General features: G+C 43.4%; 3 protein-coding genes and 1 pseudogene across 10 annotated transcripts in view; 1 reads left to right on the top strand and 3 right to left on the bottom strand.

Annotated features, from left to right (window-relative positions):
* Nucleotides 1–46,502: 46,502 nt before the first annotated feature.
* PDE8A (phosphodiesterase 8A) lies at nucleotides 46,503–218,015 on the bottom strand. 2 transcript variants are annotated; one of them, XM_058294733.2, is made up of 22 exons: nucleotides 217,527–218,015; nucleotides 124,229–124,285; nucleotides 122,575–122,765; nucleotides 112,725–112,781; nucleotides 111,941–111,995; nucleotides 102,135–102,223; nucleotides 95,855–95,933; nucleotides 94,298–94,435; nucleotides 88,649–88,737; nucleotides 87,071–87,122; nucleotides 86,935–86,977; nucleotides 78,884–78,961; nucleotides 74,959–75,029; nucleotides 74,518–74,682; nucleotides 73,487–73,535; nucleotides 73,109–73,244; nucleotides 71,354–71,552; nucleotides 68,745–68,962; nucleotides 67,236–67,368; nucleotides 64,818–64,985; nucleotides 49,367–49,496; nucleotides 46,503–47,832 (listed from the first exon to the last, which is right to left on the bottom strand). In XM_058294733.2, exons 1-22 carry the CDS (start codon nucleotides 217,719–217,721, stop codon nucleotides 47,726–47,728), a joined length of 2,499 nt encoding a protein of 832 aa, XP_058150716.1. In that variant the 5' UTR covers nucleotides 217,722–218,015; the 3' UTR covers nucleotides 46,503–47,725. The 2 variants fall into 2 exon arrangements, with proteins under 2 accessions (XP_058150716.1, XP_058150715.1); XM_058294732.2 differs by having other exon boundaries at nucleotides 124,229–124,288; nucleotides 217,527–217,765.
* Nucleotides 145,788–146,174, top strand: LOC139438252 (histone H2B type 1-F/J/L-like). The gene has a single exon (XM_071213400.1). The coding sequence runs from the start codon at nucleotides 145,788–145,790 to the stop codon at nucleotides 146,172–146,174; it is 387 nt and encodes a 128-aa protein (XP_071069501.1).
* Nucleotides 218,016–248,265: 30,250 nt separating the features above from the next.
* Nucleotides 248,266–249,231, bottom strand: LOC101412939 (probable G-protein coupled receptor 160; annotated as a pseudogene).
* A 14,097-nt stretch (nucleotides 249,232–263,328) lies between these two features.
* The window catches only part of SLC28A1 (solute carrier family 28 member 1), a 49,705-nt gene continuing 24,675 nt past the window's right edge, over nucleotides 263,329–288,358 (bottom strand). The window contains exons 10-20 of one of the 7 annotated variants that reach the window (XR_009185231.2): nucleotides 285,011–285,091; nucleotides 279,613–279,738; nucleotides 274,057–274,187; nucleotides 272,558–272,726; nucleotides 272,230–272,427; nucleotides 267,362–267,443; nucleotides 266,576–266,674; nucleotides 266,367–266,478; nucleotides 265,014–266,151; nucleotides 264,686–264,766; nucleotides 263,329–264,033 (exon numbers count right to left, since the gene is read on the bottom strand). Coding sequence is in view for 2 of the 7 variants with exons in the window: in XM_058294729.2 (XP_058150712.1) it covers nucleotides 271,333–271,731; nucleotides 272,230–272,427; nucleotides 272,558–272,726; nucleotides 274,057–274,187; nucleotides 279,613–279,738; nucleotides 285,011–285,091 (1,104 nt within the window). In the remaining 5 variants the exon portion in view is untranslated. Of the gene's footprint in view, nucleotides 266,152–266,366; nucleotides 266,479–266,575; nucleotides 266,675–267,361; nucleotides 267,444–268,300; nucleotides 271,732–272,229; nucleotides 272,428–272,557; nucleotides 272,727–274,056; nucleotides 274,188–279,612; nucleotides 279,739–285,010; nucleotides 285,092–288,358 lie in introns of those variants that run through there. The other 6 variants (XR_009185229.2, XR_009185230.2, XR_011648490.1 and 3 more) reach the window with 6 other exon arrangements.

The raw sequence follows: 288,358 nt of genomic DNA, 5'->3' as shown, positions 1-288,358 counted from the left end.
ATGTTTTTCTGGGGTACATACCTCCAAGCCACCACAAAGTGCTTTACTCGTTTTTCTTTTTCTTTCTTATTTATTTCCTCCCCCGCCGCCCCATTGTCTGCTCTCTGTGTCCATTCACTGTGTGTTCTTCTATGTCCACCTGCATTCTTGTCATGTGGCACCAGGAAACTGTGTCTCTTTTTTCTTGCTTCATCTTGTTGCATAAGCTCTCTGTGTGTGTGGAGGCGCTCCTGGGTGGGCTGCACTTTTTTTTTTGCATGGGGTGGCTCTCCTTGTGGGGTGCACTCCTTGCACGTGGGGCTCCCCCTACGTGGGGGACACCCCTACATGGCACAGCATTCCTTGTGTACATCAGCACTGCACGTGGGCCAGCTCATCACATGAGTCAGAAGGCCCTGGGTTTGAACCCTGGACCTCCCATGTGATAGGCAGATGCTCTATCAATTGAGCCAAACCCTCTTCCCTTTGCTCATTTTTTAATTGGGTTGATTTTTTTTTTTTTTTTGCATTGTAAAAGATCTTCATGTATTGGATATTAAGTGCTTATCTAATATATGATTTGCAACTCTTTTGTCACATTCTGTAGGATGTCTTTTTCGCTTTCTTGAAAATGTCCTTTGATGTACAAAAGTTTTTATTTTGATGAGGTGCAGTTTATTTCCTTTGTTGCTTCTGTTGCTTCTGTTGTTGTCAGCAGCACGGGAATCTGTGTTTCTTTTTTTGCTGTGTCATCTTGTTGTGTCATTTCTCCGTGTGGGCAGCGCCATTTTTAGGCAGGCTGCACTTTCTTTCGCGCTGGGCGGCTCTCCTTACAGGGCACACTCCGTGCGCGTGGGGCTCCCCTATGCGGGACACCCCTGCGTGGCAGGGCACTCCTTGCACGCATCAGCACTGCACATGGGCCAGCTCCACACGGGTCAAGGAGGCCTGGACCTCCCATGTGGTAGACAGATGCCCTATCCACTGGGCCAAGTCTGCTTCCCAAGTAATTTAAGATTGACATAAAGCTTATATAAAATTCTTATTTATATCCCCATGCTGTCCTTCTGAGCCTTTCCTCCTCCATTATTAAATCTAATACAGAATCATGTATTGCATTTAATCATCATAATTTGCTTAGGTGCTCTTTTTTTAATTGTGCAAACATACATTGACATTAACTTTCCCATCTCAACCACTCCTAAGCATGCCATTCAGTAGAATTAACCACATTCATGTTGTTGCGTTGTCCTCATCACCATCTATGGCAGTTTGAAGTTCTTTTATGAACCCCTAAAGAAAAAGATTATGGTTTTTGAACTGATCTGTTCCTGGGCATGTAAAAACCTTTTGATTGGCTATCATCAGTGAGGTGTGACTAAGGTTGAGTCTCCTTCCTTTTCCTGGGCGTTGATATAAAAGACAGAAAGGAAGGAAGCCGCCATATTGGTCCTGCCATGTGAGAGAAAGGAGTCCGATTTTGCCCACAGCTGAGCTCAAGGAGCGAGGCCTTTGAGAGGCTCAAAGAGCTGAGGCCCAGGGAGAAATGAGCAATATGCCTGATAGCTCACAGCTGAACTCGGGAAGAAAGCAGAGTAGCCGAGACAAAGAAGAGACCCAGTAAGCCCTATGTGAACTCCAGGACACGGTAGCTTCTGGAGGGAAAGGCTGAGGCCTCGGCAGTGGCCAGTGGCCATCTTGCTTCCCCACGTGGCAGGACCCTGAGAGGGCATCTCTGCTGTTGCCTTGATTTGGACATTTCACAGCCTCAGAACTGTTAAGATTTTACCCTCAATAAAATCCCCATTATAAATGCCAACCCATTTCTGGTACTTTGCATCAGCAGCCCTTTGGCAAGCTAAAACACCATCTATTCCCAGAACTTTCCCATGACCTCAAACAGAAATCCTACACATGAACTCCTCCATGCCTCCTGCCTCCCACCTGTACTCTTTCTCTCTCTCTGAATTTGTATATTCTACTTCATGTATGTGGAATCAAGAAGTTTCTGTTCCTTTTTGTCTGACTTATTTCACTCAACATGATTTTTTCAAGGTACATTCATGTTGTGACATGTATCAGAACTTTGTTCCTTTTTAAGCTTCAGTAATATTCCACTGGAGAGATGTACCCTGTTTTGTTTATACACTCATCTGCTGATGGACATTTGGTTTGCTGTCCCTTTCGGCTATTGTAAATAATGCTGGTATGAACATTTGTATACAAATATCTGTCTGAGTCCCTCCTTTCACTTCTTCTTGAAGTGATACTGCTGGGTCATGTGGTAATTCAGTGTTGAACTTTTTTTTCTAATTAAAAACAATTTTAGGAGGCCCTGGGGATTGAACCCTGGATCTCATACGTGGGTAGCAGGTGCTCAAACTGCTGAGCTATATCTACTCCCCTGTGCTTAACTTTTTGAGGAACTGCCAAACTGCCTTTGAAGGTGGCTGCACCATTTTACAATCCTACCCACAATGGACAAGAGTTCCAATTTATCCTCAATACTTGTCTTAAAAAAAAAAAAATAGCTGTTTAAGTTTCCTTGGCTGCTCAAGCAAATACCATGCAAAGGGATGGTTTAAGCAGTGAGAATGTGGCGGCTCATGGTTTTGAGGCTAAGAGAAAGTCCAAATCCAAGCATCATCAAAGTGGTGTTTTCTCCCTGAAGGCTGGCACCCGGGGCTGGCTGCCAGGCATCCTATAGCCTTGGCTCTGCTGTCACATGGCAGTGCACATGACAGCCTTTCCTGGCCTCTCCATTCCATTCTTTTCTGAGCTTTGTTGAATTTCAATTTCTTGCCTCCTATGCCCCCCCCCCCCAATTTCATGTAGCTTATAAGGATGCCAGTAATAGGATTAAGCTCCATCCTGGGCTACACCTTAACTGAAGTAACGTCATTAAAAGATCCTATTTGCTGTAGGTTCACGCCGGCAAGAACAGATACGTTTAAGAACACATAGCCCCAAACCACGGCACTCTGCTCTCTGGACCCCCAAAAGACATGTTTTTACTATAGACAAAATAAATTCATCCCATCACAACATCCCAAAAGCCTTAAGTCATTTCAGTAGCAATGCTAAGTACCAAGTCTCATCAAAATCGGTTATGAGTGTGGTCTGTCCTGAGACGTAATTCCCCTCTCTCTATACCCGAGAAACCTGGAGAACAAGTTATCTGTTTCCAATATACAAGCGAGGGACAGGCAAAGGATAAACATTCCCATTCCAGTATGGAGACATTGGAAGGAAGGGTCACAGCTCCTAAACAATTCCGAAAACTAGCGGGGCAAACTCCATTGGCTATCAAGGCCTGAGAGTCTTCTGTGGATCGATGGCTTGTGTTTGGGGCCTGATGGATCAGCGGCCTCACCCCTTCCAAGTGCTTGGGCAGTGGCTGTGCTCTCCCCAGACACGGAGATCATGGCCAATTTCTCTGCAGACCCTGGGGCACCGGCCTCGCTGCTCCAAGCATCAGGACGAGGGCCAGTTTCTTTGAAAACCCTGGGGCACAGGCCCTGCCCCCTCTGAGCACTGAGGTGGCAGCACTCTTCCTGAACAACGGGGCAGAGGGCCTGCCCCCTCCAAGTGCAGGGACGGAACCTGCCCTTTCCACACACACGGAAGGGCCCATTCTCTTACCCCGAGGGAGATGCCTTTGGCCCAGACCTCAAGTTCATGGTTCTGCCCTTGAAACCATTCTTTCTTTAATCTCTCCCTTCTCTGTCCCTTTTGGTCCAGGCTGGTAGTGATTCTGCTCGCACAAATCTTGCAAAAAAACGTATCAGCTTTTCATGTAGTTCACAGGGGTCCAAACCATCAGACTTTCCACAGATCCTTCCCGAAAAACTGCATTTCCAACCCTGACTTCCACAGAAATTGCTGGCTGGGTCCATGTTCAGTTAAAACCCTCACATGGAGCCCTGCCCTCCGGGAACTCACTTTCTGAAAGGTCAGAGAGGTTCCGGGTAGAGCAACTTCTGTCACTAGTCTCAGAGCACACTGTCTGGATAGGCTTAGAATTTTCCAAACCATCAGTTTCTTGTTTCTTTGTTCCCAGGAATTCAGTTCTCAGCTTATTCCTTTCCTCTTTCCTTTCACTATAAATGGCAAGGAGAAACCAGACTGCACTTTACACATGTAACTTGGAAATCTCCTCAACTAAATATCCAAGTTCATCGCTTTCACGTTCTGCCTTCCATTTGACAGCAGAACTCAATTTTGCCAAGTTCCCTGCCACTTTAAAATAAGGATCACCTTTCTTCCAGTTTCCAATAACTAAGGAATCACTGGAGCTTCTTTTAATATCCATATTTCTACCAAAACACTATTCTTGATGAAGTTTGTATTCTCTAATTAGTGCATTTGTAGATTTATAGAAAAAATCATGCAGAAAGTACAGAATTCTCATTATCTACCCCTCACCCACACAGTTTTCCTTATTGACATTTTTTATTAGTGTGTCAACTTTATTACAATAGATGAAAACAGTAGTATTATAATTATGTTAGCAACTATAGTCCATAGTTTACATTAGGGTCATTCTTTGTGTTGTATTGTTCTATGTTTTTTTTTAAATTATTTTTATGCTGGTAGCATATATACATCCCAAAATTTCCCATTTTAACCACTTTTCATGTATACAACTCAGTGACGTTTAATACATTCACAATATTGTGCTGCCATCCCCATTATCCATTATTAAAATTTTTCCATCACCCTGAAGAGAAACTCTGTGTCAACTAAGCATTAACTCCCTATTTGCCACACCCGTCCCTGACCCTGGTAAATTGTATTCTAATTTATGAGTCTATGAATTTGCTTATTCTAATTGCTTCATATCAGTGAGAGTATATAATATTTGCCTTTTTTCATCTGGCTTATTTCACTCGACATGATGTCTTTAAGGTACATCCATGTTTTAACATTTATCAGAACTTCATTCCTTTTTATGACTGGGTAATATTCCATTGTGTATGTACACCACGTTTTGTTTAAGCTTTCATTGGTTGATAGACACCTTTTGGCTATTGTGAGCAATGCCACTGTGAATACTGGTGTTCAAATATCTGCTCGCTTTCCTGCTTTCAATTCTTTTGGGTATTTACCTAGTAGAGGGCTTGCTGGGTCATATGAAAATTCTTTTCTTAATGTTCTGAGAGGCTGCAAATTGTCTTCCACAGCCGCTGCACCATCTTATATTCTCACCAACAGTGTCAAGGTTTCCATTTGTCCACATCCTAGCCAATTCCGTTTTTTAAATAGCAGCCATTCTAGTGGGTATGAAATGGCATCTCACTGTGGGTTGTTTTTTTTTTCCATTTAAAAATTCTTATTGGGGAGCAGATGTGGTTCAAGTGGTTGAACGCCTGCTTCCCACGTGGGAGGTCCCAGGTTCAGTTCCCGGTGACACCTGAGAACAATAAAAACCTACCGTGGCTTAATGGTTGAGCACCAGCTTCCCACACAGGAGGTACCAAATTCAACCCCTCACACCTCAAAAAAAAAAAATTACTCAAGTATATCATTCATACATGAACATGCATAAACAATAAGTATATAGTAAAAGTTGTGAACCTTCAAAACAAACATGCATACCATATACAGGGCTTCCATACATCACCCCACCACCTTGTATTGTTTTGAAACATTTGTTAATACCATATACAGGGCTTCCATACATCACCCCACCACCTTGTATTGTTTTGAAACATTTGTTACACACTATGAAAGAGCATTGTCACTATATTACTACTGGGGAGGAGATACGACTCAAGTGGTTGAGCGCCTGCTTCCCACACGGGAGGTCCTGTGTTTGGTTCCTGGTGCCCCCTAAAAAACAACAACAACAAGCAAAACAAATGAAAAAAACAACACAGGGGAACCACTGTGGCTCAGTGGTTGAGCACCATCTTCCCACATACGAAATCCTGGGCTCAATCCCTGGGCCCCGGTACCTCAACAACAAAAAAATTACTACTACTTATAGTCTATAACTTACAGTTGGTATCTTTTTCTCCCAACCCACCTGATTGTTAACACCTTGTATTAGTATCCTATGTGTGTTATAGTTCATGAGAGAATGCTCTCATGTTCTGTTAACCACAGTCCATCTTCCACCACAGGATTACGTGTGTTATGCACACCCATGCCTCATACAGTCCATTCACAGTGTCACTGTGGTTTTGATCTGCATCCTCTGGTGGCTAATGATATTGAGCATCTTTCCAGGTTTTTTCTGGCCATTTGTCTATCTTCTTTGGAGAGATGTCTATTCAAGTCTTTGGCCCATTTTTATATTGATTTTTTTGTCTTTTTTTGTTGAATTGAAGGATTTCTTATACCCTCCTATTGTTGTGCCTTAGAATTGATACAATACCTTCTTTGCTCTTGATGCATAAATATTACAATATTACTGTTAACTATCATCCATAAGTTACAGTAGTTGTAATTCTCCCGACTATCATCAAGTTCTTAGAACTTTGTAAAAAAAGAATATTCTTATATTTATACTATGAACCACATTCTTTATCCACCACCAAAATCACTGTTATACATCCCTAGATTATTCTCTAGCTTCCTTTCAACTGACATTTACATCCACAGACTACCCCTTTCAGCCACAATCACATTTATAAATCAGCAGTGTTAGTTATACTCATTATCATGTGTTCCTCGCAACTCTATTCAATTTCCATACTTTTACAATTAAACTTTTTAATAATTCTACATACATTATCATCTCCCATTCTCAACCCACCTTCTATTTCCTAGTAACCTATGCTCTAGTTTAAATCTCCATGTGTTTACTCATCATATTTAGTTCATATTAGTGAGTCCATACAGTATTTGTCCTTTTGTGTCTGGCGTATTCCACTCAGCAGAATGTCCTCAAGGCTTATCCATGTTGTGGCATGCATCAGACTTCATTCCTCCTTACAGACGAATACTATTCAATCGCGTGGATGTATCACATCTTGTTTATCCATTCATTGGTGGATGGACACTTGGGTTGTTCCCATCTTTTGGCAATTGTGAATAATGCCTCTATGAATGTCAGCGTGCAAATGTGTTCGTGTTTCCAGGTCCTCTGAGTGTATACCTAGTAGTGGGATTGCCAGATCATATGGCAATTCTATGGCCTCCTGAGGAACTGTCAAACTGTCTTCCATAGCTGCCGTACCAGTCTACATTCCCTCCACAAGTGTTCCTATTTCTCCACATTCTCTCTGACACTTGTAGTTTTCTGTGTGTGTGTGTGTGTGTTTTAATAGTGGCTGGACTGGTAGGTGTGAGGTGATATCTCATTGTGGTTGTTTTTTTTTTAAGGTGCCGGGGACTGAACCTGGGACCTCCCATTTGGGAAGCAGGCAGCCAACCCCCAAAGCCACATTCACTCCCCTCATTGTGGGTTTTCTTTAAAAGATTTATTTATTCCCCACCCCCCCCCCCCTCGTTATTTGTGCTCACTGCCTGCTCTCTGTGTCTGCTGGTCGTCTTTAGGAGGAACTGGGAACCGAACCCGGGACTGCCTGTGTGGGAGGTGGGTGCTCAACTGCTTGAGCCGCATCCGTTCCCTATCATTGTGGTTTTTATTTGCATTTCCCTGATAGCTAGTGATGTTGAGCATCTCTCCATGTGCTTTTTAACCATTTGTCTAGGCATCTGAATATATTGGTGAATTTACTCTGATGGTCAAATTCTCTCTTTTGCCTAATGGTTTTGTTTCATGACCCTTATTTGATTTTGGGTTCAAATCATTCTTAGTCTTTAAAACTTCCCAGGGAAGTGGACTTGGCCCAGTGATTAGGGCGTCCGTCTACCACATGGGAGGTCCAGGATTCAAACCCCGGGCCTCCTTGACCCATGTGGAGCTGGCCCATGCGCAGTGCTGATGCGCGCAAGGAGTGCTGTGCCACGCAGGGGTGTCCTCTGTGTAGGGGAGCCCCACGCGCAAGGAGTGTGCCCCATAAGGAGAGCCGCCCAGCGGGAAACAAAGTGTAGCCTGCCCAAAAATGGCACCACTCACACAAAGAGCTGACACAACAAGATGACGCAACAACAACAACAACAACAAAAGAAACACAGATTCCTGTGCCGCTGACAACAGAAGCAGATGAAGAAGATGCAGTGAATAGACACAGAGAACAGAGAGCCGGGGGGAGGGGAGAGAAGTAAATAAATAAATAAAACCTTTTAAAAAATAAAAAAATAAAACTTCCTAGCTTACGTTATCAAAATCGGGCCAGGGACTCACTAATGCGTGCAGACCTGCTCCAGGTTGTCTGGAATGAGAGACTCCAGAAAGTGGTTTTCCTCCATGCAGTTTCCTGCATGGCCAGCAGATGGCACCCATCAACAAATCTTTCTACTGCAGTTATCTCTTCCAACTTCCGCTTGCCAGTGATTCTGGTCTGGCCAGAGTCAAGAAGCAAAGCGGGCTCTGCTGGCCAAACTCACTGAAAGGAAACCACTTTCTGCCTTCCTCCACACCCTCCCTCTTCCCAGGGAGGAAGATGTCTGCTCCCCTCTCAGGAGGCTGCAGTGAGCTACAGATTTTATCCAGGCTGTTTGCTTTTTGGGTGGGGGATGGGTGCTGTTCCCAGCTGTGGAGGTAACTCATGGTGTTTGTTTCAGCTTCTTCATTTTTCTGTCCTTGCCCCCTGGAGGGTGCACAGCACTGCCCTGGTCTGCAGAGCCTCAAAAGCAGCTCCCTCAGACAGATTTTTGTCATTCCTCCATTGTTTTGGAAAGAATTGAGCCCTGCCTCCCTACTCCGATGCCATCTTCCCAGAAGTTCTTCCCATAGAAATATGATGATTGGCCTTTCCATTTCCACAAAGATGGCTGTTAGAATTTTTATTGGGATTACAATGAATCTTTAAATTTCTTTAGGTAAACTTGACATTGTAATGGTATTTAGTCTTCCAATTCATGAACATGGAATGTCCTTCTACCTATTTAGGTCCTCTTTGATTTCTTTTAGTAGTGTTTTATAGTTTTCTGTGTATAAGTCCTTTACATCCTTGATTAAATTTATTCCTAGGTATTTGATTGTTTTAGTTGCTCTTTTGAATGGAATTTTTTTTTTTTTTTCTTTTTCCAATTATCCATTGCTGGTGTATAAGAACACTACTGATTTTGGGGTGTTGATCTTGTAGCATTGCCACTTTGGTGAATTCATTTATTAGCTCCAAGAGCTTTGTTATGGATTTTTCAGAATTTTCTGTGTATGGACTCATATATCTGTAAATATATATAAAGTTTTACTTCTTCCTTTCCAATTTAGATGCCTTTTCTTTCTTTCTTTTTTTTTTTTTTTTTTTGCCTAAATTCACTGTGGTTTAGATCTGCATTTCCCTAATGGCTAATGATGTTGATCATCTATTCATGTGGGTTTTAGCCATTAAAATACCTTCTTTTGAGAAATGTCTGTTCAAGTCCTTTGTCCATTTCATGTATTGCTTTTAATTGTCATTGTCTCTTTCACTGCTTTTTTTTTATTACACATATGCAACTTACAACATAAACTAACTTCCTTATTTCAGCCACTTCCAAGCATACTATTTAATGGGATTAATCACATTTTCAATACTAAGTTACCCTCACCATCTTCCATTATTAACACTTTCCCATTTCCCCAAATAGCAGCCTTACACCCATTATGCAGTAGCTCCCCGTTACCACTCTCCTCTCCCACTGGCAATCTGTACTCTAATTTCTGTTAGCGTGCATATTCTCCAATATTTACTTTGTAGTTACCATGGGGTTTAAATTTAACATCCTACATTTATAACAATCACATTTTCTTTGATACAAACTTAACTTCAATATTATACACAAACTATTTTCCTATACTCCCCCATTCCCCAAACTTTCTTGTCATAAATTACATGTTTATATGAGTCTAAAAGGACTGATTTATCATTATATTTTATGCATTTGTCTCTTTAGGAAGTAAAAAGTATAGTTACAAACCAAAAATACAACAGTACTGGCATTTATTTTTACCCAAGTTCTTACCCTCAGCAGAGATCTTTATTTCTTCATGTGACTTTGATCTGTTATCTGTTGTCCTTTCCTTTCAACACACAGAACTCTTTAGAGCCTCTTTTTGAGGACAGTTAGTAACATAGTCCGTGAGCTTTTGTTTATCTTGGAATGCCTTAATCTCTCTTTCATTTTTGAAATACAGTTTTGTTGGATATAGAATTCCTGGTTTGCAAGTTTTTACTTTTTGCACTTTATGTCATCCCACTTGTTCTTGGCTCCATTGAGTCCAATGATAAATCGGCACTTAATCTTACTGCAATTTCCTTCTACATGGCACTTTCCTTCTCTCTTGCAGCTTTCAGAATTCTCTTATCTTTGGCTTTCAACAGTTTGGTTATGTTAATAACGTTGTGCCATGTGGATCTATTTAGGTTTATCCTGATTGGAGATTGTTGAGTGCCTTGGATGTGTATATTCATGTCTTTTGTTAAAATTGGGACATTTTCAGCCATTATTTCTTTCAATATTCTCTCTGCCCCTTTCTTTTTCCTCTCCCTCTGGGACTCCCACCATACTTGATGGTGCCTCATAGCTACCTCAGGCTCTGTTCATTCTTCTTCATTCTTTCTTCCTTCTGCTCCTCAACCTGGATGATTTCAATTGTCCTATCTTCAAATTCACTGAATTTTTTTCTTCTTCTTCCAGTTCCAATCTGCCATTGAAACTTTCTAGGAATTTAAAAATTTATGTCACTGTGGTCTTCATTTGTTCGGGTCCTTTTCATAATTTCCATCTCTCTATTAAGATTCTCTTTGAGTTCATCTGTCATTTTCTTGATTTCTTATAGTCCTTTGACCATGTTTTCCTTTAGCTCTTTGAGCATCTTTAGGATCATTTTCTTAAAAAGTCCTTTTCTGGGATGTCCCAGGTCTAGTCCTCCTCACTGATGGTTTCTAATGCTTTAATCTTCTTTTTTGCCTGGGCCATCATCACATCATCATCTCCTCTTTCTTTGTATGTTTTGTGACCTTTTGTTAAAACACGGACATTTTGATATTTTAATATGTTATTGCTGGAATTCAGATTCTGAGGCACCTGTCCCTTAAGCTTGCATCCAGCTAGTATTATGTCAGAGCTTTCCTTAAATGCCTCTGTGAGCTTCCTTCTATATGCAGAGTAAGTTCTAGGGTGATGAATTCCTCAGGCCACCACCAGACAGACTAGGCCAGATACACATGTTCCCAGGATGTTCCCAAGGGCTACTCTGCTCCCTCTAGAACTGCACAGGCTGGCTCCGTGCCAAGCTGGTGAGGGGTGGGGATGGGGCCAGCCAGGCCACCAGGAGATCCTACTACTTTTAAGTAGCCTCTTTCTTTAGTTGGTGCTTGCCTTGTTACTGCAGTCCTTTAACTGTTCTCTGGAGTTTTAGGAAGTTGTTTCTTCCACTTCTTACTGGCTGTTCAAAGGTTCTTGGTGGGGGATAGAGTCCTGAAATGTCTTGAATGGCGTGTGGACCATTTGCCCATTTATTAGTTGGGTTGCTTGTCTTTTTGTGTTGAGTTGTAGGAGTTCTTCATATATTCTAGGTATTAAACCCTTACCAGATATGTTTTCCAAATATTTTCCCCCATAGTGTAGGTTGCCTTTTCACCTTCTTGACAATGTCCTATGAACAAAAGTTTTTAATTTTGATGAAGTCCTATTTATTTTTCTTATCCATTTTGAGATAATTTTTGTGGCATGTGGAGTGTTCAAATTTCTTAGTTGCTAAAACAAATACTATAAAATGGGTTGGCTTAAACTACAGGAATTTATTGGCTAATGGTTTTGAGGCTAGGAGAAGTCCAAAATTGAGGCGTCAGCAAGGTGATGCTTTCTCCCTGATGGGTGAGGCGTACTGGGCTGGCTGCCAGTGGTCCTTGGTCCTTGGCTTTTCTGTCACATGGCAATCCATATGGTGACATGTGCATCCTTTCTCTTGTGGGTTCCACTGACTTACAGCTTCTGGCTGTTCCCTGTGGTTTCTCTTTCTGTGTTCAATTTCTTTTGCTTCTAAGGACTTCATATTGGACTAAGGCCCACCCTCATTCAGTTTGGATGCACTTTAATAACATCTTCGAAGGTGCTATTTACAAATAGGTTCACACCCACAGCACCAGGGGATGACCACCTGAATACATGATCCAGTCCCCAACACAGAATGAGGTATAGATCAACTTCATTCTTTTGCACATGGACATCCAGTGTTCCAAGCACCATTTGTTGAAGAGGCTATTCATACCCCATTGAGTTTTCAAAAACCACTTGGCCACAGATGTGATGAATAATTCTTTTTATGCTGCTGGATTCTGTTTGCTAGTATTTTGTTGAGGAATTATAGATCTATATTCATAAGGCATATTGATTTGTAGTCTTCTTTTCTTGAAATGTCTTTGGTTGGTGTCAAGGTAATACCTCCCCTTGTAGGATAAATTGGGAAGTGTTCTTCCTCTTCTATTTTAGGAAGAGTTTTTGAAGGATTAACTCTTTAAATGTTTGGAAGAATTCACCAGTGAAGCCGTCTGGCCCTGGGTTTTTCTTTGTGGGGTTTTATGAATACTAATTCCATTCCTACTTGTTATAGGTGTATCCACATTTTCTAAGCTTATTGGACTCAGTTTTGGTAGTTTGTGTCTTTCTAGGGATTTGTACATTTCATCTTGGTTATTGATTTGTTGGCCTACCTTCATTCATAGAATACCCTTGTAATCTTTTCATTTCTGTAAAGTTGGTAGTAATGTCCCCTCTAGCAATTTGATACCTCTCTTTTTTTTTTCTTACTCTCTAGCTCAAGGTTTGTCAATTTTATTGGTCTTTTCAAAGAACCAACTTTGGTGTCATTGGTTTTTCTCTATAGTTTTTCTATTCTTTATTTTTAATTATTTCTGTTGCAACCTTTACTGTCTGTGCTCTGTCTACATTTGATTTAGTTTGCACTTCTTTTTTCTAATTTCCTATTGTAGAATGATAAGTTATTGATTTGAGTTCTTTTTTATATATCATTTACAACTAAATTTTTCTCTACGCACTGCTTTCACTGCACTCCATAAACTTAGTATATATTAGTTATTTTCTGAGTGATTCCCTTAGGGATTACAATTACCATTTTAATTTATTTCAGATTAGTATCAATTTGATTTCAATAGTATATAAAACTTTGGTCTATATAGTTCTATTCTCCCCTTCCTCTGTGCTGTTATTGTCATACATATTATATCTTTATATATTGTGTGCCCATTCACAGAGATTTATACTTATTGCTTAATGCAGTTGTCTTTTTATCAGATAGGAAAAAAAGGTATTACAAACAAAATTACATTTATACTGTCTTTTATATTTAATATATAGTTAGATTTACTGGTGTTCTTGGTTACTTTTAATATATATTAAAGCACACTTTACACAGTGTTTTGTACTTCGCTTTTTTCTCTTAGTATATATTGCTTCCTTCTCCACATTTGTGCCAAGGAATCTTTCCCATTCCTTTATTATGGTCCTTCGAGATTGCATTGTGCAGGCATGTCCCCAGTCACTTATGATGGAAATTAATTATCTAGTTGTCTGCTCTTTCAGACAATGCTGGGATGAAGAGTACTGTATGTGCAATATTTAACTTCTGTGTTGAGTATGCTCATTTCTAATTTTGCATCCTTCCTCTTTAAAAGAGGGCTTTTATGTTTTATCTCAGTAGTAACAGAAACCCTGGATGAATCTGGTTGAAACCAGAGGACAGGTAATTATCTCACTGATCAGGAAGTTGAGAAGTTGGCATATCCAGGGATAGCTGACTCAGCAACTCATTGATAATGGGGAAACCCCAGGTTTCTTCCATCCCTCAACAGTGTCATTGCTGGAGATTGTGGCCACCTTGGGCTGATAATAACAAAATGGGTCACATTCAGACCCAGCCACTCCTAGAGGGAGAAGAGACTAGAGAGTCTTTTTCTTGTGGCTCTCTGGTGCAAGTGAGAACTTCATTCAGAAACGCCTCCAGCAGACTTCCCCTTGGGGCACTTCCCACAATGGGACGTGTTTTACTAGAGCAGTCCCTGGTGGGTGCAGGGTAGTCAACCCCAGTGTCTGTGAAGCACCTGCGATGGAGGGAGGGAATAAGCTAGAGGGACACAGAGATCGATGCTAATAATTCTTAAATATATTAATATTTCATTTTGTAGAAATGAATTTGCAACCATTTGAATATTTTATATAATTATATATTTTTTTTAGTTAAAGCAATCTTTTAAAAATTGAATTCAGTTGATAGCACAGTCACCCATAGAAGATCTATTCCAAGCGACTTTAAAGTCCAAACATGGACATTTGAGAGGCACTGCTCCCCTTTTGAGGGTTAGTGGCCACCGGCTCCTTCGAGGACCCCTGCCACTGTCTACACTCTGCAGTCGAGAGAAAATGGCGGGTGGGAACAGCACACTCGCCACATGTGGCTGTGGGGCCCTCTTTACCGGGTACTGTATTTACTTTGACTGCAAGAGACGGAGTGACCCCAATTTCAAGAACAGGCTGCAAGAGTGAAGACAGAAACAGAAACTTGACAAGGAGAGAGCTGGGCTTTCCAAGTTACCTGATCTTAAAGATGCCGAAACTGTTCAGAAATTCGTCCTTGAAGAAATACAGCCCAGGGAAAAGTTATCAGCCAAGGTGAACATGAGAAGGGTATGGCGCATTTGACAAATGCAGTTACCATCTGGGGACAGCCGCAGCAGTTATTGCAAGTTTTATAGCAATCTTTTCTACCACCAGCGTTCCAGGTGCTTCTAAGATCCCAACAACTAGTCAGAGAATTATAAATGCGCAGAGCTTGGCCGAAGATGATGTGGAATGAAGAAACAAATGTCAGCATCATAAATCTCAATTTAAAATATTTTAAAAATTATGAACTCAGAAGACGAACTGTTCTGGAAGAATAAGGGCACATATGCTTGATATGGGCTATGCACCACATTGAAATCTACCAACATTAATTTTTACTTTTTGTAGATCCATTTGTCTTTAAAAAAAAAAAGATTTATTTATTTATTTCTCTCCTCCCCCGCCCCCTGTGCCTGTTGTCTGTTCTCTGTGTCTATTTGCTGCATGTTTTTCTTTGTCTGCTTTTGTTGTTGTCAGCGGCACAGGAATCTGTGTTTCTTTTTGTTGCATCATCTTGCTGTGTCAGCTCTCCGTGTGTGCGGCACCGTTCCTGGGCAGGCTGCACTTTCTTTCTCGCTGGGCAACTCTCCTTACGGGGCGCACTCCTTGCGCGTGGGGCTCCCCTACGCGGGGGACACCCTTGCATGGCGCGGCACTCCTTGCGCACAGCAGCACTGTGCATGGGCCAGCTCCACACGGGTCAAGGAGGCCTGGGGTTTGAACCACGGACCTCCCATGTGGTAGACAGACGCCCTATCCACTGGGCCAAGTGCGCTTCCTGATCCATTTGTCTTTATCTTTCCCAGTGAAAGTGTATTTAGGTGAGGGCTTTTTGTTTTATAAATACACTATGAGTTATTGAAAATTGAAATATCATGGATTTTGTTTTTTCCTAAAATGTGCAATTAAAATGTACATACCTGTAACAATACTTAGGGTAAAAATATCCAGCACTTGCCAGACCCCTCTTCCCTCAACCTCAGTAGAATAGTCCAAGAGGTTCATGCCCTGTCAGGCAGGAACTACTGGCCTAACCAGTAGGAAGTAACTACAGAAGAATGACCCTTGCCGCTCAGCACTCCCTTAAGAATAAGGGTGTGAACTCCTCAAGAGGGAGGTTGAGGCAGGTTAGTAGAGTGAAACAAGGAGTGGTGAGTCACGACATGGCCGACAGACGACATGGCCGACAGACGACATGGCCATGAGACCTTGCTGAGACCTTGACCAGATGGGACTCTTTCCAGGGCTGAGGGGAGGCCCTGGGTATTCCAAACAGGCCTCGCCATTGGCCCCTACCATTGGTGGGGTAACTAACAACAGCTGGGGCTCCTCTCCTTAGCATTAGCAAGGAGAAGAATAATTAATAGTTTAAAAGGCACCCACACAAGCCAGAGCTTGCTCGCTCTGCCTTGAGGAGCCTGCATCAAATCTCAGTGCATATTTCCATCCTTCTCTCCCATTTCTCAGCAAACTCTGTTCCCCTCCCCCCACCTCATTAAAAACAAAACAAAACCAGTGCTTGGTTTTGAAAGAGAAGGTAAAAAAATACATAGGAGAAAACTAAAGAATGCAAATTTTAAAAGCTAGTACATTTTTTTTTAGATTTATTTATTTATTCATTTCTCTCCCCTTCCCCCCCACCCCAGTTGTCTGTTCCTGTGTCTATTTGCTGCGTGTTCTTTGTCTGCTTCTGTTGTTGTCAGTGGCACGGGAATCTGTGTTTCTTTTCATTGCATCATCTTGTTATGTCAGCTCTCCGTGTGTGCGGCGCCATTCTTAGGCAGGCTGCACTTTCTTTCGTGCTGGATGGCTCTCCTTACGGGGTGCACTCTTTGCGTGTGGGGTTCCCCTACGTGGGGACACCCCTGCATGGCACAGCACTCCTTGTGCACATCAGCACTGCGCATGGGCCAGCTGCACGCGGGTCAAGGAGGCCCGGAGTTTGAACCGCGGACCTCCCATCTGGTAAGCATACGCCCCAACCACTGGGCCAAGTCAGCTGCCCAAAAAGCTAGCACCTTTTGCTATACATCAGAAAATTGAATGAAAACTTGATTGTTTATCAAAGCTGATCATTAAAATCTTTGAGAGATAAGTGTTTTCCAATTAATCTCTTAAACATTTATTTGTGAAATGTGCTGCTGCGCTGTATTAACAACTTCACCTCCACCTCTTTTGTATTAGTTCGGAAATATTTTAACTCAGTTGGCTTAGTGAAATATTTTGTTCTGGGTACTTATCTGCTTGTGCTGTTTTTTTTTTTTTTAATTTATTCCCCCCACCCCACCCCTCATTGTTTGCACTCACTGCTCTCTGTCTGTTCATTGTGTGTTCATCCTCCTTTTAGGAGGCCCCAGGAACCAAACCCGGGACTTCCCATGTGGGAGGGAGGCACCCAATTTCTTGAGCCACCTCTACTCCCTGCTTGTATTTTATATATGTGTGGTTACACATAGCACTAGCAGTGTGAGCTTCACAGATTCATGTCTGTTCACTCCTCGTTGATAAAATAAAGGAACTGGTCCACTAATGTCTGAGGTGTCCCTTTCAGCTCCTAATTTACATAATTCTGTTCAGCATTTTCAAATCCACCGTCTCCTGAGGAGTGTCTTTGTTTGGCCCTTGCATTTTTTTATACTTTGAATTTTGCGTGCTTATATGATTTAGTATTTCCAAATTGATTTTTTATTAATGTCTAACTACTGTTAATTTTCACTGAAATCATATGGTTCCGTCACAGCTCTGTAAATTACTTTGAAGTGTATCCCTTAAGATAACTGGGATGACCTGCTGGTAAAAAAAACATTTGTTCCTCTTTACTTTGATCTTCAGTTTTCTTCTTTAATCCTACTTCAACTTGAGCCATTTATCTTGTTGAACAGTAAGTCATAACCTTGTGGCTGAAGACTTGAAAAGAATGGAGCTAGTGGGACCTTTGTTCTCCAATGCGGCATGTTATCTGCAGTCACAGATTCAATTTCAGGACTGAAGATAAGGACCGCTAGTATTGCGAGAGCGGCAGTTCTCATTGTACAACTTGACTTTATGCAATCTGGAAGTCTGTGGAGAGACCCAAAGTGGGCTTTCTATTTTGATCTGCTTATGAACTTTCCTTACATTAACCTAGGTTTGTGTGTGTGTGCGTGTGTGTGGTAGTTGGGGTGCAGGGGAAAGAGTATGGAGTATGGGTTTTGCTTCTGCCTCTAGCTAGCGGTAGCCTTGGGCAGGTTGTGGCGTATCTCCTCTAGTGTTCTCACCAAGAAATGAGAACATTGGACCCGCTGATGCAAACTGTAAAGGACTCTTCCTTCAGGTACCTTCTAGGTGCGTGAGAACTCACTATTATTATCACACTTAGTGTGCTTTCTGGGGAGTGAGCAGTAGAAGTAGAGAGTTAGTTTTATTAATAGGATCCGAAATTCAAAGCAACGTAGTGGTGATTGGTCAATAATTGACCATGCAGCTAAGAAACAGGCTTCTTTCTTGCAATATTCTAGGTATAGGTTGAGGGGGTTAGAGGGAGAATATAGGTGGGAAAAGGAGAAGGGGCGGGTGGCTTGGCAAGAAAAGAATGGACCCAGAAAAATTAAGGATAGGTTGGACGAGTGAGGGGTCATCGTAGATTAGGAGGGCAGGAAGCTAATATTTGCTTTTGAAAATTGTAGTGCAATACAAGTTGGGTATCACTTGGCTTTCTGAAAAATAATCAGCTTTGATTTAAGGCTTGTTAAAAAGGCATGATATCTTCATTTTAGAGCTGATTAAGCCAAGTACATTTTCTTATTTAAATGACAGCTTTGGTAATTTAAAAACTAGCTCCCACTTTTGAAAGTTAGCTGTTTTAGGTAGAAGAAAAAAAAATCACCTGCTTCCTCCCCCCCTCCTACCCCACCTTTCCTACCTAAAGGCTTAACAGTGGTGATGAAACCAGGGAGTCGTGAGGCTGGCCAAATGGTACCCAGTGGGTGGGAGTGAAAAAACTCAAGATTTCAGTGGAATTAAAAACAGATTGGAGGGAAGTGGATTTGGCTCAATGGACAGAGCATCCGCCTACCACATAGGATGTCCAGGGTTCAAACCCAGGGCCTCCTGGCCCATGTGGTGAGCTGGCCCACGCGCAGTGCTGATGCGTGCAAGGAGTGCCCTGCCATGCAGGGGTGTCCCCCGCATAGGGGAGTCCCATGTGCAGGGAGTGTGCCCCATAAGGAGAGCTGCCCAACATGAAAAAAAAAGTGCAGCCTGCCCAGGAGTGGCACAGCACACACACGGAGAGCTGACACAGTAAGATGACGCAACAAAAAGAGACACAGATTCCTGGTGCCGCAGACAAGGCTATAAGTGGTCACAGAAGAACACACAGCAAATGGACATAGAGAGCAGACAACTGGGGGGGGGGGGCGGGGAAGGGGAGAGAAATAAATAAAAAATAAATCTTAAAAAAAAAAAACCAGATTGGAGGGAATGGAGGTAGCTCAAGTGGTTGAGCACCTGCTTCCCATGTGCAAGGCCCTGGGTTCGATCCCCAGTACCTCCTAAAAAACAAAAAAACCTGTTTGTATGTTCCCTTGTGCTAATGTTGCACACTTGTATAAAATCTTTGGAAACAGGAAACATGTATTAATTTATGTTTGCATGCTCCTTTGGGCAAAGATCTTGGTTAAATACAAAGGTTTCATGATTTGTTTTTAAAGCAAGAGCATTTAAAACCCAGGCTTAGCTGATGGTAGCACTGATATTCTACCAATAGTTAACTGTAGAACTTAGGTTCACATTTAACCTATGTAAAGTGTGTAAAACCTAATGCAGTGTGCCTCATAGGCAGTCGGTAAATATTTGATTATTCTAATACCTCAGTGAGTTTGATATTTTTACCACCTTCCTGCCTGCCTTTGGGACCTCACTGAATCAACCTATGGACCACAGTTCATGAAATGTTATTGCAGAAGACGCTTGGAGAAAATCGGCATATCATGCGGCTATCATACGAATTTTTCTTTCTTGTAACATAAAAAATGCAGTTTTATTATTGTTTGTGCCTCAACTGTCTAAGTAAATATCAAAGGGCTTGGAGAAAAGGTCAAAGTTGATTATGCATCCCCAGCAGGATTTTCTAAAGGACCAAATGAAATGGAGAAGATAACTGTTCTCATTAATCATATCACTGGAGATAATATTGGTATTGTTATTCTGAGACTGCTGCATATCTAGTGTGAGATAAAGCAAAGGAGTCATTAAGATGTTCTAGTTCTATCATCATGGCTGACATACTAACGACTTAAAATTCTTGACATAGGAGAAAGGGGAACAGATGTAAGAAGAGTTTAGGTAAAAACTTTGCAGTCCTTAATTCAAACTGGAAATGTCAGATTTTACGGCTTGTTACACTGCGATTACTAATATTTTCATCTTCTGAGCAGGGCCCTGGGGGCAGCTGTCCTTTCCCCTGCTTTGCTCCTTGTCTATCCAGTAAGTCAAGCAGACTTGCCCATTCTACGTCAGAAATGTGGCTCATTTGTGGCCCTTTCTCTCCATCCCACTTGCCGCTGCCTCGGTGCACATCAGCTCTCTGCTGGGCTTTTAACAGCATCAGGATGAGTGTCCCTGACATCACCAGGATTGTTTTCCCACCCAACACTAACTAAGCCACATCTCTGCTCCATCAGGCAGGGTCCCAGTGAGAAACAGAGGGGACACGCAAAGAGGGGGTGATTTTGAACCAACAGGGGAAGTGGAGAGGAATGGTGTTCCAAGAGCCAGAGAGGGCTGGGCCGTGGGAGCAGGTGCCTGGCAGGAGCTTGACCCAACGGGTGGTGATCTCAATGTCACAGAACAAGTGTAGACTTCAGTCAAAAGTCCCAGGACTACTCCAAGAGCGTCTCATCGGAGAAATTTTCTGATTTTTCTACCAGGAAAAGACTTCAGTCAACTGGCTTGTTTGGTTATTGTCATGAGTGACCTGATCTTGTTTTGTTTTTACTTTAGCTGCTAGGAACCTCTGGACTAAATTTGCAGCTCACTTGCATTAACTATGGGAATTTGTAGTTAGGTTTTATCCTTGTTGGAGGTTGTTTCTCCTAATTTCAAATCTTGTCTAAAGTTCTGCCAAGAACAAGTTCTTGGAATGGAGTATGTTAAAAAGGAGATATATATATATATATATATATATATAATTGCCTAGATGTTTTTTCTCAAAGTGTATAATCATGGTATTTGGTATAATGACATAGTGTGGGTTCATCATTTCAATCATTATTGGAGCATTTTCATTATTTCAATAATAATAATAATAAAAAACAGACAAACAAGAAAATTCCTCACCTCTTAATCTCTCTGTGCTTCACCCACTGTACATAGCTGCTGTTTCTGGCTATTCTATCTAAAGTGTATAATCAGTGGCTTTTGTTATTTTATTTTTAAAATATTTATTTATTCCTACTCCCCTGCCCCCCATTGTTTTGTGCTTGCTGTCTTCACTTTGTGTCCATTCACTGTGCATTCTTCTGTGTCTGCTTGTCTTCTCTTTAGGCAGCTCCAGGAACCAATCCTGGGATCTTCTGGAGTCAGAGAGAGGTGATCATTCTCTTGTGCCACCTCAGCTCCCTGATCTGCTGCATCTCTTATTGTCTCTCCTCTGTGTTTCTTTTTGTGGCATCATCTTGCTGCACCAGCTCTCCGTGTGGGCCGGCACTCCGCAGGCCAGCACTCCACATGGGTCAGCTTGCCTTCACCAGGAGGCCCTGGGAATCAAGTCCTGGACCTCTGATACGGTAGACGGGAGCCACATCTGCTTCCCAATCAAAGGCTTTTAGTATAACCACAATGTTGTACATTCATCATCTTAAATTTTAGAGCAATTTCATTAATCCAGAAAGAAAGACTCCACACCCCTTAGCATTCCTTCCTCAGACCTACATAACCACTAACCACTAATCTCTTTTCATCTTTATGAATTGATTTATATTTACATTTTATATAAATGGAATCATACAATATGTAGTACTCTGTCTGGTATCCTTCATTTAGCATAATGGTTTTTTTGGTCTGATATTAACATTGTGTGGTATTAACATATATTTGTTCAGCTTTAAAGAAAAATGGTCTTATATATGCAATTCTACCCATATTCATCTTTCACATACAATATTTATATTTCACATAATATATTTAGTTCATAATATGGCAATCATACACTATTTGTCCTTTGGTGTCTGGCTTGCTTTACTCAATGTAATGTCCTCCAGGTTCATCCATGTTGTCATGTATTTCACGACTTCATTTCTTCTCACCGCTGCATAATATTCTCTTGTGTGTATACTCCACAATTTGTTCATCCATTTGATGGACACCTGGCTTGTTTCCAACTTTTGGCAATAGTGAATAATACCACTATGAACAACGGTGTGCAGATGTCTTCATGTCCCTGCTCTCAGTTCTTCTGGGTATATACCTAGCAATGGTATTGCCAGGTCCCGCGGCAAGTCTACAGTCACCTTCCTTAGGACCTGCCGACAGTCCTCCACAGTGGCTGTACCGTTCCACATTCCCACCAGCAGGGAGTAAGTGTTCCTCTCTCTCCACATCCTCTCCAACATTTACAACTTTCCAGCTTTTTAACAGCAGCCAGTATAATAGGTGTGAAATGATATCTCACTGTAGTTTTGATTTGCATTACCCTAATCCCTAGTGATGCCAAACATTTCTTCATGTGTTTCTTTGCCATTTGTATTTTTTCCTTGGACACGTGTCTTTTCAAGTCTTTTGCCCATTTTTTTTTTTTGATTTTTTTTTTATTGACTTTGTAATAATATTACATTAAAAATATATATGTGAGGTCCCATTCAACCGCACCCCCCCACCCCCCCTCTCGCCCCCCCAACAACACTCGTTCCCATCATCATGACACATCCATTGGATTTGGTAAGTACATCTTTGGGCACCTCTGCACCTCATAGACAATGGTTCACATCATGGCCCATACTCTCCTCCATTCCATCCAGTGGGCCCTGTGAGGATTTACAATGTCAGGTGATTACCTCTGAAGCACCATCCAGGGCAGCTCCATGTCCCAAAGACGCCTCCACCTCTCATCTCTTCCTGCCTTTCCCCATACCCATCGTCCACCATGTCCACTTTTCCCAATCCAATGCCACCTCTTCTATGTGGACATTGGATTGGTTGTGTCCATTGCACCTCTATGTCAAGAGGAGGCTCAGATTCCACATGGATGCTGGATGCAATCCTCCCATTTTCAGTTGTAATCACTCTAGGCTCCATGGTGTGGTGGTTGTCCTTCTTCAACTCCATCTTAGCTGAGTGTGGTAAGTCCAATAGATCAGATTGTAGGTGCTGGAGTCTGTTGAGGCTCAGGACCTGGCTATCACATTGTCAGTCCAGAGATTCAAATCCCCTAAATATATCTTAAACCCCAACATTAACTGCACCTCCAGCACATTAGCATGAAAGTCTTATGAAGGGAGATCCCATTTGAGTCCAGATTCATCACACATAAACACCATTTCCAAAGAGGGGCCATCTGCCCTGGTAGTTAACCCCATCGGCCATGACCATAACTCCCATGGGTCTCTTTAGCCCTCAAAGGAACCAATATCTGGGGGTTGTATCTGCTTTATCTGTCTCTCTGACTCTGCTCAGTTGTGCATGAGGGCAATCCTTCTGCCAGCCTCCAGACTCTTTTTTAGAAACTCGTAGCCATATAAACTCATTTCTCCTTTCCATTTCCCCCTTACTTTAGGTCAAACAGCATTTTAAAGTCATGGTATTTTATGTAGACATGGATATTCTGCTGATCCGCATTGAACCTTCCATATAAGGTCATTTTCCAGTTGCATCATCAGTTGGTAGTTGATAGTGGTCCCTCGTTGCCAGGGAGGCTCATCCCCGGGTGTCATGTCCCACGCTGGGGGGAAGGCATTGCATTTACATACTGAGTTTGGCTTCGAGACTGGCCACATTTGAGTAACATGAAGGCTGACAGGAGGAAATTCCCAGGCACAATGTTGCTCTAGGCCTTGTTCTTATTTTAGGTTTATCAGCTCACAAGCATAGTCATTAGCATCAGGGGCTCACTGTTGAACCCTCACTCCCTCCCGGTCCCCGCCACTGTACCTGGGAGACTGTCGCTGCTCCCCTAGGGACCACGACAGAGCACCACTGGCCAGGAACCCAGTACCCCCCCTGCTGTGGTTTTTAATTGTTGCCACTATGAGTATATCCAAACATTACCATGCACCCTGGACATATGTTCTGTACAGCTCCCTGTCAGCCATATATCACCTGTCATTGGTATCCCATACCAGTATCCCTCCATTGCCATTGTTGAAACACTCTGTGATCCAGAACTCCCCGAAATTTGAAGCCCAATATAATGTCATGGTCCCTTACTAGGGAATGGCATATAGCGATGGGTTTAAAGGATAGATAAAGAACTTGGATAAAGTTAGATAAAGAGCTTAGATAAAGAGTGTTGACTTGAAAAAATTCCACATCCTATCTTTTTCTTTTTTTTTTTTTTCCCCCCCTAATTATTCAGCTTTTCTTCACAGGAGTCCTAGACCACAGCAATGTATATATATAATATACAGCACTCCCACACATCCACCAGAAAACCTTTTCCCTTCCACAGTGATACTCTTACGCCCTATTCATATCATATTTACTTAAAGTGATGTACAGAGTCTGAGACATTAGCTTTCTAACAAGGTGACATCTGTGCTTACATTATGGTGCATACTTTAGGATACACAGTTCTTTACATTTTTAGTTATCCTATGTTTTACATTATGGTTTACATTATCAGTCTGTCATCTCCTATATGTTATGGTGTAATATTGCATGTTTTATATCCATCCTTGTGTACTCTCAAGAAACTCCTCTCTTACCCCCCATTTACTTTGGCTCCACACATTTAACGTCCATTTTCCCTTCCACCTTGGTGCCCACAGTGACAGCCAACCTCCGTTTCCTGAGGAGCCACTTCCAGAGATAGATGGAATAGTGTTCAGGGCCTAACTTGCTCAACTGCCCCAATGCCCTGGGAGCCACCCTTTCTCTCGAGGGATACAGTTCCCTCTATTTGATGGCATTAGTCCTCCCCAGGATGTGGGTCCACCCCCACTCTCACTACTTGGGTTTCTACCCCATGGTGTCACCCACTCTGGCAGAATGAGCATTTAGACATTCCCCAGGAGCCCGTCCTGCATCAGACCCTCCCCTCCGAGCATTCTAAACAGGTAACCCTCTTTATTATATTTTGATATGATTTTCTCGGCATTTTACTCTCCACCAACACCTGACCCTCTCCTGTGTTCGTATGCTACCCCTCCCTCCCCCCACTTTTGGGCAACGTTACCCATCCGTCCCTCCCCAGCCACCCTCAAACCCGCAAAGCCCCAACCAAAGGCACCCCCTTGCCCCCCTTTTATCTCTTCTTTGTGTTCATACTTACCACCATCTCGTCTTAAATTCCACCCCTGCAGACATTGGCTCATATCCTTCCTCCACCCTCCGATTTCCTGTAAGCCTATCGTTCAGTCTCTTGCTATCTAGGGCAGCTTGTTTATTTCATATCATTGAGGTCATGTAGTATTTGTCCTTCAATGTCTGGGTTGCTTCACTCAACATAAGGTTCTCAAGATTCATCCATGTTATCACATGTGTTTGTAGTGTGTTTGTTCTTACAGCCGAGTAGTATTCCATTGTGTGTATATACCACATTTTATTGATCCACTCATCTGTTGATGGGCATTTGGGTTGATTCCAACTTTTGGCAATAGTGAACAGTGCTGCTATGAACATTGGTGTACATATATCGGTTTGTGTCCTTGTTTTCAGTTCTGCTGGGTATATACCCAGCAGTGGTATTGCTGGGTCATATGGCAAATCTATGGCTAGTTTTTTGAGAAACCGCCATACTGTCCTCCAGAATGGTTGGATCCTTCTGCATTCCCACCAGCAGTGGATGAGTGTTCCCCTTCCTTCACATCCTCTCCAGCACTTGTATTCTTCTGTTTTTTTCATAGCTGCCAATCTTATGGGTGTAAGATGGTATCTCATTGTAGTTTTGATTTGCATTTCCCTGATAGCTAGAGATTTGGAACATTTTTTTATGTGCTTTCTTGCCATTTGTATTTCTTCTTCGGAGAAGTGTCTGTTTAAGTCTTTTTCCCATTTTTTAAATGGGTTGTTTATCTTTTTATTTTCAAGATATAGGAGTTCTTTATATATGCAAGTTATAAGTTTCTTATCAGATATATGATTGCCAAATATTTTCTCCCACTGTGTGGGCTCCCTTTTTACTTTCTTGACAAACTCCTTTGAGGTGCAGAAGGCTTTAATTTTGAGGAAGTCCCATTTATCTATTAGTTCTTTTGCTGCTCGTGCTTTTGGTGAGATATTCATAAATCCATTTCCTATTACAAGGTCCTGTAGATGTTTCCCTACACTGCTTTCTAAGGTTTTTATGGTCTTGGCTCTTATATTTAGGTCTTTGATCCATCTTGAGTTGATCTTTGTATAAGGTGTGAGATGGTAATCCTCTTTCATTCTTCTACATATGGCTATCCAGTTCTCCAGACACCATTTGTTGAATAGGCCACTCTCTCCCAGTTGAGAGGGTTTGGTGGCTTTATCGAATATTATGTGGTTGTATATGTGAGGTTCTATATCAGAGCTTTCAATTCGATTCCATTGGTCTATGTGTCTCTCCTTATGCCAATACCATGCTGTTTTCACCACCGTAGCTTTATAGTATGTTTTGAAGTCAGGTAGTGTGATTCCTCCAATTTCGTTTTTCTTTTTCAGTATGTCTTTGGCTATTCGGGGTCTCTTTCCTTTCCAAATAAATTTCATAGTTAGTTTTTCTAGTTCCTTAAAGAAGGCTGCGTTGATTTTTATTGGGATTGCATTGAATGTGTAGATCAGTTTTGGTAGGATAGACATCTTAATAATGTTCAGTCTTCCTATCCATGAACAAGGAATAGTCTTCCATTTATTTAGGTCTTCTTTGATTTCCTTGAACAATCTTGTATAGTTCTCGGTGTATAAGTTCTTTACCTCTTTAGTTAAATTTATTCCTAAGTATTTGATTTTTTTATTTACTATTTTGAATGGTATTTGTTTCTTGATTTCCTCCTGATCTTGCTCATTATTGGTGTACAGAAATGCTACTGATTTTTGCGCATTGATCTTATAACCTGCGACTTTACTAAACTCATGAGTTCTAGAATCTTCGTTGTAGATCTCTCAGGGTTTTCTATGTATAGGATCATGTCATCTGCAAATAATGAAATTTTGACTTCTTCCTTTCCAATTTGAATGCCTTTTATTTCTGGTTCTTGCCTCAGTGCTCGAGCAAGTGCTTCTAAGACAATGTTAAATAGGAGCGGAGACAGTGGGCATCCTTGTCTTGTTCCTGAGTTTAGAGGGAAGGAGTCTAGGATTTCTCCATTGTAAACAATATTGGCTTTAGGTTTTTCATATATACTCTTTATCATGTTCAAAAAATTCCCTTGTATTCCAATCTTTTGGAGTGTTTTTATCAAGAAAGGGTGCTGTATTTTGTCAAATGCTTTTTCTGCATCAATAGATATAATCATGTGATTTTTTTCCTTCAATCTGTTTATATGGTGTATTACGTTGGTTGATTTTCTTATGTTGAACCATCCTTGCATACCTGGGATGAATCCCACTTGGTCGTGGTGTATAATACGTTTAATGTGTTGTTGAATACGATTAGCAAGTATTTTGTTAAGTATTTTTGCGTCTAGGTTCATTAGAGAAATTGGTCTGTAATTTTCCTTTCTTGTGATGTCTTTGTTTGGCTTTGGTACTAGGGTAATGTTGGCATCATAGAAGGAGTTGGGTAATGTTCTTTCTGTTTCGATGTTTTGGAATAGTTTCAGCAGGATTGGTGTCAGTTCTTTCCGGAATGTTTTGTAGAATTCACCTGTGAAGCCATCTGGCCCTGGGCTCTTCTTAGTTGGGAGGTTTTTAATAACTGATTCTATCTCTCTGCTTGTGATTGGTTTGTTAAGATCGTCAATTTCTTCTTTTGTCAATATGGGCTGCTTATGTGTTTCTAGGAATTTGTCCATTTCCTCTAGATTGTCATTTTTGTTGGAATATAGTTTTTCAAAATATCCTCTTATGATAGTCTTTATTTCTGTGGGGTCAGTGGTGATATCGCCTTTCTCATTTCTTATTTTGTGTATTTGCATCTTCTCTCTTTTTTTCTTTGTTAGTGTTGCTAAAGGTTTGTCAATTTTGTTAATCTTCTCAAAAAACCAGCTCTTGGTCTTGTTTATCTGTTCAAGTGCTTTCTTATTTTCTATTTCATTTAGTTCTGCTCTTATCTTTGTTATTTCCTTCCTTCTTCTTCCTGTTGGGTTACTTTGTTGTTGTTTTTCTAATTCCTTCAAATGTGCAGTTAGTTCTTCAATTTTTGCTCTTTCTTCTTTTTTGATATATGAATTTATGGCTATAAACTTCCCTCTCAGTACTGCTTTTGCTGCATCCCATAAATTTTGGTATGTTGTGTTATCATTATCATTTGTTTCAAGGTAGTCATTGATTTCTTTTGAGATTTCCTCTTTGACCCACTGTTTTTCTAAGAGTGTGCTGTTTAATTTCCAAATCGTGGTGTGAAATCTGGGCTTCTGTCCCTTGCAAATCTCCAGCTTGACTCCACTGTGGTCAGAGATAATGTTTTGTATGATTTCAATCTTTCTGAATTCGTTCAGCCTTTCTTTGTGGCCTAGCATATGATCTATCTTGGAGAATGATCCATGTGCGCTTGAGAAAAATGTATATCCTGCTGTGTTTGGGTGTAGCGATCTATATATGTCTATTAGATCGAGCTCCTCTAATATACTATTCAGATGTTTTGTTTCTTTGGTGATTCTCTTTTGAGATGTTCTGTCCAGAGTTGATAGTGGTGTATTAAAATCCCCCACTATAATTGTAGATGTATCTATTCTTTCACTTAGTTTTTCCAGCGTTTGCCTGACGTATTTAGAGGCACCCTTGTTAGGGGCATAGATATTTATGATTGTTCAATCTTCTTGACAGATTTTCCCTTTGACTAAAATGTAGTATCCTTCTTTGTCTCTCACAATTGTTTCACATTTAAAGTCTATTTTGTCTGATATTAATATAGCTACTCCTGCCTTTTTTTGGTTATTGTTAGCTTGTATGATTGTTTTCCAGCCATTCACTTTCAATCTCCATGCGTCTCTGGGTCTAAGATGTGTCTCTTGTAGACAGCATATGGATGGGTCATATTTCCTTATCCAATGTCCCAGTCTGAATCTTTTGATAGGTGAGTTTAATCCGTTGACATTCAGTGTTATTACTATCAAGGAATTATTTGTGTTAGCCATATTTTGATTGGATTTGTGTTTGTCATATTTTGTTTGTATATATTTTTTTTGTCTTTTTTTTTTTTGTTGTTGGTCTTATACTCTCCTCCAACTTTGCCTTTCCTGTTTTTTCCTTTCTTCCTGCAGAACTCCCTTTAGAATTTCTTGAAGGGGAGGTTTCTTGTTGGTATACTCTTTCAGTTTCTGTTTGTCTGCGAATATTTTGAACTCTCCATCATGTTTGAATGCTAGTTTAGCTGGATAGAGTATTCTTGGTTGGAAATTTTTTTCCTTTAGTACCTTGACTATATCATACCACTGTCTTCTTGCCTCCATGGTTTCAGAAGAGAAATCAGCATTTAATCTAATTGAGCTTCCCTTGTATGTGATGGTTTTCTTTTCTCTTGCTGCTTTTAGGATTTTCTCTTTGTCTTGAGCCTTGGATAATTTGACAAGTATATGTCTTGGGGTGGGCCTGTTGGGGTTTATGACTTGTGGAGTGCGCTGTGCTTCTTGGATATGTACATCTGTCTCTTTCAGTAGATTTGGGAAGTTTTCAGCCATTATTTCCTGCAACACTCCTTCTGACCCCTTTCCCTTCTCTTCACCTTCTGGAATGCCTATAATACGTATGTTTGAGCGTTTTGCATTGTCATTCAGGTCCCTAAATCCTAATTGGATTTTTTCTATCTTCTTATTAACCCCTTCTACTATCTGTTTGATTTCTGATGTACTGTCTTCCACATCGCTAATTCTCTGCTCTGTCTCTTCTAGTCTGCTGATATTTGCTGCAAGTGTATTTTTGATTTCTTGAACTGTGGTGTTCATTCCCATCATATCTGTTATGTTTTTGCGTATGTCTGCAATTTCCCCTCCAAGTGATGTCTTCATGTTGTTAACCTCTTTCATTACTGCATCAAATTTGTCGGTGATAAATGTTCTGAGATCTTTCATTGCTTGTGCCAAGTTTTGCTCCCCTTTGTGATTATTGGTTTGTTGATTGGATTCAGCCATGTTTTCCTGATTATTGGTTTGGTTTGTAGATTTTTGTTGCTTTCTGGTCATCTCTTTATTTTGACGAATTTAATCAGTTCCTTAGCTTCTTTGTCTGCTCTTGGAGGTTAATTAGTTGTTATTTAAGCATAGGTGTTATATCTTCTCTTTGTCACTTTTTTCTTCTTATTCAAGTTACTTGTTGTTGGTTAAGCTCACTTTAGAGGAAAGTATTAGTGTTGGGGAAAGGCAATTGTGTAAGCAAGGGAAAAATGTAAAGTAGTATTGGTGATGTATGTTAACAAAGCAAGAATATGAGATCTGGGAGGATGGAGGTTAGATTCGTGTAGATTGTATAGAGTTATAGCTGTAGGTAGAGTACCTTTTATGAAGTAGATGACTGAATATGGGAGGAATATGGTATGAACTACAAAGCTATTGTTTTCATGAGAGAGGGAAAAAGAAAAGAAAGGTAATAGTTTCAAGAGTGGATAGCAGACAGAAAACAGAACAAAGGTATTAGAAATTAAGAGTTAGACACTTTGTGGATCAAAGAACGGGAGGTGGGGGGTGGAATATAGGAGAGACAGTAGATGATAGTGGATATCAAGATGCAGGGGAAGGGGGATAGTGTAGGTAGCCTAAATCAGTTCACACAGAAATGAGACAGTGGAGGATGGGAAAACCCCAGCAAATGTGAGGTGTTCCCTGTAGCACCTATTGTATACTTGAATTAAAATAAAATAAGTGGAAGATGAGGGACAAGAGGGAAAGAGAAAACCGAAAAACAAAAAAACTAATTATAATAAAGAAAAAAAGAAAGACAAGAAGAAAGGAAGAAAGAAAAAGAGGATGGGCAAACGGTGGGGAACGGATAGGGGGAAGAGAGATTCAGGTATACACGTGTCACAATTGCAACACTATCTAAAACAACAACTTCCCCCGCTTTGCCCTAAAACCCCCCGTCTGTCTGCCCAAATGGGTCTGCAAGCACCTCCCTTCCCACAAACCCCCAATAGGCCGCCCAGGGCCCACGAACTCCCCAGTACTGCAGATGCTCCAAAAAGAAAAAAACAAAGAACAGAAACCCCTCCGCAGGCGCGGCTCCACCCGCCGCTGCCCGCCGCGGAGGCCTGGACCGGCCCCGCCCGGCTCCGTACTCCGCCGCGGCCCGACCCGGCTCCGCCCGGCTCCGCTCGCTACAGCGGCCCGGCCCAGCTCCGGCTGCCGCCTCTCGCCGCTGCGACCTGCACCGGCCCGGCCCGGCCCGGCTCCGTAGCGGCCCCGCCCGGCTCCGCCTGGCTCCGCTCGCTACAGCGGCCCGGCCCAGCTCCGGCTGCCGCCTCTCGCCACCACGGCCTGCACCGGCCTGCCCATTTTTTAATCAGGTACTTTTGTCCTTTTATTGTTGGCGTTGTCTGATCTTTTTTTATATCATGCATATTCAGCCCTTATCAGATATGTAATTGCCAAGAATTGTCTCCCATTGTGTCGGCTGCCTTTTCACCCTTCTGACAGAGTCAAAAAGGAAATTTTAAAATTTCAGTTTTCAAAGCAAATCTCAAGAGAGATCTGAGTGTTCATTCTTTACAAAACCAGTTGGAAGGAAGAGGGAATCATCTGGTTTTCATTTTGAAGTCATTTTCCCTGTGGAGATCCCGCCCCCCCCTGAGGGGAGTGATTTTAAACCAGGCTGTGGCCAAATCACGCCGAGCCTTGGGGATGATCTACTGGACCTCAAAGCCAGAAACCGAGGCCACCGCCTGTCGTGAGGGAGGCTGATGTTTAAATATGTAAATCCTCGGATGTGTCCAACGGCCATTCCTACTGTGGAGAAGCGCCCAAGTCTGCCCTCCGTGGGGCGTCTGCAGGGCCGTCTCCCCTCGCTGCGCTACCACGCCCCCCGCGCTGTTCTCGGTCCACGGTGTTGTCCTTGGCCTGAGTTTAGACCAAATAGGGCCTGTGCCCCGCGGCGAGGGGGGCCCTTGGGGGCTCGGGGCGCTGGTGGTCGGGGTGTGAGGACTGGGCCGGGCGGCTTTGGCCTCGTGTTGCCTTCGCTCCTCAGGGCCCGCTCGCTCTCCACGCCTCTGCCGGGCTGTTCTGGAACCTCCGTGTGCGCAGGCGCGCAGCGCGGCGTGTGCGCGGCGCCCAGGCAGCGCGTGCGGGCTGTGGAGGCCCCGGCCCTGCTTGGCCCGGGCCGGAAGCTCCAGGCACGACTCCGGGCTTTCCCGGGCAGACGGGGAGGCGCCGTCCCCACGGTCTTCCAGCCTCTTCCGGAGCGGGCGAGCCGGGCGGTTTCTGCGGGGCCCTTTCCCGCCGCGTGCGGCCCGGGCCTGGGGAAGGGGCGTCCTTGTGGCTCAGGAGCCGGTTCCGTCTTTGAGGCAAGGAGGGCGCTGAGCCCTTACTGCGGCTCGCTGGGGTTCCTCTCCGCTGGGGACAGGAGCCGCCCTGGGGCTGCGGGGCGCGCGGCCTGGGCTGGGAGATTTGGGTGCCCTTTAAAATGCCCCACCGTCGTCCCCCTCAGGTGGACAATCCGAGTCCTCCGGGAGCTTGCTCAGCCGGGAGGTGGGCCGTGTGGACGCCCCTGCCCAGCTCTGGGAGCCCCGGGTCTCTGGGCCTCCCCGGGCCGCCGTGGGGAGCCACCGCGCGGGACACAGCCGGGCCCTGCCCGCCCCGCCGCGCCGCTGTCCTCGGGCCCAGGCTGGCCCTTGTGTTTCCCGGCTCGGTGGTCGCACGTCAGGACAACCCGGCGGGCCTCAGAGGCACGGTGGGCGCGCCCTGGGTGGTCCTGGGGCACCTGCGGTGCAGGCGGCGCTGTCACCCCAGCTCTGCGCTTCTGGGAAGCCACCAAACTTAGAAATGGGGACAGTTTCCCTTCTGCCCACCCACATCACAGGAAGGACAAGAGAAAAGACGCGGGGGGGGGGGGGGGTCACTGTGTTCAGCTGGGGAAGGCCAGAGCGGGGCACGGCTGGACGGAGTCGCTGGGGACACCCCCCCCCCCAGCAAGGCGGAGCCCTGAGGGCCTTTGCTTCTGGGGTTTTCTCACCACGGTGGGTCCCTCTCTCAGCCCACAAAAAAATTGTCATTCCGTATGAACTGCTCTGCAGATCGCTTCTACTTAAGGACATTGCCCCGAGGCTTCCCTACTTCACTGAAAGATTTCTTAAAAAATTATTATTTTTAATGTCTACAAAGAGCTCCATTTTGGAGTCATACAAAACTTCCCTAACCATCTCGGGTTAGGCATTTTCTTGTTTCCAGTTTCCCCACCTTGAACACACTGCTCCGAGCGGCCCCCACGGGAGGGCTGCTTGGGGTCCGCCTTGCTGTTTGTCTTTTGAGTCTGAATTAGTGTTTGTTGTGCACACACCCCCCACACAGTGCGGACACACACACGCACACACACACACCCCACACACCCCTGGCCTGGGGCAGATTTTCCTAGCACAATTTTCTTCCTTTTCTTTCTCTTCTTTCTTTTCTTTTTTTTAGTGAACTCTGGTCTTGATGTCACCACTTTTCCTACTTTTATTTCATTTTTATTTTTAAAGCATGGGCATACTAAGTTATTTTTCAGACAGCTACCCAGTCATCCCCACAACCATTTATTTCCTCAATGATCTTTCCACCTTTGATCATACTCTAAATTCCTGTGTGTTTTGATTTATTTCTGGGCTCTAGTCATCTAAACATTTATACATCTAAACAGGGGGCCATTCCTCACTGTTAAATCACGTAGCTTGAAGATTTATTTGAGGGAAGCGGATTTGGCTCAATGGATGGAGCGTCTGCCTACCACATGGGAGGTCCAAGGTTCAAACCCTGGGCCTCCCGACCTGTGTGGTGAGCTGGCCCACGTGCAGTGCTGATGTGTGCAAGGAGTGCCGTGCCACGCAGGGGTGTCCCCCATGAGTGTCCCCGCAAGGAGAGCCGCCCCATGCGAAATGCGCAGCCTGCCCAGGAGTGGCGCCGTGCACACGGAGAGCAGACACAGCAAGATGATGCAACAAAAAAGACACAAATTCCCAGTTCTGCCAAGAATGCAAGCGGACACAGAAGAACACACAGCAAATGGACACAAGAAAGCAGACAATGGTGGGGGGGATATTTGAATATCTTAGGACTAGTCCTCTCTTTATTTATTTTCAGAATTTTCCTGACTTTTTCTTTACATACTATATGAACTTTAGAATCATTTGACTAGATGAGCATTTTCATAATTATTTATAATAAAATTCAGGATTATTTAGGGGGAAAACTGACATTTTTAACAAAATTAAGTCATCCTGAAAACAAGGTATGCCCTTTCATTTATTCAAATATTTTGTGTTCCTCAGGAGTGCTGTTGAAAATTCAAAAGTTATAAACAAGCATACAGTGAAGACTCTCCCCTCTACTCATGTTCTCTAGTGGCCGTTTCCTCCCCCCACAGGCAATCTTTGTCCACAGATTTTAAGCTTATTTTTAAATGAATGGAAGGATGTATGTATAATTTTTCCCCCTTTATATGTGTATTGTTTCGAATCATGCTCTTTTTCACTTGTCAGTGTGTCTTGGAGCTCCTGTTTCACGGTAGCACGTGAAGAGCCACCTCTTATTTAGAGCTGTGTAATAGTCCATTGAATGGACATACCACCATTTATTTATTAGCCTCCTTAAATGAAAGGCATTCAAGCTGTTTCCAGTTGCTTATTATTACAAGCAGAGCTGCCATGAGTAATTTTGCATACATAGCATTTCACACACGAGCAAATGTATCTTTAGATTAAAATTCTGGAAGTAGAGTTGCTGGGGCACAATGTATATACATATGCAATTTGGAGAGGTTTTTCAGAATTGCCCTCCAGAGTGGTTGCACTAATTTACACTCACCTATACATGTACCTGTTTCCACGTGTCCTTGTCAGCACTGGTTATCAAACTTTTTGTCCTTTACTAATTGAAAAGGTGAAAAATGGTATCTCAAATTGAATCTAATTTGTGTTTTAATTATTGTCTGTGAAGTTTAGCATAATAATAACCACTTCCAGTTTTGCTAAGAACTTTCTATTCCTATGCTTTTCCTATTTTTCTAAACAATTGTTGGTCATTTTTTAAATATAAAGAGGCTCTAAAAGTCAGTATTTGTGTAAGCCTACAGAGTCTATAAATATATCAGTATTGTGGAAATAAGCTATTTGTTTATAAAATGAATTCAAACATTTCCCTGTTTCTTTTTTTCTTTTAACATTATAAATAGATCTGAAAGAAAATACTACATGCATTCCATCTTTTTTGTGTGTGTGCTACCATTACCATCACACATTTCCACAACCTTACACTCAACCCAATTAGAAATTCTGTACAAATGAAACAATTTCCCCTTCCTATCTGCAGCCCAGCCCCAGGTAACCTCTATTCTAGATTTGAACTCTAAGCGTGCTTATTCTAGTTTTGTTCCTATTGGTGAGCTCATACGATATTGGCCCTTTTGTGTCTGGCTTATTTCACTTGACAATGTCTTCAAGCTTCATCCATGTCGCCCCATATATCAGGACTTCTTTCTTTTTTAAGGCTGAATACTATTCCATTGTATGTATAGGCCACATTTTATTCATTCATGGGTTGATAGACACCTGGGCTACTTCCATCTTTTGGCTGTCGTGAATAATGCTGCTACGAACCTCAGCGTGCAAATACCTGTTCTTGTCCCTGCTCTCCATGATTTTGGGTGTATACCTAGGAGAGGAGATTGCTGGGTCATATGGCCATTTCTGAGTAACTGCCAAACTGTCTCGCATAGAGGCTGAACCATTTTACATCCCACCAGCAACAGAACGAGAGTGCTCCTATGTCTCCACATCTCCTCGCACACTTGTAATTTTCTGATTTTTTAAAATAGTAGTCATTCTAGAGCAGGGGTTCTCAACCTTTTTTTGTTCCATGGACCTCTTTGCCAGTCAGCTGAAAACCACGGAGTCCTTACTAAGTGCACACTATACTGTATGTTATTTAATAAATACCCCACACCTCACCAACACGTCCCCACAAGAACAATGTTTTTTTGAATTCCAACTCAAGCTCACAGACCCCAGGTTAAGAAGCTCTGTGCTAGTGGGTGTGAAATGGTATCTCATGGTGGCTTTGATTGGCATTTCCCTGATGGCTAATGATGCCGAGCACCTTTTCATGTGCTTTTACCCATTTATATATCCTCTTGGAGAAATATCTAGTCAAGTCTTTTGCCCATTTTTTAATTGGGTTGTTAGCCTTTTTATTGTTGTAGGATTTCTTTATATATTTTGGATATCGCGGAGTTGGCTCAACTGACAGAGCATTCGCCTACCACATGGGAAGTCCAGGTTCAAACCCAGGGCCTCCTGAGCTGTGTGCAGCTGGCCCACGTGCAGTGCTGATGCATGCAAGGAGTGCCGTGCCACGCAGGCGTGTCCCCCACATGGGGGAGCCCCACGCGCAAGGAGTGCGCCCTGTAGGGAGAGCCGCCCAGTGTGAAAAAAGCACAGCCTGCCCAGGAGTGGCACTGCACCCACAGAGAGCTGACACAGCAAGATGATGCAACAAAAAGAGACACAGATTCCTGGTGCCTCTGACAATAATACAAGCAGTCACAGAAGAACACACAGTGAATGGACACAGAGAGCAGGCAACTGGGGGTGGGGAGGAAGGGGAGAGAAATAAATTAAAAAAAAAAGAAATAATAAAGATTAAAACAGAAATAAATGAAATTGAGAACCAAAAACAAAACAAAACACTTTATCACGGGAGTGGATGTGGCTCAAGCAGTTGAGTGCTTGCTTCCCACATGGAAGGTCCAGGGTTTGTTTCCCAGTGCCTCCTAAAAGCACAAGTAAACAAATGAAAAAAACCTCAGGGGAGCTGATGTGGCTCAGTGGCTAAGCACCAGCTTCCCACATACAATGTCCTGGGTTCAATCCCAGGCCTTGGGACCTCAATAAAAAGAAAAACCAAAAAACAAAAAAACCCCACCTTATTGGATATGTGGCTTCCAAATTTCTCTCCCATTGAGTAGGTTGTCTCGATAAACTCCTTTGCACAAAAGTTTTAATTTTGATGAGGTTCCATTCATCTGTTTTTCTTTGTTGCTTGTGCTTTGGATGTAAAATCTACGATATCATTGCCTAATGCAAGATCCTGACAGTGTTTCCCTACATTTTATTGTAGGAGCTTTATAGTCATGGTTTTTATATTTAGGTCTTTGATCCATTTTGAGTTAATTTTTGTATATGGCGTGAGAGAGGGGCCCTCCTTCGTTCTTTTGCATGTGGATATCCAGTTCTCCCAGCACCATTTGTTGAAGAGACTTTTCTTTCCCAATTGAGTGGACTTGGCAGCCTTGTTAAAAATCATTTGGCTATAGACATCTATTTTGAACTCTTAATTTGATTTCATTAGTCTACATGTCTACCCTTGTGCTAGTACCATGCTGTTTTGACCACTGTAGCTTCATAACGAGCTTTTTTTATTTTTTAATTTTTAATTCAATTTTTAAATTTTTTTGTAACAAGCTTTGAAGTCAGGAAATGTGGGTCCTCCAACTTTGTTCTTCTTTTACAAGATGGTTTTGGCTATTTGGGGCCCCTTACCTGTCCAGATAAATTTTATAATTGGCTTTTCCATTTCTGCAAAGTAGGCTGTTAGAATTTTTATTGAGATTGCATTGAATCTGTAAATCATTTTGGGTAGAATTGACGTCTTAGTATTTTGACTTCCAATCCATGAGGATGGAATATCCTTCCATTTATTTAAATCTTTGACATATTTTAGCAAAGTTTTATAGTTTTCTGTATATAAGCCCTTTACATCTTTGGTTAAATTTATTCCTAGATACTTGGTTCTTTTAGTTGCTTTTGTAAATGGAATTTTCTTCTTGATTTCTTCTTCTGTTCATTGTTTGTATATATAAACACTGCTGATTTGGGGGTGTTGATTTTGTACCCTGCCACTTTGCTGAATTTGTTTATTAGCTCTAGGAGCTTTGTTGTGGATTTTGAGGATTTTTTTATATGTAAGATAATGACATCTTCAAGTAGGGAAAGTTTTACTTCTTCCTTTCTAATCTGGATGCCTTTATTTTTTCTTTCCTAACTGCTCTGACTAGAACTTCCAGCACAATGTTGAGGAACAGCGCGACAGGGGACATCCTGTCTAGTTCTGGATCTTAGAGGGAAAGCTTTCAGGCTTTCACCCTTAAGTAGTATGTTAGCTGTGGGTTTTTCAGATATGGGCTTGATCATATTGAGAAAGTGTCCTTCCATTCCTATTTTTCTCAGTGTTTTGATCAAGAAAGGATGCTGGATTTTGTCAAATGTCTTTTCTGTGTCGATTGAGATGATCATGTGGAACACCCCCCCCTTTTTGTTAGTATGTATTACATTAATTTTCTAATGCGGACATCTTTGCACACCTGGGATAATACACCCTCACCCCTACCCCCGCTTCTTTTTTCCTGTGAGGCTTTTCTGCCTCCAGTTTCTTACCCAATAGGGTTACCCGACTCTGGGGACCCAGGTGGGGGTCAGTCCACAAAGGCCTGTTTAGTGTTTAGGTGGTCCAGGGAACCTGCCTGGATGCAGTAAGCGCGCCTCTTGCCGGCAGTCTGCCCCTCTCCCTTTTTCCCTGGGGGCTTTGGATGTGGTTCTCCTTGGCAGCCTGGGCTCTGCCCTGGGCCGCTGCTGATTTGGGTCCCTGGATGTGCGTGGGCTCGGGCTCGCTCTGTAGCTGCACCCCTGGAGGCGCGACCTGGGCCCCTGGACACTCCCCCGTGCGTGGCCGGGCCTGGGAAGAGCGCTCAGCTGCTCTGGGAAATTCCTCCTCTTTTTCTTTGATTCAGTGTTTGTGGAGTCCTCCAGCCCCTGTCATCCTCCAGAGTTCCAAGCAAGTGGGATTTGTCCTTCATTAGCTGATGCTGAGGGAAGACTTGCCTTGCTGATGACATCCTTCCCTATTTTTTTTCACATAGGGTTTTTGATATGTAGAATATTTTTGATTTTTACAGTTAGGTTTATTGTTTTCTCATGTCTTTCTTGTTTTGTGTGCTACTTGGAAATTTTTTTTCTATTTCAAGGTTTAAAAAGTCTCCTGCTTGCCCTTTAACCAAGCATGATCTCCAAGCACTTTATGAAATATTTCAATATATTAATATATCTAAGTATAGTAATATAAAAAAGAAAACCACCTGAGAATCACCACCAGAATTAGTGCTAATATTTTGCTCTTTGCTTTAGATCAGGCGTTCTTAATGCCGAGTCCGTGAGCTTGAATTAAAATTCAAAAACACATTATTCTTGAGAGGACATGTTGGTGAGGGTGTGATCTATTAAATTATACAGTATGTAGTGTGGACTTAGCAAAGGGTCTGTGGTTTTCACCTGCCTGGCAAAGGGGTCCAAGGAACAGAAAAGATTAAGAACCTCTGCTTTTGATGATTTTCCTTTTTAAAACAGGGAATGAATATTTGGCTTTTTAATGTCTCTCCAATACCAGTCCCTTTCCCCCTCTCCAGAAGTACCTGCCATTGTCAAGTTCTAGTCCTTAATTTTGACTCTGCTTCAACGCTAGCTCGTTTAAGCAGAAGGGATTTATTGGTGGAAGGGCTGAAGGAGTGGACTCGGGGCTGAGCGCCCTGGAGTCTCCTAAACCACATCTCAGAGCTGGGGCACGAAGGCCATTGCTGTGGGGGAGCCTGATTTCTGCTACCACACTCAGAAGTCACCGCTGCAGCTGCTGCGTCTAGAACCTGCCATTTACGACCCAGCGTGTGCCAGTTAAAATGACGTCCTGCTTCTCTTCCTTTGTGATTCAGTTCTAAACCAGCCTTGCATGAACGTATCTGACAGGTGACCCTGAATTAGATGTGGAGCCCTCGGTGCAAAGGATTTGGAGTAAAAGCTTTCAGCTTTCTAGTTTGTGTGAATACCTGGAGGTTAGATAGTGTTGCCAAAGCACAATGTTTGTAAATTTCCTGAACATTTTAATGCTCCTATTCTTTCATTAACGGTAGTATATTGTTTTGGGTATTTAAAAAAGTTTATGCAAATAGTGTCATACTGCAATTTAGCCTTTTCATTTAGTATTATTCTTTATATTATTATTTTTTTGAGGTATCAGAGACTGGGAATTGAATCCGGTACCTCGTGTGCAGAAAGCCAGTGCTTAACCACTTTGCCACATCAGCTTCCCTGAGTGGTTTTATTGTTTTTTTTCAGGAGGCACCGGGAACTGAACCCAGGACCTCCCATGTGGGAGGCGGATGCTCAACTGCTTGAGCCACATCCACTCCCCAGTATTAGTCTTAAGCTTTCTTCCCAGTTGACATCTGTGGCTCTACTTATTTTAACAGCCTCTATAATCTATGTACTAATTATCTACTGCTGTGTAACAAATTATCCCAAAATTTAATGGCTTAAAACATTTATCATCCCACTTTCTGCGGGCTAGGAATCCAGGCCTGGCTTAGCTGGGCTCGCTGGCTCAAGAGTTCTCATGAGGCTGTAAGGAAGGTCCCCGCTGTGGTTGTGGTGTCATCGGGAGACCTGACTGGGACGGGATCTGCTCTTAGCTTGTGCATGTTCCTGGCAGGACTCAGTTTCCTCCTGGCTGTTGACTGCCCTCAGTTCCTTGCCACGTGGGCCTCTCCAAAGGGCAGCTGTCCTCATGGCAGTTTGCCTCACCAGAGTGAGAACAAAAGTGGGAGCAAGACGGATGTCACCATTTTTTATAACCTAATTTTGGAAGTGATATTCCATCACTTTTGCCATGTTCTATTAGTTAAAAGCAAATCACTGGGTATAGTCCACACTCAAGGGGAGGAAATTACAAAGTTGTGAATACCAGGAGATGAGGATAACTGGGGGTCAATTTAGAATTTGTCTGCCATGGCACAGCTTAGTCTCAGACCATAATCCCTCTATCTGTTTTCCTACTAAGGACGGTTAGATTGCTTCCACTTTCTCATGAGGACAAAATTCTAGATTGTACTTCTTGAACATCTGCAAATTTCTCCGATAGGTGTAAAACTGCTGAAGTGAGTAACTGTAGTAGGTAGTTTCAAATTGCTCTCTGAAAGCGGTCATACCGATCTTGGCACTCCATTGATGGAAAATCGTATTTTCTCACACCCTTACCAACCTTTGGTATTGCTGAATTTTAAAAGTTTGCTTAACTGGTGTAAAATACCTTGTGTGTGTGTGTGTTTTTAAAAACCTCATGATTTGCAGACTTTATATATTCTGGATACGAATACTTTGTCAGTTCTTCAGGTTGCAAATAACATCTCCAAATCTTTGGCATGCTTTTTTTTCTTTTTTTTAAGGAGGTACTGGGGATTGAACCCAGGACCTTGCATGTGGGAGGCAGGTGCTCAACCAGAGTTAAATCCACTCCCCTTGTTACATAGAATTTTAAACTTTTGTAGAGAATTTCTTTTATAGCTTTTAAAACTCTTGGTGTCTTTTTTTTTTTTTCCCTTATACAATGGGGATTTATAAGCTTAGAAGCTTATAGTTTCAAGGCTGAGAAAAATGTCCAACTCAAGGCATTGTCAGGTAATGCTTTCTCCCCAAAGACCGGCTGCTGGCCATCTGGACTCCTGTCACATGGCAAGGCACATGGCAGTGTCTGCTAGTCTCCCTTCTCTCCTAGGTTTTGTTGCTTCCAGCCTCCTGCTTCTGTGGCTTTCTCTCTGAATCACATTCTCTTATAAAGAACACCAGTAAGAGGATTCAGACCCATGCCAGGCCACACCTGAACTGACACAGTCTCTCTAAAAGGCCCTGATCACAACAGGCTTACACTGTAGTGATGGATTAGCTTTGAGAACACGATTTTCTGGGGTATACACAGCTTCATACCATCGTAGGGACCAGTGTGTGAGATGCCCTATGTACTTAGCCTCACACTCTGCCCCATTTCTTGCAGTGTGTATTCCAAACATCTTTATTTTTTTAAATTTTAGGCAAGGGAGTAGAGTTTATTAAGAAACAAGTGAAGAGGTAAGTACACAATCCAAGAGATCAATTGTGGGAGTGCTGCCAGATGAGTCCTGCACGTGAGGCCCCGGGTTAGGCCTTTTTAAACCTTTCCTCCTCCCCTTTCCTGATGTTGGGGAGGGGTTCCAGCCCCAAATATCTTTTTAAGATTTTACTTATTTCTCTCTCCTTCCTCCCCCCTCCCCGCCACTGTCTGCTGTCTGTGTCCATTTGCTGTGTGTTCTTCTGTGTCTCCCTGCATTCTTGTCAGCAGCACCGGGAACCTGTTTCTTTTTGCTGTGTCATCTCTCCGTGTGTGCAGCGCCACTCCTGGGCAGGTTGTGCTTTTTTAGTGCGGGGCGGCTCTCCTTATGGGGCGCACTCCTTGCACGTGGGGCTCCCCTACATGGCAACACCCACGTGGCATGGCGCTCCTTGCGCGCAGTAGCACTGTGCGTGGGCCAGCTCACCCCATGGGCCAGGAGGCCCTGGGTTATGAACCCTGGGCCTTCCATGTAGTAGGCAGACGCTCTATCAGTTGAGCCAAATTTGCTCCCCCCAAATGTCTTTTTGGTTACAAAACTGTATGTGCTCACTGAAGAAAACTTGAGTAAGTGCCAAAAGGTATTAAGACAATAAAATTCACCGGGAGGTGACCACTAAACACTGTGAAACATTTCCTCCTGGGCTTGCTCTAGTATTTTCTTCAGATGTTTAAAGTCGGCTTCAAAGGGACTGGGAGGAAGAGATGGGTGAAAACGCTTTTAAGGAAAGGAAGACCTCCAACTGCCAAGAATACTGCTCGATAAATGTCCCTCTGCGTATCTGCTTGTAGGCCCTCTCTCCACCTGGAGGAGTCATCCTTGGTGCTGGTATTACGGTGAGTTGGATTTGACCTCTGCAGGCCGTCGTGGTGGACCAGGGCTTTTCAGGCTCTGTTGTGCATGAAGGCCACGTGGGAGCTCTGAAAAATCTCTATGCGCCCTACCTCAGGCCAGTTAAACCCAGAATCTCTGGGTATTAGGGTGCAGGCTTCAGTGGCTTTTAGCATACTGCAGAATCTGAAAACCACTGTGGCGGCCTCTAACAGGAAGGGCCTCCTGCCAGGCAGGGCTAAGTGGTGGTCTCACCCGCAGTCTCGGGGTCTGGCCACGTGTTCTGCTTCAGACAGTGAAATAGGGTACGTGGGAAGAGAGAGATGCTAGAGGGCAAAGGTGGCCTCCTAGCCTTCCCTGCCCAGGCTGAGCAAAGTGGAGCGATGTGGACAGACTCAACTACACCAGTACATGGATCAGAACCACACGGCGGAGCACCGTTTGCCCACAGAACAGTGAGGTAGGAAACCCTTGCTGCCTTATGCCAGTTCTGGAGTGGCTCTGCAGAGACTGGTTGACTGGAATTAACTGGACTGTTTACCATCCTGCTAGGGCAGCGTTTCCAGGGGTACTCAAACAGCGTAGACTGAAGACATGCAGACTCACGCTGAGTAACTGGATTTTGCCTTTTCCGCAGTTCACACAGGAAAGCCCCCAGCCCAACCCTCGGCTTTTCTCTTCTTGGTTTTGTTGCTCTTTCAGTGTCCACGTTGACAGTGATTTCTCCCCAGCTGTGTATGGGGTGAGCTCCTGGCCAGGTGAAGGTTGGCTCTCAAGTTCTTGGTTCTCAAGCACTAGTCTCTGGGTTCTCCCATTTGACTGCACCCATAATATTTGTCCCAGGGCTCTGCCCAGCCCCATCGTCCCACTCCCAAGGTGTCCTGAGGCCAGGAGTGGCAACCAGGCTTCCTAACACATGCCAACTCTGGTTAAACGAGAGGGGCTGCAGGGCATGAGTCTAGGCTCCATTACGAAGAGTGCTGAGATTCATTAGCAGTGCCTCATCACCCATTAGAAGTATCTGGAATGGGGATAGTGGGGAAGGGCTGCATACCAGCCACAGGCTCAGAAAGGGACAAGGCAGACCACCATATCCTTACCTTCGGCAGTTGTTCTGTTTCCAGGCAGTGACTGTCTCACTGGCCAGAGCCGAGGGGACAGCCCGAAGGCCACAAAGCTGTGAGCAGCTTCCCCGGGTCCTGGATAGAACAGCCCTGCACTAAAGGTAGCTCCAAAGGGCAGCCCACCAGGGTCCCGCTGGGGTCTCCATGTCACAGGCCATGTTGCATTAGCTCCTTCTCCTCTGGAGTCAGTTTTATCCAGGTGAAGATGGCTGTCCAGCTATAATCAGAGGGTTGAATGCAATTCAGGGAGGAAGTTGCGGGGGATACAACATTTCCATGTGGTACTTATACAGAAACTACCTTCACCTCTGGATAAACTTTCAAAAACTTCCAGTCCAAGATAAAAGGTTTATCTTCTATGTGCTACTGAGAAGCCAAAATGAGTAAAAGGACAGTCTTAATCAAGTTCCAGAATGAGGGCATCCAAGCTTCGAGAAGCCCTGTCTCAGCAGAAAATGCAGGTATGTATGTAAAAGAATGTTTCCAGAAAATGCCATGGGGATAAAACCTAACTCTGGGGCTAGGCTATTGGTCCAGCTGACTTTGGGCGTGTCCTGGTGCTCTGTATCCAGGTGTCTGTAGAAGTCCTCTATCTCCTGGTGGGCTCTGAAGGCTTCTTCAGGATCCTTTCCATTTGCCACTTCTGCACTTTCTAAAGGCTGCCTGGCTGGGGTCCCCTTGTCCAGGCCGTGCTGCTTCTCTTCATCATTCTTTTTGCTCACTCCCATTGACTCTAGGAGTCTCACTTTGTCTTTGTCCTCCTTCTGCTTGGTCATGCTGAGCTCTGCCACACCTTTTAGCTTCAGGGGCCCCTTCTGAACCTGCTCATAGGCCACCATGATGACCCCCGGTAGTTCTGAAGCAAACTGCCCCTTGGGTGTCATTTTTCAAAAAGATTTTATTAATTTTAAGAATACTTTCACTGTTCCAGTATCAGTATTTTTTCCCATATGGACCTTTAATATAGAAATGATCTTGTGGATACTGTGAGTTTGTATCTGTACTTTATTTCTGCCATTGTCTCTTCTAATTCATGCTTTTATTTTTCCATTTGTCTTTCATTGTTTGCATTAATCATATTTCTTCCTTTTAGTGATTTTCACATTCTTCTATTTCTCTGGCAACTTCCCTTAACTTTTAAGTAATCACGTCAGAAGTCTAAAACATATTTGTCTTCCTGAATATTTATCTTACCTTGTTTTAGAAATCTGTCCCATTATATGTCATTGTTATTTTTATCTCAATTCAATATACTTAGTTTTGTCCAGATATTTACCAATCTCTTTGTTCACCACTCCTTCAACCTACCTCTTATTTCTGGATTCATTTCCCACTTTATAGAAGCACATCATATAGCAATTCTTTGCACAGGGAACTGTTTGTAATTAACTTTTTGCATGACTGAATTATCTTTATTTTATCCCCACTCTTGGAGGATAGGTTAGGTATGTAACTAGGTATGTAATTCTAGGATGACAATTTCCTTCCGTATTTTGAAAACAATATTCTTTTGTCTTCTAGTTGTTGCAGAAAGAAATCTGATGGCAATCTCATTCTAGTTCCTTTGTAAGTGATCTAAGTTTTTCTCTTGGTGCATTTTCACTAGGTATAGATTTAATTTTTCTTATTTTTTGGGATTAAGTGTGACCTTTAAATCTGGGGACGTGCCTATCTTAAATCCTAAAGGTTTCTTGGCCTCTTTCATTGCATAGTACCTCTCTACAATCATTTCTCCCTTCTGGATCTCCTATTACATTCATTTTGAAGCATTTCAGACTATCCGACTATTCTCTATATTTTAACTTTCATATTTTCCATTTTTATCACTGTTGCATTCTGGGTGATTTCTTTACATCTGTCTTCCAGTTTACTAATTCTCTCTTTGGATATGTCTGGTCTTCTGCTAAACCTATACAGTGAATTTTTTTTTTCTTTTGTTTGTTTTAGGGACTATATTTTTCATCTCTAAAAGATCTATTTGGTTCATTTCCTTTTCAAACTTACCTGTTCTTTTTAAAAACTAACTTGGTTTTCCTTATGGTTTCTAAGGCTTTCTTCAAACGTATTAAGCAAATGCATCTTAAAGTCTCTGTCAGGTTATTCTATTACTGTTGTTGGTGGTACAAATTATATATATTGCCTGTACCACTGTCTCTATCTCATGATGAGTGAGTTCCTCTTCTTTCCTGGAGGAAGGGAGATGGCTTTATTCCCAGTTCAGTCCACATTTATCAACTTAAGGCAAATGCCTTCTCACAGGAAAAAGGGGAAGGGTGGGATGCCCTGACATCTCTGAAGGGTATCAAGTGGTGCATTAAAGTTAGTTCTGAGAATTTTCTTACATATTCATCTGTCCCTGTGTGATCTTAGAAATGTCTACTAATCATTACCATAAAATAAAGGCATCTTCTTTATTTAGAAAGACAAAAGATTAAATATATGAATAAAGCAAAGCACAAATAAAACTACAAAGAAAAAGTGACATGATTTCTTAAAAACAAATAGTTTAATTTCATCTTTATCTGGAAAAAACAAGTTTAAAATGAAATGACAAGCACTTTGACATGTCATAAGATGTCATTTTTTATGGTATTAAACTTAATCAAAATGTGAAGATACAGAACCCTTTATAAATTTCTGGAATCAAAGATTCCCAATGCAGATGAAAACAGGTTGGTTACAAAATGTCAATTCATTAAATTTCCATTTTTGTTCTTTGTTTTTATAGGGACTATTTTATAGAAACACTATAAAATACGGCAGACTTTTAAAGACTTAGTTATAAAAATTTTAGGAATATAAGTTCTAATTTTTCTTTGTGAACCAAGAAGAATATAATTTTACCTTGAGAAGTCATCTGCAAAGCCCATCAGATCACGAGAGCTGTTTCAGAGCTGTTTTTTATACAGTAGAAGAAGCCTTTCTCCTTTAACTCCCTAGAGCAAGGCCCACCAAAGAAATGGCCTTTTCCAATTAGCATCAATCAGAAAAGTTTAACATATGCAAGTATTTCTATAGTGCAGTAAAAATGTCATTTTTTAAATATTTTAATTTGCATTATGAAAATAAGTCTGTATACCAAGCAATGCATATTTAATGAATATGAATCAGGTAAATCTGGTCATGGCATTTAAGGTTGGCTTTGGCTTTGACATATTTTTTAATTCATAGAAAATATTGAACTTCTAATAAAATAAATAAAACATCTTAATTGATATCAATAATCAATCTCAATTTCTTTTCATTTGCTACTCAATTTTAAGAGAAGTCACTTTCAGTAGTGTTCCCGAGTGAGTGCACCTTCTGTGATGTGGAAAGCTGCTAAAGAGCCGACTGCCATTAAGTGCTCTGAACGTAATTAAGAGAAATGTTTACAATAAAGACATTTTCTGTCACTGGCAGGAAACCCTTTGCAGGGGCACTTCCAGGCCTTGTTTTTTTACACGTAACGCATATGCTAACCTGTGTTTCATGTGACTTACTGAAGAGCCCCTGCAGCAGCCCCAAGTTACACGGATGACATCTCAGTTGATGGCAATGGCACTGGATGGTGGCTGCTGGGTACTGACGCCCCTTTGTTCTTTCACAGGCTCTGCAGGCGTGGGCACTGTCCTGCCTAACACTGAAAGGACCAAGGAATTCTGGCTGCCTCGGGTCTTCCAAAATGACCGAGGGACAAAGCTTCAGGGCCCAGGGCAGTGTCAGCACTACTGAGGAGGTGGTCGGAGGCTCCGCAGCTTCATTTCATCCAGTCCTTTCCAATACTTAAAGTTGTTGTCAAGATGCTGCATTAAATCAGGCAGGTCTACAAAGGCTGGAGAAAAAGATGGGAATGTGAATTCTTATTACAGCCTCAGTTTAGAGATTTAGGCTTTCCAATGACAAAGCATTTTGAGGAAGAGGGACAGACAGGAATATCATTTACATAAAGATAAACAGACCCAGGCAAATAGACACACAGGAGTTAAACAGACACACCGCAGCAGCAGTCTGCAAAAAATTGTGGTTTTACTGAAAAATCCTGTACTCAATGCCAGCATCTCCTCTTACGATCACCTGTTGAGCTGATAATTGTAAATAAACAGAAGGTAACCAACCAATCTGCTTAATGAACATTTAACTAGCATCTTTGGGTCTGAGAAACTGGGAGTTGGGAACCAAAAAGTAGTGACCTCAGTATATGGCAGTGCCCTGAGTGGCTCTCTCCCTGCTCGCCCCCACCATCTCTTCCATCGGCACCACATCTCTGAGAGGCGGGTGGTGATCAAGCCATTTTATACGTGAGGAAAAGGAGGCCAGGCCAGGCCAGGTGTCTGGTCCTAGAACCAGAGAGCTGCAGGGGCCGAAGCCGGCTCCCAAAGTCATGCTCTTTTCACCGCCTCAGTCCTCCTGCCTGACCCCGAGGCCCTCGGAGCCCGGCACCTCTGCGAGATGTGAGCTTATTTCTTCCAGACTATTTGAATTGGAGGCCCTGGATCTGGCCACGATCTGCCCTGCAGTCCTTCCCTCAGAGTGCAGCACTCAGAGCACAGCAGGTACCCGGAAAATGTTAGCATAATCCCCATCGCGGACAGGCTCCTGTGCCTCCACTGAAGGTTAAAAGATGGCTGTGCATTGGTCAGAAAGACTGGGCTGCTCTCAGGATAGTACAGAGCAAGGCTGGGAGAGGCTGAGGAGAGGCTGGGGAGAGGCAAGATGGCAAAGGGCTGTCAGAAACACTGTGGGTTTTGGAGTCAGCATTACTGGTTTTGATCCCAAGTTCAATTTCCTCATCTATAAGACAGGCATAATGACCCCTATGCCTCCAGGGGGCTTAATGAGAAAATGAACAAAGAGCACCCAGCTCTCAGGGGCTCTTGGTGATGGCTCATTTCTTCTCCCTCCCCACGTGAAGGTCTAAGTCCTAAAGCATATTCTGGAGTCAATTACACTATTTACTTTTTAATTTGCAGTTTCTGAAAAGATTCATTGGGAGAATAAATACGGCAAGTATTTAGAAGATGTACTGACAAATTCCTAGGAGAAAACAATGGTGCCTGGAGATTTAAAGTCTAGCATCAAACCACCACCCCACTCCTCTTTCCTGAGAAGGAGATAGAGTACTTATATTTTTATCCTCTTTCTTCAATTCTCATTTGTTACCTAAATAACCCAGTTCCTGTTCAGTTTCAGAAATTCTACTCCAGAGAACGTCCCAGCATCTAACCGAGAGGGAATGGGCTTCCATGGTGAGGTCTGTCAGGGTCAGCTGTTAATTTTTAGTGGGAGAATGGGGAGAAGAATGTAAATTTGGGCCAAAGTAACAAAAAATCTTATTTTAAGCGAAGACATGCTACAAGATTTCTTACCGTCCCAAGCATCAAACATGTCTGTGATGAAGTAGTCGATGAAGGAGATCTGGGATTTGGGGATGCTGCAGGTATTTCTGTCAAACACCGGCATCACCACAGGTAGGCCCTGCTGCTTCTCTTCATCTGTCTGTAAAGCAGGAAACGTCTTGTTACGGAACTCTAGTATCTGGCTCCACAAACCCCTAGGAGCAGCCCCTCTGCCAGGGCCTCCCCCTGGCAGCCTGAGGTCACCGCAGTGAGACGCTGACCACGGCAATCGTCAAGAAAATGCACATCTGCCAGCAGCTACTAACTTGTTCTCAAAAGGGAGGCTCCTCTGTGGCAAGAGAGAACACACCAAACCCAACCCAGCTTCAACACCTGTACGCCTCCTTCCTGAAGCTCCTCGGGTGAGAGTCCAAACAGTAGCCATTAGCGTGTGAGCACATCGGTTAGCCCGAGCTGCTCCTGTCACCCTGCAGCCACTCTCCTTGTGACCAAATGCTTCAAGCGCCGGGCACCAGGACGACCGTGCTGCGTGAGAAACAGCCCCACTTGCCGAGAAGAGTTTAGTGGCTGCTTCTCGTTTACAGCCAGATTATTTTATTTGAAAAGGTTCTAAATACGCTGGAGATCCAGGAGCCCTGCACTGAAGACACGTATTTTAGCCAGACTCTTCCAGCACATCCTCAAGTTTCCAAAGAGACTTGCAAAACAAACAAACAAACAAACATCAACCGACCAAGCCAAAACTGAAAATACAATTTAGACCTGGGGAAAAAGGCAAATTTATCTCGATTGTTTGATATAACGACTTTGATATAGTCTTGGTTTTGGAGAAAAGAGTGCAGTCATGCCCACAGGGTAGCAGCGCAAGACAGAGAAGCTTCCAGGAATGGGGTGGAAAACCGGAAGGCTACTACTACAGGGTCTGAGGGTGTGCAAGCAGAGTCATGGAGACGGCCTGCTGGAGCCAGGGAGCTGGAATGGGAATTAAGGTGCCCAATGGGGCCAGGCCACCCACAGTAGGAGGGGCAGATGACAGAACAAGAGCTGAACACAGGACTGAGTGAAGTGGGTACGGGCTGGGGAGAGCAGCTCAAAGCTAAATCTGGGCCTTTTGGGCAGATCTAATGCATGTACTGCACAGCAGCCTTTCTCACTGGATCCTCTCTGGAAGGGGTCAGGCTATCCCTCTGGCTCTGCAGACCTCAGGGCACTGGGAGTTATTCCTGACTGTTTCAGAGGGCTTTTGAGAGCGTGAGGTGCGGGCTACCTGCTGGGCCAGCTCTAGGAACGACGAGGAGAAGGTGGCTCTGTTTAGAATGAAGGCAGTGGAGTTAAAGGCTGCAGGAAGGCCAGCGTGGGGCTAGAGTGGCTTCTCATTGAGGGTACAGAGATGCTGGGGTGTGAGAACCACAGCAGGCCTCTACCTGGAGAGGCCTTTTCTGAGGGGCCTGTCACGGGCAGCTTGTGAAATGTTACCAGCACCCTGAGTTCTCAGTGAGGGGCTATGGCTGGGGTGAGATACGTGTGGAAGGTGCACCTTAGGCTCTGCCAACTGCCAGAAGCCTGGTTTTCAGAGGCTAAGTTCTGTTGGCCATTCTGGAACTGCTGTGGAATTGCTGGCCTGAGGGTGGGGGACAGGTGTTGTGAGTGGCCAACACTGGGGCAAGAATTTGGGTGTTTGGCAAGAAAAAAGGAAACTTATTGGGAGATCGTCTACCCTACCCCTAACCCTGCAACTGTCCCCAGGAGCAATTCCAAAGCCCCCCCGCACTGCTGACGCTGGCCAGGACCTCCCCAGCCCCATCCCACTCTCCTATGCTGCTGGCCTTGGCTGAGGCCTGGCAGTCCCAGCAGGCACAGGGACTCGGCCTGCTCAGGCCGCGGCTGCATCTTGTGCGGCTGGCAGCGTGCCTGCCGTGCTGTGCACAGAGGTGCGCTGAGGCCCACGTCACTGGCACCAAACAGGACATAATGGTGTAGTGTTCTAGAAGTACTAGTTAGGGCCAGGTGGTTTGTAGTGTTGTCCACATTACCTAAGCCCTTACTTGATATATATATATATATTTTTAAAAGATTTATTTTTATTTATTTAATTCCCCTCCCCTCCCCCGGTTGTCTGTTTTCTGTGTCTTTTTGCTGCGTCTTGTTTCTTAGTCCGCTTCTGTTGTCGTCAGCGGCACGGGAAGTGTGGGCGGCGCCATTCCTCGGCAGGCTGCTCCCTCCTTCGCGCTGGGTGGCTCTCCTTATGGGTGCACTCCTTGCGCGTGGGGCTCCCCTACGCGGGGGACACCCCTGTGTGGCACGGCACTCCTTGCGCGCATCAGCACTGCACATGGCCAGCTCCACACGGGTCAAGGAGGCCCGGGGCTTGAACCGCGGACCTCCCATGTGGTAGACGGACGCCCTAACCACTGGGCCAAAGTCCGTTTCCCGTATATATATATTTTTTAAAGATTTATTAATTTATTTAATTTCCCCTCCTCCCCTGGTTGTCTGTTCTTGGTGTCTGTTTGCTGCGTCTTGTTTCTTTGTCTGCTTCTGTTGTCGTCAGCGGTACGGGAAGTGTGGGCGGCGCCATTCCTGGGCAGGCTGCACTTTCTTTCGCGCTGGGCGGCTTTCCTCACGGGTGCACTCCTTGCGCGTGGGGCTCCCCCACGCGGGGGACACCCTTGCATGGCACGGCACTCCTTGCGCGCATCAGCGCTGCGCATGGCCAGCTCCACACGGGTCAAGGAGGCCCGGGGTTTGAACCGCGGACCTCCCATATGGTAGACGGACGCCCTAACCACTGGGCCAAAGTCCGTTTCCCTGATATTTTAATCTGGTTATTCACCATTGCTGAGAAGGAATGTTAAAATCTATGACTATGATTATGGAATTGTCTATTTCTCCTTTTGATTCTGTCAATTTTACTTCATCTGTTTTGAAACTCTGCTGTCAGCTGCACATACACTTATTTCTTATGTCTTTCTACACTAGTCAAGTGTCTCACTTCATATCTGCTCATAGGCTTTGTCTGATATGTACTATCTGATAATATGGCCATTCCAGCTTTCTTATGCTTACAATTTGCATGCTGTATCTTTTTCCATCCATTTAAACTGAACCTATCTGTACTTTATATTTAAAATATGTCTTTCTTAAACACCATGTAAATAGGTCTTGCTTTTTTATCCATTCTGCTAATCTTTTAATTGGAATGTTTTCTACACAAACATTTAATGTAAGTATTGATATGACTAGTGTTAGATCTACCAATTTACTATGTGTTTTCTATTTCTCTATTTTTCATTCCTGTTTCTCCTTTCCTGCCTTTCGTATTAATGTATTTTAGAATTCCATTTAAATATATCCACTAATATTATAATATAAACCCTTCACTTTTTAGGCTACTAAGCTAATATTGTAACATTTCATAGGGAATCTAGAAACCATGGACCCATACTGGTCCATTTACCCTATTCCATCCTTTATGCTATCCTTGTAGTATGTCTCATAGCTACACACGTCATAAACCATATAAGGCAATTCATAATTTTTTAATTGTGAGAACATATAACATAAAAAATTGCCATGTTAGCCATTTTTAAGTGTACAATTCAGTGGCATTAATTACAATCATAATGTTGTACAATCAGCACCAGCATTACCTAAAATTTTCATCTCAAGCAGAAACTCTGTACAAAAATTAAACAGTAACTCTCCACTCACCTATCCCAGCAAACTCTAATCTACTTTCTGTCTTAATGAGTGCGCTTATTCCAGATGTCCCATATGAAAAGAACCATACGTTCGTCCTTCTGTGCCAGGCTTGCTGCACTCAGCATAATGACTTCAGGCCCATCCACGTAGTAGCATGAGTAAGAACTTCACACCATTTTGCAGCCGAACAGCATCCCCCTGCATGAACATCTGTTTGTCTCTTCATCTATTTGTTGGCAGACATTATTTCGCCTCTTGGCTACTGTGACTAATGCTGTTACGAACCTGAGTGAACAAGTTTCTGCTTTCAGTTCTTACTGGCACGTACCAAGAAGTGGAACAGCTAGGACATATGGCAATTCTACGTTTAACTTCTGAGAAACTGCAGTTTTCCACAGCAGATTCACTATTTACATTCCCACAAGCAGTGTGTGTGTTTCTCCATATCCTTGCTATCACCCTTTGTTTGTTTGTTTTTAAGTTTTTAGGAGATAATGGGGATTGAACGCAGGGCGTGCAAGGCAGGTGCTCAACCACTGAGCTACATCTGTTGCACTGTTCTTTTTAATGATAGCCATTTCCTAGTGGGTGTGAAGTGGTATCTCATTGTGGTTTGCTTTTACATTTCCCTAATGACCAATGATACTGAACATCTTCTCATATGCTTACTTTCCATTTGCATATCTTCTTTGGAGAATGTCTATTCAAGTCCTTTGCCAATATGTACTTTTTTGCCAATTGATTTTTTAATTAAAGAAACCGTGAGCTTACAAAACAATCGTGCATAATGTGCAGAATTCCCATACATCAATCCTCGACCAACACCTTACAACACTGTTGTGGAACATGTTACAGATTATGAGAGAACATCAGCAGACTATTACCACAAACTAGTCCATAGCTTACATTTGGTCTATTTTGTGCATATACCCCCTATTATTAACACAGTATTAGTACTGTACATTTTTTGTAGATCATGAGTGACCACTCTCATATTTGTACTGCTAACCACAGTCCACCTTCTGTCACATGGTTCACTGTGTTATACAGTCCCATGCCTTGTACATTCTATCCAAAGTATACAACTCAGTGGCTCTCATTTTTATCAGAGTTGCGCAGTCATCACCCCAGTAAACCTTTTAATGTTTTCTTTAGTCCAAAGAAAAAAACCCTTTATCCCCCTACTATCAACTCTTAACATTGATACAGTACTTTGACATTGACACAATAATATTGCTGTTATGCATTATAATTAAGTTTAGAGTAATTATATTTCCCCATGCATCATTGTATTCTTACCACTGTGTAACCACCATGTAATAGAGACATACATTTGTTCTAGTTCGTAGAAGAACATTCTTGTATTTGTACTATTAACCACAGTCCTAATCCACCTCTGGGTTTCCTGTTATTCACTCCCTAGATTATTTTCCAGTTTTCTTTATTTTTAAAGATTTTTAAAATTTTATTTCTCCACCCCCACCCCCTGGTTGTCTGCTCTCTATGTCTCCATTTCACACTGCCACCATCAGTGAATGAGTATTCTTACTTCTCTGCATCCTCTCCAACTCTTTGTTAGTCTTTGGTTTACTATTTTTACTTTTTAAAGGATTTATTTTTTATTTCTCTCCCCTTCCCCCTTGTCTGCTGCCTGTGTCCATTTGCTGTGTGTTCTGTGTCTGCTTACATTCTAGTCAGTGGCACCAGGAATCTGTGTCTCTTTTTGTTGCGTTATCTTGTGTCAGTTCTGTGTGTGCGGTGCCGTTCTTGGGCAGCCTACACTTTTTTGCTCTGGGCGGCTCTCCTTACAGGGCACACTCCTTGTGCATGGGGCTCCCCTATGCGGGGGACATCCCTGTGTGGCACGGCACTCCTTGCGAGTATCAGCACTGCTGTGGGCCAACTCATCACATGGGTCAGGAGGCCTTGGGTTTGAACCCTGGGCCTCCCATGTGGTAGGTGGATGCTCTATCTGTTGAGCCAAATCTGCTTCCCAATTAAAAAAAATTTTTTTACATTAACAGCCATTCTAATGGGTGTGAAATTATCTCATTGTGATTTACATCTCCCTGATGGCTAATGATATTGGATATCTTGTCATGTGCTTTCTGATCATTCTTATTATTATTTTTTGGAGAGATGTCTATCTAACCCTTACCCATTTTTAAATTGAGTTGTCTTTTTGTTAAAAGTTGTTGGATTTCTTGGTATATTCTGGATATTAAACCTTTATTGGATATGCAGTTTCCAAATAGACCATTGTTTTTTTTTTCATGATAAAGTCCTTTGATGTGCAGAAGTTTTTAATTTTGATGCGGTCCCATTTATCTTTTTTCTAGCAACAGGAATTTATTGCCTTACAAGTTTAGTTTTAAGGCTGAAAGACTGTCCAAATCAAGGCATCATCAATACAGTGCTTTGTTCCTGAAGACTGGCTGAGGGCGATGTGGGCTCCTCTGCTCCTCTCCCTTCTCTTCTGGGTTTTGCTGCATTCAGCATCTTGCTTCTGTGGCTTTCTCCTTCTGAATTTCATTCTCTTTATAAGAGAATGGACTCCAATAAGAAGAATAAGACCTACCCCAGGCCATGACTTAACTGAAGTAACCTTATCTAAAAGTCCGGATTACAACAGGTTTACACTCACAGGAATGGATGAACATTAACATAATTTTCTTGGGGTACCTACAGTTTCTTTTAAAATAAATACGCTTTTACCTTTTGAATGTTTCAAATAGCTCTATACATAGTTTAAAAGGCAAAGCAATATAAAAAGGCATTAAAGAAGTCTCCCTTCATCCCTATCACTGTCACCCCATCCCCCAACCCCTAAAGGAAACCATTTTCTTAGTGACAGGTTTATCCTTGCTGTTTCTCCTTTTGCAAAAAATAAACATTTTCTCTTTTTACATATAGACAGCATACTAACATATGCCTTTTGAAAGAAAAATTTAAACCGAAACTATCTCTTGGAAATCCCTCCAAATCAGTTTGTGGAGCTCGTTCACATTCATTTTAGAGCAGCATGGTATTCTAACGTGACACACACGCACTTTTGAGAAGCTCTATTCTTGTAGCTTTTATACATTTAATAATATATTTAAAACTTTTTCCTATTTATGTAATTTAACATACCTACTGATGTGCTATAAAAAGTAAGGATATTGGAACAAAAACAATTTCTATCACTAAATTCCTCCCTTCCACCTCCCAATTATTATTAGTTATAGAATATTAGTTACATAAGTTTATATTTTCATGGTCAAGATTTATCACATTTATACTTATTCCACTATCCTTGATTCATACCAATGTATAACAGCAGATATGTATTCATTAGAATGCTCATTGTCAGGCATTTTATAATTATTTTTTCCACTCTTGAGCGTTGTATTATGTTTCTTTCTTTTTTTAAAGATTTATTTATTTATTTAATTTCCCCCTCCTCCCCTGGTTGTCTGTTCTTGGTGTCTTTTTGCTGCGTCTTGTTTCTTTGTCTGCTTCTGTTGTTGTCAGCGGCACGGGAAGTGTGGGCGGCGCCATTCCTGGGCAGGCTGCACTTTCTTTTCACGCTGGGCGGCTTTCCTCATGGGCGCACTCCTTGCACATGGGACTCCCCCAGGCGGGGGACACCCTTGCGTGGCATGGCACTCCTTGCGCGCATCAGCACTACGCATGGCCAGCTCCACACGGGTCAAGGAGGCCCGGGATTTGAACCGCGGATCTCCCATATGGTAGACGGATGCCCTAACCACTGGGCCAAAGTCCGTTTCCCTCTTTCTTTTTTTTGTGTGTGTTAAAACTGACTAATTTATTTAAGTTTTCCACAGACTTATTTACATAAGAACAAGCAGGTTTATAAAATCCTATTATGAAACTGCGTTTGAAGGTCACTCTGGAGACTACCAACCAGAAAGAATGGGGCTGAGGAAGGCTGAGCTTGTTGATGTGGGAAAGAAGAAGGGAAAGTGGCTCACCAGGCCAGCCTCACAAGTAGTGTCGTCTTATGTTTCATTCTTGGGATAAATTTAGTGTTTTTTAAGAAATTTCACAAATATGAAAATATTTTCTCTTACCTGTATACATAAAAGACAACTTAGCTTAATATAAATCTCTCAGGTTATACTTGTAGTCCATCAGAATTCTATAGGCATTATCTTCTTGCCTTCTGGAAGTAAAGCTTGCAGTAGAAAAGTCTAATACCATCTTCCTCCTCTTTTCTCTATCTGTATTGTTAAGGATTATTTATGCTTTAAATTTAGTACCTTCACCAGAATATATCTTGGTGTTGCAGTTCTATAATCAATTTTTAAAATATGTTTAAATTTTTTAAATTTAATTGCCTTTTAAAAAAAAGATACATAGATCACAAAAACTATTACATTAAAAAATATAAGAGGTTCCCACATACCCGACACCCTCCCACATCAACAACCTCTTTCATCGTCGTGGCACATTCATTGCGTTTGGTGAATACATTTGGGAGCACTGCTGCACCACATGGATAATAGTTTACATTGCAGTTATAATCAATTTTTAATAGAACAACATGTGCCCCTTTTGTATGTAGATTTGCTTTTTAAATTTTATAAGTTTTTCTATTATGTCATCCAATCATTTTTGTTTTCAACTTAATTTAATTCAATCTAAGGAGTCCATTCATAAATAATGCTTCACTTCCACATCTCTTATCTTTTCTCTAAGTAGTTTTTCCTCTGTGTAAGTTTCGAAAGATTATCTGTCACATAAGCAGGGTATATTCTAATTCTTGCTGCTTCTGAGTTATATTTCCATAATGGCCTAACTTTTTCATAATCCTTTTGAATTACGTCTACTGTGTTCCCATCCAAAGGATTTTTTGTCCCTTCATCTCTTGTTGTTTTCCTTTCAAAGAGAGAAGAAACTCCCAGTGAAAGACAGATATGGCTCAAAGAGAAACCATGTAGCTCTTAGGTCCTCATTTGGTTATCTCCATTTTTCTGATTATGTTCAGCAGCCTGCTTCTCTGCTTTACGACTCTTTGGCTCAGAAGAGATGAAGCAAGTAATTTTGGCATTGTTGTAACAATTTCAAACATTGCAGCATCAGCTGTTCCAGCACACCAAAATAATGCAATGGCTTGGCTTTTAAAAACCATCCTAACCTTCATGGCATCAGAGGCTGATTATGACAGAGCTTTTACTGAATCTTGGAAGCATCTCTAATCAGCTTAGGTGTTAGGTGTCTACTGGGCCATGTGGTTGCCTGGACCCCTCACCTGCTCCGTCTATAATGAGGGGCTTATTTTCCTGCTGAGACCAGTCACCATCTCCGTTCTGGATCCCAGGCCCAGTCCTTCTCTCCTTACAGTCCTTCCTCTCATGGCTCCCACGGTTGCCTGGCTCTCACAGTGCAGCATCCCCAGTCCTGGCTGGCCTGGCACAGCCCTGAGGAGGCGGCAACAGCAGCTTCTCCCAGAGCCTCCACTTCTCCTGGGATAGTGTCCCTGGTGCCAAGACTATCCCAGGAGAAGTGGAGGCTCTGGGTCAAGACCTCATCTGGGTTATCTCTGGAGGGAGCCAACCAACTTTGGATGGAGGTTCTCAGTCCCCTTCTCATTCCACAACTTCCAACCCATGGCACAGGTTCTGCCACTGCAAAGTTGGATAGTGAAGAAGAGCAACTTCTGGTTTGTTCTCCCTGACACCCAAGACTATGCAGGCCTCACAACTGGAGGAAAGATGGAGGGAATGCCCATTTATCTGTTTTTGTTATAGCTTGTGCTTTGGGTCTAAAGTCTAAGAAACCATTGCCTAACAGAAGATCCAGAAAATGCTTCCTTAAATTTTCTTCTAGGAATCTGATAGTTCTAGCTCTTTTATTTAGGTCCTTGATCCATTTTGAGTTGATCTTTGTATATGGTGTGAGGTAGAGCTCCTTATTCCTCTTCTTACAAATTCCTGTTCTTTTCCAATTGCTCTTTGCCTCCTTTTCAAGAGGGTTGATTTCTGAGCTCCCAATTAGATCCCACTGGTCTATATATCTGTCCCTATGCCAGTACCATGTTGCTCACAATATTGTGACTTTGTAATAAATTTTAAGATTGGGAAGTGTGAGTCCTCCAACTTCATTGTCTTCCAAGATTGCTTTAGCTATTTCAGGCCCCTTGCCCCTTGATATAAATTTGATGATTGGCTTTTCTATTTCCACAAAGAAGGTTGTTGGAATTTTGATTGGGATTCATTGAATCTATAAATTTCTTTCGGTAGGATTTACATGTTAGTGATATTTAGCCTTCCATTTCATAAATGCATAATGTCCTTTCATTTATTTAGGTCTTCTTTGATTTCTTTTACCAATGTTTTGTAGTTTTCTATGTACAAAACCTTTACATCCTTAGTTAGATTTATTCCTAGATATTTGGCTCTTTTAGTTACTATTATTAATGGAATTTTCTTCTTGATTTCTTCTTCTCTTCATTGCTTGTGTATAGAAACACTGATTTTGGGGTGTTGATTTCATACCCTGCCACTTTGCTGAATTCATGTATTAGCTCTTGGAGCTTTGTTGTGGATTTTCTGTTTATAGGATCATGTCATCTGCAAACAGGTAAAGTGTTATTTCTCTTTCCAATCTGGATGCCTTTTACTCCTTTTTCTTGCCTAATTGCTCCAGTACAGTACAATGTTGAATAACACTGGGCATCCTTGTTATGTTTCTGATCTTGCAGGGAAAGTTTTCAGTCTTTTACCATTGGGTATGATGTTAGTTGTAGGTTTTTCATATATTCTCTCTCTCATGTTGAGGAAGTTTCCTTCTATTCCTAGTGTTCTCAGTGTTTTTTTTATCAAGAAGAGGTACTAGATTTTGTCAAATGCCTTTTCTGCATCAACTGAGATGATGTGTTTTTTCCCCTTGTATTCTGTTCATGTGGTGTATTACATTAATTGATTTTCTTAGGTTGAACCAATCTTGCATTCCAGGGATATATCCCACTTGATCATGGTATATAATTCCTAAGTGCCAGATTCAGTTTGCTAGTATTTTCTTGAGGACTTTGCATCTATATTCATCTGTAGTTGATACTGATCTATAGTTTTCTTTCTTGGGGGTACCTTTATCTAGCTTTGCATGAGGGGAATGAAGAGGGAGTGTTCCCTCCTTTTCAATTTTTTTGGAAGAGTTTGAGCAGAATTGGAGTTAAGTCTTCTTGGAATGTTTGTAGAATTCCCCTGTGAGGCAATCTGGTCCTGGGCTTTTCTCTGTTCGGAGGTGTTTGATTACTGACTCAATCTCTTTTCTAGTAGTTGGTTTTGTTGAGCTCTTCTATTTTTTCTGGACTAAATGTAGATAGTTAGCATATTTCTAAGGATTTGTCCATTTCATCTAGGTTATCGCATACATTGGTATACAGTTCAAAATATCCTCTTCTAGTCTTTATTTTTTCTCCCACCCCCCTGTTGTTTGCACTTGTCTTCTTTTTAGGAGGCATTGGGAACTGAACCCAGGGCCTCCCATGTGGGAGGGAGGTGCCCAATTGCTTGAGTCACCTCTGCTCCCTGCTTGTTGTGTCTCTCATTGTGTTTCTACTGCATTATCTTGTTGCAACAGTTTGCTGTCTTGCTTGCCTATCTTTAGAAGGCACCAGGACCTGAACTGGGGCCCTCTCATGTGGTAGGCATGTGGCCAACTGCTTGAGCCACATCCACTTCCCACTCTTGTAGGCATTTCAGCAAGACAGGTAGTTTTCTTCGTCAGCCTACCTAAAGGTTTGCTGATTTTATTGATCTTTTCAAAGAATCAACTTTAGGTTTTACAGATTCTATTGTTTTCTTATTTTCTATTTCATTTATCTCCGCCCTAATCTTTATTTCTTGCCGTCTGCTCCTTTTGTTTTTTGTTTTTGCTTTTCTTTTCCTAGTTCTTCCAGTTTTGAAGTTATACCTCTGATCTGAAATCATTTTTCTTTTGAAATGTAAGCCATTAGAGCTATAAATTTACTTCCCAAGGCTACCTTCTCTGCAGTCCATAAATTTTGTTATGTCTTCATTTTCCTTCACCTCAAGATATTTTCCAATTTCATGTCTGATTTCCTGTTTAACCCATTGGTGGTTTGAGAGTATGCTGTTTAATATATTTGTGATTTTTCCATTTTTCTTTCTGTTATTGATTTAAATATTTGAATTTATTGAGACTTATTTTGTGACCTACATGTGGTCTATCCTGAAGAATGATCCATGTGCATTTCAGAAGAATGTGTAGTTTATTTTTGTTGGGTGAAGTATTCTAGATATGCCTGTTAATGGTCTAGTTGGTTAGAGTATCAGTCAAGTCCTGTACTTCTTTATTGATTTTCTGACTAGATGTTCTATCCATTACTGAGAGTGGTATATATTAAAATCTCCTATAGTTAATGTAGAACTGTCAATTTCTCTCTTCAAACCTATATTTGTTTCATATATTTTTGGGCTCTGTTGTTAGGTACATATATAAATGTTAAATTTTCTTGTTGAATTATCCCCTTTATCAGTAAATAATGGCCATCTTTGTCCCTTGTAACTATTTGTTGCTTATGTCTATTTTTTCTGATCTTAGTATGGCTATTCCAGCTCTCTTTTGGTCCTACTTGCACATGGCATATTTTTTCCATCTTTTCACTTTCAGCCTACATGTATCTTTGAATTGAAAGTGAGTCTACTACAGACAGTATATAGTTAGGTCTTGCTTTTTTATCTGTTCTGCCTATCTCCTTTTGATTGGAGAGTTTAACCCATTTAAAGATACTTTCGATAATATAAGTTTCTTCTGCCAATTTGCTATTTAGCCTCTGTAAATCTTATACCTTTTTTGTCCCTCATTTCCATTAACACCTTTTATTTTATTTTTTATTTATTAATTTTATTTATTTCTCTCCCCTTCCACACCCTGCCCCCAGTGTCTGCTCTCTATGTCCATTCACTTGACTGCTTCTATCCATTCACTGGACTGCTTCTGTCCTTATCAGCGGCACCAGGAATCTGTGTCTCTTTTTGTTGCGTCATCTTGCTGTGTCAGCTCTCTGTGTGGGTGGCGCTTGGGCAGGCTGCACTTTCTTTCGCGTTGGGCGGCTCTCCTGATGGGGCGCACTCCTTGTACATGGGGCTCCCCTACGCGGGGGACACCCCTACATGACAGGGCACTCCTTGCGTGCATCAGCACTGCACATGGGCCAGCTCCACGTGGGTCAAGGAGGTACGGGGTTTGCACCGTGGACCTCCCATGTGGTAGGCAGACGTCTTATCCATTGGGCCAAGTCTGCTTCCCAACACCTTTTATATTTAAGTGATTTTTTTGGGTACAATATAGAATGGCTTCTCATTTCTATTTCGGTATATTTTTCATCTATTTTCCTTGAAGTTAGCATAGGATTAAAATCAATCATGTTTAACTACAACAGCACGCAGATATATTTTTCTTCCACTCCTCTGTCCCCGACTTTTTTACTTGTTACCATTGTTTATATCTTTGTACATTGCATATCCAAAAATAGAGACTTATCTTTTTTTTTTTTAAGGAGGTACTGGGGATCGAACCCCAGACCTCAAATGTGGGAAGCAGGCACTCAACCACTGAGCTACATCCACTCCCCAATGAGAGCTGTTTTGTTTGTTTGTTTTTAGGAGGTACTGCGGATTGAACCCAGGATCTCGGATGTGGGAAGCAGGTATTCCACCACTTAAGCTGTATCTGTTCCCCTATCATTACTTCTTATGTGTTTGCATTTTAGAACCTGTAGGAAGTAAGAACTAGAGTTATATACCAAACAATACACTACAATAATTCTGGTATTTATAATTATTCAAATGGTTACCTTTATCACAGGTCATTTATTTCTTTATGCCACTTTGAACCACTGCCTAGTGTCCTTTCCTTCCAGTGTGAAGGACTCTCCCTTTAGCACTGCTTATAGGGCAGGTTAGTGGTGGTGACTCCTCTCAGCTTTTGTTTATCTGAGAATGTTTTAATCTCTCCCTCATTTTTGAAAGTCTTGCCGAATATAAAACTCTTGGCTGGCAGTTGTCTTCTTTCGGCACTTTAAGTATTTCAACTTACTGCCTTCTTGCCTCCATGCTTTATAATGAGAAACCTGGCATTTAATTGAATTGGGACTCCCTTGTATAGAACACAGCCTTGCAGCTTTCAGAACTTTGTCCTTGTCCTTTGCATTTGATACTGTCATCAGTATACGATGAGGCATACTTTTCTTCATGTTTATCCTGTTTGGTGTTCTTTGGGCTTCTTGTATGCGCATAGTCACATCTGTTAAATCTGATAGGTTTTCTGTCATTATTTCTTTGACAAGTACTTCTGCCTCTTTCTCTTTCTTTTTCTTCTGGACTTATCATAATGTATACATTGGTGCCCTTGATGGTATCCAGGAAGTGTTGTAGGCTATTTTCACTTCTGTAGTTTTTTTTTCTTTCTGCTCCTCGGCCTAACTTATTTCAAGTGTCTTGTCTTTGAGTTCACTGATTCTTTATTCTGCCAGCTCCAATCTGTTCTTGAAACTGTCCTGGGAATTTTTCACTTCAGTTATTGTGGTCTAAAAACTCCAACAGTTCTGTTTGGTCCTTTTCTAAAATTTCTATCTCTTTACAAAGACTCTCACATTGCTCATTCATTGTTTTCCCGATATCCTTTAGTTTTTTCTCTGCATTTTCCTTTATCTTAACTATTTTTAATATCTTTTTTTTTAATCCGCCCTCACCCCCACCCCACCCCCCACGGCTTTTTGCTCGCTGTCTGTAGCAAGTGTTCTTCTGGATCTGTATTTTATTTTTATTTATTTATTCCCCCCCCCTTGCAGCTTGCTTACTGTCTGTTCTCTGTGTCCATTTGCTGTCTGTTCTTCTATGTTTTGGCTTGTCTCCCTTTTTGTTGCGTCACCTTGCTAAGTCAGCTCTGTGTGGTGCTTGTGGGCTGGCAGCTCTCCGCAGCGTGCAGGTAAGCCTACCTTCACAAGGAGGTCCTGGGTTGCGAATCCAGGGCCTCCCATATGGCAGACGGGAGCCCAACTGATTGAGCCACAGCCACTTCCCTAAGATCATTTTTTAAAGAGTACATTCTAGTCATCTTCATTGTGTTTTCTGGACTTACCTCTTCCTATGGATGGGCCATGATTTCCTGTTTGTCTTCAAGAGCTAATTTCTCTGTGGTGAGTGGCAGCTAAATTCTGTTTAGTTATTCTATTCTTAGTTTGTATTCCTGCATTCTCTCCCATGCACCCTCCTCACCTCTGCTTTTCAATGGCTGCTGTTGCCTTGAACTCTTCCCTGGTTCTTCAAGCCAGTAAGACTGCCGGCTCCTATGCCAGTTTTTAGGTGCTTTGTAGCACTGACTAGTTTTTGCCCTCAGGAAAAGAAAACTGTAAGAATAGGAAACTCCGTGCCTGCTTTTGTTTCTGTAATGCCTCAAATTTTATCTAGTCTAGAGTTTATAGTTGTTTTCTCCAGGGGATAGGTCTGATAGGAGCTACATGGCCATTACTACGAGTGGAATTCAAACAGATTCTTACATGGAACGTCCATAATACAGATAAAAGAGGATCTGGGCTGGCAAAAATTAGCATGCCAGGTATATGGGAACTCTGTATTTTATGTATGATTTTTCTGTAAACCTACAACTTCTCTAATTCACAACAAACAAGAAAAGGATAACTCCCTCAACACCTGGTTTAATAAATAGACTCTGGTAAAACTCTCTTTAATATACAATACAGGTAACTTAAGAGACTGCATCTTACCTGAGCAAAATATTCTTCTGAGATGCGTGCAGCCCACTGAATGCAGTATTCCAGAGGTCGACAGGGGTTGGACACATCAGCACACTTAATCAGCATTCGTTTGATCAGAGTCCGGGTCTCTGGCATCCTGAGCATAGTGGTTACGTCTTCTGTATTTTTATTAGTTTCCTAAAATGTCAGTGAGATTCAAAGTAATCTAAATAAGTCTCCAGGTGCCAAGCTCTCTTAGCAGTGTGGCCTCACTTTAAACACAAAAAGGCATTGGCAAGATCTATAAACTAGAGGTTCCCCAAACTAGAGCACTAAGGGCATTTTGAGGATTGAGCTTGGCTCTCATAGATGTAGCAAGATTCCAGCAATATTCCCAGGAGTAGGACAGCACTGGAAGTTGGTTTATCTGTCTTTCCCCTTGGCGTTTTCTTTTTTTCTATTCCATCTCTCACCTTTAATAACAAAGATCCCCAAAGACTGATTCGATCTTTTATTATATATACCAAAAAAGAAAAAAAAAAAAAAAGAGTATGAACCAAAGAAATTACATATTCCTCTGCCCTTGTAGTCAGCAGGCTCCTTGTTCACAACCCAATCCCAAATCCAGCCCTGTGATAGCTGTGATCCTGGGACTTAGCCTTTAGCATTCCATCATCATGTACAATGATACTCCCCCTCACTTGGCCCTTTCATTTTATGGTCTACAGAGGGACTTAAGTTATTTTCTTTTGATCTGCATTCATAACATTTGTGGTAGGCATAGTAAGGATTATTATTTTATACTGGGTCTCAGAGAGGTGAAATGACTTGTCCAAAGTTACCCAGCTGGGTCAGAATGAAAACTTAAGTATCACATGCTATCTCCATCACAAGGAATTAATTCATGGTTAATGGACCCTCTGGTTACAGGGCCTCTAAAGAGAATTTTGGCTGGAAGAGGGAGTACTGGGGCAGAAGCAAAGAAGTCTCCTCATTCTGATAGCGTGCCCATCAAGCAACTTCTCTGAAGGAGTTAGTCATGTGATTTGAATGTGTCCAAGAAGGCCTGATGGGTCCATGTCAGTGGGGAGATCTGTCATCAAGATGGCCAGGTGGACACAACCAATGCTACTTCTATGGCACTCTCCTTGCTCCAAGTTTCTACTGTCAACCAGCTTTGTTCAGACTCTTCTTTTTTCAGATGTGTTAACACCTTCAGTGTGACTGCAGCTTGGTATCGCCAGCCTTGAAACTATTCTTTCAGGTTATTTTGTATCTGCTCTGATCAGTGAGTGATGATTTTCAAGCTAACTCCCAGAAATAACCCCAAGTATTGATAAAAGAAGTTAAGAAACATGATTTTCAAGTACAGTAGAAGACTCAGCTAAGTGTGGGAACTACCCAGACTAGATGAAAGAAATCAAATATGTAAGTTCGGTACTTTCCCTTTAGTGGTTTGGGGTCAGCCAGACACAGTGGCTTGGGTAACAGGGCACAGCACAATAAAAGAGGCTGGCATGGGTGCCTCTGCAGGGAAAGCCCCTGGAAGGCAGTGAAGTCAGGAGCAGGCTGGGAAGTGTGAAGGGAGCAGAGTTCTCAACAGTTCTGAACATCGGGTTAAGGAGCAGGTGTGAAGGGGTAACAGGCTAGAAAGCCAGAGGGTAGACAGAAGCCTGGGCATGGCCAAATAAAAGGAATGACCCTAGCCCAAGAGGAAAGGTCATCCCTGTGCACGGCCAAATCTCAGGATGGTGAGAGGAGTTGGTGATAGGAGGTGAGTGGTATATAAGACTGTGAGCTGGTACCAAAATTCTCAATGGATATAGGGTAGATTTAAAAAAGCAGAGAAATGGGCTTCCCTTCTAAGAGGGTCATGAAAGAACATATTCCCTAGGTTGATCTCACAGTGAATCTAGCGTAATAAGTACCGTTTATTAGGTGCCTGACATGCCCATCAGTCCTCTCTATGCTTTGAGACTTTTTATCCCTACCCTACAGACAAGGAAATGGTATAGCAGAACTAGGATGAGAATTCAGGTCTGTTTCCTCAGCTGTGGTCTCCTGCCTGCAAGACGTTTAATGTTAAGACTTGCTAGGCAGTTGTTGTGGACTCCAGGCCTCAAATCCAGAAATAAGGTAAGGGATAATGTCACAAGGACTGTTGGTGATACCACAAAGCAGGGTGGCTGGAGAGAGACCTCACGGGCTCTACCTGGTCCCAGAATGCCCAAGAATGGGGGAAGAAGACTTTTGTGAGAAAGGATTAAATAACATTTCTTTTTTTTTTGGCTAAATTTTTTGTGCTTTAAATAATTTCTAACAAATTAAAACTAAATTAAATGAGCCTATGGAAGGAATCCTTCCATGGGTCATGATATCCTAGATCACATGTCACTACAACACCATAGGGACTCAAACACAGGTTCTCTCTGCAGTAAATTTCCTTACCCCATTTTCTTCTAGTGCTGCCAAGGGCTTGTTGATGCTGTTGACAAATTTGTTGACATGCTCGAAATGCTTTGTCATTTCTGTGGCTAGGACCATGTCGATAATACTCTGGCGCAGTGTCCGATAGTCATTCCTGTTTCAGACAACAGATGAGAGGCTGCTATAGACCACTAATCCAGACCAGACAAGTACTCCTGAAAGCAATCTGTTATCCGGGATATGTGTTCACTTCAGTTAAAATTCCAATATTTTTGGAAGTTGCAGGGCACATTTTAAAAGAATGTTGCAGAAGTTCTGGGTTTGTACTTAGACTGTTAGCAAGTGGAACCCAAACAGAAGTTATAATCAGAACTTTATGGGCAAGTCTTCACACATGAAATGTTTATGATTTCATTCTGTATAATGTGTATAGTTCTAGAATAAAATAAAACATAGTAGGGGGTGAACAAAGTCAGCTCTTAATAAAGATGGAGATTGGTGTTTATGAAGCTTATATCCTCCATGTAGGTATCTGGAGACCCAACAATTCCAGTGTAAAGTGAATTCTGAGGGTACTAGACCGTTGGCTACAGCTGGGAAAATCAAAGGGAGTACTTAGAAGAAAAACTAGGGCTGGAAGAAGAGTTATTTTTAGAAGAGGTAATCCATATAATTAGAAATTTGAAAGGTATGGAGTCTCTACTGAACTCCTTTTCTCCAAACATCCAGTTCCATTTTCTGGAGAAAACCAAAATTAGTAGGATCTTGTGTACTTTCCTAGGTGTAACTGATGTATCTATATATCTACTTTACCTCCACCTCTGAAATCCTGGAAGATAGCAGAAGGGAGTGTAGTAGAAGCAAGAATACCCTGTTTGAAAAATCCAGGTCAATAAGTATCCCTCATGACAGATCACTTTTCTCTCCTTCCAGCTGACACTTGTTGAGTCCCTCCTATGCAACAAGGTCCTATGTAAGGCACCAAGGGACCAGCCTTCACCTGACATGCCCTTCCCCAGCTTAAGAATTTAAGACCTTTAACAAATAATACAGACATTTAGTGATAAATGTGCTAAGTGCCACGAATAATTAGAGGGTTTAATAACAGTGCTGTGGGTCAGAAAAGGCTTCTCAAGGACATGGTGTGTAAATGGAGACAACAATAAGGAGAAATTTGCTGAGCAAGGGAGGGCAAAGTGGAGTGTTTTGGGCAGAAATGTGAGATGAGCACACCTGAGACTCTTAAGGTGCAGAGAATGTCACAGGGCCCAATATATTATGCTAAGTGAAAGAAGCCAGTTACAAAGGATCACATACTGTACGATTCCATTTATATGAAATGTCCAGGACTGGCAAATCCACAGGCAAAGAAAGTGGGCTAGGAGAACTGAGAGGGAATTGGGAGTGACTGTTAATGGATTTGGGATTTCTTTTTGAGGTGACGGTTGTACAACTCAATGAATATATAAACACCACTTTACAGGGCGAACTCTTAGTACACGCACTAAGCTTCCTCGCTGTCATTCTTACCTCTCCATGTTTTTAAAGATATTGCATTTATCATCCTGAATGGTCAGCTGGAAGGCCAGGGCTGCATGGTGGCTCTCCAGCACAGCAGTGTCATTATACAAAATGGCCAGCTGGCTTCCAGCGTTACACAGGAAGGAATTGGTTCTCCCGGGGTGATCCACATCGTGGATGATGGCTGCAATGAGGGCAGCGGCCTCGTCAACTGGATCTAAAGTTTGCTGAAAACAAGAGATCTTTTAAAAACTGGAATGTGCAAGAAAGGCTTCTCTGTGATTTCCTTTCCACTGTATTACTTTATGGGAAAAGAATACTGTGTGAGCTAATCATTTTCCTAGACCCCTTACAGCAGCTTTATCTTTGCAAATGGGTTTATGAGGGAACGTTATCTGATTTTCAGTCTCTCTCACTAGTTTGTCCTGAATGGATAAAAGTCACCTCCTCAGCCAGTCTTCCTGTAGACTCATCACAAAAAAAAGTTCCTTGGTCTGAGATACTGACTTGAGTAAATATAAACTAATATTACTCAGTTAAGACCAAAGAAAAGAAAGACAAAACAGTTTAACCGTTTTTCAATAGTATGTATCACTCATATAAATCAGGGAATGGTTAAGGGGTACTATTTCTGTCAGGTTGGTGTCAGGGTTTTGAGAGTGATCTGGAAGTTTTCCATCTTTTGCTCTGGAAAAGTTGATGCAGTGTGGAAAACTTCCTTAAAGGTATAAAGAACTCACTAGTCCACTGGGGTTCGGAGCCAGGTTTTGAAAATAGTTAATAGCTAAAAAATTACATTCAATCTTGACTTTTGTGAATTTAAAAGTTTTATTTCTAGAAAACCATCCATTTTAAGACCCTTGAATTAGGCACACATGTATATGGAGCTTTCTATTCTTTTCCATTTCCAATTTGTGTATTTCTGGTTTTTTTTTTTTAAATTTCTTGGTTTGGCTAGAATTTAATTTTCTTGGTTATCTCAAAGGACCATTTTCCATTTATCATTTGGCTCTTCCCATGTTTTTTAAGTAATGAAAGCATTTAAAACTATGAATGCATACGCTGAAATATACTTTTGGCTTCATTCCATAAATTTTGATATTATAGGTTTTTCATTTTTTTGTTTTATAAGTAACCTGTCATTTTGGGTTTTATTTCCTTGTTGATCCCAAAATTATTCAAAATATTTTCTCATAAGTGGTTGACATTTTTAATTTAAGCTTTAGTTATTAAATTTTAGTTTTGTTGTATTGTGATTAGAAAATATAGGCTATGAAATTCTGAAGTTTATCAAGATAACTTGTGGTCTAGTATAAGAAAGTTTTTGGAAATGTTCTACAGACACTTGAAAAGAAGGACTATATCAAGTAGATCAAGAGCTTTAACTTTAAATGGATGTATTGGATGGTTTGTGAATTATATCTCCAATGCTGTTAAATACTAATGGCTTTAAGTCAGATTTCTAAATGTACATTATCTATAGAAGAGTTAAAAAGCAATAAATTACAGCAAAAATTGTGCTCAGTTTATATGGTGAGCCATATTGACCAATGTCCCTCCTCTGCCACTTCTTTTCATAATTTAGAAAACATTCCTCTCTCTGGACTCTTATCTGTGGTCTTGGTCATGTTCTTTTTTAAGGGGAAAAAAAAAAATACTAGAGAGAGAAGAGAGAGAGTAACTCAAAGACCCAGATCTGAGAACGTTTGCCGTTTGAGGAATCAATATTTACACAATACTGCAAAGTGTTAGATGTCATTATTTCACTTTGTTCTCCTCTATACATTAGGCCAATGTTATAGGTGAGGAAGTGCAACCAGGAGGCCCGTGCCCTGGCTCTGCCTGACTGCAGCTGGTTCTGATCTCCAGATGCCAGTCTCAGTTCTCATGAGACCCAGTTTTCTTAGAAACAAAACCAGAGGTTTGATTCTTCTGCTCTCAAGTATTTCTGCAAGTGAAATGGTTATGCCACTGCAGCTCCATTTTATGATGGCTCTTGAAGGAAATAACACAAATACTTTGGCAAATCAGTACAAGGCTAACTACTATTTCAATGTAAAAAAACTCTTTCCTAGAAAGCTTGGTTTGGGTGTGGGTAGTGAGTAACTTTCATTGTATGCAACTTTTCTTCTGGGAAGTTCTCCTCACTTTTATGGCAGTAGTATGCCTCAGTCCCTCTCCCCTGGATTCTCTATTCACCCCTTCCTTCTCCCATGCTATCTCAAAGCTGAATCTGTTAAAGCAGGGATTCTTAACCTTTTTTGTGAGGTATTAGGTGGGGACCTTTAAGTAGCACTCCCTGGGACAGTCAGCTGGCTATACCTGTCTGTGGGTCTACAATGAGGCGCCTAGAACAGCTCCTCTCTATTCCTGCTGGCCTTCTCACAGGACCCTCGTGGCATGGCTGGGATTGTGTCATGAAGGGACATAACTCCCCAGAGCCACAGTGTGGCCTCCTGCCTGGCTTCTCACATGCCGGCCTTCCTGGGCCAGGCTGTACAAGTATGGGGATCACTCCTGATAAGTCATTCTACCGAGCATCCTACGGAGAGAGAAGGACACGTAGACTCTGCCCACTACTCCTGCACATTAAACATGGAGCACCAACATCTGCTTACCTTTATCCTCTCTCTTGAGAGAAAATAGGCAGTGGCGTGAAGCACATCAGCAGAATGTGTAGAATTGTGGTAGGGGTTAGAAGAATGGTAATTGGCTTCAATAATCTGTAACCATGATCTCATTGTTGACTCAGAGCAGTTTAAGAATTCACAGATTCCAAAGCGAGCAAACATTTTGAGACCAAGGTAAATCAAAGGCCTATAGAGAAAAACACACACAGCATTAAAAGCGATGACGAAAAGTGCCTTTTTGAGCCTTGAATAGGACCCAACAGACAAATCTGAGCTACGCTTCAAAGAGTGTGCATGGCAGAGCCCGGGCCTGTGCTGGTCTCTGTTGCTCTTTCTCCCCTTAGCTGATGCCAGCTCTGGGTGAAGCCCAGTCCCAAGTTCTTCCTTCTGGGGTCCATGATGTACTGGTGAGACAGTACTGTCCACAAAGATTTCTGCCTTCAGAGTTCCCTTTAAAGCTCTCCATTTGCTGGGGTGAGGCTTGCTCTGCTCATCCTGATTTAGACTCCAATCTGGACTAGGGGATTCCTCACAACCAATGTTTTGTCAGGCTAAACTTGTACCACCTTGAACCCTGCCCTCTCCTTTGGACTTGCTGGGCCTATGTCATAAGTCAGGTGTCTTGCCTAGAAGAGAATAACATTCTCTGAAGACTGAATATGAGCCAGATACTATCATGTAATTGTCTCAACAATCTGGAAGTGGGTGTTACAATATAAGAGGGTTTCCCCTGAGAAGGTGACTGGCCCCCAAGTCAGGCCCTTACTTGAGAAGTCACTTTGGTCCAGCATCTGCCCTGGGCTTAGGTCAAGAAACTTGGCCCTGTTGAGTTAGTATCCAGAGGAAAGCAGGCTCATAGGACTTGAAATGATCTGCCTTAGCCTGATTCACTTGAGAACACAATGTAAACCAGGTCCTGAAAGATTCACTGGCCACAGGCTTTTTTTTTTTACCACTGTCAAAGGTAGTCTCGCTTGGCTTGCCCATGCTGTGGTACGTGGGCAGTAGAGTGTAACAGCAGGTTGACTCATGGTGAGCATGAGCAAAGGGTGGGGGCTCTATTAGGGAATAATTCACCCAGATGGGGACGAGAGCTTATGAGTCATCTCATGGCCCAACAAAGCACACATCTCTGCCTGCCAGGTTCAGGGCTGCGTCACCCTCAAGGACAGCCCTTGCTGACATCCGGCTCTGTTGACATCCCTTTCCTATGTGCCAAGTCAACCGCCCCTCTTTGGTTGAGAGTTCTTCTCTAGCATGTACAAAACTACGGTTAAAATCCCTACTGTGTGTGACCACACCCGGATCAAGATGACTGGAGCTTTAGGTGTACTTATGCATTTCAGCAACACACGGTAACCACGATCTGGGAGCAGCTCTCATTGAATGTGTGTGTGTATTTCTAGTAAATAATAGTGCTAGGCTTTTAGTGGGGCTCTTTGCTGCTACTGTAACATTTCCCTACGTAAGGAAGAAAACTGCTATTTGGAGATGTTAAACTCTTGCTCAGTTTCAGTCTTTTCATGAATCTGCTGCCTCCACAGGAGTCATGGTCAGGCAGTCTGCCCTCTGGGCTTCTTACCGATCCCCTGACTTGGTCCCCATGACGTGGGGGTTCCTATTGTCCTGCTCCTCTTTCCCAAGCCTCCCCCACCAGGGACCAGAATTCACTCTATGGGTGACCTCCTTCCCATAGGCCCTTGGAACCCACTCCTCCATCCACTGGGCTCCAAAAAGACACACCTTTTGTTGGTGGCAGCCTCCAAGTCAAAAATATCAAAGTCCCAGCTTTCTTCATTTTCCATGGCCTTAGCTATCTGTGGTGGGACACCGTGAAGGGAGATGGGAGTGATTATATTGCTTGGAACCTGGTAAAGGTCTGCAAAATGATGAAATTTAGAGAACAAAATTAATAGGCTTATGGCATTAACTGTTTCTTTGGCAGGACAGTACTGCTTCCAGGACGTCTGCTTTGTTTCTGAGCTGTCATGACATACCAAGACACTTCTTACTGACTGACAAGAAAAATTGCTTAAATTTTTTATCTGAGAAATTATTTTCACCACTCAAGCTTCACTTATTATATACAGTGATCCAAAAAACTAAAAAGGAAAAGCTTACTTTTTGTTGAAAAAATATATTCATTCCCCGATAGTCTTCGCAAGCCATCCTGGTAAAAACCAAGGAAAAAAGAAAAGTCACAACCATTCTTTGCTGCTTGAAAATCCCAGGATGGTCCCTGTCCATCAATAGACCCCCAAGGCTCTCCTGAGTCCCCACTGAAGTCAGAGTCACCTGAGAACACTGCAGCTCATTGCTGGGAAGGACTGGCTCTACTGGAAGCTACATGCAGGGAGGTGAGCTTAAGAACTTATCTGCTTGTACTCCAGGACTGTTTTGGTCTCTTAGGGACAACTCCCCTCTGCCTTCAACCCTTTCCTACAAATTTCTTGCCACCCTCCCCATCTAATGGGCACCAGGCTTCCTTTGTAAAACTTAGATCCTTTCTGTTCCTCTGAGCTACCTCACTCCCCCTACTCTGGACTCTCTGGGTGAGAAGTGGGAGATGCAGTTTCCTCGCCATTACTTCCAGACCACACCCAAGCCCTTTCTCTTAGCAGTCCTTCTTCTGTAGGTCTGCGGTCCCCTCCTTATCTACTCACCTCTAAGACGTCACTCACCCCCTACCCCCATCATCTTCACTGATGGCCTACTTCTGTCTCAAAGAGGCAGGACCAAAGTTTAGACATTATTGTTACTAGGAGCCATCCTACCCTTCAGGGTCATGGGCTAATACCTTATTTTTTATTAAATCAAGTGACCTCAGAAAGTAAGAATTGGAGAGTGGGTAAAAATATCCTATGCATAGACCCCTTCAGCAAACTTGGAGAGCTGCCTCAAGTATGCGGTCTGGAGTATGCGCCTCCCTTCCCCACTCTGCACTGAGGTCTCCCTTGGTGGTGGGCAGCAGGTAGCTGATGGCCTCTGGCCTGAGAGCAGCCGAGCCTGGGCAATGGAGAAGGTTAGGCCTTGACTGAGCCCTGCACACCTGCTTGTCTTTCCAGAGAGCCCAGTTTATAAACAAGTAACCTCTGGGAAAAGAAAACAAGACCAGGCAGGCTCCAGCCAGCAGCCTGGCTGTGTATACTCACAGACACTAAGCCCCCAACAAGGTCACTGGCATGAGGATCATCCTCCTTCACGCCAAACTGTGGTGAGTACAATTCAGTGGTTCTGAGAATCTCCAGCACACGGTCTAAGGCTTCTGTCACGGGCACGGGACTGCTTTCTTGGGCAGCATTGATAATATTGATTACCTGTAACATGGAAAGAAAAGACTAGTTTCAGAATCTTAGACAACCCTGGGGAAGCAATCCAGAGAGTAAGGTGGGCCTGAGTGCTGCATGCTAACGTGAGATGAGCTGAAGCGTCCCTGCCACACATCCTCTCTTCAGAGGCAGCGGCACATACAGCCAGGAGAGCACAGACATTATTATTAATCTGCAGGTGGTGGCTTCCTCGGACGGCAAACAATTAACCAGGAGAACAACGGACTTCTGTGCTCAGTGGAGACCGACCACAAACTGCTTCACCTTGGTGATGGGTGCCTCAATCGTCATGGAATGTATCCGGGCCATGGAGGAGTGTCGTCTTTGGTTGAAAACTGTGGAGAAAGGGATGCGGACGTTGGGGTGTGCACAGCCAAGGCCTGGGGAGCGGCCTTCCCACCCCGGCCTTACTGTGCTCAGCTGCACCATGAGGGGGTAGAGCCGGATTACCTGGTTGCTGAGCTTGCTTCCTGTTGTTAAGCCTAACCAATGCTGCTTCCTTCAGTTCTAGGCACTAGGATGCACGTGCTCCCATAGCCAGAGAGAAAATGGGGGAAACAATCTAGTGAGCCAAGGCCAAACGGCCTATTTTTTTGCTTTGGTAACAATAAGGCTTTATAATTCTTCAGCTAGCTGCTATCCAGAAAACAAAAATGTTCTGGAAGACAATGCTACATAGCCTCTTTGTTTCACAGATGGCAGGAGCAATACATACAACTCACCATAAACTGAAATGTGAAATCTCAGATTAAATTCTTCAAGACATCCTTTGGTGCTTTGCATCGTAATGCTTAATCTAGACCAGGGGTTCTTAACAAGGGGTCCATTAGCTTGAATTGAAATTCAAAAAAACGTTATTCTTGTGGTGATGTGTTGGTTGGGTATGATATATTTATTAAATAATGCATAGGGTAGTGTGGACTTAGTAAGGGCTTCGTGGAACAAAAACAGTTAAGAACCCCTGATCTAGACCAAGCAGGTAAATACCTTACGTGAGGCAAGCAGCAACTCTCAGAATCTTAAAGTTTGTTAATTTTTTTTGTTGCACCTGTCAACACGTGGATCCTTTGGGGTGAGGGGAGCCTGGGCAGTGAATAGGCAGGAAAAAAAAATCATGGAGTTTCTGTGTCTCTCCATGAAAGCCCCATCAGGCCCAATGCTATTTACCAAAGACCTAAAGGACCATAGATGCACTGATCTCATTTTACAAAGGAGGAAACTGAGGCTCAAGGAGAGACACAGTCCAAGGTTACCAACTCAGGAGTGCTCTCAAGTACCTTAAATTTTGAGACCAAGAAAATTCCTTAAATCTAGTTTTGGTGGCCAGCTTAGGGTTGCCAACTTTTCATTTTATTCAACAAGGTCATTAAACATAAAACTACTAGCTACGACCATCTCATAAAAGGATTTGTTTTCATTTAATAATATTATGAAAGTGACATGTGCTTATAAAAATCAAATAATAGTGTAAATGCAGTAAGGTAAGAAGTAAAAGTTATAAAGATTATCGTGTCTATGCAGAAAGTCCAAAAGAACCTACAAACATACTATTCTCACAACCAATGTAACTGTGTTAAAGGTTAATATACAAAAATCAGCTGCATTTCTGAATATTAGCAACAAACAACTGGAAACAAAAAATACAACAGCATCAAAATATCTAACGAGAGACATGCGAGGTCCTATAATGAAAATGTGAGACACTGTAGAAAGAAAATAAAGACCTAAATAAATGGAGACATACAGCATGTTCATAGTTTAAGGGAATTAAAATTGAGATTTCAATTTTCTTCAAATTGATCTATAGATTCAATATAGTACAAGACAAAATCCAAGGTTATATAAATGTTTGCATGTGTGTATGTAAACGAAACAAGCTGATTTGAAAAGTTATATAGAAATGCGAAGGATCTAGGATAGCCAGGGTAATCTTTATACTACCAGATATCAAGACTTACTTTAAGGTTATAGTAATTAACAGTGTAGTATTGGTATAAGCATAGACAAAAAGATGAATGGAATGAAAAAGAACTGAGAAATATCTAAATCTATATAGTTAAAGTCATCTGATTTACAGTAACAGTGTAACTGCAAAAGATGTTAAAAAAATTTTTTTTTTCCTTTTCCCCAAAATGGTGATGGATCAACTAGATTTCTATGTGGGGGGAAAATTCATCCTTGACCCCTACCTTCAATACCATATATAAAAATTAATTTGAAATTGATAACAGATCTAAAGCGAAAGAGAAAACAATAAAAAGCTTCTAGAAGAGAACAATGGAGAATACCTTCATAACCTTGGGTTCTTAAATAACACAGAAAAATAACTAACCATAACAGAGAACACTGATGAACTGGACTTCAGTTAAATTAAGAACTCCTATACATCAAAAGACACCATTAAGGGAGCAAAAAAAGCAAACCACGGTCTGAGAAAACATAAATTGTGATACATATATCCAATAGATGACATATCTACAATATATAAAGTATTTCCACAAACCAATAAGGAAAAGATAAATAATCCAATTATAAAAATTGGAAAAGACTTGAATAGCATTTCACAAAAGAGGCTGATAAACATATGAACCTCTATTAGTTATCAGGAACATTAAAATTAAAGCCACACCCACGAGAATGGCTAAAATTAAAAGCACTGGTATTACCAATTGTAGGAGGATGTAGAGCAACTGGAGCTCCCAGAACTACTGATCGAGGCCCAGCAGTTCTCCTCCTAGGCGAGATGAGCACATTGTCCACGAAAACGAGTTGCATAAAACCTCATTATAGCCTTACTCTTTTTTTTTTTCCCTATCTGGTCGCATCATCATTTTTTTGGTGCACTGTGAGGGAGCCTGCACCTCACCACTGGGTTCTTAAGCAGGTCTGGGGCGCCTTTTTTCTTTTTTTACCAGGACATCCCGGAGATCAAACCCAGGTCCTCCATATGGTAAATGGGAACTCAACTGCTTGAGCCACAGCCGCTTCCCCAGCTTTACTCTTAACAGTCCCCAAGTAGAAACTACATGAATGAGAAACTACAGCAATAAAAAGAATGAAGTACTGATATGCATAACTGCATGGATGAATTTCAAAACATTAAGATGAGTAAAAGGAGCCAGACACAAGAGTGCACACTGTCCATGCCATTTACAGGTAGCACAAGAACAGGCAAAACCAGCTGATGGCGACAGAAATCAGTGGTTACCTTTGGGTGTATAGATTTTCAGGATTTATTTTGGGTGGTGGTTAATGGGATGTATCTGATGGTCACAGCTCATGGTACTGAACACTTAGTATCTATGAGTGTTACTGTATGTAAATTAAAACTCAAATGATTTAAGAAAACCAAAAAAGTTCAAGAAAAATGTTAAACTATTAAAATCATAGAAATGTATGAAGTAATCCAAAGGATGGACAGAAGGCACAGGGTGGTGAGAGGAGCAGAGTGTTCTAGGCACAAGTGCCCTGCCCTCTGCCCCACACTGCCCAAGGACCGCAGAGGCCCATGAGACCACTGAGGACAGGGCACCATCCCCTCATCGAACCCTCACGGAATCCTCAGAGAATCCATGTGGCATTAGTATCTCCATTTTACAGGCAAGGACACAGAAGCACAGAAATCCAACCCCAAGACTGCAGAGAGAGTAGCTGAAGCTGGGACTTGAACCAAGGTCATGCTGATGCCGAAGCCCATACTCTGCCTGTCACATCGCCACCAACAGCACCGGCCCACCCCTGCCCTCCGAGCATTTCCTGGGCAGGCGACACAAGGTATTGCATCAGATCCTTACAACATACCTGCCAGGGACGTGAGGGCGGGTGCTGAAGCCCCACTGGATAATCTTAGCTGCCACTGCTTTGGAAAAGTTTGACTTTTTAACCCAGTAACAACAAACTCCACATGCTTCACTAATTCATTTCAGAGCAAAGACAGTACACAGCTAGCAGTAATATTTATCTCCACGCCACCTACAAACAATTCTGACGACATTCCCAGAACAAAAACTACTAGGTCATTTGGGCCAAGGTCTATATGACCTTGTAAAGAATTGTAAAGAATTATAATCCAATTAAAACGTAAATGCTATTTGCATGGTGAATCTCTCACAGTCCTAAGCCCAGGAGACAGGCTCCACAGGTTGCCACACTGACAGCAGTATTTTCTTCTCTCGTCTTTGGCACCTACCGTCACTGGTCCGGGAGGTAAGGGATCTGACATCTAGGGAGCCTTTCCTCCTGTCTTTATGTTTGCCTGCCTGAGTATCTGTGGAAACAATTAAGATAAATCACTTCTGCACAGGGATTTTAATAATGTAGTATCAAAGGTTACCAATCTAAAAATGAAACAAAATTTTAGAACATTCTACCATTTAAGATGCCAGAAATCAACATAGTGCACAGAGAAAAATATGAAAAACTGGGTTTTTAAGCAGTTGGCTGGTTCCCAGTGCCCCACATGGTACAACCACAGACAAGTGTTTAGTTTCCAGATTACACTGTGAGAGTTCTAAAACATAAAGTTAAAACATGCAGCATTGAATTCAGGAGAATATCTATTTCATTGCTAAATAAGTGAGTAAAATGGTGGGAAATTTTTTACATCCACTTACCCTTGCCCCAAGGTGGGGGGAACTTTTATTTATCTATAATATAAGCTTTAAAATATCCCAGCAAAGAACAATTCTTTTTTTTTTTTTTAGGATTTATTTATTTCTCCGCCGTGGTTGTCTGTTCTGTGTGTCTGTTTGCTGTGTCTTCTTTTGTTCGCTTCAGTTATTGTCAGCAGGGAATCTGTGTTTCTTTTTGTTACGTCATCTCTGTGTGTGTGCAGTGCCATTCCTGGCAGGCTGTGCTTTCTTTTGCGCTGGGCGGCTCTCCTTATGGGGTGCACTCCTTGCGCATGGGGCTCCCCTATGCAGGGACACCCCTGAGTGGCAGGGCACTCCTTGCGCGCATCAGCACTGCTTATGGGCCAGCTCCACACGGGTCAAGGAGGCCCGGGCTTTGAACTGCGGACCTCCCATGTGGTAGACGGACGCCGTAACCACTGGGCCAAGTCCACTGCCCCATTACTTCTCCTTTCTAAGGATGCACAGAGAACCTGATTTAGGGTTTCTTTCAAGTGATGCTTTTTTTTCGTCCCAAACCTGCTCCCCCTTCTGACTTCCCCTTCCCTGTATATGCACCATTGCTTTTCTAGGCTCCAAACAGAGAGTTGTTTTCAACACCTTTGTAGCCTTGACCTCTCTCTCTAATCAGTTAAGAGGTAAGCTTGACCTTCCCTCCTGACCTTTCTGCTGTACACCTGCCAAGTAGGATACTGGGTGCTCTCATGGGCCTTCCCTCGCAGGAGCCTCTCCGACCTGTGAGATGTGTACCCCTGCCCCCATTTTACAGATCAGGAAACTGGGAAGGAATTTGCAGGTGAGTAAATGGCAGAGCTCAAGTTCCAGCTCGGATCTCCCCATCCACATGTAGTGTGTTCTCTTCCTCATCTTGGCTCCCTCTCCTGCAACCCCTTCTTTCCCTGCTTACAGGATCCAATTTCAGGCCTTTAGTTCTTCCCGCCTTACCACAGAGAAACTTCTGCACTTGCTGTTTTCACTTATTTGCTACTTGCTTCTTAACCCACTGTAAACAAAGTTCTTTTACAGGGCACTGATGGTGAGCATGTCAAGGTCACTGAAAACCTCCTTGTTGCTAAATCCAAATTCTTCTTTGACTTGGCTGGACTGTGGGACTAGACACCATCAAGTACTTTTCAGAAACTCTAGATTTCTATGAGCCCACTCTCCCCTTACTCTTCCTTTCTGTTTTCCTTTCTGGCTGCTTCTCCCTGAGTTGCACTGGGAAGGCTCCTTCTCTGCCCTTCTCTTCTCAGTCAGTGCAATCTCCCGGGGAGCTCTCATGCCCTCCTACAGAGTTAATGACTTTCTAGGGTGCTGCCTTGTCCCAGGCTTCTCTCCTGAGCTCCAGGCTTGCACCTCAACTAAGCACTCCCCACCTCCATAGGGACACCCCTCAGGCACGTCAGATGAACTCATTGTCTTATTCTAAATCTGCCATTTTTTTTTAGGAGGTACCAGGGACTGAACCCAGGACTTCATACATGCTAAGCAGGTGCTCAACCATGGAGCCACATCCGCTCCCCTGTGAGAGCTGGTTTTTTGGTTTTTGTTTTTAGAAGGTACCGGGGATAGAACTGCATACATGGAAAGCAGGTGCTCAATCACATGACATCTGCTCCCCTCAAATCTACTCCTTATCTTACTGCCTTTGCAAAAGTTAAAACACAAGTCATCCCTGACCCCTCCCACCTTCAACTGACGCGTGTCTACATCCCTGCATTCGACCTCCTAAGCGCCTCTGCAGTCTGCCCCCTGCTCTAGCCCTGCCCTATCTCAGTCCCGCCTCCTCCTCCCCTGGATTAGAACAATTGGCCCCGCAGCCCCTAACCTAGTTCCCTTCAACCCCATCTCTACAGGCAGCCAAGTGATCCTTCTAAAATAAAATCTGACCAGACCGCTCTCCTGATAAAACACTTCAATGGCTCATCACTGTGTTTAGAATAAAATTCAAACTCCTCACTGTGGCATCCAAAGTCCTACACATATATGGACCCCCTCTCTCCAGTCATCACGAATTACTGACAATGTGCTAGTTCAGTTTCCAAACCACAGTGCCTAGGTACAAACTGCTCACCTCCACCACTCAGGAATGTAGCTCTCCCATGATGCCACCTTCCCCGGGTTAACTCTTGATGCTCTTTGAAGCTGCAGTCCAAGTATCATGACCTTTGGGACACTTCCTCTTTATGTCTCCCTGTGCCACCCCAACTGCCCAGTACCTGCCTGCTTTCCCATCTGTCTTCCTCAGCAACTGTCAACAACTTGAGGGCAGGGATAATCTTTCATTTCTCTTTCCTAGGTGACTAGCACTGTGTCTGGCATGTAACAGATGCTCAATAAATACATGCCTGCTTCTCCAAACACTTGTGTATTACTGTACAAAAATTAAGGAAACATACAAAGCCACTCTGATTCTGTGGCTCCCTTACTCAAAAACCTCCAGTGTCTCAGAGATAGAGAAAACTCCCTGGACTAGAAGAAGAACTTGACCAAAAGAGGAAAAAAGTATAGACAACATAGTTTATACGGCTAAGAGACTTCAAAGTGAGTCGGGAGGTCAATCCAGAGCTTACGCTTATGCCCGTCTCAGCAGGATCTTGTTCACTGCCAAAGTAAATATTGCCTCAATTAGCAGGGCTCCTGAGGGCTCTGGAGACATCTAGACACAATAGGCACGGCAGACAGCTCCGGAGTTTGGTGCCTGCCATTGGGCCTTCCTTTGGAATTTATGCTCCCCAGTGTGAGAGTTGGATTCAGTTATGGTTTCCCTACACAAGGCTCTTTTGCCCCTTCTATCTAAACCTATAGTAAGTGCTAGAGTTGGTAGGTGCATGTCCAAGAGACTTAAATCTTTGGGCTGTCCATGTGCCAGCTGGGCCCCGAATCTCAACAGAGTTGCAACACGTATTCTCTAGTTATATTCATTGGACTCACCAAGGACAACTAACAAGGAGATGACAGACTATGATCATCCCAAGGAAGAGGCTATAACTGCAAGCAAAACAGACCATCCATCTGCCCCATGGGATCTAAGCCCCCTCTCAATTAGAGGTGGAGTGGGCATCACCATCCCAGAATCCTCAGGATTGGGGAATGCATGAAGACTAGCGTGGACTTACTAGTATTCTACTATAGACTTATTGCGATTCTAGCAATGGAAGAACTGATATTATTGATGCGGAGGCAGTGGCTACTGGAGGTTCTGAGGGAAGGGAGAGGGAAAAACAGGTATAATATGGGGGCATTTTCTGGACTTGGTAATTGCCCTCAATGACTCTGCAATGACAGATACTCGCCATTATATTTCTTGCTGTAACTTACAAAATTGTGAAGGAGACAGTGTAAACTACAATGTAAACTATAATCTGGGCTTAGTTGCAATGCTCCTAAATGTGTTAATCAACTGTAACAGATGTACCACACTAATTAAGGATGTTGTTAATGTGAGAAAACGTGGGAAGGGTATTGAGTGGGGTATATGGGAATCCCCCATATTTTTTATGTAACATTTATGCAGTCTAAGTACCTTTTTTAAAAAATTAAAAAGTGTATTAAAAAAAAAAGTTAATTCCCTGGTATTCAAAAACAGCTACTACCTGCATGCAACTGGCCGCTCTTTCTGGGAGGCCAGAGACTCCCCTTGCCCATTCCCTGTCAGCGTGAAGTACAGGCTGCCAAGGGCCTGCCAGATGAGCACTTCTGCCTACAAGTCTGATGTGGAGTGAGTGAGGCCAGGAAGCAAGGGCATAAAGCACCCACTCTCCCCACGGTGCCCAAAGCCCAGGGGTGACAGCAGGGGACCCCTAACCATGCTGCTCCTTCGCCACTCCCAGGGCAGAGGGCCCAGGGGCCCAGCATGACTTGCTTCCTGAGCCCTCTTCCAAAACCAGTTCTTTGGCCTTCCTGTCAAGCTGTGACTATCTGTTCAATAAACTTGTTTTCTGTTTAAGAACTGATTCCTGTTGTTTACAACATAGGACCTTGACTGGTCCATGGCCCTTAGGGCTCCACATAGCCACCAAAGGCGAGACAGCCAGCTGAGTCCTTTGGACACACAGGTGGCCACACTGCGAAGGGGGAGGAGAGTGGACAGCCAGCCGGCTCATCTGGGTAAGTGAGCACAGATCAGGGAAAATGACAAAACAGCCCGGCACAAATGCAGTTCACGAGATCCTTCCCTTGCCTAACACCTTCTACGACTATCACTGATGCTGCCTTCCAGTCCAGCTCTAGACTGTTCTTTAACCTTGCTGAGCCTCCGTTTTGTCGTCTGTAACAAAGGAATGTGAATGACGGTTGTGGCAGTTTCATATTATTTGTGAATTCCTAAGAGTTATAGATTATGTTTGTAAACTGAGGACTGTTCCTCTGGGCATGACACCCTTTGATTGATTTAAATTCAAAGACTTACACTTACTTGGTTAGGTCAAGGTTAGGGCTTTGATTCACCCATGTCATTAAGGAGTGCAGGGTAGGGTCCCCACCCCCTTGGTGGGCGATATAAACGGACACTCAAACAGAAGCAGAGAGACACACAGGAGAACACAGAGGAAGAGAGACAGCCCCACAGGCACAGAGAAGCCCGAGGAAGAGAGTTGAGCCATTCGCCTGATAGTTTGCAACTGAAGAGACCAGAGCCTTGAGAAGCTGAGCAGTCCCAGAAAAAAATGAGCCCTTCACCCTACAACTGAGGTCAGAAGAAGCTGGGCCCACTGAGTCTTAAGAGAGGGCGGGAGGGCTGAACCCCTCAGAATTCACCCGCCATCTTGCTTCAACTCGTGGAAAAGGACATTTAGTGAGGAAGCACCTCTTACGGCACCTTGAGTTGGACTCTTTAGGGCCTGGTGACTGTGAGCCTCTACCCCAGATAAATACCCTTTATAAAAGTGAACAGATGAGAAGCAGGTATGGCTCAAGCAGTTGGGCTCCTGTCTCCCATATAGGAGGTCCAGGGTTGTAGGAGGTCCAGGGTTCGATGCCCAGGGCCTCCTGTTGAGGGCAAGCTGGCCCACGTGGTGAGCTGGCCTGCGTGGAGTGCTGGCCTGCACAGAGGACTGCCCTGCACAGGAGTGCTGCTGCCCCGTGCAGGAGTGCTGGCCCATGCGGAGAGCTGGCGCAGCAAGATGATGCAACAAAAAGAGACACAGAGGAGAGATAGTAGGAGATGCAACAGATCAGGGAGGTGAGATGGCACAAGAGAATGATCGCCTCTCTCCCACCCCAGAAGGTCCCAGGATCAGTTCCTAGAGCCGCCTAATGAGAATACAAGCAGACAGAGGAGAACACACAGCAAATAGACACAAGAGCAGACAATGGAGGGAGGATTAAAAAAAAACCAAGGAAGGGTTCTCCATGACCTTGCAGTGTGAGGATTATTATTATAGTAGGTCTACACTTGCTGCTTCTACTTCTGACTCCTCCATCCCCTGCAGTTGGGCTTCTGCTCTCACCACCCTCCTGAAACTCCTCTTCGACAGGCCTCAAACAAGCTCTTTGGGTGCAAAATCCAGTGTCTTCCTACCACTGGCTCTGCCCTCACTTCCCTCTTTTCTGTGTGTGATTCATTCCTGCCCACGATTGATGCTTCCGCATTCTCCCGTCCCTTGGCCACAGTGACACTCACCCAGTTTCCCCTCCCGCTCTGACCCCTTCTTCTTGGCTTTTGCCTCTTCCTTCTTTTTAAAATGGTGGTCTCCAGAACCTGCCTTCCTCCCTCTTCTTTTCATTCTCCTTCTCTCCTTTGGTAACCTTAAGGTTTCCATGCTCTTCTAACCTGGGCTCAATCTCACCAGTTTTACATCTGTGTTACTTGTTAATGCTTCTGCTGAACAGCAAAATTTGCATTTCTAGGTTCCAGTGAACATTAGGTAGGGAATAGGTGTTCATGGAATATACAAGCTGCTCTAACTGCCCACTAGACCCTCGCAGGTGATCTTCCCCGCTCATCATGTTCCTTCTTCAACCAGAGCCCTCCTCCCTCTCCACATCACCAGACACTAGGTGTCCAAGCTCAGGGTGACCTTTTCTACTACTCTGCTCCCTCTCGTCTCTCTGATCCCACACCATCACATCTGGCCTCTCCTCTGTCTTTCCTACTGCCACCCCTTTATTATGTCTTGGCCATTGTTTTCTCTCCTTCCGGCCATTCTTCTCTCTGGTCCTGCTTCCTTGGAATCTATGTGATATGCTCTAAGAGCTTCTTAGAGCTCAGACACCACCATGCTTCTCTCTGTTCAGGGGCTCTGCACAGCCTACAGGTGCAAACCCCAAATTCCTAGTCTAACGGATCCTTCACCACCAAACTCCTCTCTGCACTGATCCTTTATGAGTCAAAAATTAATACCTGCTCTTCCTAGAACATACCTCATACTTCCTCTCTCCTGTGCCTGTCTTCTTTTCTGCAATTCTTTTCCTTCCACACCCCCCCTCTTGCTCAAAGCCCTCTATCCTCATCTAGAGCTTCCTCTAAGCTGCCACAGTGCCACTAGCCCTTTCTCACCCACCGCCAATCACTTTTTCTTATCACTTGCTATCTGTTCCTTTGTTTAAATGTCTCTCTTCTTTGAACACTAAAGCCCTGACTGCTTTTGGGGCACCCACAGGAACCATCCCAGGATGTACTTCAGAGATTTGGAGTCAGCCATTCGAGATCCAAGGACCAGCTCAGCCCCTTTCTAGGTGGAGTTTTTGGGTAAGTTATTTAGCCTTTCAGTTTCCTTTATCTGTAAAAAGGGAACCTCATCTATAGAATGCCAGCCTCCTTAGGTTACAAGGCTTCAGCTCCAATTAAACCATAAATATATAAAGCACACAGAACTGTACTGGGTACACAGTAAGTGCCCAGAAAAGCACATAGTAGGACTTCTTTGAATGAATGAATGAACTGTCCAGTACTGGAGAAAGCGTGAAGGGGCGGAAGACGGGCTTCTCCCTGGAGTCTCTTGCGGTCTAGCCAGAACACAACGCCCAGGCACGTGTCTGGACAGGCAACGCCGCCCTCGGAGCCCAACCCCTTCCTTGCGGGCCAGCACAGGACGGTGTCCTGCTGAAGCCGTGGCATATGTGTGAAGGAAACTGGTCATTCCAGGCCAGGAAAGAGCGTTTGCAGTAACTCAGAGGTAGGGATGAGCAGATGGTAAGGAGATACTATGAGGTCAGGCAAACCTGATCGGGTCCAGCTACTCTTGAAGGCTGGAGGAGACGACTATCAGGGGAAATGAAGATGTCGCTGCTGAAGTACTGTATCTCCTCCTCAACCCTGCCTGTCTTGTAAAGCATAGATCAGGCCACCAAGGCTCACTTTACTCAACCCCTCTTCGTACAAACTCGTGCGTGTGAGGTGGCCAGTTCTCTCCCCACAGGCTGAGACCCACCCCAGGGGAGGGGGAACCCAGCTAGGGACCTGGCAAAGGCAGGTACCTGCCAGAATGCCCGCAGGGCTGAGGTCCTTCAACTCACAAACCAGGGGAACCAAGGAGCGAGACACTGCCACGGTGCTAGGAAAATACAGTCCCACCTCTGCGTCGGGCAAGCTAAGCAGAAGAAGCATCTGTTTTCGTTTTTCTCCAGGAGCTTAATGAACCCTAAGAATGAATACAGGGCACCATACCTGAATAAGAGTCAGACTGAACACATTCAGTTTTTTTCTCAGCCTGAAAATGAATTGTACAAGCCATTAGTTCTGATTGTCTAGTTATCCAATCAAGGGAATTTTGCCGGGGCACACGGGCGCTCTCCTTACGTACCTTATTGTTGCCATTGCACACTCTGATAATGGACACATAGTGTCTAATTTTTCTGCAAGTAGAAAACAATGCATTATTTCTTTCCGGACTCTCTAATCTGATGAATATGTAGCTAATTTTTCTTATGAAAACAGCACCTCCCTTTCATAATACACAAAGAGGTCTGGGAAGAGCATTACTGTGGTTTATGGCCAAGGCCAGCAATAAAGGATCAGGAGCCTCTGGTGCCTGTGTAGAAAACAAGTGATTTCTTCAGAAAAATACAATAAAATTCTTCCCAAACATTAAAAACTTCCTATATTTAAAAAAAAATGTACTGCATGCTAGCCAACCAAGAGCTTTTAGTTCCCTATCATGTTCTTATTTTCACAGCCCTTGACACTGATGCTCTCTTCCAGTTTCAACCGTCTGTTCACAGTCATTCCCGGAAACAGCCGGGGGCCACATCAAGGGCCAATTTTCCCACTGAACTGAGCTGAGTCTAGAAAAAGCAATGAGGGGCTTATTTCCAAAGCTGCTGACTCTTCTCATTTCTTTATTGTTCCTTTGTTTTTTTTTCATTTTTCCCTCCTGAAAGTCAAATCCCTATATATTTATCACACACAAAAATTTGGAAAGCACAGAACAGGCAAAGAATCAGAGCAGAGCTCCCACAAAGACCTGCTCCCTGAGGCAAACACTGGCTGGCAGAAGAGCCGGCGATGGGGGCCCGTGGGGCATGGCCAGCACAGCGGTCTGTGGCTGGGCCAGCTGCCTCACCTCCCCAAGCCTCGGCCCCTCCGCTGTAAAATGGACATGATCGCAGTGCGCCCTTGCAGGGCTGCGGTCAGAGTGAGGTCCAGTGATATCTACGCGGCACTGAGAGCAGTTTTTGTAACTGCCACTGCATACTTCCTCCCATGCTTTTTCCTTCTTTCATCTGCATGACTGAGGCCATACATGAGATAGGATTTTACATCTTGCTTTTTCCATTTAATGTCATAAGTATTTCCTCTTGTAATTTAATTTCTTGTGGTCATCATTTCTAATGATTATATATTTTATTGTTGGGTGTTCTACAATTTATAGTCACAATTTTCTCTTTTCATATTTCTTTAAGACAGATTCTGAGACAAAGCATATGAAAGTTTTAGGCTTCTGATAGATATCATTTTCTAATTTATAGTTACATCTCTTTTATATGAATATTTCCATAAACATTAGTGTTTTAAAGATTTTTAAAAATCTAATTTGATAGGCTTATGCAGAAATAACAGAGCTTATCAAATTAAATAAAACTCTTTAAAGGGAGTCCAGTAGTCAGAGTTCTCACCGCAAAACTTAAGAAGCTGACATTCTGCTTTAAATACGTTAGTCTCTTGCAGCTTGAGTGACACTGACGTCAGTCTCTGGCTCTCAGCCTCCAGGGGCAGGGGCAGGCTGTGGCCCTGGGGATGCCACCCTGGAAGGCCATTCTGTAACGACACCCTGACCTTGTGACAAGCTTTTTTCCCCAAAATCTTGCAAGCAGTTCTTAACCAATTTTGCAATAACCCAAAACACAGTCTGTTGATTGAAGTACTTGGTTTTTCCACTTACCCTCCCTGTCCAATGACAGGTATTATCTTCACATTTTGTTGTATATTATCTCCGTTTTTCTTTTTGGCATAATAAATTCCTTGCCACTCCTATAAATGGAATGTAAGCATCATTATACTTTGTGTTCAAAACATAAACCCAAGAATAATTTCCACTTCCTGTTCTGATTCATTTACCAAATGTTAAAACAATTAGGATAAAAAATTATCCCAACCCAAGCACAGTTTTGGGTAACATGACGACTCATTCTCAACCTCCAAAGTCCGTCTCCCTCCTGGGGTGCCAGCAAGCCAGGTTACCACGGTCTAAGTGACCCTGTGTTCTCAGGGGCCGCCTGCTGGCAAGGGGCTCCCTCGCGTACTGCAGTTACACGGGTTCCTCCCATGGAGGAGGGGTCTTGGCTTCTATCCTGGTATTTAGGAGCCGGGAGAACTTCAGGTCTAGGGCAGAGAAAACACCACTCTGTGACCACGACCAAGGTGAGCCGCTATCAGTTTCTCAGTCTGAGCAGCCTAAGGCACCGCTGGGGTCTGCGAGGGTTTCAGTCCTTCTGCAGGTAGGACGGGGACCACAGGTAGGGAGGTAACAGGACTGAGATGAGGTAGAATGAGCGTGACCTCAAAATGCAGGGATGAAGTCGCATTCATCACTCTCTCGGTCAGGAAGAATACGGGGGTTCTTTGAGGAAGAGTTTCTCAGAATGGAACTGCAGCTGGGGGCGGCAGGCATGCGCAGGTCACAACTACTATGAGCTGGGAATGAGAGAATAGGGCTGCAGGTGGAACCCCTACTCCTGGGTGGTAGCCAGAAGCCTGGGACAGAGCTGGGTTTTGTCACAACCTGGAAAGTGTCAGCATGGCAGCCTTGGTGCTCAGCTGCGGTCTCCTGACCAGACCCTCACACAAGGCCAGTTCTGAAATCTGCAACCTGTATCCAAATCACCTGCCTCAGTCCAGGGCTTGGGGTTTAGGTGCCAATGGGAAGATAATCATCTTTAGACTCCTCTGAGAAAGTGGATCAAAGAGACGAGACACCTGGCAGAGCAAAGGGTGATTACTGATGGTTACTGAGATGCTTCTTAAGGCAATGGGCACCAAGAAAGGACTAAATCAAAGAGAGCCAGAGAAGCCCAGCTCAGTGCTTGGCTTGCTTAGAGCAAACAGAGGTGCATGTTCTCAGCAGAGTTCTGAGGGGTGCAGAGACAGACCTCTGCAAAACGACCTGAGCCAGACACAGATCAGGACTCAGGAAGGACGGCTCCCTCGGCAGGAAGGAGCAGGCTGTCCTCGCAGCACCGCCCACACGTCTGCCCTGGAGGGCTCCTGCAGCCAGGCCGGGGGTGACTGCTGAGCTTACTATCACGAGAAATACGGGAAAGTCATTTTGGTGCTGCTGAATATCCTAAAATCCACTGGATTGTATACTTTTAATGGGTGAATTGATGGTATGTGAATTATATCTCAATAAAGCTGTTATATTAAAAAACAACAACACAACAACAACAAAAAACCTGAGACCAATTCAGTCAGCCAGCACTTCTAAAGATACATTCAGGGCGTTCTCCTCCAGGCCTCTCTGAATTGAGGTGGGCAGCAAACAGATCCCAGGCAAGGGTACACCCAGCCGTCTCAGCCCTAAGCAGAAGAGCCCATTGAAAGGAGCAGGGCGCTTTAGCCAATGTCTCTGCTTGGATAACAGAGTTGCTTCAAAGTTTTCCAATTATCAATGGAAACAAAGAAATATTTACTTATTATAAAAATAGTTTTAGTTTCTGAAAAGAGTAATGGTACCGACCTTAGAATATTATTATGACAACCATTCCAGGGTCCACAGGATGGAGGAAGAGAGTATGGATTAGAGTGGACTTCCTGATATTCTATTCATGAACTATTGTGATTAGTAATCAAAGAAAATGTGGCATTGGTGTGGAGAAAGTGGCCATGGTGGCTGCTGGGGGTGGGGAGTGGGAGGAAGAGCTGTGATGTGGGGGTGTTTTTGGGACTTGGAGTTGTCCTGGGTGGTGCTGCAGGGACAGTTACTGGACATTGTATGTTCTCCCATGGCCCACTGGGTGGACTGTGGGAGAGTGTGGGCTATGGTGTGGACCATTGACCATGAGGTGCAGCGATGCTCAGAGATGTATTCACCAAGTACAACGAATGTCTCATGATGATGGAGGAGATTGTTGTTATGGGGGGAGGAGTGGGGTGAGGGGGGTGGGGGGGTATATGGGGACCTCATATTTTTTAAATGTAATATTAAAAAAATAAAGACAAAAAAAATGCTCTTATGAAGATTAAGTCAGGTACTGCACATGGCAAACATTCACCCAGTGAACAGCCTGTTTCTGGCACAGGTTGCTGCTCACTGGCCTCCCTCTGCTGAGTGAGGGCAGGCACCCCACTTCTACTCCATGCAAACTAAGTACCACGCTGGGCTGCTCTGGCTCTTTTGGGTTCTAGGTCTTTCCTGGTGCCTGTTGCCTTAAGAATTAACTCACTATCATCAGGCTGTCCTACTCCAGCGCTAACACAGAGCTTGCCTGTGGTAAACGGTCAAAGAACACTTGGGGCTTTTGTTTACTGAATGGAAAAGGAAGGATGAACCAGCAGCCAGGCTACGGAACCTGAGCTCTATTCTGAGGGAGTGACATGCAGGAGACTGACTGGAAGGTGAGCTTCTTGGGACAGGGACACCTATGTGAACGGAGCCACAACAACCCCAGGGGTATGAGAAGACCCTGCATGAGGTCAGGCCCAAGAAGTGAACACTCAGAGGCAGGGGCTTAACAGACATCAAGGCTGAGTAACGGATCTGATGGAGGAGACCAAAGGGCAAAGAGGAACCAAAACCATTCCAGGAATTGAAACCCAGGAAACGGCGAGGATGGTCCAGGAGTAGACACAACAGGGACTGGCAGAGGGCCTGGGTTTTGTTTTTGTTTGTTTGTTTACAGGAGATGAGAGAATACTCTTGTTAGACAAGCTGATCTGCAGGTGGTGGCAGGATGCTGAACCAGACCTGGGAAAAGAGGCTGGGTCTACAGCCAGGGAGCTATGAGACCTCTACCGCGGGCAAGAAAGATGCCTCGACAATTAAGGAGCTTTCCGGGGGACCACAGGGAATAAAGGCAGAGCCCTGGCGAGCACGGCAGGAAACAGAAGAGTCGGAGCAGGGAGGCTGTGAGGGGAGAAAGGGGAAGCCCAAGAGTCAAGGAGAATGAAAGTCTTGAAAGCTAAAGGTCCCTGCGGCAGCATCTGTGTATCCAACATTTATTTGGCACCCATTACATGCCAGGTAAAGAACAAGACAATTTCTGAGGGAAAAAAATCAAAATGTGTAGGAAAAAATAGACAATGTGAGGCTTAAGGTCTGAGAAGATGAAGACTGACTTTTGGAGCCCTGATAAAGCAGCCTTGAGTAAGGAAGAAAGGGAGGAGAGGAGGAAGAGTATATGGGGACGCAAGGCAGCAGGAATGCAGGGGCTGAAAATCAGGATACCTAGTGGTATCAATTTCACACAAAAGAAGAGCCAGCCATTGACAATGGCATAAGGGAGTTTTCTGAGAGTGGTGTTTGGAATGTTCTCTGCTTGCACATCATCAGATTCTCTCCTCGGCCCCCAAGAATGTCCAGCTCATTGGTACGCCTACAGCCTGACCCTCCAATGCCTCCACCCCTAGTCCACTGACCCTCTTCTAAGCCCCCACTCTGCCATTCTCCTCCCCACAGACATCTGGCCTCTCTTTACTGATCACAGCCTTGACCACCGTTCCACAGGGCTGGTGACTCCTCAGCAAGCTCCCCTTCTCCCTAGAGAGACTGAGTTTAAAAGGTTATCTGCGCCTTCACCTCAGACAACGGTCAGCTAAATGGCCTGTAGTGCTGCAGTGTTGCAAACAAACAAGCAGGTTACCAACAAGGGACAAATGGCCTCTTTACCACCTTCCCCAAGAACTTTGACACATACAAAACAAAAAACCAAGTTCTTTTTTTCAATAAAGCAGTATAGGAGTTGATATCATGATAATCTTTCAGATTCTCTGCTCACAGTAAATATAGATTTTTGAGAACATACCTCCTGGTGTTCGAGTTTCGGGCCCCTTGCACCTGGTGCCCAACCACCTAACTCCAGCAGAGGAGAGCAGCTGTGCACATGGCTCTGGACTGATCTCGGGGGCTATGACACATCCGCCCAATGGCCCCCTCCCCATCTCCACCGCTGTCCTCAGGGACAAGATCAAGATACACGAGGGACATCTCAGAATCATTCCCAGCTGGATCTTGCATAGCGATCAAAACCAATGGCAAGGGATCTAAACGCCAGGATTGGGGTAAAGCTCCCACCAAAGCTGCGGTGGTCTGGAATTGACTGCTCCCCTAGCGCCCACTTATCAGGACGGCCTACTCTACCAGAAGGAAAACACTGCCTCTAACCATGCAGTGCATCCGGGCACCTGTAGCCATCTCGGCCTTCAGTTATTTTTCCAGAGGACCTTCCACTCTCCTTAGTACGAAAGCATCATCCTTGAAAGAAAAGTTAAAGGCAAAACAGGACTTGAGTAGTGCCCACTTTGGCCATTATCCTGAAAGCACATCACTGGCTCCTTGCCGCCGGCCTTTTCCTTTCTTGCCCTTATTTCAAGGCAATCTCCTGTGCTCAGAGCCAAGGGGAAAGCAAAGGGAAACAAGCCACTTGTCTCCAAGGAGCCAAGCCAAGTGGGAGATACAAGCTTTGCACAGCACCCCTGCCCCAACGGTGGACTGCCGTTTTGTGCTACAGGACAGGCACTGGCCCATGCTAGGAGGAAGAGGGCGTCACTTCTCCTGGGGCCACTGAGCGGGCAGGAGAGCAGTCACTGAGTTTTCAGATGTTTTGAATCACTGGATTAACAGTCCCCACCTAATTTCCCAGAGTGAAAAAGAGACCAGCAGACAGCAACAAGAGTGATTGTGGAAAGCAGTTGATTCTTCCTTCTCATCATGCTTTAAAACCTGCTCCACAGGGAGATGCTGCCAGAGGTTAGTGTTCAGAGAGAAATAACCTTGCACCCTGAGTCTGACTTTCCTTCTTCCTGCTCCTTCAACATCATGATTATGGGACTTCTCACATTATTTTTTAAGGATTTCTTTTATTTCTCAGTTTCCCACACTTGAACATGAGCTCTCTAAAGGCAGGAAATTTCTGTTTTGCTCTTCTTTCTATATCAGAATCTAACAGAAGGCTTGGTACACAGCAGGTATTCAAAAGGTGCTGAATGAATGAAGTTTAGAGAACTGTTGGACTCTGCTGAGTTCTGAGAATGTGGCTCCTCGTTGCAATCCTTCACCCAGAACCATTTACCAAGATCTACCACTTAAAAGGTCAATTATTAGAAAGATCAACTCATTCACTTACTACAAAGATGAAAACAATGACTTTAGGCATCAGTTAAAGTTACCCTGCTTATGGTATATTATACACTTTCTTGGCCCCAGTTTCCTCATCTGCAGAATGGTGGCAACAGGAATAATATCACCTACATTTTCCGGGCCTCTGGTAAGAGTAAAACTGATATTACCTGGAACATGTGACAGTCAATGAATTCTAAGGCACCTGTTTCCCTGATTGTTATGTGCAAGTTAAAAAAGAACTGACCTCTTACTTACCTTGCCTATCCTGATGTACGAATTTATAGTATCGAGTAAATCAGCCTTTTTTTCATTTATAGGCACTTCTGCTAACTCCTTCCCTATTAATTCACCTGACTGATAGCCCATTGTTGTTTCAAAGGCAGGATTTGCATACTGGGAGGAGACAAAAGAAGAAATATCACATGAATTAGAAGAAATTCTGAAAAGAGGACAGCAAGAGGTCTTATTTTTCCCCCAGAAAGCTCAGAAGCCCAGCCTCCACCCAGGCAGTTCTAAAGCTGCATGAGCACAAACCCAGAAGAACCCTGGAGTCCGGAGAAGCTCCATGTTCTCCTGAGCTCCAGGGATGGCAGCGGCCCCAGCTGCACTCAAGGGCAAAGGAAGACTCTTGCTGGAGACGCCTGGGGCAGCTACAACAGTTTAGACTACAGAAGTCATGGAAATAGCACCACACCGGAAGTCAGAAAAACCCAGGATCTGCCCTCCCCCCCACACTAACGGTGTGATCCGTGAATCACTGAACCCATCCAGTCTCAGCCTGCTTTTCCGTATGATAGGAATGAAATACTTGTCTTACATGACTCATGTGATTCAAATGAATAATGTGTATGGAAAACAAGCTATGGGCTAGGAAGTATTTACAAATGTAAGGATTTACATTTCACCGGGGACCCTAAGACTAGGAGGTAATGTATAGAAGGCTTAGCAAAGAAAACAAACTGTGATATACAGTGTCAATTATCATGCTACCAATGATGATGAAACAATGGCAGTATTTATCAAGGTTTGTTTTCCTTGCTAGGTAAGCACTTCACACACATTAATTCCTTTGGTCCTCAAAACATCCTTATGCAAGGTAGGTGGTTCTTCTTCCCTTTTGTATGGATGAATCACATGGAAGCTGACAGACATGGATTAAGTGACTTGCCCAAAGTGGCTCAGCTAGGAAAGGGCTGCGGCAGATCTGAACCCAGGCCCGTCTGACACCAAAGCCTGTGGCCTCAACCACGGCCATGTTTTGCCTCTCAGGGTACCAAACTCTGAATGTTTCACCATCGACTCTTCACCAAGAGCCACAAGTTAGAGTAACGGGAATGACTGGTGTGCCCCGAGCTACAGTCAAAGTGGAGCTAATTCTCAGACATAAGGAACATTTCTTTGGTACAACTCCCTTGTTTACTGCCATCTGAAAGTACAAACCATGCATTCTAAGACACTTATATAAACCCACTTTGCTAACAATTGGGTAATTTACTCAGTAATTACTAGGTCTGTTATTAATTTCTCTAAGTGTAAACTTGCTTCGAAAATAGTGAGGAATAACGAATGCAAATGTAGTAATTCTATAGTTTTTTCCTATCACCTTAAGCAGTTATTCATTTTTTCTTATCTTTGGATAAGTTATTTTTTTTACATTACATATTTTACAGATTTTATTCTAATAATCATCTAAGGGAAAGCTGGTCTCTTGAACTTCAGAAAGGAAAAAAAAATCATACTGAAGGGGTTAAATTCTAAAAATGAAAGCAAATAAAACAAGAAACCCAGAAAGACATTTCTAAAGTAACAAACCTGTATAATGTGGTCTTCACTTGTAATTTCAATTGCTTCTTGACTTTTCTCTAATGCAATGAATATTGAGTTACAAGCCCTTTATGAGTAGAAAAAAAGGACTGATTAATGTAAATATGACAAAATCCAATACAGTCAGGGTATTACATGAACTTATTTATTAAATAGTTTTTTATCTGACTATAAAGGTAATGTATGCTCATTCAAGAAAAAAAGGGGAAAACATTAAAAAGCATAAAGAAGAAATAAACATCACCTGTGACCCCAACACACAAAAGGGATTATATCTGTATTCACAATTTGGTATCTTTCCTTCCAATCTGAGGAGGCAGCAGTGGGCCAGGGTGGAACACAAGCCAGGGTTCAACTCACAGCTCTTTTCCAGCTGTGGGACCCTGGGTGTGGTAGTGCAAAGCTGTATGTAACCCAGAAAAACATGTTCTTAAACTTAATCCAATGTAAACCCATTGTTGGTAGGACCTTTTGCCTTTTTTCCGTCAGTTTTCTTTCTTTGGTAGGACCTTTTGATGAGGCTACTTCAGTGAAGATGTGGCCCAGCCCAACCAGGATGGGTCTTAATCCTATTACTGGAGTCCTTTATAAGGAGAATAAAATTCAGACAGAATAAAAGCCCCGGGAAGCAAGAAGCTGAACAACGGAACCCGGAAGAGAAGGAAGAGACCAGGAGATGCTGCCACGAGACAAACTAAGGACTGAAGATAGCTGGCAGCCAGCCCCAGAATGCCAGTCTTCAAGGAGAAAGCATCCCCTTGATGATGCCTTGATTTAAGACTTTTTCCCAGCCTCAATCTGTCAGCAAAGAGATTGTTTAGCCTGACCCATTTCAAGGTATTTGCTTGAGCAGTAACAAGCAAGCATGTAACATATGTTTATTGAAAAAGTTAGAAAATACAGATAAGCCAACATAAGTGAAGAGACCACTTCACGCCATTAGAAGGACTATATTAAAAAGGGTGGGTAATAACATGTGCTGGCAAGGAAGTGGAGAACCTGCAATCCTCACATACTGCTGTGAGAATGGTGCCTCTGCTTTCCAAAATAGCCTGGTGGTTCCTCAGTTAAATATAGTTACTGTGTGACCCAACAATTCAACTAAGTATAAACTCAAGAGAAATGAAAACATACATGCACACAAAAACTTGTACAGCATTATTTATAATAACCAAAAAGTAGAAATAACCCAAATGTCCATCAACTGACAAATGGACAAACACAATGTAGTATATTGGAATATGGAGTATGATAGACAGAAATAAAGTACTAATACGTGCTACAGCGTGGATGAGCCTTGGAAACATTATGCCAACTGAAAGAAATCAGTCACAAAGGACCACACAAAGTATGATGCATCTATATGAAATGTCCAAAACAGACAAATCTATAGAGACAGAGTGTCAACCTGTTGTTGCCCAGGGTAAGTGGATGGGGAGTTTGGGGGAAAAGTAACAGCCAAGGGATATAGGTTTCTTTTTGTTGATAATGAAAATGTTCTAAAACTGTTAGTGCCAAAAGATACAAAATTCTGTAAATATATGAAAAGCCAATGAATGGTGCACTTTAAATGGGTGAGCTGTATGGTGTATGAATTATACCTCAATAAAATAAAATTTAAAAATAAGATCAAATTCCAATACCTAGACATTTCAATTGGTACTCTAGACATTTTCTTATATAAATATATATGCAGTATATATATTTATAAAAACAGACTCATACTCAACAGTTGTATAATCTCATTAAAATATACATTAATCTTTCCATATCAATAATTACAGCTTCCTGTCATCACTTTCAATAACTGTATGATATTCCATTTTAAGGTTATGTTGTAATTGATTCAACAAATCCTGTATGATTAGACATTTAGGTTCTTTCTAGGTTTTTCCCTGTATAAGGAATCTCCTAAGAAATGTCACGGAGATTCTCTTGCCTCAGAAGATGGAAAAGATAACTGCTCATGAACTACAGAGGTGGTGACGAGAAAAACTGTAAAAATAACAATGCTTTTACTTTATTTCTGGTATTACTAAATAATTTAGCAAAGCAGCTTGACAATCCATCTTAGCCAAAAGGAGCTAAAAATCAGCTCCGATAAGTTCTTGGCATATACAAACCAAGAGATGGTATGGGAATTAAACCTCAATGACTTTTCTTTTTCTTCTAAAGAGAGAAGCATGTTCCTACCTCTGGTATAACAAACTTCAAGGAGACAGATCTGTGAGGAAGGCTTACTGGGTTTCATCATTCTTCTAAATTTTTGCAGATCTGGTACATAAAAATGGCCTATCATTTTCATTTCTTTCCGTATTACTAGTGAGGCTGAATACCTCTTCATATTTATTGGCCATTTATGTATCTTGTGAACTGCTTGATAGTACCCTAAATGGGAAATTTCCATTTTAAAAATTGATCCATTAAAGCCCTTTATGTATTTAGGATATTAACCAAAAGTATTCCCAGTTTGTCAGTTGTCTAAATTTTTAACAATGTTTAAAGTTTTTTTAAAAACTATGGACATGCTTAAGATTTTTGTTATCAAATCTGATTCTTTTCCTTTATGCAATGTTTTATGCCATGCTGAGAATAAGACTTCATCATCCAGATATATTTTCACTTATATTTTTAGTACTTACGTAGCCCCAAATCTTCTACTTAAGTCTTTAATTCACTGGAGTTTATTTTAGGGTAGAATGTGAGATAAAGATATAACTTTATTTTCTTTTCAAATATTTTCTTGTTGCAATTCCATTCACTGAAAAGTCTACCCTTCTCTTGCTCATTTATAATGCCATGTTGACCATATACTAAATCCTCAAATATAAGCAAGCCTATTTTTGTAGTTTACGTTCTAGTATACTGATGGAGTTGCTTGTTATAGCTTTTTAAAGCATTTTAATATCCAGTAGTACAGGTCTCTGGGTTTTCCAATTCTCTAGTCCTGCATTTCCCTCTTCCCTTCATATTTTTCTATCTCCCTTTATAACAGACTGCTCTATATGGACATCAGCTGGAGCACAGACAATAAGGGAGATGATGATGAGAAATAAAGAGAAAGAGGTAAGTAGAGGACGAATTGTGAGAGCCTTGAAGGCCATATTTTGGAGTTTGGACTTTACGTATTAGTGTGGTATGAAGAATGGACAAGAGGGAAAGGACATGGTTCAACTGATAGAGCGTCAATCTACCATTTGGAGGGTCCAGGGTTTGATCCCCAGGGTCTCCTGACCCGTGTGGTGAGCTGGCCCACGTGCAGTGCTGCTATGCACAAAGAATGCTGTGCCATGCAGGGGCGCCTCCGCATAGGGGAGCCCCATGCGCAAGGCGTGTGCCCCATAAGGAGAGCCACCCCACATGAAAAAAGCGCAGCCCACCCAGGAGTGGTGCCACACACATGGAGAGCTGATGCAGAAAGATGACACAACAACAACAACAACAAAAAGAGATGCAGATTCCCAGTGCCACCTGATAATACGAGTAGGTGCAGAAGAACACACAGCAAATGGACACAGAGTGGACAACGGGGGGCGGGGGAAGGGGAGAGAAATAAAAATAAAAATAAAAAAAAAAAGGAATGGACAAGAAGGGGGTCATGAGGAGATGTAGGGAGACTGGTTCAGGTAACAGATGATGGAGAGGGCAAAAGACCTGAATAGACATTTCTCCAAAAAAGATAGATATATGAATGTCCAAAATGCAAGTGAGAAGATGCTCAACATCACTAGCTATTAGGGAAATGCATTTCAAAACCACAATGAGATACCACTTCACACCCACAAGAATGGCTACTATTTTTTTAAAAAACCACATACACAACAGAGAATTACAAGTGTTAGAAAGGATGCGGAGAAACAGGAACACTCATTCATTGTTGGTGGGAACGAACATAAAATGGTGCATCTGCTGTGGAAGACAGTTTGGCAATTCCTTAGAAAGGTAAGTATAGAATTGCTGTATCTCCTGGCAATCCCACTTCTGGGTATATACCCAAAAGATTAAAAGCAGGGACTCAAATGACATCTGCACATCAATGTTTATAGTAGCATTATTCACAACTGCCAAAAGATGGAAGCAACCCAGGTGTCCAATGAATGGATAAACAAAGTGGGGTATATACACACATGGAATGTTATTCAGTTGTAAAAATGAATGAAGTCCTGATACATGTGACAACATGGATGAACCTTGAAGGCATCCTGTTGGGTGAAATATGCCAGATACAAAGGGACAACTATTGTATGACCTTACTGATAAGAAATAACTAGATTAAAGCAAATTGCATAGAGTCAGAATCTAGAATACTGTTTTCAGGAACAGGGTGGAGGTAGGGAATGAGGAGTTAATGCTTAAATTGTCCAGACGTTTTAAATAGTTTTAGTAATGGATGGTGGTGATGGTAGCACAACATTGTGAATGTAACTAACAGCACTGTATTTTATATGTGAATATGGTTAAAAAAGGGGAAATTTTAGGTTCTATATGTTACTAGAATTGTAAAAAAACAAACAGAACTGTACAACATAAACAGTCAACTCTACTGTAAATGATGGACTAAGGTTAATAGTACAACTATAAAAATGTTCCTCATGAATTCTAACAAATGAACCACACTAATGCAAGCTGGTGCTATGTGGCAACTCTGTATTTTATGCATGATTTTTCTGCAAACCTACAATTTCTCTAATAAAAATTTTTTTAAAAGACGATAGAGAGCTAAACTAAGAGAGTAGCAGCAATGATGAAAATAAGAGAACTGGACAGATTCCAAAGATACTTGGGAAGTAAAATCAGTAGGACTTGGTGAGTGACTGAATTTAGGGATAAGTGAAGGAGACACAGGGTTTTGGCTTAGGACCACAGAGCAGATGATGAAATGCTCACTAAGCTAAGATATTCAGGAAGAAAAGGTTTGAGGTTACAGTTAAATTGAGGGTTAGAGAAAAAACAATGACTGCAGTTTTTTGTTTTTAAAGATTTATTTTTTATTTATCCACCACCCTCCGCCCTTGTGGCTTGCTTGCTGCCTGCTCTCTGTGTCCATTTGCTGCACGTTTTTTTGTGTCTGCTTGTCTCCCTTTGTTGCGTCATCTTGCTACACCAGCTCTCTGTGGGCACGCAGGCCACCAGCTCTCACAGGCACAGGCCAGCTTGCCTTCACAAGGCACATGTAGACGACAGCCCAATCGACTGATTGAGTCACAGCTGCTTCCCAATGACTAAAGTTTTTAAAATCTATTACAGTCTTAAGGACTTCCTTTGTCATTCACTGTGTGAGATCTTGGATATAAGTCAGTTAACCTCCAGGTCTCTGTTCATCTTGATTGTACAAAATATGTGCTAACATTGCCTCCTGCTCCAAAATTCTACACTACTCTGAGAGAGGCAGGGCAGCCTAATTCACCGCAGGAAGGCTGTAGTCAGACTGTGGGTGACCCAGACCTGAGCAACAAAGCTAGCCCAAAGGTTACATCAAGTTTCCTCACCAACATCTGGCAATGAAAAGGAGCTCTTTTGGATCCCACACCAGCCTTTAAACATTTCTGCTGAGCAACACGCTGTTTGCTAACTCATTCTCTGCCTGCTCGTCATTCATTTCAACTTGTCTTTGAAGTACTGTTCTTACCTGCATGTGGAACCCTTTAGCAGTCCCTGATGATCTTAATACTCCAAATTCCGATCCCCTTTTCTCTGCCTTAGGCATACCAACAAGATGATCAAATTCTCTTTGATCCCTCATAAAGGAAGTTTTAAAGAACAGTAAAACACCCAAGAAAGAAATCTAGAATAACAGGGAGCTGCTGCCTTTACTTTTTTTCAACATTATATAATTTTATTAATTTTTCTCTTTTTCTTGCTCTATAAGGAGCTGAGTTTCTACTTATTTTGCAAACTTAAAAAAATGTTGCTGTCCAGAGAACACCAATGTTAATAGGGTGGGGGTATCTGTGTGTATGAAAATCATTAGCTTTTTCCCTTAGAAAACAAAACAATTCTGGATATGTATAGTTTTGTATCTTACTTTTTTCATTTAATATTATTTTAGAGACCTGCCTTTAAATGTGGGTCACCAATCACTAACATGACAACTTATGAGACAACGAGGCAGACCCCGGCAAGTCTGTGTAAGGAGAGGTGCCCCCACTCCTGCTTTCCTTTTTAGCAGGAGGTCAGCTATGGCCATAAGGTGACATCATGACGAAGGCCCTCTCTTGCAATGGTAGGCTGTGGGGCCTGGCAGGCTTTCCAGAAGTAGCAGAATTACCTGAGTTTCAGCTGTGATCGCACCTCTCCAAACTCCAGCTGGATTAGTTCATTGTAACAGGCCATGATGCTGGGGTTTTCAAGATACCTCTACAAACAGAAAGGGGAAGTATATGGATAAACAAATGTGCATCTTTAAATAATTATGTGCCTCAATTTTTAAAAATCAATTCTTCTAAACAAACTTCTCAATTTGGGAGGTAAAATCTAAAAAATACTTTCTTATTAAAGATGAACAGGAGATGAGAGCTGAAATTTATAGATACCAAAGTAGCTTTTAAAAAAATAAAGGTTAAGAATGCTTTTCTTTCAATGCCTCTGTTAAAAGTCTTAGGATTCTGGTTGTCTGCATGTCACTGATAAAGCAGAGGCTAAAATAAATAGAAGGAAAACATTAACTAAAGCCCAAGGTATATTAGGCTTTCAGAGTATATTCACTTATTTAAGAGCAACATTTTATCCTCTTTAAAACCATACAAGCTCATGGTAAGCAAAAACATGCCTGCTTTTCTAGTTGTGCCTGTATTTCACAGAGGCAAACCCAATTCAGGCAACATTAACAACGGTTCAACTACTAAATCAACAAAAGATTATCCTCCATGGCAGACAGACTGTTGTGAACACTAACAACTTTTTATAACATTTGCATAATGGAAACATGACAATTAAAGCAAATTACACAGCTATGAGAGAAGCATGGACTCTCATTCCGCCATCAAATTATGTGTTTCATGAAGACATTTAAAAGTCATGGTGTTCTGTCACATGGCTCCATTAAAATGTAAAAACCATTTATGAACATTTATATGCCCTATTTCTGTGAATGACTCTTTGCTTTCACCTGCTTAATAAAAGGCTAATACCCTGTGTAAGGAAGCTGAGGTCTAAGAGGTGGGGCCTCTGCAGGTCACTATCTACAAGTCCCAGGCAGACAAATCGGGGGCATGAGGCCTCTCCCAGAGCATATTCTGTTGCCACAGTGAAGGGAGATGATCCCCTCTTTGAAAAGGGATCAGAGTCTTGTCTAGGTGTTGGGCAACCTAATATTCAGTACCAGGCACACACCTTAAAAAGTACATGATACTAAAATGAGGCACTAATTTATCCTGTTTCCTCACTTATAAAAATGAGAAAAAAGTATTGCTCCTCCTACCATAAATTACGAGAATTAAATGAGATGACATGAGAATGCACACCAACTACCAGCTTCTGCACAAATGTAAAGAACAGCTACTGTCATTCCCTGGGGGGGAAGGTCAGGCTGGCTGACCATGGGCACGATGGCCCCATGCTACAGGCCAAAGCAAGCCCTCCTTGCCCACAGGAGTCCGAGAGGGGAGATGGCATGCCGACCAGCTCCCACCTGCCCACTCCTCAGTCTGCCAGGATTCCACGGAAACACCCAAGAATGCTGCCTCTGCACAGCACCCGCGGCTGACAGGCAGGAATGGAGAAGACAGATTTCTGGGTGTGGGGCTTGTGCCACTGCCAGCAGAGAAGGGAGAGTGGGGAGCTTGAGATGGACAGAGGTGACCAGCTTTCAGGATAGCTTGGCTGGCCTCCCCCGCTCTACAGGTGAGATATCAGGACAGGGGGACATGTATATTACTTTTTTCATTTTATATACAATTCAACAAAGGGCCACCCAGGGCATGGAACCAGAGTTTTCATTAGGCATTAATGTACATAACTTGCCAAAGTGTTTTACCCCAAAGGTGGAAGTCAAGGTTAAAAACTAGCATGTGACTAAATGTACAGTACACTGCTCCTGCTGTTTACTTCCCCCCCCCCCCCACCCCCAATTATTGCTGCCATTTCTGTCTATCTAAACATCTTGTCTTCCCTGAACCTCCCTAACCTTGATATACATCCCAAGAAACCCTCAAGGCTGGAGGGTGGAGAGTGGATATCAGGTGGAGGGATCCCCAAAAAGCAGGCAGTTATGACCTCTGCTTACACATCAGTCTCCTCCCTCCATCCCCATCCCATGCAAATGGCTGGGGCTACAAACCTTGTAGACTCCCTGAGCTGACATAACCTCACTTTTTCCAAAGTGTATCGCATCTATTGTGAGGACTTAACCTCACCTTGCTAGACTTTTCCTAGTGGTTCTTAACTACTGCTAAATATTAGCATTACCTACAGGGCTTCTAAAAAACATACAACTGTCTAGGCCCCTCCCCAGGCCAACTGACACCAATTCACGACAGAGGTTCTTTAGGGGATTCTAATGTACAAGCAGGGTTGAGAGACAACGAACTCTAACCCTAAAGACTTTAATCAGCAACTGCTTCATTGTTAAGTCCAACTGAGGGGCAAGCAGGGTCCCCAAACACCCTGCAATCCAGAACCAGGATCAAATCACAAAACGGCTGTTCCTAAAATCCAGAGATTTCATTGTCATGTTGGTTTCAGGTCTAGAGCTGGGTTCAAGCATTGGTACCACTTCCTATCAGCCACGAGAACATGGGAGGATCACCTCTCCTCTAGGTCTAGACCCTCCTCTCTGTAAATGGGGTTAAGATCCTACAGTGCTCTCTCCAACCACCATTCAGAACCACCTTTAAAGAAGTTTGTAGCTTGAGGTTTCTTGGCTACCTCAGAGATAAAAATTGGGGCTATAAATACGCCCAAGGGTCAGCTTTACTTGAGTTGTCTCCATCGTGATTCCTAGGGCCTCATTTGCAACCTGGTGAACAAAGCCCCCCCCCAGCAAAGGAGCTTTGTGTGGTGCCTTATTTAAAGATCTCTGAATTGACTTTAAAAGTTGCACATACATAACATGGTGATGTAAGGTATCACCCTGGAAAAGTCTCTCTCAGAATCAACTAATAAAAGGACAAGTTCCACTTGTTTAGAATTCTGGGGGGATAGCAGAGACTGGAGAAGGATTCCAAAGTTACTCAGTTGAAGATAAGGAAAAACAATCTCCAAGATCAGGTAGGAAATCTCCCTCCTGAACCGGCCAGTCCAGACCCCTCCTGCTCACTCGAGCCTGCAGTTTAGGAGACACACACAGCACAGCCCGGGTCTCTCCTGCTGTGGACGGAGACTACAGAGCCACTCACAGCAGTGAGGTAGAACTCTGCACATATCCAAGCACAGGGCAAGTCTGCAGAGACTCAGGGCAGAACACAAGCTGCCAAGCGGTGGCACACACAAAAGGGCACCCAGGGAACGGGGGGCAGGAAGGGAGATGATGGCAGAACTGCTGGCAAGAGGTGCACACACACTCAACTCAGTCTGTGTTGGCTAGACCACCTACATGCAAAATGGACCTATGGGGATTGACTCATCATTCTGAACTGATCTCATCTGGGTTCCCTAATGGGAAAGAAATCAGAGTCAGAAAAGTCTCACAGAAGAAGATGGGTCCCAGAACTAAAAAGTATAAGTAAAAGGGAGCCCTGAGTGAGGGAGAGAATTTAAATAAATCACAGGCACTGGTGAGAAAATCCTGCACAAAAACAAGTGCACAAAAAGAGGAATTTTAAAACTTGTACCACATATCTAGGGCAAGAAACAGATGAAGAGCTGAAAAAATCTCAATAAATATGGGCTCTTCTAAAGGTCCAGAATAAGTTGGACCAAGCATCAAAAAAAAGCCTTAACACAGAGAATCAACAATAAAACCCTAGACGAGATGGAGAAACTGACCTTCAGAGTTAATTAATCAGATGCCTGGACATCAGCAAAAAATTACAAGCCATCCTAAGAAAGAGGAACATATGGCTCAGTCAAGGGGACAAATTAAAACTTCAGAGGAGACAGAGAATTGAAACAACTAATCAAAGAAGTTTAAACAAATTTAAAGCAATTCAAGGAGGCAGGAAAATATGGACATAGAGCTAAAGGATATAAAGAAGAAAATGTGGGTATAAATAAGAATTTGAAAGTGTAAAGAGAAACAAATTATGGAGATGAAAAATACACTACAGGCATACAACAGCAGATTTGGACAGAAGAAAGAATCAATGAACTTGAAGACAGGACCATCTAAATCACATTATCAGAAGGACAGATAGAAGAAAGGAACTGAAAAAAATTGAGCAGCGTCTCAGGGATTTGAGTGTCAGCATGAAGTACACAAACATATGCATCATGGGTGTCCCAGAAGGAGAAAAGAAAGAAAAGGAGGTATAAAGAATATCTAAGGCAACAACAGTGGAAAATATCCCAACTTCTTTTTTTTTTTTTTGCAGTACCGGGGACCAGGGATTGAAGAACCTGGGACCTCGCTCTGGGAAGCCACCACTCAACCAATGAGCCACACTGGCTTCCCTGAGTTGGTTTTTTGGATTGTTTTGCCTTTTTTTTTTTTTCCAGGAGGCACAGGGAATGGAACCTGGGCCATCCCATGTGAGAGGCGGGCATTCAACTGCTTGAGCCACATCTTCTCCCCTTTTTTCCCCCCAAGGATACTTAGAATACACAACCTAACACTTAAGACATAAATATATTGTCCAAGAAGCACAAAGTCCTGCAAACAGAATAAACCCTAATAGATCTACTGATCAGACCACATGCTAATTAGAAGTCAAATGCCACACATAAAGAGAGAAATCTGAAGGCAGCAAGAAAAAAGCAATTAGTCACATACAAAGTGCGATCTCTCCTCTGAAGCCATGGAGACAAGCTGGCAATGTATGATATATTTAAGGTACTGAAAAAGAAAGCCTGCCAGCCAAAAAATCTTTATCTGGCAAAACTGTCCTTCAAAAGTAAGGGAGAGTTTGAAATATTCACACATAAACAGAAACTGAAAGTTTGTCAACAAGAGACCCACCCTACAAGAATTACTAAAGGGAGTTCTACAGGATGAAAGGAAGAGACAGGAGAGTGGTTTGGACTTGTATGAAGAAATGAAGATCTCCAATAATGGTAAGTAAAAGGGTGAATGCAAAACTCAATAGTGCTATATCCTCAATACACAACTCTAACCTTTCATTCCTGTAAAAGTCAGAATACAACTGAACAAGAAAAAGGCATATTTCCTGAAAATGGACACAGAAAAGATAAACAGATAATGTGAGACAAAAACAACATTAAGAGGGGAAATAGGGAAGTGGACTTGGCCCAGTGGTTAGGGCGTCCGTCTACCACATGGGAGGTCCGCGGTTCAAACCCTGGGCCTCCTTGACCCGTGTGGAGCTGGCCCATGCGCAGTGCTGATGCATGCCATGCAGGGGTGTCCCCAGCGTAGAGGAGCCCCACGTGCAAGGAGTGCACCCCGTAAGGAGAGCTGCCCAGTGGGAAAGAAAGTGCAGCCTGCCCAGGAATGGTGCCGCCCACATGGAGAGCTGACACAACAAGATGACGCATCAAAAAGAAACACAGATTCCCGTGCTGCTGACAACAGAAGCGGACAAAGAAGATGCAGCAAATAGACACAGAGAACAGACAACTGGGGCGGGGGGGTGGGGGGGAAGGGGAGAGAAACAAACAAACAAACAAATAAATAAAGAGGGGAAATAGAGGGAAATAAATAAAATAAGTCTTAAAAAAAAATCCTGCTCAAATTCTTCTAAAATAAATTTAACAGGAGGGAACACTACCTAACTCATTCTATGAGGCCAACATCACCATCATACCAAAGCCAGATAAAGATACTACCAGAAAATTACAGACCAATTTCTCTTATGAATAAAGATGCAAAAATCCTCAACAAAATTCTTGGAAATCTAATCCAACAGTACATCAAAAGAATTATATACCATGATAAAGAGAATTTTATCCCATGTACACAAGGGTAGTTCAACATTAAGAAGTAAATTAATATAATACCCCACAATAACAAAAGGAAGGGAAAAAACCCACATGATATCTCAACTGATGCGGAAAAGACATTTGACAAAATCCAGCATCCTTTCTTGATAAAAGCACTTAGAACACTCAGAAAAGAGGGAAACTTGCTCAACATGATAAAGAGCGGAGATGAAACACCCACAGCCAACATCGTACTCAGTGGTGAAATTTTCCCTCTAGACCTGGAACAAAATCAGGATGCTTATGGTCACCACTGTTATTCGACACGGTGTAAGAAGTTCTAGCCAGAGCAGTTAAGCAAGAAAAAGAAATAACAGGCATCCAAATTGGAAAATAAGAAGTAAAACTTTTACTATTTGCAGGTGACATGATCCTATATATAGAAAGTTCCAAAAAATCTGTTACAAAGCTATTTGAGCTAATAAAGTCAGGAAAGTGGCAGAGTACAAAACCAACATGCATAAATCAACAGTGTTTCTACAGACTAGTAATGAACAATCTTAGAAGGAAATAAAGAGAAAAATACATTTACAATAGCAACTGAAAGAATCAAATATCTAGGAATATATTTAACCAAAGACGTAAAAGGCTTATACATGGAAAACTACAAAACTTTGCTAAAAGATATCAAAAGAGATTAAATAAATGGAAAAACATTCCACACTCATGGGTTGGCAGAAATATTAAGATGTCAATTCTACCCAAAATGACTTACAGATTCAATGCAGTCCCAATCAAAATTCCAACAAATTCAGCAGAAATGGAAAAGTCAATTTTAACATTTATTTGGAAGGGCAAGGGGTCCCAAATAGCCAAAACCAACTTGAAAAAGAAAGAAGTTGGAGGACCCATGCTTTCTTACTTTAAGGATTATTACAAAGCTACAGTGGTCAAAACAGCATGGTTATAGCACAAGGATAGATATATAGACCAAAATCAAACAGAGTTCAGAAATAGAACTTTACATCTATGGCCAAGTAATTTTCGACAAGGCTGCCAAGTCCATTCAATTGGGAAAGAGTCTCTTCAGCAAATGGTGTTGGGACAACTGGATACCCATATGCGGAAGAATAAGAGAGGACCCCTATTCTCACACCATATACAAAAAATAACTCAAAATGGATCAAAGACTTAATTGTAAGAACCAGGACTATAAAACCCCTAGGAAAAAAAAAAAAACAACCCTAGAAGAAAATGTAGGAAAGTATCTTCAGGAGCTTGTGTTAGGCAATGGTTTCTTAGACTTTATATGCAAAGCACAAGCAACAAAAGGAAAAAACAGATAAATGGGACCACATCAAAATTAAAAACTTTTGTGCATCAAAGGACTTTATCACCAAAGTGAGAAGACAGTCTACCCAATGGGAGAAAATATTTGGAAATCACATAGCTGATAACAGTTTAATATTGAGAATATATAAATAATCCTACAACTCTACAATAAAAAGACAAACAACCAAATTTAAAAATGGGCAGAAGATTTGAACAGACATTTCTCCAAAGAGGATGATATATGAACAGCTTAAAGGCACACAAAAAGATGTTCAACTTCATTAACTAAGAGGGAAATGGAAATCAAAACCACAATGAAGAATCATTTCATATCCACTAGAATGGTTATTTTTTTTTTAATCAGAAAATTACAAGTATTAAAGGATGTAGAAAAATAAGAACATTCATTCATTGCTGGTGGGATTGTAAAATGGTCAGTTGCTGTGGAAGATAAAAGGGCAGTTTCTCAGAAAGTTAAGTTCAGAATTGCCATATGATCTGGCAATCCCTCTACTAGGTATATACCCAAAAGTATTGAAAACAGATATTTGCACACTGATGTTCAAAGCAGCATTATTCATAACTGCCAAAAGGCAGAAGCAACCTACATGTACTCAACCACTGAATGGATAAGCAAAACATTTTTATACATGCAATGGAATACTATTCAGTATTAAAAAGAATAAAGTTCTGGTTCATGCAACAACACAGATGAACCTTGAAGGCATTATACTGAATGAAGTCAGTCAGACACGAAAGGACAAATATTGTGTGATTTCACTGATATGAAATAATTAGAATAAGCAAACACAGAGTTAGAATCTAGAATTAGTTAACAAGGGCTGGGTTGGAAGTAGGGAATGGTGAGTTTATGTTTAATTTGTACAGAATTTTTATTTGGGTCAGCTGCAGTGTTTTGGAAATGGATGGTGGTGATGTTAGTACAACATTGTGAGTGTAATTAACAGCACTGAATTATATACATGAATGTAGTTAAAAGGGGAAATTTTAGGTCATATATATGTTACGAGAACAAAAATGAAAAGCTAAAACATAGGACTGTACAAGAGAGTGAACCCTATTGTAAACAATGGACTATAGTATTAGTACAATTATAAAAATGTTCTTTCATGAATTATAACAAATGTACCACTCTAACGCAAGGTGTTAATAGGATGGTATACTGGGGAAAAAATGCACTCTAATGTAAACTATGGACGACAGTTAAAAGTACAATGATTAATATTTTTTCATCAATTGTAACAAAGGTACCACACTAATGCAAACTGTTAATAATGTTTCTGGGGGGGGGGTGGTATATGGAAACGCTGTGTTCGTTACATGATTTTTCTGTAAAACTACTTATCTAATATAAAAAATTAAAAGAAAAAATATTAAAGGTTTCATTTATACATGTAAGCATTTTAACAATACGTCCCATGGTTTGTTTTTTTTGTTTTTTTTTTAATTAGAGAAGTATGAGTTTACAAAGTAATAGTGCATAACATATAGGATCCCCATATACCTCCTCACCATTCATACTTTGCATTGTTGTGGCACATTTGACTAAAAAAAAAAAAAAGAAATCCAAATAGTAGTACTAACTATAGTCCATAACTTACATCAGGTGTATTTTCCCCATACACCACCCTATTATTAACGCCATGTATTAGTTCTATGTATCTGTTACAGTTCATGAAAGAACATTTTCATATTTGGACTATTAACCACAGTATCATCCACCTCAGGGCTCACTGTGTTATACAATCCCATGCCTTGTACAATCCATCAAAAGTGTACCCTAAGTGGCTCTCAGTTTCATCAGAATTGTGCTGTCCTTCTCTTAATTTAAAACGTTTTCATTATTTCAAAAAGTCAGATTCCCTACCCTCTTATATTCCCCTATTGTTGACCCTTGGCAAGGATATAGTACCTTCGTTACCCTTGATGCAACAATATTACAATATTACTGCTAACTATCATCCATAGTTGCATTAGCTGTATTTTTCCCATATGTCACCATATTCTTAACACCTTGTAATAGTGACCTACATTTGTTCCAGTTCATAGAAGAATATTCTTGTATTTGTACTATTATTCACAGTCCTCATCCACTATGAGGATCTCACTATCACAATCGTGCTCACTATGTTATACAACCCCAGTATTCTCTTCTAACTTTATATCTATTGACATCTATGTCCCTAGACCACTCATTTCAGCCACAATCACATTTATAAGTCAGGGGGTGTTAGTATACTCACCATAATAAGTCACCATCTCTATCCATTTCCAAACATTTACAATCAATCTTATTAAAAATTCTACATACATTAAACATCAGCTCCTCTTTCTCAACCCTCATTCTATCTATCTCCTAGTGACCTATACTCTAGATTTTAACTCTATGAATTTACACACTGTATTTAATTCATATTAGTGAGACATATTTGTCCTTTTATGTATGGTTTCTTTCACCCAATATAATGTCCTCAAGGTTCATCCATGTTGTCACCATGGTATAATTTTTAGTAAGTATGCCTTAAAGGGGATTTTATTATGTTTAGAAGACTATTTTGGAGAGACTAAGAAATTAATGTTTGTAGATTAATCAGTTTATAATGGTAAACTAAACCAACATAGTACAAGGAAAATAATTTTTTTAGGCTTCAAATTTAATTAATTTTTATAACTTTGCTGGGCACTGAACTCAGGACAGTGTATTCTCATACTGAATTATACTTGTATAACAAAGAAGCTGGTACATACCCTTGTAAAGCCTGCAGCAATAAGGGGCATTACAGATGGCTCTTCTTTATCTCCCCTTCAAAAGGACACAGCAATATATTAGAGATGGTTTTTATCAATTACAACTCACTTCTTTATTCATTAATTTGTATAATACTATCACATAATGAATACTTTTAAATGATTAGATTAATATAAAATTTTAATGTATAAGTATGAATATAGTTTTGTTTCAATTTCATATTTAACTTTTGACAGTATATACTAACACTTGAATTATACAGTATGTTAAATTAGCAGCCAGAACATAGAGGTGTGCAGATACCTAATATATTTATGTAAAAATGTAAATTTAAACTAAGTTAAATTCTATTATATTTGCTTCTACTTTCAGTTTATTAAAAAAAGGACACAAACATTTTTTATATCTATAAAAATATATAAGTCAAATAACATAACACTCATTTGAATACTGTCCTCCTCTTCCCATTCTATTTTCTCACCTCCAATTTAAGGATGAAATATAAGATATCCCCTCACTCACATATAATTAAAATCCTCACAGATATTTGGAGTTAACAGGGCCTAAAAAGATACTCCTGGAAAACATTTGTGCTTTTAGGAATCATAAAAACTCCCTCCACATCATTAACTGCAGAAGCAAAAGAAAATATAAAAGAAGGAAATGCCAAACTAAAAAGGGTCATGCCTGTCACAGCACAAAGCAAGCTGCTATTCAACCATCTGTAAGAGCAAGCATTACACTGACAATTGAATTTCAACATTGAAAAAAATGAAAGTTTACCTGCGTACTACACCAACAACAACTGTGTTTTCAGAGAGTTTTGATGATCTAATAGACCTTAAAAACAAACAAACAAACAAACACAGACACTTTCAAATAAATTTAAAACAATTCTTAAAAAGCAACTGTTGGAAAAACAAAGTTGGGGGATAGCGGAAGGTACAGCAAAGGATCCCTGCATGCTCCCTGGCTTCCCGGCTTCAAGACTAGCTGACCTGACTCTCTTTTGGAGACAAACTCCTATGCAGTGGACTGTGGTAACTCTAACAGTTATGGAATTTGAATGTAACAGCAACTGAGATGATGTGTCTTCTACTTGTTCTGGTCTTTGTTAACTAAGTTGTTTCAACTGGAGAATTTTCCCTACCTTCTGGCTGCATGAAATGAATTAGCTATATTACTACAAACTGATGGCTACGTTACAGGGGGAAGGAGGAGCTTGTTATGAGTTGAGCTGTGTTCCCCAAAAAGCTTTGCTGAAGTCCTAATCCTCAGTACCTCTGAATGTGACTGGAAATAGGGTCCTTGCAAGATGGAATCTGGTGAGTTAAGATGAGGTCACACAGGAGTAGGGTGTGCCCTTAATCCCAAAGGATTGGTGTCCTTATAAGAAGGAAGAGGAGACACAGGCACTCGAGAGAAGGCCACGTGACTTCCGAGGCAGAGGCTGAAGTGCTCAGCTGCCGTCAAGGAGTGCCAAGGACCGTCAAGGAGTGCCAAGGACCGCAAGCCACCCCCACCAGGAGCCAGGAGAGGCGAGGGAGCACTCCCCCCACAGGTCTCAAAGGCAGGCCCTGCCAATGCCTGAAGTCAGACTTCCAGCTTTCAGAGCAGTGGGACTATGAGTTTGTTGTTTAAGCCACCAAATTTGTGACAATTAGTTACAGCAACCCTAGGAAAGACAGAGCCCAAGGGTCTCAGCTCTCCACTGTATTCTAAGGGGCAAAATGAACAAAGACTTCCTAGGTAGATTGGAGGCAAAAACAACAGTCAGTAGAGAATCAACAGTGACAGAGGTTGAGAAAAATAGAAGAAACTGTTCCACTGGCACAAGGGTCCCCACACAGTGTGAATTCAATCTTTTCTGCTCCTCTGGAAAAGCAGCTCCCTGGGAGGTCATAGGGAATGAAAATCTGGCCAAGAGATCAGGTAATTCAGAAACAAACGTGACACAGAGGAATAGGAGAAAGAACAGTAGCGGCTCCACTGGAGATATGCGACAGCTGTGATGAACTCATCCTACACTGGGGGAAGCAAGCAGGACTCTCTGGAAAAGAAGAACCAGACCAGAGGAGGAGGAAGGAACCCAGCCCCTGGACTGGGAGGAAGGACAGACTCATGCTGAAGAGCGACTTCAAATCAGGGAGAGGGAGAGGACCATACCCAGCCTGCCCCAGCCCAGCAGGTGCGCTGGCCTCCTGGAGACTACCCAGAATGGGGACGAGGCCAACCAACACCATCACGTTACTTCTGCTCTTTTAAAAGAAACAGAACCACTTCTGAGTCACAGGACACAGAAAACTATTTGAGTGACTATTTCTCATTCTCCTAAGGATGGTATGTACATAGCACCATTCTAGATGCCTAAGAGAGAAGGTAATTCATTATATAAAATGGATACTATAGTCTTGACAAACTTTTTCTATACAGGACCATACGGTAAATATTTTCAGCTTTGCAGGCCATATAAGTCTCTGTCACAACCACTCAACTCTGTCATTGCAGCACAAAAGCAGCCACAGATACACACAGATAAATGGGCTTGAATGTGTTTCCCTTTGTCCACCCCTACCTTAGGGCATGGGGACTTAATTTTCTTGTGGAATCCCGGTTAAGGAAGGCTTAGAATCTGAGCCTAGATGTAGATATAGACCTGGGGTAGGGCAGTTGCTCAGGGATGGACAAGCAGCTCTAGGAATCAGTCAGTCTCTCGTGGGCCTTGTGGTCAGCGCCGCCCCCCCGACATTTCTGCTTTTCCCAGTGTCCATTCTGCACTCCTCCAGTTCCCCATCTGCCTCTCTTCTCCAGAGAGCCACTGCAGGGCTTCCTGGCCAGGTGCTAAGCCCCAAATCCACCATGGTCTCCCTGCCTGAAAAAGAGCCAAGCACAGCTTCCTGGAGAGGTGGCTATGAGAGGAGTGGCTTAGGTTTGGAAGGGTCATGGGCACAGCCGACACTCACATAGACAAGGCCAGTTCACTCATCAAACGTGATGTCCGAGAGTCATCCTTGATAATCCATGTGGAGATGAATTACTCTCTCAGAAAAGATTAGGAATACATTTAGTACTAATCATGAACAGGGAATGAGAAACATGGACTCACAAAAGGTATTTCCATGGCTTCTTAACACACTATACTTATTTTCTTTTTTGTATCAATGTTAAAATTCACTCTGTGAACACAATATAATAACTACAATAACAATAAATCTGCTTTGGTTCGTGGTTACATTTCTCCCTTATTTTTGTTCATTCCTCAGTCTTGGGACAATGTACACTATGCTTCAGGCCAAGAAGAAACACAGATATTATGAAGCAGAGGAAAGAAACTGTTTTGCTTGCAGTTAAAGATACTCCTTGTTTTTGGGATGGGACTGGTCCATCATCATCATTTTGTTAGTTGTTCAGGGCAAGACTTAAGAACTGAAGAGTAGGAATTGGCCATGTAGCTGCTGGGTTTTAGGGCTCAAGGGGCATATAAACAAGCCAAAAATTTAAGTCCCTGAGAAACATACTTAATAAATACACAGAAAATTTTAGGTTCAAATAAAAGGAGCATTTTTAGTAACTTTATTTCAAATTAAAAAAACAAAAACAGAAAAAGGCATCTCAACAAGCTATAGAAGGGGAAGCGGACTTGGCCCAATGGATAGGGCGTTCGCCTACCACATGGGAGGTCCGCGGTTTAAACCACGGGCCTCCTTGACCCGTGTGGAGCTGGCCCATGTGCAGTGCTGATGAGTGCAAGGAGTGCTGTGCCACGCGAGGGTGTCCCGCACATAGGGGAGCCCCATGCGCAAGGAGTGTGCACCGTAAGGAGAGCCACCCAGCGCAAAAGAAAGTGCAGCATGCCCAAGAAGGGTGATGCACGCACGGAGAGCTGACAAAACAAGATGACACAACAAAAAGAAACAAATTACCAGTGCTGCTGCTAAGGACAGAAGTGGCCACAGAAGAACACACAGTGAATGGACACAGAGAGCAGACAACTGGGTGGGGGAAAGGGGAGAGAAATAAATTTAAAAATAAAAATAAAAAAAATAAAAAAAGCTATGGAAGCATTACTTTTAAAATAATAATATTAGTAATAATATAAGTAGTATATTATTACTAATAATATAAAAATAATTTGAGCATTTACCCAAATAAAAGGGATTGAAGAATCATGATTAGGGGAATTATCAATGAGTCTAACTACGTTATACTGGAGAAATATATTTTCATATATTCCCACTGAGGGGGTGTTGATTTTATGAGGTCGTGTGACTTGCCTATAGTGCCAGGACATCCCCAGAACCTCAGGAGTACGAGTACTTCTGTTTGAGGCTTTGTTTACTGTGGCAGTTTGTGAAATCTTCCTGAGACCTGCATAAGCATAACCTTCAGAGTGACCTCCCAATTCGCCTTAAAATCTCTTAACCATAAAAACTATTTTATTTAATATTTCCTCCTTTTGGTCAAGTTCTTTACCCAAATGCATTGCTGATTAACACTTAGCAATAATCCCTCAGTGCCAGGGAGGGTCATCCCTGGAAGTCATTTCCCACATTAGGGGTAAGGTAATGAGTTTATTTGCAGAGTACGGCTATTCTTGTTCTTTATGTTTTGATTAATCAAAGAGATCTGGAGTGAGGAAAGGAAAATTTAAGTATGCAGCCATCCATCTCCGACCAACTTCTTAGCTTTTTAGAAGAAAAACAAAGATGGTAACCATGCAGAGGATCTCATTAGGTAGCTTGGGATTACTTAACCATAACTGGAGATAGAGGACCCATTGGTATTTGGCTGAGGAGGAAGTAGAAGGGAAGAGCATGATTAACTGAGCCAAGCTGATCCCTTCAAAGGAGTTCAAAATTGTATAAAGAAGCAGAAGTATACTTTTGATTTTATGGATCAATAAGAACTGGCTAGGAAATAGAAATGTTAGGAACCTGGGTTGAAAATAATACATTTGCTTTAGAATTCACAAGAACTAGGAAAGAAATGACTTGGGGGAAACGGACTTTGGCCCAGCGGTTAGGGCGTCCGTCTACCATATGGGAGGTCCGCGGTTCAAACCCCGGGCCTCCTTGACCCGTGTGGAGCTGGCCATGCGCAGTGCTGATGCGCGCAAGGAGTGCCGTGCCACGCAAGGGTGTCCCCCGCGTGGGGGAGCCCCACGCGCAAGGAGTGCGCCCGTGAGGAAAGCCGCCCAGCGTGAAAAAGAAAGAGCAGCCTGCCCAGGAATGGCGCCACCCACACTTCCTGTGCCCCTGACGACAACAGAAGCGGACAAAAGAAACAAGACGCAGCAAATAGACACCAAGAACAGACAACCAGGGGAGGGGGGTAAATTAAATAAATAAATAAATCTTTAAAAAAAAAAAAAAAAAAAGAAATGACTTGGCACAGTCAGAGCATACACCCAGACTTTAGGAAGGCAGATTCCAAGAAGGTCAGAAGAATGATGGGACATGATTCTGTGGCATGAGATTTTGGTAAGCTCGTAAAACTATGCTTCCTGGGTGCATCACAAGGATTATATTAAACCACCTGTAACAGAAAACCCCAAAGAACAGTGGCTTAAACAAGATTTGTCTCATACACAAAGACTTGAGGAAGGCAATCCCAGGCTGCAATGGCACCTTGCAGTATCAGGCTCCTTCTATCTTGTGTTTTTTTTTTAACTGCTTATACATGGCCTATACCTCATGGCCCAAGAAAGATGCTTGAACTCCAATCAGAATATCCACATTCCAGACAGTAGGAAAAAGGTTGGAAGAAGGGCATGCATCCTCTCTTTGACACTATTTTCCAGAAGATGCGCATGACACTTCAATTAGCCAGCTCCAAGGAAAGCTAGGGAATACAGTGTATTTTTTCTGGGTGGCCATAAGCCCAGCTTGAACTCAGAGACTCTATTTTATGATAAGTATGGAAAATGGGTATTAGGGGCAACTATTACACTCAAGCCACACTAGGCAACTACAAATGATTCTGATGATGATCTCAACACAAAATTGGTAAAAGGGTCAACATAAGCAAAGCCCTTTTATGAGTTAATTTTCACAAAAGCACAATCCTGTAACCAGTACTTTGCTACTGTTCCAACATATGGTATGAGTTTCAGATGAAAAAGAATGGGATTTACAATGGTATTATAAAAAGGATCTGCAGACCAAAGTGAATCAAGGGATTATATGGATGTTTCTGGTACTGTGATTTCAATCTTCTTCATTTTACATGGATTTTAATTCTGTTAATACATTTTGGATTTCTACACATTACTTTCTCATTTCTGTCAGCTTCCTTTATGAAATCTTCACTTTCATTATAGAGTCCTGCAACTGTTGCAACAAAGGAATATTTCTTCATTTCTTCTGAGTACACTACATATGTCTTTTAAAAAGTTCTTCGATTTCTTGTACAAAATAATTTTCGTAGTCTTTAGGGCTATCCCTTCCCACTGTTATGTGTGGCAGCTTTTTACAGGTCCCATTCTTTGTCATGTTTACTCACCATAGAATGGGAGCGTATCTGTCTATGCCAAGAGATTACCAGAGAGGGTCAGAAGATTCCCTAGCACCCCTTTCACTGTACCCTTTGGTGTTAGCAGCTGTGCTCTTCTTAGATCTAGGCCTGTAGATCAGGTCAACAAGCACAAGTTCGGGCTCTGAGAGTGCTGCCAGCTGGCATCCTAATAGCATGGGTCTTCTGCACAGAGTGGGCCCCTGTCTTGCACTAACTAAACCTATGAATTAGTGCAGTTTGCTGTTTTGAATCTGCAGTATATGAAGGACTGTTCCCAGGCTCTTCATGCCTCTTGTCCCTTCTAACATGGTAGGAAACAACATGTTTCTATCAAAGTTCCTCTACTCTCTGTCCTGGGCTTCTGAATGGATGTAGAAAGTAAAGAATAAAGGTGCAGCAGGTACAGCTGGGGGCTACAGGGCAGACCTCTCGCCAGCTTACAAAAATATCAGTGCTCAGCTGGGGCCTAGCCATCTGCTCCTCCAGTCAGTACAGCTCCAGTATCCCAGGTGTAGCAGGACACAGTGAGAGTGAGATAAAGCCTTTTCCCACCTCCTTCGTTTAGGGCCATTGGTATTTCAGCTTTAGAAACTAAAGTATATGGGGGACAGTCCAGGAATAGGCTTCTTAATTAGTCCCCACAGTATATCAGATAGTGGGAATCCCCATTCTTTTCTGTTCTTTCAGTTTCTGACATATCATCTTATCTTTTTTAAATGGCTTTGGCCAATTTTTGTCTCTTTTACTATCATCATGGGTTTTATCACATGAAGTTGGGAGGAGGCACTGATATCAGGCACTGCACAGAATAGTCTGTAACAGTTTCATAACTCCTTGACATGCCTCAACTCTTCTGTCTTCTACTCCATTCTCCACTCAGCAGCCAGAGTGATCTTTCAATGCGCTTGTAACACTTCCCTGCATAGAATATGTTGGTGTCTCAGCTGCCCACAAAGTCATGTCCAAAACCTTTGGCACAGCCTTGCCTTAAGCTGCGTTCCATACCTGCCTGACCCAGTGCCATGTAACACCCAGCAGAGGATTCCAAGGTACCCTGAGCTGGCCAATGCCTGTTCCTACACATGCTGCTCCCTCTATTTAGAAGGTTTTCTCTGCCTTTCTTTCTTTCAAAATTCTTGCTCATCCTTCAAGACTCAATCTAAATGTCCTCTGTGCAGCCCTCCCTGACACAAGCCCCCACAGAACTTTTACACCTCCTCTGTGAGCACTTACTGGCCTGCACTGAAATTACCCAACTGTCTTGCCAACTAGAGCTTTAGCTCCACACCTTACTCATCTATGTATCATACATACAAACACAGCATCCAGAATTGAGAGAACTGCAGAGTAGGGTTCCTAAACTGGTAGATTTGGGAAATACAGCACACACTAAATATCTGGTCTTAGCCAGGTATTTGATAAGAAATATAAAGAGTTGCAGACGCTTCCTGTAGAAAGATGCAGATGAATGCTATATGGACACGTCAGTAACCCTTCACAGGGGGTGTTGATCAGGTATTCCAAAAGGGAGCATGAAGGAAGAAAAGAACTCAGCCAGGGCTAAGGTCTTATAAACTGGGTAAGTCTGCTGAGAGAGAAGGTAAGCAGATTCAGGTGGGGGAGCCTGGAAAGAACAGTCCATAGTGGGCAGATACCCTTAAAGGGAATGATCTTAAAGAAGATAAACCAAATAAGCGCCAGAATTCAGATGAAACCAACTTAGAATAAATGAAGGCAAGACTCACCACAAATGGCACAAGGACCCTTCCCCACCCCAAAAGAATGGAATGATAAGAGTAGAACAGCAGCTAGTGAGGAAGACCTGAGATTCTTGGTGAGGCCAAGACATTGCCATCAGGAAAGTTGCATTTGTGAAGGCCTGCTCTCTGGCTAGCATGGGGGAGGTGACAATTCTGCTCACTTTCACTGGTTCATCCTAACCTAGGATAAGCTTTTCTATTCTGGAAGCCATGCTTACAGGAGATACCAAGTGGAAGAGGATATTCAGAGGCAGCATCCCTGATGGGGCTGGGATCTGAAAGCAGGCTCTGTGAGGACCCAATGACCACAGCAAGGATGTGCTTAAACCAGAAAAGAGAAGACATCTCAAAGGTACACAATCCCTGTTTTCCTATGTCGGACATTACTTCTGGGAAGATTAGACCTGCTCTAGTGACCCTGTGGGCCAAATCCAGGTAAAGCTGGGCTTTACATGAAGAAGAACTTCTAAAACTCAGGTCTTTCCTCTGGGAGGCTGTAACTTCCTAGAAGAAGCTGGATGGAGAGTGGTGGAGACTTTGTAGAGGAGATGCACACGTGACATTCTACCCGCCTCTAAAACCACTTACTAAACAAGCCAGTTCACATTCTTTATTTTTAAAGTGATGTAAGATTTTTTATTTACATGACAAGAGAACTCTGATTAACTATAATGTGCATGGAACTTGGTATTTGTGTGAGTTTTTTGACGGAGTGTTATGTACCAGTAATTTTTTCATTTAAGTATTTTAACTCCATTAGTCTACAGACAAAACCTTTTTATTTTACTTATTTTTGGTCCAGAAAATTCTCTTGTAGAGGACTACAATAATTACTGAATGAGTTAACCCTTTTTGTTTAAAATATTTCTAAAATGTGTAATAGTACATTTTCCTCCCTTTAAAAGTTGACTGTAATGGAACACAACTTAACCTTTCTGTGATAATACAGGATCTAGCACAGTCATCTTCATGAATACGAATTTTCAAAGTTCAGCACATATCCACGGTTAGGTGTGGATTTTAGACAAGACTGGGAAAAGGTGAAGTTTTCCTTAGTACCTCATCCCCTCCTCAGCTGTTCTATTTTGGCAGCCCTCTGGCCCTCTTTAGATACTCCTCCTGCCTTGCTGCATGCCATCAATTGTACACAGCACCACGTACTTTAGATATGCTTCCCCTTCCTCTAAGTGATATCCGTTGAGTATTAGGGATAGAAGGGATCTTGGAAACCAAGTGTTTAAAATTCATAGGAAGAAGACACATACCAGAGATGTAAGAGGAAGGTACCTCAAGTCAAGCTGCTAGTCAGGAGAAGAGCCAAGCCTAGGACCCTCCACCCTGGCCAGAGCTCTCTCCATTTCTCTTGGGCTGCCATCCCTTGTGGATGTGCTAGGTGAATGGCCAGATAACATCAAACAAATCTGGGCTACAGTCATTATGGCTTACCGTGGACTCAATCAGATTAAAACAGGAGATGAACATAAGCAGCATTTCAGGCACTAGATCAAGGCCAGAGGGGACGCTCTACTGGCAGCAAGTGACACTGGGATGAAAGCTATCTGGTCTACTACCTGAAATGTGGGTACTCACCAGCAATGAAAAATGTGTGTTGAAATCATCACAGACCTTGCAAATGATCTTTTTGATATGATGCCACTTTCTTAACACCTCAATTTTTAACCCTTGTTATATCATCTTTTTCAGTTTTTCAAAAGATTTTAAATATCCTTAAAATTAATGTGTAATGAGATTTTATATTACATTAATAATTACAATTTACCCCCCCAAAACAAAGTTTTCTATTAAATAAAAATGGGTATTTTACTTTGCCTTGCTTCTATCAGCAACAAATAACTTTCTTTTAAAAACACCTTCTTAGATTTCTATCTGCTACTCAAAATTCTTTCAGAATACTGGATATCATACAAGTATTAGAAACAAAACATTTTGTGTGATCTATTTATCTTTTTTTAAAAAAGACAATAAGTTAAAAAAAAAAACAAAAAAACAAATTTACCTAACATTAGCAGACCATTTTCAAAAGTTGTATAACTTTAAAAACACCTAGAAATTATAAAAATTCTTGTTTTAGTGATATGCAGGTAACAGTTGTGGTTATTTACAGATTGGGTTTCATCTGAACCCTTAATGGTTCTCATTCATATCTTCTTACTGTTTTAAGCAAAGCAAAACAAAAAAAAGATAAAGATCAGTTATAGAAATAATGATGTTCTAATGTCTCGATTATTTTACATGCATGAAAGGCAACTTAAAAGAGAGACTGAACTGAAAGTATTTCCAGGCTGTACTTATTGCCATAAATGTCAAAGGTGCTATCTAGGCCCAAGTCTCAGGCTTACCTGCAGAGTGCCTCTCCGTCCAGCTGCCGGGGATTTCTGTGATCTATGATAATGATGTCATGATGTGTGTCCAGGAAACAGGCAAGGACAGTTTGAGCCTCCTTGGTGACTGTATACTTAAAACCTGCTTTCTCACAGGCCCTACAGAATCCACTACACTGGCTATCTTCTTTGGTAAACACTAAAAGTACCTGAATCAAAAGAGTATGAACATATTTTAGATAAAGGATGTCGTTAGAATTGGCATTTCTTAACAAGCCACAGAAAATTTCCAAATGTTTTCAACACAACTACATAGATATAAACATAAAAGCTGTTACTATAAATTCTCCTATACATAACTCAGGGATATTATCACTCACCTCACCCAAATTAATGCTATTTTCCATCTGCTCTTAGTTTGGAAGTTCAAGTGCATGGATCATATACTTACATCTTTTGTTAATAAGGCACCTGACAGAACTTGGTTAATATATTATAAGGTAATCCATTCCTTAAGCATTTTATCTTGAAATGAACTCAAACTAAATGCACAAATACTTATTGTAGGTAACAGCAAGTAAGTCTTCAGATGGCAAACACTAATATTTCAGTACTGCTAGAATATATAATTATTTTAAATAATGTATTTAATGTTTTAACTCCAAGTTTTATGTAATTTTTCCAAGTTAAAAAAAAAAAAAACTTTGGTTTTAAGAGGGGAGATTTAAAGTGGACCAAAATGTTACACTTCAAAGCCTAACAGGTAGATGACAGGAAAAGCACTGAGAGTAAGAAGCAGCACCTGTGGCTCTGACTCAGGACAAAGGTGGACTGTGCTAGCTTGGATGAAGTGAGGCCTGGATCTGCTGGCTGGGGGACAGCCTCTACCCTATCAGGCCAAGCATCCTTGGCCAAATCTGGTTTAGGAGCACCACTGCTCCAGCCCTGCAGAACCAGGATGGCTGATGGGCTGCATTGCAGTGGGAAGGTGGACGTAGGGGAGCTTGTGAGACCCAGGCTACAAAGCTGACAGGAACCTAGTCCCCCAAGGCTCAGTTTCCCTAAGTTTACCCAACAGCACAAATAACATAAATGCAACGAACTAAGAGTGTACATTTCTGCTAGCCCTCTCCATATTTTTTCATGTAACAGTGAAAATGCACTTGTGTGCAGGAAGCACCAAATAACTTTGGGAATAAATTTTCAATTGGATATTTTTCTATTATTTTAGATGAGATAAATTATAGATATTTTCTTTGCAACAGACAGAGCTGATTCAGCAACATAAAAGACGGGGACTATTTGTTTTTACTTGTCATATTGGATAATTTCAAGCATTTTGCCACCTTTGCTTTATTATCTCTCTCACACACACTTACACACAACTGTGTGCACCTAACTGTACAGATTTTATTCTCTGCTGAACCATTTTAAAGTAGGTTACAGGCATCTTTTCATCTCTAAATGTCTCAATGTGTATTCCAAAGAAAAGGACATTCTCTTATATAACCTTGGTGCTTTTATCAAGTTCAGCGAATTTAACATTGACGCAATACTATTATCTAGGGCAGCATTTTTTCGTGTGTACCTTTTTAGAATCCTCTTCTTTCCCCACTTAAAAAAAAAATCAACATGTAAAACTTACGGCATGGTTCATTAATATAACTATTACCTGAAGTTGATCTTGATGAAATCTCATGGGGCCAAATTGCACATCAGCTACTGATACCTGCTAAAGAAAGAAACCTGCTTAGAAATTAAGAAAAAGAGGTGCCTGCTTAAAATTTCCTCTCTCTAATCAGTGCCACAGATGAAAGTGAAACTTCTAGTCTAGAAAAGAAAATCATATAAAGTGAATAGGTACTAGACAGAGAAACAATTATGAGGAATTCCAAGAAGCTCCTTATAAACCCCAGGGGAGGAAGGAAACAGGGAGGGAGAAATGAAATAAGTCTGATCCTGGCTTTGCCTTTTACCAGCTGTGTGTAATTTTAAGTAAATTACCTAACCTCCCTGAGCCTCAATTTTCTCATTTGTAAAATGGAAATAATAATATTATTTTTGTTATAAAGATCATATGAGACTACAATATAAGGAACCTCCAATAGATACTGGATAAATACTGTTTCCTGTCATTCCTATTTCAATCTTTCCCTTGATGACTGATGAAATCGTACATCTACAATGGCACACAAATAATGAAACCCAAGCAGTCATAACCACGGGATGTCAGAACCAAAGCAGCTTTATTGAGAAACCGTCGATGCTCTTCATTTTACAGAGGAGAGGACTGAGGCCTGGGGACAGGAAGTGACTAACCCAGGAAGTCACAGCTAATGAATGGCAGAACTAGGACTGATTCCCAACTCTCTGGACAGAGCTTCTCTTCCCACTTCAAAGCCTCCTTCCTGTCCCCACCCTCTTTGTGCTGTTGCAACGGCCACGGGCTGAAGGCTCCCTGCATATGCTATGCTCTTCCTAGCACTGTGCCTTTGTCTGTACTGCTTCCTTTACCTTTGAAGCCAAGCCCAAATCTCTCCCTTTTTTAAAAAAAGATTTATTTTATTTATTCCCCACCCCCACCCTCATTCCCCCCATTGTCTGCTCTGTGTCCATTCGCTGTGTTCTTCTGTGTCTGCTTGTATTCTCATTAGGCAGCTCCGGGAACCAATCCTAGGACCTTACGGGGTGGGAGAAAGGCAATTACTCTCTTGCGCCATCTCAGCTCCTTGTTCTGCTACATCTTCTTATTTTCTCTCCTCTGCGTCTTTTGTTGCTCCATCTTGCTGCGCCAGCTCTCTGTGTTGGCTGGCACTCCCGCACGGGGCAGCATTCCCATGTGGGCCAGCTTGCCCTCACCAGGAGGCCCTGGGCATCGAATCCTGGACCTTCTATACAGTAGACGGGAACCCAATTGGTTGAGTCACATCCATTTCCCTCTCCTGTATGTTTAATATCTTTTATGTTTCATATTCTCATACTGAGAACCCTAATTTGCTCCAGTTTTTCTAAATCAGGATACCAAAGGCATTGCATTTTTCTACTCCTTCCGTGATAATGGTCTGTGTAAGTTTTTCCTCATTTTTAATCTATTTTCCGTAACAATCTATTTCATTGAGACTAACTTTTAATACTAAAAAAAAAAAAAGCTTTCATAAGCATCTTAAACTGTCAGTAAGATCTCTAGGTCCAATTTTTTTTACCAAGCTGAGACTGGCTGGAACCACTGCCTGAGAGAACACTAACGCAGCAGTCCACGTGAATTTGACCCATTACCAGTTCCCCCTGGCACTTAAACCAGTCTACCATGTGTACTTGTCTGTCTTCCCCTCCAAATCATGACCTTCTCAAGGCCAGAAACAAGATTCTATTTGCCTTTATACCCCCATTACCTCGCGCTGTTCTTATCAATAACTACTTATTCATTTGAGAACTTAGCACTTAAATACACAAGGACAAAAACACAATGTCATAACCAAACTCCAATGAGTAAGAACAATCAGAGCACCCACGGAGGGCCGAGCGTGTGCCAGCACTGAGTTCTCTCGGCAGCGCTGTGCGAGTACCCTCCTTTTACAGTTGGGAATGTGAGGGTCCAAGGACCTTATTTACCTCGTACTTCAGGTTCCAGGTACTCCACAGAACCAGGAAGTGGCAGCGCTGGGATTGCAGCCCAGGTCTGTTTAGCTCCATCAACTGTGCTGCAAACCCTAGGGTGACTGGTAGGTTTAGATAGTCTGGGTATTACACAAAGGAGTCTGAGGGAGGGAGAATGTGGGGCTGAAATCTAGCCCCAGCTGACAAACCCTGGCACTGAGCTGCTGCCTGGAGGAAAAGACACTTTTCTGCAATTTGCTTAGAGATACTGTATGTGTTGGCAGGAGCCCTACCTTACTCTGAGCCTCTGGGTGAAAGTAGGATTCCATACCGAGAACATGGCAACAGAAGAACTAGATCCATAAGACTTTCTATAAGAAGCTCCCTAACTGGCTGCCCACCTCCAATCTCTCCTCACAAGCAGCAATCTAACCTATTGTAAATAATATGTTAAAAAAAAAAAGTGTTCAGTGATGGAGGAAATTCACGTATAGTTTTAACTGATAAAAGCTGGTGCTAATGTGGGTCACTGGCTTGGTTTCTGATTTGCTTCATAATAATTTCATCTCTCATGATGCAGAAGTAATGAAGGTCACTGCTATTCTAGATTAAAGACTGAGGAGGAGAACCTCTTTGTAAGGGTGAGAAACCAGAGAGCCCATGGTACCTACCACCTATCTTCCTGAGCTAGGGACTATGGGATGGTCTCATGCTGAAAGGCACAGCTGGACGCCAGCATCAGAATTTCTTAAAGAGAAGATGGCCCAAGAGGACTGGGATGGTCTTAAAAATAGAGATCTGGAATATATACTCATTTTCTCATGTGAGAAAGAAAGCAGGAGGCACTGAGAACGATGAGTGATGGGTTTTTTAAACAATGGTTTTTTTGTTTGTTGCTTTTTATGAACAATGTTGAAAGTGACGATGAATGAAAGAACAAGGAATGAGACTGGCCTGCTGCTTGGAGAATTCAGTGGAACTGCTTAGGAAGAAGAAAGAAAATGATAATCATTTTGCACGATTTCCCTGTTTGGGGACAGTTTCTTAGGAGCAAGCCGAAAGACCACCGACAGGAGAGAGCTGCTACAGCCTAAGATAAAGCAGTGGTAATAGAGAACTTGGGCCTTTTACATGAGTTGGAATCTTCAGCCTCTGAAACTAAAGGAACTTGCTATGAAGGATGAAGTAGATTAAAAAAACAAGTCTAAATAGAAAAAGAAAATATTTATGAATATTGTAAAAATATGTGATAGAATAGGTCATGAAGAAAACCTTAAAACAAATTCCCAAAAGTAAAAATTGTACAGATTTTAATTCTTCAACCACAACACAATCCAACCAGAAATTAAAAACATAAGTTTAAACAACCCTCCTCAGAAACTTAAAAATATTATCACTTACAATTGCTAGATCAAAGAGGGAAAAGTAAACCACACCTATAGATTACTTAGAAAATAGTACAATATCACATAACAAAACTTACTCAGAAGCAAAAGTCAGTCTTAAATTAAATATACTAAATTTTCGAATAATTTTGAGACAATCAGCAGTACAAACTTAAGGAAACCAGGAGGAGGAAAATAAAGTTAAAAATGATCTTAATGAAAATATAAAAATGTTAATGAGTCACTGGCCACAAGGTGAGGGACGGGATAAAAGTAGAGAGGGCTCAGGACAAAATCGTCATCAAGCATAGGAGAAAAATTCTAAGTACACGGTTTACATTAAAAACTGATGAAATAGCTTTATTTTTACAAAGGGCAAAGTAAGTTTATGATCTCAACTTACAAAAATAACTTACCATTGGATTTATTTTAAGCAATGAAAGATACTATAGATTCATTTTTTAAAAGATTTAAGATCCTCAGTATAGTTTTAAAATATTGTTTCAGCAGCTCTATTTTTACAATTGAATGCTTAACTTTATTTACTTAACTAGATTGCACTGAACTTTATATCCTGTCTACGGGGTATATCCGGCTCTCAGGACCTCTGCCCAGAGAAGTCCCACCAAAGCCGGACAACTACTTACCACTATCACCCCAAAATAACCACCATCAGGAAATCTGATGACATTACTCAGTAAGCAGACGTCAGCAGCGGCCCCTCAAAGAGTAAACAACTTCCCAACTGCTCTGGATACGGATATGAGAACTCCTGCAATTCCTGTAGTTAGCTTTTCTTTGTTACAAAAATCATAATGAAACTGACCTAATAACTTCAGGTCACAGCCCTCTTAATGAGTTTATTTTTCACATTTATATTTAAAAGGGGGGAAAACGGACTTTGGCCCAGTGGTTAGGGCGTCCGTCTACCATATGGGAGGTCCGCGGTTCAAACCCCGGACCTTCTTGACCCGTGTGGAGCTGGCCCATGCGCAGTGCTGATGCGCGCAAGGAGTGCCGTGCCACGCAAGGGTGTCCCCCGCGTGGGGGAGCCCCACGCGCAAGGAGTGCGCCCATGAGGAAAGCCGCCCAGCGTGAAAAGAAAGAGCAGCCTGCCCAGGAATGACGCCGCCCACACTTCCCGTGCCGCTGACGACAACAGAAGCGGACAAAGAAACAAAACGCAGCAAATAGACACCAAGAACAGACAACCGGGGGGGGGGGGGGGGGGGGGGGGGGGAATTAAATAAATAAATAAATCTTTAAAAAAAAAAAAAAAAAATAAAAGGGAATAGTCATTTTCAAATCAATTTAAATAACATAGCTTTGATTTAATCTTTCATCTTCAAAAGCAACTGATAATTTTAGGTAATAAAGAAACAAAGGTATGTTCAAGTGCTGATATCGGTAGTTATGAAAGTTGTTGTTTAGTATAATCTGGATTTGTAAATATTTGTGTATTTATTATGATTTATTGTTGACAAAGGAGATTAGAAAATTAGGATATTAATTTGCATTTTAATATTTTAAAGGAATTTTGGGGATAAATATGACCTACAGAAACATGAAATAAATTCATCCAAATGATTTGGATAAAGCACAACCATGATTTCTTTTGTTTCCTTAACTGACCTAAGATGTTGACACTAAAAAGCAAAGATACTGTTACTAATCTTGAGGGGGGGGGTAGATATATATATAATTCCAACCTATTTAAATTTTCTACTTCCCCTGACCCTTTCTATACCTTGCCCGGCTTTGTTTCTAAGCTCTTTAACACTACTTGACATCTACATATTTTATTGTTTATCTTCTTTATTGTCTGGCTCTCCCACTAGAAGATAAGTCTACAAAGAGTGAGATTTTGTCTGTTTTATTCATTGCTATATTCCTAATACACAAAACAGTCCCCCGGACATAATGGAGGCACTAAAAAAAAGTTTTTGAATGATGATTATTTAACAGCTTTTGAATCAATCATTTATCTAAAAACCACACTTGTGACAGCTTATTAAATATATGCATGGATGTAATATAATGCTTTCTAGTTGTCAGAGTATTTTCATATAAACTTTACAGAAATAGAAAAAAAAGAAGGAATCTTATGAAAAGCCAAAGCACTAGGAACCACAAAAGAATCATGTGCCCCATCTTGTTTCCCTACATCCCCTTGTTAGAAACAGAAATTTATGCTGGGATCGATTTACATTAACTACACATGGATCCAGTATCTGTAGTAAAGACATAACTCAGATTCTGGCCTGAGCCATCCTGTCCCTCCAGGCCTCCCCTGGACAGCGGGAGTCTTGTGTGTCTCCCTCTGGGCGGATCGTGATTAGAGAGAGGGGCATGGCCTGGACAAGAAGAAACATCAGCGACTATGGGAAGAGTCTGAATTAATCCAGTAGTGGCCCACCTACTACCACCTACTACCATGCCATATGCCAAGCACTATGATAGGTACCAGGAGTGCAAAGGACAACTCTGTCCTTGAGTAGCAGGACGGGAAAACGTAAGTAACATGTCGCAGTCTGTTTTAACAGAGAAAGAAGGCGCTTATTCTAGAAAAGAGGTGCTTATTAAAGAAGGTGCTAAGTACTTCACTTCCAATCATATTTAATTCGGAGCTACTCCTTACCTATGAGGTACGCATTAACTCCATTTTTTTGGTAAAGCAACTGAAATTCAGAGCAGTTCCGGTTAAACAGCCAGGAAGCAGCAAGGGTGGGAAAGAGACCCAGGTCTGTCCGAACTTAATTCCTGTGACCCTTTCCGACTCCACTGGGAAAGGTGTAAATCAACTGACTCTAATCTGTATCTAGCTAAACTAAGGACAAGAACACTGCAAAAGAGCATTCATTAATTCAACAAATCTTTACTGAATACCCGCTTTGTATCAAATGGTTTCCTAGGCACCAAGAATTCAACAAAGAACCAGACAGAGTGTGTCTCCGTTTAACAATAGGGAGAGATATGGGTTGCTATTTTGGATCAGACAGCCAAGGAAAGCCTCTGTGAAGAATCAAAATGAAAGGTGAGGTCTGAATGACAAGAAGCCAAGCCATGCGAGCAGTGGAGTAAGGAATAGCCAGGCAGAGAGAAGAGCTGGTGCACAGGAGCTACAGGGGGAACAAGGTGGGGCATTCAAGGAAATCAAGACAAAGAGGGGCAGAAGATGAGATCATAGTTAAGCAGGGACTTAGGGAGTGGGTATAACTCAGTGGTTGAGCGCCTGCTTCCCATGTACAAGGTTCTGGATTCAATCTCTGGTGCCTACTTAGAAAAAAAAAAAAGGCAGGGGCTGTATGGTGTAGCACTTTCTAAGCCAGGAAAAAGAGCTTAGATTTTATGTTTTTATTCTAAATTTTATGAAAAACTACTGGAGAGTTTTATAGCAGTGATATGATCTGAGTTTTACATTTTTAAAAGATCCTTCTGGTGTCTTGTGGAGAACAGACTGTGGAAGGGTGAGATTAGAGGCCAGGGGACCAGTTAGGAAACTATCATAGACCAGGCAAGAGGCGATGGTGGCTTGGCCTAGCAGCTGCAATGGAGATGAGTAGATGGATTGTGACAATGTTGTGAAGGCAGAGTCATCGGGAATTGCTGGTAGGAAATAATCAAATCCACTGATTCCTTGTTATCTGTTTTGCAGTTTTATATCAGGGCTGAGTGGAAATTCAGGTCTGTGAAGCATCCTAATAAAAACTGGGTGGGTCTGCTTGGGCCTTTTCAGATCTACCCACAAGGGGGCACCAAGACCTACTAGGAGGCAAAATACATACTTCCCCACTGGCTTAGTCCACCCATTGCTAATTTTCTCTTCAGTAAATTTATACAGCAAATATTTATTGAGAGCATTTTATGGGTTCCCCCAACAGTGCCCAAGTGGAGTGGCATGCTAGGGTAAAATCATTTCAGCTTTTGTGGGTTTTTTTGTTTTTATATCTAAACTGATAGTGTAGGGCAAAAAAAAAAGTGTCTGGATTAAATGAGCTGTTTAAAGTGCTCAGCAAAGTGCCTGACACTAAGTGCCTAATAAATTCTAAGTCTCTACAGTAAAGACTTTCCAAGGTTTGCTATGAAACTGTAACTAATTTTATAGATAATTTTAGGCATTTTTAAGCTATATTTTTCCAAAGAGCTATTTCTTTAAGAGCACTAAGGTAGCGTACAAAAAGAATCATTACCTTGAAATACTGTATAAAATAGGATCCAATTCTCAAATATCCTATTAATGTATTTGATACAAAGGACAAATAAAGGCTTTTTATTTTTTGAAGTAGGAGTGCCCTCAAAGTGAAACTAGTTAAGAATGAACCCATAAAAACAGGAGAACAGCCAAGAATAGGTTAACCCGATCTATGAGATCCTCTTTAAACATCACTGGGATTTCAAAAGGCTCAGATCCTATTATGGATCTCTGAGATACAACATCCTGGAGGCCAGACTGGAAAACAAACCTTCCTCTTTTTTCTTTTCTAAGAAAGAGGAAACTGGCCACTTGTGTGGTGATGTCAGAATGAGGAGGAGGGTCTACAGGCTAGGCGGGGAGGGGGCACCGAGATTGAGAACTCAGAGCTATTTATTTAACTTCATCCTGGGGAGAAACTGAATCCGGCAGGCATGGAGATTCTGGATAGAGAAAAAGAATACTCTTCATGATAAATTAACAAATTAGCATCCTGCCTGTCTCTGGGACAAGTCTATTTCAGGCATGTTTACATTTACCTCTCAGGTATGACACACTGCACACTCAGCAGTAACCTAGTTCAGGAGGTCCTACAGTTGCTTGCCTGCCTGCCTGCCTGCCTGCCTGCCTGGTCATAAGTGCCAGTCTAGCCTTTACTAGGTTAGGTAGTGAACGTAATGATACCCAAAGGGGATTACACTGAAAATGACAACCCACACAATAGAATGAATTATCTAGTATTAACCAAGCTGGTTCCATAACCAGTATTCCTAAGGTTGGACAGATAGGGTTTGAGCTCTGACCCCTTCTCTGAAAAACTGGGTATCTTTGGGCAAGTTTCTTCCCTATGCTAAATCTTACCTGGAAATTATGACTGTGAAGACTAAATGAGCTAACAGATGTGTGGCTCTCTGCACAGTGCCTGCCACATAGGTAAGAGCTCTAAACTTATAGCCATTGTCATCAGTGGAAGGGGTACCCAACCATTTACAAAGCACACAGGAAATTCTTAATCCTTTAACACACTATCTCATCGTGGCTTTTGGTAGTAAGCAGGTTTCCAGACTGAATACTATTTAAATAAATCTGCCACAGTCCATTCCAACCTCCTTGTGTTAAACCGTAAGGCTCTCTGAATACAGATTTTTCCTGTTAAACTGTCTCTTCGTTCTCTTTTATGAGGGCTACCCAACTATTCTCAGCAATTAGCCTGTACTATTTTTAATAAATAACACTGGTTTCTTTAAAGCTTCCTTATGGAATATTTTTCAACACTAATTCTGTTAATTCTAAATTTCAAATAATCATCTCAGAAAAATCAAGAAAGAAGCCATTTTCTATTTTCCCAAGAAAATGAGACTTTAGGCTTCGAAGGAGAAACCACAGGAGAGAGAGGGAAGAAAGGCAGTAAAGGAACTAACAACATCAACAGAAGCTGTGAAAACCCTGGAGTAGGTGACAGTATCCTGACCAAGAATGGGGGGCTCAAGGGCTGGAGGGAGAATTGAAGCCAATGGCTGTAACCTTGGCCCCGTGCCCTCCATAACCACTGCCTGCCTCTTCACTGCAAAAAGCAGCAACAGCTCAGGCTAGAGGGGTCCTAGGGAGACTGTCTTGTCCCAGGGCTACTTCTTCCTAAGGGATTAAAGGTAAAAAAGCCTGACCAGGAGCTGTCGTTTACACAAAAAATATGTCTATTTATGTCCCCAAAACGCAACATGTTTTTTACAAATTACAATCCAAATAAACTTGGTAGGATAAGAGTCTAATACATAAACATTTTGAAAAGCTCTGAGTGTCAAAGGGGACATGAAATTCTGAAGCTGCTGGCCCAGAGAGGCATCCCAGCATCACCCTGTGGGAAGACAGGCAAACTTTCCTTGTTAATGCATTCAAAACACCACTTGGCCACACTCTTTCTCGCATGATAAATCATTACATACAGTGTTTTACTAGGTTTCAGTTACGCTTTAGGAAATAGGTAGGGAATTCTGAATTGACCTGTAATTAATTTTAATTTTTCTCATTGCAAGTAAACAGAAATGGGTCCTAATTGAAGTCTTCACTTAGAACATGTGATTTTCAGGAACCAATTACTGAGGTTAAACCAGAAATGCCTGTATCTGCATAACTTATGACCCAGAAGTGAGAAGCCTGGATCAACTTCAAGTAATAGTCATACTAAAGAACCATTCGATAAGCTTCACATGTTCTTTTTTTTTTTTTTTAATGGGGAAAGAAGAGAGCCTAAAAAGGTACACGTGAAAAAAATGCTGACCTAGATAACAGTATTCCATGAATGTTAAATTTGCTATTCATAAAGATCTGTACGGACACATGCAAAGATGCTTGTCCAGTGCCGGGGAGTTGTAGACAATCTGGGTAAATCTAACTAGGGGATAGTAATAAGATGGATCTTAAAAATATGCAAAGTGAAAGAATAAGAAAGAGAATGAGATCTGTAAATATAATGTCATTTACATAAATTAAAACTACATAAGCATGTAAAAGTATAAACTTTATAAGAATAAATAAAATAACATACATCAACCACATTAGAACGGATGCCTATGGGAAGAAGGGAGGGAAAGGGAGTGGAGAAGTGGATTAAAAAAACAAGAGAAGGAAGAAGAGAGAGGGAAAGTGAGGGAGACAGAAGGAGAGGAAGAGAGGGGAAGGGAGGGGCATTGGGGGATAGGCAAAGATTTCTTGGCCACAGAAAGGAAAAGATAAATTAGCTCGTAAAATTTAAAACCTCTGTTCATCAAAAGACTTCATTAAGGAAGTGAAAAGGCAAGCCACTGAGTAGAAGAAGGTTATCTGTAAAACATATAAGCAACAAAGGATTCATCCCCATAATATGCAAAAAATGCCTGCAAATCAATAAGAAAAACCAGACAACCCAACTGGAGAAAGCATGGCAGAGACCAATGATGCTAATATGCTAAGCACCGAGAAATATACTTTTTCAATTCTCTGCATCTGAATCTAACTAGGAAAAGAAAGGGAATTCATCAACAATTTTTGAATGTTAAAAATGTGATAAGTGCATATACAAGAAATTTGAACAGATTTTAAATTTTATAAAATGTCACTGGTTAAAGTCTATTTTAAGAGAGTTCTTGAGAAAAAATGGAAACAAGCATTTGCATCTACAACTTGTGTATCTACAAGGGAAATGAATTACTTATGCAACTATTACACAGTAGAAAGCTTTGTTTCCATAGAGATTATGACACAACTGATTTGGGCCTTAAATTAGAATATTCCGATTTGAATTGAGAAATGATCTTTTTGTCTAAATGAATAGTGTATTCAGTGGGAATAAAAGCTCTGCACATCTGCTGATATCATTTCCTCTTTACTTCAGCAATAATTAATAATGAGAATACATTCATACAAGCCCCAAAAAGGAACTCATACCCAAATTTCACTAGTGCCTGAAAATACAGCGAATGACATATTTTTACAGGATGTACAAAAATACTGACCATAAAGAAACAACACAAAACATTTTGAAATGTCATTCTGCTCATTTGACATTGCAATTAAAACATTCTCCTGTAATAACTGTCCCAAGAGAAGGACAATTCTGTTCTCCTTCTGCCACTACAACTTGAATTCAATAGATAAACTGCATAATGCAGGGATAAGGGGTGAGGGGGCAGACAGGGAATGCAAGAAGGTGTAAGTCAAAGTACAGAATGCTAAATTCCAAAAGGAGTGAAAAATATGCTCCTTAAGTATAGTCCATGTAAAAGCCTTCAGGGGCTCCCCACTGCCCTAAATAAAGCCTGGCCTCCCTACTAAGGAATTCAAGAGAGCTTGAAGACTGTTTCAACTGCCTCAAACCACTGTTAATTCTTTGAAGAAAGCCTTGTGTCTCTGCTACCATGCCTTGGTCCAGGCGGCTTACTCAGCCTTGCACACTCTTCCCTCCTCCTCTAAGACTCAGGTTTGGAGAAGCTTTTCTTTCACCTTTGGCTCCAACCTCCATCTGGATGAGGTGCCATTTCTTGGTGTTCCTTAAGGAACCTGGGTTTCCCTTCATCACATAGCAAATATGTTTACCTGTTTTCTCGACCTTTCATTCAGAAATGAGCTTTGAAGGGTCTGAATTCTATTTGCTTTCATAAAACTAGAATCTAGCACAGTGTGGTACTTGAAATTATCTGCTGAATGAGCCAATTACTGAATAACTGAAATCCCCCAACACTTCTCTGTGTTTGGATAATAAGCAATCCTAAAGGAAATCTGTAAGAAAAAAAGTTAAAAATCCCAGTTGTTGGCATAAAATAAAAACTACCCAGGTGTCTTGATAGGCTTATATTATAAACCATTCTGTTCTCCTTTTTCTAATTTCACTGAGAAAGCTTTCCAGCTGAATGGATATTCTCATCTCATTCTCAAAGTCCTCCAAGGAAATGATGTAATCTTTAATTTTGTTACAGCTGACTATCTCCTCAACGTAACCAAATATTCAAACAAAGTTCTGTTTGATTAGATCCATGTCTTATTGCCACCCTGGACATTTTAGTTCCCCCTATCAATTGCTAGTTTCAACCATGTTTTGTTTAGATATCATAGACGTGCTTGATCTCCTCTTGAAAAGCTTTTTTTCATTTAAATTATAACGCATGATAAATGAAAACCAGCACACATAAATGAATCTGAAAAGAAAGCATGACAAACAGGGGGAAAAAAGGAGGAAGTAAGCCCTCTGATTCAATAAAATGCAGTGTCATATAAAAATAAAAATGTTAGGATATGACCATGCGATTTTGTAGAAAAAGCTATAAGACCAATAACAAAGCAAAAATATTTTTGGAATCGATAAATTTTAAACACTTGAAAATATCTTTACATATCAAGCTAAATGAAATCTTGAAAACTTATTTAAAATGGAGAAAGTACCAAACATCCATGGTACATGGCAGTGATGAGAAATCAATCGAAAACGCCAAGTCATAATTACTCTCAGAAAATGAAACTAGGGTAGACTTGGTGGCTGGTTTCAATTATTACATGCTAACTTTCCCTAAATAATTTTTATTTATTTAAATAGATAAATAAATTTCACTAGTGCCTGAAAATACAGGCACTGAGAGGCTTGGGGAAACACAGATTCCCAGCATACTGAAGAGTATTCTCAAGAAAAGGACACTGCAGAATAAGTCCACAGGGCCAGCCTCTTCCATCAGGTCACATGTGGTCTGAAGACAGACTGTTAGACAAAAACAGGAAGTTTGGATATGTGAATTTGTTTTTATGATCTTTTAACTTTGATTTGCTCTGTTTACCCCAAAGTAGAGCAATTCCTTGGTATTTGAACTATGCTGGGTTTAAGGGCAGGGGCCCTATCAAGAATCACTAAAGAACTTTCTGGCAGAATCTGCTTTCAGAGGAGGATGTGGAAAACACAGACTCATTTAGAAACAGAGCTTGGTAATGAATGGCAATGCTTGCTTGAAATCAATCAGGGGAGGGTATTACCTCCCAGTGTCCTCACTGGAGATTTTGATATTCTGGTTAGCAAGTTTACTTCTATAATTGGTAGAATAAATAAGCAAGACTCTTGCAGGGTGACCAGAAAAACAATTTTAGGTTATTTCCCCACTGTAAACCTATTCAATAAGACTAGTGCTTTCTCTACTCCTGAAACTTGGACAGGTCTCAATTTTACTGCCCATTCTTTCTTAATAAATAGAAAGTCCTAGAGTCACAGTAATAATAAGTCATAAACATAGCCTTAACATGAAGGTCAAACTGGGCAAAACTAACCTATAGTATATTTTTTGGAAGTGGGAGGTGATTGGGAGGGGGACTTCTGGGGTTCTGGCCTATCCTATTTCTTGATCTGGGAGCTGGTTACATTTGTGAAAATTCATCAAGTTGTATGCTTATGAATCATGCATTAACTGTTACGTTATACTTTCAAAAAGAGCTTACTCAAAAAATAAAAATAAGAAAGATCAGTCCAATATCTTAACAGCATTTCAAACTTTAAGACAGGACTTCTTTCTCCTCCAGGAGGGCAAAATGCAGGGGCTGCCTGCCTTTGAGAAGAGGTGGTAGGGGCTGCTTCTCTCTCCCTCACTTTCCCCGCGACCTGGCGGCTGCTGTTTCTGGGGCAAAAAACTAGGAGAGGGCCAAAAGGAAGTTCTCACCTGGCTGGTACTATTGAAGATGATTTCTCACTCTTACAGAGAGATTACAGAGTATTTCTGTGGCTTCTCTGCGGAGTCTCCTGATGTCACCCTCCCACTGCTACTCCCTACCCATGGGCAGTGTCTCTCTTCCAGCTGGCTTTTCCCTATCCTTTATTTTCCATTCTAGTGTAGAGCCCACACACCCTTTAGAGCTGGGGCTCCTCTCTTTCTGGTAAGCTACTATCTTAGGGGGAAAAACAAAACAAAACAAAAATGAAACTTTAAAACTGAGCCCAGGTCAACATTCCACCATTCTTACTGCAGCCTCTGCCCACAGTCGAGGTGTGTGGATGTCTCCTGCCTAGCTCCCTGAGCACCAGCACATTGTCAGGCGGGAGGCTTTAGGATAAAGTGGCTCTGTCTACCTGACTTAAACACTTTGTCTTTCAATGTCTCTGACCATGTCGCCCACTGGAGTACTTCCTGTTTATGTCCCCATTTTACTTGTGGGAACATCCAGGAAAGCATTCCCATCCGCTGCTCAGGCTTTGCTGGGAGCTGGAACCTTTGAATGGATGTAGATTGAAGAACCAAAGGGAAAGAGGAATAAAGGGTTAGCACCCATATAAACAGGGGAATCTGAATGACTGCCAGGGTGACCCAGGAGGTAAATCATGAGACAATGAACAAGTCTGTCTATTTTCTTTCGAGTTGGTAGGTTTGATATTCCTGTTGCAGAGCATGCATATTTTTCAATCCAGCTGCATTAGTTCTAAAATTTTTAATATGTGTCCTATTATGTCTATGATTTTGGTGGTGTGAGCTTTCAACCTTAGATAAGTTGAAAATCTGGAAAGGTGGCATTAGCAGCTTCTAGATGTCATTTAAAATATAATTTATGCCCATGACTACTATTTTATTATAAATTTACAGTATATCCATGAAACTGAAGTTGAAAAGGTCTTTGGGGATATGACATACAGGCTATAACTACCGTGCATTACACTGTTTCTATAAGAAAAACGCATTCTGAATTGCAAATGACAAACGTGAATGCAAATACTTAGAACATTACTCTCAAGATCTAGGCATTAGCTCCTGGCCAACCTGATGTTGAGGATGAATCAAAGCTGGAACAAATATTATGACATTTCAGGATGATGGCCTATTTATATTGCAGGAGCTTCCAAAGACAAAAATATCACATTTTCCTCATCCCCACTGATAGCTCTTGTGAAAAGAGCATCACCAAATCGTCCAAAGTAACAACTGAAACTGTAATCTGGCCTTTTATTTTTTTAGGTTTGCTCATTACTTCACTTATTAGTTTTGGTTTTTTAATTTCTTCAAATGATTGAAGTCAATCACCTTAAACCAAACACTGAGTACCTTCATAATAAATTGGATGAATGAAAAAAAAGACGACTCTAAAGTGAATACCCAGAAGTGGATAGTCGTACTAACCTCAAAGCTTCTGAAACATTCAGTTTTGATGGTCTGTCAGGGAACCTTACTAGTGGAATATGTGGTTTGACTTCCTGATGACCACGCCGGTGAATGCCATCCTGTGACACCTCCAACTTCCATTTATATTTACTGATATGTTAATGATTTTTGTTACCCTTTGGAGGGACTAGTTGCTTTCCTGTGTGTATTTTGATATTTAAAATGGTTTATATTGGGAACCGGACTTGGCCCAGTGGTTAGGGCGTCCGTCTCCCACATGGGAGGTCCGCGGTTCAAACCCTCCTGCGTGTGGAGCTGGCCCATGCGCAGAGCTGATGCGCGCAAGGAGTGCCCTGCCACGAAGGGGTGTCCCCGCATAGGGGAGCCCCACGCGCAAGGAGTGCACCCCATAAGGAGAGCCGCCCAGCGCGAAAGAAAGTGCAGCCTGCCTAAGAATGGCGCCACCCGCACGGAGAACTGACACAACAAGATGATGCAACAAAAAGAGATACAGGTTCCCGTGCAGCTGACAACAACAGAAGCACACAAAGAAACAAGACGCAGCAAATAGACACAGAGAACAGACAAGGCGGGGGGCACTGGAGGGGAGAGAAATAAATAAATAAATAAATCTAAAAAAAAAAAAGGTTTATATTTTTGGTCTAGTGGTTATTTTTACTAATATTTATAAACCTTTTTCTCTTTAGACAGTATCTATTTAGTTCCCTATGAGAAATAATAAAACTAAGATAGTTTCTTCTCTTGCCCCATCCCTCCATTACTCCATTTTTGCCAGTTATCTTACCTCTTACTGTTTAGCTTTGTACTCTTAAATATACCTACACCTCTATTAGTTCATCTGCCATCTTCAAATGATACAATTTGAACCCCAACTATTAAAGATGAGGGAGGAGTATTCTTACCTTAAATCCCATCTTCTTTTCCCCTTTCCCTCTCATTTTGGTTGGTTTAAATATAATTTCATACTGTTAGGGCCTATAACCTTTACGTTCTGTTCTATCACACTAATCTCCACATTAGTTTTAACCTCTGTCTTACAGTTAAATAGATATAATGTTTACCACCAGTTCTTTTGCTGTAATTTTCTTTCTTGATTTACTACATTTAAAAATTCTTTGTTTTTATATTTGAGAAACAATTTTGCTGGGTATAAAATCCATGGGTCATACTATTAGGTTGGTGCAAAAGGAACTGTGGTCTCAGACCATGAATTTTAAATCATTATAACTAGGCTTAAACACATCTTTATTAATCAAAATAGGAACCATTACGAACAACACATTTTTGCCAATGAGAAATAAGTTTGTTTATTCCTGCAGCATAAAAATCCGTGCTTCAGGATTTGACAAACTCTTGGAAAGCATTTTCTGCATCCTGCTGGTTGTGGAAGCATTTTCCCTGCAAAAACTCGTCGAGACGCTTGAAGAAGTGGTAGTTGGTTGGCTAGAGCTCAGGTGAATATGGTGGATGAGGCAAAACGTCGTAGCCCAATTCGTTCAAGTTTTGCAGTGTTGGTTGTATGACACGCGGTTGGGTGTTGTCCTGGAAAAGAAGTGGGCCCTTTCTGTTGACCAATGCCAGCTGCAGGTGTTGCAGTTTTCCGTGCATCTCATCGATTTGCTGGGCGTACTTCTCAGATGTAATGATTTTGCCAGGATTCAGAAAGCTGTAGTGGATCAGACTGGCAGCAGACTACCAAATAGAGACCATGACCTTTTGCTTGGTCCAAGGCTGGCTTTGGGAAGTGCTTTGGAGCTTCTTCTCGGTCCAACCACTGAGCTAGTTGTTGCCATTGTCATATAAAATCCACTTTTTGTCGCACGTCACAATCTGATTGAGATGGTTCATCGTTGTGTAGAATAAGAGAAGACAACATTTCAAAACAACATTTTTTTTTTGATTTTCGGTCAGCTCATGAAGCACCCACTTAGCAAGCTTTTTCACCTTTCCAATTTGTTTCAAATACCGAACAACCTTAGAAATGATCAATGTTGAGTTCTTCAGCAACTTCTCGTGTAGTTTTAAGAGGATCAGCTTTGATGACTGCTCTCAATTGGTTGCTCTCAACTTCCAATGGCTGACCACTAAGCTCATCTTCAAGGCTCTTCGCAAAACTTATTGAACCATACTGCACTGTACGGTCATTAGCAGTTTCTGGCCAAATGCGTTGTTAATACTGCCTGTTGCTGCTGCTGCTTTACCACCCATTTTGTACTCAAATATGAAAATTGCTCAAATTTGCTTTTTGTTTAACATCATTTCCATAATCTAAAATAAATATAAACAGGAAGTAGTAAGTCATTAGCAAAAATATAAAGTGAAAAGTGCACATTAAAATGTTGTGTAAAATAACCACCTTTATTTAAGAATATATGCCATTATCAAACAGCAAATTTCAACAATGCAAAATCACAATTACTTTTGCACCAACCTAATACTTTTCTGGAGGACTGTCAGTATTGCTCCAAGATTCTCCTGTGTTGAATGAGGCTATGGAGCAGCCTAAATTTTCCCTTTTAGAAGTGACTTCATCTTTTGACCTGGCTGCCCCAAAAATTCTTTACATTTGAAATCCGATCACTTGAATGGGATTGGACCATTCTGTTAATTTTTTCCTGGACACTGTGTTCTTTCAACCTATATATTCAAGTTCTCTCATTTCTAAAAACGTTTCTTCATTTATAACTTAAAATTTTTGTTTTGTTCATGATTTGTTTCCTACTTTAGGGGCACTAATTATTCAATTTTTGTGATTTTTCATTCATATCAACCATTCAATCTCTAATCCTTTTTTTTTTTTTTAAATAATTCTCTCCCCCACATGTTGTCCCTCCTCTCCCCACCGACAGCTCCCTCATCCGTTTGCTCAGTGTCTGCTTGGTTTTTTTCTTTAGGAGGTACTGGGAACCAAACCTAGGACCTCCCATGTGGAGGCAGGCACTCAACTGCTTGACCCAAATCCACTCCCTCTAATCCTTTTTAACTATTTCTATTTCACTTAGCTCATGTCTCTGCTTTTCTCTACAGTCTTGTGTTACTTTTATTTTTGCCATCATTTCAGTGATGGTTTTTTTTTCCTTCAATTTCTTACTTGAAGTCAGGTTTCTTTTTTTTTTTAGCTAGTCATCTCTTCCCTAAACTCCTATATCTCTGATTTGTGCAACATTTTTATAGAGCAGGTGTAGCAGTTTGATATGGTTATGAATTCCAAAAATAGATATTGGACTATGTTTGTAATCTGGTCTGTACCTGGGCGTGATTAAGTTACGATTAGGGTTTTGTTTGGGCCATATCATTAGGGCATTGAGTTCCTGCCCCTTGGTGGGTGGGGACTCACAGATAAAAGGCATGGCAAAGGACAGAGTTGGGGGTTTTTGATTTTGGAGTTTTGATGTTCAGAGTTTGATGCTGAAGTAACCTCACAGAGGAAAGAGAAGCCAGCTCCAGGAAGAGAAGACCCTAAGCCCAGGAAGAAGCAAGCCCTGGGAAGAAAGGAACCTTGAACCCAGAGAGAAGCAAGACCCTGGAAGGGAGGAACCCAGGAAGCCTGAACCCTTGCAGACATTGGAAGCCATCTTGCTCCAAACAGACTTTGGTGAGGGAAGTCACTTATGCTTTATGGCCTGGTATCTGTAAGCTCCTACACCAAATAAATACCCTTTATAAAAACCAACCAATTTCTGGTATTTTGCATCAGCACCCCTTTGGCTAATACAGTGGGACTGACTTATTTTTTTAATTTGTGAAATATCTGGTTATGATGTCTACCTGTACTATGACAATATTTTCCTAGTGTGTTTTCTCATGTTCCTTTCTTCATTTTTCCACCTTATGTTTGACTAGACACTGAACTGGTTCAATTTTTTATTACTTGGTTTTGAATGAAAGCTGTTTTTCCTGGACCAGCTATGTGAAGACTAATTTGGGAGATTTAGGCAACTGTGGGGTTATTCATAATGCAAAGTCTCTGGCCTTCCTGCTATTCTACAAATATAACTTCTGAAAATTCTCATTCAGTCTAGTTTCCTCAGAATCTTAGAGTCAAACTGGGTCCAGGGAAGCTCCTGCCACCAGCTGTGTACCTCATTTTCACCTACTGTTTTAAATAAAGGATTTTGGTTTTGAACCCCAGGGTGTATGCCTCATCTTAGAAAAATGTTATTTGTCAAGTTTTTTTTTTCTGTGATCTGCAGCTGCAGGTGTCTTCTTTCCACTTTCTCTCCTACTCCTGGTTCAATCTTGTAAAAAGTCTTTGGACTTTCTGGCTTAAAGTTTCAGACATTTTCTAATTTCTTCAAAGATGGAGCTTTCATTTCTATTTCTCCTAGTTGCTTAGGGGTAATTTCCCAGGGGAGAATGGAGAAAGGCTGACTTTATCATGTTGAAATATTAAGTCTACTCTTTTCCTCCAACAAGTAAAATGCTTTATAATTTTTCTGACAATAAAGTAACACATGGTCCCTGCAAAATTTCCAGACAATATCAGAAAGGATACCAAAAAAAAGTAAAAAGCTATTTCCTGAAATCTCATTAGAACAAAGTAATGCCTGATAACAGTGTATATCCCTTAATTTTTCAAATGCATATTTAAATATACCATTTATCTATATTGTCTTTTTCCATGCTTTTTTTCCCCCCACATAAAACAAGTATTTTCTTGGAAATAGGTTTAAATTATCATTTTAATAGCCACATAATATTCAAGAGAACTTCCTCTTAAAAAAGAGTATCATGAGACACTGAAATGTTTAATCTTTAAAATGAAAGTTCCCAAACAGAAAAGTTACATTATCAAGATAGCGGTCTCAGACATCCCTGGGAATGTTTCTTAAGAGATAGTTAAATAAAAGAGCAGATTCAACTAATTGGAACTACGAAGGACAAAAGACTGTAAAACGATTCCACAAATGCTGAATCAAAGGGATAAAAACCACATCACAACAAGGTGGGAAGAAGGCAGAGTAAGATACTCCAGAATTCAGGCCCTCTACTAAAGCAACTATTAAATAGGAAGGAACAGTCTGATTCAATATTTTGAAACACAGAGAGTCCAGATGAACACTGTATAACATCCAGAGAAGAGCAGGGGGGAAGGCTGGTAACTTACAGTAAATACCAGTAAACGGCTGTCTCCATGCAGCGGTTATCACAGAAGGCTGCAGTGGGGCCCTGCCCATGGGGTAGCTTAAAGAAACATTAAATCCCCATTCCCCAAGTGGCGATGTGCCAGTTGCTGATCAGTTTTTGATTAGCAACTTTGGATCACTGGGGTCCTGGCTATGAGGGTGGACATTGTTCCAACCCACCTGGACAAAGGCGGCAGAGGAGACTTAAAAGACAGTACACTTCCTCAAAACTGTGGAGCACAGCCGAAGCACTGCACTTGCTGGACAGCTCAAGAAAGTGCAGCTTCGGGGAGCCATGGAAGAAGCTCTGAACACCCTTCCTGATCCCTCCCTTAGGCCCTCTCCAGGGAAGATGGAACCCCGCCCTGCAGCATGCTCCATTTGTGGGTCCTTGTTCCAGCTGGGAGAGACTGACTTGGGAAATTCTTCCCACTCCCAAAAGTTGCCCTCAGACAAAAGCAACTTTGAACAAAGAAAGCAGTGTAAGAAACAATAGAGGCAGACGGCCAGGGGCAAAGGCTTATTATCCATATTAAATTCTGGAGTGGAATACCCAGGAGAGACCTGCAGTCTGCATTTGCCATCGGCAGATTTTCCTGACAGGAGAAATGACACTCAAGAAAATCTGTCACGGGAAACGGACTTTGGCCCAGTGGTTAGGGCGTCCGTCTACCATATGGGAGGTCCGCGGTTCAAACCCCGGGCCTCCTTGACCCGTGTGGAGCTGGCCATGCGCAGTGCTGATGCACGCAAGGAGTGCCGTGCCACGCAAGGGTGTCCCCCGCGTAGGAGAGCCCCACGCGCAAGGAGTGCGCCCGTGAGGAGAGCCGCCAAGCGTGAAAAGAAAGAGCAGCCTGCCCAGGAATGGCGCCGCCCACACTTCCCGTGCCGCTGACAACAGAAGCGGACAAAGAAACAAGACGCAGCAAATAGACACCAAGAACAGACAACCAGGGGAGGGGGGGAAATTAAATAAACAAATAAAATCTTTAAAAAAAAAAAAAAAAAAAGAAAATCTGTCACCAGCTGGTTACAAGCTCAAGAAACAGACCACCCAGGGAATATAATCCCGGAAGTTAACATTAAAAAAATTTTCAATGTACAATGTGCAACAAAAGATTACAAGACAAAGAAACAGGAGTGATGGCCTATCCAAAGAAAGAGGATAAAAATCCAGAAAACACCAACAAAGACCAGGCTGTGGACATACTGGACAAACACCTAAAAAAAAAAAAGGTATTTAAGATGCTCAAGGAGACATGTAGTCCCACCCTCCTTGTTGCTGTGTCTAACTGCTCTGCTGTTACTGGCAACCATGCCTGAACCAGCCAAGTCGGCCCCAGCCCCAAAGAAGGGCTCCAAGAAGGCGGTGACCAAGGAGCAGAAGAAGGATGGCAAGAAGCTCAAGCACAGCCACCAGGAGAGCTACTCCATCTACATTTACCAGGTGCTGAAGCAGGTCCACCCTGACAGCCACATCTTGTCCAAGGCCACCAGCATCATGAATTCGTTCATTAACATCTTCGAGCACATCATGGATGAAGCACTGTGCTTGGGGCATTACAAATTCTCAACCATCACCTCCAGGGAGATGAAGAAGGCCGTGCACCTGCTGCTGTCCAGGGAGCTGGCCAAGCATGCCATGTCTGATGACCAAGTACACGAGCGCCGCTGTGAGCCCACTCACCGTGGATCATTTTGATTCCGCCTACACCCCAATGGCTCTTTTCAGAGCCACTCACTCTTCCCAGAAGAACTGGCACACTTTTCTTACCTTACTGCAGGTAAGTGCTAATTTTCTGTTTCAATGAAATAATTTACTTTTCTGCATTTCCTTATTTTGATCTTGTTAGAAATGGCATTGTACTACAGTATTTGTGCATGTTGCAGCTACTTTGGAGACAATTTGAAGTAGGCTTGTATAGGGAAAATTTCAAAACCCTTCATCCCCCCCCCCCCAAAAATTCCACTCATCTTTTAAGATGTCAATTTTTAAAATTATTTTGGTAACAATACCGCTACCAAGTCATTGCCATTGGTACCCTAGGAATCAAGTGATTTAGATACAGTAATAAATTAGTAAGGAAACAAAGATTGTCTTCTTCACCTAGGTTTTCTTTTAAATGTTCAGGTTTGGGCCAGTAACTGGCTCTCCTTCCTAGTGCCTAAGCCTGGATTTGCAAAATTTTATAGAAAGGAAGAAGAAAAGGAAAGGAAAGCAGGACCAAATTAAAATCATCTCACTTCCTCAAACAGGTTGACAACTTGGTATCGATGGCCAAGCCAATTACTGGGCAGGAAATTTAAATTTGGCCACCAGTTTCTATTGATGAATCTGTCCTGATTGTGGATCTCCACTTGAGGGATCCCAGTAGTACTGTGTAGTTGAAGGAACCCTACCCATCTTACCCATTCCCATATTTCTCAGAGAAATTCCTCATTATGGGTCGGATTTCTTTCTACCTGCCCTCCTCCCCCACAACCTTTTTTTTTTTTTTTTTTTAGTATTTTATACCCTCCATGAAATTTACCTTCACTATTTGAGAAACAATTATTAGTTTGTGAGGCAAGGTCTTAAAAGATCAGTTCCTTTTCAGGATCTCCATGTTTTCCTCCTCAATGACACTGTTGCCTTTAGTGTTTTTTAAATGAAAGACATTTCAAAAGAGAATTAGAAAGTTGAGCAGAGAAAGGACTATTCCTTGCCCCTTTCCCCACCTCAGGATATAAAAATATGTTTCCCAGTTTATATATGCAATATTACCCATACTCATGTTTCACACGAGGTTTCACTATGCTTTTTTGCAGTAATAAAATTGTTCTAAAATCTTCTGTGGTGATGAATGCACAACACTGATTATACTAAAAGGCACTGATTGTTTACTTTGGGTGGATTGTATGGGATGTGAATATATCTCAACAAAATTGATTTAAAATAAATAATATACAAGAATAGCCAGAAACAGCAGCTATGTACAGCAAGGAAAGCATAGAGATTGAGAGGTCATGAATCTTTTTTGCCTGTTTGTCTGTTTTTTGTTATTATTGAAATAATAAAAATGCTCTAATAATGACTGATGAATACATAACTATGTGATTATGCCAAATGCCACTGATTATACACTTTGGGGGGAAAATACTAGAAAAGTAATAGGGAAAAAGAACAACTGAAGTACTATTTAAAACAAAAAAACTGCTTTAAAAAAAAAAAAAAAGATGCCTGAAGAGATGAAGGAAAATATAGAGAAAATATAGGAAAACAGTGAGTGAACAATATGAGAAATTCAATAAGGTGATAGACATTTTAAAAAGAACTACTAGGGAGTGGTGCCTCCTAAAAACAACAAGCAAACAAACGAAAATGCCAACTCAGGGGAGCCGATGTGGCTCATTGGCTGAGCGCAGGCTTCCCATATACAAGGTCCTGGACTCATTCCTGTCCCTGACATAATTCAAAAAAAAAAAAAAAGAACTACTGGTGTTGAAGACCGCAATAACTGAAATGAAAAATTCCCAAGAGGGTTTCAACAGCAGGCTGGAGCTGGCAGAAGAAAGAATGAGCGAATCTGAGCACAAGACAGTTGAACTTAGGCTGAGAAGTAGAAAGAAATAAGAACTATAAAAAGAAAAAACAGTCTAAGACACCTCTGGGACACCATCAGGCATACCAATAAATATAATATGAGAGTCCCAGAATGAGAAGAGAGAAAGGGGCAGGAAGAATATTCAAAGAAATAATGACAGAAAACTTCCCAAACTAAGCAAAAGACAGGGAAAGGCACATCCTACACATACCACATCCTTAAGAATCCACAAGAAAACTATAAGAACTAATTAATGAATTCATCAATATTGTGGAATACAAGATACACATGCTGAGTTAGCTGAAGTTCCACACACTAATAAGGAACTAAATGAAGAGGAAATCAAGAAAAGAATTCCATTTACAATAGCAACTGAAAGAATAAAACACCTAGGAATAAATTTAACCAAGGAGGTAAAAGACTTTGTAAACCAAAAACTACAAAGCATTGGTGAAAGAAATTAAAGATGCACTAAATAAATGGGAAGACATCCCATGTTCATGAATTAGAAGACTTAAAATTGTTAAGATGTCAATGCTGCCTAAAGCAATCTACAAATTTAACACAATTCCTATCAAATTCCAGCAGCTTTTTTTGCATAAATGGAAAAGCTGATCCTTAAATCCCTATGGAATTTCAAAGGATCCCAAATAGCCAAAACAATCTTGAAAAAGAACAAAGTTAGAGGACTCACATTTCCCAACTTCAAAACTTACTACAAGGGAAATGGATGTGGCTCAAGCAGTTGGGCTCCTGTTTACCATATAGAAGGTCCAGGGTTCGATGCCCAGGGCCTCCTGGTGAAGGCAGGCTGGCCCATGTGGAGTGCTGGCCCATGTGGAGTGCAGGCATGCTGGCCAATGGAGAGAGCTGGCGCAGCAAAATGACACAACAAGAGACGCAGAGGAGAGACAATAAGAATACATAGCAGAACAGGGAGCTGAGATGGCGCAGAAGAATGACCACCTCTCTCCCACTCCGGAAGGTCCCAAGATGAGTTCCCAGAGCTGCCTAATAAGAGTACAAGCAGACACAGAAGAACACACAGTGAATGGACACAGAGAGCAGACAACATGGGGGCTGAGGGGAGAAATAAATAAATAAATCTTTTTAAAAAAAACACAAAACTTACTACAGGGAGTGGATATGGCTCAAGTGCCCCGCCTCCCACATGGGTTCAGTTCCTGGTGCCTCCTGAAAAAACAATGACAAACAACAAGGAAAACAAACAAAAAGGTAATTCGGCGAAGCCAATGTGGCTCAGTAGTTGAGTGCCAGCTACCCAAATATGAAGTCGCAGGTTCAATCCCCAGCCCTGGTACCTCAAAAACACAAATAAACAACAACAACAAAAACTTATACAAAGCTATAGTAATTAAAAGTGTGGAAGTGGCATAACTATAGCCATATAGACCTATGATTTTTTAAAAGATTTTATACCATAAGCAACAAAACAATAAAGTGAACTTTATTAAATTTAAAACTTCTGTGCATCAAAGGACATATCAAGAAAGTGAAAAGAACCTACACAAAGGGAGAAAATATTTGGAAAACATATATTTGATAAGGGTTTAAGATCCAGAATATATAAAGAATTCCTACAACTCAACACAAAAAAAATAACCCAACCAAAAAAAAAACCCTCAAAATAGGCCAAGGACTTGAATAGACATTTCCCCAAGGAAGATATTCAAATAGCAAAAAAAAAAAAAAAAAGTATAAGAAAAGATGCTCAATATTATCAGTCGTTAGAAATACAAAATAAAACTAAAGTGAGATCACTTCACAGCCATTAGAATGGCTATTATTTAAAAAAACTGAAAAGTATTGATGAGGATGTGGAAAATAGAAACCCTCATACATGGTTGATGAGACTGTAAAACAGGATAGCCACTGTGGCAGTTTGGCAGTTCCTCAGAAAGTTAATCAGAGAATTACCATATGACCATCCAATTCCACCCCTACTATATACCCCACAAAGAACTGAAAGCAGGGAATTGGACAGATATTTTACACTAATGTTCACTGCAACATTATTTACAACAGCCAAAAGGTGGAAGCAACCCAAGTGTCCATCAACAGTTCAATGGATAAACAAAATGTGGTATATCCATACAATGGAATATTATTCAGCCACAAAAAGGAGTGAAGTTGTGATGCATCCTACAACATGGGTGAACCTTGAAGACATCATGGTGATCGAAATAAGCTAGACACAAAAGGACAAATACTATATGATCTCACTTATATGAAATAAGGAAGACACGTATATTCATAAAGTCAGAGACTAGAATAGAAGTTACCAGGGACTGAGTGGGGTACTGGAATGGGGAGCCAATGCTTAATTGGTATGAAGTTTCTGTTTGGGGTAATGCAAACGTTTTGGCAATGAAATGATGGTGATGGAGGCACAACTTTGCATATGTAATTAACTTCACTGAATTGTTTGTTTGAAAAGGAATAAAAATGGAAATTTTAGGTCGCCTATAAGTTACCACATACACATACACAAAACAAAAATAAAAACCACAGAATTGTAGAACCGAGAGTGAACCCTAAGGTAAACAGCTGCCTTAAGTTAATAGCTTAGTTATAATAATATTGCATCATCCATTACATAAAAGCTACCACACTAAGGCAAATGTTAGTAACAGCGAAAACTTTATGAGAGGGGATATATGGGAACTCTGTACTTTCTGCATGATTTTTCTGTAAACCTACAATGCTCTAATTTAAAATGTATACATTTTTAATTTCATAAACCAGAAGTCATACCCCTAAAGATCAAACCGCCACATTTCAGTTTCTTTGTATAATCAAGACAACCAGGGTTTTATTTCACAGGCATTTAGATATGAAAACAAGCAGACCTAACCTTTAAAAGCTAGGTAACTAAGGGTTCCTTTTAAGTTACTCTTTCCATGATCTTTGTTTCCTGTATTATGAGTGCACTATTTTCTTGGTTTCTCATTTACAAGATGGAGAAAATCCAAATAACAGAATATCCAAGTCTTATACCATGGATGGAAAGTATCTACAGCTTATTCATCATGAAGACAGTCAAAAGAATTATACACCTCTTTTACAACTAGAATTAAGCTGGTATGATACTGTCAAAGAAGGGAATGCATGCAAATTATCACAGTCTGTGAGTTTTCATTAAACTGTCTTTTCTTAGTTAATAAAGACTTAAAGCTATCCTAACACTGTACCTCAAAGCTAGTAGTTTTTTGTTATTGTTTTTTAAGAGGTACCAGGGATTGAATCCAGGACCTCGTACATGGGAAGCAGGCACTCAGTTGTTGAGCTACATCTGCTCCCCAATGAGAGCTGTTTTTTTTTTTCTTTTCATTTTTTTGCTTTGTTTTTAGGAGTACCAGGGATTGAACCTAAAACCTCATACAGGGGAAGCAGGCACCCAACCACTTGAGCTACATCTGCTCCCCTGGTTCTGTAGTTCTGAAGAGTATACATTCTGTTCTTTCTCTCTGCAGGCCTTAGAGACAATAACTTTTTCAAATAAACATCTACTCAAATGAGCAAACCTCCAGATGGCAAGGCACTGGCAGAGCCAAGGAACAAAAATTATATGTGAATTTGTTATCTGCAAAAATATTCCAGCAAGTGTTTGAAGGTAGCCTGTAGGTTAGGACATTCCCCTTACAAAACTGACAGAATAACCCCTGATTCAACAAGCAACAGTCAGGTACAAGAAGAAGATCTAGCGCTAGAAAAAGCCAGCAATTCAGCCTCCAACGATTTATTAATAGAAACAACAGCATCTAACACTTGAATGTTTACTATGTACCAGACAGCATCTAATGTAATACTTACAAATAATCCTATAAAGTAGGAACTGTTATTATTCCTAAGTTACAGATTTGGAATCAAGAGACTCAGGAAGATTAATCTACTTGTCAGTCACACACAGCTAGTAAAGAGAAGGGTGTGGAATTTGGACCCAGGGCTGTGTCACCCTAAAGGCCCATACTCAACCACTGCATTCATTACACTGCCCTACTTGCTAACTAATGGAAACGCAGAACAGGGTGTAAGCGGTTTTGACTGATTGGGTCAAAAAAAGGCAAGGTTCAGATTGGGTCGGGAAAGGCAGGCAAAACTTTGGCAAGCAGAGAAGCAAAGAAAGGTCCATGAGGGCCCAAGTACAAGGGAGGGGAGCGAAAAGGCAGAGTCCTTGATACCTGTGTGGATGATGCGAACTGCAAATCTTAGGGCAGGATGCTGTTAGAGAAATTGAAAGACGAGACACGTGAAAGACAAAGATACAGAAGTCTAGTCCCAGCTCTACCTCTCATGACTATGTGGCCTTAGGCAAGTTACTTGTCCATTCTGGGCCCAGTCTAGTCTGTCAAAGAAGAAATGTCCCAGATGACCAGGTTCAGTTTTAGGTTAATGTAAGAATGCCTTACGTATTTTGTAATTTGTAATCTTTTATTCTTTATGGATTACCTATCTTTTAAGAATAATAATAAGTATTCAGTCAGTAGGTTTGGATGTGAAATTGTCATTTGTTCATTTCAATAAACATTTGCAGAGCACTTTTTATGCACTAAACCTATCTAAGTGCTGAAGTTACAGAATAAAATACGGATCTTATCTTCAAGAAGCTAAATATAGAAGGATAGAAAAATAGAAACAAATAATTACAACATTTTGTGAATGTTTAACAGCAAAAAGGTATACAGAGTGTAACTGAAAAGTAACTGATTAACTCTGCCCAAGGAAAAAAATCACAAAAGCTTTCAGAGTGATGCCTGCTGAGATAAATCTTGAAGGAAAAGTGGGGCTCTGCCAAGGAAGGGGAAAAGAGGCATTCTAGAGAGAGGAAAGATTATTGCTAAAGACGTAGCGGTGGCTTCACCTATTCAGGAACAGCAGATGGCTAAGCATGGTTGAGAAAGATTCCGCCAAAGATGAAGTTGCAGAAGAGGGCAGGGTCAAATAAAGGGCCATGGTCAACGCTGGGCCTCAGCTGTTAACAGTGCTGCAGCCAGGTGCACACACAAGGACGCAAACACCAGGCTAAAATAAACCGATTCCAAACACCTGCAGCTGGCAGCACTACTCCTAGATCCCCTACTTCTGATCATGGCCAGCAGTGGAAGTGAGGGACTAAGTGTGCATGAGAAGGAAGCCAGTGGCTGTGGCTGGTTGAGAGGGGGAAGCTGGGAAGGCAATGCCTGAAGGATCATGCCAAACTGGGGTGGGTTCGACGGAGGCTACTGAAGCTGGATGCATACATGTAATATGGTTCAAGGAAATGAAGATTTTTCACAAGGAGAAATATATCAGGCAGGGTCATAGGAACTGTTTTTAAATATCTCTAGGACTTCACATCTTTTGGACTTCAAACACCTGTAGAAATGGTTATGGGGTCCTAAGAAAAAGAACTAGAGTTGACCTGTGGAAATAGCAGAGGAGAGGTTTGAGCTCAATGTCATGGGGAATTAGATTTGTGGCAACCTCTGCTGCTTGCAGTCTCAATGGTTATTTTTCTTTCCCCTTCTTGCAGAACTGGCTCCCCTTCTGAAGGTGGAGATGGCCAGATGCTCACTGCTGCAACCTTCTTTGAAACATAGGTACATTAGTATCCCTGGCCAATGGGACCTGAGGGGAAGTCTGCTGAGGGGGTTACCTTAAGGGAAACTTCTCCTTCCCTGTTAGAACCATGCGTCTTCCTGTCCAATGAGAACACAATGCTTAAAGATACAGTGGCTACCTTGCATCCACAGGCAGATGCTGAATTAACCATCCCAGAATCTCTTTCAGATTTCTTGTTCCGTGAGAAAACTAAATCACTTTTCACTTGTGTATGCTGTTAGTTGCAGCTGCTATAATCTAACACTCAGAGATGACAAAGACAGAATGCACAGCTTCAAAGAAAAGCCCTGGCTAAGGCTTGGCAGGAATACTGTAAAGTAGTCAGGCACTAGAAAATGTTTCTATGAACTGTGTTTTACTACTATACCTTCTCACAATTTTGTTCAGTACCATAAAAACAGAATAAGTGGGAAAAAATGCCAAATATTTTGGGAGGTAAAACTTAGGTGGTTAAATAATTTGCAGCCTGAATGACAGCTCATAAAAATCACAAGTTTTAACCTAAAGGAGGACTCAGTATGCTGCGTGGGCCAAATCCAGCCCACTGCCTATTTTTTGTTCAGCCAAGTGCTTTGAGTGGTGTTCATATTTCTTAAACGGTTGAAATATTTAAAAATGTTTTGTGACACATGAAAAATTACATGAAAGTCACACATCACTATCCACAAATAACTGTTTCCTTGACTTTTGGCTAAAATCAACTGTAGTTCCCATAAATAAAGTTTTATTGGAACATAGCCATGCTCATTGGTTTACTGACTGTGGCTACTTTTCACAAATCAGTTTTATTGACACATATTAATAAAACATACAATTCATCCAAAATGTACAATCAATGACAGAGTAAGGACAAGAGAGACCATAGGGCCTTTAAAACCTAAAATATTTACTATCTAGCTCTTTAAAATGAAAAGTTTGCTGACCCCTGGCCTAGAGGAAACTTAGGGATCATCTCTAGACCATCTCTGTGGTTTTGTAGATAAAGAAGCCAGATTAGGCATTAAATTGGACCTAGAGTTGGTAGCAAAACCTCATCCCAGCTCCTACTCCAGTGCTCCCCTGCCTACATCACGCTGCAAAATCTGACAGCAACATCTACGTTCAAGGCTGAAGCAAAATACCCCATGATCTTATAGGATTCCAGCTTGAACTCTTATTGACAGAGGAAACATATTTATTAAACAGGTCCTTGTATCAAGGATTGCTCAGGGTATTTTCACTTAGAACTTCTTTGAAATCCTGCATAGTTATTTTACTTTCAATGTGTTTATGAGTCCTGCCCTCTGAATTCATTTTCAAATCTGTCTATCCCACACAGTACACTGCCCATTTGATCACATAACTAATAGATATCAGAACTTTGGGATCGAGAAATAAAACCAATGAGAATAGAAGACATCTGAAGGTGTCTGAGCAAATACAAGGTATGGGAGGCAAGGAGGCAAGGCAGTAAACATTTTAAAAGTATGTTAAGTTTGTATCTGTAGACAACACTTACTTAGTTAGAAAATAACTTTCAATGACCTTATACGGAAGGTTCAATGCGGATCAGCAGAATATCCATGTCTACATAAAATACCATGACTTTAAAATGCTGTTTGACCTAAGGTGAGGGGGAAATGGAAAGGAGAAATGAGTTTATATGGCTACGAGTTTCTAAAAGAGAGTCTGGAGGCTGGCAGAAGGTTTGCCCTCATGCACAACTGAGCAGAGTCGGAGAGGCGGATAGAGCAGATACAACCCCCAGATATTGGTTCCTTTGGGGGCTAGAGAGACCCATGGGAGTTATGGTCATGGCCGATGGGGTTGACTGCCGGGGCAGGTGGCCCCTCTTTGGAAATGGTGTTTATGTGTGATGGATCTGGACTCGGATGGGATCTCCCTTCATAAGACTTTCATGCTAATGTGCTGGAGGTGCAGTTAATGTTGGGGTTTGAGATATGTTTGGGGGATTTGAATCTCTGGACTGACGGTGTGGTGGCCAGGTCCTGAGCCTCGGCAGACTCCAGCACCTGCAATCTGATCTGTTGGACTTGCCACACTCAGCTAAGATGGAGTTGAAGAAGGACGGCCACCACACCATGGAGCCTAGAGTGATTACAGCTGAGGGTGGGAGGATTGCATCCAGCATCCAGGTGGAGTCTGACCCTCCTCTTGACATGGAGGTGCAGTGGACACAGCCAATCCAATGTCCACATAGAAGAGGTGGCATTGGATTGGGAAGAGTGGACATGGTGGACAAAGGGTGTGGGGAAGGGCAGGAGGAGATGAGGGGTGGAGGCGTCTTCGGGGCGTGGGGCTGCCCTGGATGGTGCTTCAGGGGTAGTCACCGGACGTTGTAGATCCTCACAGGGCCCACTTGATGGAATAGAGGAGAGTGTGGGCCATGATGTGAACCAATGTATATGAGGTGCAGAGGTGCCCGGGGATGTGCTTACCGGATCCAGTGGATGTGTCATGATGATGGGAACGAGTGTTGTTGGGGGGGGGGAGAGAGGGGGTGGGGGGTGGGGTTGAATGGGACCTCACATATATATTTTTAATGTAATATTATTACAAAGTCAATAAAAAATAAAAAAATTAAAAAAAAAAAAAAAAAAAGAAAATAACTTCCAGCGGAAGAAGTGGATCATTTAAAAAATCCTGGTTTGGGAGGATCCCACAACCTCTGGTTAAAATAAAAATATTGACAAAATACATCACCTATTATTAACAAAAATAATCTTCAGTTTCTCCTGAGACACAGCCATTTTGTTCTCAGCAATTCTTTCCTGTGCGCTCCAATTTAACTCAATATTTACTAAGTCAAAACATGTGCAATGAACATGCTATATGTAAAAGATTTAAAAATGAGTAAAACATGGTCCTTGCTGCTCTAAAGAAAACTAAGGTTGACCAGAGAAAACAACAAATCCACAAGACAGAGAAAAAGGAAATCTTCCCTGTCTTGTGAGGTTGAAGGGAAGGGGCAGGTAGGAGGCTGCATCTGAGATGGACCTTGAAGGGCAGGCAGGATTTTTTATTTATAAATTTTTTTTAAATTAGAGAAGGTGAAGGTTTACAGAAAAACCATGTAGAAAATACAGAGTTCCCAAATACCACCTGTTCTAGTTTGCTAAAGCTGCTGGGAGCAAAATACCAGAAATGGGTTGGATTTTATAATAGGAATTTATTAAGGTAAAAGCTTAGAGTTCTAAGGCTGTGAAAATGTTCAATACTTTAAATATTTCATTGTACTGCCTTCTTACAGCCATGGTTTCTGATAAGAAATTGGCCTTTATCTTATTCATACTCCCTTGTACATAACACATTGCATTTCTCTTGCAGCTTTCCAAACTCTCCTTGTCCTTGGCAGTTGAGAGTTTAACCACAGTGTTTCTAGGAATGGTTCTCCTTGAGTTTATGCTGTTTGGGGTTTGTTAGGCTTCTTAAAAGGGCATATTCATGTCTTTTGTTGAATTTGGAAACTTTCTGCCACCATTTCTTTGAATATTCCTTCTGTCTCTTTTTCTTTCTTCTCCTTCTGGGACTCCCATGTGTTTTTTGTTATGCTTGATGGTGTCTCAAAGGTCTCTTGGACTCTATTCACATTCATTTATTTTTTAACAAATCAATTTTCTTGACACATATTAATAAAGCATACAATTCATCTAAAGTATACAATCAATGGTATTTGGTTAATCACACAGTTGTGCATTCATCTTAATCATCATTACAGCATTTTCATTCTTTCAATAATAACAATAATAATAAACAAAAAGCAAACAAGAAAATTCTTCACTGCTTGATCTCTCTATACTTCCCCTGCTACACATAGCTGCTATTTCTGGATGGTCATGCACAATTATTCATTTATTAGGCAGTTTTACTGAGATATAGTCATATACCATAATATCTATACAAAGTGCATATCAATGACTTTTAGTATAATCACATTGTTGTGTATTCATCACCACAAAAGATTCTAGAACAATTTCATTACTCCAAAAAAGAAAAACTCCAGACCTGAGCAGTCCTTTCCCAGCCCTACCTAATCACTAACCTAACTTCATCTTTATAAACTGATTTATATTTACATTTTATATAAACGGAATCTACAGTACTTTGTGTCTGATTTCTTTCACTTAGCATAATGTGTGGTTTTTTTAGTCTGATATTAACATCTTATAATGTGTACATAGATTTGTTCAATTTCAAAGAAAAACTCTTTTATGCAATTTTACCCATATTTATATTCCACAAAAGGCTTTACAATGCTATACAGCTCCATGTTACATTTATTATCTTTCCTTTTAGTAATATACATGACCTTAGACTTTCCCTTTAAACCCTTTCGTACCCACCAGATATTATGTTAGGCTTTCACATTTTCTATTCATTTCCATAGATTAACACACATCCTTTTTACCAATTCTGCATAAGTTAACCCTCAGCTTTCAATTCTTAAACTTCATTCTGTTTTCTAGTGATCCATATTCAAGTTATTAATTCCATGAGATTACATAATATATTTAGTTATATTAGCTCAATCATACAGTATTTGTTCTTTTGTGTCTGGCTTGCTTCACTCAACATAATGTCCTCCAGGTTCATCCATGTTGTCATAGGCTTTCCAACTTCACTCCTTCGTACAGCTGCATAATATTCCATCATGTGTATACACCACAATATGTTTATTCATTCATCAGTTGATGGGTCCCTGGGTTGTTATCATCTTTGGCAATCATGAATAACTGCCACTATAAACACTGGTGTGCAAAAAAGGACAAAAAGTAAAAACAACAACAAAAACACAACACATTGGTATGCAGATGTCTGTTCGTGTCACTGCTCTCAGCTCTTCTGGGTCACTGCTGAGTCATGTGGCAAGTCTATACTCAACTTTCTTAGGAACTGCCAAATAGTTCTCCACAGTGGCTGTACATTCCCATCAACAGTGAATAAGTGTTCCTATCTTTCTACATCCTCTCCAGCACTTGTAGTTCAGTCTTTTTAGTAGTGGCCAACTAATAGGCATGAAATGATATTTCGTTGTAGTTTTGATTTGCATTTCCCTAATCGCTAGTGATGCTGAACATTTTCTCATGTAGTTTTTTTTTCCATTTGTATTTCTTCTTTGGGCAAATGTCTATATATTCTTTGTTTTTTTATTGTTGAGTTGTAGCATCTCCCTCTATATTGTGGATATTAAACTCTTATTGGATATGTGATTTCCAAATATTTTCTCCCATTGAGTCAGCTGCCTTTTCACTTTCCACAAAGTCCATTGAGGTGCAAAAGTATTTAATTTTGAGGAAGTCCCATTTATCTATTTTTTCTTTTGTTGCTCTTGCTTTGGGTGTGAGGCCCAAGAAACCACCACCTACCCAAGGTCTTTAAGATGTTTCCCTACATTTTCTTCTAGTAATTCTATGGTCCTGACTTTTACATTTAGGTCTTTGACCTATTTTGAGTTGATTCTTGTATAGGGAATGAGATAGAGGTCCTCTTTCATTCATTTGGTTCTGGATATCCAGTTCTCCCAGCACCATTTGTTGAAGAGACTGTTTTGTCCCATTAAGATGGCTTTGGTAGGTCTGTTGAAAGCAGGTGGCCATAGAGGTAAGGGTTTATTTCTGAATTTTCGATTTTATTCCACTGATCCATGTGTCTATCTTCATGCCAATACCATGCTGTTTTGACTGTAGCTTTGTAATATATTTCAAAGTTAGGCAGTGAAACTCCTCCCACATAGCTCTTCTTTTTTAGAATGCTTTTGACTATTCGGGTGCATTTTCCCTTCTAAATGAATTTGGTAACTGTCTTTTCTATTTCTGTAAAGTAGGTTGTTGGAATTTTTATTGGTATTGCATTGAATCCATAAATCAGTTTGGGTAGGATTGACATCTTCATGATATTTAGTCTTCCAATCCATGAACACTACAGAATGTCTTTCCATTTGTTTAACTCTTTCTTAAAATTTTATTTTAGCTTTGTTTCATTTTCTACATAACGGTTGTGCACTTCTTTGGTTAAATTGATTCCTAGGTATTTGAGTCTTTTTGTTGATACTGTAAATGGAATTTTTTCCCTGATGTCCTCCGCAGATTGCTCAATACTAGTGTACAGAAACATTGCTGATTTGTATGTGTTGATCTTATATTCTGCCTTTTTTTAAAAGATTTATTTATTTATTTCTCTCCCCTTCTCTGCACCCCCTTGTCTGTTCTCTGTGTCCATTTACTGTGTGTTCTTCTGTGTCCATTTACATCTTGTCAGCAGCACCTGGAATCTGTATCTCTTTTTGTTGCATCATCTTGCTGCATCAACTCTCCGTGTTTGTGGCGCCACTCCTGGGCAGGCTACACTTTTCTCACACTGGGCAGCTCTCCTTACGGGGTGCGCTCCTTGCACGTGGGGCTCCCCTACGCGGGGGACACCCCTGCATGGCACGGCACTCCTTGCACGCATCAGCACTGTGCATGGGCCAGCTCATCACACGTGTCAGGAGCCCTGGGTTTGAACCCTGGACCTCCCATGTGGTTGGCAGATGCCCTATCAGTTGGGCCAAATCCACTTCCCATATCCTGTCATTTTGCTGAACTTGCTTATTATTAGCTCAAGTAGCTCATTGTAAACATTTCAGAAATTTCCCAATAGGATGTTATCTGCAAATACAGTTTTTCTTCTTCTTTTCCTATTTGGATACCTTTAATATCTTTTTCTTGTCTAACTGCTCTAAACTAGAACTACAAGCATAATGTTGAATAACAATGGTGAGAGTGGGCATCCTTGTCTTGTTCCCGACCTTAAAGGGAAAGCTTTCAACCTTTCCTCATTGAGGTATGATGTTGGCTGTGAGTTTTTCATATATGCCCTTTTTCATATTTAGGAATTTTCCTTCTATTTCTATCTTTCAAAGTGTTTTTATCAAGAAAGGCTGCTGGATTTTGTCAAATGCCTTGTTTTCTTCAATTGAAAATATCATGTTTTTTTCCTTCAATTTGTTAATGTGGTATATTACATTAATTGATTTTCTTATGTTGAACCAGCCTTGCATACCAGGAATAAATCCCACTTGGTCATGACGTATAAGTCTTTTGATATGCTGTTGGATTCGATCTGCAAGTATTTTGTTGTGATTTTTTGTATCCAAGTTCATTAGAGAGATCTGTCAGTAATTTTCACTTCTTCTAATGTCTTTATCTGGCTTTGGCATTAGGGTGATATTGGCTTCATAAAATGTGTTAGGTAATTTTCCTACCTCTTCAATTTTTTGGAAGATTTTGAACAGGATTGGTGTTAACTCTTCTCGAAATGCTCGGCAGAATTCACCTGTGAAGCCATCTTGTCCTAGACTTTTCATCTTTGGGAGATTTTTGATGACTGATTGAATCTCTTTAAATGTGATCAGTTTGTTAAATTCTTATATTTCGTGTAGCGTCAGTATAAGCTGTTGTGCATTTCTAGGAATTTGTCCATTTCATGTAAATTGTTTAGTTTGCTGGCATACAGTTTCTCATAATAATCTCTTACAATCTTTTTAATTTCTGTGGGGTCAGTTGTAACTTCACCCCTTTCATTTTTTATTTTATTTATTTGCATCTTCTCTCTTTTTTCCTTTGTTAGTCTAGGTAGGGGTTTGTTGAGGGGTTTGATTTTATTTATCTTCTCAAAAAACCTCTTTTGGTTTGGTTGATTTGTTGTTGTTCTCAATTTCATTTATTTCTGCTCTAATCTTTATTACTTCTTTCATTCTGATTGCTTTGGAAGTGGAGGGCTCTTCTAGTTTCTCCAGTTGTTCAGTTAGATCTTTGATTTTAGCTGTCTTTTTTAATACAGTTGTTTAGGGCTATAAATTTCCCTTACAGGATTGCCTTCACTATATCTCCTAAGCTATGTTCTCATTTTCATTCGTCTCAATATATTTACTAATTTCACTTAGAACTTCTTCTTTGACCCACTAATTATTTAGGAGTGTGTTGTTCAGCCTCCGCACATTTGCAAATTAGCCACTTTCCAGTCATCTGTCTTTTTACTCTTTCAGTTATCCTTTCTGCTTTTCTTTCTTCTATATTCTTTTCTTAGCCTCTTTCTCCGCTTTTTCTTTCAGACTTTAAGGTTTTCTTTAATATTTCCTGCAAAGGTGGATTCTTTTTTACTAACTCTCTTAATTTCTGTTTGTGAATATTTTAAACTCACTTTCATATCTGAAGGACAATTTTGCTGGATAAAGAATTCTCGGCTGGCAGTTTTTCTCTTTGTATCCTAATTGCATCATACCACTGTCTTCTGGCCTCCATGGTTTCTGATGGAAAATCCACACTAAGTCTTATTGGGTATCCCTCATATGTGATGGGTTGCTTCTCCCTTGCTGCTCTCAGAATTTTCTCTTTATCTTTCACTTTGACATTTTTTAAATTATATTTTATTTTATTTTTAAAGAAGGTTTAGATTGCATAAATACTATATAGAAGTATATGGGGATTCCCATATGCCCTAACCCATCCCCCTCCCACTTTCCCACATTAACATCAAATTCTTCTTTAAGCTTGCTCAGTGTCTTCTTGACATCATTTATGTCTTTAGCCATATTGTCTTTCAACTCATTAATATGATTTTGCAAATCTGTGTGCATCTCGTTGATTAGTTGTTTCAAATCCTGTGTCTCTTCTGGGGCTTTGATATATTCCTTTTCAAAACCAAGTCTTCCATTTTTTCAGTATGGCTTGCAATTTTTTGCTGATGTCTAGGCATCTGATTAGGATAGTGAGTTTACTCAGATGCTCAATTTTTCTCTTTCATGGGGATAGTGGCTGTGTGTTACTGTGGTTTTTTGAGTCTTAGTTCAACCTGTTCTGAGTCTTTAGGATATTCCCTGTTAGTTGTTCAAAACTGGGCTCTGGACCCAGTAATGGGTTGCAGATCCCACTTCTGAGGGCCTTATGAAGGGAGGCTGTAAAGGCCAGAAAAAGCCTTTCATTTACTTTTAATTTCCTTACACGTACTTCCTTGGTCTGCCAGCAGATGGTGCACTTTGGCAGCCCTCTCGGTTCAGAATGTGTTTTCTGCAACAGGAACCAGATAGATGTGACAGATGTTCCTACCCCGAGGCTAAGAGCCTAAGAATTCAAACTTTCTCAGAGGCAGTTCTCCAACTTTGCTGACATCCACCTCCCTTTTCCTGGGTAGGAAATAAGTCCACTCCCCTCTGTCCTCAACAACCAGTTCCAGTCAGTAGAGGAGAAGACTGAGAGGGTGAATCTCTTTAGTCCTGGATATCTTTAGTCTTGAGCTGGCTCCCAAGGCAAACAATGGCACAGTGCTCACCGTGGGACACAGCAGACCAAATTTGTGGGCCAAAGTTGAGTCAGCCTTAGGCTGTGTCCCTCTCCCCCACTTTCCTGGGGAGGTGGATCCCTGAGGCCTCCTTTGTCTGCAGCCACCAGTCCAAGACCTGAGAATTCAAGTGTCTACAGGGTAGGGGAAGGTGCTGACAGCATTAGCTGCCACTTTTAACTCAGAGTTTGCCATCACAATTCATTTCCTTTGTTCCTTTCTCTTCTGGGCACTGCCAGCCTTCCCCTGGTGTCCTAAATCCTAGAAGATTTTCCACCAGGCCATCCTCTGCCTGCCTGCTTAGCTATTACTCTGGAAGAGAATAGAGTCCTGTGTCTTTCTAGTCTACCATCTTCCCAAAAATGGTCTCCATTCACTTTTTTCCATTCTTTGTTCTTTTTACTTATCAACCTGAATAATTTCAATTGTCTAGTCGTCTTCCCATTCAAGGATTCTTTATTCTGCCAGTTCCAATCCACTGCTGAAAGCCTCTAGTGAAATTTTCATTTCAGTCATGGTAAGCTTCAACTCCAGTATTTGTTTGGTTCTTTTAAAATTTTTTCTCTTAACTGAGATTCTCCTGTTGTTCAGGCATTGTTTGCTTGGTATCTTTCGGTTTTCTTCGTGTTTTTCTTTATCTCCTTGAGTATACTTAAGATTATTTTTCAAAAGTATGTTATGTCCAAAGTCTGGAAATTGGTTCTGCTTTGGCTGGCAGTCTCCAGAGCTTAGTCCTCCTATCAAAAAGCTCAGCCTGAGGTGAAAGGGCAGCGCAGGATCCTGTCTTTTCTGAGCCTTCATCTTGTTATGGGCTTGTGCTTGCTCGTGGCCTTAGGAATTACCCTCTACAGGAATCCAATGTACCCCCCACTCCCTGTGAAGAACCACTCCCCCACAAGTCCTAACCGACAGTTAAGACAGGAATCTCTCTCTCTCTCACATAAACACACACGTGCGCGCGCACATTACCTGCCCAGTGCTCTGTTTTATGTTTTAAAGCCCTAGGAGGCCTTGACATGCTTTTGCTGTTGGTTTTTTTTTTTTTTTTTCATTTAAAAAATTTATTAAAGTGTACCTCCCATACATAAACATAAACAGTAAGTGTATAGTAAAGTTGTATACTTACAAAATAATCATGCATGTGTGTAGAATACCCATAAAACACCCCTTTACCAACACACCACACTGTGGTGGAACATTTGTTACAGGTTATGAAATAATATCATCAGACTATTACCACCAACCATGGCCCATAGTGTACATTTGGCATACTTTTTCCATACTCCCCCATTATCAACACAGTACATCTTTGGCAAAGAAGCATGACTATTACAGTATTGCTATTAACCACAGTCCATAGGGCACTCCAGTTGTATTTTTCCATGCTTTTCCATATACCCACCACCTTGCAATAGTGACATACATTTACTCTAGCTCCAGGACACTCTTGGATCTGTACCGTCAACCACAATTCTCATCCACTTCTGGGTTCACTGTATTATTCAGTCCCTGGATTATTCTCTAGCTTTCTTTCCAGCTAACATTTACATCCCTAGACTATCCTTTCCAGCCACACTCCCATTTATAAACCAGCTGCTACTCAGTACAATGTGTTACCATCAACTCTATACATTTCCACACTTTTACAGGTAATTAAAACTTTTACATACATTAAGCATTAGTAGTCCTTCTCAGCCTTCCTCTTATTTCCTTTAAGAATCCACCACCTACGACCAGGTCTTGAAGATGTTTTCCTACATTTTCTTTTAAAAGCATTATGGTTCTTGCTTTTATATTTAGGTCTTTGATTCATTCTGAGTTAATTTTTGTGTAAGATGTGAGATAGAGGTTCTCTTTCTTTTGGTTATGGATATCCAATTCTCCCAGCACCCTCTACTGAATGGACGGTTCTGCCCAAACTGGGTGAGTTTGACAAGCTTATCAAAAATCACTTGTGTTTCTGAACCATCTATTTGGTTCCACTGCTGTGTGTCTATCTTTATGCCAGTACCATGCTGTTTTTACCATCGTAGCTAGGTAATATGATTTAAGCTGGAAGTGAGAGTTCTCCAACTTAGCTTTTCCTTTTTAAGATGTTTCTGGCTATTCAAAACCCCTTACTCTTCCAAATAAATTTGATAATGGTTTTCCATTTATTTTAAAAATGCTGGTGGAAATTTTATTGGGATTGTACTGAATCTGTATCAATCAATTTCGGTAGACTAACATCTTAATGATATTTAGTCTTCCAATCCATGAGCAAGGAATGTTCTTTCAATTATTTAGGTCTTTTTTTTTAATCTTTCAACAATGCATTGTAGTTTTCTGAATACAAGTGCTTTACATCGTTGCTTAAATTTATTCCCAAATATCTGATTCTTTTAGTTGCTATCGTAAATGGATTTTTCCCCCTACTTCCTCATCAGACTGCACATTTCTAGTGTCTTTTAAAGTCTGTTTCATCTGATATAAGTATAGCTACCCTAGATTTTTTTTTTTTTTTTTTGGTTACTGCATGTTTGGATTATCTTTTTCCAGCCTTTCACTTTCAATCAATTGGTATGCTTGGGTCTAAGGTGAGTCTCTTGCAGACAGCATAAAGATGGCTCACATTTTCTTATCCATTCTATCAGTCTGTCTTTTGTTTGGGGAGTTTAATCCATTAACATTCAATGTTATTATTTAAAGGCAGTTCTTATTTCACCCATTCTGACCTTTGGGTTTTATCGCCATTGACACTATCAACAAACTAAATGGTTGAATACTATTTCTATACCTAGTATTTACAATAGTTACAAAGTATTTACAATAATAGAAGTGCACTAACTGAGATGGAATGATGTTCACAATATATTAACAAATGCTAAAAGAAGGTTTCAGGGGGAAGCGGATGTGGCTCAAGTGATTGGGTTTCCCAGATTTGGTTCTCAGTGCCTCCTAGAGAAAGCAAGCTGACACAACAAGATGATGCAACAAGAGACACAAAGAGGAAACATAATGAGAGACACAACAAACCAGGGACCTGAGGTGGCTCAGGTGACTGAGCGCCTCTCTTCCACATGGGAGGTCCCAGGTTTGGTTCCCAGAGCCTTCTAAAGAAAAGACGAGCAGACACAGAGAGCACACAGCAAATGGACGGAGCAGACAGTGACCACAAACACGAGGGGAAGGGAGAGATAAATAAATCAATCTTCTAAAAAAAAAAAAATAAGGTTTCAGGAAAATGTACTATAAGAGTACATCGACTGCTTCTTTTTTTGTTTGTTTATTTCTCTCCCCTTCTCCCCCTGCCCCCGTTGTCTGTTCTTTGTGTCCATTTTGCTGTGTGTTCTTCTTTTTGTCTGCTTCTGTTGTTGTCAGTGGCACGGGAATCTGTGTGTCTTTTTGTTGCGTCTTCTTGTTGTGTCAGCTCTCCGTGTGTGTGGCGCCATTCCTGGGCAGGCTGCACTTTCTTTCACGCTGGGCAGCTCTCCTTATGGGGCGCACTCCTTGTGCATGGGGCTCCCCTACATGGGGGACACCCCTCGTGGCACGGCACTCCTTACACACATAAGCACTGCGCATGGGCCGTGGGTCAGCTCCACAAGGGTCAAAGAGGCCCGGGGTTTGAACCGCGGACCTCCCATGTGGTAGGCAGACACCCTATCCACTGGGCCAAGTCCACTTCCCTGTTTTTTAAAATGTATACATATCCACATTAAAGAATGACAAGAAGGCTATGCAACAAAAAAATCAGGTTCTATTTTACCATAGATTGTTTTTCCTTATCTGAGTTTTCTTTTTTCCTAGAATGAATATGTGTAACTTTCATAATAAGAAATAAAAACAGGGAATTAGTTAATTTTCCAAGATATCTAGGCAAAAAATTCAGTCATTTTATGAAAGTATTCCACAAAAATTGTTATGCAACATATTGTGTTGTGAGAGGACTGTGAGTGTCACTGCTCAGTCATCTTTACACATTTTCTAGAGCAGAGATAACTAAGCCTACTAAGACACAGTAAGGGAAGGAAAACATACTGTTTCAGCAACAGGAATGTGTTTTTTTCTTGCAGACTCCCATTTCAATAATTCATTTTGGTTTCAACACCAGTGAGGAAATCTTCTCCCAGGACTGTTTTACCCCGAACACCATCCTCCTCAATGAGGGTGGCTGCCTCTTTATTATGGATCATTCTTCAGCTTACAGATACTTAAATTTTTTCTGATTATCTGTATAAAGAATTATGCTCTCTTCATTTCACAAATGCTTTCTACTCTTTGAGGAAGCTGATTGGCAAAAATTAGCCTAAAATTTTAGGGAAGTTCTGGCTGCTTGTCCAGACCACAGCCTCTTCTACAGTGCAGTGACTCTCCAAGTCTGGCCCACAGCCCAAAAAGGCTTTGAGGGTGTCCTGATGGGCTTTAAAAACAGATCCAAATAGAAGGCCTGTCTTTTGTACTTAGAGGCAAATGACAGGTTCTCATCTTTACAACTGACTACAAACCATACAGAGTAACTGCAGCAGTTTGATATGGTTATGAATTCCAAAAACAGATACTGGATTATATTTATAATCTGGTCTGTACCTGGATGTCATTAAGTTATGATTAGGGCTTTGATTGGGCCACGTCATTAGGGTGCTGAGTCCCCACCCACCAAGGGGGTGATAAAAGGCATGGCAAAGGACAGAGTTGAGGGGTTTTGATGGTGGAGTTTTGATGTTGGAGTTTGATGCTGAAGCCTTAAGCTGGAGCCCTGTGAAGTAAGCTCCCAGAGGAAAGAGAAGCAAGCCCCAGGAGGAGACGAACAATGAGCCCAGGAAGAAGCAAGCCCTGGAAAGAGAGGAACGCTGAACCCAGAGAGAATCAAGACCCTGGAAGAGAGGAACACAGGAAGCCTGAACCCTAGCAGATGTCAGCAGTCATCTTGCTCCAACACGTGAAAATAGACTTGGGTGAGCAAAGTAACTTATGCTTTATAGCCTGGTATCTGTAAGCTCCTACCCCAAATAAATACCTTTTATAAAAAAACAACAAATTTCTAGTATTTTGCATCAGCACCCCTTTGGCTGACGAATACAGTAACCATATTGAGGCATTAAGAGCTAAAACTCCATATTCATAAACCAAAATAAATGTTACTACCATTAAAAGTGTTTAGGAAAATAACTTTTTTTCATATTACACCATGAACCAGACTATTACAGACACTGTAGCAGTTTGAAATTTTTTATGAATTCCAAAAATAGATATTGGATTATGTTTGTGAACTTGTCTGTTCCTCTGGGCATATTAGACTGGATTAGATTCAGAGGTTTCACGTTTAGGTAATTAAAAAATGATTAAGGCTTTGACTGGGCCACATCAGTAGGACACTGAGTCCCCACCCCCAGGGACTCACAGAGAAAATGACATGTCAGAGGAGAAAGTTGGAGTTTTGTATGCTGGAGCACTGGGAAGTAAACACACAGAGAAGCAGATACATGAGTAAAGAGATGGCTCCGTTAGTCACAGCAGAGGCCCCAGGAAGAGAAGAGATGTTCACCTAATAGTTTACAGCTGACCATGTGGAGTGGGCAGAGCAGCTTGAGCCAGGAGAGAAATGAGCCCTGGGAGAGAGATGAGACTTATTCCAGCCTACAGCTGATATTGGAAGAAGCTGGGACCACGGAGCCTTAAGAGGAAGAGGGAGACTAAACCCTTGAAGACACCGACAGCCATCTTGCTCCAAGACATGGCAACAGGCTTTGGTGAGGCAAGTAACTCATGCTTCATGGTCTGGTAACTATAAGCTTCTACCCCAAATAAATACCCTTTATAAAAGTCAGCAGATTTCTGGTATTTTGCATCAGTACCCCTCTGGCTAAGACAAACACACATTACTGAAAAACAAGTTTCATAAGACAATACTTACTGTATCTAAGATATACATTCTACCACATTTTTAAATAAATCAAGCCATTTAAAAAACAGCTACAAATGTTTTTTTTTTTTTTTTTTTAATTTTTTTATTTTTTATTGACTTTGTAATAATATTACATTAAAAATATATATGTGAGGTCCCATTCAACCCCACCCCCCCACCCCCCCTCTCCCCCCCCCCCAACAACACTCGTTCCCATCATCATGAACTACAAATGTTTTGATCCTCCTTCCTCTCAAAGGTGAGGCTCAATGTCCTCTCCCCTTGAATCTAGACAGGATCTTGACTGCTTCCACCAGTACAGCACAGCAGATATGATGCTATGCAACTTCAGAGGCTAGGTTATTAAGAGCTATGCATTCTCTCAAACACCTGCTCTCTAGATGTTTCCTCTCTGGACCCAGCCACCATGCATGAGAAGCCCAAACCACACAGAAAGGGCACACATAGGCACCATGGCTAAGAGCCCCAGATGATCCCACCCTCCTTCAAGACACTCCATCCAGGCACCAGACCTGTGAGTGAAGGAACCTCCAAATGATTCCAACCACTAGCCATTCAAGTAACTCCCAGCCATCTGACTCTGCTCCCTCAAGCCTCGAACATCATGAAGCAGAGACAAGCCACCCCCACAGTGCCGTGTCCAAATTCCTGACCCACAGAATCCATGTGCATAACAAAATGGTTGTTTAATGCCAGCAAGTAACTGGAATAAGAGCACAAGCATAGCCTGTTAAACTGATTTCATGACCCATTCATGAGCAGTTTGACAAACACTGGTTGGGAGGACACTAATTCAATATTCAAAAAAGTCTGGCATTCAAACCTACAAAATTCCTACTAGTCTACTTACTCGGGTTGAAAATCTTGCAATTAGGAATGGATGGGAAGGGTGAAGTGGGATTAGGGAGTCTGCAGGATGCTTTGCTCCACGTAAGTGGGCCAGCATCAAAAAAGCTTGAGACCCACTGGGGCAGAACCCTGAAGATGATGGGCCATGTCATTGTGGCCCTAGTCTCAAGGTATTCCTGCCTTCCTAATGATGGGTCAATGTCCCTGAAAACTACCTGCCAAAACAGATACTTTAACAATGGAATCACCCTCAGCCTTAACATGGAAAGACGTTTTAACACATAACACTACCTGGACGAACACTGAAGGCATTATGTTAAGTAAGTCAGACACAAAGGGACAAATATTATATGACTCCACTGATAGGAAATAGCTAGACTAGACAAGCACACAGAGACGGAAAGAAGAATTCAGTTTAAGAGGGGTGAGGTGAGGGGCTGGGAAGGTCATGTATAACAGGTGTAGGGTTTTTGTTTGGGGTGATGGGAAACTTCTGGTAACAGATGGTGGTAAGGGTGCTGAAAGGGATGCACAGGAGTAGCTGAGAAGAGAAAGTTTATGTTGAATACATGTTTCTACAATTAAAAAAGAAAAAAAGAGCAAATAAAGATACATAACAATTTAATGCAATACATTATCTAATAATGGAGGAGAAAGGGCCCAATGGTATATACATTCTTGGGACATATGAAAACATGTATCAATGTTTAAGTTCTTGACCTTGATAACTACATTTAAGGTGGTTACATAAGTGATATCCTTGTTCTTAAGAATGTACATTAAAGTATTATGTGTTTAAGGAGCATGCTGCATAAACCCTACTCTCAAATGTTTAGAAAATAGATGAACTGATAGATGGATAGAAAAACTGATATGACGAAAGTGGCAAAATGTTAAAAACTGGTGGATCTGGGTGTCTGGGGAGAGAGGAGGAGTATGTTGGAGTTTTCTGTATAGGATTTCTATTATTTTTGCAACTGTCCTTGAAGTTTGAAATCATTTCAAAATAAAAAGTTTAAAGAGGGGAAAAAAAAGTGAAACAAAAACAAAAAAAGGCACTTAAGGTCCCCATGCCCCACAAAGACTTTTTGGTCTGAAGGCTATGTACCTTTACCCACCTTCACCGCAGTCAGCCCTGTCTACAGTTTCAGACTTTTCTGTTAATGGGTAACTATCGCCTAAATATAGACTCAGGATTAATCTGTTAAGGATTAGCAGAGTCTTGAAAAAAATAGGGGAAGGGAGAGTAGCGGCATTTCTGGTAGATGCAGAGTATCCAGTAAACCTCAGGCCAAAGAACTGAAGTATATTTAGTCAATGCGCTTTTGGTTTCTTTCTTTAAATGCCACTAGTTATGCTAATAATACTGTACAGGCCCTGGGGCGGGGGAAGGGGGCTCATGACTAGGCAGAGCTCCCAGGAAGAACGGCCTGGGAATGTGGTCTTTCAGTACCTCCCCTCACCCTCCAAGAAGGAGAAGCTCTGCAAGTAGCAGGGCCCATGAAAACAGGTCATCTCAAGGAACAGGCCCCAGGGAAGGGCACTGAAAAGGGAAAGCTGGGTTGGAGAGAGGATGAGGGTGGAATCTGGGGAAGTCTCAAGTCAGAATTCAGATCTGTAAGAACAGGCCTGATCCAAGACATTCTCCGTGACCACAGAAGCAAGGACAAACAACTCTGAGCTTGACATAGAAAATGAGAAGAACAAGGGAGGGGAACTGAAATCACTGAAAAAGCCTCAGCTAACTTACCTGATTTATACACGGTGTGTCTGCCCCTAACCTACAAAGAAAATACACTCTTTTATTCAATATATTATTTAATGTGTAATTCACACAGATCATTAAGTTTCTGAAAAACTACCTGGGGCAACTAGTGAGCTAAAGCCATTGTTCAAAAGAGCAACTAACAATAGGGCAGCCCCATTACTACCTTTAAACCAGCATGGGACACATTGAAAGCAGAGAAACTGGAATGAGTCCTGATTTGTGCCCGCTGTGTAGGCACTCATTAAGAATCAACAGAGTGAAATGCAAGGACAAAGCGGCTAGGAAACTTATGGCAATGGAAAAAGACTGGGTCCAAAGTAGTCTCTTTTTACCTCTTCTACCAAGTGTAGAGAAAAGCCAATGGGAAGTTAACAACAGTTATAAAAACCTAAACTGAATGAACAGATTGTCTGTGACCAACATAGAAATGAGTTGGTCACTAAGAAGGAAACAACCCGTTAATCTGCACAGAACTTGTCTAAGGCCAAACTAAAAAGAAAGGTCTGTGACTTCAGAAAAAGATTCAAAGTGAGCTAACAAAGAAAAATAACCAATTAGGGAGAGAAATAATAAACTAGACCAAATTCACTTACTAAATAGGCAATTTCAAAACCAAATTCACTTACTAAATGGCATTTTAATACAGGTCAACCAAATATATACCTGGTACTATGCCAGGGATGCAAAGATACAGTCCCTACTTTCATCAAGGAACTCATGGTTTTGGGGGGAGAGGGCAAGCAAGCAATGACAATATGGTTTGTTACCTACTATGTTAGAGGTAAACACAAGGAAGAATGGGGGCATAAAGTACAAACCAGGTGGTCTAACAAAGATTTCTTGAAAAAGGTTATCTCAGAGCTCAGTCTTCAAGAGAACGTAGGCACTATCCAGGTAAACACCTCTAAATAGAGGAACTCCTAGGCCACAAGCAAGCCCAAGTCTAGGACAAGACACAGGCCCAGAGAGAACAAAGAGACTTGAACTTTGCATTTGCCATTGGCAGATATTCCTAACAGGAGGACTGACACTCAAGAAAATCTCTGGAAGTGGACTTGGCCCAATGCATAGGGCATTTGCCTGGGCCTCCTTGACCCGTGTGGAGCTGGCCCATGTGCAGTGTCGATGCGCGCAAGGAGTGCCCTGCCATCAGGGATGTCCCCGCGTAAGGGAGCCCCATGCACAAGGAGTGCACCCCGTAAGGAAAGCCGCCCAGTGCAAAAGAAAGTGCAGCCTGCCCAGGAATGGTGCCGCACACACGGAGAAGCTGACACAACAAGATGATGCAACAAAAAGAAACACAGATTCCCGGTGCTGCTGATAAAGATAGAAGCAGTCACAGAAGAACAAACAGTGAATGGACACAGAGAGCAGACAACTGGGGGGAGGGAAAAAAATTTTTTTAAAATGAATCTTTAAAAAAAAAAAAAATCTCTGTCACGTCACCAGCTGGTTAAAACCTCAAGAAACAGCTCAGGGAATAAATCCCAAAGTTAACATTAAAAAATTTTTTAATGTACAATATGCAACAAAAAATTACAAGACAAACAAAGAAACAGGAAGTGATGGCCCATCTAAAGGAAGAGGTTAAAAATCCAGAAAACACCAACAAGAAGATCAGACACTTTTTAAAAAATGGTTTTCAATATGCTCAAGGAGATGAAGGAAAATATAAAGAAAGAACTAGAGGATATCAGGAAAACAATGAACGAACAATATAAGAATCTCAACAAAGAGAAATTCTAAAAAGGAACCAAACAGAACTACTAGAATTGAAAACCACAATAACTGAAATGAAAAATTCCCAGGAGGGTTTCAACAGCAGACCGGGGCTGGCAAAGAAAGAATCAGCGAACTCGCAAAGGGACAATTGAAATGAGTTAGGCTGAGGAGCAGAAAGAAGTAAGAATTACTAAAAGCAAAAATAGCCTAAGACACCTCTGGGACACCATTAAGGACACCAAAATACACATTATGGGAGTCCCAGAAGGAGAAAAAAGAGAGAAGTGGCAGGAATAGTTAAAGAAATAACAACAGAAAATTTCCCAAATTAAGCAAAAGACATGGATTGGTGCATCCAAGAAGCTCAGAAAATACCAAACAGGATAAACTTGAAGAAAAACACGCCCCATCACATATTAATCAAACTGCTGAATGCAAAAAAAGAAGGAAAGAGTTCTGAAAGCTGCAAGAGAAAAGCAACATGTTATGTACAAGGAAGTCCCAATTAGATTACGTGCCTGTTTCACAGCAGAAACCATGGAAGCAAGAAGGCAGTGCGTTTAAATAGTTAAAAAGTACTTAAAGAAAACAAATGCCAACCAAGAATCTTATAGCCAACCAGATTTTGTTTCAAAAATGAAGGCGAGATTAAAATATTGCCAGATAAATAAAAGCTGAGGTAGTACATCACCACTAGTGTATTACATATAATGCTAAAGGGAGTTCTTCAGACCGAAAGGAAAGGACATGAGACAGTGGCATAAAGAAACAAAGATCTTATGTAATGGTAACCCTATAGGTAATTATAAATGCCAATTCTATTGTACTATATATTTTTTTATTGAAATATACCACCCACACATAAACATACCTAAGCAATGAGTGTATAATAATAGTTGTGAACTTACAAAACAAACATATATGACATCATACAGGACTCTCATAACTCACCCTACCACCAATAACTTGCATTGTTGTTAAACCTTTTTAACTAATGATTAAAGAGCACTGTCAAAGTATTACTACTAAACAAAGTATTTTCCCCCAACCAATCCTATCATCTTTATATCATTTATATATGAACATACATAAACAAGTGTATAGTAAAAGTTGTGAACTTACAAAGCAAACATGCATAACATCATACAGGGATCCCAATATCAACCTTCCACCAACACCTTGCATTGTCATGAGATGTTTGTTACAAATTATGAAAGAATATTGCCAAAATCTTACTACTAATCATAGTCCTTAACTTACATTTGGTGAGTTTTTCCCCCAACCCACCCTATTAATATGTTTTAAATATTTTTTATGATAGAAGTTGTAAACTTCTGTACTATACTGTATTTTCTTTTAGGAAATTCCACTTATTTCCTACAGGCACTAAAATGCATAAAAAGTAATGATAAATCTATGATTTTGTTCAGTGTACAAAGATATAATTTGTAACAAATACAAAAAAGGGGGAGGGGATGAGGCATATAGGTGCAAATCAAATATCAAATTAAGTTAGTACCAAATCAAGTATGACTGTTATATATTTAGGATGCTAAATTTTAACCTCATGGTAATGACAAGGAAAATATATGAAAAACATATCCAGATAGATGTGAGAAGGCACTCAATATGGTACAACACATGCAAATAAAAAAAAATCAAAGAAATATGAAAGCAGGCATTAATGGAAGAATAGAGTGGCAGAAAAGGTAAAAGACTAAAAAGCAAAATAGCAGACAAAGTCCTGCATTATCAGTAGGGACTTTATAGAGAACAGATGTAGCTCAAGTGGTTGAGCACCTGCTTCCCAGGTACGAGGTCCCAGGTTCAATCCTGGGTTCTTCCTCAAAAAAAAAAAAAAAAAAAAACTTACAAGGGACAGAGACAGTCAACAAGAGGATAAAGCAGTTATAAATATATATCAACCTAAGAGCCCTAAAATATGTGAAACAAATACTGACAGATTTAAAGGGAGAAATTGACAGTTGTACATTTACAGTAGGAAACATTCTATGAGGCTAACATCATGATCATAGCAAAGCCAGATAAAAATACTACAAGGAAGGAAAATTACAGACCAATATCTCTTATGAATATAGATGTAAAAATCCTCAATAAAATACTAGCAAACTGTGGGAAGGGGCTGTGGCTCAATCAGTTGGGCTCCCGTCTACCACATGGGAGGCCCTCGGTTCGCATCCTGGGCCTTGTGAAGGTAGGCTTGCCCACAAGCACCACAGAGCACCACCCGGCCTGCAGAGTGCCACGGAGCGCCGCCCAGCCTGCAGATGCCGCAGAGTGCCACTCAGCCCACAAGCCCTGCAGAGAGCCAACTCAGCAAAGTGATGCAACAAAAAAAGGGAGACAAGCAAAAACACAGAAGAGTGCGCAGTGAATGGACAGACAAAACTTGCAGAGAGCAAGCAAGCCACAAGGGGGAGGGGAATAAAATAAATAACTACAGACACAGAAGAACACACAGTGAATGGACACAGAGAGCAGACAGCATGCAAAAAGTCACAAGGGGGGGATAAAAAAACAAAAGCAAAAAATAACTCCCAAATACTAGCAAACTGAACCCAACAGCACATCAAACAAACCAGACACCATGATCAAGTGGGGATTAATCCTAAATACGCAAGGATGGTTCAACATAAGAAAATCATTTAATGTGGTATACCATATTAACAGAATGAAGGGGGAAAGCACATTATCATCTCAATGGGAAAAGGGTATCTGACAAAATTTGGTAGCCATTCTTGATTAAAAAAAAAAACATTTAGAACACTAGGAATAAAAGGAAACTTCCTCAAAAAGATAAAGGGCATATATGAAAAACCCACAGCTAACATCATACTCAGCTCTGAAAGACTGAAAGCTTTCCCTCTAAGATCAGGAAGAACACAAGGATGCCCACTGTCACCACAGTTATTCAACATGGTACTGGAAGTTGAAGTCAGAGCAATTAGGCAAGAAAAAGAAAGAAAAGGCATCCAAATTGGAAAGGAAGAAGTAAAACTTTCCCTATTAGCAAATGACACGATCCTATATACAAAAAGTCCTGGGGAAAAAAACCACAAAATCCACAACAAAGCTCCCAGATCTAATAAACAAATTCAGCAAAATGGTAGGTTACAAGATCAATACCTAAAAATCAGCTGTTTCTATATAATACCAATGAATAACTGGAAGACATTAAGAAAAAAATTCCATTTACAACAATTAAAACCACAATCAAAATTCCAACGACCTTCTTTGTAAAAATGGAAAAGCCAATAATCAAATTTACATGGAAGGATAAGGGAACCTGAATAGCCAACATCATCTTGAAAAAGAGGCATGAAGTGAAGAATTCACATTTCCTGATCTTAAAAACTTATTACAAAGCCAAAAAAAAAATCAAAATGTATGGTACCTGCACAAGGACAGACATACAGCTTAGTGAAATCAAATTGAGAGTTCAGAAATCAACGCTCACATTTACTGCCAACTGATTTCTGTTGGGGGACAAAGACCACTCAAGTGGGAAAGAATAGTCTCTTCAACAAATGGTGCTGTGAAAACTGGATCTCCATTTGCAAGAGAATGAAGGTGGGCTCCTACCTTACACACATATAAATATCAATTCAGTATGGATCAAAGACCTAAATATAAATGCCAGAGCTATCAAACTTCTACAAGAAAATGTAGGGAGGCTTGTTCAGAACCTTGTGTTAGGCAATAGTTTCTTAGACTTCACATTCAAAGTACATGCATCAAAAGATAAAACTGATAAATGGGATCGCTCAAAATTAAAATATTTGAGCATCAAAGGACTTTACAATCAAAGATGACAACCTATACAATGGAAAAAATATTTGGAAACCACATTATCTGATAAGGTTTTAATATCTAGAACGTATAAAGAAATCCTTCAACTCAACAATAAAAAGACAAACAACCCAATTTAAAAAGATGGGTCTTGAGTAGACATTTCTCCAAAGAAGATATACAAATAGCCAAAAAGCACATGAAAAGATGCTCAATACCATTAGCCATTAGGGAGGATGTGGAGAAACAAGAACACTCATTCATTGCAGATGACAATGTAAAACGGTGCAGCCGCTGTGGGAACAGTTTGGCAATTCCTCAGAAAGTATAGAATTCCTATAGGACCTAGCAATCCCACTGCTAGGAGTATACCCAAACCAACTGAAAACAGAGAATCAAACAGATATGTGAACACCAATGTTCATAGTGGCATTATTCACAACTTTCAAAAGGTGAAATTTAACCCAAGTGTTCATCAACCAATGAATGGATAAGCAAAATGTGGTATATACACATTTTGGAATATTATTCAGCTGTAAAACGGAACGAAGTTCTGAAACATGTGACACCATGGATGAACCATGAAGACATCGTGTTGACTGAAATAAGCCAGACACAAAAGACAAATATATGATCTCACTGATATAAATAATTAGAATGAGCAAACTTAAATAGAGTCAGAATCTAGAATATAGGTTACCAGGGGATGGACTCAGGATAGGGAATAGGGAATTGAAGCTTAAAATGGATAGAGTTTCTATCTGGGACAATGAAAGTTTTAGTAATGGACAGTGGTGACTGTAGCATAACATTGTGAACATAATTAACAGGACTGATTTATATATTTGAATGTGGTAAAAAGGGGAAAGGTTAGGATGTATATATGGCACTAGAGAAAAATAAAAAATCCATAGAACTATGCAACACAGAGAACCTTAAATTAAACCATGGAGTATACTTAATAGTACCAGTCATTAAAATGAGCGTTCATCAATTGTAACAAATGTTCCAAACCAATACAAGGTGTTAATAATAGGTGGTATATGGCAATACTGTATCTCATGCATGATTGTTCTATAACCCACAGCTTCTCTAAAATGTGAACATCCACAGTAATGCAGCAAACGACATCATGTGCCTGCTGCATATATCATTGCATAAGATCAACCAAAATGCATAACGTGAATCTAATCACAAGACAGACAAACCTAAAATAGGGAAAATTCTACAAAATAACTGACCTGCGCTCTTTAAAAAAAAAAACAACAACTTTATTTGGTTTCTTCAGCTCTCTTTGGTTCCTTTTCATAATTTCCATCTCTCTATTAATATTCTCTTTGAGTATCATTTTCCTGATTTCCTCTAGCTCTTTGTCCATGTTTTTCTTTAGCTCTCTGAGCATATTTAAGAGCATTTGGTTTTCGTTTGTTTTGCTTTTGTTTCTAGGTACCAGGGCCAGGGATTAAACCCAGGACCTCGTACATGGGATGTCAGCACACAACCACTGAGCCACATCAGCAACGCTGAGTTGGTTTTTTCATTCATCTGCTTGCTAACTTTTAGTTTTTAGGAGGCACTGGGAACTGAACCCAGGCCCTCCCATGTGGGAAGCAGGTGCTCAACTGCTTGAGCCACATCTGCTCCCAGGACCATTTGGGTTGTTTTTTTTTAAGGTACTGGGGGACAGCAACTGAACCCAGGACCTCATATGTGGGAAGCCAGCACTCAACAACTGAGCCACATCGGCGTCTCTGAGTTGGTTTTTTTGTTTTTTTTCCAGGAGGCACCAGGAACCAAACCCAGTACCTCCCATGGTGGGAGCTAGGTGCTAGGTGCTCAACCACTGGAGCCACATCCACTCCCCCATTTGGTTTTTAAAGTCCTTGTCTGGTATGTCCCAAGGTCTGATCCTCATTGATGGTTTCTAATGTTTTAATCTTCTCCTTTGCCTGGGCCATCATCATTTCCTGTTTCTTTGTATGTTCTGTAACTTTTTGTTCAAACCTATACATTGTGATACTTTAACCTAGTACGGATGGAATTTAAACTGAGGTGTTTAAGCCTCTATCCATCTAGTGTTATGATACAGCTTTCCTTGAACATTAGGAGGAGGAGTAGGAGGGGGAAGAAGGAGAAGAGGAGGGAGAAAAAGCGAACAAAGAAGGAAAATACACTTTTTCCTATCTTTGCAGATTGACCTTCAAGACTTATCCACAGGGAAGCGGACGTGGCCCAATGGATAGGGCGTCCGTCTACCACATGGGAGGTCCATGGTTCAAACCCCAGGCCTCCTTGACCCGTGTGGAGCTGGCCCGTGCGCAGCGCTGATGCGGCAAAAAAAAAAAAAAAAAACCACAGGGGTATCTCCCTGAGTAGGGGAGCCCCACGCACAAGGAGTGCGCCCCGTAAGGAGAGCCGCCCAGCGCGAAAGAAAGTGCAGCCTGCCCAGGAATGGCGCCGCACACACAGAGAGCTGACACAACAAGATGACGCAACAAAAAGAAATACAGGTCACAGACGAACACACAGCGAATGGACACAGAGAGCAGACAACTGGGGGGAGGGAGGGAAGGGGAGAGAAATAAATAAAAAATAAATCTTAAAAAAAAAAAAAGACTTATTCACAGTGAGTTTAGAGGAACTCCAGGCCAAAAGCATAAAGGCCCCCTCGATCCTTTCCGCGCATGAGTCTCATTGTGGGCATGCACATGTGGCCCTAGGAAGGCCCCCTTTCACAGTTCTGGTTCCGAACAGCCCCTCTTCCCTAGGAAGCAGTTTCCTCATGGTCCCAGGCACTGCACTGTGCGTCCTCCAGCCAGCAACCCCTTGCCCAGGCAGCCACAGGACTGCTCTCTCACAGCTGCCTGTGGGAGAGTTCTGTGAACTGCCTTCTACATGCAGAGCAAGTTCTGGGACAGCGAGTCCCTCAGGTCACCACCAGATAGACTAGGCCAGATACTGGCTCCTGGTATGTACGCAAGGGTTACTCTGTTACTCTGCTTCCCCCAGAAGTAGGACCAGGGATCTGCACTGGGAGCAGCTCCATGCCAAGCCAATGAAGGGTGGGAAGGAGCCAACCAGGGAGCCAGGAGATCCTACCACTTTTAAGTAGCATTTTTCTTGATTCAGCACTTACCCTGGTTATTAGAGTCCCGTAACTATTCTGTGGAGCTTTGAGAAAGACGTTCCCGCCACTGTTGGCTAGCTGCTCACGCTTCTGTGGGAGGACGGAGCTCTGAGGCATCTCACTCCACCACCTTGATAGTGTAGGGGTGGCCTGTGCTCTTAACGTCTAGGTCCCAGTAAACAAACATTGTGGAATTGTCTCAGACTGAAGAAAACTAGAGACACGACAACTAAACACTACGTATGATATTGGGTTGGATCCAAGACCAGAAAATAATAACTGTTTTGTTTTTGCTGTAAAGGAAATTAGTTGGGCAACCAGTAAAATATGAGTATCTGTGGGTAGGATAATAGCACTGTAACAATGTTAATTTCATGATTTTGGTAATTGTACTGTGATTATGTAAACAAAGTCCTTGTTTTTAAGGAATACACAGTGAAGTATGCAGGGGTAAATTACATCAAGTCTGCAACTTACTCTCAAATGGTTCAGAAAATAATATGAATATAGACAAAAAGAATGAATGAAAGAGCATACAGTACAATACTAACACTTGGGGGATCTATGTGAAGAGTATACAGGAATTCTTTGTACTATATTTTTGCAACTTTTCTCTAAGTCTGAAATTATTTCAAAATAAAAATAAGTTTTGTTCTGATTTCTTAAAAGCCCAGAACTATGAGAAATACAGGGAAAAATTGGCCAAAACCACAACTGTGACGAAGGGCTTCAAGAAGCCACTCTTTTCTTTGGCAAACTGGAAACATACAAAATAAATATTGAAACAGGATGTGGAAGATTAATAAGCTTGATTTACTAGATATTCTCAGAACTCTGTACCTGATAGAGAATACATATTATTTGCAAACGACCATGGACATTTAACTTAAAGGGCACTAAAGACCCTTCTGTCTCGCTGTGTTCCTGACTTTAGTGGTGGCTCCATTTGTGGTGTGGATCACCACCCCAGGTGCAGAGTGCCAGGAGACAGGGACCAAAACCAGAATCTCATACACAAGGGGATCCAAAGCTCTGCACAAAAGCCCTCCAAAGACCTAAGAGCCTTTTTAAAACTTTTTATTATGAAAGTTTTCAAACACAGAAAGTCTAGTATAAAGAAATACATATACCCATCACTCAGATTCAAAATAATTTTCAGAATTAACAAACTTGCTGTAAAGCTTTTTAGTGTAGTCTTTTAAAGCAAATCCCTTACATTTTTCATCCCTAAATACTTATATATATGTATAGAGACTTTTTACTCAACCTCAATTCCATTATCAAAACTAGCTAAATAAAAAATAATCCCTTAATACCACGTATCACCCAGACAAATTGCCAAGGGCTGCTTCTTTGGAGATGGAAGCAGAGAGACAGCAAAGCTTGCCCACTGCACCCCTCTCCCCCAATAACTATGCTGCTATAAAATTACATAAAACGGAAAACTTTCTACATGATACAAAATCCTAGAACTCATTTTAAAAACAGAGAAAAATACTTTCATTGTAAGGTCAAAGAATAAATGCTCTTAGTGTAAAAGGTGCTTACACCCCAAAATAAAAATGATGAAAATACTTTCACAATTTGCAAAAAAAGAGAAATAAAATTTTTTAAAAAATACATGAAAAATCTTCAGTCTTACTAGTAATAAAATAAATACATATTCAAACTAAGACTTGCTATTTATCATCCAAACTGACAGAGTTTTTGAAAGAAAAGGAAATCAGCACTGGCAAAAATAAAGATCTGTAAGTAGGTACTGTTCTGGAGAGCAATTTGTCAGTATGTTCCAAAATCCTTATTCTATTTCCAGGAATTAACCTTTTTTTAAAAAGTCATAAATATATGCACAATTTACATAAGTAAGGATTTCATAGCAATATTACTTATTTCTAATACCAGAAAAGAAGGGGTGGTGACTAACCATCTAAATGTCCAACAGTAAGACTTGTAAAAATAAATTGTGACATGTCCTCAAATGGAACTACTGGAGATTGGTGCCGCTTAAAGTGTGGTCTATGAACCAACTGTAACTAGTACATAGTGAACAAAAAGCTTAAGCCAGAATGTGAACCAACCACAACTTTTTTTTACAGCAAAACTTTCCTGTCAAAGAAATCTGAGTGTTGATTTACATTTTGGCATAAATTCCTTATCTTGTCCTGAACAAGTAAGAAATTATTTGCCTACGTGACTGCTCTGAATAGCACTACAACAGAGTCTACAGCCAAAATAAATCCCAAGTTTGCCCACCACATCCCTCCACATCTATTGCTACCACCAAACCTAAATTACCTCTCTCTTGACTGGACAGCTACAAAAGTCCCCTAATTAGTTTGCCTCCTACCACTTCTGTGCCCTTTACAATCCATTTTCCACTCAGTAGCCAAAATGATTATTTTGATATATCCATCAATCCATGCTTATTAACACTTGGGGGATCTATGTGAAGAGTATACAGGAATTCTCATTCTAGATATGATATAAATATATTTTTAAATCTTGATAAAAATCAATGGATTCTGGAAACAAAATGAAATTCATAAAAAGCAAAATAAAACCATAACAGACCAATAACCATAGAAAAGACTGAGAAGACTAAATAACTAGCACCAAAAAAGGTTCCAGGCTGTGGTAGGGACTAGCAATGCTTACCTATAGCAGGCTCTCCTCTCCTTGGTATACAGGAGGATAACCCCTCCTGCCTCTTGCAGGTAGATCATATGACTAGTTCTACTCAAGAGACTGTGAACCCAAGGGACATGTGTCTCTGAAGCACTTAACTGACGGTGTCCAAGTCCGCCATTGTTTTTTGCCTATCACAACAAACTCTTAAGCTGGGTGTTGAGATGGTAACATCTTAAGACAGTAAATCCTCTAAGGTTTCATTTTTAAAGCCATCTTTCATCTTTTTTCTATGCAATTACCTTCAAAATTAGAATTATACAGTAACAGTTTTCTAGCACATTTTAAGCACTTAAGTATATTTATATTATTTGTATTGTATTGTAATTATTTTAAAATAACCTTTGAAATTTTTTGAACTACTAAGAAAATAATTAAGATATTATACTATAAAGTTGAGAGATAATCACATTTACTACCACTATCCTTGGGAATACCTCATCCACACTTTGTAAAGAAACAACACACACACAAATACACACACATAAGCACACAAATCAGTGGAGAAAATTACTTAGTGGTACTAGGAATTACTTGAAAGCCATACAAAAGAAAAACTACACACACACACACACACACACACACACACACACTCTCTCTCTCTCTCTCTCTCTCCACATATTTTCCTCCCACTGTTCCTTTTCCTCAACATAAGTCCACTAAATCTTACCTAATGGTGAAAACCTAGAACTTTCCTGACAATTTCAGAAACGAGATAATGAAGGCCACTACCCCTTCCACTGTTTAACATGGCATTGGAGGTCCTATCCAATGCAGTTTGATAAGAAGCTGTACTTCATGGCCTACAAATTGGAAAAGAAGAGGTGAAACCCTTTATTTAAAAACAACATAATGCTGTATCTGGAAACCCCCAAAAGCTCAATGGAAAAACTATGACAAATCAGAGAGTTTAGCAGGTTATACACAATAAAGATATCAAAATCAACAGGCTTCTTTTATAAAAAAGAAAAATCAATTAGAAAATAAATTTCATAATTTAGAAAATCAATTAGAAAACCAATTATGAAAAGGAAGAGAAAAAGAAAACCTAAGAGTAAACTTAATTCGAAGTGCACAAAACCTCTATTAGGAACGGTATAAAAATACTCTTGGATGGGGGGGTACGGGGAATATGGCATATGGGAATCTCTTATATTTTTTTAAGGTAACAATTTGTGTGATCTATGTATCTTTTAAAAATAAATAAAATCTATATATATATATCTTAAAAACTATACAATTAATGACATAAAAAACAAAAAACACTCCTGGAAAACACAATAATAGATTTGAAGAAATGGAGAAGATATACCATGGGCTAGACAGGAAGATACAACATAATAAAGATCTCAATTCTCACCATACTACTTTATATATTTAATACAACTCCAATAAAAATACTTTTAAGTTTTTGCCAGAGCTAGACAAGTTGATTAACAAGTTCTTTTGTAGGAACAAACAAGCAAGAATTGCTAGGAGAACCCTGAAAAGGGAAGAAAGTAAGAGTACTAGACCTCCCAGATATTAAAATATATTTTAAAGCTCCACAATTAAAACAGTATAGTGGAGAATGGATGTGGCTCAAGCAGTAAACATGTTTCCCACGTGGGAGCCAGTGCCTCCTAAAAACAAACACACACACACAAACAAGCAAAACAAAACAAAACAAAACCAAAAAACAACTCAGGAGCCAATGTGGCTCAGTGGTTGAGTGCCAGTTTCCCACATACGAGGTACCAGGTTTAATCCCCAGTCCTGGTACCTCAAAAAACAGTGTAGTGATGACATACAATTAGACAGACTAAGGGAAGAGAATAAAAAATCCAGAAACTAACCCAAGTGTGTATGGAATTTCATTTACCATAAAGATAGCATATATCAAATCAGTGGGGGGAAAATGACATTAAAACTGATGCTGGGATTAACTTGATAGCCACACAGAAAAAAACAAAATTAGATTTACTGTTCATGCAAGATACCAGGATAAATTCCAAATGGATCAGAAATTTAAATGTAAAAACCACTCAGTACATGGGTAAATCCTTTTTAACCTGTGGTGAGGAAAACTTTCCAACTGTGACTCAAACTCCAAAAGCAATAAGGAAAAATAATGACAAATTTATTTAAACTAAGATAACAAATCATCTTAAACAAAGTAAAAAGGGAAATGAAGAAATAAATATATATGTGTGTGTGTATATACATATATTTGCAAAACAAAAAGGACCTCCAAAAATAGAAGGAAAAGACAAACCACCCTTTAGAAAAACAGTCTGGCGGGATATGAACAGAGAAATCACAGAATGAGGAATGCAAATGGGCCTTAAACATGTGCAAAGATGCTCAATCAACCTCAGACATTATAATAGAAATATAAGAAAATGTCAGTTAAAACTACAGTGTAATGCCACAAAATCCTACTCTGGAGCAAGACAGTGGAGAAACAGATTTTCTGATGCACTGCTGGTGAACATGCAAACTGGTACAAACTCTATAAAAGGGCATTTGGCACTATATATATACATTTACCTTTTAGCACAGCAATCCTACTTTGAATCTATTCCAAAGATAGGTTTCCCACCTCCTCCACACACACTCCTAAAAGACTTAGATACAAAGTCATTTAACAGCCATCTAGAAATGTATTCTTACCAGAGCAGATAATAGGTTAAAGTAAAGGTAGGGGAAAAAAATCACTCAGAGGTTTGCAACTTGTTCAAAGTTGCACAATGTTGTAGAAACAGGATATGAAAAGTCTCTGTTCTTTCCACCACATCTCAAAGCACATATGACTTTATAATTGCTCTATCAAACTGGCTCTTCAGGACCAAAGTTGCCAAAGTCCAAATCCATAAGTTTTGCAGACAAATACCATCTTCCATACTTTGTAAGACATCTCTCTGCTTCCCTTTTTCTCACCAACAAATGCATTGTCATTTAGCGTAGCCTTTAATGCTAAGCAATCAGAAATTGCTGAAGAAGGGAAAAAGCGACAACAGCTCAAAACAAGAGCTCAAAACTGTGCAACTCTGGATGGGGCTGTTCTTCAGGAACTGACAAAGTTAACAGTAGATCACGTCCTCTAAAATTTTCTCTTCCCCATTATTTTGTTTTCAAAGTAAAAAGGGGAGGGAAAAAATTATACAAACTAATATAATGTTATTATATTTCCTGCTTTGTTCCCAAAGGTATATTGGGTATTGTATAATCAGTTATAAGTCACCAAAATTAATTTTCAAATATATTCTTAAAAAGAAAACCCCAACCAACTTTCTCACATAAAATATACTATATATTAAAACCATTCTTTTTGTAGCAATAAAGTTGAACCTTTTCTTTTAGGAAACTGCTATTTATTGTGAGCTTATAAATTTTAGGCTTTGAGGAGAGTATTACACTCATACTTTAATCTTGACAACTGCCCTCCATTCCCCAAATAAGAAAACACTGGGGCCCAGGGAGATTATGGAACTTACCAAAGCTCAAAAAGCAAGGAGTGGTAGGGCTGGGATTTGAACAGTACTGTCTGGCTCGGCTCCTAAGCCTGTTTCAAAACCATATCACACAAGGAAAAACACTATGAAAATCAAGCAGCAAATAAAGTTAAAATGTGTATATTTTGTCTCAAAATCTTCCTACTGGCTCAATCTGCACACTGCTTTTGACTTAATCCTATGAAGTTAGAACGGTAAACGTGAACATGCCATTTTCCCATGTTGAAAATGAACCGAAGTTCAGAGAAAACTCAACATAAAGGATACTTAAGTTACTTTCAAAAGTTGTTCCCAAGAACAGTTTAGGGAAAAGGGATGGAGAGGACAGCCAAGAATTTGGTACCAAGGAAAGAAAAAGGAAATAGGGACTCTGGAACTAACTTTCAAGACATACTTCTCAGGCTTAAAATAGATGTGACTTTAGGATTATCATGAGAAAGGCCAGAACAAGTCAAGTCATCATATATAAACTGTTCATTCTCAGGAACACAACTAGTAGACACAGAACTAGGTTAAGGGGCACTGATTAAACAGCTCTGCTTCACCCATTAGCTGAATTTTCCAACATGCCATATTTGAAGGCTCTTAAAGTCGCTGTAATTTCAAAAATGTGCCATGTAACTTCACAGGCACTTCAGCCTCATGGCTTCTTCAAAGTGCACATGTCCCCTAACTAAAAGCTGAAAAGGGTGGAAGAAAACAGGTTGTTCCCTTTGAAGTCATTCCATTCCATTCACTTGACCAGTACCAGTAAACCCCTACCCCCACGCGTGCCAGGCCCTGCTGTAGACTAGATACACAACGGCTGGCAAAAACAGGCCCAGTCTCGGCACTCCTGAGGCCTACAGGTCAGGAGGAGGGGTAACCAAATACTCAGATACAAAATCACAGCTGCGGGGCAGGAAATGGTACCAAGAGGGCATAGAGAAGGGAAGGTTGGCCCAGTGCATAGGTGGGGGAGGAGGGAACACAAGCACCAGGAAGGCTTCCCTCAGGAGGCGATGTGCAAGCCAAGACCAAAAGGCAACCAAAAGGAACTGAGAGGCAGGAAAAGACTAAGAAGTGGAGGCCAAAACACAGGCACAAAAGGAATATGTACATTCATGAAAACTCTGGCTCAAGGATAATTTACACTGAGGTTTTTGTAATAGACATTTTTATTGAAGGTTAACATACTTATGGAAAAGGACAAAACTTTTCTGTACAGCTTGGTGATGTCACCTGTGTAATCACCACCTAAGTTAAGAACTAGGGCACCAAGAGCCCTCATAACTTCTCTAGGCACTCCCTCTCCTCTTGCCCAAGAGCAAACATCATCCTGATTCCCAACCTCATAGTTTGCCTGGTTTTGAACTAATATAAACCAATTCACATAGATTGTCATATTTTTGACTGGTTTCTTTCATTCAACATTATGCTTGTGAAATTCATCCATGATGTCACATGTAGAAATGGTTCTTTCACTTTCATTGCTATAGAGTACTCCCTTATATGCTTAAATCACAGTTTATTCTCCTTTTGATAGACTTTTGGATTACTTCTGGTTTTCAGCTATTATGAATAATAATGCTGTGAACATATGTCCACATCTGTTGGGTATATACCTAGGAATAGAATTGGTAGGTGACAGGACATAAATACCACCAAACAGTTTGCCAAAGTGGTCCTACCAATTTATATTCCTACAGGTACATATGATGCTTATTTTTTGTTTGTGTTTTTTGTCATAATAGACAAAATAACCTACAACAGCCCAAAGAAAACCTAAACTTTCGATGAAAACTGCATGGAAAAAAAAACAATAGACTTGGGTCCCTCTCCAGCCTGAAATCCCCAAATGTGCTCCTTTAGACAAATTTTAGTATTCAGCACCCAAAATTCCTAAATTTTACAATAAGTGAACTCTTAGGACAATCAATTTCATTAAAAAGAGAATCTGGGAAGTGGACATGGCTCAACTGATAGAGTGTCTGTCTACCATATGAAGGGTCCAGGGTTCGATCCCCAGGGACCCCTGGCCCATAAGCTGGCCCACACGCAGTGTTGTGGCACGCAAGGAGTACCATGCCACGCAAGGGAGTCCCCGCACAGGGGAGCCCCACAAGCAAGGAGTGCGCCCCGCAAGGAGAGCCACTCCGCGTGAAAAAAGCACATCCCGGCCAGGACTGGCACCGCACAAATGGGAGAGCTGACGCAGCAAGATGACACAACAACAACAACAAAAGAGACACAGTTTCCCAGTGCCACTGGATTATGCAAGCAGATGCAGAAGAACATACAGTGAATGGACAAAGATAGCAGACAATGGGGGGAAGGGGAGAGAAATAAATAATCTTTAAAAAAAAAAAAAAAAGAGGATCTACAGCATCCTTATTTCCAGGTCCTAGAAAACCCACAGGAACAGTATTCTGTAGAATTATAAAACATGCTACATCTACTGTAGCCAAATGGGCTTGCCAAGAGTCACTTGCATAAAAAAGGGAGCCTAGTTTCTATGTTATAGGTGTTATAATAGTAGAGAGAAGAGAGGTAGAATGATCTCTAGGTTGTTTTTTTCAACTTCCTTTGTCTAGTCATAAAATAAATATTACTTTTCAACCCTCCTTCCATTCTCCACTTTAAATATCCCCAACCCCTAAACAACAAAATATCACACACACAAACACTCCGGGAAGGATGAAGAAACCAGGCAGAAGTTGTATGAAGGACACTTCCTTCTTCCTTTTAGAAGACTCAAACCTGTCCCTCCCATGTGCCCATTGTTAGAGCAGGAGCCTTGAAGACCAAGGGCAGGCTGGCCAGGGGGAAATGGCTGGAAGGCACAGGCTCCTCTAGGTGAAGTAAGTTCCTGGCTACTTCAGACAAAAAGAAGAGAGGCACCCTTTGTCAGGAGGACACCTACTCCAGCAAAGGATGCTGTGACAAACGCTGCTTTAGGAAGATTCCACAAGCAAGGGCAGGAAGGCAACATGGAAGGGGTGGGGTGGGTGAAGGTCGTAGCCAAGGTTTTAGGCAGACAGCGGATAGGAGTCCACACCAGGTGGTAGAAGGTCATCCTTGGGGGCCTGGGGTCAGGACAGGAAAGGAACCAGTCAAATGCAAAGGAGGTCTCAGTTGTGGGTAGCCAGGAGAGAGCATAAGAGCAAGACCCATAGCCGGCAGGAGAACTGGAATTTAAGTTGGGAGTGGGTCCACAGGAACAAGGCCCAGTTATTAGAAATGGGACTGAGGTCCAGAGCATGGGATTAGAAATTAATTTTTTCCAGCTGCATGGAGGGTGGGGGTGGGGGAGAGAGGGGATGAGTGAGGGGTACATAGCTTGGAGGAGGGGTCTGGTAAGGCAAAACAGATCTAGCAAAGGGTCCAGGAGGGAGGCATTATAGGAATCGGCAGACTGAGAATGGAATTGTGACAATATGTTGAAGTAGATGTGATTAACCCACATTTCACTGCTACAACACAGCAAACACCACCTGGCTTCCAATACCTCCCTGGGCTACTAACTGGGCAGGCACAGAGGCTCCTGAGAAAACCCTGGGACTCAGGTGCCCTCTTGAGAACGAACCTTCGGGAAGGAGAAGCTCCTTCTTCCTCATGGCAGATGCTGTTGATTCCGGCTGCCTTCCCCTGACTGTGGGGCCGCTCACAAAAATTTAGGAGCTGGGTCTCCTCCACCAAGTCCTACCATCATTTTGGGCAACGCCACCTTCTCAGTCCCTTCCAAGCCACAATGTGTCCCACTCCAGGCACTGCTACACAGCCACACTCAGTAGCACATCATTTTGCAGAATGTCCACTACCTTTCTCTGACCACATTTCCCAATTTATCAGTTCACTCATACCTAGTCTTCATTTCTAATAATAGTATCTTATTAACAAGTAACACTCAGGTAGTGTTCACTATGTGCTAGGCACTATTCAGAGGGTTTGACATCTACTGACTCATGTAACCCCATGATGCACTGGCTATTATTGTTCTCATTTTATATTATTTGAAATAGTACGCACAGATGAGTTCGTAATTTTTCCGAGGTCCCTCAGCTACGAAGTGACAGAGCCAGGATCTGAAAATAGGTGGTCCAGCACAGAAGTGTGCACTGTTTTTCCTTCTTTTTTTTTTTTTACATTTTATTCAGTATACACAGAGAAAATCACATATATCACAAGTGGAAAAAAAAAAAAGATGAGTTTTCACAAGGTGACCACACCTCCATAACCAGCACCCACATCAAGAAACATTACCACCATGCTGTGCTCGGTGTGCCCTGGAAGTCCCTTCCCGTAGTAGCACTGTGCTGACTCCTAACAGCAGAGATTAGTTGTGCCTGTCTTTGTGCTGGTTTCTTCTGCAGTCTACACTATTAACCACTTCCAAACACTGCTACATAAGCTAACAGTGTTGGGGAGCAGGTGTAGCTCAATGACTGAACAACTGTTTCATATATACAAGGTTCCAGGTTCAATCCTTGGTACCTCTTAAAAAAAAAAAGTTAACAGGTGAGAAGTTCTACATAGTAAGCACATAAATGTCTGCCATGATAGCTGATGCTTCCAGGCCCTTATCTCATATCTCCTCCTAGTCCCCAGTCTCCCTCTAATGCTAGGTACGCTGTCATACCTAAACTCACAGCCCTCACTCTTGCTCTCTTCATTGCCTTGTCAAGAGCTAGTGGGCGGGAAACGGACTTTGGCCCAGTGGTTAGGGCGTCCGTCTACCACATGGGAGGTCCGCGGTTCAAACCCCGGGCCTCCTTGACCCGTGTGGAGCTGGCCATGCGCAGTGCTGATGTGCGCAAGGAGTGCCTTGCCACGCAAGGGTGTCCCCCGCGTGGGGGAGCCCCACGCGCAAGGAGTGCTCTCCCGTGAGGAAAGCTGCCCAGCGTGAAAAGAAAGAGCAGCCTGCCCAGGAATGGCGCCGCCCACACTTCCGGTGCCGCTGACGACAACAGAAGCGGACAAAGAAACAAGACGCAGCAAATAGACACCAAGAACAGACAACCAGGGGAGGGGGGGGAAATTAAATAAATAAATAAATCTTTAAAAAAAAAAAAAAAGAGCTAGTGGGCATTCTACAAAATGCAAACTCCAATTCCAGATTAATCCAATTGTCCCTCTCTGCCCACATACACAGGGAGGCCAAGCACTGCTGAAGGAAAAACTCATACAACCTTGCACAACAGCACCATGTCTAACCTAAGTGCTACCCAGGGTGCCTTCTCCATGTCCCACGCCACTCCTCCCCTCCTGACAAGGCCATTCCAAGTGTTCCCTCTTCTCAGGACAACTGCCCTAACCCAGTACTCCACTCTCACTACAATAGCCTATTCCCCTTCCATTTCAGTGAGCAATCTTAAAAGCAATACCATAAGCAAGTTTAAACAGCAAAAAAATTATTGGCTATAATTGACAAAAGAATTAACATTCTTAACTTTTAAAATTCCACACAAACTTCAATTCTCCAAGAGAAAAATGGTCAGAGTAACAAATGGAGAATATACAAAGGAAAAATTACAAATGGTTGATAAAACATTTGGGGAAGTTCTGATCTCTACCTCTAATCAAATAAATTGGCTAAGATTAAAAACTGATAATATTCTTCCACATATACAAAAATTTAATTACTGACTCCATTAGTTGGATGCCTGAACCCACTTCCTTTAGCCCCACTTGTAACCCATGTACTGAATCACACACAGCTTGTCTGAGGGACATTTACCATACTTAAAAAGGACCCAGGAGAACAATTTCTTTAGGTTTCAGCTCAGAAACTGTGCTTCTGAACCACTAGCTTGCTTTAAATCTTGAATTCTGAGGGCCGTTTTCCTATCTTTTAAGGCTGCAGAAGCTCAGGGTCAAATGTATGCCCCCAACCCACTGTCAACCATGCAATTCCCCATGGCATTTCCACACACTGACCTGACTCCTGATGCTAACTTATTCTACCCTTGTATTCCTTTGGCCCTGGTTCTCTTTTCTGTTTTTTTCCAACTACTGTAAGTTCTTTACATGCCTAAAATTCCTTTTTTTTTTTTTACATTTTTTTGTCTTTATTTTTTTACTGTTACATTAAAAAAATGAGGTCCCCATATACCCCCCAACCCCCTTACCCCATTCCTCCCCCCATAACAACATGAAACATTCATTGTACTTGGTGAATACATCTCTGAGCACTGCTGCACCTCATGGTCAATGGTCCACACCATAGCCCACACTCTCCCACAGTCCACCCAGTGGGCCATGGAAGGACATACAATGTCCGGTAACTGTCCCCACAGCACCACCCAGGACAACTCCAAGTCCCGAAAACACCCCCACATCACATCTCTTCCTCCCACTCCCTACCCCCAGCAGCCACCATGGCCACTTTCTCCACAGCAATGCCACATTTTCTTCAGTTACTAATCACAATAGTTCATGAATAGAATATCAGTAAGTCCACTCTAATCCTTACTCTATTCCTCCATCCTGTGGGGCAGTTCTACTGCGAGGTTGCCACCTCTCTGCTCTTCTCCATAATCTGAGAGGAATGAGTCAGTGACAACTTTTATGGTTTACATTTGTCACCACAGGTGTATGAGGTGTTCGTGAGCTGAGTCAATGGCTTCTGATTATGCAAATTAATTTCTGGAGCAGCAATTCCTAAATACTTACTACGTTATTTCCAATTGCCTTATTTAACACCACATAATTCTCTCAAAATGTTCTTTCAGGAACAATATTTAGTGATTTTTCAGGATGGAGGCCTATAAATTTGACAGTTGGTTCAAATTCCTAAAAGGTTTGGAACATTCTGACTCAAAAAGTAAAAATCTCACACTAATATAAAGGATACCCAGATATAAACCAAATATATTAGGCAATGTATGTGGTATCTACTCTGTATACTTTCTTCTTGAAAAGGTAACTTTAGAGAAGGTACTAAAACGAAATGTGGTAAAAGAAATCACACGAACCAACATTCCATCCATTTTGGGAGAAGATAAATAAAATGTCTTAATTTTTCTTCAAAAGAACTATAAATCATTCAATCAGAGAGAAATCATTACCTAAAGGTCTCTAAAGGTAGAGTCATTGTCGAAAAGAAGAGTATTAGACAATGTAGTTATCCCAGCTGTAAATCCAGGGAACTGGGAAGTCAAATTAGGATAATACCAATACAGGAGAAGAAACCACAGAAATGATACAGATGCAAGAAGACCTTAGTTCCAGACTCTAACCTCTCTCCCTGTTCCCCTCCCATTTTACAGTTTGTACCAGTCAGGATACTTGTGGTAACAAGTACAGAAAATTAAACTCAAATTATTATAGGATAAAAAGTGGATATATTGGCTCATGTTACTGCAAAGCCAAGTCATATCTTGCAAGCCTCAGGCAAAGTTCAATAGGACTCCGGCTCTGTGACTGCAATTCTAAATTCTATTCTCATCTATGAGTTAGGCTTGTCCTCAATGGGTGCCAGCAGAAGAACAACACATGATCCAATGATCTTACCACTAGAATGCAAAAGCAGAATTAAGAAAAAGTGTTAACTATTAAAGCAATGGGTAAAAAAGAAAAGTAATGAGCAATACAGAGTAATTAAATAGGTTTTCAGCAGACTGCACAAAGTATGGGAGGAAGGACACGAGGGAAGCCCTTTCTAGGTCAAAACTTGTTGAAATTTTCCCACGTTACTTTCTTCTCTTAGCAAACAATAATTCGAAAGTTTCGCTGATAAGTCAGAACACAAATTGTCTCAGAGACAGTATTAAGAACAATATATCTCATTACAAATAAAAGCGGGATTGGTGTATGATTCTTAGGTTGAAAGTGTTAGGGGGCTTGGGCTGAAGGCCAGTGTCAGGGCTTCTACATTCTGTCTGACCAGCACCTTCCCCTCTGAGGGTGGCTCCTTTCCACTCAGTCGTCCGGGTCTGAGGGCTGTTGCCCATCATAAAATCCACCCGCTGGTCACTGGAGTGGGCAGGTGTTCCAAGCCAACCCCATTTTGATCCTTCCCTGGGACTTTTCAATTGGAGTTAAAAGAAGAGGCTCAGTCCCTCTCCAATGGTGAAGCTATGAAATGTGAGGCCAGAAGCTGTTAGTAGACACTGTTTCCTGTTGAGCAGTAAAGAACAGTCCAAGAAAATGAAGATCACACTAAATGAGAGAAGGGAATGGAGAAAGTCCTCATTTTATTTATCCCAGAGGCCAGTATACCCCTACCTGTTAGGGTTTGGTTATGTAAGCCAGGCTCTACACCGCCCCTGAGCAGCCCACAGGGACCTCTCCATCTTCTGTGCATTCATGAACCCTCATCCTGGCTTGGTCTTGTCTTTTTAGTTTTTTCATAATGGAATGCTACAAACATGAAAATCTGAGGGTGTTTGTTCTGGACATAAATACTTCCAACAGTTAAACCCACTTCCTTCCTGGATCTCTACCTCTATCAAGGTTCTTTAATTCTGCTGAGAGCTGGGAAGAAACTCTTAGCAGAGCACTGGTAAGGAAACTGAACAGAATACAGAGGTCATTAAGACCCTGGAAGTCCAGGCCTTGGCATGTTCAGTGCACGTGAGGCATGGCATAAAGCTGGAGAAAGGATGGGAGCCACATCAGGTTATGCTCTGTAAGCCAAGAAAAGGGGTCTGAATTTGACCCCAGAAGCCACCGAAGAGTTTTAAGCAAGAGAATGGCACAATCAGTTTACATTTGATCCCTCTGCTCCTTCTCTGAGCCTTTACTTGGAAAGCAGATCTCTCAGCCTTCCAGTTGTGGGTTCCAGTTACTTGGGAACCAGAAAAGTGAACTGTGAAGACAAGTTTTCCTGAATAGCTCAGGAGCGGAAGAATTCCAGCAACTTCCTCATGAGGGAGAAGTAACAAGGAAGACCATTTGGCAACCTGGCCTACAGGAGGAGAGAGGGCTAAGAACTCTAAAGGCAGGAGCTAAGGTCTTTGTTGCCACCACTTAGAAACTGCTGATTCCAAAATGATGGTGGTAAGCAGCCAGGTTCCACTATGAGTGCCATGCTCAGGGGTCTTCCCAGAGCCTGGCTATGGGACAGGTACACTACTCCCATTGGCTAGGATCTGCCCACTGGGAAAACAAGGTCAATTCTTATTACCCCAACCAGAGGACCTTCTCAGCCAGCCTGCACTTATTTTCTCAGCAGGTACTGAGCACAGTAAGCAAATTTCACATCATAGCAAAGCTGGCCCTAAAAACAACTGAACCTAAACCAAAACTGTGTGATTACCCAAGAGATCTACCATGTGATCTGAAGCTGTCCTACATTGCAGAAACATTCTTTTCCTCTCAAGACAAACACAGCTTTTGGCACTGAAAACTAATTTTTGGTTCACAGGCCAGAACACCAGTACACTCTTATTTATTTTTCCATTATCAGTATATTCGGCAGCAGTGAAAGGATTCTAACTGAGCTTCCTTCTTTAATGACCTGGTGAGAAAAAACAACAATCTGGTTAACAAGCAAAAAGAAGCAGGAAAAGTCTGTCATTTCTGTGGTGTCTAGCAGGTTAGAAGGTATCTTCCATCTTCTCTCATATCTGCATTATAAACATAAGGAACTAAGGGTGATAAACAAATTACATGATTTGTACCTGCCCACACAGTTCAATAAGTACCAAAGCCAAAGCCAGAATTTTAACCCAAGTCTTCTGTTTCCAATGCCACTGCCATCTTAACTATATCACAGCTACGATTTTTCAGATTTCTGTTCAGGCAATGTGGAGTTGGGGGAAGGAGGAAGACACATAAAACCAGAAGGCCAGTCTATCCCCTAGCGAGTTTATAATCTAAAAAGGAAGGCCATGTCTTATTCATTTTCACAGTACCAGCATATGCCTAGACAGTTCCCAGCTCAGGGTAATAAACAAATAAATGTGTGTTAAATGAATGGAAGAATACTTCCTTGTGGTCCAATAAAGAATTAGTCACCTATCATGGAAGTGATCAAACTAAACTCACCTGTAAATGAAGAATTGACAAGGGAATGCCTGCAATGCAGGGAAAAGACTACAAGACCACGAAATACTTGTCAACTCAGAGTCTCTGAAAACTAATCTCACTACAGAAATTAGTGTCTTTAAAGGAAGTCAGATTAAAAATGAGCACATGTTGGCGCATGTAGTCAACTCTCAATCATCAGCGTAAGGGTGCGCTGAGACTTCTGATAACATCTCTGAGCCTCGGTGCCAAAGTGACCCCATGCCTGCCTCCTTCATCCCGAGGCAAGACTTTACAATAACTGACTTCACTTGGGATCTCTGGCTTTCTTTAACACTAGAATGACAAAAGACACGGCACAAAGACTTAAAGAGGAGAAGGGAAGATTAAGACTTCCTGCTTTTAGTCTAGAAATGTTAGAGCAGTGAAGGAAGCTGGTCATAGTGAATAACTTGCAAAATTTGTAGATACTATAGATTTCATTGCATGTCAACCCCAAAGCAAAGGTTATGAGCCAAAAAAGAAAAAAATAGGTATCTGGACATATCTTCCAAATGAAAAGAGAACAGTTTTGCAGTTATCAAGCAACTCCACTAAATGATATCCAAATTAAGAAACTGCAGATGTTCAACTTCTTTATAATTTGACACAAAACTGACAGACAAGAGTACACTTTGCAAAACCACAAATAGAGGGGCATGCAGAAGATTTGATGCCAGGGATGCAGCAAAATGACCAGTGTGCAACTATCTCTGGTCTTCTCCCTGTAAATAAAAAAGGTACTAGAGGTAAGAGGTTAAGTGCTGAATGGGGTGCCTGTCCCAGCTGTGCCATAAGTTGCAGTGGCCCTGTCTCTTAAACCCCTTAGGGCCTCAGTTTGCTCCTCCATAAAATGAGAAAGTTGTATTTGGCAAGTCAAACTTCCCACTGAGGAATAAATTTCTAAGATAAGGAAAGATTTCAATAAATGTAACATATCTGAGCCAAGTTTATAAATACAAAATATTTAATAATATGTCATTCTTTTTTATTAGAGATTGCCCCAAAATGTTTTTAAAACCTGCTAAGAGAAATTTTTTTTAAATCGAGACAAAAACAGATTCTATTTCTAAGAATAAATCCTAAGAAAATGACCACAGATATGCACAAAGACTTATATAAGGAAATGTATACAGCAGCATTTTAACAGCAACCTAAATGTCCAACAAAAAAGGTATTAGCATATGAATTGTGTTTTGGAGAAACTTTAATGACATGGGAAAATAGTTAAGATTTACTTAAAACAGTTAAATTTAAAAGTCAGGATATATAGCTGTACCTTAGACCTAGACCAAAGCAGGGAAACAGTAAATAGAAAAAGTGTTTATGGTTAAGAGATTTCAAAGTAAGTCAGGAGGTCATTCCAGAAGTTCTGCTTAGGCAGGTCTCAGGCAGATTTCAAACTGCCACAGTAAACAAAAGCCCAAACAAAAGTGTTCCCAAGGGCGCTGGCGCCAGCTAAACACCAGAGGCAAGACACACAGGCTCATGAAATCAACAGCGGCTCGGCGGGTCCTATTTGGGAATATATGACAATCTACTTCCTCAATATAACATAGTTATACTCACCTACTCTCCAGTTTCTTTGACTTGCCCTGGACAACTAACAAAATGATGATGGACAACTCCCATCCCCAAAAACAAGGAGGTCCCTACAACTTCAAGCAAAACAATTCCTTCCATCTGCTCCATAGTATCGAAGTCCTCTCTCAGCCCCAAGCAGTCAGGGCGGACATCCTCCCAAATCCCTCAAGACTGAAGAATGAACAAACATAAGTGGGAGTATAACCACGGACCAATGTAGATTTACCGATATTGTAGTTCTCTTGTGCTAACGGTGAAGAAACCTATAATGATGATCTAAAGATAGTGGTAGCCAGGGGGTTGGGGGGTGATGAATGGGTGGAACACAGGGCAGATTTGGGGTGGTGAGATTCTTCTGCATGGTACTGCAATGGCAAACACATGACATTATGTATTTTTCAAGACCTATGGAACTGTACAGCACAAAGCGTAAACCATAATGTACAGACTTTGGTTAGTAGTAATGCTTCAATATTGGTTCATCAATTGTAACAAATGTACTACACTAATGTAAGATGTTACTAATAGGGGAAACTGTGTGGTATGGGTGGGGTATATGGGAATTCCCTATACCTTCAGTGTAATTTTTCTGTAAATCTAAAACTTCTCTAAAAATAGCTCGCTATTACAAAAAAAAAGTTATACAAATGACCAAGAAACACATGAAAAGGTGCTCAACCATATTCATCTTCAAGGAAACAGAAATGAAAACTACCATGAAAGACCACTACATATCCATTAAAATGATTAAAATTAGAGACTGACAATACCAAGTATGGATAAGGATGTGGAATTGGAATTCTCATATATTGCTAGTAAGTGTGTAAAACAATACAACCAACTTTTGACAATAATTTGGCAGTTTCGTATAGTTTTGGTTGCACATATACATGTGTTTTAAATATGCCCATACCTTACAACCCAGAAATTCCAATCCTAGGTATGTTTGCTCAAGAGATTTGAAAACATGTCTACACAAAAACATGTACTCAAATGTTTGCTGTATCTTTATTTACAAAGGCCAGAAACTGAAAGCAACCTAAACAACCATCAATAGGTGTATTAATCACCCAAAGGGGTGCTGATGCAAAGTACCAGAAATCTGTTAGCTTTTAAAAAGGGTATTTATTTGGGATAGAAGCTTACAGTTGCCAGGCCATAAAGCAGAAGTTACTTCCCTCACCAAAGTCAGTTACCACCTATTGGAGCAAGATGGCTGCCGATGTTCAACCTCCCTCTTCCACTGTAGGCTCTGTGATCCCAGCTTCTTCCAATATCAGCTGTAGGCTGGGATAAATCTAGTCTCTTTCCCGGGGCTCACTTCTCTCTGGGCTCAGCTGCTTAGGGCTCTGGTCTCGGCAGCTGCAAACTATCAGGCAATTGGCTTATGTCTCTTCCCAGGGTCTCTGCTGTGTCTATGGAGCTGTCTCTATTCCCCTGTGTTCTTCTCCTGTGTGTTTACTTCCCAGACTGCAGCTCAAAACTCCAATTCTCTTCTCTGCTGTGCAGTTTTCTCTGTGAGTCCCTGCCCGCCAACAGGGTGGGATGTAACATCCTACTGACGTGGCCCAATCAAACCCTTAATCATTATTTTATCAGGTAAAAGTGAAACTTCTAAATCCAACATAATCTAATATGCCCAGAGGGACATACCAGTTTTCAAACATAATCCAATATCTGTTTCTGGAATTCAAAAACAATATCAAACTACTACGACAGGTGAATGAATAAAAGAACTATGGTATGTATTTTTTTCAATTTAAAGTTTCCTATGCATGTATAGGAAAAAATAACACAAGGAAATACATCAAAATGCTAATAATAGTCACTACTAGTCTCTAAGACTACAAATGACTTTGCTTTCACTAACAAATATAGAAAAAATTTATTTAAAATTATTATAAACTGAATTCAACAGCTATTTTAAAAAATCTGTAGGACAGAGCGAGCAGGAGGGTGAGTAGGGGAGGGAAGAAGGGGGAAGGAGGAACAGGGAAGAAAGAAAGGAGGAGAGAGAAGGGAAAGGGAAGGATGAAGGGAGAGACAGAGAGGGAGAGAAGCAGAAAGAGGAAAGAAAGCAAATTAAATATAAGTAAATAAATAAAATTATCTGTAACAAGCCAGCAGAATTTATTTTATATGCACACTTTTTAACACTCAAGAATCAGTTCATGTAAAAGGATAGAGAAAGATATGCCATGTGAACAATGATCAAAAGAGAGTTGGCTATATTTCTGCCAGACAAAACAGACTTTAAATCAAAAAAGATTACAAGACACAAAGGATATTATATATTAATAAAGGTTCAATTCTACAAGAAGATATAATAAACATAAATGCACCTCACAATAGTTGGAGACTTCAATACTACATGTTCAGTAACTGATAGAACATCCAAACAGAAAGTCAATATGGAAATAGAGGACTTGAACAACACTATTAACCAATCAGACCTAATGGACATTTTTAGAACATTCCACCCACAAACTTATGGCCAACTGATTTTCAAAAAGGGTATACCAAGTACATGCAATGGGAAAGAAGAGTCTCTTCAATGAATGGTGCTGGGAAAACTGGATATCCATTCCCAAGTAAAGAATTTAGACTCCTACCTCATACCATATATAAAAATTAACTCAAAATGGATCAAGGACCTAAGTATAAGAGCAAATACCATAAAACTCTCAGAAGATAACATAGAGCAGAATCTGCATGAACTGGGATTCAGTCATGGCTTTTTAGACATGACACCAATCACAAGCAATGAAAGAAATAAATTTGACTTCATCAAAATTTAAAACTTTTGTATAAAACAAATTATTGAGAAATTTTAAAGACAACCTACAGAATAGGAGAAAATATTTGGAAACAATATATCAGATAAGGACTGACTATCCAGAATATAAAAAAAACTTTTACAATGCAACAAGGAAAAATTAAGAAAAAAAAATTTAAATGGGCAATGGATGAAATAGACATTTCTCCAAAAAAGATATATAAATAGCCAATAAGCATATGAAAAAATGCTCAACGTCATTAGTCATTAGGGAAATGAAACTCAAAACCACAATGCAATATCCCTTCACACAAACAAAACAGAAAATAACAAGTGTTGGAGAAGATGTGGAGAAATAGGAACTCTAGTGCATTGTTGGTGGGGATATAAAATGGTACAGGCATTGTGGAAAGCAATATGGCAGTTTCCACAATACGGCAGTTCCTCAAAAGTTAAATTAAGAATTAACATATGATCTACCAATTCTACTCCTACATATATAACCAAAGAGTGTGAAAACAGGGTCTCAAACAGATACTTGTACACCAATGTATTTATAGCAGCATTATTCACAATGGCTGAAAGGTGGAACAAGCCAGTGTCCAACAACAGATGAATGGATAAACAAAAGGTGATAAACACAATGGATTATTATTTAGCCATAAGAATTAATAAAGTTATGAGATATGCTAAGAATCTTGAAAACATTATGTTAAGGAAAATAAGCAAGGCATATACATACGGACAAAAATAGCATGATATCACTTTTAAGAGATGACTAGAAATAGCAAATTTGCAACTATAGAAAGCAGATTAGAGGCTGAGAGGGTGGGGGAAGGGGGAAGGGGAAAGGGGAAAGGAGAGTGGGGGAAAAAGGGTAAGTTTTGTATAATGTGAATTATATCTCAATAAAGATGTGCAGGAGGGGGAATCACTAGCCAATATCATACTTAATGGTGAAGAACTGGTCACATTACCATTAAAATCAGGATAAAGCAAAGATGCATGTTAACACTGTTATTATTTTTAAATGTTCTGAAACTTCAAAGCAATGCAGTAAGACAACAAAGGTAACAATTATTTCTTTTGGAAAGGAAGCCCTAAAACAATCAGTTAGCTAATAACATAAACCTCTATTTTAAAAAGTCAAAACACTGTACACTTAAGATTTACATATGTCACTATTTGTAAATTATACCTCAATTTTAAAAATCACAATAAACCAAAAAACAAACTTAAGAATATTTAGTAAAATTCAGTAAAATCCATATATTTTATCTAACTGCAAATAACTTGTTAAAAGACTTAATGGAGAAAAAGATTCTGGTCATACCAGGATTATCATAAAAATTAAGGAAATCCATTTGAAAATACATAAAATAAATGAATAAGAAATATATTTCTGGGCAAGAATACTATTATAAAGCTATCAATTCTGTCCAAATTACTGTAGATGTGAACCCCAAAATCTGAGGGCAGAACGAAATCATTCTTAAATTGACAAGAATGGCTAAGAATTTTTTAAGTGGGATATAATTAGGGAAAGGATTAAACTTATAAAACAGCTATTAAAACATAAAGCTATAAAAACAAAATCACTGTAGTAACTGTACAAGGACAGCAAAACAGACAACCCAGAAAGATGATAAAGATGAATATATAAAACAGTTGGAAAAAAATTATTCACATAAAAGGTGCTAAAATAAATAGCTATTTCTTAAGAGCTAAAAGCCTTACCTTACACCACACACCTAAAAATAAATTCCAAATTTAAAATCTAAATGTAAAAAAGTAAATAAATTAAAACTTTAAAAATATGTAAGTAAATACTTTAGTGTATATTTGATGGATAAGAAGTTAGGCTTAAAAGGAAACAACACCAAACTCCATGACTGTATACTTTAGATAAATTATATGGTTTATGAACAAAAAAATAAAAATAATATAGTGTGGGTTGGGAGGAAATACACCAAATGTAAGATATGGACTATAGCTAGTAGGAATACTCTGATGATGCGCTTTCATAATTTGTTAGAATTGTTTCACACCAATGGAAGGCACTGATGGTGGGATGATGTATGTGAGCCCTGTATGATGTTATACACGATTGCTTTATAAGTTCACAACTTTTGCTATATACTTATTGTTTATGTATGTTCATGTATGAATTCAATAAATTTTTAAATAAAAAAAGCAAATGAATAGAAATCAAGATTGTCAGTGTAAGATAAAGCTATAAAATCAAACCAATCAAGGTAAATCACTGAATTATTAAATCTAAATTGAAAATATATGTGAATGCAAAGTGTTTTTTCAAAATGTATATATTTTCCAAGTCAGTCCACATCAAGATGGCCCCAAAACAATGCCACTTATATTATAATAATGAGCACTCCTAGCTCACAGTGTGGTTTCCAACATCATTTCTCACTAGGAAGAACCAGAACACCCTGGAGAAAAGGCTCAGTCTGGGTCTGGGACAAGCAAGGCATAAGCTGAGCCTGAGATAATTGAGTACGCTTTCAAAGATTAATAGGCTCCTGTCAAAAGCACACAGGAATAACTGTGGAGTCCTCACTGACCACAGGTTAAGTTACAAGCATTAAAAAAAAAAAAAAAAAGCCTGTTATCAATCCAAATACATAGAACCATTGAAAATCTGTGTCCATAATTATATTTTTTAAGTGAAATTCAGGACTTTTTTTCCATTTGAGGCAACGATGGTAAAAAATCATTAATTAAAGGAAAAAAATAAGTATTTATCCTGCCTTTACAATAGGAACTATATATATATAGCCCAGCTGATGAAAGAAACTTCTATTTTACAGAAGAACATTACTACATATAGAGAAGTAACAAATAGAAAACATCATTCATTAACCCTAATCAAAATTGTTATTCTAAATAAAGATCATCAATTGGTGCTTAAAAAAAAAAAAAGTAGGTGAATGGCCTATGATGCACTAAATATTAACCTAGTGCCAATGCACACAGATCCCTTTCTGGCCAAGAGGGGTAACTTAACTGAACAGTGGAGGTATCAGACCTTCATCGCCCTTACCCAATGATCAAGCTCAGCATATTTATTGGTGGATCCATGAGATAGGGTGTCTTCTGATATGATGTACAAATAGCCAACGATATATTCTAACCAAAAATGTTTGAATCCATCAAGCTTTTATACAAAACTACCAGTTTACAGAATATGTGGCAGACAGGGAAAGTTAACTGACACCACAAGGAAGCCACCAGACATATCCAGAAGTTGGGACACAACTAGCCAGGTCTTTTTAACAAGTCGGTGTCATCTAAAATAATAATAATAATAAAGAGGATATGGGATGGCGGGAGATATGATAGATTAAAAGAAGCATGAGGGGAAAGCGGATGTGGCTTAAGCAACTGAGCTCCCACCTACCACACAGGAGGTCCCAAGTTTGGTTCCCAGGGCCTCCTGGAAAAGGTGAGTTTGTGTGACTGGCAGGCATGACGAGCTGACACAACAGGATGATGCAACAAAGAGACATATAGAGGAAAGTCAACGAGAAACACAACAACCAGGGAGCTGAGGTGGCTTAAGTGACTGAGCAACTCTCCCACATGTGAGGTCCCAGGTTCAGTTCCTGGTACCTCCTGAAGAGAAAATGAGCAGACAGTGAAGGCAAACAAGGGGGCAGAGAGTGGGGTGGGGATAAATAAATAAATAAAATAAATCTTTTTTAAAAAAAAAGCATAAGGGTCATAACAAGCAGATACAAGGCAAGGGCAATTTCTGGTATCACAGGATATTAGTACAGTAAACTGTGTTGCACTGTGTATGCACTCTATCATCTATTTAGTGAAAAAAATACATATATAATAGAAATAAATTGGGAATGATACACAATAGCATGTTACAATAAATAATCTCTTCTAGGTGGTGTAACTGCATTTCAGCATTTGCTAATTTTCTACAATGCACATGTACTGTTTCTGTAATAAATGAGATTTTATAAAGTAAATGGGAGAAAAAACACAAAAGAAGACCGATAGATGCGATTTCATAAAAACATAAAACTTCTACAATTAAAAAAATAACACATCTAATAAAGAAACTAGGGAAAAGATTTGCAATGAGAGATCAAAACTTTAAATATAAAAAACTTCTATAAATAAAAAATTTTCAAAGAGGAAGCTCTACTGCCTAAAACACTCCTGGGAGGGGGCAGGGGAAGATAATAAAATAAATTCGAATGAGAATACAAATAAAACACCACTCTCACAATCAGACTGTCAAAAGCACCATGAGCACTCTCATACTCTGGTGGTGAAATTAAAATCTGACCACATATTTCTGGAGGGCAGTTTAACAATATGTATCATAAGCTTTGAAAAGATAATAGTCACAATAACAATACTATGAATTACTGATCCATGAAATATGGACGAATCTCTAAAACATAACACTGAGTGAAAGAAGCCTTAAGTAAGAGTACTTATTGCATAATTCCATTTACATGAAGTTCCATAACAGGTAAAACTAACCTATGGTAGGAAAAAATCAGAAGGGTGCTTGTGTGGTGAAGAGGGGAGACTGTTTGGGAAGGGACGTGTAGGAACTCTCTAGGATGAAAATGTTCCTTGATAGAGGTTTAGGTTACACAGATGTATGTATGCCTTTGTCAGAACACAGCAAATGTACATTTTATATGTATGCATTTCATTGTGCACAAATTACGATTCCAAAGGAAGAAACTGTAAACATATATTAATGGTATGCTTACTGAAATATTTAGAAGGAAGAGTAATGATGTCCTCAATCACTTTGAAATGTAAAAAAAAAAAAGATGGACTGATAGATGGATATTTGATAAAATACAGTAAAATGTAGAACACAGGTGGTAGGTATCCAAGGGTTCACTGTAAAATTCTTTCAACATTGCTGTCATGCTTGAAATGTTTCCAAATAAAATGTTAAAAGGGAAACGGACTTTGGCCCAGTGGTTAGGGCGTCCGTCTACCATATGGGAGGTCTGCGGTTCAAACCCCGGGCCTCCTTGACCCGTGTGGAGCTGGCCATGCGCAGTGCTGATGCGCGCAAGGAGTGCCGTGCCACGCAAGGGTGTCCCCCGCATGGGGGAGCCCCACGCGCAAGGAGTGCGCCCGTGAGGAAAGCCGCCCAGCGTGAAAAGAAAGTGCAGCCTGCCCAGGAATGGAGCCGCCCCCACTTCCCGTGCTGCTGACGACAACAGAAGCGGACAAAGAAACAAGACGCAGCAAATAGACACCAAGAACAGACAACCAGGGTAGGGGGGGGAATTAAAGAAATAAATCTTAAAAAAAAAAAAAATGTTAAAAATACTAAAAAAAAACAGTAAAGAGCCATGAGGCAGCCTTCTGGAGTGTTGGAAATGTTCTGTCTCAGGCTGGGTGGTTGGTTACATGGGAGCATACACAGCTAAAAATTCACTGAGTTGTACACTTAAAAGATTTCGTACACTTTGCTGTCTGCATTTAATATCGCAATAAAAAAGGTGTTTTAAGTAATGAGCAATCAGAATAGGACATTAAAGTAAGTGTAGTTAATATTCTCAAAGAGATAAGGGAATATGCTACAACCATAAAACATCAACAAGCAATTATGAAAAAAGAATACACCATAAATCTTGAACACTAAAACTGTCAAATTTAAAAATTCAATGGGCTGGATAGCTGAGGAGACCTTGAAGAATGGATTAATGAGCTGAAAGACTGGGCTAAAGAAATAGCACAGAGATGGCAGATTAAGAGAAAAGTGACAATCATAGAGTTAGAAACTAGAACACAGGTTATCAGGGGCTAGGCAGAGGTAAAGAAGGGGGAATTAATGCATAACTGTAATAGTTTCTGTTTGGGGAAATGGAAGTTTTAGTAATGGATAGTGGTGAAAATAGCATAATGTGAATGTAATTAACAACACGGAATGGTATATTTGAAAGTGGTTAAAACTTGGAAATTTTAGGTTGCATATATGTTACCAGAATTTTAAAAAAAGGGCTGTATAACACAAAGAGTGAAACCTATTATAAACAATGGACTATAATAGTATAATTATAATATTGTTTTATCAATTGTAACAAAGGTACCACACTAATATAAAATGTTAAGCAGTGAAAATTGTTGGGTTGGGGTAGATATATGGGAACTCTGTACTTTCTGAATGATTTTTATGTAAACCTATACTCTAAAAAGAAAAGTTGAAAAGACAGAGGACAGATCCGAATGTATCTAAATCCTCTCTCTTTTGGAGGGAGCTGCAGATGAGGGGAACTGAGAGAAAGGAAGGCAGACAACATTTGAAAAAATAATACTTAAATGTTTACTAGAATCAAAGAACAGAACTATTTAAACACAATTTTTAATTACAATTATTTAAAATAATTTACATGGGGACGCAGACTTGGCCCAGTGGTTAGGGCGTCCAAGGTTCAAACCCCGGGCCTCCTTGACCCGTGTGGAGCTGGCCCGTGCGCAGTGCTGATGCGCGCAAGGAGTGCCGTGCAACACAGGGGTGCCCCCGTGAAGGGGAACCCCACGCGCAAGGAGTGCGCCCTGGAAGGAGAGCCGCCCAGCGCGAAACAAAGCGCAGCCTGCCCAAGAATGGCACCACACACACGGAGAGGAGAGCTGATGCAGCAAGATGACGCAACAAAAAGAAACACAGATTCCCATGCCACTGACAACAACAGAAGCAGACAAAGAACACGCAGCAAATGGACACAGAGAATAGACAACTGGAGGGGGGGAGGGGAGAGAAATAAATAAATAAATCTTTAAAAAAAATAAAATAATTTACATGGATGGGAAGTGGACTTGGCTCAACTGACTGAGCATCCGCCTACCACATGGGAGGTCCAGGGTTCAAACCCAGGGCCTCTTGACCCATGTGGTGAGCTGGCCCACGCACAGTGCTGAAGCACACAAGGAGTGCCCTGCCGCACAGGGGTGTCACCCGCGTAGGGGAGCCCCATGCGTGAGGAATGCGTCCTGCATGGAAAGCCGCCCCGCATGAAAAAACCACAGCCTGCTCAGGAGTGGCGCCACACACACAGACAACTGACACAGCAAGATGACGCAACAAAAAGAGACACAGACAAGAATATAAGCAGACACAGAAGAACACACAGCAAATGGACACAGAGAGCAGACAATGGGGGTGGTGGGGAGGGAGAAGAGAGAAATTTAAAGCTTAGGCTTAAAAATAAAATAAAATAAAAAAGAAAAGAATTTACATGGATGGAGGGAAACATCAACATTTTATCAGAAGTTATTTCCTGATTATGCAGTGTAAGTGGTCTTGTTCTTCTTTGTATTTTTCAAGTTTTCTACAAAGAACATTACTTTTATAACAGGAAAAGTTTATTCTTATAAAATGAATCCAGAACCAAGAGACAAGGCTTTAAAATAAAAAACTCCCTAAGCTCCCTTTCCTCTAGCTTCTACACTATGCTATCACAGCAAACCTGTTTCTGCAAGGAGTCACCACAAACTTGGGCAAGTCATTTAGTCTCTCTGACTTTCTGCTTCTTCAGTCCTAAACAATAAAACCCCTTCTCCCTACTTCATAGGAGTATAGGAAACATCAAATGAGATGATGCATAAAAATAGCACTTGGTGAACCATAAAGGACTGTACAAATTGTGGCATGTTATCGCACTCCTAAACTGGTAAACCCCAACCTCTGAGTCACCCTCCACTTCCCCCTCTCCCTTACACGACACATCCAGTCTGGTCCCGATCCTGTCAGTTTTTCCCTTACCCATTCCCTCCTTTACCAAACCAATGAACTAAGTTAGTTGTACCTGGTCATCCCTTGTGCCTGAACCACTCCAACATCCCCTGGATAGTGCCCCACCTCTAGCTTTCCCTCACTATACACACTGCAATTTCTCTCTGTAACATAATCTTCATAAAATATTTCTATCCTGTAACTATCCTGTTGGAAAGGCTTTGGAAGTTCTCTGAGGTTTACAAGATGGGCTTCAAAATCAACCTGGCCTTCAAGCCTTCCCTCCTATCCCTCATCGGCCTCCTCGGGGTCTGCAGAACAAGCCAGCCCCCTCCATCTCCCTAGTGCCCTCCCCCCATTCTCCACCTATCCAGGTCCTCCCAGTCCTTTCATCCCAGGTCAGTCCCCTCCCCCTCTTTCTCTTTCTCCTCCTAGGACCAAGTTCCTGCCTCCATACTCTAAATGCCCACTCCACCCCTCAGGACATTACCATCTTCACTTCCTGTTCAGGGGCCTGCCCCATCTTTTCAGATAGGATTACTTACTCCCTGAGGGCAGGGCCTGGTTCATTCCTTCAGTACCCTCTGTGCTACTACTCAAGTTGTTAAGTATTAAGTCCTTATAATAAATTTATTTGCCTAACTGAATTTTACAGTAATTACTTCTTTGGTTTTCTTCATAGTTTTTTAATTTTTGTTGTGATAAACGCACAATTCTGTGATTGTATATTTTTTTTTAAGATTTTTTTTTTTTATTTCTCTCCCCTTCACACCACCCCCCCAGTTGTCTGCTCTCTGTGTCCATTCGCTGTGTGTTCTTCTGTGACCGCTTCTATCCTTAGCAGCAGCACCGGGAATCTGTGTTTCTTTTCGTTGTGTCATCTTGCTGTGTCAGGTCTCCACATGTGCGGCGCCATTCCCCGGGCAGGCTGCACGTTCTTTAGCGCTGGGCAGCTCTCCTTCCGGGGCACACTCCTTGCATGTGGGACTTCCCTATGCGGACATTCCTGCGTGGCAGGGCACTCCGTGCACACATCAGCACTGCACATGGGCCAGCAGCACACGGGTCAAGGGGGCCCAGGGTTTGAACCTTGGACCTCCCATGTGGTAGGTGGACGTCCTATCCATTGGGCCAAGTCCGCTTCCCTCTTTATAGTTTTAACATGTACACATATATTGTTCAGCCACTAAATTTTAAATAAAAAAGAATCAGGTGTTATAAATTCTTCTATAACAACTTCAGTCAACATTTTTTGAGACTGAACTATGTTGACAGCTATAGTTCATTCATTTCACAGCTGTGCAGCATTCCTTTGCTTGAGCATGTCAGAACTTATTTATCCATTACGTTATTAATGGACATTTGTATTGTTTTCAAAATTTTCCAATTAAAAACAGCACTGCTATGAACATTCTTGTGCATATTTCCAGTGCACAAGTCTAAGAGTTTCTAGAAGTAGAAATGCTGGACCATGGGGTCCCTTGTTCAAGTCTATACCAATGGTTTTCCAAAGTGTCAGAACCAATTTACACTTCTACTTACAGTGTTGAGGAGTTTTTCAACATACTGTCAGGTTTTCAAGTCTTTGCCAATTTAGTGGGTGTAAAATGTCATTTCACTGTCATTTTAATTTGCATTTCTCCTATGAGGTTGAACATTTTTTCCTACATTTTATCAGCCACTTGGGTTTCCTCTTTACTGACATGCCTAGCCAAGTCTTTTGACAATTTTTCAACTAGCCTACCTTTTCTTAGTGACTTGTGGGAGTTGTATACATTATATTCTGGATACTAATCCTTTATTGGTGTTATGTGTTACAAATTTCTTCCTCCAGTTTGTGGCTTTTCTTTTCATACTCTTTTGAGAAATTCTTTATTTTAATGTAGTTAGAGTTATTCATCCTTTTTATGGTAAGTGCTTAATTTAGTTAAGTCTCCATAGCCAGAGGTTGTGATGACATTTATATTTCCTTTTCAATAAAAAAAAATTTTAATGAAAACTTTAAAAAGGAACTTACATAAATTATCATTAAGTACATGAAAAAGTGGGCATGGGTGTAGCTCAGCAGCTGAGCACCTGCTTCCCATGTACAAGGTCCCGGATTCAATCCCAGGTACCTTCTAAAAATTTTTTTTAAAAATTCAAAATCATTTGTCATCAAGGAAATGCAAGCCCAAACCACAATGAGATACCTCTATACGCCCACCAAAACGACAAAAACTAGAAAACTTATTAATGCTAAGCAGTGGTCAGGATATGGAACAACAGGAACTGTTATTATATATTGTTGGCAGGAATATAAAAATGTACAACCATTCTCAAAAAATGTTATGCCGTTTCTCAAAGCTAAACATACACCTACTCTACCACCCAGCAATTCTACTCCTTGGTATCTACCAAGAGAAATGAAAGCATGTGTCCACAAAATAACTTAAACAAGAATGTTTATGGCAGCTTTTTTTATAATAGGCAAAAATTACAAACAGTCCTAGTGTCCATCAACAGGAAAATGGATAAACAAATTGAGATATATTCACACAACATAATACTGTTTATAGCAGAAGGGAGCAAAGTACTGGTACACACAACATAAATAAAATTTCAAAAACATTACCCTGAGTAAAAGAAGCTTCATGCAAGAGAATATATAAGATTGAATTTATAGTAATTTAATAAGTAAACAGATTGCTAATTAGATAAAAAATAATTTATAGTGGGGGAAAATCAGAACAGTGGTAGCCTCTGGGTAAGAACAGGGAAGGAGCAAAAGATTAACTTTCTGGGGTGAGAGTAAAATTCTGTTATCATGATAGAGGTATGTTACACAGGTGTATCATTTGTCAAAACTCTCAAATGGTACACTTAAAATGTGTACATTTTAATCTGGTGTGTGGAATTTACTATGAAATGCATCCAAAAATAAAATGGATAGAGGGATGGACAGATGTGATAAAGTTTATGTAGGAAAGTGTGAATTAAGAATCTAGGTAGTAGGGCCACATGTCCACTATTCTTTCAACTTTGCCATATGTTTTAAGTTTTTCACAATAAAATACTGGGGAAAAGACAAAAATACATAAAAATGAAAAAGATGTGCTTTAATTTAAAAAAAAAACATATATTTGAGCAAATTTGCCTTTGAAAAAGGTTAAAAGTGATGAATCCTTACAAAACACCAGCACACGGATTATTTTAAGCAATCCTCACCAAAACTCAAAAAAACGCTTGAAAAATGAGGATCAGAACTCACCAAATATCACACAGCCAGTACCTGATGGAGCTGGACCTAAAACCCATGTCTTCTGACTCCTCTATTCTTTCAACCACACCTCACTGGGGAGTTGGCATCAACTCCCAACATCAGAAGATAACATGGAAACGGCTGATGTGCCACCAGCCTTTGGGGTTGTCTCAGGAGCAGTGTGGGGGAAGCGGTAGTGACTGCTAAATTCACGAGCAGGACATGATAGAGAGACACATGCAGACAATAAAAGAGGATAAACTCAACAGACCGAAAGTGTATTTCCAATTCATACAGGATAAATGTACTGGCAAGTCCCATTGATTTCTTCAAGGCTATCCTCAAAGTTTGGGGAAATCTGTGACATCCTTCCTGTGTGTGAGGACGGACAAACAGCATATGATGCCTGTAGCTAAGAAACTGCAATACAAAGTTTGTCAGAACAGCTCTCTGAAATGATATCCACCACTCTTCTTACTATATAGAGCAGAAAAACAGGAGGGGACCCAGAATATTGCTCAACCCTAACATGGCCAAAATTAGAGGCAAAAGCTTTACTAATCACCCCATAGATTAACCACTGGCTTCAAGATATTCTGGCTTTGTTTAAACACATACAACACATCCCGACACTTTCTGTTAAATTTAAATAAGGTACGACAGACCTGTGAAACATGAATAAATGCCCCTTTGGCCTTAGAGACTCGGGCATTTATCCAAATATTTACTGAGTGTGCCAAGCACTTTAGAAACTAGGATACAGTCCTTACCCTCAAGCAGCTTATAACCCAGCAGGAGCCTCAAAACAGAAATCCTAGGTCCACAAGGGCTCAAGGAGAAGTTCCAAAGAGCAGAGAAAAGAAAATACAAGTCAGAAAAATAGAGTAGGAGCCCAGCCAGGGATCAGGAAAGATCTCACGTAGGGGAGCAGATGTGGTTCAATTAGATGGACACCTGCCTACCACACGGGAGGTCCCCGGTTGGGTTCTAGTGCATCCTAGAGAAGGAGAGCAAACAATGAGCAGGCAGATGGGAGAACTATCTGAGGGAATAAGGGATAAGTAAAAATAAAGTAAATAAATAAATCTTAAAAAAAAAAAGATTTCAGCTGGGCCTTGAACTCTGGGAAAATCTACACGTGCAAAATAGGAAGGGGGAGGTCCTCAGTAAAGAGAAGGGGAAAGAGAAACTTCTGAGAGATATCCTGCCAACTCATTTCAGAAAACAGAAAGCACAGGTGAGACGGCATCAAGAGGATGCCTGACTTCTGGAGTCAATGAGGGCAGAGCCAAAGACACTGCCACTTCCCCAAACACAGGCACCTAAGGAGGGTTGCAACTAACTCCTGCAAGTTAAGAAGACAGACTCAAAATCCTAATGATGCAGGTTCGGGATGCCTGCTTAAAACCCAGGTGCCCTTGGCCTGGCAGAAGGCCAGAGAATGAGAGCCGGAATGGAGAGAAGTGTTTGCCTGGAGAGCAGGCTCTCAACAACTCAAAGGATGAAAGTCTGGAAGATGACCCCATGACCCTGTATGAGTCCCAGGTTAACCTTAACACCTCAGGCAAAATTTTAACCTCTGTGCCTTATCAGCAAAAGGGAAATGACTGTGGGGATTAAATGAAAAATGTCTTTAAGGCTTGGAGCACAGTGCCTGCCACATGGGAGGCTGCCAAGAAATGGTGGGTATTACTACCAGGAACAGTCTGCACTCCCAGTCCACCGCCTCCGACCCGCATCGCTGTCCTGAGACACAAGGCTGAAGCCAGTGACCTTGGACTACTAGATGGAGGGATTACTCATGTCCTAAGTACAATTTTAATTTTTTAAAAAATATTTTGTCTTCTGAAGCATTTTGGGTTATTCTGAGATGTCTGCCTCATCCTGTGGCCTCACATCCCCTGTTTAAGAACCCAATTCAAAAAGGGAAGCCAATCAAGGGAAAACCAGGGTCAGAAGCCACATCACATAGAATGTCCGTGCCAGAAGGGACCACAGGCCCCATCACCACCCTGACTTCAGTAAGGAAAGGGTCAAGGCCGAGGGGAGGCTGAGCGGGGAAAGTGGTAACACTGTGACATCCACCTTGAGGGGGACCACACTTACAGTTACAATGATAATAACATCTAAACAATTTTTTAAAATGATATAAATGCAAATAATGTATGTATATAAAAGGAATTTTTTTTAAAAAAAAAATCTTTAAAGGCCTGGCAAGATAAGATTCTATATACCCAACAGAATAAGAAGACAAAAATTCCAAATTCACTGCTCCTCAGCGCTTCAGAGATAAACCCTAGTCATTCCTCATAGAAGCAGAAAGTTAGGTCTCATTTTCTCTACTACACTTTCAGAGGGAAATTTTCAGTAATCCCATATAACGTACCAAAGATCAATGAGCACTAATGGAGGGAAGAGGGGGGTAGGGGGGGATCAGCCAGGAGTCACTTAAAAAGAAAATTTTGCTTTAGTTTAGGGAAATATAAAATTTTGATTAACCCAATTTCTAAATTAAGAACAGACAACAAATTTTATTTCATAGCTATGGAACACTAAGAAACCACTAAACTTTGGTTGACTAAGATGGCTAGGTTGGCCAGTTTTGGGGAAGTGAGTGGGCTGGCAGGAAGAAGCAAAGAAAGACTGGAAAGAGGAAAGGAAGGTGGTGAAAAAGAGAAAACCAGATGAAGGAAAAGAGAATGCCAGAAGCTATGGGAAGAGAGTGGGCCAAAATGGAGCCTGTCTAAGAGGATTCCAAGGTTAGTGTGCGGTTGCACCACTATCTGGCACCTGCTGCGTACTGCCCACCCAGCTGCACTGACGCTTCCATCTCTACAGGAAAATCTACTCTGCTCACCAGTTGGAAATAAAGTATTCCCTGGGTATAAATGCTCTGAAAGACCAATAACCAGAGACTGCCACAAAACTAAATTCAAATTCTGCAGCCTCCACTCTAGTTAAAACAGGTTTCTATTTCTTCTTTATATGGGCTAGGTTGGATTTTCTACCACTACAGCCTGGAATTCTCCGTTCAACAAATGTTTTTGGAAGGCCTACTGTGCACTAGACTTGAAGGATACAGTGGTAAACAAAACAGCTGTGACTGTCACCCTCACAGAGCAGACTAGGAAGACATGGTGGGGGTGGGGGTGGGGTGGGGGTAGAGGCAGCATTAATCATTAGCAGTATTGTTTGCCAAAAGGGAGGAGGGAGAGCATAGGGTCTCTTGATACTCCTTCCCCCACACTCAAATCTTTCAAGGACAATTCAAGTTCTAGCTAAGCAAAAGGAAAATGGAATAAATCCAAAGACTGACAAGAAAATATTGAAATGTTGCAGTTAAAGCTCACACTGATTAAAAACAAAACTGTCAGTGTTCAAACTGAACACAGCGTTCATTATCTGTAACCAAGTAGTCTATAACTCCTGAAATGAACAGAGTGTTTTTAGTAATACTTAAATAAGTTCATAAAGACAACCCAGTCTAATGTATCACAAGATCCTAAAGTACCTTTGGAATCATTAAGAAGCAAATCGTGTTTACTGAGTTTTATTGTTAAGTACATTTTTTGTACTTTGAATATTGGTCTTTCATGTAAGGAATCATTTTTTTAAACATGTGGTTGCCTAAGATATACTTCAAAAAGGCTCCATGACCAAACAATTTTGGGAAATGCTGCACACTCTAAACACCACTTAGAGAGTCACAGTGTATTTTAGGAAATTCTCTGAGAAGTCCATTAAAGAAACCTGCTGAACTTAATGAACTAAAATTGCTAACATAAAGGACTGGAACTACTTACTTGTATAATAATGTGTATTAAATTGCTATAAATTTCTGATCTTCTCAACAAGTATTTTCAAATTTCCAAAGTATAATATTTCAAATTAATTAAAAAGAATCATGCCCTTAAAGAAAAAAAAATACTGAACTCAAAGAAAAATGCTGACATTTACCTCTTACCTGATATGCCTAATTACAAACACCCATAACTGAGATTTGGCATCAACATGCATGGTCTGTGAATAACAAATACGGGACTATTATTTCTGGGGTTGTGCTGCTGTTGCTTATTTACAATTCGGCTCATCCTCTGGAAATACTAACGTGTATGTCAAAGCCATATTGCAGGTCTTATGGAATCAGACTCCAATGACTGACTGAAAAGTTTCATCATTCACAGTTAACAATTTAAAACAAATTCAACAAACATTTATTTAGCTCCTACTCCACGCAAGCCACTGGATTTGGCACTCTAACAATGAATGTATTTTCTGGGCCCCAACTCAAGACAATGGTCTGACAAAGGGAGAGAATATTGGAAACTCAGGGACCTACAAGCACAGTGGATAAGAGAAGAGGAATTTCCTGCCTTTGAAATGCTTACAAGAGAGGTCTAGGTGAATTTTAGGACACCCAAACCTCCACAAAGGGCTAATGGGGCGGCGTTCACGCAAGGGCCTTTTTCCACAAGAGCTACTTTTAGAAAGTTTAATATTAGTTCATTAACCAATATTAGGCTTGAGTCAAAAACCTAAAGGCTATTAAAGTTTCCATATTCAAGTTCTACACCTATGTGACTTCTCTAAAGACCAACTGAGGAGGTTTATAAGCATCACACTGTACTAAAGAACAGCTTGGGGTAACAGACGTCTTCGATGTATCTACACTGTAGACGAAGCGACCCAACTGATAATCTCAGAACAAAGTTGAATTTCCACTTAGGCTATGGGAGGGGTGGGGAAAGCGCCTCAACTATGCAACACTAAAAAAGACGTTTCAATTTCATATAGAAAAAATATTATGATCTTCATAGCTAGGCCTGGCAAGATGATAAGAGTCTATAAAACAGAGTCGGTTAAACTATATTTCTCAGACTTGGGAGGCTTCGCACTCCTCAGTAAGCAAGAAAGTCAACTTTGCAAATAAACTACTTTAAAAAGAAGTGGTTAATGAGAGGAATGATATTCAACTATCTGCAGTCACCCACGACCCGAATTTTTTTCCTGGTTTAAAAAAACGTTAATTCCAGCTCTAAACTTTCAAATCGGACAAAAGGAAAGCTGTTGCCGGCTGCCTTAATAAGCTTTTTTTTTTTTTCCTTTCCTACAGAAAATCTTAAAGACTAAGCCCAGTAACTTTGACAAAACATTAGTCAAGGCAATAACGCGTTAGAGAAGGCAATAACGCGTTAAAAAAAAAAATGTCCCACTAAGATTGCTTAATAAAAGATGAACTCTGTTCTGTTGAATGCTTCAAAAGTCACCTTCCTGATGCTATTTTCTAAGTACATGTGCTCTGAAGGCGATATTTATGCTAACAAGCGGGTGAACCTCAAAATGCATGCGCAGTGGAGCAAGACTGATGTTCCAGACCCCAGTTCAACAGTCCCAGAGAACAAGGAAAACCGCCACTCACAGCAAGTTGACAGGGTGGCAGGGTCCTGGACCCCAGCCTCACGGGCTCAGCCGCCCTTCCCTTCCCACCACGAGACTCAAGGGCACCAAGTTCCCACTGACTTAGCGTTTCAGAGGCCCGCCCGCCTATCCTGGGGGGTTCCGTCCCGACACCCGCTCTTCGGGAGGAAATGGGACTCAGTCAAGTTCACGGAGGGCCTCGCAGCCCGAAACGTCGGATGTACCCGGCGACCCGACGCCGCGGCTCCGAGCGCGCCCGAATCGCAACCCCCTCGGTCCGGGTCCCCGCTTAAGGCCGCCCACGCGGGGGCGAGCACCCGGCGTCCGTCGAAGTCCCGCAGGGCGGGCGAGAGGGCACCGCGGCTCCCGGGAGGGAGGCCCGCCCCGAGCTCCCGCCCGCCCGGCGCCCCTCACCTTAGCGCCGCCGCCGCCACGAGGGTCGGGGTCCGCGAGGCCCGCGACGTGGGCCAGGGGCGAGGCGGCCGTCTTCGGGCCGGGCCGGCTGGGCGGCGACGGCGGCGCCGCGGGGCCCGGCGCGGCCGCGGCCTCCTTGCCTCCCTGGTACGCCTCCTGCGTCTCGGAAATGTGGATGCTCGGGGCGCAGCCCATGCTGGCGGCGGCGCCGCGGAGCCGCTGGCGGGCGGCCGCGATCCGGTCAGCAAACGGCCCGCCCGGCGCCTCGGGGCCGCCGCGGGCGCCGTGTCATCGCCGCGCGGGCGGGCGGGCGGCGGCGAGCGCGGGGCTCGCGGCAGGAAGCGCGGCCGCCCCTTTTATCGCGCTGCGGGCGCGGCGGCGGGGAGGGGGCGCTGGGGCGGGCGGCGCGCCGCGGCCGCCCCTCCGAACATGTCCTTCCTGAGGCGGGAGCCGCCGGCCGCCGCGCTCGCCTCGGCCGCGCTTCCGGGGAATTTCGGGGGAGGAGATTTGCGCTCTCCCCACCCGGGCGCGGGCGAGGCCGCGGCGCGCGAGCGACGCCGCCCTGGCGGAGAGGCGGCGCGACCCCCGGGACAGGCGAGCTCCCCGCCGCGCCCGTCCCCTCACGCCCCGCGCCGCCGCCTCCCCGGGGTCCCGGCTCCACCTCGCTGTGGCCGCCCGAGGCCGCTCCGCCCCGCGGGAAACGGCCCTTGGGCCGCGCGCCGGTGGCGGGGAAGGGGGGGCCCCGAAGCTGCCGCCGTCCGGAAGTCGAGGGGATGGGGCCCGAGGCAGCCCGTCCGGGCGACCTAGCCGCGCCCGCCCCGCTGGGAACCCAGGCACCCTGGCTCCAGCCGGGCCGGGGGCCGCGCCGTCGAGAAGCGCGGCGGCGGCGGCAGCGGCGGCGGCGGCGCGGCTCCGGCTCCGTGCTCCGCGCCGGGTCTTGCGGGCCGCGCGCCGCGCCCAGCCCCCAGCAGTGACCTCCAGCGGGCGCTGGCGTCAATGCAAAGCAGCCCGGGCCCGAGGGCGCCGCCCGCCGCTGAGCATGCGCGGCCGCGACGAGCGGGACCCGCCGCCGCGTGGGGGCCGGTGGCCCCGAAAGCGACTGGCCTCAGGGCACACAGCCAGCGGGACCCCGACCACCGGGCTCCCGTGTCGTAGCGCCTCCCTGAACTCGGTTAGGTCACGGGCCCAGCCTTGATGCTGTCGTTTGTGAAAGAGACCCCCGGAAGGACGTCCCCTTGGGGTGGCGCCCGCACCCCGGGTCCCAGACGGGTGGGTCTGGATGTGGTCGCAGCCCCCGCGCACCCTCTCGGCGGCCGCGGGGCTGAGCAGCCCCCATTCCTGATGGACCTGGGCGCCGTCCTCCCCTCGTCCCCAACCGAAGGGGCCGCCCGGCGAGGCCCCCAGACGCGCTGGGAGAACAGCCCCCATCGCTGTGCGAACTCTTTGGGTCTGGGGGCTCCTCTGGAAGTGTCCTTCAGGAGCGCCGGGGGCCCGCCGCCGACCCCTGCCAGCTCCCCATGCCCGCGGACGCCCAGGTCGCCCCGCCCGGCCCTTCCTGGCCTCTCCCGCACCTTTCCCAGTGCGGCCCCCCTGCGACCCTGAGGCCGCCGCTCCCGCCTCGGCCCGGCTGCTGGGAAGACCCGGAGGCGTGCTCCAGGCTGCTGCGCTGGGGTGCGGCCCAGGCTCTAGGGTGCGGGACCCGGGACGCCGGGATCTGGCCCACGGCGGCGGGGCAGGAAGGCCTCCGACCGGCCCGCAGCTCTGAGCGACCGCGTTGGCCCTCTCCACTGGCCACGTGGCTCCGTCATCCAGTACTGAGCAATACTATCCAACACCGGCTCAGTAAAACTGAAATGGAAGCATTTTCTACATTTGACCCACTGTTTTTAGAAGGCAGAATCTTAACCCTCAACAAAGAGTGATCCCTGAAGAAAATGCTTTGAACCACCGCAGCGCGGGGAAACCTACCACGCGCCTGGCCTTGGCGACTCTGGCGCTTACTTTGCCTCCTCCCGGCCAGGGCCTCGGTGTCCCCCCTCACCTTGGAAATCCTTGCACACCCTGGCTAGTAAGGGAGGTGGGGAGTAAGGAAAGCGGCTCTGCTGCCCCCCCCCCCCCCTTTGTTCCAGCCTTGACTCCTGTCCAGACTCAGAGACCTCGGGCTAAGAAAGATGCGGTCAGTCAAGGTTAGGCACCATCTACCCTCTTAGATCAGAGAGCAACGCCCCTCCCCTGGAGCACTCTTTCCACCCCCTGGTCCTCAGCCTGAGACGCCCCCAGAAGTCACAGGCCCTTCACCACATCGCCACCCGCCTGTCAGCAGTTTCATCCTTCTTTCCTGGTGGTAGCCTGCACCTTGACATTCCCAAACACCTCTCCACCCTGTGAAGCCAAGGTTTTCTCGGGCCTCAGCGGCGGTGGACACAAAAGGGGTCACACTGACAGAAGTAGCCCTGACCTCACTGGTGTTTGCCACCCACCGGCTCACCCAGGACTCCTAGGTCTCTGCAAAGAACCCAGTCACTAGGCGGCGTCTCAGAAGCTCACGCCCAATCCCAGCCCTGCTAGAGGGGAGTCACCAGCCATGCCCAGAGCTTTGGGTTCTGTGGCACAGCAGCAAGACGCACCCCACTTTCCCCCCAACCCATTCCACCAGGTGTCCCGGGCCCCGTCTCACACACACCCACACACCCTGCAATGCTCAGAGTTGTAGCAAATGTCTCGTTCAGTCCATACTCCCAGAACTGAGGCATGAAGTCAAAGGAGCTGGGAGAGAAAAGAAACAAAGGGACGGATGCCAGCTGGGGCCCAGCCTCCCTCCTGCCCACTTCATGCCAGTCCATTCCTGGGGACTCCTCAGTCCTCCTCAGTTTCTTGGAGGCGTGAAGATGCTGGGTCCAACACAGCTTTGCTCACCTGACATCTAAATCCTGCTCAGCTTTCACACCCTTCACTAAGTCCAACCCTTTGTAAGTTCTCCCTCCTGGTCTTTTCTTCCTTCCCACACTTCAGGAGAGCACAAGGGGGAGAATTGCACCCTGAGTTCTGAACCCCAGCCCTGCCACCTCCGAGACTTTGGGCTCCTGACTTCCTCTCTCTCAACTACTTTCCTCCACTGTAAATCTAGGGCTGTAATGCTGTCTACGTCACAGGGATTAGATGGACTAATAGATGTAAAACTGCCTGGAATAATTCCTTGTCCCTGTGTCTCAGCTCTCCACCTTCTGGGTGGACTCGACATCTCCTTCCTCCAGTCCTGTCTGCAGACTGCAGGAAAGTGCTGGGAGGAAATGAAATTACCAGGCAGATGACATCCCCGTAAATCTATGGCATCTGACTTCATCGGGTTCTTCTTTCAAAACTTTATATAATGTGATAAAAAATTTTCTCACTTTAAATTGCACATTCTATAATTTGCACATGAATACATGCTGAAAATAGTAAAATAAAAGTAAAAATAAGCAAGTATATTGAGTGTGCAGAGGCAAAGGAAAGTCCACTCTCTTCCATCCATAGAGGTCACTGCATTAAACATATATATTATACACACATCTCCTTTCATAATATCAACAGGGCTGTGGAGAACATTCTTGAACATATATCTTTCTATGCAATGGAGTTGTGAAAGTGGAATTGCTTCGTCAAAAGCTATATACATCTTAAATACCTATAGATATAGTAATATCATTTACATCCTTAAAAGAAAATATTTACATTCTTCTGGGGAAATACGTACAGACCCACCCTGCCCCTCCGCCAGGAGCTCCTGAAGAGATGGGGGGGAGCCCTCTGGGTTCTGCCAATACTAGATTTAAAACTTCCCTTGTAAACCCATCTTCTCCAGATTATGGCCTTCTTATTTTCATTTCTCTTGTTATTCCCAATCCCTTAGTAAATTGTATTTGCGTGATCCAGTGCCTCTCAGTTAAGAGAGCAACTTGGGCCAGAACTGTATGAGAGAGCAGCGCCCCCTGGAGGCCAGAATAGAGAGGTGTAAAATGCCCCCAGGACACGGAGGCTGCACTTCCCTTCTCCGCTTGGCTCCAGACCTTGGTTCTTGTGGTTCACCTGGAGACCTGGGCTGATAATCCAGTGTGGACTCACTTCCTCAGTTTTGACATTATTAATTCCTGCAGTCTCAGACTCTTCACGTCCAACCAAGGGCTCTTCCCCCAGGGTCTGCCCCATGTGCCCTGCACTGGGTTCCCTGGCCACATATACCCTTTCCCACTTAGGCAAGGAGTCAGTCAGTCCCACCTACTGGAAAAAGCCCAAAATTCTTGGGAAGTGGATGTGGCTCAACTGTTCAGAACGTCTGTCTACCATACAGAGGGTCCAGGGTTCGATCCCCAGGGCCTCCTTACCCTTGTGGTGATCTGGACCACGTGCAGTGCTGACGCGCACAAGGAGTGCCATACCACACAGGGGTGTCACCCGCGCCAGATGTTCACCGCACAAGGAGAGCCACCCCCGTGGAAACAGCACAGCCTGCCCAGGAGTGGCACCGCACACATGGAGAGCTGACGCAGCAAGATGACGCAACAAAAAGAGACACAGATTCCCAGTGCCACCTGATAAAGCAAACGGGTGCAGAAGAACACACAGCAAATGGACACACAGAGCAGACAATGGGGGGGGGGGGAGGGGAGAGAAATAAATAAAAATAAATCTTTAAAAAAATCCAAAATTCTTAACACAGCTGTATTTGTTTATAACTGTCAGAAATCCAAATCCATTTAGTTGCTTAGCAAAGGTAGGTTCTTACTGGTTCATTTACCCAAAATTACAGGTAAGACAAGGTGAGCTCAGCACCAGGGACCCAGAGGCCAGGAACTGAGATACCATCATGATTCTCTCAAGGTCCTGGCAGCTTGACTCTCCCGACAAGGCTTTCTGTGGGGCTAAAAGCATGGCCTTTGGGAGCCCCAGGCCTCCTTATCCACTGTCCTATGACTATGCTATTGGTTTCCATGCTAGCAAGGAAATAGGGACTCCCAAGTTCCTCATAAGGAGTGTTCCCGGGTGTGTCTGCCCTACCCCAAGGGCCAGTTTCCTGAGCATGGGACCTGCGAAGCCACAGGGCCACATGCTTGGAAGGGCTCACTCAGACGTAATGAACTGCTTACCCATTTTTATTTTGAACCAGGTCCCACAAATTTCTGTTGCTGGCCCTGCCTGCCCCCCTCTATAAAGTGCACCATTCAGGTATGTGTAGGGTAAAGAAGCAGTGTAGAGGTTGTATTAGTCAGCCAAAAGTGTGCTGATGCAAAGTACCAGAAATCAGTTGGCTTTTATAAAAGGTATTTATTTGGGGTAAATGCTTACAGTTACCAGGCCATAAAGAGTCCAACTCAAGGTTGATTTCTCAGTCAAATCAATTGCCATGTGTTGAAGCAAGACGGCGGGCAATGTCTTCCGCTTAAGGTTCTATGGCTCAGTTTCTTCTGAACGCAGCTGTAGGCTGGAGGGCTCATTTCTTTCCAGGCTCAGCCGCTCTGGTCCCTTCACAAGGCCAGCGATATACTATCAGGAGAATGCTCATCTCTCCTCCCGGGGCTGCAGATTCAAAGTCCTCTCCTCTGCTATGTCTGTGGCGCTCCCTCCTCTCGTGTGTATCTTATTCTGTGTTCTTGATTGAATGTCCATTTACAGAGCTCACCAAAGGGGGTGGGAACCCAACCCCACATGCCCTAATGACATGGTGGAATCAAAGCCCTGATCTTGATTTAATCAAGTAAATGTAAAGCCTTTGAATTTAAACCAAATGAAGGGTATCACGCCCAGTGGAACAGACCGGTTTACAAACCTAATATCTCTTTTTGGAATTCATAAATCATATCAAACCACCACAGAGGGTGTAGAGTTTGGTGTCCCCGCACACCCTCACAGTATCTCCTCATGCAGGTCATGCTATTACCTAATGATCACAGCAGTCGTCTCCTCACTCAGCCCTGGACCCAGCCCCAGCTGTGGCTCCATCCTGGGCCAGCCCCCCAGCCGGTCTGGGTTGGGGGCCGGGCCTCAGAGATGGTCTCCTCCAGGCTCCTCAGAATGCCAGGCCCAGAGGGGTCAAGTGACGTGCTGAGGTCACACAGCTGGACGGGCCGAGCCCAGGACACCCCGGGGTCCTCCAGCTCTCAGTCTTTCCCGGGGGACACCACCCCAATCTAGTCAGCCTCCCAGCTGTGACTTTCAGCCGAATTCTACCTGAAGAGGGAGACTGGCTTCAGTGACTGCTGGCCACCCCTCCTTGAGGGGAGGAAAGGGCAGGAAGGCCGGGTCCCCTGGCCTGGAGAGGGAGAGCAGGGTGTCAAGGCAGCCTCGAGAGCGTTCCCAGGACAGCGCTGACCACTGCCAGCCTGCCTGCGCCAGGCGCTGCCAGGCACATCACACGAGTGAGCTCATTCGTTCCTCGTAACAGCTCCATGAAGTACCTGCTATCATCCCTCCTTCCCCTCCCATTTTACAGATGAGGATTCTTGAGTTCTTCTAGAACTATGACTGAATGTTTGCCTTTAATAAACTCATTACCCATAATTTATAATGAATTTCTAAATATAGAAGCCTGCCTCTTTAATACAATAATGTGTAGTTATTTCTAGTTAAGAGCTTTCAAGATGTTTAACAGCAAAGTTCTAGAACAATCCCCAAGGCCGGGACTCAGCAGGTCTACTTCCAATGAGTGTCCCAGGAACATAACTAATAGAATCAGAAATAAAATAAAGGGTGGCAACTATTGCTGCTCTCACCTAATGTTGTCTAGAGGGTCTGAGAAATGCAATGAGACATGGCCTAGAAATTAGAGTAAAACTATCAGAACTGGAGAGTCAAATTTATCATTGTAGCAGGTGATAAAGCTTTATGTCCAAGATGCTTAACAATCAATTCAAAAGTTACCAAGATTAGATTTCACTAGAGTAGCCACATTCAAAGTAAAATAAATATTTGTGTGTGTGTACTGCTACTGTATACTAGCAGTAACCAAATAGAAAATACAAGGATGTGATGTGATACAAGATTAATACACAAAAATCAATAGCGTTTCTATACATTACTAGTGCAGAAACTCAGGAGGAAGTCAGAAAAAAATTCCATTTACAATAGCAACTAAAAAAAAAAACAAAGGACATAAAGGACCTGTATTCAGAGAACTAAAGAACATTGCTAAGAGAAACCAAAGAAGACCTAAATAAATGAGCAGACATCGAGTAAAACCAATAAGCAGACAATCAGAAAAACAAGACAACAAGCAAACAACGATTAGAGAATGAGCAAAAACAAATGAGTAGGGAGATGTAACTCAAGCAGCTTTGGAGTGTACACCTCCTACATGGGAAGCCCCGGGTTTGGTTCCTGGTGCCTCCTAAAAAGAAAGAAAGAAACAAACAAACAAAAAACAACTACCACCTACCACAAGCTCTTGAAGATGTTTCCCTACATGTTCCTCTAGGAGTTTTATGGTCCTAGTTTTTATATTGTGAGATAATTTTTGTATAAGGTATGAAATGGGGTGTGAATAGACTGTTCAGACCCAGGTGAGTGGATTTGACAGCCTCGTCAAAAAGCACTAGGCCTGAAATCTGTGCCTCTTTTTGTTGCATCATCTTGCTGCACCAGCTCTCCGTGTGTGTGCAGCGCCACTCCTGGGCAGGTTGTGCTTTTTTTGTGCGGGGTGGCTCTCCTTATGGGGTGCTCATTGTTCGTTTGTCTTCTTTAGGAGCACTGGGAACCAAATTCAGACTTCCCATGTGGGATTTCAGGCCTCACCTGGGATGGCCAGAGTGGCCACTTCCACCTGCCACTGGCTCTTGCCCCATCTGCGACTGCAGGCCCCCAGCCCCTGTGAGGCCTCACCCCCTTATTTCCGGGCATGTCCGGGGGCATCCTGAGATAAGGTGGGGGCTCACCTGTCGTGGCCCTGCCGCTGGTGTACGTGCGCACGGCTGGGCCCACGTGCTGACCCCGGTGCCGCGAAAGCTGTTGCTCCAGAGTCCTCGGGAGCAGGAGCGAGTGGAGAAAGGGGCAACGTCGGGGGACCAAGTTCCCCCTTTGCCTGGGACTCTCCCGGCTCTAACACAGAAAGCCCTGTGCCCCGGGAGACCCCTCAGGCCCCAGCAAACCAGAATGGTGGTCACCCTACGCCTCCTTCGCCAACCGCACGCACACAGTGGTTGGTGCCCTTCGGCTGCTGTCCATATTCATTCTCTCAGGGATTCGGACTGATGCCCACACCTGGGCCGGACAGACAGACTCCCTGTTCCCCTCGCTCACACAACACACACGCTCCTTCCCACTCCTTCTACCTTCCTGCTAGAGCTTGGGCTAAACCTGGAGTGCGTGCTACCCAGAAATGTTTCCCTCGAAATCCCCCCCTCCTATTTTAGCATTGATATCCTCCCTATATTGGAGAGAACTGGAGATCAGAGAGGTTAGGTAACTAGTCCTCAGTCACAGATGACAGATGGCAGAGCCAGTTTGCAAACCGTGGCCTAACACAAAGACAACTCTGCTGTGCAAGAGCTCCCATGAAAATAAGCTTCGGGAAACGGACTTTGGCCCAGTGGTTAGGGCGTCCGTCTACCATATGGGAGGTCCGCGGTTCAAACCCCGGGCCTCCTTGACCCGTGTGGAGCTGGCCATGTGCAGTGCTGATGCGCGCAAGGAGTGCCTTGCCACGCAAGGGTGTCCCCCGCGTGGGGGAGCCCCACGCACAAGGAGTGCGCCCGTGAGGAGAGCCGCCCAGCGTGAAAAGAAAGTGCAGCCTGCCCAGGAATGGCGCCGCCCACACTTCCCGTGCCGCTGACGACAACAGAAGCGGACAAAGAAACAAGACGCAGCAAATAGACACAGAGAACAGACAACCAGGGGAGAGGGAGGAATTAAAATAAATAAATAAATCTTTAAAAAAAAAAAAAAAAAGAAAATAAGCTTCGACCATAATGATGTAAATATAGGAAAATGAGGAGCCAAACGCCACTAATGGCCAAGAAGCAGAAAGTGAAATCTGTTAGACCCCAGAGTGACCAATGCAGAGCGGTACTCAGAAGTGTTTGAGGTTTTTTAAATGTCAGCCACACTGATCCTGAATCACTCTTTTTAAAGCTCTTAATCTGATGTAATGCCCGGTCTCCCCCTGGCTCCACTCTTGATTCACCAAGTCTCCCTGGCGGCCCTGAATCACCCACCCAGGCCTACCAGTTTCCACGGGGAAATTGCCATTCTCTTCCCCGGGGAGAGATGTGTCCTGTGCAAGGAGGTGTCCCTAAGCCTGCTTGCAGGGGAGGAAGGACTTGGGAGCGGAGAGTGCAGCTGGAAAAAAGCCAGCGTGACAGTGGACCCTTTATTAAGGGTCTAGCATGTGCAGGCACTGGGCTGGATGCTGAAGATACGACGATGACAGGACAGCCCGTCCTCACAGAGCTCAGAATCTGTGGGAGGCAGGCATCATCCAACTTCACAAAGATAATTCTGAGCTGAGAAGTGCAAGGAGTGCTGAGCGTGTATGTCAGTGGTCAGTGACTTAATCTTGGATGAAAAGGGGGTGAGGAGTGGGGGGGGTTGGACCTGAGCACCAGGAAGGCTTCCCTAAGCTGAGTCCTGGGTGGGCAGCTGTTTTTTTGTTCCCAGCACCCACTCATCCTTCTTCTCTTAACTGTACCTGAATTTTCTCTGAGGACCCACAGTTACCCTGATTATCAGCTCAGACTATTTGGGTGGGGTATCTGGTGTGTGCCACTGTAACTGGTCTAGAGAAGGTCCATGAACACATTCAGAGTTAATGAGCATTGATAGCATTGGCTGAGCTCCTGATCAAGCCATACCTGAAGTCATACCTGTGCTCAGACTTTTTTGGTTTTATCAACCAATAACTTCTCTTTTTATTTAAGCCATTTCGGGTCTGGGATTTGGTCTCTCATAATCAAAAATATGCTATCTTGATTAGAAGGATGGGTGAGAATAATGAGATAAATATAGGAAAGAACATTCCAGGCAGGGGTAAGAGAAAGTACAAAGAGACTCTGAAGTGAGAGGAAGGAGCAGGGTACATTTAAGGAATTGAAGAGGCCCAGGGTATTTAAAGAGAGCAGGTGGGTAAGCGGCAAAGCTAAGATGGAAGAGGTGGCAAGGGCTAGAGTCAGACTATGCAGGGCCTTGCAGCTATGACAAGGACTGTGGACTTTAGGCTCAAAGTAATGGTAATCGACACTCAAGCAGAAAGCATGCCCCAGGTCAGACTGGAGAGTCCTACAAGGGGTCCAACAGCCCCCAAGTATACCAAGCATTGTCTGCTGGTGAGATAAATAATGGCCCTCACAGATAGACAGAAATCTGTTTTTCAAATGTATGTATATACTATTATGTTTAGTAAATTATGAGGTCACTCAAAGGTGTGATTGAATTCTGGGAATTTTTTCATCATTTCATGTTTTCTTAATCAGGAGAATGAAAGCATAGCTATCTTCATGTGGAGGTCTGAGAATTTTTTTTTTAATTCCAAGGGAGGTCCTGGGAGGAGAGTTGTGAAGACCCCACGTATATCCACAAGGGTACAGTGGGACCCTGACATGAGGGGGCCTAGGAACTTACTGCAAAGGCTGTGGCCAGAGGCGCTGATATGAAGATGGTGGTGGTGATGGTGGTGATGGGCATGGGTCAACCTTCCGTTCATGGAGCCCTTTCTAAGTTGCTGGACACTGCGCTAAAGCCTTAATAACTTTCTTCTTGAGCTGTCACCACAACCCTCTGAGATAAGTGCTATTACCATTCCTGTTTTACACTAAGGCTCCCAAAAGGGAGGCATCTTGCCCAAGGTCACAGAATGAGGAGGCAACCCCAGTTCTAGATGATTCTGGAATCTAGGCTCCACTAGCTCATGTGTTTCTGTTCCACATACGGTCTCTTGGTTCCTCAGCTCCATTTCTTTCCGTCCCAATTCTCTGTATCGCAGGGGGCTAGAAGCCTAAACACTACATTTCCCAAGACTGCCTGACCAGCTGCTTTCTAGTTAGTTCTGCCAGTGGGAGAATTGAAGAGATTGGAAGGCAGGAGGAAGGTAAAAGCCATTCTGGCCCTGGCAGCATGAGTGGCAGAAGCTCCAGCGTGGTTAGTGGCGGCAGTAGTGGGGTGCAGGGGAGAGGAACAGCACCTTCAGCAGCTCAACAATGAGGTGTGTGATACGGCAGTGGGGATACAGCAGCTTCCTGATCCCCAGGCAGCTCACTTGTCATACTTTTGTCCTCGTCCAACACTTTTTTAAAAAATAACTCATAAAAGTTTAACACATTGGATCCAGATTTTATCATTTTTATAATGCATTTGCCATTTCTTAACAATACAAAGTAGAGGCAAATAGTGACACTTTGTAAAAATGCTGATCCCCTGTTCCCTTTCCTAAGACCCAGTCCTCCCTCAAATATCCCCCCGCCCCCACAGAACTCTGTCCTGAATGAAACACTTAAGTAATCATAAATAGTAAATTATGAAAAAAACTAGCGAGAACCGTTTCTTTCATTCTTGCAAAAAAGGACATGGCAGCAAAGACAGGCAGCCAGAAACTGGCTGTGGGTGTCCAATATAGACAGTTCCTTGGGGTATAGACTAACCTACTATCAAGGTAGGGTGGGATGGAGAGAACAAAGTGTGGGGCTTCCAACGCTTTTGTAACCAATGCCCTTCATTAAAATTTGCTTGCCTTGAAATCTCTTGAGTGGTTTCCCGATTTCCCAGCTATTCACTGATTGATACAATCTCATTGACAGGGATAACTGTGTCTGAGCTGCTAGTCTCACTGGCAGAAGATCTATCTGCCAGCTGCTGCCGGGGAGGTCTGCTGGGATCAACAAACTGCAGATGGGGCCATGACGGGATTTGAACCTGGCTTTGTCTGCCTCGAGAGCTCCAGCTCTTACCCAGCGTGGAACAGCAATTTCTCACTAGGGTTCTGCTGGGGTTGGAGGCTTGCCAACTTCATGGGCTTGCGTCAGCTCTGGAAAACTAAGTCTCAGACTGGCCATGGGCTCAAGGTGATTCTCAAGGGAAAAGCTTTACAGAGAGTCAGATCTTTCGTTTCAGGCTTGAGACGATACAAGCCAAAAACAACAGGTTTTGGTGAAATAATGTGTCCAAAAGTCAGAACTACATTCATCCCCTGACTGCTACCAATCCCTGTGTGACTTAAGGAAACCACTCCCAACATCGGGCTCTGCATCTACAAGAGGAGGAAGGGAGCTGCAGCAAACACAGTTCGTTTCCTTCTCAACAACGGTTCCCCTCTCACCTTCTTCCCACCTCTCTTCAGGTGCTTCTTGGACCCCTCCCAAACCCAAAGGGTGAAGTGTGATTGGTTTAATTCAATCCTGGTCACTCCTTTCCCCAGGCCAGCAATTGGTTTAGTCACAACTCCAGGTCAATGAGATGTAAGGCTGGTGTGGGGATGTAGAGGGATGGTAGAGAGATGGGTTTCTCAGGGTGTTTTTTCACTCTGAAAAAGAAACACAAGGAAGACACCTAACCACGTTCTGCCTCTGGAATGACTGGGGGAGAAAGCCTGGTGCTGTGTCAGTCATCTGGCCACCATGTCAGGGAGCTCCCGACACCTGAGGATGGCAGGGTGGAAAGCTGGCAAGAATCTGTGTCATCACTGTACTGAGGATAATTGCAGAGTTGCTGAATTAACCAACTCTGGAACCACCCAGCATCTGGACTTCTTGCTTTGTGATGTAATACATTTCTTGTTGTTTAAGCTAATTTTAGTTGGATCTTCTGCTATGGTCAGCCAAAAGCATTCTAACTTCATATTAGGCCACCAGATGAATTTCCCTGCCCTTTGGGAACATAACATTTTTTGATTTAACTTGTCTTTTCAAAGAAGGAAAATGAGGCCTGGAAAGAGGACAATTGTTGAAGGCCACACCAGTAAGCGGGTGGCAGAACCTGGCACCCAAATGTACTGCATTCGCTCCCTCTACCCCTCTGCCCAAGTCCTTTCTGTGAAGATGGTGACCATGGCTGAACAGTTCTTACTTCTAAGAAATGTTTCGTTTTCTCACCGACAGCTTTTCTGCGTCAAAAGGGAGGCGGGGGGGTTGGATGAAGATGATCCTAGCTCATTTTCCACTCTGCAGTCTGCCTCTCTGCGTGTGTGCCTGTGGGTCGCAGCAGATTCCAGAAGTCTGAGTGGGGAGCAGGGCTCTCTCTTTCCCAGCACATAATTAGCAGGCTCGGCAGTAATGGCACCGCCAGCTTCTGTGGGCCACCCAACTACTGTACTCCCAGCTGCAGCTGGTTTTATAAACCTAACCGTTCTAGAAGATCAGTAGGGGTGAATTCAAAAAGGCTCTTCATCCTTCTACAGGATAAAAGCTTTCCAGGGCCCACGTGAATACAGCAGAGCTCATCCTCAGTGCCTGCTGATTCTCTGGCCTACCTTTGGTAGGAGATCAGCATTCTCCTGGAGCAGGTTGACAATCTCAGAGACTCTCCTGGTCCCTGGCCATTCAAGGGAAAGAGCCTGGGAATCTCGGCTAGAATTAAGTCCAATCCCAAGGTTAAGCAAGGAATCTAAGGAAGGAGAGGAAGGAGGAGGAGGAGAGAAAACTGAGAAACAGGCAGCACAGGAGTCGTATTGTTACAGTAAGGATTTTTCTTTCTTTTTATTTTTAATTAATCATGACTATTCACACGTATAAAAGCCAGGCTTTCTCTCCTCGCACAGTGCTTGTTTTTGGACCCTGGAAGACCAGGTCAGATTTGTGATGTTTAAAGCGTGAGTCACGAGGGTACCCAGAGCCCAGGTGCCCACCTTCCCCTCTTCTGTCCTCAGGGTTGACAGTCCAGGCTTATGCCTCGGTGTGGGTCAGGGTTCTTTGCTTGTAAGTCACAGAACCCAAGTCTGGCTGCCTTAAGAGGAAAAAAAGGAAACCTTTTGGAAGGGTTATCAGAATGCTTTGGGCTAGAGGTAACATAATGATAAGAGAACTTATTATATCACCCAAGGAGAAGTCAGCAGCTCAACCAGGTCTCCAGGCATCCCCATCTGCTGTCTGTGTCCTGTGCAGTCTCTCCCACATTAGGTAGGGCTGCCCTGCATAACTACTAGGATCCTGCAGAAATGAGAGTGTGTGACTTCAAGGCTAGGTCATAAATGACACTGTAGCTTCCACCTTGGTCTCTCCCTTGATCACTCACTCTGGGGAAGCCAGACGCCATGGTGGAAAGACACTTAAGCAGTCTTATGGTGAAACCCATGTAGAGAGGATCTGGGGCCTCTTGCCAACTGCCTTGTGATTGGACCACTCCGGAAGTGGATTTCCCAGCCCCAGTCTAGCCTTCAGATGACTGCAGTCCTGACTGACAGCTTGACTGCAACCTCGTGGACACCCAGAGCCAGAACCCCCAGCGAAGGCACGACAGAATTCCTAACCCTCAGAAACTGTGAGGTAATACATGTTTGCTGTTTTGAGCCACTACGTTTCGGGTAATCTTTACGCAGCCTTAGATAACTACTACAGTCCTTGAGGACCAAGCCCTTTCCTTCTTCTCTGCTATTCTTGAGGTCTTGGCTTAGTCCTTAGGCTTGTCCTCTTGTGGTCCCATGACGGCAACCACAGTTCTAGGCACTGTACATAAACAAGGCCACCTGGTCGAAGAAGAGCATTTCTACTTCAACATTTCATTGTCAGAGAGGAAAACACTTGCACAGAAGGTCCCCACCAGATTTTCCCTTTGGTCCCATTAGCCAGGATTGTCATGTGACCCAGCTGCCAGGGACACTGGGAAGGCAAGTAAGGCAGAAGTTAGGCTCTGCCAACCAGGAAGCATGGGGAGAATGACCGCTGCCCGTGTTTGCCTCTGGAGGATCCGGGTTAGTCCTCAAATTGAGCAAAAAAAGCTGAAAAAGACATGAGCCAGGGCAGATCGGGATCTAGGGGCAAAAACACCCTTTTGGGCTTGACCTGTTTGGAGTTTGTTGAGCATCTTGGATGTATATAGTCCTATCTTTCGTTAAACTTGGGAAGTTTTCAGCCATTATTTCTTTGAATATCCCTCTGCCCCTTTCTCTCTTCTCCTTCTGGGACTCCCACAGTGTGCATATTGGTACACCTGAGGGTGCCCCACAGGCTCCTCAGCTCTGTTCACTCTTCTTCATTCTTTCTTCCTTCTGCTCCTCAGACTGGATGATTTCAATGGTCTTATCTTTGGGTTTTCTGGTTCTTTCTACCACCAACTCCAATCTGCCCTTGAGCCCCTTGAGAGAATTTTTAATGTCCATTACTGTAGCCTTCAGCTTTGTTTAGTTCCTTTTCACAATTTCCATCTCTCCTTCAGCTCTTTGAGCATTTTTAGGATCTTTTTTTAAGTCTTTGTCCAGCCTGTCCCAGACCCGGTCCTCCTCATTGGTGGATTCTAATACTTTCATTTGCTCCTTAACCTGAGGCAGGCTGGATTGCTTGTATATTTTGTACTCGCTCATGGAAACTACATTGATGTTTTAACGTGTTATTGGGTGAACTTAGACTCTGAGGCATCTGTCCCTATTTACATGCACCTAGTTGCAGGGCTGAGCTGCCGGTTAAATGCCAGGAGCTAACTGGCAGAGGCAGCTCTCAGTGTCGTGTAGGAGAGCCCAGTGAGCTGCCTTCCACACACAGGGCAGGTTCTGGGGGGGCCAGTCCCTCAGACCACCACGCAAATGGGGCCCGACGCTCATGTTTCTAGTACGTGCTTCCTCTGGAACTGGGACCAGAGCTCTGCTCCAACGTCCCTGCGCAGCCCAGCTCTGCCCCACCAGGTCCCCGCAGAGCCCGCCCTCTTGTCTGTTCCTTGATTTGGCGCCTGCTGTTTTCCTGCAGTCCTTTCGCTCTTTTCTGGAGCTTTGAGAAAGATGTTTCTACCAGTTCTTGCATTCATTCAAACCTCCCGGGGTGGGGGGAAGGAAGTGGGGGAGACCTATTGTCTTGTATGGGTTCCGACTGGTTTTAGTGCCCGCACCCATCAGTCCATCTCATTCAAATTCCAGGGAGGGAGGGTTGCATTGACCTGGCCTGGGTCACATGGTGGCCCCATGGCCAAGGTTGTATCCAGTGGTGGAGGGGGTGGTTCCCAAAGCGACATCAGGTGCTGCTACCAGAAAAAAGGACCATGGTGTTACGGAGGCAAACAAAACAAAATAACCCCCCGATCTCTGCTGCCCTCTTAAACATATGACTCCTGTGCTTCCTTAAACATATGACTCTCGTGTGCCTCCAGTCCAGCTCCCTGCCCTACGGCTTGTCTTCACGGCTGCAACCACTCGGGCTCGCCCAGCAGGCTTCCTGTCACCTAGGCACAGAACCGAACAACCGGGCGGGACGGGGGCTCTCACGGCTGCTGCTCTGGGCCATAGTCTGTGCCCAGGGGACCGGATCTGCCGGAGGAGTCACCTTGACAATGAGATATTTCCCTTGGGCTCCCAGCCGGAGCACACAGAACTAGGCGTGGGATTGAGTGTGTGTACCCCACCTCCCATCGTCGAAGAAGTAGGCTTCGTTGCTAGCTCGTGCTACAGAAAAGGAAACTGAGGCAGGCAGAGAGGGGCAGAGCTGGGGCCCAAAGCGCTCTCGTCACGGGTTGGGAGAGACAGCGCAGCGCCACGCACCTGCCCTGAGCTGTGCCGCCCGCCACGCGGGCCTCGGGCCCCAGCCATTCCCCGCTCGCACCTTCCAGACCGCCCGACGGTAGGGCCAGAGGGGCCATTCTAACTCCCACTGTCACTGAGGCCAACTCCTGGCTTTTGCCCCAGCCTCTCGGGGGCATCTGCACAGAATCCTGCCTTCCGCCCTCGTCCCCTGGCCCACCCTCGCTCTCACCCATAAGCCCAGTTCCTGGGCTGCACAGGGGCCCCTGGAGCTGGTGTTTCCAGGAACGGCATCACCTGGGGCATGATGCAACACCCCCGGGTGTGCGCTGCCTTCCCGAGGTGGCCCCAGGAGAGCTCCCTGGGACGGCAAGTCCCACACGGGGACGGTGTCACTGCTGCCTGGGGGTTTAGAGGCTTATGCAACTTCTAGGATTTAATTTCCTTTTTCTTTTTGGTCTTGATGTCTGAGCCATGATTTTGGGCAGGTCATAGGTGAGTGGGGAAGAAGTGGTTAAGTAGCTAGGAGTGGAAGGCTGAGTGGGCCAGTGGGTCGGGGCTGCCACCATTCCTTTAAGAACCAGTGGCTTCTAAGTAGGTTTTTAGGAGGGCAGCAATCTGTCAAAAGAAACAAGAGCAGGAGCCTCTCTGACCAAAGCTTTTGAACTGAAAGAAATGGATGGTCTTTTCCCATCTCACCTCCCCCCCTCCCTCCCTCCCTTCCTTCTTCCTCTCTGTCTCCCTCCTCTCTTTCTCCCTCCCTCTGCAAACATCTATTAAGCTACTAAAGACACCATGATAAACGAGATGGCCACACCGCCTGTCTCCCGGACAGGCAATTAAACAAGCCTGCGTGACAGGTGTGACGAGGATAAAGGCAGGAGACGGGCATGCTGTGGGAGGTCTAGAATGGACTCCTAGCCCAGATTCGGAACTTCAGAGAAGGTTTACTAGAGAAACCGGCCAAGCGGGCTCCTGAGGGAAGGGTAGGAGTTCAAGGATATGGAGCTGCCTGTGGGCAGGCCAGGAGGCAGGGGAGGTGAGACCACTCTGAGGGACGGAAAGCAGCTCAGTGAGGCTGGCGCTGGGCGGAAGAGGCCGGTGTTGGGAAAGGGCTGGGGATGAAACGAGAGGGCTTGGTGGGGACTGAATCACGCTCCCGACAAAAGGCGTGTTCGGCCCCCAAGCCCTGGTCCTGTGGGTGTGAGCACATTTGTAACCAGGACCTTGACGATATTTTCCCTCCAGCCGTGCCCAGACTGAACGAGGAGGCCTTCATCCAATCATAAGCAAAGGAAATTGGACACAAAAGAGAAGCCACGGGAAAAGCAGCCTGAAGCCGGAAGTCAACGGAAGCAGGAGGAGAGAGGAGAAGACATCACTGTGTGCCTGGCCGTGGGACAGAAAGGCCAGGGACACCCAAGACTGTCGGCAGCGGGAAGACACGGGCCCAGGGAGGAGGCCAGCTATGTCACCTCAGTAACGGAGCCGGTAAGTCCCTGTTGTGACCCACTGCCCCACACCGTTGGCTGGCATTTGCTTTCACAGCTGGGAACTAAAACCTTCCTCATGGTGGAGCACAGCTGTTCTCAGGAGCTGTGATGAGGAGTTGAGAGTTTGCCAGAAAGCTCCATCTGGGGCCATCTGCCCCTCGGCCACCCAGCTCAGCCGCTGCCCACGTCTCGTCCCGGGCTGATCCCACCAAGGACTGGGTAGAAGGCGAGGGCTGCAGCTGGCCACCGGAGTCGAAGAGGAGGCGGCCCTGCCCCCTGACTGCTGTGTTGGGGGCAATGGGCCACTGTGTGGAAGTGTGTCCTTCCCCTGCCACTGCCCACCACGGGTCCTGCCATGGCCCCTTGCCCCCTTCCAGGACTGGACCCCTGCTTCCACACCCACCTCTGTCAGGGCATGTTCGGACCGCCCATTCTAGCAGGCCCTCAGAGGAAGGGTGCGGGAGCTTCTCGTCCAGGGGGACACAATGGGTGGACGTCCACTCCTGGGGGAGGCCATATACAGGACCCCAGACCGTGGCTCCCGTGACGCCCCCAGGGCTAGCCACGTGCTTGCAGGAGGGCCTGGAAGTGGGCGGTGGCCTGAGGGATGGCCGAGCTGCAGGGGCTGGGCGTAGGTCTTTAATTTTTCTATCTTGATTTAAATCGGACTCCAAGTCACTCTCCCACCGAGCTGGCAAGAAACATCCTTGAGCTTCCCTGCCCAGCCCCCAGCCTTTTTTCAGGGTCCCAGAGTCAAGGCCTTGGGTGGGCCCGCTGGCCACACCAGCGCCCCAGCCCTCGTGCCTCCTCAGGCTCAGGGGCTCTGCTGGTTTGGGGGCCCCCGTGGGATATGGGAATCTCTATGCCCAAGGTCTACCATCCTTAAGTGTGTCACAGAGCCATTGCCTCCGAGGCCCGTCACCTCCTGGGCACTGCCTAGAATCAGGCAGGGACCCCTCCCCACTCCTCCCAGCCCGTTACGCTCTGCCCCATCCCCTTCTGGGTAAAATCCCTCTCCCTTCTTGCTCTCAAAGGCCCACCTGTGCTTCTCTCTTCCTCCAGGACCCCTCACCAAACCTCTCTAAAGAGTTGCCACTGGCTTCCAGTAACTTCTGATCTCTGACTACAAAAAGTACAAAAAAGGCAAGGAAATACCAAGTGACTGGCCATCTGCTTGAAACGGACAGGGGAAGGACAAGTGTAAAGCGAATGAGCACAGAGAACCCCTTGCCCGGGCCGTGTGACAGGGCATGTCTCTTACTGGAACTGGCATGGCTGTTGTCGGCCTCCCATGCTTCCTGGCCCTCTCACCTGGTGGCTGATTGGTGATTTTACCTGGCTTGAGCCTCCCTCACCCAGCATCTTCCTGGAGTGCTCAGACCACCTTGGACGGCTGCTGTGTCAGTCCTCTTTTATCCAACTATGCTGCTGTAGCATTCAGGTACCGGGGCCAGGGATTGAGCCCCGAACCTTCTATGTGGGAAGCCGGCGCTCAACCACGGAGCCATGTCGGCAACCTGAGCTGGTTTTTTCTTTCATTTTTACTTGTTTGTTTTTCTGTTTTTTAGGAGGCATCAGGAATTGAACCCAGGACCTCCCATGTGGGAAGCAGGCGCTCCACTGCTTGAGCCACACCCACTCTCCTAATCACAAAATCTTAGTGGCTTACAACCATTAAGATTTATAAGGTCTAGGTCAGTTGTGGGGTGCCGGGCTCTGCTCCATCTGTCTTCATCCTGGAATCCAGGCTGGAAGGCAACCCTCTACCAGACACGTGCCGTTCAGACAGTTCAGACACAGCCTTACACGCAGGCCACGGTGAAAACCCCTGCACGGTCAGATTTAATGCTTGTCAAACCCCCAGCAGTTAGGAGGTAATATTATTCTCATTTTGTATATGAGAAAGCTGAGGCTCAGAGAGGTTCATTAACTTGCCCAAGGACACACAGATGCGAAGAAGAGGAACTTGAACTCAGCCGTAGATCTGGCTGGCTCCAAAGCCCATGCTCTCGCGCAGTCTGCCGTTTCTGACCCTGCAAGTAGACTCATGCTCTACCTGCTAAACCTGGGGAATTGACCACATATATTTAGCCCTGCTTCCTCTCAAAACACCACTAAGAGAGAGTAAGGAAATAAAATAGGTATAAACCCACATGGACAAGGAGACTAGAGACAAGAGATGTCAACAAAGTTTGGGAAGCTGAGAAGCAGAGGGAAGGTGTGGAAGAGCTGAGAAAGCAGCACATGGAGGACCAGCGAAAGGCCAGCACGGAGAGCCAGGGAAAGGCTCGAGGCTGGGGGCACCTGCTGCTGCAGGAGGTGGGGCGCTGCCGGGGCTGACGTCAGGAGGCCTCGTTGAAAACCGAGATCCCCTGGCCCGTCCGCCCACTCCACACAGCCGATGCCTGCCCCCTTTCCCAATGGGAAACGAGTTCCATTTTGTGGAGGAGCTCCAGGCCAGAGGGGCAGCCACGGTGGAGAGGAAAGAGGCTGTGCATTCCAAAGGGGGCTTAAGGGAAGCTGACGTGGCTCAACTGATAGAGCGCCTGCCTACCACATGGGAGGTCCAGGGTTCAAACCCAGGGCCTCCTGACCCGTGTGGAGCTGGCCCATGCGCAGTGCTGGTGCACACAAGGAGTGCCCTGCCACGTAGGGGTGTCCCCCGTGTAGGGGAGCCCCACGCACAAGGAGTGCACCCCGCAAGGAGAACCTCCCTATTAGAAAAAAACGCAGCCCACCCAGGAGTGGTGCCACACACGGAGAGCTCACGCAGCAAGATGACACAACAAAAAGAGATACAGATTCCCAGGGCTGCCAAAAATGTGGGTGGACACAGAAGAACACACAGCGAATGGACACAGAGAGTAGACAAAGGGGTATCAGGGGGAGAGGAAGAGAAATATAAATTAATTAATTAATTAATTAATTAAAGTAAAATAAAAGGGGGGTTAAGTAAGAGTGTATAAACTGAACGTTGAGCTCCCCACCCCACCCCATTCCGAGAATTCCCTCTGCCCTGTATATAGTCCATAGACAGGAAACTGGAAGGGTCTTCTCTGCAGAAGCACAGTGACCCCGGAGAAGAGCTCTCTGGGTACTGACAGCTAGGAGTTTCCCCAGGGAAATGGCTGGTCCAGGCCCATTACCCCACAGTGACACCCACCAATCAATAACCTCACCACCCCTATGCCCCCCACCCACCCAGTATCCAAACAACTCCTCAGGGTCTTATTATATAGGGATAAAAAACAAAGTATCACCATATATTTGAGGAAAGTATCCAATATATATGACAGAGGCCCAAACCAACAAAAATAAAAATGGAATACGTGGGGAGCAGGTGTAGCCTAGTGGTTGAGCACCTGCCTCACATGTATGAGGTCCTGGGTTCAATCTCTGGTACCTCCTAAAAAAAGTGTGTGTGGGGGGAATTTGGGTGACCCAGGGACAGTAGAGATGGACAGAGAAAAATACTCTAAAACTATGACTATCCTCAGAAACATAAATGATATGGCACTCACAAAACTGGAACAGGATATTAAAAAGAAAAGAAAATCCAACCATAAGTAAAAAGCCTTTGAAAATTAAAATTATGATAGGAAAGTTGGCAGATAAGCTTAAAGACAATTTCCAGATAGCAAACAAAAACCCAAAGACACAATAGGGGGATATGGATGTGGCTCAACCAATTGGGCTCCCATCTACTATATAGGTCCAGGGTTCGATGCCTGGGGCCTCCTGGGGAGGGCAAGCTGGCCCATGCAGAGTGCTGGCCCCGCACAGAAGTGCGGCCCCACGCAGGAGTGCCTCCTCGCGTGGGAATGTCACACAATGAAGGAAAGCCGCCCCGTGCAGGAATGTCGGCCAATGCAGAGAGCTGGTGCAGCAAGATGACACAATAAGAGACAGAGGAGAGAAAATAAGAAGACATAGCAGAACAGGGAGCTGAGGTGGCACAAAAGAATGATTGCCTCTCTCCCACTCCTGAAGGTCCCAGGATCGGTTCCTGGAGCCATGTAATGAAATACAAGCAGACACAGAAGAACACATAGCCAATGGACATAGAGAGCAGAAAATGGGGAGAATGAGAAATAAAAAATAAATCTTTAAAAAAAGAGAGAGAGACAATAGGAGGGGAGCAGATGTTCCTGGTGCCTCCTGAAAAAAAGTCCCAAAACAAACAATAAGCAAAACAAATGAAAAAACCAACTCAGGGGCTGATGTAACTCAGTGGTTGAGCACCAGCTTCCCATGTATGAGGTCCCGTTATCCCTGGCCCCTGGTACCAAAAAAAAAGACACAATAGGAGAAAGATAAGAAAACAGAAAATAAACTGAGATAAGTCCAACATTCAAATAATATCAGTTCCAGAAAGAGATAATAGAATTGAAAGGAGAGAGAAAACCATCAAAGAAATTAAATAAAATTTCCCAGAACTCAATGGCATGGATTTTCAGATGGAAGACTCATCTAATGCTAGCACAATGAATGAAAACAAGACTCATCATGAAATGTTAGAAGCAAGGATAAAGGAATGATCCAAAAATCTACCAGAAAGGAAAAAATAGTTCACATATGAATGATTGAGAATCAGAATGGTTATAGTTTTTTAACTGTTTATATTTTCAATTATTAAATGTACAAAACAAAGTTAAAAAAAATCCGAATCAGAATGGGGGAGAGGGAAAAGAAGGTGTAATATGAGGGCATTTTCAGGACTTGGAGTTGTCCTGAATGATGTTTCAGGGACAGATGCAGGACATTATATATCCTGCCATAACCTACTGAATGACTGGGAGAGAGTGTAAACTACAATGTAAACTATAATCCATGCTGTGTAACAGTGCTCCAAAACGTATTCATCAATTGCAATGAATGTACCACACTAATGAAAGAAGCTGTTGATGTGGGAGGAATGGGGGGTCTGAGGAGTGGGGCATATGGGAATCCCCTATATATTTTTTTTCCTCTCCCCTTCCTCACCCCGTCCCAGTTGTCTGTTCTCTGTGTCCATTTGCTGAGTGTTCTTCTTTGTCCGCTTCTGTTGTTGTCAGCGGCACAGGAATCTGTGTTTCTTTTTGTTGCGTCATCTTGTCGTGTACGCTCTCTGAGTGTGCGGTACCATTCCTGGGCAGGCTGCACTTTCTTTCGTGCTGGGCAGCTCTCCTTACGGGGCGCACTCCTTGCGCGTGGGGCTCCCCTACGTGGGGGACACCCCTGCGTGGCAGGGCACTCCTTGCGCGCATCAGCACTGTGCATGGGCCAGCTCCACACGGGTCAAGGAGGCCCGGGATTTGAACTGCGGACCTCCCATGTGGTAGACAGACGCCCTAACCTATATTTTTAAATGTAACATTTTATATGATCTACATATCTTTTTAAAATACATTATATATATATACATTATATCTATATCTATATCTATATCTATCTATCTATATAGAATCGAATGGCATCAAACTTCTCTGGGAGCTAAAATACAGTTGGATAAAGTCTTCAAAATTGTGAGAGAAAATGATTCAACCCTAAATTCTATTCCCTGCCACACTATCAAATGTGATGATAGAATAAGGACATTTTCGGATAAGCAATGCTACAAAAAACCTGATCTCCTCTTTATGCTTTCTTGGGTCTCCATCAGAATGAGGGAGTAAAGAAGAAAGACAAGGGATTCCCAAAACAGGAGCTCCATGCAGGAGAGAGGTAGAGGAAAGTCCCAGGGTGGCAGCCATGCAGCAGGTGCCAAGAGCAGCCCAGTGGAGTCAGAAGATGGAGGACTGCAGGAGGGACAGCCCCAGGACAGAGAAGAATCCAGTACAGTATCTGATGTATTTGACCCTATGGAGAATTGTCTTCAGAGTTTTGAGTTTTTAAAAAAATATTTTTTAGAAAATTTGGGAAGAAGTCATCATAATTACAAAGAAAAGTAGGCAGCAAAAATGGAGACAAATTTATTAATGTATGTATTTGAAACTGCACTTTTTTTTCACATTTTAGCATCTTTGATATTGAGCTGCACCTTATACACAATAGAGTTTCAGGGAGCAGATGTAGCTCAAGTGGTTGAGCATCTGCTTCCCATGTACTGAGGTCCTGGGTTCAATCCCCAATGCCTCCTGAAAAAATAAAAACAGAGTGTCACAGTTTCACTGGGAAGATTTTTCTTGGTACATAAATAATGGCTCATCTTACAATTGATGTTGTCTTAGAAGAATTATAGTGATAGCTCCAGTAGGAACAAAAGATAGTCGAGAAAGGAAAGGTATTATAGTACACTACATGGTTCATCAGTGAACAAGACATATAGCCATAATGAAGCCAATAAACATGAATGGAATATAGCTTTTATAAAAAATTGTAATAGGACCATATTGGGAAGATGAAGGGAGGAGAAGTAGGGCATGGGGTGATGTAGAAGCATTCAAGCTTCACTTTCAAGAAGTGGATGTAGCTCAAGGCATTGAGCTCCCACCTACCACATGGGAGGTCCTAGGTTCAGTTCCCGGTGCCTCCTAAAGAAGATAAGCAAGACAGCAAGCTGATGCAATGAGCAGGTGCAGTGAGCTGACACAACAAGATGACTCAACAAGAGACGAGGAAAACATAATAAGAGACACAACAAAGCAGGGAGCTGAGGTGGCTCAAGCAATTAAGCACTTCCCTCCTACATCAGAGTCCCAGGTTCGGTTTCCGGTGCCTCCTAAAAAAAAAGACCAGCACTCAACAGACGGACAAAGCAAATGCAAACAAGGGGGAGGGGAGAGATAAATAAATAAAATAAATCTTTTTAAAAAAGCTTCATTTTCCATAATGGGAGGTAAAATGACAACATCAAAAATCAATAATTCCAAAATGAAATAAAAAAACAATAATTCCAAAAGTAACAGTATAAGACATCATTTAGAAATATGGAGGCAAATGTCAGAAAAAGTAACCGGAAGAGTTTGAAGGGGAGAATTCAAGGATGGGGAGTTTGGGGCAGGGAACTTTTGGATTTTTTTCTGTCATTGTTCTTGGTACAAACCGTGCGGTACGGTTTGACTTTTTAACTCATGTATATGTTGTATTTTCATTTGAATGGAAGGAAGGCAAGAAATTGGCATTTGTCCGTATATGCCCCAGCCCTTGGTCAGGACAACTGGGGCAAGGCCCTTTCGTGAGGTCTGAAGGGAGGGAAAGTTGAGCAACCCTGAAGGGGCTGCTGTGATCAAGAGGACTGATGGGAGTGCAGTGGGAGGACGGAGCCTGCCAGGAGGATTTCATCCTCAGGACCTTCCCTCCTTGAAAAGGAGGAAAAGAAGGAAGAGCTCCCAGCAGCCTGTGGATCGAGGCTGGGGTGGGGTCGTTGCTGTCCGGCTCAATCAGTCTCTCACCGCAGGGTTGGGGACCGCCAGGGAAGTCGCAGGCTTCCACCCCACCTGGTGGAGGAAGGGAGAATGCAGTTTGGAGCTCTCAGGATTTTCGCCACAGCTCCCTTGTTGAGAACAATCTTTATTTTGTCTCTTTGCCGATACAAGACAATCCTCCATTTCATCTTCCTCACATTCCAAATGCTCCATGGTCAGACATCTTTGTTTCTTATTCCGGAGCTGTCCCAGCTATCTGTTGCTGTGTAACAAACAATCCCAAATGGAATCACATGAAACAACAACCGTTCTGTTATGCTCATGGATTCTGTGTGTCAGGAACTGGATGGAGCTAGTCTCTGTTCCGTGATGCTTGAGATGTCAGCTGGGAGGACTCGAATGGCTGAGGGCCGGAGGCTTCTTTGCCTGTTTTGCTCATTTACTTATTTTTATTTTATTTATTTTTAATAATATATTAAAAGTTGCAAGAATTGCAAGAGAAACTACAGAAAATAAATTTTATTGTATTTTTAAGGTTATTACATATCTCCACATTCAAAAGATTTGTAAGAATTGATAATAGAGAGCACATGTGCTACATAGTAAAAGGTTGTCTTTTAAAATGCAGAGCTAGTAAACATAAAACAGTTCTCATCTTCAATTGATAAATAACTGGGGAGTAAACACTTAACAGGAGGGTGGATTTTGAATTGGCTGAAAGGTCTCTACGACTTTGGGATTCTGTGATCCACAATGGAATTCCTACGGACACACTTTCCACTTAGCATCGGATGATACTTAACATCCTCTCTCCATCAAGATACAAAATCCATTTAAGAAATCATTTGTGTATCATAGTTACAGCTTTTAAAAGCAGGAAAATGCCCCCCAAAATCTTAGATTAGTACTTACACCAAACTGATTGAGAAAAGGAACTAACAGTCAAGTAGCCAGCCTGGGTTTTGTAAATTGTCCCTTGGTAGTGGCTAAAATTACTTTTTAAATGTTTTAATTATTCAGTTTTCAAATATTTCATGCTGTTAAAATATCTATTGCATACATACTTTTTGGATATGTATTCTTAAATTTTAAAAAGAAAACTGGATGTGAAAAAGAGTAAGATTTTGGAGAATGTCTGGGTTTAAATTCCTTGGGAATCCAGCACCTCATTCAGAGGCTTGGTCTTTTTGTTCTTCCCTATAATTAGTTCAATAAACCATCCTCACGGTAAGGATTAAGCTTGTGGTTGAGGCTGGATGTCATAGATGGCAGAGTAAAGCAAGAAGGATTCTGACCGTGTGGGAGGCTTTCCAGGATCCTTCGGTGAATTAGTACTTTTTGTCTTTGTGCTTGTTAAACATTTTGAAAATAATAAATTTAACAAAGGCAAATTGTTGGGATAAACTGTTTTTTGATGCTTCAGGCGCATGTTAACATTTTTTATTCCCCCTTTTGGTGCCTCCCATTGTTCTACAAGAGGACTTTCATATTATTAAAATCTTGAAAAGATAACCCATCCAGGATGGAAAAAAAAAGCACCACTAAGAGGAGGAAAGCATTATTTTTAATCTTTACAGCAACAAATGTTAAGATTATATGTAGATGTGTTCTTTACATAGGATGTTGTATTAGAGTCCTCCTTATAGGAAAGAAAATAGTTTTAGAACACTTAGAGCATTAGATTGGTGTCTATAGCCTCAGTTTTTTTTTTTAAGATTTATTTTATTTATTTGTTTATACTCGCCACCCTTGCTATGTGTGCTCGCTGTCTGCTCCCAGTCTATTGTGTGCTCGTCTTCTATTTAGGAGGCATCAGGAACCAAATCCGAGACCTCCCACGTGGGAGGGAGATGCCCAATGGCTTAAGCCACCTCTGCTCCTACTCGTTGTATCTCTCATTGTGTTTCCTCATTGCACCATCTTGTTGCGTCGTCTCGTTGTGTCAGCTCGCCATGCCAGCCCAGTAGCCAGTTCACTGCCTCGCTCATCTTCTTTAGGAGGTACCAGGAACTGAACCCAGGACGGCCAATGTGGCAGGTGAGCAACCAACTGCTTGAGCCACATCTACTTCCCCTATAGCTTCAGTTTTAACATATATAACCTGAAAATAAAATTAATTTTACATGATAAGAGCACACCAGGATCTATGTAAAAAGATTGTCCACTTGCTATATTTAAAAAAAAAGTGAAAGCACTTTTATATTAACAAGTAGGATGTGTATGAATTTCAGATTTTCATATTTGTTGTGTCTGATCAAATGAAGTAAAAATGAACATTCAGACGTTTGTTAATGGCAAAATTAGCCATTAAATGTAAGCACCTTATATTCTGCTGCTCAAATTTGCTTATAATTGCCCCTTTGTTATCTGCACATTTTCACATACAATATTGTAACATTGCTCCATGAGGGGCTGGGTGAAAGATGAGTGGGCCTACAGGATCATTTATTTATATTGTTTATAATACAAGAATATATTGTAGACCAGTTGTAAGTCCATTTCTTTACAAATAAAAACCTCCTCTAGTTGACTGGTCTATTGAATTTTTTTTTTTTCTCTTTTAGTTGTTGAGGCAGGGGCTATCCTCTTTCATAGTAAATAAAAGAATCTCAGCGAAGGATTTGAAATAGTTATAAATTCTCTTGATTTAAAATTTTTAAAGAGAGTATCAACCTTTACTAATTGAGTATAATATATTTTAAAATATTTCAATCCCATGTGTTGGCCACCTAGAAAGAGCTACATTCAGAGGAGAAAGTGACACAGAAAAGTAGAGGGGGCCGGGGTCTGGGTTTCTAAATAATTTCAAGGTACCCAGTTGTTTCCTCGAGCATGTCAGTATTTCGACTGGCCTTGGCTGCAGTTGGCTCATTCTAAGCACTTGGTTCTTATAGAGCAATGCGATGTTTAGCCCTCACTGTTTTCTCTGAACACTTTTTAAGTTAGTGTCTCTCAGTGTAGGGGTTATTTCTCTACCCTGTAATGTCTTCTGCTAACTAACCCTGATCGCTGAGGTGGGTAAATGTTTCAAGCTAGGCCAAGTAGTCATTCCTTGGAGTTTTACATTTGAAACTGGAGGGAAATGCTTAGAAATTGGGAAAATAAAGCCCCGAGCTGTTGTGAAAAACCAAAACCGAAACCTACACCCAGAGAGATTTTCCAAGTGAGTCACTCTGTTGTCTTTCCAATATCCAGCTTTTTCTTGACTGGCTTAGGTTAGGTTCATAGTACTTGCAACTCAAAGAGTTCATGACTAGTTATCCAGCAGCATTTCCCAAATTGTCTTTCATAAATGACCAGTGTTCACTGAAAAGGGCTTGTGGGGTCAAGGAAAGTTCAACAGGTTTCTTTACCGACCACTTCAAAGGCCTTTAAGAAGTCTGTGGGCATGGCGTGTTTTCACGTGAAAAATAAAGGAAAAGCATTCTTCTCATTCGATTATGCAACCATTCTTTTGAGGAACAATGAGTGGGACTAATGGTAGGCAGGGCAGGGTAGCCTAGCAAGGAAGAGCCTGAGCCCTGGAGCCAGACTTACTGGGGTGAATCCCAACTCCCCCAGTATCCTGTCGCATGATCTTGAGTTACTTCTATGTCTTAATTTCCTCACCTGTAAGAAGGAATTGATAATGACAGTTCCCACTTGCTAGAATTGTCGTGAGGATTAAAACAGTTGCTGCACTTAAAACAGTGCTTGGTACACAGGAAGTACTTCCTAAGCTTTTGCCATTATTTGTTAGTGGGCCACAGCACTTGTTGATCATGAACTCAATTTAGTGAATCACAACTATCATTTAAAAAAGACACTCTAGAATGTATCTGTGTATAATATGTAAGGGTAAGTATTATGACATAGATGCACTTAAGTACATATATAACTGTTAAGGTAATGATGTAAAAATGTATCTGACTAGATAGGTGTTGAAAAATGAAAAGCCACCGATTTAGAAAATGCTGGGTTTAGACGAAAAGTTTTGAAATTACTTTTGTACAATGTCTGGAGCCATTTTTTATTGTCACTACTAGGGGAGGGAGTGGTACTGGCATCTAGTGGGTAGGGGTCAGAGATGCTGCTAGACATCCTAAAATGTACAGGCCAGTTCCCACAATAGAGAATTATCCGATCCCAAATGCCAATAGTGCCAAGGTTGAGAAACTCTGCTTTACTTTTAGAGAGTGATGCATTGCTATCTGGTTATGATGTGATACGCAAGTATGCTGCTTAAATTAAAACTGCAAGACCTAGTTCCTACTCCCAATTCTTTCAGGTAAGCAAACCAAACTCTTTTCTTCCAGGAACATTCAAATATATTCATAAGAAGCAGGATATATTATAAAAATTAGTTAAATTTAATTTCAGTTAGCCTTCCACTTTCCACTAAAGAACATTGAGGGAAGTGGATATGGCTAAAGTGATTGGGCTCCTGCCTACCACATCAGAGGTCCCAGGTTCAGTTTCTGGTGCCTCCTGGAGAAAAAGAGCAAGCTGGTGTAATAGACAAGGGTGACGAGCTGGCACAACAAGATGACGCAACAAGGAGACACAAAGAGGAAAAACAATGAGAGACTCAACAAAGCAGGGAGCTGAGGTGGCTCAAATGATTGAGCACCTCTCTCCCATGTGGGAGGGTCCAGGTTTGGTTCCCAGTACCTCCTAAAGAGAAGACGAGCAGACACAGAGAGCACACAGCGAATGGACAAAGGGAGAAGATAACGAATGCAAAACAACAAGGGGGCACAGGGGGAATAAAAATAAAATAAATCTTAAAAAAAAAAAAGAATATTGATACCAAATTGATTTAAGAATATGATCTTGATTGTGTTGCTCTGAATTTAATAAAAATGTTCATTTAAGTTCATGTCTTAAATTTGGCAGTGTTCTCAGATTTACATAACAGTTTGCATCCATTACTTTTTTGGCTAACACAAACATCAATACGGCTAAATGTCAACTCATTCTACTTTTGTGGTAATAACAAATTAATGTTTGTAACATGCAACATTCCTGAACATGAAAAACTTATCCTGGGATTCTTTCATTTAAAAAAAAAAAAATTTAAAAAAATATCATAGTGTCAAAAGACATTCTGTAAATGTATAAAAACAAAGGAAAAAGCTTCAGTTCAGGTCATATTTATTTCTTCAAATCATTAAGGATCAAACTCCCAATCACCACTTTACCATTATGCAACTAAGCATTTTTCTATATCTTACATCATTCTCTCCTGTTTGTAAAATTGTGGTTCTTATCATAGTTGTAAGATTTGATTAGTCTTAACATATAATCTAATAACAAATTATTATTGACTTGGGCTTTTTAATGTCCTCAAGATCATGAATTTTAAATGGAATGAAGCAGCACTTCCAGCTGACTCATGGATCCACAGGTAATGCAATGTCTCTTAAACTAAGCTTGTGACAATTAAACCAATATACCATAGCAATGGGAAAACTATTCACAAAGTACAACCAGAAAATGTTCATCTCAATACAAGCCAGAATCAGTACTTTAAATAAAAGGATGAGTATCTGAAGTAGCACAAATGGGAACCAGGTAATGAGCTTGGGTCGGAGTAGTTTTTTAGACTTTACTATGTAACTAGAGTGGGATAGAAAGGGAAAATGTAAGACAGCCACACTCATACATGAAGTTACACTTTTAGCCCATACCAAGGTAACAACTTCCGACTAAGAGGTTAGAAAAGCAATAAATAAAACACTCCCCGTGGAAAATGGCAGCCAGTAACTCTGAACGCTGACATGGAAAGAACATTGACAAGAATGTTCTCCCAAGACATAAGCAAGTACTGAATTCCAGACAAAAATTTTATAAAGAAATAAAACAATATTTGACACAAGGAAACTTGGTGGTTTTGGAGAAAGCAGGCAATAATCTATACAAGTCAACAGGACAACTGGATATGGCAAAAACCCATAAATGAAAGAAATAATTTGAGAAAATTGACAGACATGATATTTAGTCAATCTAATGCCTAAAAATGTAAAATCTCTGAAATAGGATAGAAGGGAAATGTTTACCAAAAAAAGATCGATGAATGCTAACAGAATACAAAAATATTCCCTAAAATGTTGAGAGGTGTTTTTTCTTGTCATTCCTAGTATGAGGATTTTTAACAATGTTTTCCCCAGCGTAAACAAGCACAGCAGACAGCTAACATCTCGGGGCTGGTTTGTTTCATGCTCCTGGTACTGAAAAGAGCAGTTCTTTGCAGAAAGAGCAGTCACCGTTTTCGTTAGATTTCAGAAGGCCTGCCGAAACACATACGGTAAAATACTCCTTCACCTTATTTTCCATCCCAGACTCTCTCCAGTGGGGCTTTCTGGCTGTTTATTTTTTTCCTATTTTATTTCTGTTTTACTGCCCTCAGTTATCCACTTCTGTTTCTTGCATTTCATTTTGCTGTATCAATGCTGTGTGAGGAAGCTCCAAGTCATTTGCTCAAGCGTGGGGCAAGGCAGGCACGTTTCCTCCCGGCAGGACCTTCCTCAGCTGGCCGGTCGCTGCCGCCACCTCCTGAGGTCCTCGCCCCCCAGGGCAGCAGCTCAAGCTCATCGGATAAATACATAAGTCAATGTATTTTTTTAATTTAATTGAATTTTTTAATTATCTTTTTTTAAAGTTAATAGATCACATAAAATGTCACATTAAAAAACATAAGAGGGAAGTGGACTTGGCCCAGTGGTTAGGGCGTCTGTCTACGACATGGGAGGTCCGCGGTTCAAGCCCCGGGCCTCCTTGACCCGTGTGGAGCTGGCCCATGCGCAGTGCTGATGTGCGCAAGGAGTGCCCTGCCAAGATGCATCTCCCATCACATCAGTGACAACACAATGGATCGGACATTGGAGAGAATGTCATCTCTATGGATGTCATCTCTGTGTGAAAGCCTTCACCTGTTGTTCTGACCTTAGAAAACATGAGGACTCATACTGGAGAGAAACCATATGAGCACCATCTGTGTGGGAGAGCCTTCACTATGTGTTCTCAACTTAGAGTTAATGGGAGAACTCATCCTGGAAAGAAACCCTGTGCATATCATCTATGTGGGAAAGCCTTCATCTATTTTCCAAACGTACATAACATGAGAAGATTCACATGTGAGAGAAAACCATATCAATGTCTTTGTATAAATGGGAAAACCTTAAATTTATTTTTGTAATCTAGGACCACACTAGAAAACTCAAATTGTAGGGAAACTCTGTAAAAGTCATGTACTGGGAGTGGATGTGGCTCAAGCATTTGAGCACTTGCTTCCCACAGGGGAGGTCCCAGGTTCAGTCCTTGGTGCCTCCTAAAACAAGGACAAAAACAAAAAGACAACCAAACAAATGAAAAAACCACCTCAGGGGAGCCAATATGGCTCAGTGGTTGAGCGCCAGCTTGCCACATACAAGGTCCCAGTTTAATCTCCAGCCCTGGTAACACACACACAAAGGTCATATAAATGGGAAAGCCGTCGGGCAATATTTTGATGTTAGAAGATATGACAGCACTCAATAAAGATGTTCTGTATATAGAATAGATCGCAGGCACTAAAAAAATTAACCTTTAACATGCCACAGAATTCACACACTGAAGAAACATTATGTTTGTAATCAACATGGAAGAACTTTCATCATCCTTGTTACCCCAGCTAAACTAAGTGAATTCATATCAAAAAGAACCCATAGAAAGGTCATTGTGTAACAAAACCTTCTGTTGAAGTTTGATGAGATACAAAATGAGTGGACTAACAATATTAATGGATTAACAGTAGGAGAGCTTTCCTCTACTACTCTAAATCGTAAACCAGAAAGTGTCATGTGAGGGAAGTTCTATGTCTGTAATCAGCCTGTGAATGCCTTAATTTATGTTATCATTAAATGAAATAATTGACCATGACAGGAGAGGAATACTAGGTTTCTAATCATTGAGTATAAGCATTTAGCCAAACACAAAAGAATTTCAGTGTAGGAATAACCAATAAAACAAAAAATAATCATGATAAGTCTTTATTAGTAGAACAAAGCCCCTAGGATGTGTGCCAGATAATTCATGCTATAAAAGTTATTGAATAAAAATCATGGGAAACCAGTTATTAATATGGCAACATTTGTAGGGCATGTAGAAACACATTATTTAAACACTCTCGGGGTCTTAAATGAGCATTCATTTCCCAGGAGCATTTATATTCTTCCACGGAGGAGGAACCATCCTGAAGATGTAATGGGTAAATATTTAGCTAGATTTCACATCAGAAATCTCAGCCTGGAAAATAATACAATTTATATGTACCCAATTCAGCAAAGAATCCAGAATTTTGAAAAAGTCTGTGGCAATTTGATATTAATTCCAAAAAGAGATATTGATTATGTTTGTAAACTGGTCTGTTCCTCTGGGCATGATACCCTTTGATCATATTAAATTCAAAGGTTTTACGTCTATTTGATTAAATCAAGATTAGGGCTTGATTTGACCATGTCATAAGGGCAACTCAAGAGTTGAGTCCCTGCCCCCTCAGTGGGCTATACAAATGGACACTCAATCAAAAAGGCACATGGAAGTAGATACATGAGAAGAGAGAGCTCCATCGATGCCAGGTGAAGAGAGCTCCATAGACACGGGAGAGGAGAGGGTGATCCTGCATCCCTGGGAAGAAAGATGAGCCATTTGCCTGACAGTTTCTTAAGTTATTTCAAAAGCTAAATTTTCATTATTTCTATTATCCCAGTCTTTCTAAGATGTGCCACCCTCGCAAGTCTTTATAGATAAAGGGAAAGAATGGTTGGATTTCCTCAGGGGACAACACCCCCATTCTTTTGGGGAGTGGCTTCTCCTCCCCCTCCGGCCATGCTGTCCACATTGGAGCAGGCGTCCTCCTACGTGGCTTTACCTGCCTGGTAAAGCCAGGCCGTGCTGCTCTCAGGTGGCCAGAAGACTCCTTATCACATGCCACCCTCCAGGCCTTACGAACTGGCCTGGACGAGGGGTCCATCGCATTTCTAGAGGTTGGTTGTTTTGCTGTTTTAAACCAGCTGGCAGGGAGCAAACACAGACGCTGCGAACCCATGATCTTCTGATGGCCATAGGCTCTAGTTTATGGAGAAAGGCAGTGCAGGAGAATGAGGTCACCATGCAGGCGGACAAAGACACAGTGGAAAGCAGAGCCTGGGCGAGTCCCAGAGGCGTCCACCCCTGTCCCTCCTGGTGACATGAGGCCATCAATTCCTCTCCTCCTAAGCTATTCGATTTGCTCTCTGTCATGGGCAACTGAAAGAATCCCGAGTAACACATCACTCTGACTTCTATCATTTTTACCAGAAAAAGGCCTATCATTTATAAACTCCTTATTACCAGAAAACCAGTTATTACTGTGACACGCCTCACAAGTGATAAAAACCCGCGGTGCGCCCAGAGCTACGGGCATGAGCTTCCTGGTGCTCACTTACCGTGGTAGGGGGCGTTTCCAGGAAGGCCTGCTGCCTTCCCGGGGACCCACAAATAAGCCCTGTACTTGGGACTGGCCATGGTAGCCTGGCCCCGGGGCTCTTATGAAGGGAGGGGAAGGTGGGCTCACTCCCTTCTCAGGTGCGCCTGGAGGTAAAACACACCTCCTAGCAGGTCCTGGCCGGCTGGCACACCCCTTCCCCTTTCCCAGAGCATCTGCCAACCTTCACCGCAGCCTGCGTGCCTTGTGTGTGTCTTCTGGCCCCGGGGCCAGCACGACTGCTCTGTTCCTGGCAGCAGAGCACGGGCTCCTCCATCTCTTGGACGAGAGCAGTGCCCCCTCACCATCTCCTTGCACCATCCTGGATGGGGACTCGCTGGCCACGGGGCATTGACCTTGCTCTCTCTCTTCACTATGTGAGTAAACATCGGTCCATCTGGTGCCTGTGCGACTCATGCTTTTTTGTTGTTTTTTTGCTGACTCCGACACCTGCAGAGCATGGAGTGTGTTGGGACCTTGACCTGCTGTCCCTGGAGGCAGGAGGTATGATGCTCTTGCAACCCTCAGTTTGGGGAGGCTTCTTCCCTGGAGGTGGTAACAGGTGGCGCCCCCCCCCCCCCCCATAGCTTAAGTAGTTGATTTCACTGAATCAAAGCTTTCAAAGAAGCTTTGGTCGGGGGCCACCGCCCTTCCCGTGCCAGCCTCTTCCCACCATGGTGACCTGATCCCAGCCTGCAGCTGGGCCATCGCGTGCCCCAGGCCCAAACCAAGGAGATTTGTGGGGATTAGAGAGATTCAGCCCCTGGGCACCTCCGAAAAAAGATCCCTGGAAAGCAGTGTGTTTTGATACAGTTTATTTCCCCTATAACGGAGGCATTGGCTTTGAAAAATGGTACTTTGGTTAGGATATAAACAAACGTTTTCTGTAAAAGTAAAAAAAAAAAAAAAAAAAATCTCATTGAGAGTAAATTTCAAGAAAAGCAATCTTTCATTTATAAAGTGAATTTCCCAATCCATCCCGAAACGACTTGTTTTTTCCCTTGGAAAAAGAAAACTTTTTGCTTAGAGAAAAACGTGTCCTTTGTCAGTGGGCGCTGAGTGACGCAAGCGGCCCACGGTGTCACCCCGCACTGTGCTGTCGGCGCCGGCCTTGCCGGGGGCACTCACATTCGTCGAAGCACACTGAGGCAGGTCGGTACATGGAGAAGGGAAGACGCGCAGTCAGAGCTGGGCCCGGCAGAGAACGTGAGACCCCACCTGGAAACCCCCCCCACTAAGAACAAGGCCGCAAGACCCCGCCTAGACCCTGGCCACGAGGCCCGTTTAGAACGCTTTCCAGGGTCAAGGGGAAGCCCCAGATACCGCCAAACACTGGGCCCCTGGGAGCTAACAGGTGGGGGTCGGAAGCAGCCAAGCAGAACAGCAAACAGCTGGGCCCTCATTAGGAAGGGGGAGAAAAGGCCTTAGACAGGCCTCACCTGGGCCCCACTGCGCGACACCCTGGAGCACACCTACAGGCCATGTCTCAGGTGTGTACTTCTCTCTTTTCTTGTTTCTTAATAAACTCTTTACGTCCTTGCCTATCCTATGGTATGCTCTTTTATGCGAAGGAGAAGCGGATGTGGTTTGGGCAGTTCGGCAACTGCCTCCCACATGGGAGGTCCTGGGTTCCGTTTTCAGTGCCTCCTAAAAAAGATGAATAAACAATGAGCAGACAACGAACAGACATAGAGCAAAAACACTGAGAAGACAACAAGCAGACAACAAACAAGACAACAAGCAGATAGGGAGCAAAAACACAAAAACGAGCAGGGAGCAGATGTGGCTCAGGCAGTTGGACGTCTGCCTCCCACATGAGACATCCAGGTTCAGCCCCCCATGCCTCCTAAAGAAGAAAACAGACAGTGAGCAAAAAACTCAACGAGCAGACAATGAGCAAACAGACAAGGGAGCCATCTCGGGGTGGGGTAATTCTTTTGTGTGACAGCCAAGAACCTAGAAAAAGCCCAGAGCCCAGAGCGTTCTGCTAACAACATGAAGTCACTGGATGGAAGCTATTTATGGACATTTAATAGAGTCTACAGCATTTTGTGTGTCCGTCCAGCAAGCAGCTTTGATCTGTCAGTTATTGCCTGTGTCATGTAGATGAGAAATAAGGAGTTGCCACCTTGAAAAGATACAAAAGGTGTCTGCATGGCCAAATAGCAGCTTGACCTGTATGAGGTTTGCAATCGGTTCCAAACAGCCCAGTGGGATTCGCTCTTCTTCGTTCTTTTTGCCCTGAACACGATTTGAAAAGCGTTGTGTGGTGGGCTGGGGTGGGGGCTGTGGGTGACCAGGGTGCAGTGACCTTCTCGCCGCTCTCCAAGAGGAGGAAATACGGATCCAATTGCTTAGCGCCCACAGTATACCCTGGGCCACACTTCCTGGTGTGGACGGTTACAGTCTGGGAATGGACCTCTTCCCCGCTTCCTGCTTTGGCGTGGCCGAAGCACGGGGCTAACAGGCCCACCTCGCCCCTTCTTTCTTTCTCTCTCTCGTGCTCTCCTGCCGTGAAGCTAAATTGCAGAAACTTTGCAGTCTTGAAGCTCAATGGCCGCCGGGCTCTCTCGGCTTCCACTCCTCGTGGGGCACGGCTCTCTCCTCTCAGCCTAGCGGCCAGCAGGTGGTGTATTTCGGATTTGGACTCTGGCCACGGGAGAGGCCTGTTTAGGGCCAAGCATTCCACAGGGACCAGGAGGAGCCGGGGGTGGGCGCCTGGTTGACAAGATCTCTCCCACTTGCCACTGGGCCTTGGGAAGTCCACAGGGAAGAGGTAAAGCTGCTCTTTCTTTCTTTTTTAAAAGATTTATTTCTCTCTCCCCTCCCCCACCCCCCATTGTCTGCTCTCTGTGTCCATTCACTGTGTGTTCTTCTGTGTCTGCTCGTATTCTTGTCAGTGGCACCGGGAATCTGTGTCTCTTTTTGTTGCAACATCTTGCTGAGTCAGCTCTCCCTGTGTGCGGTGCCACTCCTGGGTGGGCTATGATTTTTTTTTATGCAGGGCAGCTCTCCTTATGGGGCGCACTCCTTGTGCGTGGGGCTCCCCTATGCGGGGGACACCCCTGCGTGGCAGGGCACTCCTTGCGTGCATCAGCACTGCACGTGGGCCAGCTCATCACGTGAGTCAGGAGGCCCTGGGTTTGAACCTTGGACCTCCCGTGTCGTAGGCAGACGCTCTATCTGTTGAGCCACATCCGCTTCCCAAGCTGCTCTTTCTTACCACCTGCTGGTTCTTCCTGTCCGCTGGCAGGTGACATAACAGATCCCAGCAGTCCACGTGAACAAGGTAGAAATGGGTTCCTCTCTGACGTAACAGTCGGTGCTGCCGCCGGAGCCCCACTTGACACAGACGGCAGGGTCTCCAGCTCCTTCCAATGTCTAGCTGCCCGCCCCCAGGGGACCTTCAGATCCTAGGAGGCTCTCCTTCACATCCTCATGCCAACTGACATGGGGGGGAAATGGGCAGCGGGCCAGGGACATGAGGGCCAAACTACAGCCCGGGGCTGGCTGCCTGCTTCTGGGATGAAGTTTTATCTGTTCCACTAAGTATTTCAGTATTGTCTGGGGCTGCTTACGAGGGCAGGTTGAGTCTTGCAGCAGAGACCACAAGGCCCACAAAACTGAAAATATTTACTCTCTGGCCCTTCAAGAAAAAGCTTGCAGACCCCTTCTCGGAGACCACGACCCCAAGGCGGCCTCCTTGACTTCTCTGCACACCCACAATGGCCGGGCCTTGCTCACGTGGCCACAGCCTCGCTGCAAGGCAGGCTGGGAGATGGGGTCTTCACTCTCGGTGACCGTAAGTCCAGCCAGACTACTCTTCTTCACGAAAGGAAAAGGGGGAGAACGACTGTTGGGGGACAACCAGCTGTCGCTGCCACACTGGGTCACGGGTCCTTCAGCCCAGTTGTCGGTGCCTGGTATTCCTAAAACTCTGAGCTGGTACGGCCTTGTTGATTCCTTTCATCACCTCCGTCTTTCCTTCCTCATGGCCTGTTTTGCCACAGCAGAGCCCGGGTTCCAGTCAAACGCCGCCTTTCCTTTGTCTCTTTCCTGCACGTCTTCTTCCTCGACGGGGTCTCAGCGCCTGCCCGTGCAGGACGCCCCTGGCCTCCAGGCAAAGTCTCGGGTGGCAAGGCCGCTTCCCCCTGAGCATGTCTTCACTTGTCAGAACCTGGCCTGGAGCAGAACCTCCTCTCGTCTCCCTCTCTGGAGGAACCGGAGCACCCCTTGAGGGTGGGCAGGGAGCATTCCGAGCGTGTTCCCGGAGGCAAGGCCCCACCCACCCTAATCTGCTGTCCCACCGCCAGGCCCCTTTGGGATGTGCAGGACTTTCTCCCCTCTTCTCCCACAATGCCAGCCCCCCTCTCCTCACTCACAGTGGACGAGCCTTGGGTCTGAAGGTTTCTGAGGCAGCCATGTGGCTTCTTGATAGGTTTGCCTCTTTCGAATACCCTCTCCAGGCCCCGTCCAGCCTCCGGTCCCATCACATCATCTTGGTTACACCCATGAGGTCACATTACCACCCCTTGCTGTGGCTTCAGCCTGCTCAAGGCTCAAGCGCTGGCTGCGGAAGCATGCCAAGCAAGCACGAATCGGGCGTGTGGCAAGGATGCGAGAGCTTGATGTGTGTATGTGGGGGATCGACTGAAAGAACTCAAGTGCCTGGATGTCACCGTCTTCAGACAGTGAGGGGCTGCCATGTGCAAAAGGGATTGGTGCCTTTCTATGTTGTCAAATATTATATTAGATAAAGAGATTAGATTCAAATATACTGAATATAAAAATATTTCTATAAGGTTTGGCTTTCAAAAAATAACAAGCAATAATAATAAGTATTGTTTTGGTGAGTGGAAAAAAGAACAATAAAGACACACATACACGAGATGGGACTTGTTCTGAATGGCCCAGAAAGGCAAGACTAGGATCAAAGGGTAACTTCTTCAATGCCTTATCAAAAACAACCTTCTAAGTAGTGGAGCTGTCCACTGTGAAAAGGGTTGCACTAAGAGGTGGTGAGATCCCTGTCTCTGAAGGCATTCAAGCAAGTGATGGAGGACCACTTGATTCCAAGCAGAATGAGGGGTTCAACTAAGAGTCCCAAGCAGTGTCCTTCTGACTACAAAGTAAGAGAAACCTTCTCGAAGTTTCCCTCAGTGAGAGGGGAAGAATTTAGTTCTCACAGAACCCAAGGAAAAGCTGAACAACGAGGCTGCAGGGAGAGTGAGCATGAGATCAGCTCCAAGACATAGAGAGTCCCACTGTGGTGACTCAGCTCCCAGCCCTCTGCTCCGGGCTTTTTAGTGCAAATTCTTTCCTAAGAATCTGAAAGGCCATTGACAAGACTCCCTCCCGAGTGAGCCAGGCATCCAGTCCCGATTCAGTCAGCTGTGGTCATGATGCAAACCTAAGAACAGGGCTTCAGAGACCATCCATGCTGCGGATGTGGAAACTTTCAGAAAAGTGGGGGGAGGACACACCAAAATGATATTTAGGGTCCTGTCCAAACTCAGGACTCACTAATTCTGAGTCAAAAGTAACTTCAAGGGAAGCAGAGGTGGCTCAAGTGGTAAGGCCTCCACCTACCATATGGGAGGACCTGGGTTGGATCCCTGGGGCCTCCTGGTGAAAAAGAAGAGAAAGTGTGCCTGCACGGTGAGCCGAGTGCCTGCACAGCAAGCCAGTGCCCCTGCGGCGAGCCGAGTGCCCATGTGAAGCCCGCGTGGTGAGCCGAGGGCCCGCGTGGTGAGCCAGTGCCCAGGCAAGTGCCGTGTGGTGAGCTGAGTGCCCGCACGAGTGCTCACGCAGTGAGCCAGGGCCCACACAAGTGAGTCACACAGCAAGATGGGACGCAACAAAAGGGAGACAAAGGGGAAAGTCAAGGTGAAGCACACCAGAGACCAGGAACTGAGGTGGTGCAATTGACAGGGAACCTCTCTCTACATCAGGGGTTCCTAGGATCGAATCCCAGTGAATCCTAGAGGGGAAAGATGAGAAGAGAAGACGAAAAGAGAAATAGATACAGAAGACCACACAGCGAATGGACACAGACAGCAAAAACAGCAGGGCAAGGGTGGGGAAGGGGGAAGGGTAGAAAAAATAAATTAATTTTTTAAAAAAAGGCAAATGAAAAAAAAAAGTATCTTCAAGGGGGGCAGATGTAGCTCAGTGGTTGAGTGCCGCTTCCCATTTATGAGGTCCCGGGTTCGATTCCCTGTACCTCCTAAAAACAAAACAAACAAATTTAAAAAAACAATTCTTATTGGGGAGCAAATGTAGCTCAGTGGTTGAGCGCCTGCTTCCTATGTACGAGGTCCTGGGTTCAATCCCTGGTACCACCTAAAAAAAGAAAAGGTAACTTCGAGCAGATGATGTGCTTCATGTGGCTGGAGAGAAGTCAGGACTATTCAGCTGAGGGCATGAGCTGGATAAGGTGAAGGGAGGATGGAGGTGGGGGCAGGGGCTATGGAAAGAAAGGGTGCAAAGCAGGTAACTGGAGCCTGTTGGTCAACCTGACAAGCCGTGGTGGGTGGCATTGTCTAGGACAGAGCCACGTGGGCTGGATTACAAGTTAAACTGTATCTGTGCCCACGTCATTTTTTAAATAAACCTCTTATTTTAGAATAATTTACAGAAAGGTTGCAGAGGTCACTTACATCATCATGCACCCAGTTTCCCTGATTGTTTACATCTTACGTTCCTAGGGTACGTTTGTCACTATTAATGAGCTAATGTTTATAGGTTATTAACTATACACTATATTTAGATTTCATTCATTTTTCCCTAGTGTCCTTTCAGGGTTCCAGGGTCCCATCTGAGAGACCTAGATAAGTGTCTTAGGGCTGCTGTAACAAATCGGCATGTTTGGTGACGTAAAGTCACAGAAATCTATTCTTTCCCAGTTCTGGAGGTCGGACATCTGAACTCTACAGAGCAGGCCGCAGCCTCCCTGGAGGCTCCAGGGAAAATCCTTCCTGGCCCTGAGGCTTCTGGTCCCTCGCGTTGTTCTCGGTTTGTGACAGCTGCCTCCGTCTTCACATCACCTTCTTCTCTCTTTAGGGCCCACCCTAAATCCAGCACAGTCCCATCTCAAGATCCTTCTCCGGGCGACAGCTGCAAGACTCCATTTCCTAGCGAGGCCACGGTCACAGGGGGTTCAGACTTGGGCATTCCTTTTTGGGGGGACACAGTTAAATGCACTACAATGCCATATTGCGTTTAGTCGTCATGTCTTCTTTGGTTGCTCTTGGCTTTGAAAGTTTCTTGGACTTCCCTTCTTTTTGACAATTCTAAGAAGTACTGGGAAGGTCATTTGGGACTGTCTGGCATTTGAGTTTAGCTGATGTTTTTCTTCTGATTGGACTGGGGCTAGGGTTTGTGGGAGGAAGACCTCGGAGGTGAAGTGCCACTTTCAGCACTACGTATCAAGGGTGTGCTGTCAACTCGACGTATCACGGGTGATGCTGACACTGACCGCCTGGCTAAGGTAGTGTCTGCCAGGCTTTCCCACTGCAGTTTCTTTCTTTTTTTTAAAAGGTTTATTATTTATTTATTTCTCTCCCCTTCCCCCACCCCATCTCTGTCCATTTGCTGCATGTTCTTCTGTGTCCGCTTGTATTCTTGTCAGTGGCACCTGGAATCCATATCTCTTTTTGTTGTGTCAGCTCTCCGTGTGTGCGGCACCACTCCTGGGCAGGCTGCACTTTCTTTCACGCTGGGCGGCTCTCCTTACAGGGCACACTCCTTGGGCGTGGGGCTCCCCTATGCTGGGACACCCCTGCGTGGCAGGGCACTCCTTGCGCGCATCAGCACTGCGCATGGCCAGCTCCACACGGGTCAAGGAGGCCCGGGATTTGAACCGCGGACCTCCCATGTGGTAGATGGACGCCCTAATCACTGGGCCAAGTCCGCGTCCCTGCAGTTTCTTTCTTATCCCCCCTTGCCATATAGCACCCTGTGGAGGCAAGTCACTAAGCAGAGCCCACAAGTGAGGGGCGGGGAGTTAGGTTCCACCTCAAGGAGAGAATATCTACAGATATTATTTGGAATTCTCTTGTCCTTGCATCTTTGCATGCATTCTCCCGTGTGGAAGGCAAGGTTTCATGGATTCCAACAAGATTCCTACTGCCTTTTCCCAGCTCCCTGAGAGAACCTGAACTGTAGGACAAGCCCTCTGAGCAGAAAATCCTATGAAGAGTTTTCATTAACAAAGCAGTATAGGACAGAGTCCAAAGTGGGGGCCATTAACCAGTGGGCTCCACAGTGTGTTCAGATGTCCGTAACAGTATAAACAGAGAAACTGAGAGTAACAGTCAGAAATTTCTACAGAAATTTGACAAAGTTGATTTTGTTAGTTGAATCTAATAAAGAATTGGGGTTTGTATTTTATTTTATGTATTTTATTTGTGTATTTATTTTTAAAGATTTATTTTATTTCTCTCCCCTCCCCTCCCCTCCAGTTGTCTGCTCTCGGTGTCCATTCGCTGTGTGTTCTTCTGTGTCCACTTGCACCCTCGGTGGCACCGGGAAACTGCATCTCTTTTTTGTTGCATCATCTTGCTGTGTCAGCTCTCCGTGTGTGCGGCACCACTCCTGGGTGGGCTGCACTTTTTTTTTTCACACAGGGCAGCCCCCCTTGCAGGGTGCACTCCTTGTGCATAGAGCACCCCTACATGGCGGACACCCCTGCGTGGAACGGCACTTCTTCGCACGGCAGCGCTGCACGTGGCCCAGCTCACCACACACGTCAGGAGGCCCTGGGTTTGAACCCTGGACCCTTCCATATGGTAGGCAGATGCTCTATCAGTTGAGCTATGTCCGCTTCCCAAGGGGTTTGTATTTTATAGCCACTATTATTAATTTCCCAGTAATCCATTTGTTCTTTTTTACAAACTCCAGGATGGAGCAGGAAGCCCTGCTCTAAGAGCACGCATGGAGATCACTGTGTGGGTGCCCCAGACAGACTGGTGTCCCTGCTGCCCCTTGCCCACCACCCACAATCGCACGGGTCCCCTCCACCTCTGGGTGTAGGCGTGAGGCCTGTGCCCCCCTCTGGGCTCTGCCCCACCTGCAGGACAAGCCCTCCCTGGTCTGCTGGAAGGTGACGCTCAGCCTGCTCCTAGCCTGTCTGCTGGCAGCCCCGCGGCACCCACGCCGGCCAGAGGGGCTGCTCTCGCCAGGCTCTGGGAATCCAGGCCCTTCTACAGGGCAGCGCCGGTTCAGGTCTTCCTCCCCCCACCTGACATTTTTTTAATCCCCCCCCTTGTGGCTTTTTGTTTGCTGTCTGTTTTCCTGTGTCCATTCGCTGTGCGTTCTTCTGTGTCTGTATTTATTATTTTTATTTCCCCTTCCCCCCTTGCAGCTTGCTTGCTGTCTGCTCTCTGTGTCCATTCGCTGCACACTCTTCTGTATTTTCACTTGTCTCCTTTTTTGTTGCATCACCTTGCTGAGTTGACTCTCTGCAGCGCTTACCAGCCATCGGCTCTCTGCAGCGTGCGGGCAAACCCGCCTTCACAAGGAGGCCCCGGGACGCGAACCCAGGGCCCCACATATGGTAGACGGGAGCCCAACTGATTGAGCCACAGCTGCTTCCCCCTCCCAACTTTTAAAAAACTTTGTGTTTTGAAATAATTTCAAACTTACAAGACAGTTGCAAAAATAACACAAATAATAATCATAATCTAAAACCCACACAGGGAACTCCAAAACCACCCTCCCCCACACCCAGATACCCAGACCACCAACTTTTAGCATCTTGCCACGTTGGCTGTGTGGTTCCCTCACTCTCTTTCTTACTTTCTCTCTCATCTAATGCACGGTATTTTTTTTTTTTTTTAATTTGAGAGAAGGTCCTATACATCGTGCTCCTTGGACACAATACTTCCACGTGCATTTCCTAAGGACAAGGATATTCACATATATAACCACCTTCAGGGCAGTTATCCAGTCCAGAAATTTCACACTGTAAAGCGTACAGTCTATGCTCCAAGTTTTTCCTATGTCACAGTGATGTTCTTTGACGCATTTTCTCCGTGACTAGATGCCGCTCAGGCCCATGTATGACGTGTGTCCTGCTCTCTTTAGTCTCTTTAATTGTGGAAACACACACAACATAAACTTTCTGTCTCAACCACAGCCAAGCCTACTACTCAGGGATATTCGGTTCCTTTTGCCGGTGGCCAGGCCTTTGCAGGGGGCGGCAGGAAGGGCACAGGAGCCTCGCAGCAATACAGACTTCTGCTGTTAGCTCCAAATCAGGCCGTTCACCAAGTCATTATCAGACTACGCCACCAGGATTGAATTTAAATCATAAACTGATCTTGCATGTTGATTATTACATTATGTATACGAGGACACAGAACCTCCATATGGCAAGAAGCCTAATTTATGTAAAAACCTGTAGTCACATTTAAATAGTGGATATGAATTAAAAATGGCTTTTTAATCATTATATCGAGCTTTAGTTGAAAAAAAATTGCAGTGTATTCTGTTAAAAATAGATGAGTAAATATAAACTATAATTTCTCTAATCCTCTTCTGGCCTGATTTTCGTTTTCTGATCTACTCAGAGCCTCAAAACTTGCCACTGGCTGGACCATCTGCGGACGGCAGGGAGGCCCTGCTGGGGGTCATTTGCCCTTCCCTTCTCCCGGTCTCCTTCCCTAAGCCCCTCCAGTCTCTGCTGCGGCTTCTCTCTTGACCCTCTCCAGGGAAGATTCGGTTCTACAGCTTGTTACCTAGCCTGGTGCACTGCTGTTCCCCCCACACCTAGCTCTGAGTCTGGCTTAGAGTAGGTGCTCATAGATAGTTCCCAATTAAACAAACAATACATGACCCTGGAGTGGACAAATCATTTACACAGTTTCCATTTCTACAAGGATCTTCTCTGTTTTGCACCCTCTTTAATTTTTAGAGTCTTTTACAAAAAGCCCAAACCCTCCCAGGCCGGCGACACAAAATCGATGGTAGTTTGGGTCCTTAGGTTCCATTTCTTAGCGCAGAGGTCGACAAAGGGTTTTCACCTGAAAAGCTTTCTTGAGTCATTGGTGGCTTTGCCCAGCACTGGGCTGATAGGGATTCCAAAGTCCCCTGCAGTCGGCGAGGGGAGTGCTGAGATGGATTAGCAATGTCTGCACAGCTGCCAGAGGGGTGTGTGTAGGCAGGACAGCCCCGACTCAGAAGCTGCTGCAGAGCAGCATGGGCCGCTGGGTCCCAATGGGTGCCTTCTCTGGGCAGGGCCACCATCAGGAGCTCCCGGCTTCTCCGAGTGAAGATGAGGAAGGAGAAGCACAGCGGGCGGTGGCGGGTAGGAGTGGTGCTCCGACGACTGAGGAGCCCTTCATTCTCGACCAGAACGCTGCACGGTACAGCACAGCGTACGCGCTGGAGGCTTGGACGAGTGGACTAAGTTAAAGTTCACTTCCACGTACACCTGGCTGAAACACCTCCCACGGGCCCAGCACTGCAGGGTACTGCGGGGGGCACAGCGGCATTGTGAGTCCTGTCCTCGAGGGGCTCATAGTCCTCCAGGGAATGAGGCTGGCCATGCGACGAGGGTGCAGGGAGGCTGGGGGGGAATGGGGGGAAGCAAGGAGAGCCCTTCGGTGGCTCCGTGACCCTGGTGGGGGTGGAGCTGGTGCTAAGGGGCAGCAGGGAAGGGGCTGGGGGTGGGGGCGGTAACTGGAAAGGGTGGTGCAGTCCACTTTGGTGGGGTGTCCTGCTGACAGCGCAGGAGGAGTCAGAGCAGGGGGCAGGGGCAGGGGCAGGGGTTGTGCTGCGGAGAGCCAGGCCAAGGCCAGCCGCGGGGCGTGGTGGAGTCAGACCAAGACCTTACTCCGCAGTGCTAAGGGGAAGGCCTCAGGCCTGAGGACAGGGACCCCCGGCCAGCCTGGGGGCTCACGGGGAGGGAGGCCAGTGCCCAGCAGAAGCAGCGACCTGGTGCCTGGAGCCCAGGCGGGTAACTGCGGACCAGGCCCCCTCTTCCCTCCGCCTTGGCCAGGGGCTGACGGGAACTGGGAAGTCTGACACATGGGGTGGGGGGTGAGGGTACGGGGCCCCGCGACCACAGGGATGGGCTACATCACAGGTCACTGCAGCCAAAGCCTCTGGGGAAAACGAGAGTTGAGATGGGGCAGCAGCGGCAGAAGGGAGAAGGAGAGCACAGGCTGCCTGATGGGCGCTCACGAAGCAAAAGGAAAAAGGCAGGGTGGGGAGCAAACCTGGAGGAGGTGAACGCTGGCCGCGGGGGGAGAGGCTGGGTTCGAGCTGGATGGCGGGGTTCAAATGCTACCTCTTCCCACCTGCGTCAATTTAGGCAAATTCTATTACCTCTCTGGGCCCTGACTCCTCGACTATGGATAATGATCATCTCTGCTTTGTAGAATTGTTGTAAGGATTGAGTTTAAATTATACAGCACTGTATAGTATGTGAATATATCTCAATACAAAAACTAAAAAATGGTAGAGCACCGAGAAGAGTGCCAGGCACAGAGTGCTGTATAAACATCTGCTGGTAGCACAGTATGTATAGAAAAGCATTTGGCTCACCTGATAGAGCGTCCGCCCACCACATGGGAGGTCCAGTGTTCAAACCCCCGGCCTCCTGACCTGTGTAGTGAAGCTGGCCCACGTGCAGTGCTGATGTGCACAAGGAGGGCCGTGTCACTCAGGGGTGTCCCCAGCGTAGGGGAGCCCCACGCGCAAGGAGTGTGCCCCATAAGGGGAGTCGCCCCATCTGAGAAAAGTGGAGCCTGCCCAGGAGTGGCGCCACACACACGGAGAGCTGACACAGCAAGATGACGCAACAAAAAAGAGACAGATTCCTGGTGCCACTGACAAGAATACAGGCGGACACAGAAGAACACACAACGAATGGACACAGAGAGCAGATGGGCGGGGGGGATAAATTAAAAAAAAAAAAAGAATAGCAGTCTGAACATGAACCAGTCTGTCCCCAATTGTGTGCCATGAAACCCCAATGGGCAAAGCGTTTGGAAAGCGGTTTCTCTCCTAGCCACACGGAGCTCTGGCAAGGCCACGGTGAAGACCTGTCTAAGTTTATTCAGCCCAGCATTTTCTAAACCTGTGGATCAAGTATTCCTCTCACCTCGCAGAACAGCTTTCCACAGCGCAGACACCTGTCCGGGAAGTGCTGGGGAGGAAGGCAGGCCAGGGTCTCAAAGGAGAGGAGGGGGTCCCAGGAGGAACCCTAAACCCAGGAAGCAGAGGCCTGGGGGGAGGCGCTGGGAGGCGGGGGGAGGGGCAGAGCCTGCTGGCTTTGGGTGGCACCATGCAGCCCGAGGGCGGGGAGGACATGAGGCGAGACCCCAGCGGGGAGCGGGTGGAAAGGGCCTGGTGCTGTTCGGATGTGGAGGCCAGGGTGGGGAAGCAGAGGTAACCCTGAGAACTCCTTTTTTGGGAGGGAGAAAATGGGGGAGCAGAAGGGAGGCTAGGCGAGGGCGGGGGCCCTCCACGTATTCCTGTCCCCGCCCGACACCCCTTCCCATCGGGAGCCCGAGGTGCGCCTGCGCCGTGGCTTCGGGGAGGGGGTTCCCTGGCGAGGAGAAGGCGGGGCGGCAGGCTCCTGGGGGCGCGCCCCAAGCGCCAAGGTGCTCCCCGCTAGGCGCAGCTCGTGTGGTTGTAGAAGCGACAGCAGTTGTCCAGGGCCACCGTGCTGACGTTGGCGCTGGAGGAGGAAAGAAAGCCAAGGCCACGGTCTGAGCTCTAGACCAGGCTCTGCGGCCACTGCCGGGCTGGGCCACCCCGGGGACGCCGGCCCTCCCTTCCTGCTTTGGCTTGGTGCACCCAGTCCCCACGTCCGCCCGCCCGGGCCACGCAGGCCGGCGCAGCCGTGGCCTTCAGGCCGCTCCCCGTGCCCCCGCCCCCCCGCGGTGCCCGCACCTGGTGAAGAGCTGCTGGCAGCACTGGTACACCTCAAAGCTGCTGTTGCTCAGGGTCCCGTTCAGGAGGGACAGGCAGTTGACCTCAGCGCCCCTGGGCACGTAGAGGATCCCTGTGGAGCGGGAGCGGCCGGTGGGCAGGGCCTGCCCCCCACCCCCCACCCCAGGGACCTCCTGAGGGCCCAGAGCCCCAGGGCCAGGCGCACCCACCTGCCACGCAGGCGTTCACCAGCGACACGCAGGCCCCGGTGAAGAGCGCACGCAGCACGATCTGGGAGAAGTCGCTCCGCCGCTGCGGGACCATGGAGGCTGCAGGTGACGCGGGGGCTCATGAGCCGCTCTCGGGGCACCTGCCCGCGCCCCTTCCTCTTCTGGGTGGCCAGCGGGACCACCGCAACCGGCTGGCCGAGTTCAGGGAGCCCTCCTCCTGGGCGTGGCTCAGGGCCCCCGGGGAGCACGTGGCCCAGACCCCCGCCCCCACCATCAGATGTAAAGGAAAAGGGTGAGTTGGGAGTGAGGCAGGCCTGGGATTAAACGCAGGCCCCGCCGCTTGCTAGCTGAGTGGTTTGGACTGTCACATCTCCTTGGCAAAACTCAGTTTCCCTCTCAGTAAAATGGGATGCTGGTCCTACCAGGCAGGACAACTGCGAGGCACTGAGGCCTGTGCAGAGCCTCCCCCCACCCCCCCACCCCGGGCTGGGGGCCTGCCTGGCCAGCGTGGGTGTGGGAGGTGGTGGGCCACAGCTTCAAGGGGACAAGCCCGCCGCCGTCCTCCCACGCCTCCCTAAACCTCTGGCCGGGGAGGCCCCCAGCCCCAGACGCAGAGAAATCATAGGCCGGGGAGGGGGCCCCATGGCCGGACCAGACCGCTGCGCCCCTTCCTTAGACACACGGGACAGGTGGGGCCCGCAGGTCCCCCGCAGGCTTGTGAGAGCCAGGACCAGAGTCCAGGTCTCCGGGTCTCCAGGACACCGGGGAGGTCCCCAAAGGACTCACTCAGGCCTCCCAGCATGATGCCAATGGAACTGAAGTTGGCAAATCCACAGAGGGCATATGTCGTGAGGATTTCTGCTCTGACCTGAAAATGCAGAGGATGAATGAGGAGGGGTTCCCAAAGATGCGATGGGAGCACCCCCACACCACCCAGGTTCCCTGGCCTTAACTTCACCCGCTTATTATGTGTCCTTGGCCTGTGAAGCCCCTCTGTGCTGCCCCTCCTAAGCCTTGCCCACCCACCTCTAAGTTGGCTCAAGTCACATCACCCCTAAAACACAATATCCCGCCACCTCCATCTCAACTGTTCTTCAACCCCTCTTTTCTTAATTACCAGCCTTCCTAGGTATGAGTCAGGCTTGCTCAGTCCTCTCACTTTGGCCCTACTAAGCTCTGCACCCAGTGGGGCGGGCGCTCAGTGCATGGCCCCCTCTCCCGACATGCTGTAGTTTTCTGTGAATGCTGTCAGGCTGAGAGCACCCAGGGTGCCTAGGCAAAGAGAGAGGGTTTGGGTTCCAGGCCGGTCCCCATCTGTTATCAGCTTGAGCATATCAGTTTCTCCATCTAGAAGGTGAAACAATGCTACCTGCCTGGCAGTGCAGTGGATCGTAGAATGTAAGGGAAGTACCAGGCTCAGAGTAGGTGCTTAAGCAAGGCAGTTCTCTTTTCTTTTTGCTCTGAACAGTTATTTGATTTCCCAGAAAGAACAGCCACAAAGGGAATGATTTGGAAAATGGACACCAAGAGAGCTTAAGTAACTGAGGACGTTCACACAGCAAGCAGGCAGTTGTGTCAGAATCTGAACTCAGTTCTGCTACTCCTTTGCCCTGGTGATGTTAACTACTTCATGTACTATCTCAGGAATTTAACACTTAGCAGATTTCTGGAATGGGGATAATTTTCCAAGCTTAGAAATAGTAGAAGAAACCACAAAGGAAAAGATTTGGTGTAACGATCTGTATAAAATAAATCCCTATATACAAAATGAAAAAAAAAAAAAGAGTAGGAAAAAATATATGATGGAAATAAACCAGAAATGGGTCAATGTCTTTATAACACAAAAAATGTATGCAAAAGTCACGGGAAACAGACTTTGGCCCAGTGGTTAGGGCTTCCGTCTACCACATGGGAGGCCCGCGGTTCAAACCCCGGGCCTCCTTGACCCGTGTGGAGCTGGCCCATGCGCAGTGCTGATGCGCACAAGGAGTGCCCTGCCACACAGGGGTGTCCCCCGCGTAGGGGAGCCCCACGCGCAAGGAGTGCACCCATCAGGAGAGCCGCCCAGCGCGAAAGAAAGTGCAGCCTGCCCAGGAATGGCGCCGCCCACACTTCCCGTGCCGCTGACGACAACAGAAGCGGACAAAGAAACAAGACACAGCAAATAGACACAGAGAACAGACAACCGGGGGAGGGGAGGGGAATTAAATAAATAAAAAATAAATCTTTAAAAAAAAAAAAGAAAAATCACATGCCATACCACAGCCTGAGTGATCTCAAATGTAAAATGTAAAATCTTCATTAACTCCCTGTTGCTCCTTGGCCTGTGTCAGCAGGCCTTTCACGTACCCTACTCTCGGTGCACTTGTGGCTCTCCGTTCTCTGAACATTCCACGCCCTTTCCCACCCCAGGACCCTTGCACGTGCTGGGCCCCTGCCTGGAAGGCTCTTCTGCTTCTCCTGGCTGGCCCTTCTCCTCCCTAAACCTTGGCCTAAGTGCTGCCCCACAGAGGACTTTTCTGACCAGTCCGGGCAAGGAAGGCCCTTCCCTCTCTTCACTCGATTTTCTTCATAGAACTTACCCGATTTGCAATTATTTTACTTGTTTCTTTGTTTTGCCTGTGTCTCACTACCTGTAAGTTCCATGAGAGCAAGGACATCTGTCTGTCTAATTGCCTTTTTTTATCCTCAGGGCCTAACAGAGTGCCTGGCACCCAAGATTCTTGAAAACTACTTGCTGAAGGAATGAAACTCGTGAAAAGAAATCCTGAAGGAGCATATCCTTGCTTACCTCTGAGGAGGGGGTGAAACTGGCGGTGAGGACAAGGAGGGGAGACGTGTGTATTTTACTTCGTATAAGCATATTTTTTTTAGCCTAATGCATACAGTCCTTTGAAACTTAAAAAATAATTTAAAACATAAGGAACGTATTTAGCGTTAGAAGTTTCTAGTAACCCAAGAAATGAAAAATTAAAACAATGAGCTGTTATTTGCCTGTTAAAGTAGCAATTTTTTTTTTTTTTTCAGAATAGTCAGTGCTGTTTAGTGCGTGGTGAAACAAATGCTCACAGGCACAGCTGGTGGCAATTTCAGTTGTACAGCCCTTTGGGAACGTTCTGGCAGCCACCACGGGAGGATGCACGCAATGTGCTCCCGTCATGCCACATCTGGGGAGGCTCCCAAGGAAACGGTCCAAGAGGAGGGAAAAGTTCTCTGCACAGAGATATTCATTTCAACATTGTGTATAATAGCCAAAAATGGAATTAGCCTGAATGGCCCGACGACAGGGCATTGGGTTAAATCTGTTAGAATACGCAAATTGAAAATGACGCTTATGTCCTAATGTAAGTGGAATAAAGCTGGCTATGATACAGTGTAGATACTATAATGAGTAAATGGTGTCATAAAAAGAATTGAAGGAAATTAATAAAATATCAATAGCTGTGATTTTAGGTTGGTGGGACCAGGAGTAATTTTTCATTCTCAATAATGTTACATAGAGCTCTTATTACTTTAGGGAGGTTAATTTTACAGGGTTTTATATTTTTTAAAAATAGATTTCGGGGGAAGCGGACTTGACCCAGTGGCTAGGGCGTTCACCTACCATATGGGAGGTCCGCGGTTCAAACCCCGGGCCTCCTTGACCCGTGTGGAGCTGGCCCATGCGCAGTGCTGATATGCACAAGGAGTGCCGTGCCACGCAGGGGTGTCCCCCGCATAGGGAGCCCCACGCACAAGGAGTGCGCCCCGTAAGGAGAGCTGCCCAGTGGGAAAGAAAGTGCAGCCTGCCCAGGAATGGTGCTGCTCACACGGAGAGCTGACACAACAAGATGACACAACAAAAAGAAACACAGATTCCCGTGCTGCTGACAACAACAGAAGCGGACAAAGAAGATGCAGCAAATAGACACAGAGAACAGACAACCGGGGTGGGGGGGAAGGGGAGAGAAATAAATAAATTAAATACATAAATAAATAAATAAAGATTTCGGGAAGCAGATGTGGCTCAAGTGATAAGGCCTCCGCCTTCCATATGGGAGGACCGGGTGTGATTCCTGGGGCCTCCTAGTGAAAAAGAAGAAGAGAAAGCATGCCTTCGTGGCAAGCCAGTGCCCATGTGGTGATCCACGTGCCCACATGAGTGCCCGCGTGGTGTGATGAGTACCTGCAGGGTGAGCCGAGTGCCCACACGGTGAGCCGAGTGCCCATGTGGCAAGCTGGGTGCCCACGGCAAGTGTCCACATGGCAAGCCGACTGCCCACGTGAGTGCCCGCATTCCAAGTGCCTGTGTGAGTGCCCGCTTGGTGAGCCAGTGCCCACACAGTGATCCAAGTGCCCTTGTGGTGAAGTGAGTGCCCTCGCGGTGAGCCGAGTGCCCACGTGAGTGCCCGCACAGCGAGCCAAGTTTCCCCGTGGCGAGTCAGTGCCTGAGCAAGTGAGTCATGCAGCAGGATGATGACGCAACAAAAGAGAGACGAAGGGGAGAGTCAAGGTGAAGCACAGCAGAGACCAGGATCTGAGATGGCACATTGACAGGGAACCTCTCTTCACATCAGAGGTCCCCAGGATCGAATCCCAGTGAATCCTACAGGTAGAGGAGAAAGACGAGAAGAGAAGACAAAAGGAGAGAAATAGAAAAAGAAGATCACACAGCGAATGGACACAGCAAAAACAGTAGGGTGGGGGAAAAAACAAAATACTTATTTTTAAAAAAAGTAGAGGGAAACGGACTTTGGCCCAGTGGTTAGGGCGTCCGTCTACCACATGGGAGGTCCGCGGTTCAAACCCCGGGCCTCCTTGACCCGTGTGGAGCTGGCCATGCGCAGCGCTGATGCGCGCAAGGAGTGCCGTGCCACGCAAGGGTGTCCCCTGCGTGGGGGAGCCCCACGCGCAAGGAGTGCGCCCGTGAGGAAAGCCGCCCAGCGTGAAAAGAAAGTGCAGCCTGCCCAGGAATGGCGCCGCCCACACTTCCCGTGCCGCTGACGACAACAGAAGCGGACAAAGAAACAAGACGCAGCAAACAGACACCAAGAACAGACAACCAGGGGAGGGGGGGGAATTAAATAAATAAATAAGTCTTTAAAAAAAAAAAAAGTAGATTTTAGGGGAGCAGATGTGGCCACATGGGAGGTCCCAGGTTCGAGTCCCAGTGCCTCCTAAAAAAAACAAACAACAAGCATAATAAATGAGAAAACCAACTCAGAGAAGCTGATGATATGGCTCAGTGGTTGAGTGCCGGCTTCCCAAATATGAGGTCCCGGGTTCATTCCCCAGCTCCCACCTACCTCAAAAAAAAAAAGCAACCCCTGAACAGAATATAACGAAAGAGCAGTGAACGTGGTGGCAGGCTCTCGTCGTCCCTCTCTCCCAGCTTATCCACCCCTCTATAGACTCCTCTGGGGGCAGACATGGCAGGTGTCACATCACCGGGTTTCCCAACAGAGGAACTGAGAATGGGTCCCCCTGCAGCTGAACCCCAGTGCTTCCCCACCTCCTCCGAGGCCTCAGGGAGGACGACAGGGGAGCCTGATGGCACTGGAGGGGAGAGGTTAAGTGCCATCCTGGGGCGTCGCAGCCAAGCCCCGCAAGCTGTCCAGGGGCCACGGGAGCAGAGCCGGCCCGCCCCCCCAGCAAGGAGGGGACAGGACACTCACGGAGATCCACTGCTTCTTGTCGCCAACCCACTCCTGGACCCCCGTGAGGCGGCGCTGCTTGTACTTGGAGAGCTCCTCGTAGGCCACAAACTCGTTCAGAAACAGCTTGATCCCCAGCAATTCTGCCACCACCGGGCAGTCCTCCCAGGCCACGCCCAGCAGGAAGGCCACCGGCCGCAGGACGTAGGAGCAGATGAGCTGAGGACACGAGAGCAAGAGGGGGAGCTGGCGCCGGGGGCCGGGCCCGGGCACTCCCATAGGCCGGGCCGCCCCCAGGACGGCGCGCGGGACCGTCACCTGCAGCGGCAGGGGGGCTGCTGGGAAGCACCTGCAAGCTGAGCTCCTGGATGTCCACCATGGTCCCCAGCCAGGCCAGGGCGGCGTTCATGAAGGCCCGCACGGCCAGGAACGCGATCAGGTTGGCCGCGATGTTGGCCACGACCTTCACCGAGACGGCGGCTCCGCTGCTGGCGGCGTCCAGGAGGTTCTGGGCATCGCTGCGGTGAAGATTAAGAGCGGGAGCTACTGCTTTGTCCCGACAAACAGTGGGAGACCCCGTCCAGCTGGCCCACAGACGGACCTTGGCCAGAGCGTTTGCTGGGCCCCCGTTTCCCACCGAGACCCAGAGGGAGACGGTCTGATCCCAGCCCTGGGAGAAGACCCGGGTTCCCAGCGCTGCCCCACCCAGTGCGGGAGCCGGGTGGCCCCACGCGGAGGCTGGCCCAGACTGAGATGCGAGATGCGCGCAGTGCTGGGAAAACACACGCCAGATTTTGGAGATTTCATGCGGAAAAACAAAAAAGGTATGCCAAGTATTCCATGATGATTTTTTAAAGGGATTACATGTGGAAAGATAATATTTTGGGTATCTTGAGTTACAAAAGCGATGTTAGCAAAATTCCTTTCACCTGCTCCTTTTTGCTTTTTTATGATGGCAACTAGAAAATTTAACATCATGTCGGAGGCTCCCATTATATTTCTAGGGATGGGGCTGCTCTAGACCTTTGGGGACTGATGACACTGGGGCTGCCGCATGTCCCCAAGCATCTTTTTTGAAAGTGGTGCCTGTCCAGCCTTTTTTTTTAAATGTCCCCCCACTTTGTGGCTTTTTTTTTTTTTTTTGCATGCTGTCTGCTCTCTGTGTCCATTCACCGTGCATTCTTGTGTGTCTGTATTTTTATTTTATTTCCCCTCCCCCTTTGCGGCTTGCTTGCTGTCTGCTCTCTGTGTCTATTTGCTGCACACTCTTCCGTGTTTTTGCTTGTCTCCCTTTTTTGTTGCATCACCTTGCTCCGGGTGCTTGCGGGCCGGCAGCTCTCCGCAGCGTGCGGGCAAGCCTGCCTTCACAAGGAGGCCCCGGGACGTGAACCCAGGGCCTCCCATGTGGTAGCCGGGAGCCCAGCTGCTGGAGCCACAGCCGCTTCCCCTGTCCAGCCTTTCTAAAGGTTAAATGTTACACAGCAGTCGTGCAGACTCGGATGAAGGGATGCTGGAGGGGGCGGGTGAAGTCCAGGCGGGAGCTCAACCTGTGGGGCAGGCAGGGCCAGGGGGCGGCAGGGAGCCTCTCACTGAGCCTCCTGAACTACAGAGCAGGCCGCCCCCAAGAGCCGGGACACGCTCCCGGGCTTTGTTTCCTGCTCTCCGGGGCCTGGAAACGAGGATGGGAGAACTGGAGCCTGCACTTTTGACAGCCGAACCACGGTTTGGGCAGTGACAGGGGAGAGGCGTCCCGGCTTGGGGGTACAGCAGCGGGCAGAGGAGGTGGACGGCGGCTCCGCTCCATCTCCACGGGCCCGCCCCTTCCCCACTCCCGCCCGCAGCGCTCACCCGTAGGTCAGCTTCACCCCTTCCTGGCTCTTGAACTTGGACTCCTCCACCTCCGGGTAGACCAGCTTGGACAGGCCCAGAGCGCACGGGGCGGCCATCACGGAGGCGGCGATCAAGGAGGCCGCGTCGATCTGCAAGGGCGGGGAGGGGGTGGCAGGCGGCAGGTGAGGGCAGCAGGGGCACGTGTGCCCCGGCCCACCACTGGGCCATCGTCGTCACTTCTGCTGTCCTTGTTATTAATAATAATACCTTTCCGTGGAGAGGCCACGGGTTGTATGTACGGGACCCCATTTTCCCCAGTTCTCCTGTCAGTTCAGGAGGGCAGGTATCATTCTCCCTTTCTTACAGACAAGGAAACTGAGGTCCAAAAGGATTCAACGTGTTTGGCTCAAGATAAAGAAAGAGAAGGCAGTAGAACCCATCAGGTCGTTGAGCTCCAAGTTCAAGGTTCTTCCTTCTCTTCCGTCTTGTCTCCCTCGGACCATTAATCCAAGGGCTGGTTCACCATGAGCTAAGGGGTGGAGATGGACCTAAGAGGTGACCCAGTTTGACCTCTTAGCATCCCTCCTTGAATACTTACTGTGACAGGGAGCTCACCACTTCAAGGCAGCCTGGCACAACCACTCCTGTGGCTAGAGAGCTCTTCTGGAAGGCTGCCCCCACAATAGCTACTCCTTTGCTCTGGGGCTGCCCCCCGCCCAGCAGGATGGTGGAGCCCCTCAGCCCCTGGAGCCTCCCTTCCTGAATTCTCATCCTCACTGCGAGCCCAGGCCCTTTGCTCCCCTGTTCTCTCCCACAGCGACAGATGGGGGACCCCCCCACCCCTGCCCCTTGCTGCGGTATTTACCAAATGGGAAAATTAGAACCAACCCGAACATCTAACTGTGGGGGAATGGCTAAGCTTGGTCAGGCTGCCATCCAAAATGACGGTTTCCAAGCCTTCGCAATCATGTGGGGAAATGCCCGCAAAATTGTAGAGTGAGCATAGCCACAACCGCGGCAAAAAAACTATGCAGGAAAGACAGCCCAAAAGAGCTACGGCAAAAGCCAACAACTTGGCTCTCCCTGGCTGGTGAAGCCATAACTGCTTTTATTTTCTTTTTGCTTTTTGGTATCTTTCAAAATGTCCACAACAACATACATGGCTTCTAAAAACAGAAAAGCAAAATAGACTTTTTCTCCTTTGAGTCTTGTTTTGTTTTAAGGAGGTACCGGGGATTGAACCCAGGATCTGGTACGTGGGAAGCAGGTGCTCAACCACTGAGCCACATCTGCTCCCCAGTGAGAGCTGGTTTTTCCATTTTGTGTGTGCGTGTGTTGTTTGTTTCAGGAGATACCTGGGACCTCATATATGGGAAGCAGGAGCTCAACCACTTGAGCTATGTCAGCTCCCCAAATTTTAAATTAAAAGGGAAAGAACGAGGGGAGGTAAGTGTGAGCTGTACATTCAGGCAAATCAAAGCGGAGGCAGGAGAAGCCCAGGGAGGTGGCCAGTGACCATCTCTGAGCAGTGCCAGGAGCGACTGCTGAGGAGCCAGACCTGGGGGACCCACGAAGTCTCCGAAGCCCTGGCAATGTCCTTTTCTTCTCCTCCTTTTCAACCTCATTTGTTTCTTCTCAACAATAAGCAGAAAACCCTTGACTTCTGACATACGATCCTTCACCAGCCACCCCCCCCCCTCACTGGACTAAGTCAGCCTCGTGGCGAGCCCCACTGGGGTGAGTTCGGGGCCTCACATGCCCGCGTCTTGGCTGCCCAGCTGCCACACCTGGAGGCTGGCGATCTTCCCTCCACCGGCTGGGGCCCTGCCCCTTCCTCCCGGCACCTGGTCTGTGCACCTGAGTCCCAGGGGGAAGCAGCCTGCAGTGCTTACGACCCTGGATGGTCCTCTGAGCGGGCCAGCTGTACCCACAGCCGCAGGGGCCCCTGGAGGGTGATTTCCAGCTCGTCTTGGACAGGGCTGAGTCGGACACAGCCAGGGCTCGCTGGGGTGCTGGGGCAGCCCCCTCAGGGCCTCCCCACTCCCAGCCCCTCCCCAGGGCGTGGGGAGCCCCCGGCCTGCCTCCCGGGCACACGGTCAGGAAGGCTCTGTCCCAGCACCCCAGGACCCCTCCTGCCCTAGGGCCTGCTCTCTGCCCCCAGGTGTCCCTTGGGGAAAGAGATAGAAGATAAGTGCCCTCAACTCGAATTTTCAAAAGGAACTTGGCCATGAAAGGAAATAAATGTAGACAACTTCAAAGCATCAAACCGGCCAGCTTCAGGGTAGATTTCCCACCCTAATAGAAAACGGACCACGGATTCAACACGGCTCTAAACGTTTTCTCTTATTGCATGTACTCTCACAATGCTGAGAGGCGGGTAGGAATTCTGCCCATTTCACAGATGCAGACCCCAAGCAGTAGAGCCTCACCCGGGCCTGCTCTCAGGCCCTCGCTGATCCTGTCCACGGGCTCCCCACTCTCGCACAACTCGTCAAGGAACACCTCCCATTCCCGTCGCAGCACCCGAGGTGGGCACAGCTGGTGTCGCCTCACGGTGGTCCCTGAGCCAGAGGGGTGGGATGGGAGACAGTGCGTGGGGTTAGCGGGCGGCTGGGGCCCACGTCAGAACCTTCCAGAGCTGTATGTGGAGGGCGTGAGAGGGTTTCATCAGTGACCCATGGGACCTCGGGCGAGACCTAGCCCAGGACACGCCCCAGAAGGAGGATGCGAATCACACATACGACTTCAAATTTTCTAGTAGCCACGGTAAACCAGTTAAAAGAAACAGGAAATGATTTTAAGACTGCGTTTTCCTTAACTCAGTATATCCAAACTATTATCTTTCCACCGTGGAATCAATATAAAGAGTATTAAAGACCTATTTTGTACTTCTTTCATAGTAAGTCTCCCAGCACATCTAATTTCAGCCTAGCCACGTTCAAGGGCTCACTAGCTGCCGGTCTAGAAAGAGCCAAACTGCCCCTAGGCGCGGGCGGGGCAGACGGAGTCAGAAGTTGAACAACGAAGAGAGAGGCTCCGAATCTGGCAGCTTGGAAGAGAGAGCAAGGGGGACCTTCCTGGAATTCAGGGGCTAAGGGCAGAGCCGAATCCACAGCGAGGGAGAGTCTGGTGGGGGGAGTCACAGGAGAGCAGGTGGGGGGAGTCACAGGAGAGCAGGTGGAGAGCCGACCGCTTTGGGGAGAGGCCCTGGGTGCAGTGGCCACCTGCAGCCAGGCGGGGGCAGAAGAGGGCTGCTCTGGAGACCAGATCTGGGGCAGATGGACGTGGCCGCAGGGAGGGAGGGAAGGTCTGTCTGAGGCCCTTGAGGCCCTTTGCCTGGGCCAGCTACGGCTGTGGCCCTGGGCTCGCAAACTAGGGCGCATGAGCTTTTCCTGGAGCCGTCACAAAACCCCCAGCTCGTGGTGAACCAGCCCTCGGATTAGTGGGCCAAGGGAGACAAGATAGAAGGAAGGAAGGACTTTGGACCTGGAGCTGAAAGACCCGATGGGCTCGGATTCCTTCTCTTCCTTTATGTCTAACAAATCCTACTGAAGCCTTGTCTGCAAAATGGGGAGAATAACACCTTCCCTGCCTGACAGAAGAACTGGGGGGAAATAGGAAGTTCTGTGCATACAAACTGTGACCCTCTGCATTAAAAAGGTATTATTATTATTAATAAAGATGACAGCAGTGATGAGGACGATCACAGCCAGGGGTCCGGGCACACAGGGCCCTGCTGCCCTGGGCAGCACTCGCTGGTCCCGGCTGCACTTAGTGCCAGGCATTTAGGTTACCTCCTGTTTTCTGCTATCACTAATAAAGTTGGAATTTTGCACGTTTTGAACACTTGGGAGAATATTTTTTTATTATGATATTCCTATCTGTATCAAAGGAAGGGTGTATTTTAAAGTGAACTGATAGATGGCCTCCGAAAAGTTTACAGCAAATTACACTCCCGACAAGAGTGCACGACGCCCCGCCACACTTGCATTTTTAAAGGCATTTAAAGGGCTGGATATCTTTTCGAAGAAACATGTTATTTATTTCTTTGACCATAAGTGAGCCTGAACATCTTTTTTTTAAATAAATGTATGACCTATTTTCAGTTTACATTCTGTATGCATTGGGTACTAATAGTGTATCAATATCGGTTCATCAGTTGTGACAAATGCAACTCACTCATGCAAGATGCTGATAACAGGGGAAACTATCTGGGGAGAGCAGTTTGTGGGAACTTTGTGATTTCTGTGCCATTTTTCTGTAAACCTAAAACTACTCGAAAAGTAAAGTTTATTTTTCACATAAATAAATGTATGACCTATTTTCTCCCAGTCATTGTAATTTTTTTACATACTGATTTCACCATACGGAAGAGTTTCTATCTTCATTAGTAAACTCTGTTCAATCTTTTTCTTTATCCTTCTAGATTGCATGTCATGCTCAGAATGTTGCAAGAAAAATAGTTGCAGAAAAGTATGGGTAGAATTAACTCATCATTAGTAAAAAAGAAAGCAAGTATGTGTGCATTCAGGCAGATATACTTAAATGACTGTATTTACCCAGAAAGATCTGGAACGGCACGTTTTAAGCCTTCGGTTCTCAAACCCGAGTGAGCATCCCAGTCACTTGGAGAACTTATTAAAACACAGAGTGCTGGGCCCCACTCCAGCCTCTCTGACTCAGTAGGTCTGAGGTAGGGCCTTAGAAGTTGTATTTCGAAAATTTTCCCAGCTGCTGCTGCTGCCAGTGCAGAGGCCACACTTGGAGAACTAGGCCGAGAGCCCGGGTCAGAGCTGTGAAAAGCAGTTGTCCACAGCAGGCGGGCTTGGGAAGAGAGGCTGTTTTTATCCATTTAGTTTTTCTCTATCCACTTCTGCCACAGAAGAAACTACTTTTTCTTTGGTAGTTAAAAAGAAATGAAGATCTTTGCAAATGTGTATGTGCAAGCACAAGTACTAAGTGTTTTGCAAATGCAAAGCATCATCCCAGGGCCCTGTGTAGGGGACACAGCTGGAGAGCCAGCTCTGCTAGTCCTTAGAAGTGTGGAGTTGCTTAATGGGCCTGATTCCCAACTCTGCAGTTTGACCTAGAAACGCACTGATCTCAGAAAGCGGCAGGAGGAGAGGGGGGCCTGAGCCCAGAGAGAATGGGAGGGGGGGAGGAGGGGAAGGAGGCCGGGTGGCTCTCCAGGGACGCCCTCTATGAGAAGGAGCAGGAGCTTTGAAGCCAGACAGATCTGGGTTCAAATCCTGGCTCTGGGCAGCTCACTCTCTTGGAGCCTCAATTTCCTCATCTGTAAATTGAGATATTAAACCACCAAGCACATTGCCTGGCACGTAGTGGGTGCTCAGTAAACTGGAACTCTTTGCTCCCAGTGGCCAGGGGAGAAGCCTGACCATACGGTCCAGCCCCCCTGCTGCCTTCCTCAGGGGAAGGCGCTCCTCTCGCCACCCCGGGGCTCCTGGCTCCGTCCCCCAGAGGACATGCCAGGGCCAGGTGGGCAGGGCGCGGCCCGGGGCTCCCGCGGAGCTGGGCTACGGGTGCTCAGCCGAGCAGAGGGAGGGCTCCACATACCCCGAAGGAGATGTAGGCCCCCAGCAGGCTGCCCGCGATGGTGGCGTAGCCTCCGGTCATGACGACGTGGACCTCCGATAGCGTCATGTCGGCCAGGTAGGGCCGGATCAGCAGAGGGGCCTCAGTCTGCAAACAGGAAAGGCAAGACGTCAGGTACCAGGGCCGGCCGGGGCAGGACGGGCACCCGGGAGGGGCCGCGGCCCGGGGAGCGCTGGGCACCCCAGGGCAAGAGACGGCCGGGGGGCTGACCCAGAAGTGCCCCACGTGCGCTTTAAAAAGGAATTTTACTGACACATGTTCATAAAGCACTCCCTATTGGGTATAATCACAGAGCTGTGCATTCATCACTTCCATCAATATTAGAGCATTTTCATCACTCCAAAACACAAAAACCAACAAAAACCCCGGCCGCCTGGTGGTCACCTCTCAGTCTCTCTATCCCTCTCCTGCCGTCCTGCTCGTGTCTTCCGCCTCTGTGATTGATTTGTATTCACGTTTTGTATAGCGTCTGTAGCAGTTTGGCACTGTTTATGACTTCCAAAAACAGATATTGGATTATGTTTGTAAACTGGTCTCCTCCTCTGGGCGTGATTAAATTTTGATTAGGGCTTGGATTGGGCCACGTCCATAGGACGTTGAGTCCCCACCCGCTCGGTGGGCAGTGTATTAATCAGCCAAAGGGTGCTGATGCAAAAGACCAGAAATCGGTTGGTTTTTATAAAGGGTATTTATTTGGGGTAGGAGCTTACAGATACCAGGCCATAAGGCCTAAGTTACTTCCCTCACCAAAGTCTATTTTCACGTGTTGGAGCAAGATGCCTGCCGTCGGCTGTGAGAGTTCAGGCTTCCCAGGTTCCTCCCTTCCAGGGTCTTGCTTTTCTCTGGCTTCACGGCTCCTTTCTTCTCAGGGCTTGCTTCTTCCTGGGCTCAGGGTTCCTCTCTTCCTGGGCCTGGCTTCCCTTCGGGTGCCCACGTTCCTGGGACTTGCTTTTCTCTGGGTTCGAGTTTCCTTCCTTTCTGGGGCTGGCTTCTCTTTCCTCTGTGAGCTTAATTCCCAGGGCTCCAGCTTCAGGCCCCAGCATCAAACTCCAACATCAAAAGCTCTCAACTCTGTCCTTTGCCATGCCCTAATCATAACTCAATCATGCCCAGGTATAGATCAGATTACAAACAGAATCCAATATTTCTTTTTGGAATTCATCAATAATAACAAACTGCTACAGGCGGTGACTCACAGAGAAAACCCCTTGGTGGAGAAAAGAGTAGGGATTTTGATATTGGAGCCCCAGGAAATAAACACACAGGAGAAGAACACAAAGAGATAGAGATGGCTCCTTAGACATGGCAGAGGCCCTGGGAAGAGAGACGGGCCGTACGCCTGATAGTTTGCAGCTGCAGGGACCAGAGCCCTGAGCAGCTGAGCTGGGAGAGAAGTGAGCCCCGGGAGAGAGACGAGACTTATCCCTGCCTACAGCTGATATTGGAAGAAGCTGGGACCACGGAGCCTTAAGAGGACGAGGAAGCCTGAACCCTGGCAGATGTCTGCAGCCCTCTTGCTCCAACACGTGGCAACAGACTCTGGTGAGGGAAGTAACTTATACTTTATGACCTGGTAACTATAAGCTTCTACCCCAAATAAATACCCTTTACAAGAGCCAACCGATTTCTGGTACTTTGCATCAGCACCCCTCTGGCTGACTAATACAGAGTCTAACAATACTCACCTGCATTATTCAACCTTCTGAGCTAGAGGTGATGGTCCCCACTTCCCAGGAGGATGAACAGAGGCTCAGAGAGATTGAAAGAATTACTCCTGTTCCCACAAAGGGTTGGCAAGTAGATTTAGCCCCAGTTCTGAACTTTTAATGAAGCCATGGGGGATGTCAAAAAGAAAGGAGCAGGAACAGATGTGACTCAAGCAGTTGAGTGCCTGCCTCCCACTTGGGAGGTCCCGGGTTCAGTCCCCGGTGCCTCCTATAAACAAAGACAAACAACAAACAAATAAATGAAAACCCAACTCAGGGGAACTGATGTGGCTCAGTGGTTAAGCACTGGCTTCCCACTTAAGAGGTCCCGGGTTCAATCCACAGCTCTGGCACCTCAAACAAACAAAAAGGAGCTAGGACACTAGATTATATGTTTACTTTGGGCATCTGGGGAGGTTGGAGCTGTGCTTCTTCCTCTCTCCCTCTGTTCCCACCTACTCTGTGCCAGGCAGTGATCTACAGAATAGGGATACAGAGGTGGGTGAACAAGGTCAAGTCCCTGCCCTCATGGCTCTTACATCCTAAGAGCAGCAAGAGGAGGATATGGAGGAACAGAAATGGAGGGGGGTGGGATGAATAATCAGCAGGAAACCAAGTAAATAAACTATGTAATTTTCCATGGTGGTAAAAGCAATGGAGGGAAGCGCATTTGACTCAACTGCTAGAGCGTCCGCCTACTACATGGGAGGTCCAGGGCTCAAACCCAGCGCCTCCTTGACCCGTGTGGAGCTAGCCCATGTGCAGTGCTGATGCGCACAAGGAGTGCCCTGCCACTCAGGGGTGTCCCCCATGTAAGGGAGCCCCACGCGCAAGGAGTGTGCCCCACAAGGAAAGCCACTCGCATGAAAAAAGTGCAGCCTATGGAGTGGCACCGCACACATGGAGAGCTGATGCAGCAAGATGACGCAACAAAAAGAGACACAGATCCCGAGTGCTGCTGACAAGAATACAAGCAGACACAGAAGAACACACAGCGAATGGACACAGAGAGCAGACAACTGAGAGGGGGGGAAGGGGAAAGAAATAAATAAAAAATAAATCTTTAAAAAAAAAACCACAGCAATGGGGATATGTGAAAGAGAAGGCCTAGTGGTTAGGGGACATTTCAACTTGAGTAAGTAGGGCAAAGGCCCTGAGGCAGAGATAAGCTTGGCCAGTTTGAAGAGCCTTAAGAAGGCTAACGTGTCTAGAGCAGAGTGACGTGTGGGCGTGTGGTTCAAGCTGGAGGAGGAAGGGATGAATGGATAAACGAATGTGGTGGAGACTTGTAATGGAATATTAGTCAGCTGCAAAAAGGAAGGAAGTGCTGACGCATGCCACGACACGGATGAACCTTGAAAGGACTTTGTTGAATTAAATAAGCCAAACACAACAGGACAGCTATTGCATGATTCCACTTCAACAAAACGCCTAGAATGTGCAAATCCAGAGGCAGAAAGTAGATTAGAGGTTACCAGGGAGAGAGTTCCTATGGGGAGGGGGGAGGGAAAAGTTTTGGTAACGGATGGTGGTGATGAGAGCACACTGCGAATGCAACGAATGCCGCTGAATTGTACACTTTAAAGTGGTTAAATTGGGAAAGGTTATATTGTATATCTGTCAGCGTTATTAAAAAGGAAAAGATGGAGGGGAAGGAGGGCAGGCGGGCCACGGAGCGAGCGGCATGGGTGGCATGTGGGTGAAGGGTGGAGGGCGGGGCCAGGAGGGGAAGCAGGGAGAACAGGGAGGAGACAACTGCCGCGTCCAGGTGAAAGGCAAGCCATCGCAGCGGCAGCAAAGGAGCAGAGGGCAGCAGGCACGCAGGGGACGTGGAGGCCGAGCTGGCAGGGCTTGATGGGGGGGCGCTGGGGGCGAGGGGAGCGGGGAAGGAAGGACGGCGCCTCCATTTTTGTCGGGATTACCAGCTGGAGGAGGCTCAATTACTGAGAAGGGAGAGAGCTGGGGGCCTCCCCAAGTTTGTTGAGGGAGGGAATCCAGGGTTCTGTGTGTTTGGCCTTGGCATCTCAAGTCTCAGATGCCCATTAGATATCAAAGAGGAGGCTCGAGGAGGCAATTGGTTATATCAGACCAGGGACTGGGGGAGAGGCCAGGGCTGTAGATCTGGATCTGGGAGAAAACTAAAGCTTTCAAAGACAGGGGCCGGTGAGGCTCCCCAACGGAGGGAGTGAGGCTAAAGAGGGCCCAGGCCCCCCACCACATAAAGGTTGGAACGAGGCAGCCTATCCTTGAAGGTTCCCTGTCCTTGCCCCTTAGGGAAAATGAGAGGAAGATCCAGAGGTCTAGGTCAACTTGACCAACAATTTGTCCAAAGCTAATCTACCCTGGGAGCTCTTCACTCACCCAATGTCACATTCAGCTAAAATTTACAGTTTCTCAGCAAAAAAATATGATCACATTTGCAGCATTTCATATAAGTGGTTTTGCATTTTTGTTATCCTTTTTCCTCTTTTGCTACATTTTGAACACTTTGAAGGATTTTTGGATCACTTATCTGAGAGCATGTCTGCTTTAATTGGCTACAAATACCTTGGAAATGCTCAAGAATCCAACATGCTTGCACCATAGCAAAACGATGTAAATATTCCCCAAAGAGTCCAAAACTGTCCAATCACATATGGCATTATTTGGACAGATGTGTCTCTTGGTGACTCAAATATTAGGCAGATGGGCCAGGGTGGATCTGGAACATTCTCCAGAGTGTCACCTACAGGAGGGTCAGGGCCTTTTGTAAGGGACTAAGGACTGTTAGTACCTTCAGAATCACAGTTGTTTTGGAAAATTCTCTTCCAGAAAGAGGGGGGTGATGTAGTGGGGGAAAAAACCTGGCCAGAAAGGAAAAAAAACCCTGGATTCTGAATCTTGACTTATAATCAGGGGATCTTGGCCAAGCCATGCCTACCCTTGAGCCTCAGTTTCCTCATATATAAAAAGGAAAAGTTAGGGAAGCAGACATGGCTCAACTGATAGAGCATCTGCCCACCATATGGAGTGTCCAGGGTTTGATACCCAGGGCCTCCTGACCCGTGTGGTGAGCTGGCCCGTGTGCAGTGCTGCCATGCACAAGGAGTGCCGTGCCACGCAGGGGTGTCCCCCACATAGGCGCACGCCACATGCAAGGCATGTGCCCCGCAAGGAGAGCCGCCCCACGTGAAAAAAACGCAGTCTGCCCAGGAGTGGTGCCACACACACACAGAGCTGACACAGCAAGACGATGCAACAAAAAAAAGAGACACAGTTTCCCGGTCCTGCTGACAAGAAGAACACACAACGAATGGACACAGAGAGCAGACAACGGGGGGGACGGGGAGAGAAATAAATAAAATAAATCTTTTAAATAAATAAATAAAAAAGAAAAGTTGGACTCCATCTGTCGGGTTTGTGAGTGTCTGAGCTGAAGATAGACTAAACCTAGAGCAATAGGAGGTGCTAGAAAGCTGACCTCTCCCTAGCGTGACCCAGGCAAAGCGAGTACTCCTGAAATGGACAGCCACAGGATAGCCGCCTTTGGTGACCCTCGGGAGAGGGTCACACATCTCCTTCTCTGACTGATCCAGAGCTCCGGGGACCCAGAACATGCCACCCTCTCCAGGATGCCAATGATGGGCCTGAGGGCAGGAGAACGCAGCACCCACCTGGCTCACAAAGATGTTTCCAGCCACACTTAGGGTCTCAGTGGCCGTGGTTCCCATGGTGATCTGCATCAGCCAAGCAATCTAGAAGGAAGCAGGACATTCATTGGCATCACCAAGACCCAGAATCGGAGAGAGTCAGGGCTGGAAGTATTTTACAAGTTTCCCCTCCAACTTCCAACTCAGCGTAGGGCCTCTGCTCCTACATTTCCCCAACAGGTCCGTTCTCCTTCCATTGACAGGGGGATTACCACTTCCCAGGGTCACCCATTCCACCTTAGGATGGCTCCAATCATTAGAGCAGAGCTTTCTAAAATATGTGTTGTGGTTCTCTACACAAAAAGAATTCCCCAATCAAATATATTTGAGAATTTCTGTACAGACACACTCCTTGGAGATTACCAAACATAATAGCTTTGTAAAAGCTCTGAGAAGTCCTACTAGGAAAATAACTTGTTTAAACTTTGTTCAGCTAGTGTTTAGCCCACTTTCCCAAAATTATTTGATCATGGATTCTCTTTACCTAGTAACATTTATTAGCATACTGTGGAACTAAGATTTGTAAAAAACGCTATGAGAAACACTGCCTTAGAGTTCTTCCTTTTAATCAAGAAGAAATCAGCTTCCCTGGAATTTCTGCTCTCTGCTGGTGCTCTCCTCCTAATCTCTTTGCAGCCTTCTTCTTTCTAGCCCGTCACTCCTACTTCCTTCAACCGTTCTGTGCAGGGTTTGGTTTCAAGCCCTTGCACTCTCTGGTTATGAAGCAGTTTGTTTTATATCCCCTTGGTTGAACGTGGTCTCCGGATTTGGGGACAATCCCTTCCCTCATGCCGTACACTGTGTGCTTTTAACATAATGGCTTGGCGTTTGTACATTTCTGGCATACCCCTGGTGGTGCTGGTTCATTCTGAGCTCAGTTAGCTGAAACCTCAAAATCTTTTGCCAAGTCCAGTGCTATTCAATGCTGTCTTCTGTGTTCTGATTTTGTACAGCAGATTTATGAACAGAAACACTGGATTTGACACTCAAGCCAGCCAAATCTGGCTAACGTGGCCCTCTGCTACAGTTTCAGGCTCATAAGATCTTTTTAAAAAAACTTTTTATTTTAAAATACTTTCAAACTTACAAGATGATTATAAAAATAGTACAAACGCCTTACAGAGAACTCCAGCATATCCCTATGCCCCCAGATACCCAGATCCACTAACATTTTGCCACATTTACCATATCATATCTATCAATAAATCCACACATCTCTCTTTAGATCCATCTATTTATCAATCCATTTTCTGAGCAATTGAGTGTAGGTTGTATACATCATGCTCCTTGAACACTTGATACTGCCATGAACATTTCCTAAAAACAAGGATAATCGCTTATGTTACCACCTTAAGTGCAGTTAACAAGTTCAAGAAATTAAACATTGATATAAAGCTGATAGCCTATATTCCTATTTTTTCATATATCCCAATAATGTCCTTTTCAGTTTTCTCTCCTTCCTTGTTAGATCCTCTCCAGGATCATGTATTGCTTTTTATTGTCATTGTCTCTTTCGTTGCTCTTTTAATTTTATTGTGGGAAAATATATTCGACATAAACTTTCTCATCTAAACCACTCCCAAGCATACCATTCAGAGGGATTAATTACAGTCACTGTGTTGCAGTACCCTCACTGCCTTCCATTAGTCAACCTTTCCCATTTCCCCAAACAGAAACCCTACATCCATTTTGCAGTAACTACCCATTCCCTCTGCCCCCCTGCCAGGAAATGTTCTCTAATTTCTATCTCTATGAGCTTGCATATTCTCCAATATTTTCTTTGTGGTTACCAAGGGGCTTAAATTTCACATCCTAAATCTGTAACAATCTCATTTGCTTTTATACAACTTAGCTTCAACAGTATGCCCAAACCATGTTCCTAGATCTCTCCATCACCCCACCTTCATGTATTTGTCACAAACTACATTATGAGTCCAAAATGACTGATTTATCATTGCATTTTATGCATTTGTCTTTTAGATACTGTAGGAAGTAAGAAGTAGAATCACAAACCAAAAATACGATCTACTGGCATTTTAATTTACCCCTGTCCCTATCCTTACCGGAGATCTTCATTTCTTCATGAGGCTTCAATCTATTGTCTATTGTCCTTTCCTTTCAATCTGCAGGACTCTCTTTGGCATCCCTTGTGGGCTGGTCTTGTGGTGACAAACTCCTTCCACTTTTGTTTCTCTGGGAAAGTCTTAATCTCTCCCTCATTTCTGAAAGACAGTCTTGCTGGACATAGACTTCTTGGTTGACAGATTTTTGCTTTCAGGGCTTTAAATATGTCATCCCACTGCCTTCTTGCCTCATAGTTTCTGATGAGAACTCAGCATTTAATCTCACTGAGGCTCCCTTGTAGGTGACATGTTGCTTTTCTCTTGTGGCTTTCAGACTTCGGTCTTTATCCTTGGCATGTGACAGTTTGATTATAACATGGTGCAGTGTGGGTCTATTTGGGTTTATCCTGTTTGGAGGATGTGTATATTACTGATTTTTGTTAAATTTGGGAAGTTTTCAGTCATCATCTCTTTGAATAGTCTCTCTGCCCCTTTCTCTCTTTCTTCTCCTTCTGGGACTCCCACATGCATATATTGCTGCACTTGAAGATGTCCCATTGGTTCCTCAGACTCTGTTCGCTTTTCTTTGTTTTCCTTCCTTCTGCTCCTTAGAGTGGATGATTTCGATAGTCTTATCTTCAAGTTCTCTGATATTCTTCTGCCAGCTCCAATCTGCTGCTGAACCCCTCTAGGGAATTTAAAATTTCTGTTACTGGGGTCTTTGGCTTTGTTGGTTCCTTTCCATAATTTCCATCTCTCTATTAATATTCTCTTTGTCTTCATCTGTCATTTTCCTGATTTCCTTTAGTTCTTTGCTTATGTTCTCCTTTAGCTCTTTGAGCATATGTAGAACCATTTTTAAAAAGTATTTGTCTAGTATGTCCCAGGTCTGGCCCTCCTCAATGAAGTTTTCTAGTGCTTTGCTTTAATCCTCACCTTTGCCTGGACCATCACTTCCTGTTTCTTTGTATGTTTTGTAACCTTTTGTTGAGACCTGGACACTCGGATATTTTAATGTGGTATCACTGGAATTTTGACCCTGAGGTATCTCTTCTTTACACTTGTACCCTGCTAGCATTAGAGATTTCCTTAAATGCCAGGAGCGAATTAAAAAAACTTTTTTTTAAGAGGAAAAAAAGAGGAAACACCTTTCCCAGTCTTTGCAGGTTGACCTGTACGAGTGCTCTCCTTCAGGGTGTATCTATCCTTTCCACACATGTCTTGAGCATGCTCAAGAGGCACTGGAAAT

This window comes from Dasypus novemcinctus, chromosome 3, assembly GCF_030445035.2.
Source record: "Dasypus novemcinctus isolate mDasNov1 chromosome 3, mDasNov1.1.hap2, whole genome shotgun sequence".
NCBI lineage: Eukaryota > Metazoa > Chordata > Mammalia > Cingulata > Dasypodidae > Dasypus > Dasypus novemcinctus.
The sequence above is the reverse complement of the archived record's forward strand: the minus strand, read 5'-3'. Positions and strand labels throughout refer to the sequence as shown.

What these genes read in the sequence shown, in the direction of transcription:
- LOC139438252 (XM_071213400.1), top strand. Translation starts at nt 145,788, where the DNA reads ATGCCTGAACCAGCCAAGTCGGCCCCAGCCCCAAAGAAGGGCTCCAAG.
- PDE8A (XM_058294732.2), bottom strand. Translation starts at nt 217,721, where the DNA reads ATGGGCTGCGCCCCGAGCATCCACATTTCCGAGACGCAGGAGGCGTAC. An exon ending in CGTACATCAGGATAGGCAAG is followed by an intron (nt 88,738 to 94,297) that starts GTAAGTAAGAGG and finishes TTCCATTTATAG; the next exon opens with GAGTGGCAAGGAATTTATTA. An exon ending in ATATATTTTTTCAACAAAAA is followed by an intron (nt 73,245 to 73,486) that starts GTAAGCTTTTCC and finishes ATCATTTTGCAG; the next exon opens with ACCTTTACCAGGTTCCAAGC.